This window comes from Chiloscyllium plagiosum, unplaced genomic scaffold (assembly GCF_037043375.1).
Source record: "Chiloscyllium plagiosum isolate Xiang-an unplaced genomic scaffold, Cpla_swu_hap1 HiC_scaffold_47, whole genome shotgun sequence".
Taxonomy (NCBI): Eukaryota; Metazoa; Chordata; class Chondrichthyes; order Orectolobiformes; family Hemiscylliidae; genus Chiloscyllium; species Chiloscyllium plagiosum.
This window is the reverse complement of record NW_028270185.1, coordinates 19,035,609-19,254,368: the sequence shown is the minus strand read 5'-3', so window position 1 is coordinate 19,254,368 and position 218,760 is coordinate 19,035,609. Positions and strand designations below refer to the sequence as shown.

At 43.6% G+C, this 218,760-nt stretch overlaps 2 protein-coding genes across 3 annotated transcripts; both read right to left on the bottom strand.

The window, feature by feature from the left end:
• Positions 1-24,596: 24,596 nt before the first annotated feature.
• Positions 24,597-74,861, bottom strand: LOC122542712 (elongation factor 1-gamma-like). The gene is made up of 10 exons (XM_087984114.1): positions 74,645-74,861; positions 69,208-69,351; positions 67,095-67,158; positions 44,093-44,235; positions 38,359-38,502; positions 33,109-33,238; positions 29,079-30,339; positions 27,933-28,099; positions 26,690-26,814; positions 24,597-24,925 (listed from the first exon to the last, which is right to left on the bottom strand). Exons 1-10 carry the CDS (start codon positions 74,654-74,656, stop codon positions 24,767-24,769), a joined length of 2,349 nt encoding a protein of 782 aa, XP_087840240.1. The 5' UTR covers positions 74,657-74,861; the 3' UTR covers positions 24,597-24,766.
• Positions 74,862-92,752: 17,891 nt separating this feature from the next.
• Positions 92,753-172,349, bottom strand: LOC122542883 (inositol-trisphosphate 3-kinase C-like). Of its 2 annotated transcripts, none has more exons than XM_043681002.2 (7): positions 171,905-172,349; positions 108,557-108,656; positions 106,974-107,190; positions 100,771-100,975; positions 99,364-99,465; positions 97,891-97,962; positions 92,753-96,108 (listed from the first exon to the last, which is right to left on the bottom strand). In XM_043681002.2, exons 1-7 carry the CDS (start codon positions 172,271-172,273, stop codon positions 95,905-95,907), a joined length of 1,269 nt encoding a protein of 422 aa, XP_043536937.1. In that variant the 5' UTR covers positions 172,274-172,349; the 3' UTR covers positions 92,753-95,904. The 2 variants fall into 2 exon arrangements, with proteins under 2 accessions (XP_043536937.1, XP_087840203.1); XM_087984077.1 differs by lacking the exon at positions 171,905-172,349 and adding an exon at positions 143,516-143,667.
• Positions 172,350-218,760: the final 46,411 nt, after the last annotated feature.

Genomic DNA, 218,760 nt, shown 5'->3' with positions numbered 1-218,760 from the left:
CATTCTTCTAAAGTCCTAAAGCATAAAGGCCCAATTTACTTAACCTCAACCACTGAAACAGTCTCATGAATCTTCGCTGCACAGTTGCTGACGCAAGTATATTTCTCCTTGGGTAAGGAGGCCAAAGCTGCACCGTACTCCTGATGTAGTCTGCATTAAAACACTCTCTCATTACACTAAAATAAAGCAAAAGAATGAAGATGCTGGAAATCTCAAGCGAACAGAAACTGCTGGAGAAATTCAGCAGGTCTGGCAGCACCTGTGGAAAGAAAGCAGAGTTAAAATTTTAAACCTTCCTCAGAGCTGATAGTATCTAGGAAAAGATGGCATTTATGCTGACGACAGGGGGCTGGGTGGAGGGGTAAAAGGAGTGAGTGGAAAGACAGAGATGGAGCTCAGAAAAAGAATGACAGTTAGGAATACAAAGGGATGGTGAAACCATGCTCAGGAGAAAGAAAAGCTGATAATGGGGATCATAAGTGAAAATGGGTTGGCTATGGGGAAAGCACCGGTGTGTGGGGGTGGGTAAAGGACATGAAGGTGTCCAGGTTCCAAAATTATTGAACTCAACATGGAGTCCTGAAGGGTCTCCTAGCAGAAAATGAGATCCTGTTCTTCTGGCTTGCGCTGAGCTTCACTAGAGCAATACAGCAGCCTGACACAAAATTGTTGGCTGGAGAACACGGGGGTAACTCAGGGTCACCTTGCAGAATATAGGTGTTCTGCAAAGTGATTGCCCAGTCTGCCTTTCATCTACCCAATGTAAAGGAGTTAACATTATGGACAACGCATACAGCAGACCAGATTGAGTGTATTGCAGGTAAATCGCTGCTTCAAGCTGTCTCTGAAGTCTTGGATTGTGAGGAGGGAAGAAGCAAAGGGGCAAATGTTACACCTTCTGCAAATGCGTGGCAAGGGGGTGTGGGTTGTGGGGAAGCAGGTGGAACAATCCTGGTTTCTCCCCACAACCTTTTCTCCAGTATGTTGATGCCATCATTGACATTCCTTCCTTCTCTCATTCAGAACTGGAAAAATGTATCAATTTGGCTTCCAATTTCCACCTTGCTTTTACCTTAATCTGGTCCATCTCTACTCGCCCCTTCCCTTTCTTGACATCGCTGTTTCCATTTCTGGGGATTGGCTGGCCATTGATTAACATCATAAATCCAGTGTCGCCCACAGTTATCTGGCCTATACATCCTCACACCCTGCTTCGTGAAAAGACTCCATCCCATTCCCCTAATTCTCCATCTCGGTCTGTTCTAATTATACCACCTTCCGCAGGGGCCTCAAAAATTTGCACTGAGGATTCCCCTCCACAGTGGTTGTCACAGTCCTGAGCTGTGTCCCACCGATTTCCCACAGTTCTGCCCTCACTCTTTCTCACTCCTCTCACAACACTGATAGGGTCCCCTAGTCCTCAGTTTTCACCCCAATAGCATCTACATCCAAGACGTCATAACGCACCATTTCCAGCCAGATGTTGCCACTAGACAGCATTTCTCATGCACCATTCCCTCTGGAATACCCAAATGTACTCCTACTCCCAACATCTGCCACAGCAATGGCCTCTTCCCGTGCAATCACAGAAGGTACATAACTGCCCATTTACTTCCTCCCTCCTCACTATCCAAGAGTCCAAAACACACCTTCCAGATGAAGCAGCGATTTACCTGCACTTCACTCAGTTTAGTCTAATTGTATTCGCTGGCCAACATTTCTACCTTCTACAGTGCTCCAGCAAGGTTCAGCTCAAGCAGAAACATTAGCAACTTGGGGATCCTGCGGCCTTCAGGACTCCATATCGAGTTTTATCATTTGAGAGCCAAAGCACCTTCTCCTATGTCCTTTACCACCCTCACACCCCAGGTCTTTCACCTATTTATGGTCTCCATTATCAGTGTTTTTTTTCTCTCCTTAGCATACAATCATCCATCCCTTTGTCTCTTTGTTGTTCTCCGAGCTGCATCTCTGCTTATCTGTTTGCTCCCTGAGGATGGGACCTCCCCATCCTCAGTCTTCAGCAATATATATCATGCTTTCCTAGGAACTATCAATTCTGAAGCAGGTTCATTAGACTTGAAACGTTTACTTTGCTTTCTCCACAGATGCTGCCAGACCTGCGGAGTTTCTCCAGCAGTTTCTCTTTTTTTCCCCACATCTACACTGACTCCATGGTTCCTCCATCATTGCAGTGACTCCACTTCATTGGCTGTAATGCCTCAAAGCTTTATAAAAATGCAAGTCTTTTATTCCTTAAACTTAGTGCGTAAGGTTGATGCAGAAATCGATGCAGATGCAAGGATAGACGGAAATAGGCAAGTGAACGTACCCTGGGATAGCGTACAGACAGTTAAGCATCAGTAATTTACAAAGTAGATGTAAAAAAAACCTCAATGAAATCAATTCTGACAGTGAGACGTGTATGGAGTGTCAGCAGTTTAGGGTTGATATAAAAGCAGCAGGCGAAGCAAGTGCTATACTGAAACTATAGGCTGCCCATTTTGGAGTTCAGCATTGAATAAATAAGTCACCAGTGTTCTGCAATTCTGGGATGGTGCAGTCCATGCACAGATACTGGACATGCTGGTGTCAATATCTAACTTGGGCAAGGGTACTGCAATTGCCAAATACCCCACAATCCCAAGTGTGCCCCTTACAGCCACCTGGAACCTCCAAGGATCCATGCTGAACCCCTTCCAACCTCATCTGGAATCAACAGTGACCCATGTCGAATCCATCACACCCTGTTATTCTGAAACTTACAGGGATCGATGCTGAACCAGTCCTACCCTCTCACTGTGAAATCAGTCTCACTGCCATCTAGCTATTGGGATTGCTCGGCATTGACATTTCTAAACATGATCCCAAAAACTCCGCAACAGCCCAGCATATTACGTCAGTCATAACAGAAGAGAAAATTTAGTGTCTGTGTTTGAATGCATGAGACTTCTATATCATTTCCATTAAGGAGAGTTCCATTTACAAACTTGTTTTAGCTCCTTCACAGGATATGGGTGTCACTGGCTGGGGCAGCATTTATTGCATTCATAGTTGCTGTTGAGAATGTGGTAGTGAGCTGCCTGCTTAAACAGCTGCAGTCTGTTGCATGTAGGTAGATCCACAATGCTGTTATGGAGTAATTCCAGGATTTTGACCTAGTGAAGGAATGGTGATACATTTCCAAAGTCAGAATGGTGAGTGACTTGGAGGGAACTTGTAGCTGGCGATGGTCCTATATATTTGCTGCCCTGGACTTTCTAGTTGGAAGTGGTCACTGGTTTGAAAGATACTATCTTTGGAGCGTTGGTGAATTTCTGCAGTGCATCTTGTAGATAATACACACTGCTGCTATTGAGCATCCATGGTAGAGGGCGTGAATGTTTGTGATGCCAAACAAGTGGCTGCTTTGACCTGGATGGTGTCAAACGTTTTGAGTGCTGCAGAAGCTGCACCCATTCAGACAAGCCATGAGTATTTCGTCACTTGTGCCTTGTAGATGGTAGACAGGCTCTGGCCTACCCTTGTCTAGTCCAGTTCAGTTTATGGTCAAAGAATACTGATTGTGGAGGATTCAGTGATGGTAAAGTCATTGAGTGTCAAGAAGTATTGGTTAAATTCTTTGTTGGAAATGTTCATTACCTTGTGACTATTATTTGCTACTTGTCAACCCACAGCTGGAGATTGTCCAGGTCTTGCTGCATTTGGACATGGAGTGCTTCGGTATTAGAAGTTGCAAATAGTGCTGACCATTGTGCAGTCCTGAACGAACATCTCACTTTTTACCTTATGATAGAGGGAAAGTCATTGATGAAGCTGCTCAAGATGGTTTGGCAAAGGACACTACCCTGAAGAACTTAAAAGTGCATTATTACCACCTCCAATTCCTCTGTTTTAATACAGCACTCTCCTTCTTTCCCTCCCCTCCCCTATATTTGTTGTTGTTGCTGTTGCACTACCTCTGCTGGGAAGTGCTTATTAACTGAAATCATCAATTTTACAATTGCACAAGGAACTCCTGCACAAGTATCCTGGAACTGAAATGACTGACCTCCCACAACCACAACGATCTTCCTTTGTGCAACATGTGACTCTAAGCAGCGTTTTGCCACTGAACCACTATGTTTTTATTTGTAAGACTCTTGCTGATTACGCCTGCGATATTGAAATTACTGGATCTTACACCAGTGGTGAGAACCACAGCCAGGGGGTCACTATACAGGACCCTCACCCATCTGACAAAGACCTCAACGAGACCAAACCGTTCCAGAGTATAAAAAAATATGGCCACTCCACTTGGTCAAATGCCTTCTCTGCATCTAAAGACATCACCAAACCCTGAACCAATCGTTGCAAACAAATTTGGACCATATTCAGTAATCTTCTATTAATGTACTGGAGGATCTGCAGCCCTTTAGAAAACCTGTCTGGTCCTCCTTAACAAAGAGGGCAACAGCCTCGTTAATCTCAACACAAGTGCCTTGGATAGGATTTTGAAGTCTGAATTTAACAGCGAAATGGGTCCATACGAAACACAGTCCTCCAGGGTCTTCCCTTTCTTGAGGGTGGGAGAGATGTTAGCCTCTGGGGGATGGTGGGAGATAGTCATGACTGCCCAAATAGTTGTACATGTCCAGCATCGGACCGGACAGGATATTTATAAATTCTTTGAAGAATTCACTTGGGAGACCATCAGGGCTGGGTGCCTTCCCTTCCCTCTTTGGAGCTGTCTTACTGCCTCCTGTATCTCTTGCACTGTCAAGGGGGCGTTAAGAGGAGACGCCCGTTCCGAGGTCAAACCTGGAAGGTCCAGGTCCTCACAGCATTCCAACATATATAGTTCGGAGTAAAGTCTCCGAAACGCTGCACTGATTTTTTTTTTTAAAAAAAAGAGTCACAGGTAAGAATCCCAGTGCCTTCTCTGATTGATGTAATGGATTGGGGGAGAGGGGCAGGGGGTATTTTACCTGGCCAGGTATTTGCCTGGCCTATTGCCATGGTCAAACAGCCTTTGTTTCACAAAAATAAAAGTTCTCTCTTTGCTATCCGAGTGAGCATGGTGTCCAAAGTAACCTGGAGAACTGTGACTTTTTGCAATTTAGTCACTGATGGCCTATCAAAATATGCTGTCTCGGCTGCCTTCAACATGCTCTCCCTTCGGCTCAACAAGTCCCTACCGATGCTCTGAAGCATAACCCACCCAGACCCATTTCCTTCTGACTAATGCACCTAACACTATGGACAATTTAGCATAAATCAATTCATCTAACTTGCACATCTTTGGAATGTGGGAGGAAACCAGAGCACCTGGAGGAAACCCATGCAGACACAGGGAGAATGTGCAAACTCTACACAGTCACCTGAGGCTGGAATGGAACCCAGGTCCCTAGCACTGAGGCAGCACTGCCAACCACTGAGCCAATGCCGTGAACCTGTTCCATTGCCCTTAATCTTAACTTCCAAATACACTGCCGCATGATCAGGAATGGCTATGTTTCCAACTTTACAGGACATCACTGAATCCAGAAAAACCGAAGAGCTAAAAAAGGTCAATTCTGGTGTGAGACTTGTGCAAATTAGCGAAAAAGTTGAAGTCCCTACCCGTGGACATCTCCAAATGTCCACCAGCCCCAATTCCATGCATAAGTCAACCTGTTGCTTAGGTGGCAGCGGGATGTTTGAGGGAACCTCTAGGCATTCTATCCATGAGGTGATTCTCCTCCTATGATAGTATGTCGCGTTCCAAGGGCAATCAATCAATTTAGAAAGTTCATCAGTCACAAATTTGAGGGGGTATATCTGGGGACAGTAAACATTGAGAATGCCATACTCTTCACCATGTATTAAAGCTTTAAGGATTACAAACCACACATATTCATCTTTATCTTGATCTAATAACTTAAATGGGAGAATCTTCTGGACAAGAATGGCCACTCCACTGCTCTTAGTGTTAAAGGACGAAAAGAACCCCTGATCAAACCCACCCTGTTGTAACTTTAGATGCTCCTTATCAAAGTGGGTTTCTGGCAACAGGGTAATATCAACCCTCTCATTCCTGAGACTCCAAAGTTTTTTTTCTCTCTTGACCGGAAAGTGACCCCTGTTAATATTTCAGATGACACTTAGCCATAATTTCTCTATAACAACCCTACAGCTCCCCCCAAGAGGAAGAACCCTACTCACGACACGCCAAATGTAAATAAATGGGAACTCATGGAGTCTAGGAAATACACACACTAACAAAAAAAAACTTTCAAAAACTACATCGACTAAAAACCAACAAACTAAGCCAATTACAACATACAAAAAAAACAGTTGATGAGAGCCTCTCACCCCTACCCACAGGGGGCACTTACACTACCCATATATACCTCTATAACTCCTTCTAGCTTGAGCCACGCCCCAAACTCAGGCGAAGGATAAAAGAAAACTAGGTATTACAAAGAAATTGAAAGTGGGCATTTCACCCATCCCTACCCATACATTGACCTCAATTATCACTGAAACAATCCAATAACACTTTCTGTAATAAAAAGAAGTACACCATGTAGAGGTAAAAAGGGAAAAGAGAAGCGACCGATTACTGTCCACGTTCTTTGGACCATCCGGTCTACTTCAAAGTGTCCAGAAAGTTCTGTGTCTTTTCTGATGAGTCAAAGACATACACAGACCCTTCATGATTAAAATGGAGCACCGTCAGGTACCTTATGAAATATTGAATATCTAGATGCCTCACCTCAAAAGGACCTCCTCTTGCAGATCACAGCCGCTGAAAAGTCCTGAAAAAACATAACCTTGGATCCTTTGTAAATCAGGGCCTGTGGAGCCTTACCTAGTGATCTGAAGGCTTCCATTACCTTTTGTTTGTCCCTATAGGACTGGAATCGCACTAGGACTGGGTGGGGTGCTGGTCTGAACTGGGTCTGCGCACCACCACCTGGTGAACTCTATCGATCCATACCCGGCCCACTTCAGCCTCCCAGCTCACGATAGCCATTCTTCAAAAAAAACCAAACAAATAAATAAATAAATAAATAAAGTAAAGTAAAAATAAAATTATTAATAAAAAAATATAATAAGGCCGGCTGCTTACCTTCCTCTCACTCCAGCAGTCCGACCACCGGATGTTCTTTCTTTGACTTTGTTTTGAGGTTCTCGACCTGCTCAACTAAAGGCCTGTACCTGCTTCTCTCGGGCCTGGGTACATCCTGCTGAGGACTTGACCGTGGTCTCTGACAGCGATGTCCGTTGCTTGACCTCCTCCACTCCCCTGAGACTCTGCAGTTCCTGCTCATGCGTCTGCAGCATGAGTGAGATTGGTTCCAGACTGTTGCAATTTTCTTCAATTGATGCTTCGACCTTCTTCCGGAGCTTCACAAAACTCTGCAGCTAGGCCTTGTTGAGTAGGGGAGTCCATTGGGATTTCAGTGGAGGCTGAAGTTGCGGCCACTGGCACGTCTGATGCTGCAGGGGAATGTCCTGCCTGTTGCGATGTATTCGATCCTTTGCCTCTGGTCATCTTCCCTCACTACAGAGAAAGTATGCAGCAATTCTACTAATATTAAACTATTGATTTTCTCCAAAATAGCTTAGATGGGGAGGGTAAAAGCATCACTTCGCCTGGGTTATGGTGCAGAGCTCAACAAAGCCGACCTGTTAGATCGCTGCCATCTTGGATTCCACGCCCCCCCCCACCGAGTTCCCACATTTTAATTTACAATATTCTTACATTTCTATTTACAAACAAACAAACAAACAAACAAACAAACATTCTCTTATTCTAAATTTACAATATTCTTGCATTCCTATTACAATGTTCCTATATTTCTATTTATAATGGTCCTACATTCTGATTTATGTGCCTATGTACTATGTTCCTATATTCTAAATTTACTGATAATTTTACACTACTATTTAAAAGATTCCAATGATCAAATTTGATATTTCTAAGTTCCAATATTCATATATTTCAAATTAAGATATTCCTGCATCCCAATTTTCAATACTGCTGTGTTCTTAGTTGCAATACATGTTTGTTAGTGTTTCAATGTTTTTTACATTCCTCAAACACAATATTTATAAATTTTAGTTATTTACAATTACAACTTTTCTATATACAATTTTGCAGTGTTCCTACATTTTTACAACATCCCCACATTTTAAGTTATCATACGGTCTAATATTCAATGGAACATTTCAGCTATGAAGAAAGGCTGGATAAGCCAAGGTTGTTTCTTTGGAGCAGAGAAGGTTGAGGGGTACCTTATTGCAGTGTATAGGATGATGAAGGGGAAAGACAAAAGGTTTTTGGGGGTGGGGGAGGTGGTTGGATTGAGGAAATATTGTTTCACCCAGACGTTGGTACATGGGAGACAGTTGAGGTGAGTAATTTCAATCTTTAAAAAGTACTTGGACAACCATCGAGTTGTTATAACATTAAAAGCTATGGGCCTAGTGCAGGAAAATGGGATTAATGTGTATTGTGGTGTATTATTTGGTGGTACAAACTAGATGAGCCAAAGGGCCTCTTCTGTACTGTATGATTCTAATGATGTTCCTGCCTACTATATTCCTACATTTTAAAACATAAGATAACTATATTCAAAATTTACAATAATCTATACTTCTATTTACAATGTTCCTATGTTCCAATTTACAATATTCTCAGATTTCAATTTACAACATTCCTCATTTCAATTTACAATATACCAGCATTCCAAATTACATTTTCTACATTCTAATTTACAACAGCCTACATTCCTGCTTTAAGATTCACACTTATAATATTATCTACATTCCTCAATACAATATTTATATGCTTAGTTATTTACAATTACTATCTTTCTATACAGATTTTTTTTCTCTGTCCTTACATTCTATGTTACCAAAGTCCCTCTGTTGTAAATTATAAGGCCCGTGTATGAGCTTATGATGCTGTACATACCAACTTACAATATCCCTACATTCCTGTTTACAATATTCCTATGTTCCTAATTATGATATTCCAACATATGGATCAATGTTCCTGTTTACAATGTACTGAGGAAAGTAAGAAACAATACTTATATGCCCTTACATAGAAAATTAGCAATTGTAAATAACTTTTATATAATTTTCTTACGTCCTTACAATCCTAGCTATGATGTGCATGGATTAATTCCTATTTACAATGGTCCTACGTTTGTGAAATACAGTGGTGTAATTAACAGAGGGGTGCTGAGGTCTGCTACATTCTACAGTAAGACAGGGATTGACCTTTGAATGAAAATGTGTTGAGTGTGAATATTCAGCATTCTCGGACAGAGACTGAGAGCAGTGTTTCTAACTGAAGGTCCCGCTGATGTTACAAGCCCACAGTGCCAGCCAAAAGTGGGTTTTGTTTCATTCAGCCTGGTCATCGTTGAAGAATTGCTAGCTGCGTGCCATAAATATTTAGATGAATTTCACAACCAGAAAATTCATGACAAAGAAGAGTTTACAACTTTCTCTATTTTGGGCTTTTCTGGTCAGAGGAATATTTGGTGGATGTTAAGTCACAAACTGATAACAGAAACTCCTCTAAACCAGGATGCATCTCAGTCACGATGTAGATCTGGATTGTTTCTAAAGGTACTTATTAAAGGTCAGCCAACTATACTGGAGTATTGACTCACGTGGGTTCCATGCACAGCTCCCTCACCTGAACTTGCTCTAAGCTGATCAATCATAATCTTTCAATTTGTGCTCAGTGTAATGCTTATTGGCTTTAAAACTAGCTGACACAGCACTACCATTGATTCCAATATTTGCAGATGGAGCTTGATGAAGTTCTGCTTTTGCATGGACCTGCCATCACTCCTCATGGGAATGGGTTTGGACAAGAGTCAATCGATTTGCTTCTGTATATCCCTAAAATACTAGAAATGCTCTCCTTGTGTTTCACTGAACTGAATCAGAGAGACCCTGAGCGCAAGGAATAACAATGCAGAACACCAGGGGAACAAGTGCCTTAAGATGGTAAGTCACCAAGGCTCCTCCAATGATAGCATGATGCAAATCTTCAAACATTACCATCCAGAAGGTCAAGGGCAAAAGATACATGGGAACACCACAACTTACAAGCTACAGTCAAAGTTGATGGGACAGCATTCAAACTTCAAATCTACCAACTACCACAAACGTTCCCCAAGGGGGGGGGGGGGGGGGGTGCATGGGCAACTCTGTGTAAGGAAAAAAGACTTGCATTTCTCTCTCACCTTTCACCATCTTAGGTTATCCCAAAGCACTTTACAGCCAAGTAATTACTCTGGAAGACTGGATGCCGTTATGGTGTAGGAATGTTTAGCAAGATCCCAAAGCAATAAGATAGTGACCAGCTGATTTGGTTTAATGACAGGTTTCACAGATAAATATTGGGGACTGTTGTGGCACTGTGTTAGTGCTCTACATCTAGGCCAGAAAGCCTGAGTTCAAGTTCTACTTGTCTCAGAGGTCTGTCACAGAAGGTCTGAACAGAAGGATTCAAAAATAAATCACAGATATTGTCCAGGACAGTGAGTAGAATGACTAGAAATAGTGCTATTTGATCTTCTGCATTCCCACAAGGGTCCATACCTCATTCAAAATGTAACAGCTCCAACAGTGCAGTGTCAGCCTGTGTGATGCACTCAAGGTTCCAGAGTGTGATTTCAACATATGATGGTCCAAATCAGAGGTGTGAGTGCTACTCACTGAAACACAGCTTTTTATCTTAGTTTGTTCATGGGATGTCGGCCACATTGGTTCAGTCAGCATTTACTGCACATCTCTAATTGTCCTAGACAACGTGGTGTTGAGCTGACGTCTTGACCCTGGCCCCATCTCAGGAACAGGTATAGCATAAGTTTAGATGCAGAGTAAATCTACCCGAACATAAAGGCAACTCCACTCTTAACCTCAATGTAAAGCTCTCTCCACTCTATCCCAAATACTTCCAGGAGAGGGAGAGAATGGGGTCAGATACAAAATTAATGCTCCCTCTACACCATCCCCAAATACTCCCAGGGCAGGTACAGCGCACTGAATTAGATACAGAGTAAAACTTCCCCTACACTGTTCTCAGAAATACTCCCAGCATAGAACAGGTTTGGATACTGATTAAAGTACTGCTTTCACTGTTCAAATGGCCCAATTTTCACAGCAGTGATGCACCAATTCTGTGAACATTATCTCAGGCTAGTGGTCATGGATACATAGATGGGAATTAATCCATTTTTTTCTCTTCATCTCCTCCATCTCTTCATTTACTGAAAGTAAATAGGACAGACTGCTGGATTGGGAAAAATGTTAAAGCTCATTCCATCGCAGTCCTTCTTGTTAATGGCACACAGCCATTACCATCTTATTCTTCAACGATTTAATAACAGACTCAATCGTTGCACTACATCATGGACTCATTTGGTCTATCCTTCTCTCCTTTGTGGCTGGCAGGAAATCAGCGTGACAGGGCTCATTAAAAAATTCAAACTTTTCATATGTAATGAGTGATTTTATTACCATGTATATTTTAATGAGAACAGTGATAAAATATTGTGAAAAGCTTTCAAACATCACCACAATACTGCGCCTTTTAATAGTTTTGAGAAAAATGAAGAGGTATATTTAAACAGAAGTCACTGGGTGGTGGGAATGGGATTGGAGGGAGTATGATGAAGGGCTGAAGGGTGTGGTGAATCTCCAGGAATAGGGACAGGGCAGGGATAACGGAACAAAGAAGCTGAAGGAACAAAGTCCAAGCTTTTCCTTGGGAGCTCAAAGAATTTCTTATACAGCAACAAATCACTGTCTCCCTTGGTTTCCTCTTGGGTTGAATCTTCTGGAGAAAGCAACAAATCAACTTAAACACATGTATGTGCAAATGGAGTAATTATTATAAAAAGGAGGGTGCCTATGCTGACATTCCCAGATCTCAGGGCATTGTGCTTTGCCAAGCTTCTCCTCAAACTCTGCACCCTCAACCATCCTCCTTTGTCAAGAGGGACCCCCTTATTCAACCCTAAAGGAGCCTCACCAGAAACAGATTTCCTGTCAAATATTTTAAAGTGATCAATATCCTTCAATTCCTTTCACAGAATTAATTTTAGATCGAACAAGGCTGCTCAAATCAATCATTTGGGACCCTGTTAAAAGCCTTGCTAAAGTCTACATAGACCACATCAAAACCAATCCTTACTGATCCTCCTGGAACATTAATTTTAAAAACACAAAGTCTCTGGGACTTGGCAGGGAAGATGTGGAAAGGTAGACAAGCAAGAGGCTGAAAGAACACAGCAGGCCAGGCAGTATCAGGTAGTGGAGAAGTCAATGTTTGGGGGTGGAAAGCTTCTTTTTGAGAGAGAATCTATGATCAGTGAGCAGATGCAGATGAGGGAATTTCTTCTTGGAGAGTAATGAATCTGTGTGATTCTTTACTACAGAGGATTCTGTTAAGGCTAGATTATTAAGTGTACTTCAAAATGAAAGTGTCAGATTTTAAAATTAATAATAGAAGGCAGGGAAGTGGAGTTGAGGATTCTCAGATTAGCGCCGAATAATTGTGTTGCTGGAAAAGCGCAGCAGGTCAGGCAGCATCCAAGAAGCAGGAGAATAGACGTTAGGGGCATAAGCCCTTCTTCAGGCTTATGCCCGAAACGTCGATTCTCCTGCTCTTTGGATGCTACCTGACCTGCTGCGCTTTTCCAGCAACACATTTTTCAGCTCTGATCTCCAGCATCTGCAGTCCTCACTTTCTCCTAGATTATCAGATTAGCTATGATCTCACTGAATAGTGGAGCAGACTCAATGGGCTGAATGGCCTTTCTGCTCTGGTGCCCTGAACAGTTCAATCAAATCAGTCAGACATAGAGTCAAGAGTTTCTACAGCACAAAAGAGGTCCTTTGTCCAATCATGTCCATGCCAGTCATCAACTATCCTTCTACATAGCCTTATTTTCCAGCACTTGGCCTGTAGTTTTGTATGCTATGGTTTTGTCAAGTATTCATTTATTTGTTCTTAAAACATCTCAAGAGTTCCCATGTCTACCATCACTTCAGGCAATGAGTGCCAGCTATCCACCAGCCTCTGGCTGAAAAATCTTTCCTTCAAATCCCTCCACACCTCCTATTCCTTACATTAAAACTCTATCCCCTGTTTGTTGACCCTGATAATCAGGGGCAAGCGTTTCCATATCTAACCTAATTGATGCCCCTCAGAACTTTGTGCACCTCAATGGTGATCACTCACATGGCCTTTTCTGTTCCAAAGAAAACAACCAGAACCTATCTAGTTTCTCTTCAAAGCTGAAGCACTCCAGCTGAGACAATGCCCCAGTGAATCCCCTCCCTAGTAAAGTCACATTCATCCTAATATCGGATGACCAGAATTGCACAGCACTCCATGAGTAGTCTAACTTCATGTACAGCGCTACCGTAAATGTCTTGTCAAGGCACTGAATACAAAAACTAGTGAAGTCAAGCAGCCCAAATTGCCTTTTAACATTACTTCCTTATCTAGACCCTTAAAGGCAGCAGGATAGATATAGACATACACACCAAGGTCCTTCTGATCCTCTGTACTTTTCAAAATCAGACCAATGTGTATCCCTGGTCTTTAGTTTTCCCAATATGCATCTCCTGATCATTTTTCAGTCTGATTTTGTTGGATGCAGCCCACCTAGCTCTCACAGATCCATCTCCCCAAGCCGGTTCCAATAGCTGACTAGAACACAGAACCCTCCTAGTGCAGAAGGATGCCATTTGGCCCACCTGGTCTGCATCAATCCTCCCAAAAGCATCCCACCCAGACCCAACTCCCTACTCTATTCCCATAACCCTAATTTATCATGGATAATCCACCTAGACTGTGTGTCCCTGGACACTACAGACAATTTAGCATGACCAATCCAAATAAACTTCACATCTTTGGACTGACATCATAAACAGGAGCACCTGGTGGAAACACACACAAAAGGAGAACATGAAAACTCCACACAGATACCCAATACTGGAATCAAACCCAGGTCCCTGACACAGACAGCAATGCTGACCACTGAGCCACCATAATGCTCAATTTAAACCCTTCCCTCCTGCATCATCTCACCTTTTATGCACTTGCTGGTATTCTACTTTCTTCATTCACCATACATGGCACTGAAATACTTCAGAGGTGACTTTCGGCAGCTCTGGTTTTTTAATTCCTACTTACTTACCAAAATCCTCGTCTCTCTTTCCAATTATCCCATTATTACAGAGATGGACCATGACTTCTGCCTGTTTACCCTTCCTCTTCAAGAGCGCTTTACAATTCATGAGGCATAAATAAGTTAAAATAAAGAAAGAAAAAGCTCTTTTCTCTAGGGTAGGGGAGTTCAAAAATAGGGGATGTAGGTTTAAGGTGCGAGGAGAAGAATTTGAAAAGGGAACCAGAGAAGCAACGCTTTCCACAGAGGGTAATCTGTGGAATGAACGGTCTAAGGAAGTGGTCGTTGCAGGTCTGGTTATAAGACATTTGGATAGGTACATGAATAAGAGTTGAGGGATATGGGCCAAACACAGGCAAGTAGGCCTAGTTTAGATTGCACTGACCAAGTTTAAGACTTGCTGTATCATTCGATAACTACTCATCAAAATCATTTACATTCTTGAAAGGAGGCAAATGGGTAACCAAATGGTCTTTAAAATTACAAAAGGTTAGCGGAGTTGGTTTGGCAGCTGGCCCATAATGCAGAGTTACACCAACAGCATGAGTTCAATTCCTGCACTGGTTAAGGTTGTCCTGAAAGGCCATCCTTCTCCATGTATCCCCTCCCCTGAAGGGGTGGTGACGTCAGATTATACCATCACCAGTCATCTGCCTCCAATTAGAGCAGCACTATGGTTTGCTAGAACCAGACCAACTTCACATGAACACTGAGAAATAATCCAGATCTCCCAGCGGGAAAATTGTTGCTGCTGAAAGGTGAACAGATCTGCGATTCGGGGCGATGCAGTGCAGCAGACACCCCAGATATTGCCCTGCGCATTGAGATTTCTGATGGGAAATTACTTGGGAAATTTTTCAGAAGGACTTCAACCACCAACTCTGAGGTCGAGTCACAAACTTTGGAGGCTTCTGACTGGCCTACTTTAATAATAACCCGAAAAACACCAGAGGAATTAAACAGGCTCGAACTATTGGGCAACTTTGGTTTTACTGAAAAGATTACATGTTTTGTCGGAAGCTTATTGACATGTACTCATCAAGGCAATTCACAAGAATATCAATTCAAGGGAAAAAAATATTTTTTTTCTCTTGAATTGATATGTTTGTGAATTGCCCTGATGAGTACATGTCAATAAGCTTCTGACAAAACATGTAATCTTTTCAATAAAACCAAAAGTTGCCCAATAGGTTTTTCCCCCCTTTTCTCAAACCGGTCATGTGCGTGCGCAGGTGTCAGACAGCGAAGAACAGGTGTGTGAATCTTTATATATATTCACCACCAGGAAGAAAGGAAATAGCAGAGTGGCCAGTGATGAGCAGTGCCCTTCTTGACCAAGGGCAATGCGGTATGAATCAATAAAAAAAAGGGAAGAGGAGGAAAGAGATTAATTCAAAATCTAGAGTTGGAGGGCAAATAATACACTCCAATCCTGCAGTACGCACCTCTCCCCTCCACAGCCCATTGCATGGACCTGTCTATGGCCAGGTTGGCCCGGCCCAGGAGCAGACCCAAAAGGAGGTCTGAAATTCTCTGCTCAGGAAGCAGTACAAGTTGGGTCATTGAGTAAAGTCAAAGGCAAATTAGAGGGGTAAAACAGGGCAATGGAGTTGTGACCACTATCAGATCAGCATAACCTTATTAAACAGCTAGGTTTGAGGGGTGGAATGGCCCTTTCCCACCTTATGCTCTACATCTATTTTGTAGAATCCTGTTAGAAAGGGTGTTCCTCCTGACAGGCAGCAAGTCCAGAACTAGGGATCAGGTCCAAGGATATAGGGGAAACCATTTAGGTATAATAGAAGCATAAATGTCTTCATATACAGAACGGTGAGTCTGTGAAATTCACTATCACACAAAGCAGTTGAAGCCAAAATACTGTATCTTTTAAAGGAGGAATTAGATATTGCAATTGGGGTTAATGGAGTCAAAGGATATAGAAAAAAAAACCCAGCTATTGTTAGATGATCAGCCATGACTTTAAAAGGATTCAATAAGGGCAGCTAGTTTTAAATCAGTCTGGGAGGTAGGAACAGTCTACCTCCTAACTTAAATGATTCAACAAGGGCAGCTAGTTTAAGTTGTTAACGTTTTGCTTATAAATCCTGTATCTTATACCTCTCCATCATCTGATCACCACCCCAAGGAGCTGAGCACCAAAAACTTGCAATTTCAAATAAACCTGTTAGACTATAATCTGGTGTCATTTGATTTTTGACCATGATCATAATGAATGGCAAAGCAGCCCTCGAAGAGCTGAATGGCCTGCTTTGCCCTTTCCCCCCCCCCCCCCTTTTCCTATATCCCCAAATCCAAGAGGGTATTCAGAAGATACACTTTAGGTAAAGAATGATGAGAATGTGAAACTCACTACGTAGGGAGTGGTCGAAGTCAGTAGCATGGATACTTTAACAGGGAACCTACGTAAGCAGAAGAAAGCAAGCAGGTTACATTGATGTAAAAGAATGGTTCGAACTCCTGTACAACTTAAAAATCAGACATCAACTGGTTGGGCTGAATGGCCCAACTTGCTGCTAATGTTTGTGTTATTCACAATCTTAGATTTAGAGTTGAATGTTCTAATACCAATTCCATTTTCCAAACATTAGATAATCGGGCCCCTACAGGATCAGAGGCATCTGCATGACAGAATAGGACACTGGCATGGTCCCAACTGAATGGTGAGAATATTTTGCCACATTATCTCAAACCTCAGAGCCCACAGTTCACCACCACCCCCCTCACCCCCGGACCCCATTTGCTTCATTCTCTAGATCAACTAGGTTTTGTGCCCCACCCCCAGTAACTATTTGATAACTTTTGGAAGATGTTAGCAGTCACTGGAGCTGAAAGAGTTAAATTGCACACAGATTTAAAACAGGCAAGATACTTACTTCTAAAGTAGAGATTTAGGAGGTGTGTTTTAATGGAAGTATTTAACATGATTAAAGCAATTGATCAGGAAGATGGAATGAGGGAATCTTCTTTTCTTCAGAAGAGCTTCGTGCCAGCTGGAATATTGACCAGTTCAATATCATAGTGAACAATGACACCTCCTCCAGCTGCTATCATATTTGTCACAGGCGTTCAGTGGTGTAGCTTCACGGATCTGGTACAAACATACTGACTGCCCCCAAAGATTCCATCTCAGTACATGGCCATTCTGCGCCCCCAACATTCCAGTGAGCTGTCGCCTGCAATCATTCCATTGTTTCCTGAATTATTTCAAAGCTGACGATTTCAGTTATTCAACATGCCATCAGATTATGCATCGTGTACATATTAGAGAGAGACAGAGAATGGAATTGTAATGGAAGTCTATCAAAGTCCATTAAAATTTGAAGGAGTAAATGAAGAGAAACAGTTTTCAGTGACTGAAATCAATTTTAAATTAAATGATTACAAACAAATCAGAGTATAAAAGGAGTGCTGAGAGTATAGGACTTAATGAGAGTTAAAAATACAAACTCAGTCTTGAATAAGCTGAAGTTTGCCTCTGGAAGACTTGATGGTTTTGAACTTGTCAGAAGGATCTATGCATTAAACAGAAGCTTCTCAAAAATAGTCCTGGGTTGTTTGCTTTCAATTGGAAAATTCCAATGCAACAGGAGTTTTATTTTGATTAAATTCAATCAAATTTATTTAGCCTTCTGTAGTCTAACTGTAGACTGTGAAATAGGTTCCAAAAGTTTAAAAAAAAAACATCACAATGGTGAAAGGAAGAACATTGAAGGTCAGTATGAATGAGAGGGGGTACAATTCTAGAGTGGATGCAGGAGATGCACACAGATTATTGAAGATAGCAGTAGCAGAGAGAACAGTTAAAGCATACAGTCTCCTTGGCTTTATTAGTGGGGGCAGAGCAAGGAAGTGATGTTAAAAGGCATTTGTTAGAACTCTTGTACAATTGTACTGTAGGAAAGACAAATCCATTGGAGAAACACAGAAGTGACTTATAAGAATGGTTCCAGGAACAAAAAACTTCAGATCAGAGGATAGTTCCAATTTCTTCAGTCTATCCTCCTTGGCCAGCTTCTTTTCCAAGAAGAGATTTAATACAGGTTTTCAAAATAGGACCAGGCTGGTTAGTAGATAGGGAGAAGCTGATCATGCTCAAAAAGGAGCAAGTGGCCATAAATGTAAAGTGACGTGCAAACAAAACAAGTTAGAAGTGAAGTGAGGAAAACTTTTTACTCAGCAAGCAATTAGGGTATGGAATGCACTGCCTCGAAGTATAGTGGAAGCAGATTCAATTGAGGCAGAGGGCACTAGATGATTATTTAGACAGAAATGTGTGCAGGGACATGGGGAAGCACTAAGTAATATGCTCATTTGAAAATCCTGCACACGATGGGCAGAATGGCCTCTTGTACTGTAACAATTCTGTGATTCAGTATAGAGGTGGAGGGAAAAAAAAAAGTTAGCTGGATGGCCCAGAATAAAATGTGGGGAGTAGTGCTTTCCTGTTACATCTAATCCATACCTCGGTTCTATTTTGTGCGAATGATAAAACACAAGCTTTACTAATCTAGGTGCGCACTTATAATAACAGGAGTAGTCCTTTTCTCCTTAGTAGCAGTGGCATTGGAAATCCTTGGGTTGCAATCTTGATTTGCTTTCTAAAAGAAGAGCAAACTATTTTAGAGCCTAAATCACAATTTTGCTATTGGAAGTGGCCTTTATCAAGGCAGGCAAAAGAGAAATTATGAGGATCTAAAGTCACATGTATATCAGTCCAATTAAGGATGACAGATTTCCTTCCCTAATAGATATTTGTGAAAACTAATTCAGTTCATAAAATCAGTGGTCACTATTAAGATAGCTTTTAAAATTCCAGATGTTCATTGATTCACATTTTATCATGTGCCACTGAGATTCAAACCTCGAGCATTAGCCAGATGTCTAGATTACTAGTCCAATAAACACAATGTAAACCGACTGCCCAATATACATTGCATTCCTCTGAACTTATTCTTGTTCGAAAGTCACCATTGACTGTATCTCTTCCACTCTCCAAGCAGAGGATTCCAGATCCTAATCACTAACTGCAAAAAGATTTTCCTAATTGCTTCATTGCAAAATGAAATGATCACCTTATAACAGTGTCTTTTGGTTTTTGATGCTTCCAATGGGAAAGGGTTTCTTTCTATTTACTCTATCCAGATTCCTTGCAATTTTGAGCACATCGATCCAGGCTCCTCTCAATCTTCTCTTCTTCAAAGAGAATCTGGACATTCATGTGCATTTGGATCAGTCCTCAACAGTCAAAACCAGATGTGAAGGCTTCTGAACCTTCCCAGATAATGTTTACAGCAGGTGCAAATAGATCAGGACCCACCCAGAAAAATAGTAATCTCCTGCTGGGGAGTATTTACCACCCATCTCTTCTGATCTTAATTTCATATCAGACCAGTTAGCCATTTTGAAACATGAAAACCGTGTAAGGTCAAAGCTCACATGAGGGTAAGATCCAAGATCAGCAAACCATACTCGTACTATTAACTAATGTTTATGCACATTATCTGCACAATGCACTGCAGCATCTTACAAATCCATAAACACAGAGGGGAGGCAAAGGCCAACAGGTATTATTACTGGACTGTTAAATCTAGAGATTCAGTTAATTCCCAGGGACTGGTGTTTGAATCCAGGAATAGCAGATGGTGGAATCTGAATTCAATAAACATCTGGAATTAAGAGTCTAATGGACGACCATGAATCCATTACTGATGGTCAGGAAAAAAACCCAAAAGCCTTTGGGAAGCAACTACTATCCTTACATGTGGCTTACATGTGACTCCAGACCCACAGCAAATGTGGTTGATGCAACCACATTCAGGGCAGTTAGGGATGGCCAATAAATTCTGGCCACCGTCATTCCATGAATGAATTTTAACTAAAAGAGACATCATAGAGAAGTCTAACCCGTGGCCCTGGAGATTAATGTTGCTTTTTAAACATCACATTTGTGGCACCAAATCTTTTCTTGATCAAGCATTTAAAAACCTAGAAACCAAGAGGAGCTGTTTTCTCAATGCAGGAATTTTTTTTTAAAATGCTATACATTGAGCTGTATTTTAGTTGCAACTTTTCCCCCCTCCTGCCAAAGGACCGGTCATAATGTTGAGTCACATAGCTCTAGAGTTTTGGATAGTGCCTTTTGACTCATAACACAGATTTTAGTGGCGACTGCTTCTAAAGTAGTTGAATTAGAATTTAATCAATATTTGGATAAACCGAATGTACTATTAGCAGCTTTTTAAAAATCACAGAACTTCAGACAAAAATGAAGATGCAGTGAAAGTGACAATTACAATAGCAAAGGAGTCAAAAATGCAGCAAGGGTAAGTTAATTTTCAATTTAAGTTTTTCTATTAATTCAAATTCATGCATTTTATATGAAAGTTACACATTCTACACAGGGCAGTTTGTGACCTCATTTGTGCATAAATGTAAACTTTTATCTTGCAGCACCAAATAGGTCAATTCTGGGCATGGACAGATTTTCTCATAAGTTGCATAGGTTGAATCTGTACTTCTTGAAGTTTATAAGAATGACAAGGTAGATGTAGGGATATTGCCCTTTGTGGGAGAGTTTAGGACCAAAAGGCATAGTTTCAGGGAGCGGGGCCAGCAGAGAGGACAAATTTCTTGAGGATAGAATTTTGCAGATTCACTACACAGAGGGCTGCAGAAGCTAAATTCTTAAATATATTCAAAGCTGAGAGCAAGTGAGCGAGATTTTTAACCAGTAACAGAATTGAAAGGTAATAGAGAAACACAAAAATAGAATTCAGATTATCAGACCAACCTTAAAATCTTACTAAGTGGCAGAGCAGACTTGATGGATGAATAGTAGACAAGCAGGAATCTGGAAGAGCATAACAAGCCAGAGAGCTTCAGGAGGTGAAGAACTCAACTTTTCGGTTACAACCCGTCAGGACTTCTCCACTTCTAGATGCTGTCTGGCTTGCTGTATTCTTCCAGTCTCCTGCTTATCGACTTGGGATTCCAACATCTGCAGTTTTTTTTGTCTCTAAACAAGCTGGATGGGCTGAATGGCCTATTTTGCTCATCTTACCTTTTTACTTTTTAATGGAAAGGGTTCCTCTTGAAAGTAATATTGCCAAACACTAGCCAACAGGAACAATAGCAGCAGGAGGACAGGACCAACGCTCCTTCCAAGCAGTAAACCATCACAACTGGTTATGTCTATAAATCATTATCTGTAACATGGAGTCAAAAAAAAACACTGTGCAATTGCCTAACCCAACATGGAGTCCCTTCAACAGAACAGTTCAAAAAGTGGTCCAGTAATCCCTGCCTCAGTAACAAAGACACTGTTCACAACAGCAATGTCAAAAATTAGTCCAAGCTCTTTCACATCTAACGCAAGTGATGGTGCAAAGTAAACTACTGGAATTGCAGCAGCCTCAAGTTGGACAAGTTCAGAAAACTCAAGCCTCCAAGTCTTACTTAAAAGCTTTCCTGGCTCCAGTTGGCATTTTTTTTGGTCAGTTCTGTTCCCCACCCCCACAGTCAAGCTCACAACGGGTTAAAGGGCAATGAACTCCTCCCAAACATCTTGCTATCTCTACAACTTCATGTACTTCCTCTAAAAAGACAAAAAGGCACAAGGGAAATAATCTATAAAAAGTACTGTTTTTCCGGCTGCAATTCACTGTCTCTAATTCCTGAATTAGTTAATTGTACCAGAGGGGATATGCGACAGGCTCCCTTCCGTTACCAAAAATAAAAATAATTGGAAACTTGCTAACTTGGCAATCTACAGGGTTTCTATAACAAGGAACAGAGCAAGGCTGCTCGCTTTAGGGATTAAATCCAGATTCTACTTCAGCCCTGATCAAGCTCAAAATTTAAAAGACTGTCTGCACAAGGTAAAAATCTCCCTGCAGTAAAAGTTAGTTTCTCCTTTCTACGAATAAATATAGTTATGCTCTAGCGCTAAGCAAATGCAAAACCCCAGAGCAAAGTCGTCACCACTTCACGGAGTTTAAAGACAAGGAGGCCAATACCTTGTCTGAAGAGGGGGACACTCCACAAATGATTTGCAGCACTGTTTGTATCTCTCCACAGCATGCATGGGACTTGCATGAAGTCTCAGTGGTAGAAGGCAGCCGTGCAAGGGTTCCAATTTGTCTGGATTCTGCTCAGCAAGGATCACGTACCATTCAAGAGCATGTCATAGTGAAATCCCATGTTGCCATTTTAAATGCTTAAGGAGAAAGTGAGGACTGGAGATGCTAGAGATCAGAGCTGAAAATGTGTTGCTGGAAAAGCGCAGTAGGTCAGGCAGCATCCAAGGAACAGGAGAATCGACATTTCGGGCATAAGCCCTTCTTCAGGAATGAGGAAAGTGTGTCCAGTAGGCTAAAATAAAAGGTAGGGAGGAGGGACTTGGGGGAGGGGTGTTGGAATTGCGATAGGTGGAGAGAGGTCAAGGTGAGGGTGATAGGCCGGAGTGGGGTGGGGGCGGAGAGATCAGGAAGAAGATTGCAGGTTAGGAAGGCGGTGCTGAGTTCGAGGGATTTGACTGAGACAAGGTGGGGGGAGGGGAAAGGAGGAAACTGGAGAAATCGGAGATCATCCCTTGTGGTTGGAGGGTTCCCAGGCAGAAGATGAGGCGCTCTTCCTCCAACCATCGTGTTGCCATGGTCTGGTGATGGAGGAGTCCAAGGACCTGCATGTCCTTGGTGGAGTGGGAGGGGAAGTTGATGTGTTGTGCCACGGGGTGGTTTGGTTGGTTGGTCCGGGTGTCCCAGAGATGTTCTCTGAAATGTTCCGCAAGTAGGTGGCCTGTCTCCCCAATATAGAGGGAGCAGCGGATGCAATAGATGATGTGTGTGGAGGTGCAGGTGAATTTGTGGTGGATATGGAAGTGTCCCTTGGGGCCTTGGAGGGAAGTAAGGGGGGGGGGGGGGAGGTGTTGGCGCAAGTTTTGCATTTCTTGCGGTTGCCGGGAGTGGAGGTTGGGTTGGTGGGGGGTGTGGACCTGACGAGGGAGTCACAGAGGGAGTGGTTTTTACGGAATGCTGATAGGAGAGGGGAGGGAAATATATCCCAGGTGGTGGGGTCAGTTATGGAGGCGGCGGAAATGACGGCGGCTGATACGTTGTACTTGGAGGTTGGTGGGGTGGTAGGTGAGGACCAATTCCTTCGTCTCCGCCGCATCTGCTCCCAGGAGGACCAGTTCCAAAACCGTACAATCCAGATGGCCTCCTTCTTCAAGGACCCCAATTTCCCTCCAGACGTAGTCGACGATGCCCTCCACCACATCTCTTCCACTTCCCTTGAGCCCCGCCCCTCCAACCGCCACCAGGACAGAACCCCACTGGTCCTCACCTACCACCCCACCAACCTCCATGTACAACATATCATCCGCCGTCGTTTCCGCCACCTCCAAACAGACCCCACCACCAGGGATATTTCCCTCCCCTATCAGCGTTCCGAAAAGACCACTCCCTCTGTGACTCCCTCGTTAGATCCACACCCCCCACCAACCCAACCTCCACTCCCGGCACCTTCCCCTGCAACCGCAAGAAATGCAAAACTTGCGCCAACACCTCCCCCCCTTACTTCCCTCCAAGGCCCCAAGGGACACTTCCATATCCGCCACAAATTCACCTGCACCTCCACACACCATCTATTGCATCCGCTGCACCCGATGTGGCCTCCTCTATATTGGGGAGACAGGCCGCCTACTTGCAGAACGTTTCAGAGAACACCTCTGGGACACCCGGACCAACCAACCCAACCACCCAGTCGCCCAACACTTCAACTCCCCCTCCCACTCCACCAAGGACATGCAGGTCCTTGGACTCCTCCATCACCAGACCATGGCAACACGACGGTTGGAGGAAGAGCGCCTCATCTTCCGCCTGGGAACCCTCCAACCACAAGGGATGAACTCAGATTCCTCCAGTTTCCTCATTTCCCCTCCCCCCACCTGGTCTCAGTCAAATCCCTCAAACTCAGCACTGCCTTCCTAACCTGCAATCTTCTTCCTGACCTCTCCGCCCCCACCCCACTCCGGCCTATCACCCTCACCTTGACCGCCCTCCACCTATCGCCATTCCAACGCCCCTCCCCCAAGTCCCTCCTCCCTACCTTTTATCTTAGCCTGCTGGACACACTTTCCTCATTCCTGAAGAAGGGCTTATGCCCGAAATGTCGATTCTCCTGTTCCTTGGATGCTGCCTGACCTGCTGCGCTTTTCCAGCAACACATTTTCAGCATTTTAAATGCTTCGTCAAGCAGCACCATTCATTCCTTTTACTCACCTGACCAAAAGCAAGTTAGGAAATTAGTCCTACATCATGGGTGAGGAAGAGTTTATGGCTAATCTCTCAGTTTTGTAAAAGAATGAGTTTTCGGTCAGTTTTCAAATGCTTTAATTTTTCTTCCATCCATAGATTAAAAAAAGACAAAACACTTGCTGCATATCAGCCCTAGATTTACACAGCACCAGTGTAATATTCAGAAAGGTAAGATTCAGTAGTGAAAGAAACCAGCTAGTTCAGAGGGCACAGAGCAACAACTAGTGTGTGCTGCTACTTAAAGATTATTGCCTGATTGAAGGGTTTCCCCACGTGTTGGAATGCTCCTTCCAGCATAAAGTACTCATTAATCATGGTCTTGCATTCATCAGTGTCTATATCCAACTTCTTCCAGGAATACAACTCACAGGTTACACGCCAGTCTTCATTTAACTAGACAGGAAAACCATATAAATCAGAGCTAGTGGAACAGCAGCAGCAAGCAAGTGGGCCACTGGGAGAAAATACATGATTTTAGCACAGCAGGATACACAAGACAATATCCTCAGCCTCCCAAAGCTAAGAACTGAGGATTCCAGTTAGACTGCACTCAGGATCATACCTCCCACCTGTTACACACACCCTGGAAAACTCAAGGGTATCGTCCTAAGATCACATCCAAGAAGGGTAAAAACAGGGAGGAGCAGAGATGCATCAGATGTGGTCAAAATGGTAACACCACAAAGCTGCAAAGCGGCAGCAATTACTGTCAATCAGCAAGGACTTAAGGTTCTCTTTGCAGGTGAAGGGAGAGGTGAGGATGCTGCAAGTCACAACTGGGAATTGAAGTTCACTCAGGTCATCTTGATTAACAAAACCAAAAAAAGGATATAGCACTGAGACCACTAAAAAGTTAAACCAGGGAATCAAGCAAGGAAGAATGCATTCTCACAAGCCCAATTAGAAGGCCTCTGGTTTAAGATTTGCTGAAAGAATGGATTCTATTCAGCTATAACTCCAGAATGGGTTTTGGCATCTGGGGCAAGAAGAACAAAGAGCAGGCATGGAGGTATGTGTTCCTGACGACCACTTCAAAGACTTTACACAAACCTCATTTTATGCCCATCCCAGGTCAGTAACTAATATTTACGCAACACAAAAGCAAGGTATTGTTTCCAAAAAAGGAGGAGATAAATGTAATCATTACCCCTTGACATTTGATGGCATCCTGGGGGTTACCACTGACCAAACATTAAACAGAAGGCAATTGGTAATCATCAGCTTTCTTTGCTGAGGAGATTTGTCCTGATGCTGAGGCCCTACAAGTTCAAAGTCTCCCAGTGCAACTGTTTCCTGATCCACCTCTATGGATTTGTCCCAGATATGGACGAAGCACAGGTAGGTGGGGCTAGTTTAGTTTGAGATTATGATTGGATTGAAGGGTCTGTGTCAGGGCTGTATGACTATGACAGGACATACCCAGCATGGTATGACTGGGATATTAGTCAGACAATAGCTTGACCCATCTGTGGAACTGCACTCAATTTTGGCACAAGCCCCTGATGTTGGTCATGAGGACAGTGTCATTACTAGTGGCTTGGTCAATGCCAGATGATTCACTTGAGTTTCCATTTCTTTTTTCAAAATCCATAGTGGTTAGATTTGATTCCAAACCCCCACCCCAATCAACATCATTTCAGAATCAATTACATTGCTGTGCATGTGAATGATATATTTCAGTTCCCTAAAGGGGACACCAGTGAATCAAAATGGGTTTTTAACCATAAAGCCATTGTTGACTATTGTAAACAACTAGCTTTTCAATTAATGGATCTGGAATTAACTCAAAATTTCCCATTTGTAGTAATGGGGAAATGGGGCTCAGACCCCAGAGTATTAGCTTTGTCACTGGACTAGTAACCCAGACACATTCCCATTATGCCAACATCCCCTCCACTCCCAAAATCAGAAATAGGTTCCACATGACCATGAAGTCATCAAGGAAAAACTCTTCACAATCCACCAAGGTTAAATAAAGGAGGAGGGGTAGGTGCCACAGCAAGGGCTGTTGACAAGAATCCAATTTCTGGTCAGAAGTCAGCACCTTTAGGACAAGTGCAAAATTAGCAACTGAAAATTACTTCCCATTCATCACCTCCCTCTTCAATTTCATCTCAGATAAAAAAACCAAAAGACCTCAACTGGTCACATTCTTACTTCAGGAAGAAGTTGCTGTCCCCGCATAATCCAAATCCCAGAGATGGAGCTGTCACCACCGGTGCCAAAGAGGATCACGCTAGCAAAGCTGTACTCCCGTAGACTATCCAAATGCTGGAATAGCCCTGCAACCAATTTCAGAATAACAAAAAAGAGGATCAGCCAGCAAGAATACTTCACTGGCCCAGTCATTTGCGCACAAGAGGATTTGGTTCGGTGACATCTTCGATTTAGAGGACATCCCAATCATCATTAAAAAAAAACCCAAAAATTAGAGTTCCTGAAACCAGTGAGACAGACAAGAACTGAATGCTTATCTTGCTGTCCTGAGGAAGTTAAAGAAAAAAAATTTTACATTTTAAAATCTCTACACCATTAAAAACAAACCAAGGTTCTGTAGCCAATACAGGCAGTGAAATGCCAATAGCTAGCTCTGGTTTCATTACATGCCTGTCATCCTCTGCCCCATCCCAAATCTCTTGCCATTTGTCAACTCCAATTCTCAGGGACTTCAACTTCCCAAAAGAAACTGCTGATTAACCAACCGGACCTGAATTATCCAATCTGATCAATAATAGTTGGGCTGCCTGCATTTTCTGGGTGGTTAATTGTTTTTATTTATAGTTGGAGCTTCTCACACTCCTCTTACTGAGGAATGGCCTCCACTACCCCCCAGCTTTGGTCACTGGGCTCTAGATGGGTGTTGGGAGGGGACAGATACAATTTGGAAGAGGAAGCTGGGATCTTTAGGGAAGTTGAGTGGAGGTGTGGACATGAGAGAAAGATGAAAGGAGGATGGCTATAGCATGACAGTGAACTCTTAAAATAAACATTAAATTCACTGCAAAAAAATGTTTAACAGGATTTTACTTGTCTTTATATGATTGATCGGATGATGAGAACAAGTTTATTAAATGTTCCCCATATTATGGACTGCAATGGTTTAAGACAGTTTGGGATAGGCAATAAATGCTAGTCTGAAAACAAAAATTGCTGGAAATCACAGCAGGTCATGCAGCATCCATGGAGAGACAGTAAGCTACCATTGAGTCTAGATGACTCTTTAGCGCTCAAATACTAGCCCAGCTCGCAAAAGCAACATCCTAAGTTCGTATCAGAAGATTAATCTCATTCTGAAACTTCAAGATAATCCTGGAGAACTGACAAGCAACAGTTATGACAAAACTATATCCTCAAAACACCAAGTTGATCACATCTCCCTTCTGCTTCCCAGTTTACTGACCAGTTATTAAACTGCTGCAATCCAGACAGAGCTCACTGGGGTACTTGTACTCCATGTACCACACAGACCAACCATCCTTATCAAAGTGGTCCCACAAATAAGGGAGTGCGACAGAACGGATATCCTCATTCGAGTACTTCCACTTGAACTCATCCAGAACAAAGACACTGAAAAAGATGCAAAGATTTTCAAACTACCAAGACTATTATTCAACAGTGAACAAACAGGACAAACAATACAGTCCACATTATCCAGAATCAATACTAGGAATTGGTTGGTCTTACACTTTTGGAATCACATCGTTTGATCACTTTTTTTGACCAAAGTGCTACAGGAGGATTTTAAGCAGCTAAAACTATTTCAGTCTGTCCCAAATTAATATTGGAGATTATAGGGGATCTAGTGGGTGGGGGCTAGTCAGCTCCTTGGTTTCCTGCCAGTCAAGTACATAATATTTGCCTACTAGAACCTGTGACTCTCAACATCCTCGCTGAGCATAAATCTAACAATTTCAGTTTTGAATTTAAATTAACCCCTAGCTGTAGTTATGTGCATAATGAATGGAGGATCTGAATTATTCTTGAAGTTCTTTGCATTTCACCCCCAAATTAAGAGATTAGACCTTATTCGGGACTCCCCACAGGAAAATGAAATGATCTGACCTGCTTATCTGAAAGCTCTCAACTCAATTTTCCCTTAAATCTCCAAAATACAAGAGGCCAAAAATTGAATTGCAATCTCCTCCAAGGTCACTACATCAATCCAGGGTGCCTTGCCTGGAAATGGTGTGCACACTCACGTGCAGAGGACAAGGACCCTTTGTAAAACTATTTGCGTAATTTTTGGGAAGGTGGAAGTGTGATAACGTCACTGCATAATCCAGACCCCTAGTCTCATGAGCAGGAGACATGGGCTCGAATTTCACCATGATTGATACGGAAATCTGGAGGGCTGTTATGGCAGTGGTAGTGCCAGTACCCCTAGGCTAGAAGACCCAGGTTCAGGCCCCACCTGTTTGAAAATTTCATAAAACATGGAAGTGACCATAAAACACTAAAACAGTGTTTTAGAAACAAAAAAAAAAACGACCAAATAAATGTAACCTAGAATATGAAACACCAATTCCTCCATGCAACCCACCCTTACCTTTTTGGTAAGTGTGCAAAAGGATCTTGGATTTTTAACAGGTCAGTTGATTTGGTGCAGTCCTGATCATCACCACGTACTTGGGAAAGCCCCTTGCGTTCCTCTGTAGCCAGTCTGCCTCTTGGAGATGTATCCATTTTACCACGGTCAGCAGTTCCATTCTCTTTAGATGCACCAGCCAAACTAGTTACAACTGGTCCACACTCCAGAGATGGATAAACTGTGTTGAATTTCTCTTTTGAAGTTTCTTGGAGAACAGTATCAGTTTTGAGGATATCTTCTGTAAAAGCACTTGTTGTACCAGTAACTGCTACCTTACCTGCTGCATCCCTTTCAAAAGGATCTGGTGTCCTCAATGCAGCCACAGTGACCTCTTCCAATGATCCTGTCACACAAGCCTCAGTCACACTCTCCTCCCTAGCCAGACTATCTTGGGCTACATCCATTAATCTGGCTTCTGGTTTAGATGAAGCATCAGGTTCAGAACAATCCCTTATCTTGGAGTCAAAAAGAACGGCCTTTCCAGGAGCAGCCACCATTTTGACAGTGGTCTCTTCAGCTCCTTCACATTTTGGAGCATCAAGCTGGCTTACTCCAACTGGTTTCTGCTCTTCAGGAGCTCCTGCTGATCTGATTTCAGTGACAGACTCCTCTTTTGACTTATGTACAAAGATCTCTTGAACATCTTCTCTGGAGGAGGATAATTCTGGTAACGTAACTCCTACTGTAGCTTTCTGTGCAGAACAATCCACTGTAGATTCAAGGTGGTTAAAGGGTACAACTAACTTTGTCGCCTCATAAATTCCTCCCTCTTGGACTCGAGCTGTGACCTCTTCAGTTACTGCCTGCTCTTTGGAATTACTGGTTATGTGGGTGATCTCCTCAGAAAAATCTATCAGAACAACAGATGAATTCTTCTCTTTAGTAACCATAGCCTCACTTTCATTTTTTGGGGTAATATTCCCTTTACAGGAAACGATGGAAGTTTCTTCTTTGATTCTACCCTTCATTGAGGCACAAACTACAGATAATTGTTCTTCTGATACATCCAGCAAACTTTCAGCACGAGTTGGTCTCTGCTTCAAAGGAGGAGCTTCAGCACCAACTGTTCTAACCTCAGCCAGAGGGGCTGCAGGGGGAACCTCCACTGCAGTAATTTCTTTATCAAGTCCAGTGTCAACTTCATTTGTTTTGTTTGTGGGAATTGCAATTGAACTAGTCTCAATTTTGGCAACATCTTGGGTTTCCAGTGGCTTTGGTGCTATTTGGAAACAAAGAAAAAAAAAAAGTGCAGAATGTTTCACCATTATCCACCTATTAAACAATACTTCTAAACTCTCCATAATTCTACTGAACCAGAGATATCAAGCAGCTGCACAAACAGCAAATTTTAGCAGCTTGAAAAAAAAAAATCCAGACAAACTAATTGCTCAAAAGCTTAAAAAACCCAAAAAATGCTGGAAATCAAGCAAAATAGAAATTGCTGGAAAATACTATGCAGGTCCAGCAGGATCTGCTGAGGGAAAGCAGAATTAAACATTGAGGCAGGGACCCTTCTTCAGAACAGGGAATTCATTATGCTCAAGTGAAGATACTAAGAGTGAAAGGTAAGGAGGGGGAAGAATTTCTGAAGTGTTCAGAGAACCTTTAGTCAGCTCTCAACTGAAGTTGAAAAGGACGATTGCTGGACCTTGTGCTAGCAAGCGAGAAGAAACAAAATGTACCAAGTGCTTGCAGGAAAAACATGGCAAACAGTGATCATTGTAGGAGTACGTGTTTAGACTAGTAATGCAGAAGACCAAAGCACATAATCAGAATTGGATTAGTGTTACCTTCAACGGTATAAATGATGATAGAGTAAGGTAAAATGAGAGTAAAGAGTAGCAAATAAAAAAATAATAGATATTTCCTTTTGAAAAAAAAAGTGACCCAAAGATGTATGTGCATTACTGTCTCTCCTGAAGAGGAAAGGATTTGGCTTCAGAGAAATATTGAACACAAACGCAGAGACGTTGCACCAAAGAGGGGAGGGAGGGAGGTAGGTAGGACTTTAGAAAGCATGAGAAGGCCCTTGAAAAAAAAAAAAAGAGTGCAGAGAAGACTTGCCAGAATGGTTCCTGGAAAGGGGAATTATAACTACAAAGGTAAAATTGGATGAGTTGGGGTTATTCTGCTTGTACAAGGGGAGTTGAGAGAGGTATAGAAGATTATGATAGGTTTGGATTTAGGAGAAACTGCCCCCATACGTTGATAGCACAAAGTCTTATAATACAGATTTTAAAGGATTTTGGGTAAGCCACGTGAAGTGGAGAGAAATTTCTCCACAGCAAGTAGTAATGGCCTGAAACTTGCAGCCCTCAAGTGTGGTGAAATTAGATACCATCAATTATTTCAACAAAAAAAAAAAAGGATGGGAACTTGAATGAAATAAACTTGCAAAGGATAGGATAGATCCGCAGATTGGGACCAACAGAACTGCTCCACAAATAAAAGTGGTATCATCAGTAGACTAAATGGACCACTTCAGTGCTATGAATATTTCTAAAAAGATGCTGTTCCCTTAAGAAGGTCCACCTGCTGTGGCAAATTTGAAAATGGAGTGGACAGCAAATAGGGTCAGCAGAATCCATTGTTCTCTGTGGCACAGAGTAAAACTCTCAAGACATCAGGTAAGCAGACCCCTCTGAAACACATACTCTGGGACTAAAGTCTTTTTTTAAAAAAAAAGGATAGAGATCAGACTGTTTGGCACATCCAAGCAGACTTGAGAATTGCATTCACTCCCCCAATCCCACCCCCTGCCCCTCAGTATCCCAAAACCCACATCCCAAACATTCCACTACTTCTTGGAACACCTGCCATATATTTTCTGGACCCAAAAGCAATGGGTAACATCAGTTTAAAAAAAAAAAAAGGGAAAAAAAAGTTTATTCACCCAAGTGTTGTACCGTCAGGTTCCAAATTACTGGACTCTGCAGCAAATCTGGTCATCTTTGTTTCAATGTTCTTCTAGATGACAAAGGGAACTGAGGAGAGGGAATTATACAGATGCTACAGGGATATTAAAAGTAAATGGTGGTTGGGAAGGGTTTCCTCTAGGAATACTAACTAACCCAAATGGTGCATTAAGTCTTACCTCAAGAGAGGAGTCAAGTATGGCCAGACCAAAACATGAATATGCCAGAAAGCAGAATAGAAATATTGAGGGAAGTAAATGACATACGAGGTACAAATTGACCAATGAACAGCATGGAAAAAAAAAAGAAAAATGATTCAAGAAATTTAGGAGTTCTAAATGCATATCTCAAACAAACTGCTAAAAAAGGGGACCAAACGGTAATCAACATATGAGAAAGATGAGTAGAATACAGGGAAAATTTGGAAGGGTTTCTTAAATTCATAACACGTCGGAAAAAAAGTGACAAAGGGGTAGAGGCAGCCAGCCTATTCATGTTAGCTGTTTATGTAGAGTACCCACTAGGCCAGCACACCAAACTCAAAACGGTTTACTGAATATATTCAAGCAAAACAAACATTGCGGGTCCAGTGATCCTTCCTCAGAACTCCAGTTCTGAGCCAGACCCAAAAACACTAACTCTGATTTCTCTTCGCAGATGCTGCCAGACCTGCTGAGCTTTTCCTGTTTGTGTTTCTGATTTACAGCATCTGCAGTTTGTTGGTTTATAGTCAAGCAAAGCTTTAAGTTTTCAAATCTGTCTGGATGTACCATATAGTCTGATCTCTATCCTTTTAGAGTGGAGTGCCATTTCATAGGGGTCTGGATACCTGAAAATTTACTGATAAGAATAGTTAGTTCCATTAAAAGCAGACTGCATATGAAAGCTAATGGTCTTACATCTTTCAAGATTTTATCCAAGTCAGTCATTCTGAACAAATAGAATGGCTTGGGGGGGGGGGGGGGGGGGGGGAGAGGAGGAGAAAGAGGGGATTGGAGAGGTATTTATCCATTTCTTGGTTCTCCTGCTCATTACAACCAGCACTATGTTGGAAGCAGATGTTGCTACTTTACCTGAGCACTGGGCAGCTGGCTCACAGAACACCACCTCTCCCAGTACTTTCCGGAATGGAGGCTCATTAACACAGGCAAAAAACCAACAGTTTACATCAGTGTAGTTCTCCCGCAGGGAAGGGTCCAAAACCTAGAGAGAAAAATGTTGTTACTCACCAACCTTGGCAAAGACATTAGTTAAGCTGCAAATATCCAGGTTTATTGTCCTTAAATTTGTATAGTTAACCACAGGCAATTACTAAATTCTACATCCAGTTTAACACCCAATCACCAAGCAATTCCATCTGGGAATTGAGAAAGTGGACATGCGGTGAATGCAGCATTTGAGAAATATTTTAAAGCTATGTTTTGCTTTAAGTAAAAATCAGGCAAATTAACATCTATTTTGCAAGACCCACTACTCTTTGTGAAGGCTAAATTACAGCTCCACATATTGGTCACCTTTGTTTTAATATACTGATGTTAGACTAATACTAATCCTTTCCTTCCAGATAAAGGGAAACTAGGGGAGGAAGTTATGCAGATGCTATAGAGATACAGAAGGGAGAGAAAAAAAAAAACATACATTTCAAGGTGTATCATTAATAGCCAACTCTGTGCATCAAGTCTTAACTCTTGGAAGGCACAGATATGGCCAGGTTAGAAAAAAAAAAGTCAAAGAATGGAAATATTTACAATCTAAAAGCACAGGAAGTGGAGTGCAAACAGACCAAATGAGGATTATGAAAAAAATGGGAATGATTCAAGAAATGTCTTCTGAATGCATTCCATTGAAACAAACTGCTAAAAGAGGACCGAATAGTAGTTGATTCTGCAGCTTAAATTGTATACAGCCACATTGTTTTGATGCCCTGTGGTCAAATAGCCTATCAAACTTCAACTTGGAATCCAAACATTTGCAATTTGGGGATCTCCGTTGCAAAGTGCAGGAGAACAAGAATCCTGGTCAAAGCTTCACAAACAACAAATCCATCCAAGACCAACCTCTCAAAACATCGCCCTTAGGTTTTATGTTGCAGTAGGTAGCACCCCTGTCTGAGCCAGAAGTTCAGACTTGCAGTTCCACTCCAGCATGTGAGGGTCACAGAAGGTGCTCAGGCTTCTTGCTGTTTGTCATATATACCTTCTCTTTTATTATACTAGTCCAATAAAACTCCCAATCAAGATTTACAAAACCACTCATCTCAAAACCAGGCAGCTTTCATTCTTCTATTCGGATTTTCCTGTGTATTTTCTTCTTAGGAAATGCTTGTGTCACAGGTTCTGATCAAAAAGGTACTTTTAAGAGCACTATTTTCAGGCTGTTAAAATGATGAGTTTGTCAGTTCTCCTCTCTCAACTGTTCAATTTCCCCCAGTCTTATACAGTCCGATGCTTTGGGAGGGTATCATTGAAATGGAGTATATTGGCTTTTAAGATTGTCAAACTGGATTGGAGTTTGGTATTTTTTGGGGTAGAATTTAAACAGATTGCCTGGAAACAAAAACAAATTCAAAATTCAGCCAATGAGCTAATCGAGTTATTCGACAAAGTGTTGCATTGTTGCCTTATTGAGAACACTGCTGTGTCCGATATTTCGGCTAAGTTTAACTCAAAGTACACCCACATCTTCATAACACAAGATCCCCTGCCATTTCCTCCCCTGCATCACTCAACAGCCTGGAATAAATTTCATCCAACCCTGGGGACTTAGCTCCTACCAAAAATCACTCCTTCTCCTCAGAATATTCTAAGTCCTCCAAGTATAACCACAATCTTCCCAGATTTCTAAACTCATTGCTCCTCGAGTGAATTCTGACAATTTTAGAACGTTGCTCACATCCTCTGGCTTATTACCACTGTAGTCCTCAGTGGTCTGCCCTCTATTCTCCCCACTTACCTTTAAGCCATAAGCATTCAAAATTGCAGTACTGATCGACAGCTAGGAACTCTCTGCAAGCAATTTCCCAGCATATTACGGCTCCTTCACTGTATACCACAGAATTTAAAGAAAACAAAAACAAAAAGTACACACCACTTCTCCACAACAAGATTATAGGACTTCACACAAACCTGGGAGGAAACAATTCTGACAAAGTGAGGTAAATCAAATACATAAATATTTAAAACTCTAGAGCCGGCTTGAAAAGAAAAGCTTACAGTGGAGCTCAACACCAATAAATATTCAACTTGTCAAACCAGTGGAGAAAGATAATAGTTTCAGACTGTAATACTGCGCAGTGTTTTGACAAGTGATAAACTCTGGAGTAGCTAAATGTGCATTCAGCTATTTAATACTGGGATAGTCTAGAGTTCCCTTTCTGGTTAAAAGGAGGAACTAAAAGGTTATGTATAGGACATCTTCCGTAGGAAAGACTGGATGGAATGTTGCTTTAAAAATCAACTTGGCATCTGAAACAGCTAAAAATCAAAATCTGGATTTAAAAAGTAGTAAAAATTGACATCTACACTTCAAATCGATTCCATTTGAATTCAATACAAAAAAGAATTTAGGCATAACTTTGGTGCACCAGCATAGAATCCAAATAGAGAAGACCTATTTGTACCCATGAGTTTCTGTATAAGTTAGAAACTAGGGAGCTTTGCACTTAGGCAGGTGGGAAATTCAAAATTTGCATTCCTAGAATGTGACAAAGGAAATCTTCAATAGGTCTAAAAGAGGAATCAATGCATCGGAGTCAGTTTTCCTAATATCCCAAAGCACTTTGAGGATTTGATCAAAATCAAGATTAGTTCTAGAGGTGCCAAAGATACTTCTGCATGGCACAACTTGTGGAATAGGCAAGATCTGGCATCAAAAAGAGGAATTGGAATATCAAAAAAGATACACTGGGAGCAAATCAGACACTCCTAATTATTCTAAGATTGGGCTAGGAAATGCAAGGTCAACTGATCTTTGATAGTCACCCACAAATGTCATGAATACAGTCAATTGCTCAACAGTAGAGACACTAGGGTGGGGAGTCCACTGTACTACATCAAGGGGAAAAGTGTGAGAAGTGAAGATTCCTGCATAGTCAGCACATAGAAAATGGACTGGAAAGTGATTGAATGAAGAGGAGTTATTAAATGACAGTATTCAAGGATAGGACAGCACAACACTCCTAAAGCCACTTCTCACACCCTCAGTAAAATCAGACACCAGGATTTGAGAGTTAAAGTTAGGATAGTTGGGAAAGTGTCAGCCATGATTTACAATCAAGGTAGAGTTGGACAGCAAACAAACATTGCTATGGCATCTCCAAACAATTACCTTCCAACATTACAACTTGGCTCCAGTCTATAGTACAGCTCTGAAAAAGTTACCCCACTGTCCACTTCTGCCACCATTTGAGCTGGAATATTTTGGTTATTAAAAATGTAGTCAGGTCTGACATCCAACAACCATCTTGCACTTAGGAAGAGAACCTAGAAGCACTTTCTAGCTACTATTGCCAAAAAAAAGTGTTGTTTCCACCACTTGTAGGTAAATCATCTCAATACAGCAAAACCGATAACTCATTGTCAAATCAGCAGTTTCCTTTTTCAGAGGCATTTGAGTCGTCACAAATGGTGCTGAACATTGACAAACATCCCTATTTCTGACCTTAATGACAAGAGAAGATTTTGATGAAGTTGAAGATAATTGGGCTTAGGACACTACCCTTATGAACTCAGGGTTGACCTGGAGCATAGATAACTGACCTCCATCAACCACAACCATCTTCCTGTTCAGATATGACTAACCACCAGAGAATGTCCCCAATGCCCATGATGCCAGTCTTGCTAGGGCACCTTGCTGCCACACTTGGTCAAAAGCACCCTCGATATCAAGGACTGTCAGACAGTCACCTCACCTCTGAAATTGAGCTCTTTCATCCACATTTGACTCAAGGGTGAAGTTAGGTCAGGAGCTGGAGAACCCAAACCAGGAATCACTGAGGAAGCTATTGCTGAACAAGTTCTGGAGCACAAATCCACAGTAGATTAGATTTTTAAGATTAGATTAGATTACAGTGTGGAAACAGGCCCTTCGGCCCAACAAGTCCACACCGACCCACCGAAGCGAAACCCACCCATACCCCTACATTTACCCCTTACCTAACACTACGGGCAATTTAGTATGGCCAATTAACCTAACCTGCACATCTTTGGACTGTGGGAGGAAACCGGAGCACCCGGAGGAAACCCACGCAGACAGGGAGAGAACGTGCAAACTCCACACAGTCAGTCGCCTGAGTCGGGAATTGAACCCGGGTCTCTGGCGCTGCGAGGCAGCAGTGCTAACCACTGTGCCACCGTGCCGCCCACTAAGTAATCTAATCTAGTACTATTGCCGAAATATTGTCCAAGCCCATAGTCATTGCTATCCAGTGTCTTCAACTGTTTCTTGGTCTGTGAATTGAATTGACTGAAGACTGGTATCTATAATGCTGGAGACCACTGGAGGCAGCCTAGATGGATCATCCTCTTGGATGTGGCGATTGTTTCAACTTCATCTTTGGCACTGATGTGCTGGGCTCTTCCCTCATGGAGGACAGGGATATTGGTGGAGCCTTCTCCTCCAGTGGGCTGTTTAATTGTCCACCGCCATTCACGACTTGATGCGGCAGGACTAGAGTTTAGATCTGATCTGTTGGTTACGGAATCATTTGGCTCTGTCTGTCTATCGCTTGCTGCTTATGCTGTTTGGCAGGCAAGTAGTCTGGTTTGGTAGCTTCAACTGACTGATATTTTTAGGTATGCTTGGCACTGTTCCTGGCATGCCCTCCTGCACTCTCCATTGAACAAGGTTGTTGATCTCTTGGCTTAAATGGTAGTAGTTGAACAGGAGATATGGCAAGCTATGAGGTTACAATTCTGGTGGGGTTCAATTCTGTTGCTGGTGATGGCCCACATTGCCTCATGGATGCCCAATCTTTAACTGCTACATCTGCTTGCAGTCTGCAATGTCACAGTGCTAAATGGGAGAAAGTGGTTGCAAGGTAACATATACAATAAGGGAGAGGTTCAAACAAAGGAAGTTTAGAGAAATCCTATTTTCAGTTTAGTTAACTCAAAGTATCCCAAAATGACTAGAGAACATAAATTAGGTAAACTGAATTAACAAATGCAACATTAAGCAACTTAGACGCAATTCCCCCATTAACATAGTGGAACATATGGAAGATGCCCTGGAGGGTCTCCTATATACTTCAATGAATGCAATTATAAAACAGTTGGCAGGAGGGAATCTAAGATCATGTTAGTAGATAACAAACCATTCCTTACTTGTTTATAAAGTCCCAGCATTGCACACACCAATGTGATATCAGCTAGCGTGATGTGCTCACCAACCAGATACGTCCGGTTATGGAGGTGATCATTCAGCAAAAGCAATGCCTTCTTTATGTCTGCTTTAGCATGCTCGACAACCTGCAGAATAAGATTACATGTTGATACATTACTCAGCCTTCCACGTACGGGACACAACCTCTGTTTCTGAATTGCAGAGGTTAATGGTAGACTGCAAAAGTCCAATGATCAACTGAGAAAATGTTGAGACAATGTAATTTTATGCAGAGGAGTTTGACAAAAGTTAAACATTTTAACAGGAAGAGCAAAAGGAAGCAAGAAAATAAGGAAATAATTCTAATGTGGGTGAGAGACTAGGAACCAAGATAGTAACTATGTGCTCATGCATTATTGAAGGCAGCAAGGCAGTTTAAAAAAGGTTATAAAAGAGGCAAAGTATAAAAGCAAGGAAGCCATGAAGAATATTTAAGTCTCTGGTGTGACCAATCCCGGGCAGCGAAAACAGAACCAACAATTCTCTCATAACATTTCAGTATAGGCCTGCCAAGACCAGCTCAACAAAATCAAAACAGTGTGCTTATGCCAAAATTGCACTGTCAACATATTGAGGAGAAAAGTGGCTCTTAGGATAAAAACCTATATCAGTTTTGAGGATGTCATTAAAATTAAAAAAAGGGGACAGGTACTAACTGAGAAGTAGTGCCAAGTTTGAATTTCAAACAAACATTTGTATGAAAACACTTAAAATGTGAAGTTGCTTGAAGGAATAAGTTTGAAAGATTGGTGAAAAAAGTTAATTTATTTTATTGAAATGCTGGTAGTTTTTTTTAAGAAATAGGCAGTTGAAAGTTCACTGTGGATTTGGGAGAATTTTACAAAAAGGCTTCCTGTAAATCACAGGAGAGCAGATAGCTGCTTGCTTTATGGCTAATTTTGAATTGCCACTGGTTCAGAAAAAAAAGGTGACAATGCACTATGTTGTCACATTTCTATAACATTACTGTTTGAGAGACTCTGTAGCCCTGAACACAACTGTGTGAGGATGATGTATAGGCTTCATGCCCATCACAAAAGTGTCTGATGATTGCCTCAATACTGGAATGTTGATCTGAAAGGGGATATTGATATTAGTACAATGCTGGAAAAGCACGGCAGGTCAGGCAGAATAGACGAAGCTCACCTGGTTCACAAATGATTTTTGGAAAAAGAAATGTGTTGTCCTTGCCCAATGTGGCTGACATGTGAACACAAGCACACACTTCAGCCCATCTTACAACTATCTATACTAGTCCTACTTTCCCAAGCTCGGTCCACACCTGTCAATGAGGTGTCACTTCAAGATGTTCATCCAAGTACTTTTATTAAAAAGGTTGCTAGGCTGACTGTCTCAACTACCCACCCAGGCAGTACATTCCAGACCCTAACACACCCTGGAGGGGAACATTTTCCCCTCTCAAAGCCCCTAACCTTTCTACTTATTAAAATTATTGCCTTGTTAGCAATCTTTTGACTAATGGTGTCAGCTGTTTTCTATTCACTTTATCCATGCCTTTGATACCTTATAAACCTTTATCAGGTTCCCCCCGCCCCCACCTTCACTGCTCTAAAAGAAAACAGAGCATATTTAGCTTCTCCGCGCAGCTGAAGTGCTCCATCGCAGGAAACATCCTGGTGAATCTCCTCTACACTGGAGGGGGTGCAATCACATTTTTCCTACAGTGCAGCAACCAGAATTACACACAGTATTCCAACTGTAGCCGAGCCAAAGTTCTGCACAGCTCCAACAAGACCTCCCTAGTCTTATAGTTTATACCATGACTGAAAATGTTCCACATGCCTTAACTACCTTACTAAATGGCCTGCCACCTTCAGGTATTTGTGGACAAGTACCCCAAGATTCCTCGGTTCCTGAGCTTCCTCCTATCTGACATTCATTGACCTGGTTCCTTCTTCCAAAGTGCATCACTTTATAAAGATTAAATTCCATTTGTCAGTGACCTGCTCAACTGACCAGTCAGTCTATATCTTCCTGTAACTTAACACCTTTCTCCACACAATCAAACCACCCAGCGAATCTTGGGGTCATCTGCAGACTTATCCCCCACCCTGTATCCCAGTTAGTATAATTTATGAATATCAAATAAAAAAAAGAGACCTAGCACTAATCTGTAGTACACCTCCTGTTCATGATTCTGTTCCAATGTGCACATCGCTGACAGATACAGATTGACTATTAAGATGATTCAATATTTGGTTCTGTCCTACATGGTGCACAAGTGGGAACTGTCCCACAGGAATTAAAAGGGTGTGTGGGAGAGGGACGATAACCAGCTTTCAGCAACATTTGAAACAAAAAAAAAATTGGTCAATTTATTTATTAATCATTCCCATTGTGGCACAGCCAGAAGTACTCCCATATTTATAATTGAGAGTATGGCTCAAGTCCCATATAGCTGAATGGGAAATGATGGCAAATTTCACTTCCATAAAAGGGGATATGGAGACAGAGTGCAGTCTAACTGAGAGGGATACCAATTTTAAGAACCTGCCTGCTCAAGAGAATGCAAATGACTTCAGGCACTATTTCAAACATCAGTTAAGGAAGAAATCCCTGCTGGCCTGGCCAATATTATCCCTCAAATTAACATTAAAAAAAAGAAAAAAGTCTGTTCATCAAACCCTAAAATACAGAAGCAGAATTGGACCAGCCTATTGAATCTGCTTTGCCATTTGATCATGGCTGCTGCATTTCTCAGCCCATTCTCCTGATAACCTTTGATCCCCCTTATCAAGGGCAAGTTTGTCTTAAATACACTCAAGGACTTGGCCTCCACAGCCCTCTGCAGCAATGAGTTCCACAGATTAACCACCCTCTGGCTGAAGAAATTCCTCATCTCAGTTCTAAAAGGGTCATCCCTTCAGAGGCTTGGGTCATTGTCTCTCCTACTACTGGAAACATCTTCTTCCACATCTGCTGTGCCCACGCTTCTTGGTATTCTGTAAACTTTAAATCAGATCATCCCTCATCCTTCTAAGCTCCAAATACAGACCGACAAACCTCAACCATCGTTCATGACACCCCTTTCATTCATAGGTTCATTCTTGTAAACTTCATCTGGAACCCCTCCAACACCAGTACATTCCTTTCTTAAAGAGAGGGCCCAAAACTGCTTGCAATATTCCAAATGCAGTCTGACCAGAGCCTTATACAGCTTCAGTGCACCTCTGCTCTTGATTGCTAGTTCTCTTGAAATGAATATTACATTTGCCTTCTGAACTGCCAACTGAATGTTCACAATAACTTTAACAGAATCCTTTCGTGCTTCAGATTTCCAAAGCCTTTCCCCATTTTAAAAATTGTCTGTACCTTGATTCTTCCCTCATGCACAGCCTAATCACAGCCCACATCATATTCTGCTATTTCTTTGCTCACTTTCCTAGCCTGCCCAAATCCGCCTACAGCCTTCCTGTCCCTCCACCTTAGCATCTGCAAACTTAGCATCAATGCCCTTATGTTCTTCATCCAGATCATTAATGTGTGATGTGAATAGTTATGGTCCTAACACCGACCCCTGTGGAAATCCATTAGTCACTAACTGCCATTCTAAAAAGTACCTCTTTATCCCCACACTGCCTTCTTCCATCGCACTGCCATTGATCCAAGACAGGTTAATCGAATGGGCAAAAGCTTGGAAAAACAAAAAGATAATGTGAAAAAAAGGTGAGCTTTGGTTGGACAAACTGAAAAATATAAACTGGAGAGAAGCTGCAAAATACCAGCAGCTGGGGGACTTTATATACAGAAGTCAACATGCAGGTACAGTAAATAAAAATGGAAAGCAAACAAACAGAATGCTAGCCTTAATTACAAAGAGACTGCAGTATTAGAGTAGGCAAGTCATGCCACAGCTGTTCAGGAGCTGGGTGAACCCCATCCAGAGTACTATTTGGTCTTAAGGAAGGATAAACCTGCATTGGAACTGTGCGGTGAAATTCCATGTGATTGACTACTACAACGAGGAGCTTGAAGTTTAAAGAGAATGAGAGGTGATCTTATTGAAAGACCAAATTCAGAGGTTGCTTGGTGGAGTAAGTGCAGAGGGAAAAAGAAAAATCTAGAATGGTTTCAAAATAATAGTATTTTGAGAGTCTATAGTCTGAAATTCTCTTCCTCCAGGGAGCAGTGAACATTAGGTCATTGAATACATTCAAGGCCAAGTTAGAGAGATTTTTGATCTACAAAAAGTCTTATGGGACAAGTAGGAAAGTGGAGTGAGGGCAAAATAAGGTCAGCCACAATCTCTCAAAATGAGAAGACAAGATGGATGGGCTGAATGGTCTATTCCTACTCTAAAAAAGATATAAATCTACATTAGCGATTACAAAACCAGTTTTCAAATAATGAAATACACAGTCAGGAAAGTACTAAGTCAAGTCTGCTTTCTTAAAAAGAAGCAAAGCTTTCAGTGGTCAAAGGAAAGGAGTCAGTCAGTTTCATGACAAGTTTAACGTGAAAGAATTACATTTCCTGTTGCAGTGCAAGAGTCGTCGTTTAAACAACTGTTTGAAGCTCACTGAAGGTCAGAGCTGTCCCTTGAACATTAATTTAGTGGACAGTTTCACATTCCCACAGACAGCAGGAAGGGTGGGCTGCCACTTAGGAGTCAGCATTTCAAAAGGCAATTCTTAGCAGGTGTGAATCCCAGAAGTATTCTGCACCCAGAGTCATGTGTGTTTATTTGTTGGGGGGGGGTGGGGGGGGGGGGGGTGGTAGTGGTGTGCAGGAAGAAAGAACTGACAAGCAAAAAAAGTGTGTTATTCTGGGAGCTCAACTAATCAGTGCAAAACACAGCCCCAAAATATATTCAAAATAAGAGAAACATGAAGTACAGCAGGCCCATTCAGTATAGATGCATGATTTGATATTTCAGGTATATGAAGGTATGCAGCAGATTAAAACTAAGACTCTCTTGGAAAGCTTGAGCTCAGCCATCCACCCTCGGCTGAGAACTGGTAGAAAGTCGGTACAAATTGCTTTCAAAACATCCAAAATTCTTCTGGAGTCCCAACAATGCCAGTTTCCTAGGTTACACACATTGGGTTAAAGAGAAGGAAACTAAAGGGTCCTTCTCGAATTGCTGAAATCTGTTGTTAATATTGACCCACAATACCATTAGGGACAAAATGCTAGATTTCTGACCCAGAAACACCAGAGGAAGGGTGATATATTTCCAAGTCACAATGATGAGTTTCTTAGAGAGGAACTCCACCATGTACCTGCTGCCCTTGTCCTTCAAAAAGGTAGATGCAGTCATGGGTTTGGAAGGACCCCTGGTGAGTCATTGCAGTGCTTCCTGCAGATTGCAAGTGAACACAATGAATAATGGGCTAACCAAGTGAGCTGATTTGTTCTACATGGTGTCGAACTTCTTGAGTGTTGTTGGAGGCTGTACTCATCCAGACAAGTGAAGAGCAGTCCATCACACTCCTGACTGATGACTTATAAATGATGGGATAGGCTTTGGGTAAAAGGCAAATTACTTGCTACAGAGTTCCTAACCTCACGAATGAGGTCAACATTTGGTATTCAAAAATCTGCAGGCCTGGAAACCACGAGAATAGGTGATGTTTGTTTACTAAACTGCAAGCAGGTGAATCTGATCAAATCAGAACAGATATTTAAAGCCTTTTTACCAATTAGGAAATTTACCTGCTTGTTTAATTTCCTGGTACCTGAAGTTGGAAAAAGCCAAGTTGCAGTTGGAGGGATGAGTTCACTTTCAGCAAAGTTAATCCATTGCTGAATGAGGGCAGCTTCTTGAATGGAGGTACCTCGCAGCATACTACTGCTAACTGTAAAACAAAAAAAGAAAAGAAAAGATCAGGTATAAACAAACAAACATTTCTCCAAACAGTTTGGAATCAAAACTTAGACTATCACACCAAAAATAGCTCATACAAACCAAAACGACTTGCATGTGAAGCCTGAATGTAGTAAACCACCTGAGAAACATTTTGAAATAACTGGACAAGACACTACATCATTCAAGAGGGTGGTAGAAAAGCAAGGACACAGTACTTTTAAAAGGATGGGACTATGGGGGTTGAGGGGAAGACAGCAGACAGAACATTTCAGGGAAAATAAAAAGGAGCCACTTCCTGGAGATTAACCTTTAGGCTCAGCTACTAAATGTTGGAGTAAAAGTTAGAAATCGGATTTTCACAGTAAAGATGATAAATTCAACCCATGTTCGTATGGCTTCCGAAAAAAAAAAAGAGAGAGATACCCAGCTAGTCCCACTCTCCAGCCTTCAGATGTACAGCATGGAAACAGACCCTTCAGTCCAACTTATCCATACCAACCAGATATCCCAACCTAATCTAGTCCCACTCACCAGCACCCAGCCCATATTCCTCCGAATCCTTCCTATTCATATACCTATCCAAAATGCCTTTTAAATGCTGTAATTGTACTAATCTCCATCACTTCCTCTGGCAGTCCATTCCACACACATACCACCCTCTGCGTGAAAATGTTGCCCCTTAGGTCGCGTTTATATCTTTCCCCTCTCACCCTAAACCTATGCCCTCTAGTTCTGTACTCTCCCACCCCAGGGAAAAGACCTTGTCTATTCACCCTATCCATGCCCCTCATGATTTTATAAACCTCTATATTAGGTCACCCCTCTGCATCTGACGCTCCTGGGAAAACAGCCCCAGCCTATTCAGCCTCTCCATATAGCTCAAATCCTCCAACCCTAACAGCTTCCTTACAAATCTTTTCTGAACCCTTTCAAGTTTCACAACATCCTTCCGATAGGATGGAGACCAAAACTGCTTACAATATTCCAAAAGTGGCCAAACCAACATTCTGTTCGGCTGCAACATGACCTACCAACTCCTGTACTCTGACCAATAAAGGAAAGCATACCAAATGCTTTCTTCACTATCCAACTACCTGTGACTCCACTTTCAAAGGAGCTATGAACCTGCACTCCAAGGTCTCGGTGTTCAGCAACCAAGGCAGCATGGTGGCTCAGTGGTTAGCACTGCTGCCTCACAGCACCAGGGTCCCAGGTTCAATTCCACCCTCAAGTGACTGTGTGGAGTTTGCACATTCCTCTCTCCCACACCCCCCCGCCCCCCCCCAGTGTCTGCGTGGGTTTCCTCCAGGTGCTCCAGTTTCCTCCCACAACCTAAAGATGTGCAGGTCAGGTGAAGTGGCCATGCTAAATTGCCCAGTGCTAGGTTTATTAGTCAGAGGGAAATGGGTCTGGGTGGGTTACTGTTCAGAGGGTCGGTGTGGAGTGGTTGGGCTGGAGGGCCTGTTTCCACACTGGAGGGAAAAAAATTTAATTAAGTGTATAAGTCCTGCTAAGATTTGCTTTTCCAAAATGCAGCACCTCGCATTTATCCAAATTAAACTCCATCTGCCATATCTCAGGCCATTGGCCCATCTGATTAAGATCCTGTTGTAACCGGAGGTAACCTTCTTCACTGTCCACTACATCTCCAATTTTGGTGTCATCTGCAAACTTACTAACTATATGTTCATATGCAAATCACCTACATTAAAATCACAAAAAGTAATGGACCCAGCACCAATCCTTGTGCACTCCACTGGTCACAGGCCTCCAAAATCTGAACAACAACCCTCCACCACCACATCCTCTTCTTTCTAGCCAGTTCTGTATCCAAATGACTAACTCTCCCTATATTCCATGAGATCTAACCAATCTCCCATGGGGAACCTTGTCAAATGCCTTACTGAAGTCCATTTAGATCATGTCCACCACTCTGCCCTCAATCCTCTCCATTACTTCTTCAAAAAACTAATTGGAGACATAATTTCCCATGCACAAAGCCATGTTGATTATCCCTAATCAGTCCCTGCCTTTCCAAACACCTGTAAATCCTATCCCTCAGGACTCCCTCCAACAACTTGCCCACCACTGACGTCAGGCTCGACTCGTCTATAGTTCCCTGGCTTGTCCTTATCACCTTTCTTAAATAATAGTACCACGTTAGCCAACCTCCAGTCTTTTGGCAACTCACCGGTGACCATTGATGATACAAAACTCTCAAGGGGTCCAGCAATCACTTCCTTAGCTTCGCAGGGTTCTAGGGGACATTTTTCAATATGTGAGACTGAACAGCTGGTGTATGTAGAAGGATTCACAGTTTTGGATCATTGGAATCTCTTCTCAGGTAGAAGTGACCTGTACAAGGATGGACTGCACTTGAATTGGAAGAGGACTAATATACTGGTAGGGAGAGCTGCTCAGAAGGATTTAAACTAGTAAGGTGAGGGAGTGGGACCTATGGAGATAGTGAGGAAGGAGATCAATAGGAGACTGCTAGAGTAGAGAAAAGTAGCAAGTCAAATGGTCAGCACAGAAACAGAGGAGAAAGTGAGGACTGCAGATGCTGGAGATCAGGGCTGAAAATGTGTTGCTGGAACAGCGCAGGTCAGGCAGCATCCAGGGAACAGGAGAATCGACGTTACGGGCATAAGCCCTTCTTCAGGATTCCTGAAGGGCTTATGCCCGAAACATCGATTCTCCTGTTCCCTGGATGCTGCCTGACCTGCTGCGCTGTTCCAGCAACACATTTTCAGCACAGAAACAGACAAAAAGGAGAGAACAAGGTAGGATTGATAAATTAAAACTACATTTATTTCAAAGCAAGAGGCCTAACAGGGAAGGCAGAATGCCCAGAGTGCATCTTCACTTTTGAATATATATCTATCTCTTTTGAAACCTTCAAATGGAATTCACCAAGGAAAGAAGTTTCTCCTCATCGGACTCCTTGCTGAGGATCTTGAAATGGTGACCCCTAGTTATAGGCATACCAACTAGTTGAAGCAGAATAACTTTGACTGGGTGTAGAAGGATATTCATAATTTGAACACCTCAATAAAAGGTCACCTCTTAAATCTTCATTGCTCCGAAGGACAGCAAGTCGAATTTCACTCATCTTTCCTTGGAGTAAAAATCCCTTATTCCTGCTATCAGTCTAGTAAATTCATACGCCAGGTGTCTGTCCATTTGGCCAACTTGTCAATGTCCTTTTGAAGTCACTCAGTGTCATCTGCATGTTTCACTGTTTTCCCTAGCCTAGTATCTTCTGCAAGTTTATATATTTTATCTTCCATCTTCAAAATTGTTTAGTGGGAAAACCAATGAATATTAAAAATCTGTGGCAAGGTGTTTTCAATATTGTCTGCTCTTAAATTGCACTAGTTTGTCAGAGCATGTTGTTATGTGCAAAGTTGACATTACATTTCAAGTGACTGCATTTTTAAAAAAAAAAAAAGGTACTGTGGTATTCAGAAACCCAAAGGGAAACAGTCCTTTCCAAAAAAAAGGGAAAAAAACTCAGGTGAAATGCTACTCTTAAGCCAAAATGCTGAATACAAAAAAGGGAAAGCTCTACTACGACCAACTCTGCTGCAAAACAAGGATGGATTTGTCTGTCAAGGTCACAGCAAAATCAAGGCTACACAGTTGAGGCAGGTTAGTTTGTATACTTCCATTACAGATGCATGGCTGGTGTTAAACAAGCATCTTTTCTTCAGGAGCAATCACAAGGGAAGCCTCAGACTGGAGGGAGAACCTAATTTGTGAACAAGAATCCAATTCAGGCAACCAAGTAATTCATGCCAAGTGTTTAGGAAGTGGAGATTTTGTAGGTAAGAGTCTGCGAGATTTACTATCTGTTCGCGACAAAGGAGAACAAAAACCGATCACAGTAAACAACTAATGGAACAAAATAGCAATGGATTCTTTGTCCATTAAAACAGTGGGAATTCCCTCACATTCCTGCAGTTCAAAAAGCTCTGGATATAAAAACCTTTTTGATCCAAATTTTGCACCTCATGTTATTTAAGGTAGCAGGTCTTTAACCTCTATTTCGGAGGAGCTTAGAGCACAACTCAGCTGCAGAACATCTGTTGAAATTCTGCCAGAAGACTGGAAGTAGATGCCAACAACTGTAAGTAGCTAATATACAGCTCCAAACTCAAATAGTTTTGCCAGTCTCACAACATAGCCCAGAGGACAGCAACTAACCCTCTGCATTGGAAATAGAGTGCTGTTTGGTAAGGGGTCTGGCCAGTGTTTTTTTTTGAGGGTGGGTGGTAATACATTCGGATCAAGAGTTTAACGTATGTAAAAACAGAACCGACTCAGAGCACAAGACTTCCTCCCAAATTCTAGCTAGATCCTCACCTGAAAGGAAATGAATTTCTGAAGACAAAGTGCTTTTTTTACTTTAAAAGTGAAATTCACTCATGAAAAAGACTCGGATTTCTGCAGCGTGTATCGGCCACAGGACACTTCACAGCTTTCGTTACAACAGAAAGCTGCCAATTTGTACACAGCAAGCTCCTGAGCCCAAACACAATTATTTGATCACTGTTGAAGTACAAAAAAAATTCTTATTCAAAAGAGGTAATTTCTGGGCTCCTGCTCAAAAGAATGACGTGATCTTTCACATCAAAAAGGAGGTGGGGGCTTGCTGAAAACATTGCATCTGAGAATGGCACTTCAGACCCTCAGATGTACGGAGGGTGTCAGCTTTCTCCTTTATATGGAGCTCCTGAAATAGGGCAACTTCTCAACTCGGGCAAAAAAAAAGTGACCCTGTGACTGACAGTTAACATACTGGAACAAGGAGAATTAGAGAACGCTTGCACTACCAGCATTAATATACAAAATATGAACTCATTATTTGTGGGTAGGGATGGTTACTGAGTCAACTTAATTGTTCTCTTCTCTTCCCACCAGACAAGCAGCACGTTCACACTAGCCACTGGGAGGTCTCCCTCCCTCACCCCCTGGCAGATTGGTTCCTGAACACTCCTCCCAACACATACAGCACTTGTATTATAAACAGGATGTCCTAATCACACACAAGCTTCCTTTGCAAAGACTCGCCGTCTGCAGCTCCACCCTGGCAGGAATCACGTAAAACTACAACTGATGGAACTACACCCGCTAGGCTGCATGCCTTTCACATCACCAGAGTACTTCTCCTGCTCCTGGAGTCAGCTCCTTAAAAAAAAACTTCCCCCAACCCATCCCAAACAAAAACTTCAATCCAGTTCATAAGTGTACATGTTGTTATCCAGGCCCATCCTTCATTACCTTCTTCCACCCTACCCTTGAGCAAACCAGTGCTTTGCTCACAGTTTGGGCAAGTCAATCTACTGGGACTAACAGGAGTCACATTGTCTACAGATCCCTCATGCATTTATACTCAGATGGAAGCACAAAGGGGAGGTTAAGTACCATTGACTAGATATTCTACTGGGTAAAAACAATGACTGCAGATGCTGGAACCAGATTCTGGATCAGTGGTTCTGGAAGAGCACAGCAATTCAGGCAGCATCCGACGAGCAGCAAAATCGACGTTTCGGGCTAAAGCCCTTCCTACTGCCCCCTCGACCATGACCCCACCCCCCATCACCAAACCATCATCTCCCAGACCATATAGAACCTCATCACCTCAGGAGATCTCCCACCCACAGCTTCCAACCTCAGTCCGGGAACCCCGCACTGCCCGGTTCTACCTCCTTCCCAAGATCCAAAAGCCTGACCACCCTGGCCGACCCATTGTCTCAGCATGCTCCTGCCCCACTGAACTCATCTCTACCTACCTCGACACTGTCCTATCCCCCCTACGTTCGAGACACCACCCACGCCCTCCACCTCCTCCAAGACGTCCGTTTCCCCAGTCCCCAATGCCTCATCTTCACCATGGATATCCAATCCCTCCACACCTCCATCCGCCATGACCAGGGCCTCCAAGCCCTCCGTGTTTTCCTCTCCAGACGTCCCCAACAGTACCCTTCCACCGACACGCTCATTCGTTTGGCCGAACTGGTCCTCACCCTTAATTTCTCCTTTGAATCCTCCCACTTCCTCCAGACTAAAGGAGTAGCCATGGGCACACGTATGGGCCCCAGCTACGCCTGTCTCTTTGTTGGCTACATAGAGCAGTCGATCTTCCGTAATTACACCGGCACCACTCCCCACTTCTTCCTCCGCTACATTGATGACTGCATTGGCGCCACCTCATGCTCCCGCGAGGAGGTTGAGCAATTCATCAACTTCACCAACACATTCCACCCTGACCTTAAAATTTACCTGGACCATCTCTGACACCTCCCTCCCCTTCCTGGACCTCTCCATCTCCATTAGTGACGACCGACTTGACACTGACATTTTTTACAAACCCACCGACTCCCACAGCTACCTGGATTACACCTCTTCCCACCCTATCTCTTGCAAAAATGCTATCCCGTATTCCCAATTCCTCCGCCTCTGCCGTATCTGCTCCCAGGAGGGCCAGTTCCACCATAGAACACACCAGATGGCCTCCTTCTTTAGAGACCGCAATTTCCCTTCCCACGTGGTTAAAGATGCCCTCCAACGCATCTCGCCCACATCCTGCACCTCCGCCCTCAGACACCACTCTCCAACCGTAACAAGGACAGAACGCCCCTGGTGCTCACCTTCCACCCTACCAACCTTTGCATAAACCAAATTATCCGCCGACATTTCCACCACCTCCAAAAAGACCCCACCACTAGGGATATATTTCCCTCCCCACCCCTTTCCGCCTTCCGCAAAGACCGTTCCCTCCGTGACTACCTGGTCGGGTCCACACCCCCCTACGACCCACCCTCCCATCCTGGCACTTTCCCCTGCCACCGCAGGAACTGCAAAACCTGTGCTCACACCTCCTCCCTCACCTCTATCCAAGGCCCTAAAGGAGCCTTCCACATCCATCAAAGTTTTACCTGCACATCCACTAATATCATTTATTGTATCCGTTGCTCCCGATGTGGTCTCCTCTACATTGGGGAGACTGGGCGCCTCCTAGCAGAGTGCTTTAGGGAACATCTCCAAGACACCCGCACCAATCAACCACACCGCCCCGTGGCCCAACATTTCAACTCCCCTCCCACTCTGCCGAGGACATGGAGGTCCTGGGCCTCCTTCACCGCTGCTCCCTCACCACCAGACGCCTGGAGGAAGAACGCCTCATCTTCTGCCTCGGAACACTTCAACCCCAGGGCATCAATGTGGACTTCAACAGCTTCCTCATTTCCCCTTCCCCCACCTCATCCTAGTTTCAAACTTCCAGCCCGCACGGTCCCCTTGACCTGTCCGGACTTGTCCGACCTGCCTTGCTCCTTTTCCACCTATCCACTCTACCCTCTCCTCCCTGACCTATCACCATCTCCTGCCCCACTCACCTACTGTACTCTTATGCTACTTTCTCCCCATCCCCACACTCCTCTAGCTTATCTCTCCACGCTTCAGGCTCTCTGCCTTTATTCCTGATGAAGGGCTTTTGCCCGAAACGTCGATTTTGCTGCTCGTCGGATGCTGCCTGAATTGCTGTGCTCTTCCAGCACCACTGATCCAGAATAGATATTCTACTGGACCAGACATCAACACTAACTGTAACAGCAGGTCAGAGGCTAGGAATCCTGCAGCAACTAATTCACCTAATTCCTAAATATCTGTCCACCATCTGCAGGGAAGATGTCATAGTGTAATGGAATACCCCACTTGACTGGATAAGTGCAGCTCCATCACACAAAAAAAAGGTTGACAACATCCAGGAGGGAAACACAAGTCACTTGACTGGCACATCCAAAATCGGAGTGTGGTGCTGGAAATGCACAGCAGATCAGGCAGCATCCAAGGAGCAGGAGAATCGACATTTTGGGCAAGACCCTTCACCAGGAATGAGAACAAGCCCCACTCCTGATAAAGGGCTCTTGAATTCTCCTGCTGCTCGGATGCTGCCTGACCTGCCATGCTTTTCCAGCACCCACACATTCTCAACTCTGATCTCCAGCATTTGAAGTCCTCACTTTCTCCTGGCACATTAAAAGCAAAAAAAAAAAACCTCCCTCATTAATGCATAGTAGCAGTATGTACCATCCACAAGGTATGCTAAAGACATTTACCAAGACCACTTTAGTGCAGCATTTTCCAAACCCATGATCTTGACCAGCTAGAAGGTCAAGTTCAGGAGGTACACTGGAACACCATGATCTGTAAAACCCCAAGCCACCTGCCTTGACAATATATTAGATTTAGATTAGATTACAGTGTGGAAACAGGCCCTTCGGCCCAACAAGTCCACACCGACCCGCCGAAGCGAAACCCACCCATACCCCTACATTTACCCCTTACCTAATACTACAGGCAATTTAGTATGGCCAATTCACCTGATCCTGCACATCTTTGGATGGTGAGAGGAAACCGGAGCACCCGGAGGAAACCCACGCAGACACGGGGAGAACGTGCAAACTCCACACAGACAGTCAGTCGCCTGAGGCGGGAATTGAACCCGGGTCTCTGGCACTGTGAGGCAGCAGTGCTAACCACTGTGCCACCGTGCCGCCCACAAAGTGATTGTTATATCACTTCTGCTGAATCAAACATCCTAGAACTCTCTCCCAAATGCCATGGACTGCAGCAGTTCAAGGCAGAACCTGATCACAGCCCTCACACAAGGCCAAACAGGAACAGGCAACAAATACTGACCCAGTCAGTGAAGCCCACGTCTGTTAAACAAACAAAACACCTTCTGAAAATGATAGAATTCCCTCACTCAGCAAGCAAGATTAGGAAAGACAGTGCTGAATAAACCCATATTCCTAGACGAGCCTCAATGCCCAACATATCCCTCATTCTACCATTGCCATCAAGCCAAGAGTTTAACTCTGCTTCAAACATGGAAAAGGAGAGCATGCCAGCAGCACACCAAAAATGAGGGGTCACCTTAAATGATGACACCATATCAGCATTACTTGCAAGTCAAAGAGCATGACACATCCAGGTCTAAGTGATCCCACAACCAACAGATCAGATCTAAAATCTGCAGTCCAGCCACATCCTGTCATGAATGGTGGTGGACAATTAAAAACAGCTCACTGGAGGAAACTCCACAAATCAAATTTTTCGAGAGAAAAGGAGGAAGAGAGGAGACCTGATCGAAGTATACAAGATAATGGAGTGGAATAGATAGAGTCAATAGCCAGAGACATCTCCCCAGGGCAGGATTGACTGGTACGAGGAGTCATAGTTTGAAGATATTAGGACGAAGGTATAAAGGAGACGTCAGAGGTAGGTTCTCTACACAGAGTTGTGATGGTGGAAGCAGTCATTGGGGACATCTAAGCAACTGCTGGACATGCACATGGATAGCAGTGAGTTGAGGGGTGCGTAGGTTAAGTTATTATATTTTACATTAGGATTAAATCTAAGCACAACATCATGGGCCAAAGGGCCTGTTCTGTGCTGTACTTTTCTATGTTCTATAACAGCACTTTTAAAAAAGGGAGAAGAATAGATAAGGGAAGCACATGGTGAGGTCAGAGCGAGAAACCCACATTGCTAACTGACAGAGTTAGCAGTTACTGCCTTTGCTGTTGAAATCATGTATCGCTGGACATCAGTGTGTGTCTGGGAAAATTAAAAAAAAAATGAAATTCACAACTGATCTTGGCTGAACCTGTTGGGAAGAGGTCATAGCACAGATACAAATAAGTGGACGTTTTAAGCGTGGTCTTAAAATAAGTCTGCAGTAGTGAGTCAAGTGGGTTCTTTCTTGATTATATGTTTTATTGAGCAATGTCTCTTGATTAAACTTAAATATAAGCCATAAGTACTAATTTAACCTGGAGCAGTGTTTTGTAGAGCAATAAGACAGACAGTGCTATTTTCTGGGTCAGTAGATTGAAAGAAGCAAAAATGGCCCTTACTACAGTGATATGCTCTTCTTGTCGGATGTGGGAGTTTAGGGAGAGTTTATGGTTTACTGAGGATTATATCTGAATTAAATGCCATTGGTTGCAGATCCTATCAGATCGAATAGATCAGTTGGAGAGGCAGTTAGAGGCAATGAGGAATTTACAAGAGCAAGGGGGTGTGATGGATGGCAGTTATTGGGTTGGGGGGGGGGGGCGCAGGAGAAAAAGAGGGAGGGGTAGTCTCAGATATCATCAATTTGATGGCTTTACTCCAGGAAAAGGTAAGAAGACATAGGCAGGTAGTGCAGGAGTCTTCTGTGGCTATTCCCATTTCAAACAAAGTATTCAGTTTTGGAAAATGTCAGGGGGTGGTGGATTTTCAGGGGGATGTAGCACAAACAGCCAAGTTTCTGGTATTGAGACTGGCTCTAATGTAATAAGAGGTACATAGAGTTCCAAGCAATCGACTGTCTTAGGGGACTCTCTAGTCAGAGATACAGACAAATGTTTGTGGCCAGCAGCGAAAAATCAGAATGGGATGTTGCTTCCCTGGTGCCAGGATCAAGGATGTCTTAGGGAGGGTGCAGAAGGTTCTCAGGGAGAGAGGGGCCAGCAGGAGGTCATTGTACACATTGGAACCAATGACATAGGAAGGGAAAAGGTGGAGATTCTGAAGGGTGATTACAGAGAGTTAGGCAGGAATTTGAAAAAAAAGCAGGAGGCCCTCAAGAGTAGTAACATCTGGATTACTCCCAGTGGTACGAGCTAGTGAGGGCAGGAAAAGGAGGACAGGGGAAATGAATGCATAGCTGAGGAACTGGTGTATGGAGAGGGATTCACATTTTTAGATCATTGGAAGTGGTTTTGGGATAGAAGTGACCTGTACAAGAAGGACGGATTGCACCTAAATTGGAAGGGGACTAATATACTGGCAGGGAGATTTGCTGGAGCTGGTCGGGAGGATTTAAATGAGTAAGACCCGGGGACATAGTGAAGAAAGATTTCAATCTGAGACTGATACAGTTGAGAACAAAGGCGAGTCAAACAAAGTCAGGGCAGGCAAGGACAAAGCAAAGAACAAAGTGGGACTGATGCATTGAAATAAGTGCAGTTTAATGTAAGAGGCCTAAAAAGGAAGGCAGATGAACTCCGGGCACGGTTAGGAACATGGGACTGGGATTAGATTAAATTCCCTACAGTGTGGAAACAGGCCTTTCAGCCCAACTAGTCCATACCGACCCTACGAAGGAGTAACACACCCAGACCCATTCCCCCGAACTAAATGCACCTAGCTCTACAGGCAATTTAGCATGATCACTTCACCTAACCTGCACATCTTTGGACTGTGGGAGGAAACCGGAGCACCCAGAGGAAACCCACACAGACATGGGGAGAATGTGCAAACTCCACACAGATAGACAGTTGCCCAAGGCTGGAATCGAACCTGGGTCCCTGGTGCTGTGAGGCAGCAGTGCTAACCACTGAGGTGAAAAAAAAAAAGGAGGTGGGAGCACTTTGGGGTCAGCGACCATAATTCTATTAGTTTTAAAATGGTGATGGAAAAAAAAGGGATAGACCATATTTAAAAGTTGAAGTTCTAAACTGGAGGTAGGCTAATTTTGATGTTATTAGGAAAGAACTGTCAAAATGCGATTGGGGGCAGATGTTCACTGGTAAAGGGATGGCTAGAAAATGGGAAGCCTTCAGAAATGAGATTACGAGAGTCCAGAGAAAGGATATTACTGTGAGAGTGAAAGGAAAGGCTGGTAGGCATAGGAAATGTTGAATGACTAAAGAAATTGAGGGTTTGGTTAAGAAAAAGAAGGAAGCATATGTCAGGTATAGACGGGATAGATCGAGTGAATCCTTAGAAGATATACTTAAGAGGGAAATCAGGAAGGCAAAAAAGGGGACAGGAGATAGATTTGGCAAATAGAGTTAAGGAGAATCCAAAGGGTTTTACAGATATATTAAGGACAAAAGGGTAACTTGGGAGAAAACAGATCCCCTCAAAGATCAGCAAGGCGACCTTTGTGTGGAGTTGCAGGAGATGGGGGAAGAGTATTTTGCATCAGTGTTTACTGTGGAAAAGGACATGGACGATAAAGAATGTAGGAAAATGGATGGAGACATCTTGAAAAATGTCCATATTACAAAGGAGGAAGTGCTGGATGTCTTGAAACTCAAAGTGGCTAAATCCCCAGGACCTGATCAGGTGTACCCTAGAACTCTGTGGGAAGCTAGAGAAGTGATTGCTGGGCCTCTTGCAGAGATATTTGTGTCATCGATAGTCACAGTTAAGGTGCTGGAAGACTGAAGGTTGGCTAACATGGTGCCACTGTTTAAGAAAGGTGGTATGCACAAGCCAGGAAACTATAGACAAGTGAGCCTGACATCAGTGGTGGGCAAGTTGTTGGAGGGAATCCTGAGGGACAGGATGTACATTTATTTGGAAAGACTGATTAGGGATTATCAACATGGCTTTGTGTGTGGGAAATCATGTCTCTCAAACTTGATTGAGTTTTTTGTAGTAGTAACAAAGAGGATTGATGAGGACAGAACGGTGGACGTGATCTATATGGACTTCAGTAAGGCATATGACAAGGTTCTCCATGGGAGACTGGTTAGCAAGGTTAGATCTCACGGAATACAAGGAGAACGAGCCATTTGGATACAGAACTCACTCAAAAAGGTAGAAGACAGAGCGTGGTGGAGGGTTGTTTTTCAGACTGGAGGCCTGTGACCAGTGGAGTGCCACAAGGATCGGTATTGGGTCCACTACTTTCCATCACTTATTAATGATTTGGATGTGAGCATAAGACATACAGTTAGTAAGTTTGCAGATAACACCAAAATTGCAGGTGTAGTGGACAGCGAAGGTTATCTCAGATTACAACAGGATCTTAATCAGATGGGCCAATGGGCTGAGACATAGCAGATGGAGTTCAATTTAGATAAGTGTGAAGTGCTGCATTTTGGGAAAGCAAATCTTAGCAGGTGTTGTACACTTAAATGGTAAGGTCCTAGGGAGTGTTGCTGAACAAAGAGATCTTGGAGTGCAGATTCATAGCTCCTTCAAAAGTGGAGTCACAGGTGGATAGGATAGTGAAGACAACATTTGGTATGCTTTCCTTTTTTGGTCAGAGTATTGAGTATAGGAGTTGGGAGGTAATGTTGCAGCTGTACAGGACATTGGTTAGGCCACTGTTGGAATATTGCATGCAATTCTGATCTCCTTCCTATCAGAAAGAGGTTGTGAAACTTGAAAGGGTTCAGAAAAGATTTACAAGGATGTTGCCAGGTTTGGGGGGTTTGAGCTATTGGGAGAGGCTGAACAGGCTGGGGCTGTTTTCCCCAGAGCATTGGAGGCTGAGGGGTGACCTTATAGAGGTTTACAAAATCATGAGGGGTATGGATAGGGTAAATATACAAAGTCTTTCCCTGAATGGGGGAGTCCAGAACTAAAGGGCACAGCTTTAGAGGGAAGAGGGGAAAGATATAAAAGAGACCTAAGGGGCAACTTTTTCACAGAGGATGGTACGTGTTTGGAATGAGCTGCCAGAGGAAGTGGTGGAGGCTAGTATAATAGCAACATGTAAAAAGGCACCTGGATGGGTATAGAGGGATATGGGCCGGGTGCTGGCAGGTGGGACTAGATTGGGTTGGGATATCTGGTCAGCATGGACGGGTTGGACCAAAGGGTCTGTTTCCGTGCTGTACATCTCTATGGCCGTGACTAAATTTTTCCCTCCTCACCTTAAACCTATATCCGCTAGTTTTGGAAACCCATACCCTTGGAAGAGACCTTAGCTATTCAACCTATTAATGTTGAAATTTTATAAACCTCCAACATTAGAGGGGAAAGCCCCAGCCTATCCAGCATCTCATTAGAACTCAACCACTCTGGTCCTGGCTACATGCTGGCCAAAGTTGCTCTGTACACTTTCTAGTTTAAGGACATCCTTCCTATAGGACAATCAGAACTGCTCCCAATACTAAAAAAAAACAGCCTTACCAATATCCCTTACAGCCATAATGGGGACTTCCCAACTCCTATACTCAATGTTCTGCCCGATGAAGGCAAGCATGCAAAACACCTTCACCACCCTGTCTACCCACAATACCACTTTCGAGGAACTATGAACCTGCACCCCTACGTCCCTCTTTCAACACCACTCTCCAGGGCCCTACCATTAACTATGTAGATCCTGCCCTGGTTTGCCTGACCAAAATGCAACATCTTGCATCTATCTAAATTAAACTCAATCTGCCACTTCTTGGCCCATCTGATCAAGGTCCTCTTAGATAACCTTCTTCACAAAGCAAATATACCAGTAATTTTAGTATCATCTGCAAACTTACAAAACATACTTTTAGTCTCATCCAAATAGAAGATGATGTAAATGACAGGACCCAGAACCAATCCATGCAGCATACTGTTGGACTGTTGCCCTCTCCCCAGTCTCCAACGCCTAGCCACCATCTGCAAGGAGAAGTTGAAGGTGTTTGAACAACTGTCACATGGCTCAACACAACTCCAACACAAGTTCAACACCATCTAGGACAAAGCAGGCTACTTGATTGAAGTGGATGGCAGTATGAAGTACCATTCATTCTCTTCATCACTAACCCATAATGGCAGCAACGTATACCATCTAAAAGATGAACCATAGCAACTCACAAAGGCTGCTTCGACAGCACGGTCCAAACTGATGACTTCAACATCAAGAAGAGCAAGGAAAACAGATACATCCCCTCACATTTCCCTTCCAAGCTCCACACCATTTTGATTTGGAAAGGTTTCACCATTCCTTCATCACTAGATCAAAATCCTGAAACACTCAAATAGAACTATAGGTGTACCTACTTAAACAGACTGGACAGTTCAAGGTTGCAGCTCAACATCACTCGAGGGCAATTAGGGATGAGCAAATGCTTGCCCTGCCAGAGAAACCCCACAACTCCACATCTCACAAATGAATATTAAAAAACAAAATGGTTGTTTACAGGCTCATTAAGTGAAGATAATGGGACATGTTTGAGAATTAACAGGATGGACATTAGTCTGCTCTCTTTTCTGAGCCGTCATTTCCACAGCCCCCACCTCTTTAAAAGATGTATTTGTTCACAAAAAGCCTGTAGCAATATGTAGCATTTAAGTAGGCCTCAAACTAAGAGAATGCTGCCCTCTGTTGGCCAAACTGCACCAATGCCAACTAAAACAGATATCGAAGGATACGGTTAGAATTAGGGTTAAATGTGGTGCAGTGACAGCATCCCTACCTAAGCCAGGCAGCCTAGGTTCAAGTCCCACCTGCTCCTGTAGGGTGTAACAACATTTCTGAACAGGTTGATTAGAAAAGTACAGTTCAGCAAGGACAAGAAGCCTTCAGTCATTCTATATTCCCACCAAATAACTAAACTCCAAAAGTGGACAAGGATCATGATTCCTGCACTTAAATCATGTTCCAGAGATTCAAGGATCCTTACACAAACCAAGATGGCATAACTAAAAAATGTTTGCAACAAATGCCAACAGCTCAATCTCCCAACCGCTTTCTTCGACTGTCGGAGGTCAGATCTCAAACAACGATGAGACAGAGTGCAGGAATGATTTAGACAGATTATCGACATGTAAGACAACAAATCTCTCCCTCAAAGTCAGCAAAATGAAGGACTGGTCATCGACTTCAGGAAGTGGAGGACAAACCCTTGTCTGTCTAAATGGCACAGAGGTGGAGATGTTGAGAGTTCAAGTTCCTAGGTGTAAATATCCCCAATCTATACTGATCCATCTGCATTGATGAGTCAATAAAGCACACCAATGCCTCTACTTCCTCAGAAGGCCAAGGAAAGTCAGCATGCCCACAATGATTAAGTAGGCCAATGGGCTGAGGAGCAGCAGCTGGAGTTTAAAATTTGATTAAAGAGAGGTATTGTTCGATTTACCAAATTGCAACAGCAGGACTAGGGGTTCAGGTACATAACTTTTTGAAGATTGCGTCACAGGTAGGGTGGTTAAGGCAACATTTAGCACACTTGCCTTCATTGCTCAGACAATCGAGTGCAAGAGTTGGAATGCCACGTTGAGGTCGTACAGGATGTTAGGGAAGTTACTGGAGAGATTTTTCTTCTTTAATAAGTAATAAAGTTACAAAAAAGTGTATAATAATAATAAACTAACAACTATTCTACTTAGAAAAAAAATCTACCCATACTACAATTCAATAAATAATTAAACAAAACAAGTTAAAACTTACACCACTCAGTGCAACACCAAAGCTCCCCATCATTGGGATGACCGGTTAGCATACCCATATTTATTCAGGGTTCTTCCTCTCTGGACACCTGGCCCATCAGATCCAGGTCTTGTGGCTAAACAAAGGCCCTAGTTAACATAGCCGACAAGTCTGCATCTATATAGTTCAGAAAAGGCAACCACATCTTATAAAAATCATCCGTTTTCTGGTGCACCATACTTGTAAGGAAGTCGAGGAAGAAATGTTCCCTTACTCACCTACACCATCCGAATAAGCCTGCAAGGCTTTGAGATCCAACTCAATGTTCTGCCTCATGCAGTAAGAATATTAAACAGCTTCTTCCCACGCGCATCTAAAAAGGCAGCAGATCCAGCAGGCCCAAGAGAAGATATACCAGATCTACCCTGACTTCGGTCCCCAAGACATTTGCTATAGGGCCCCAATACTTGCAAAGCTTGTGACATGACCATACACAACAGGTAAGAGTGCCAATACCTGTTTTGTACATTTGATGTGCTCCCTTTTTAAAATTTTGCAAGCTACTCTGGAGCCAAATACACCCTGTGAAGAACCTTCAGCTGCATAGCCTGTATTCTATTACAAAATCAAGATCTTTCTCACGCTCTCCCAAACCTCTGAAGAGATCTCCACTCAATTCTTGCGCTCAGACCCCACAGAGCCATTCAATATCTTTTAAGGCACCACCCCCCCAGTAAATGGTGCTAATCGAAAGAGTCCCTGCAGTCTGAAGCACTGTCCTCTCTACATCAGACCTAAGGTTCAGCCAACAATGTGGTGTTTTTTGGGATAAAGACCCTGATCTTAAAAATAAAATAGAAAGGTCTCTGATGAGCAATTCATTTTTGCAACTCAACTGATCAAAAGAAATCATGACCTCCCCCTCAAATAGGCCTCCCAGACAAGAGACTCCCCTGGACGCCCATAACCTAAAACCAGAATCCATCAACCGTGGCCAAAATCCTAGCATTCCTACTATGGGAGTGAAAAAAAAAAAAGAGGTTTTCTATAAACTGCCCTCATTATGTCACATCATTCTCCATGCTTTAATCATATTGATAACAATTAGGTTCCAACAATACTCCATGACTGTCCTCATCTTATCCATAAATCATAAATTAATAAGGGGACATTTTGCCTGGGAGGCCTCAGCATCCAGCCATATTAATCTCTGATCCTGACAAGCCCAAATCATTCACAAAAGGATATTAGGGAGCTTATTTGATACTTAAAATCTGGAAAGTCTACCACCCCGTCCCCAATTCCTTATGAAAGCTGCAAGGGGAAAAAAAAAAAGAGAACAACCACCTTATTGGCTGACCTGACCAATACTGAAATTCTCAGACCTTATGCCAATAGTAAGGACTGCCACCATAGGATCACTGTAATCGCACTTTGACCCATCTGCCAAAGACCCCTACTAAGACCAAACTGTTCCAAAACATAAAAGATAGGGCTATTCCACCCAGTCAAATGCCTTCTCCACATCTAGTGAGACCATGTCCGGAATCAACCTCTGCTGGCGCACCTGCTCCATGTTCTGCACTCTACTGTTATTAGAGGATCTATGGCCCTGAATAAAACCAGTCTGATTCTCCTTTACAATAGAGGGCAACACCTTCGCCAACCTCAGCACGAGTGTCTTAGGGAGAATTTTAAAATCCAAGTTTAGCAGTGAAATGGGCCTGGATGAAAAGCACCATCCTCCAGGAGTTTCCATCTTGAAAAAGGGAGGGATATTAGCTTCTCTTAAAGAGGACAGGAGGCAGTCCTGACTGTCCAAATAAGTGTACATGTCCAGCATTGGCCCAGCCAACATATTCGTAAATTCCTTAAGGAAAAACTCACTCGGAAAGCCATCTAGGCCAGGTGCCTTACCGCCTCCTATATTTCTTGCACCATCAAAAGGGACAACTGCTCTGGAGTCATATCTGGAATAACTGGGTTCTTGAAGGACTCCATCTTCATCAACCTGTCCTCACAACCCTCTGGCCAATACAGCAGGGAGTAAAATTTCCTAAATGCTGCATTGTTCTTTTTGGAATCGAGAGTACCAGTTCCATCTCTAATAGATTAGGGACACTCTTCTTCCTAGAGAAATAGGGCAAGTTTTTAATCTTTCTTTTCACCATACTCAAATAGCCTTTGTTTCGCAAAAAAAAATCTTTCACTTTGCTGTCCGAGTAAGCACAGAATTGTACCCGAAGAGCTGTGATCCACTGTAACTTAATCACAGTTAGCCCGTCAAAGTACATAGTCTCGGCTGCTTTCAACCAGGCCTCAAGCATAGGCTGCTGCTCTCCCCTCGGTCATTTCCAACGAACTGAATAAGAGTACTATATCCCTTGCATAGGCCTCGGCAGTCTCCCAGAGGACAGATGGGTTACTGGCAGTACCTGACTGGATATCAAAGAACATTTAAACTCCTGCAAAAAGTACTCGCTACAATTATGGTCCTTCAGGAGTAAAGGATCCAGGCATCAATGCCGTGAACCTACCCCACTACCTCGGGCCTTAACCTCCAAATACACTGCCTCATGATCAGAAATGGCTATGTTTCCAATTTTACAGGGCAGCACTGAATCAAAAAAAAAGAAACAGATCAATCCTTGGTGTGGCGCTTGCGCAGATTGGAGAAAAAAAAAGGTCAAGCCCCTAACCACCAGGAGAAGGAGCTCCATACACCCACCCATCCCAACTCCCCAGACAAGTCCACCAGATTAGATTGCAGGGAAGTGCCTGGAGACCCTGGACACTGTGGGATCCACGAGATGATTAAAGTCTCCCCTTATAATTGTATGGTGGGCTCTAAGGGCCACCAACCTCGGAAGCACATTGTCAAAAATTTAAGGGGGTGTGCTGGGGAGCAATAAACACTGTACTCCTCGCTACATATTAAAGCTGGAGGATAACAAACCACCCATATTCATCCTTAAATTTGATCTAACAACTGAAATGAGAGATTCTGAACGAGTACAGCCACTCCCCTGCTTTTAGAGTCGAGATGAAATGAACACTGTATCCAAACGGCTAGTACTCCCTGTATTCCATAAGATCTAACCTTGCTAATCAGTCTCCCATGGAGAACCTTGTCAAACGCCTTATTGAAGTCCATATAGATCACATCGACTGCTCTGCCCTCAATCTTCTTTGTTACTTCTTCAAAAAAACTCAATCACGTTTGAGAGACATGATTTCCCACGCACAAAGCCATGCTGACTATCCCTAATCAGTCCTTACCTTTCCAAACACATGTACATCCCATCCCTCAGGATTCCCTCCAACAACTTGCCCACCACCGAGATCAGACTCACTGGTCTATAGTTCCCTGGCTTGTCCTTACCACCCTTCTTAAACAGTGGCACCATGTTTGTCAACCTCCAGTCTTCCAGCAACTCACCTGTGACTATCGATGATACAAATATCTCAGCAAGAAGCCCAGCAATCATTTCTCTAGCTTCCCACAGAGTTCTCGGGTACACCTGATCAGGTCCTGGGGATTTATCCACCTTTAACCGTTTCCAGACATCCAGCACTTCCTCCTCTGTAATCTGGACATTTTGCAAGATGTCACCATCTATTTCCCTACAGTCTATATCTTCCATATGCTTTTCCACAGTAAATACTGATGCAAAATACTCATTTAATATCTCCCCCATTTTCTGTGGCTCCACACAAAAGCCGCCTTGCTGATCTTTGAGGGGCCCTATTCTCTTTAGAGAGAAAGTGAGGGCTGCAGATGCTGGAGATCAGAGCTGAAAATGTGTTGCTGGAAAAGCACAGCAGGTCAGGCAGCATCCAAGGAACAGGAGAATTGACATTTCGGGCATAAGCCCTTCTTCAGAGGCCCTATTCTCTCCCTAGTTACGCTTTTGTCCTTAATATATTTGTAAAACCCCTTTGGATTCTCCTTAATTCTATTTGCCAAAGCTATGTCCCTGTTTTGCCCTCCTGATTTCCCTCTTAAGTACACTCTGACTGCCTCTATTCTCTTCTAAGGATTCATTCGATCTATCCGGTCTATACCAGACATATGCTTTCTTCTTTTTCTTAACCAAAACCTCAATTTCTCTCGTCATCCAGCATTCCCTACACACTCATCTCATTTTTGATGGCTTCCCATTTTCTAGCTGTCCCATTATGTGTGAACATCTGTCCCCAGTCATCTTTTGAAATTTCTTGCCTAATACCATCAAAATTGGCCTTTCTTCAACTTAGAACTTCAACTTTTAGATCTGGTTTATCCTTTTCCATCACTATTTTAAAATTAATAGAATTATGGTCACTGGCCCCAAAGTGCTCCCCCACTGACTCCTCAGTCACCTGCCCAGATCTCCCGAATTGATCACCTTCTGTAGTACATCCACATACTGAAACAGAAAATTTTGTTGTACACATTTAACAAATTCTGCTCCATCTAAACCTTTAACATTATGGCAGTCCCAGTCTATGTTTGGAATGTTAAAATCCCCTAACATACCACCCTCTTATTCTTACACATTACAGATCTCCTTCCAAATTTATTTCTCAATTTCCCTCTGACTATTAGGGGGTCTGTAATACAATCCCAATAAGGTGATCATCCCTTTCTTATTTCTCAGTTCCACCCAAATAACTTCCCTGGATGTATTTCTGGGAATATCCTTCCTCAGCACAGCTGTAATGCTATCCCTTATCAAAAATGCCACTCCCCCCTCCTCTCTTGCCTCCCTTTCTAGCCTTCCTGTAGCATTTGTATCCTGGAACATTAAGTGCCAGTCCTGCCCATCCCTGAGCCACGTTTCCGTAGTTGCTATGATATCCCAGTCCCATGTTCCTAACCATGCCCTGAGTTCATCTGCCTTCCGTTAGGCCCCTTGCATTGAAATAAGTGCAGTTTAATTTATTACTCCTACCTTGTCCCTGCCTGCCCGACTCACTTCTGTTCTCAGCTGTACCCGTCTCAGATCGATCTCTTTCCTCACTATCTCCCTGGGTCCCACCCCTCCACCTTACTAGTTTAAATCCTCCCAAGCAGTTCTAGCAAATTGGCCATGCTAAATTGCCCACAGTGTTAGGTGAAGGGGTAAATGTAGGGGTATGGGTGGGTTGCGCTTCGGCGGGTCGGTGTTAACTTGTAGGGCCGAAGGGCCTGTTTCCACACTAAGTAATCTAAATCTAAACTATGGCAGCCATTGCTCCAAAAAGCTGGCTGGCTTTCTACCCACTCCAACAGCCCAATAACATGGGTATTCTTCCTCTGACCTTGATTTGAGGTAGTTGACCTGCTCCACTAAGGCCTGGATGCATCCCACCGAGGATTTGACCACAGTCTGATACCATGGCTCAACCTCCTCCATGTGCTGCCCGACTCGCTGCATCTCCTGCTCATGCTTTTGTAGCATGGCCAAGATCAGTTCCAGCCTGATCCGGGTCTTCCCCCAATCGCTGACTCAATCTTTCCCTGGGTTTGACAAACTCAGAAGCCAGACTCTAATGAACAGATAAGTCCAGGAGGGCTTCCACAGAGGTCAACACTATGGCAGCAGGTGTGCCTGTTGCTGCAGGGGAGTGCCCTGTTTGTTGCAATCCACACAGTCCTTTAGTCATCTTCTCTAATGATAAAAAAAAGAGTATATGTAAATATTCTAGGAACTTAAAACTACCAATTTTTACCAAAACAGCTAATAAGAGGAGGGTAAAAGCACCACTTTGCCAGAGTTGTGGTGCAGAGTTCAGCAAAGCAGACTTGTTAGATTGCTGCCATCTTGAATCCTCCCGGGAGGCTACTTTTGGTGTACTGTAGTTAGTTCTGGTCACTCTGTACGAAGGATATTAAATTGGAGTGTTCAGAAAAGATTCACAAGGATGTCAAGACTAGAGGGTTTGAGTTTCAAAGTGAGGCTGGAACTTCCTTCCCCTGAAGCACAGGAGGTTAAGGGGTGACCTTAGACATTTATAAAATCATGAGGTGCATGAATAGGGTGAATAGTCAAGGTGTTTTTCCCCAGGGTAGAAGAATCAAAAATTGGAGGGTGTAGGTTGCAGGTGGGGGGTGGAAAAGATTTAAAAAAGGGACCCAAGGGGCAATTTTTTCACCCAGAGGGCAATGTGCATATGAAACAAGCTGCCAGAGAAAGTGGAAGGGGCTGGTACAGTTACAATATTTAAAAGGTATTTGGCTGGGTCGGGTTGAGGGGGACATGGGCCAGATGCTGGCAAACAGGACCAGATTAATGTAGGATATGTGGTTGGCATGGATAAGTTGCACTGAAGAGAGTCTGTTTTCATGTTTGACTGAATATGAGACAAATTGCTCAAAGTGGCAGCTCTGCTACATTTTCAAGGCCAGCGATATCCACAATCCATAGAGCCTCCACAACCGTTCAATAAAAGGTGACAACTGACTTGACTTTGATCAGAACTCCAAAAATCAGAAAGCCAATAAAACCCAGTAATGAATCCAGGAAAATCCAAAGAGTCATTGAGTGGAGTTACCAGGATGCCTTTATAAACAGAGAAAAAAAAAATAGACAAGCACAGCAGCAAATAGATGAATCTATTGAAACAACAAAAAAAAACATAGCCCAGTTGTTCTACACTCTTGGCTCAATGGAAATGGAACAGTGGGAAATCAGAAGAAGGTGGTGGGGGGGAAAAAAAAAAGAGAAACTTACCATAATGTGCAACTGCATTACTTTCTTGCACGCAAAAGCCACTGTCTGCCACTAACACAGGAACCTAAAACAGATACAGGAAAAAAAGTTCAAGTATAATGGCCGTCACTCTAAATGACTTTCTAAACAAAAACACCTCTTGGTATGAGAGCATGCAAGATCCCACAAAATGTGATCAAAAGATATCAAAGGGGTTTCATTGGTTCACTAGCTCCTCCTGGCCAAACGCTGGCTAATGGAATCACTCTTTCAGCTCATACAGATTCACAGCAGGGGAAAAAAAAAGTGTGTGACACTGAGACTATTAATATTTTTCCAAAATTAAATATATCAGTCAGTGACTTATAGTCTCTATCAGAGAGAGCCAATGTCATTCAGTTTGGATTAAAAACCCTACCATCTATAAAATATTCCTGGCCAATGTCTGATGGAGTTCCACAAGTGCCAGGTAATCTCACTGTTGACGTTGCAATGGTCAGACTCCTGAATCACCTGTGTTCCCCAAGTAAAGCAGGTACTTTTGAGTCCCGAACCATGACATGCATGCAGCCTACACTCCCATCTCCCAATGGACTTCAGAGGCACAGCACATGATCAGAGCATCACAGGCTGCTTGGAATGTGAAGGATGCAATTCAAAAAAACTCACCTTGCTCAGCTTTACACTCAGTTGCTGGGAGAAAACAGGAACATGACAATTCAATTCAGGCGTGTCAACATTATTTTTGTGCCATTATCCAGAATCTACATTTAATGTCATCCGCCTGCTTCCATCTTCAGTCTGTCCATAAACTAAAATGGACTAAAAACTTCACACTAGGTCTTGGAGGCTAGTGTAATGGAAAGCAAACTTAAGGACTGACAATAGCAAGTTTCTTCACAGGAACCAGATTGATAGATTGCAGTTACAACCCATCACCATTGACATGCATTGACCAGGACAGAAGAGAGAACTCCCACGAGTTCTTCAAATAAAGCTTTGCGATCTTCTGCAGACAACAGGATGGCAGACAGAGCCTCAATTTAGTGTTTCATCTGAACAACAATTCAGCACATCCTCAGTAAAGCAGTGAGCGCCTAATTAAATTTTGCAATCAAGATCCCAGCAAGGGCTCTGAACCATCAGATCCAAAACGTGGAAGTGCTAAAACTGAGCCATGACAGACACCTCCATATAGCAGGGGTGTTATGGACTAGGCCAGACCACTCAAAACATTCTTAAGCAGGCCGCCCAGACCGTAACTTTGCTATTTGTTTCGGTAAGTGTACAGTGAAAATTTCCTCAAGTTAGCCGGGTTGACTATCAGGTTTTAAAATAAAAAATGTAATCACAAAATTACAGAATGAAACGCAAACAACAGAATATAGAATACCCACAGGACTCAGATTATCCAAATTAGACTTAATTGTACTGCTTCAAAAATACCAAACAAACCCATTAAACACAGTAAAAACAAAACAGAGACTTGGAGTTGGAAGTCAGAAGGGCAGAAGGAGAGTGTTCAGCAGCCTGTTTCACAGATCCCCTGCTGCAACTGAACTGACCAAAAATAAGAATTCAGCTTTCAGGACTGACCACTTCATTTTACAGGTTACTTCTAAAACATGAAAGCTGTGGCCTAAAGTTTCAGCTGTTTATGTATAAACAAAAAAAAACCTCCCAATACCTTTTTCATCTGTATACCAGCCCAGCCGGTCTGGAGCCTGGGCTGTTCTACAACCTCATCTGAAAAAAAAAATAATAATCAAGGACACAGCATCCTTGAGGAGAAGCAACAACTTTTAGAGGAAAAAAGAAGGACCAGCTGTGTGACAGTGGGAATTAGAGTTTTTCAAATTCTACCTACCTCAGACATGTCACAGCATTTCTGAACAGATAGATTACAAAATATTACACTAGAACGTTTTGTACCAGATGCAGCAGCAGAATCCCTACATTTATGGGTCGAGGACACAGTGAAAACCATGAAATTATTGAAAACAATTTGGAGCTGGGAACAGTTTCCAGATAAAAATCAAATTATATTTTGATCATTAAAGTCAAGTGTTGTTAAACTCTTGGGGTCCATCTTATCAAGATTCACGAAACATAAAACAGTGAGCAACCCACTGACCTTCCCATGGACGTTCAGGGATATACAGCTAGTCTTGGAACAAAATCCGGAATCCCTGGATACTACTGTGAGTGGGACATTGCTATATTCAGCTGCAATCAGAACTGCATAGGACCTCCAAAAATCAGGGGGAGTGTACAGAGTCTGAAAAAGATAAGAAGCCATTACAGAGAGCTAAAGAATCAGATCATTTAAAATTAGACAATAAGTTAAGCTAAATTTTAAACCAATTTCAATTGGATCAAGAGGTTTCACCCACAAAAGTAACTTCAACTGTCCTACACTCCCAGTCAACTTACACATCCAAATAGCACAACTGTGAAGTATTGAATTGAGTTAATCACATTTCCACAAGAACCCTATATTGGATTCTGGGTACCAATTACTGCTACTACCATGCTGTAATCTACATGTGTACTGTTCATACTCTTTACTGAAACTTTCTTTTACTGAAAACTATATGGGCCCTTATTCTCGTTTTATGCTGAGTTAAGGGCCCATCTAGTCATCAGTAGAAGATAGATCAGCAAAGAGTCTGAACACCACACGTCATACATACAGACATAGATTACAGAATGTAGCAGAAGCCATTAGTTATTGCTCATATCAGAAGCCAAAGATGATACATCTGTCCCCTTCAGAACCTCATGCAAGGCTGCAGAGCTCACCACTCAAGATTATCGCATCGGATTTGGGGAAGCTAATGTAACTTGAACATTAATTCTTTCTGAAAGATTCCTTTTAGGCATTCAATAATAGAAGACACATTCAAGACTTCTTTAGAGCCCCTGGTGGTCAGTGGTATATTAGCAGAGATAGAGGATTGGCCAATTAACAGAAGTCAATTTAAGATAAGGGAGCATTTTCAGGATAGCAACCTGTAACAAGTGGAATGCCACAGGGATCAGTGTCAGGCCATGCTTACTTACAATAAATATTAATGACTTGGATGATGGAAGTAAATGTGCTATTGCCAAGTTTGCAGAGGACAAAAATAGGTGGGAAGGCAAGTCGCAAGGTTGACAAAGTTATAGAGGAAGAGAAGTTAAGTGAGTAGGCAAAAAACTTGGTAGATGAGCGAAAATGTAAGGTTATGCACTTTGGTAAGAATAGAGGACTAAATATTTAAAACAAAGACTTCAGAAAGTTACAGCACAGATTGGAGGGTACTCCCTGTTTCAGAATAGAGGGAGCCTGAAGATAGCAAACTATAGGCTAATTAATCTGACTTGGGTCATTGGTAATTTTAAAAGCCCATTAAGTCTGACGTCAGTGGCGGACAAATTATTGGAGGGAATCCTGAGGTATAGTATTTACATGTATTTGAAAGGGCAGAGTGGTGGGTGTGATCTATATGGACTTCAGTAAGGCATTCGACAAGGTTCCCCATGGAAGACTGGTTAGCAAGGTTAGGTTGCGTGGAACAAGGGAGAACGAGCCATTTGGATACAGAACTGGCTCAAAGGTAGAAGACAGAGGATGGTGGTGGAGGGTTGTTTTTCAGACTGGAGGCCTGTGACCTCAATGTCTTTAGTCATCCAGCATTCCCTACACCTACCAGCCTAACAGCAAGATACTGTCTCTGGATACTCATTATCTCATTTCTGAAGGCTTCCCATTTTCCAGCCATCCCTTTCCCTGTGAATATCTGGCCCCAGTCAGCTTTTGAAAGTCCTTTCCTAATAACATCAAAATTGGCTTCCTCCAAGTTAGAACCTCAACTGTTAGATCTGGGCTATCCTTTCCCACCACTATTTTAAAACTAATAAAATTATGGTCGCTGGCCCCAAAGTACACCCCTACTGACACCTCAGTCACCTGACCTGCTTTATTTTCTAAGAGTAGGTCAAGTTTTGCAACTTCTCTAATAGGTACATCCACACACAATCAATTTTCTTGTACATACTTAACTTCCTCTCCATCTAAACCTTAATATTATGGCAGCCCCAGTCCATGTTTGGAAAGTTAAAATCCCCTACCACAACCACCCTTTTATTCTTACAGATAACAGAAATTTCCTTACAAATCTGTTTCTCAATTTCCTTCTGACTATTAGGGGGTCTGTAATACAATCCCAATAAGGTGATCATCCCTTTCCTATTTCTCAGTTACATCCAAATAACCTCCCTGGATGTATTTCCAGGAATAACCTCCCTCAGTACAGCTGTAATGCTATCCCTTATCAAAAATACCACTCCCACTCCTGTTCTATTCTTCCGACAGTATTTGTATCCTGGAACATTAGGCTGTCAGTCCTGTCCATCCCTGAGCCATGTTTCAGTAATTGCTATGATATCCCAGTCCCATGTTCCTCACCATGCCCGGAGGCCTTCCTGTTAGGCCTCTTGCATTGAAATAAATAGTTTAAATTTCAGTCCTACCTTGTTCCTTGCTTTGTCCCTGCCTGTTGACTTGCTTCTTTTATCAACTGTACCACGTTCAGATTTATCTCTTTCATCACTATCTTCTTCACCCCACCACCTTACTAGTTTAAATCCTTCTGAACAGCTCTAGCAAATCTCCCTGCCAGTATATTAGCCCCCTTCCAATTCAAGTGCAATCTGTCCTTTTGTACAGGTCACCTCTACCCCAGAAGAGATGCCAATGATCCAAAAGTGTGAATCCTTCTCCCATACACCAGCTCCTCAGCCATGCATTCATCTGCTCTATCCTCTTATTCCTGCCCTCACTAGCTCATAGCATTGGGAATAATCCAGATATTACTACCCTTGAGAACATCCTTTTAAAAATTCCTGCCAACTCTCTATATTCTCCCTTGAGAATTTCATCCTTTACCCTTCGTATGGGATTGGTTCCAATGTGTACAATGACCTCCCTCTGGAGAGCATTCTGCACTCTCTCCAAGATATCATTGATCCTGGCACCAGGGAGACAACACACCATTCTGATTTTTCACTGCTGGCCACAGAAAAAGCTGTATGTGCCTGACCAAAAACAGGTCCCCTTACACAAATTGATCGCTTGGACACAACGTACCTCTCTTTACATTAGAGCCTGTCTTGATATCAAAAACTTGGCTGTTCATGCTATATTCCCCTGAAAGTCCATCACTCCCTACATTCTCTAAAACAGCATACTTGTTTGAAATGGGGATAGCCACAGAAGACTCCTGTACTACCCATCTACCTTTCTTGGAGTTAACTCATCTACCTGCAGCTTTTCTCCCTTCCTATAACTGCCATCCATCACACCCCCTAGTTCTCAAATTCCTTATTGCCTCTAACTGGGGCGGCACGGTGGTTAGCACTGCTGCCTCACAGCGCCAGAGACCTGGGTTCAATTCCCGCCTCAGGCGACTGACTGTGTGGAGTTTGCACATTCTCCCCGTGTCTGCGTGGGTTTCCTCCGGGTGCTCCGGTTTCCTCCCACAGTCCAAAGATGTGCAAGGTCAGGTGAATTGGCCATGCTAAATTGTCCGTAGTGTTAGGTAAGGGGTAAATGCAGCAGGGGTATGGGTGGGTTTCGCTTCGGCGGGTCGGTGTGGACTTGTTGGGCCGAAGGGCCTGTTTCCACACTGTAATCTAATCTAATCTAACTGTCGCTCCATTTGATCGGACAGGATTCACAAACATTTATTGCAGATATAATCCTCAGTAACATGCAAGCTCTCTCGAAACTCCCACATCTGACAAGAGTGTATCACCCTACTAAGGCCATTTTGCTCCTTCCAATCTACAGACCCAGAAAATAGCATGGTCTTATTGCTCTACAAAACTCTGCTCCAGGCTAATTTAAATTTTAAAAATATAAGCCATAAAATATTCATTAAGAGACCGAGCCCAATAAAAATAATCAAGAAAGAACCCACTCTACTCACCATTGTAGATTTACAACAAGGCTATATTTAAAATTATTCACTTATCCTGTTTCTATGCTGTGACCTCTCCCAAACAGGTTCCTCCAAGATCAGTTGTGAATTTCGCTGTTTGTTAAGTTTTCCTAGACACACTCCAATGTCCATTAATACATGAATTCAAACAGCAAAGGCAGTAACTGCGCAGATTCATTGCTGTGTTAGCAGTGCAAGTTTCTTCTCTCTCTCCACTTTTGTCAGTCTTTCTCCCTTTTTAAAAGGGAGATTGTTTTGACTTTTTTCCTCCAAAACTTTTAGAACAATTGGAACAACATAAAACAGTAACTGCTGCTCCTGGAATTCAAGGAAATCACCAACACCTAAATAAAACCTCAAAACAAAAAAAGGAGCAGCTGTTACAGCTACAAATTTTTCCAATCCTCCATTTTGGTTTACCCAGCCAGAGGGAGATAATCTCAATAAGGGGGTCACCCATTTAAGACAGAAGGATTTTTTTACCTCCTGGAGGTAATGAATCTATGGAATCCTTTACACCTGAGAACTGTCAAGGCTGTTGTTAATTATATTCAATGCTGAGAGATAGATTTTAAATCAGTAAGGGAATCGAGAGTCAAGTGATTAACACAGAAAATGGAAATGATTATTATCAGATCAGCCACGAACTCATTGGTTCAACGATCTGCAGTTCAGATTTGATGGGCCAAATGGGCTTCATACAGTGGGCAATAGTCAGCTCACCAAGACTTGAGGGGCATGGTGGCTCAGCGGTTAGTTCTGTTGCCTCACAACACCATGGCCCCAGATTCGATTCCAGCCTCAGGTGACTGCCTGTGTGGAGTTTGCACATTCTCCCAGTGTCCACATCCCGAGTTTCCTCCCACAGTCACAAAGATGTGCAGTTCAGATGAATTGGCCATGCTAAATTACCCATAGTGTTAGGTGCATTAGTCAGAGGGAAATGAGTCTGGGTGGGTTATTCTTCAGAGGGTTGGTTGGGCCGAAGGGTCTGTGGGGAATCTAATCTCCTTTAAGTGTAGGAATGTATAAAGTTTGCTTGGTCAACTGTTGTAAAAAGGATATTTTGTTAGTAGTCTAATAATGAATGGCTTTAGTCTTAGTTTTCATAAGATTTACTATTAATTTCTACCCAGCAGTAGAGAGGGTGGCAAGAGAAATGAACAATAAGCCTCTCAGTCTAAACCAAGGTAGACCATCAAGCCCTCACCTAGATCATAAGGTTGTCTTTCACATGGTCCATAGTAAACACCTTAAGCAGTGTCAGAATATGACAGATAATTCAAACATCAGTACTAAATTCTGAAAATACATGCAATATGTAATATTTCTATTACTCCAGCGAATTGGAACTGGATTACCAAGCTGCAAGCAGAGAGATGGCCCTAGAAACCATGACAACCAAATACCCCTCTAATAGAACACAGTCAGAAAGGGGAGAAATTTAGGAAGAAAGACAGGCCGAAGTCCACAAATATCGGCAGCAAATAGCAGCAGGAACCGAAAAGAATACAGCCATCTAACTCTCGGTGAACTATCCGGTCGGATGGCAGAGATTTCAACCGGATTATACAGATCCTTACTCACCATTGCCGCCATCACATCACATCACCACACTCCCGCCAGGCCGTTCGGTTCGGACTGCAATCCTGCAAATTAGTAGATCCTAAAGGTTAGCGTAGATAGAAATAATCATTCTGTTTCTTTTATTTGCTGCAGGTGAGAGTTATCCTGCAATTTACATACCCTGACTTAATGTTATTGGAATTTAAAGAGACGGCCGTTACAAAAAAAGGAGGGTGGGGTCGAGCGACGCGGTGAAGGGAGACTCACTTCGCTCTGCCTGCATCACAATTCAACTTATCTGACGTTATAAAAGAAAAATGAGTAGTTTGCATTTAAATATAACACCGTTTTTGTTCCTGGTGCTTTAAATCTTTGGAAACATGGATGTTGTCATAGAAGACGTCTGAGCACAACAAGATCCCACATAGCAAGGAAATAAATGGCCAGTTGCTTTATTTACCAAACAAACATAGAGAATGGCAAGGTAATTCGATGTGTATGACAACATCAGTCCAGAGAAAAAGTTGAGGTTTTGGGTCTGGTTATGACTCTTCTGCTACCAGTGTTGGTTGAGTGGTAAATGTTATTTGACTACGAGATAAGAGGAACTCTCTAATGCTCCATTGGAGGAGGATGGGCAAGGTTTACAGTTTTACACCTCTTTCAGGCAGTAGACTCTCCAATGGTACAGTACTCCTGTGTTGTTCTGGAGTGTTAGCCCCGATCTTAAATCTCTCAATTGGAACTTGAACTCACAACCTTCTGACTTGAAGGTAGAAGTACAAACTGCACCATTGAACTTGGGTTCAATCCTGGAACTCTTTCAATCTATATATTTGATTTGTTCATATACTTGGTTGTTGAATGTGAAGTGTGTTGTGAGGCACAGGTCCAGTAGTTTGAGTTTGCCATCTTTGTTGATAGGTTCCCTGTCTTGTGGTCTGTTCTGTATGTCCAGCAGGTTGGCAATTGTTTCTCTGGCTAGGGTTTTGTCGATCAAGGTGAACAGTGCCGTTACATCGAATGAGACCATAGTTTCTTCCTTGTCTATGTGTATATTTCTGATGATGTCCAAGAATTCCTGTGTTGACTGTATAGAGTGTCTGGATCCACTGATCAGGTGTTTCAGTTCCTGTTGTAGTTCTTTAGCCAGTTTATGTGATGGTGTCCCTGGTGGGCGGCACGGTGGCACAGTGGTTAGCACTGTTGCCTCACAGCACCAGAGACCTGGGTTCAATTCCCGCCTCAGGTGACTCTCTGTTTGGAGTTTGCACATTCTGCGTGGGTTTCCTCCCACAATCAAAAAAATGTGCAGGTTCAGTGAATTGGCCATGCTAAATTTTCCATAGTGCTAGGTGAAGGGGTAAATGTACGGGAATGGTCTGGGTGGGTTGCGCTTCAGCGGGTTGGTGTGGACTTGTTGGGCCGAAGGGCCTGTTTCCATGCTGTAAGTAATCTAATCTATATAACCAGACCACATGACATTATTGGTCACTGTGGGCATCCTACCAGTGAAAGAAATCTCTTGACACATCATCATCTAAAAGAAAGTTTTGCATTTATATGGATACAGATACTGTTACCACATTTCAAAAACATTTGGAGAGGTAGATAAATGGGAAGGTTTAGAAGGATATGGGCCAAATACACGCAAATGGGACTAGTTTACTTTGGGAAACCGAAGGGTCTGTTTCCATGCAGTATGACTCTGACTCTATGTAGCGCCTGTTGTAAGCATTGGACATCCCACAGCACTTTAAAGCGAATGAAGTATTTTGAAGTGGTGAAAACACAGCAGCCAATTTGTACAATAATAAAGTCTCGTAAGCTTCACTGTGATAATGACCACAATGGCAGCGATGTTGGCTGAGAGATCTTCATTGACCAGAGTACTCACAGATTTCCCCTCCTTCCTTTCATATAGTGAGGTATGGGGACAAGACATGAATGTGTGCATACAATTCCTGAAGCTGGTTAGATTAGATTACTTACAGTGTGGAAACGGGCCATTCGGCCCAACAAGTCCACACTGACCCGCCGAAGCGCAACCCACCCATTCACCTAACACTACAGGCAATTTAGCATGGCCAATTCACCTGATCTGTACATCTTTGGACTGTGGGAGGAAACCGGAGCACCCGGAGGAAACCCACGCAGGCACGGGGAGAATGTGCAAACTCCACACAGTCAGTTGCCTGAGTCGGGAATTGAACCCGGGTCTCTGGCGAGGTGAGGAATCTGTGCTAGCCACTGTGCCGCCCACCACTTGGTAGAGCAAGTTAAAGAGGCATACAAGGGCTTTTGCCCGAAACGTCGATTTTGCTGCTTGTCGGATGCTGCCTGAATTGCTGTGCTCTTCCAGCACCACTCATCCAGAATCTGGTTTCCAGCATCTGCAGTCATTGTTTTCACCCCATACAGGAACCAGCGTTTTATATTAGAGGCATAAAGTACAAAAGCAAAGACATTATGGCGAGCCTTTATGAAAAATAGCTTTTGGCATAACTGGAATATTATTTCCAGTTCTGTGCATCATATTTTATGAAACATGAAGGCTTTGAAAAGATGCAGAAAAGATTTACAAAAATAGATGGTGTGCTGAGAAATTTGAGTTATGTGAATAGATTGAAGCCAATGTTGTTAGTTGGGTCTGGCGCTGGCAGCAACGAAGCAGTGGCAGGAGGACATCATAGCAGCATTGAGGTGTGCCCAGCAGCGAGAGAAATGATTCTGATATTGGTGGGTCTGGCACAGGCAGAGGCAAGGCAGTGATGGAGGAGAATTGGCCCAGCAGCGAAAAATGGCACCTGAAGAGTGGCAACTTCAATATTAGTTGAGTCTGGTGTAGACAGCAGCAAGGTGGTGGACGAGGACTGACAACACAGGTATCCTTGATGATGGGCAGGCTTGGACTGATGGACTGTCTTTGAGCTATATCGTTGTTTCTTTGAGTCAAAGAATCATAGAGACGTATATATGGAAACAGTCCTTTTGTTCCAACTCATCCATGCCAACCAGACATCTTAAGTTAATCTAGTCCATTTACCAGCATTTGGCCCATATCCCCCGAATTTCTTCCAAAGGTAAATCCATCCAAATACTTTCAAAAGTTGTAATTATAACAGGTTCCACCACTTTCTCTGGCAGCTCATGCCATACATGTACCAACCTCTGTGTGAAAATGTTGCCCCTTATGTGCCTTTTATAACTTTTCCTTCTCACCTTAAATGTATGTCCTCTAGTTTTGGGTTCCACTAACCCGGGGACAAAATCTTGTCTATTGATCCTATATCTGCCCCTCATGATTTTATAAACTTCTATAAGGTCACCCCTTAGTTTCTGGCGTTGTAGAGAAAATAACTCCAGGCAATTCAGCCTCTCCCTATGGCTCAAACCCTCCAACCCTGGCAACTTCTTTGAAAATCTTTTCTGAACTTGTCAAGTTTCAAAACATGCTTCCTATAGCAGGGAGACCAGAATTGAATGCAATATTCCAAAAGTGGCCTAAAAAATGTCCTGTACAGCCGCGGCAAGACCTCCAAACTCTTGTACTCAATGAACTGACCAATAAAGGCAAGCGTACTAAATGCCTTCTTCACTATCCTATCTACCTGTGACTCTGCTTTCAAAGAACTATGAACCTGCACTCCAAGGTCTCTCTGTTCAGCAACACTCCCCACGGCCTTACCATTAAGTTTTAAAACTAATCAAAATGATGCAGGATCATGGTGACAGTGGAAAAACTTTTCACTGTATTTTACTCACTGCAAAAGAAATGTGACAATAAAATTATTCATTCATTCATAAATGGCACATATCAGAACTGCTAGCTTGTTATCACAGTGCTCGCTCACATATCACCTACCTAGATGCTCACAGAATCCCTCCTTGCTTTGCCAATCAGTACAATCTGAGAAAGGGTCACCAGATCCAAAACATTAACCCTGATTCCTCTTCACAGATGCTGCCAGACCTGTTGAGTTTTTCCAGTAACTTCTGTTCTTGTGTACAATCACACAACCAGGCAGCTCTGAAGACGGTCACTAGACTCAAAATGTTAACAGTGCTTTGTCTCCACAGATACTGCCAGCCCTCCTGAGTTTCTCCAGCAATTTTTGTTTTAGTTTCAGGCAGCTTACCTTGTTGGCAGCAGTTGGCAGTCAAAGGGGATGCACATTTTGCTGTACAGCAGGGGACCATATCAATCTCAAACCTGCAGTGTGTCCTGGAAACACAAAACTGTGCAGCAAGCAAGCTGCCATGTCTCACAGTCTTCATCGTGTGGTCCTCACCAAAGTCCTCACTTCTCAGTCAGTGATTCCTGGCACAGTAAGTCAAGGAGCAGTCTCCAGGAGCAGATCAGGAGATTGACCACAGTCAGGTGTCCACTTGGATGGATCTCAATCTGGGAGTCAATGCCTTTGCAGTCCAGGAAGTGTCTCACAGTTAATCCTGTAGCTCCATTGCAACTAGTTTTAGGGACAGAGGGTGAACACAGTTATGGGGGAATGTACGGTCATCAGCCAGGGATCTAGATGGGTCACAAAAGGTGGTAGGCAACAATCCGTCCATCAGGATTGTTCACAGAAACTGAGGGGATAAATGAGTGGTGAGGAGGACAAGGTGGGGGTCACTGCCACAGGAAGGACTCAGGAACCTATTCATTGGGATTGGGGTGCTTCAGTCTAGGAAAGGAGGAATAACTGTTGTGAAAGGGGATAACTACATTTGTAAAGGTCGGGGTGGGGGTGTGGATATGGTAAACCTTGGATGGGACCAGGGAAATGTGAGGGGAGGGTTTGTGCACAGTCAGAAGCATCCTGGCTTCAAGGGGAAGGCAGGTTATGACCATACCCAGAATGATCATCTCATATGCCAGGGGCTCAGGAGGTGGGCGGAAGATGAAGGCTCATGTGCATGTGTTCTTTGGAAACTTGGGGACTATGTGAAGACTATGGGGTTCACGGGAAGAGATATCAGATTGGAGATATGGATGTTTGGGCCTCACAGAGACTGAGGCTCGAAGCCATTGTTCACCGAGTGTTCTTTGTCACCTTGTATCATGTTAGGTTTCAAAATTATGCAATGGAAAAGAAAATAGTTGTGACCACACTCAGGTTGGGTGGGACAAGTGTGAGGGAATAGGCTGCAAGATACACCAATGTGAGACCTTTAAGTAGAAACAACATTACACGCAGACCCACGTGCTGTAAAGGATACAGACCTGCTTGGTCCCAAATCCCTGGCAATCCTAATGAATTGACTCCCTGTGTGCTGTGCGCTACCCCAGATATCACTGAACACCTCATTCACACCATCACTTTTGGCAATAGATGCCAGAGAAAGAATATGAATGTTTTAGCAAAGGGGCAATAATGTCGGCACAATCCTTAGTCCTATTGACACCTTGTTCATCTTGCCTCTATAGACTGCGGCAGGCTCTTGACCCAAACATCAATCATGATGCACTCTAGGTGGGCCTCATGCTGGTCCAATTACATTCAGAGCTGCATGTAGAATCAACTAAACAGTTGCTCAAAGCCAATCAGATTTAAATGAATGTGATACTTATACGCAGTGCCCTTAAAGCACCCATGCCACCAATGTGCCCTCAAAAGGCTTTTTCTTTCTTTCCCTCCCTCTATGTCTTAGTGTTGTCCCTGGTTCCACACCTGGGTGGAGCCAGTGGAACTCATTGGCCCTGAACACTTTTTGGGGTGCAAGTGGCAATTGGACAGCCCTGACCTTGCTGAGGATCTTTTTTGCTGGAGGATAGCGGACTGTCCTTGGCTTCAACTTCGAAGGATTAGGGGCGGAGTTTAGACAGGATGGGCCCTGCCATCTCTTGAGTATCCTGAGAGAAGAATTCTGAGGAGCCAATGTATGGTTCCTCCTCCAGCTGTGTGGCACTACCCTGTCCCCTTGTGAAGAAGGGCCAACTGGATTGCGGGCGTATATCAGTTTGCCACTCCTGTTCTTGAACAAGCATGTGGACAAAGTCCCTGCTTGCCGACACTACTGGATCCTCTGTTGAGCAGGTTTCTGGTCTCTGGCAATCCCCCAAGTGCCAGCACCCTGGGGTATTTCTTCCTTTACCAGTTGAAAGGCTGTCATAGTGAGGTGCTCACCAGCTCATGCTCCCAAACTTTCTACGGCTGACGTTCCCACCAGGGTTTCAGTTCTGAGCTGATAGGAGGTGCAGGAGGGAGCATTGCCAATGAGTTAGGCCCCAATACTCTTGATCTCAGGAAAACAGCCAACATAATCAAAGATCACTCCCACCCTGGTTATACTCTCTCACACCCTCTTCTATCAGACAGAAGATAGAAAAATTTGAAAACACATACCAACGGATTCAAGAACAGCTTCTTCCCAGCTGTTATCAGACTTATGAATGGACTTCTCATATATTAGAGTTGATTTTTCTCTGCGCCTCTGTGGAGCTATAATACTCTAGTCTGCTGATATAGTTAGGTAAGGTATGGTTTATCTGGATAGCACACTAAACAATAATTTTCACTATATCTAGGTACAGTGACAATAATAAATCAAATCAAATCAGAGATCGAGAAGGTGTCTTCTGGCAGAACCAGCCATTTCTCCATTGAGATAGACATCCTATTGATACTCACAAGACACATGGGAGAAATGATGTTGTGGTCAATGGTTTGAAGTGGTGTGCAACGTGAGAATTGCAGTCAAATGAAGATTGATATTCATTTGGATTGGTAGGATGTGGATATCTCTGCATCCCCACGAGAAGGACTCTACAGTTCCCTTGCGAGGGTCAGGATTTTCACCTTGTGAAGTGCCTAATGTTGGACACCGCTGCAACTGTGCCCTGTTATGGGGTGTCTCCTTCTGGAATGAGAGAAAGAGAGTGATTGAGTGAGATCCCAGTGAGTGGTGCAGCTGTTAGTGCTGTTGTAAGTAATTGAAAGGTAGTGAGGTGTTCTGAGGCAGTTAGTATTCAGCACAGAGGCCTTGCAAGATTAATGGTTTGGGAGTTTGGCGAGGGAAGGGGTGAGAGTGCTTAGTGAAGGAAGATGTTGCAGGCAACCGTGATATTGGTAGAGAATGAACTTCAGTGGGAGGTGTATGCAGTAGCAGAGATACAGTGAGTGTGAGGCAGGAGAGAGCAGAATGTGGTGCTTATCCTGGTGCAGCACAGGCCATTAGCCTTCCTGCAGCACTGCTGGCAGTTCCTCTGCCCCTTGAGACTGCACTAACCTGGTGATAATCTCAGACTAGGCTCCCAGGCGCTAGAATTATGGCCTGCTCTGTCGGTTCCCTGAGATGAGGACATTCCCCTCCCCTTCTGCACCACCCTCTCCACTAGGTCCCAATCGGAGAATTGTGACACCACCTTCTCGACTGACTGTTCATCACCGAGCAGGGCGGCTTCAGAAAGACAATGCTTGTCAAAGTGCACAGCAACCTTTTCAAATATGGTACAGGAGGAAGCATTGCTGGTGTTTCTGTGAGTATCCACTGGGTGGCGAGTTGTTTTGGGAATGGTGCACAGCAAGATGGAATCAGATGAGGGAGATGTCTCGGGTCTGGGTGGGTAGTTTAATGGGGTGACAAATCTTACTATGCTTCATGGCAAAAACCCCTCCAGATAATCTCAACACAACTGACACTTAGTCAAAGAAACATAAGCTTCAGCCCTCAGTTTTAATTTATTTTTTGAGTTCTGAGAGTGGTTCCTGGGTCTGGAAAGACTGCTTTGTTGTTGCAGTTATACAAGGGCCTTGATGAGGCCATACCTAGAAAATTGTTAGCAGTTTTGGAATCCTTTTCTAAGGAAGGGTGCTCTTGCTCTCGAAGGAATGCAGCGAAGGTTTACCAGGCTGATCCCGGAGACTGATGAATGAGGAGACATTGACTAGACTAGGATTGTTTTCACTGGAGTTCAGACGAATGAGGGGGGATCTCATAGAATCTTATAAAATTCTAACAGGAGTGGACAGGGTAGATGCAGGGAGGATGTTCCCAAACAAGGGGTCACAGTCTGAGGATTCAGAATGGACCATTTAGGACGGAGATGAGGAGACATTTCTTCACCCAAAGAACAGTGAGCCTATGGAAATCATTACCACGGGAAGCAGTTGATGCCAAAACATTGAATGTATTCAAGAGGCAGCTAGATATAGCTCTTGGGATGATTGGGTCCAAAGGTTATGGGGAGAAAGCAGGATTAGGCTATTGAATTAACTGATCAGCCATGACCGTGATGAATGGCAGAGCAGGCTCAAAGGGCTGAATGGCCTCCTCCTGCTCCTATCTTCTATGTTTCTATGTTTCCCTGCACTTGAATCAAGCTTTAAAAAACCCTTGAGTGAAAATCAAAAGCTTTAAAAACAGTGCAGGTGAGAGAGAAAAAAAGGTACTCTTGCCAAGCAGCAAGGTTTGCTATGATGCAAAGTGGCAGAGACAGGCAAAGGCGACATTAGAAAGGCAGGACCTCCAGAAGGTCAGTGAGTGGGAAGGTTTCTTTCAGAGAAACAAGCAGGTCATTCAGAGAGGAAGAGGTCTTTAACATCAGCAGTGCAGTTTAGCAGCTGAAAAGAAGTGGAGTAAGTGACCTGTTTTGGCAATTTGTTTAAGCGTCTTATGAAGTGATGTTAACTAAAGAAGATAGCATCGAAAAAATGCGTAGGCTTGCTGGAAAGAAATCAAGTGCAGCCATGCCAACTGAACAAGGAACTTAACTGAACCTTCTCTGATGTTTGAGTATCTGTAGGGTTGTTGTTCAGCGTTGAATCTTTATTGCTGATATTTATAATAAGTGCCTTTCAAAGAATTGCATAGTGTAAAGTAATAATTACATAGTATAAAGTGGGTGGCACAGTGGTTAAGCACTGCTGCCTCATAGCACTCAGGACATGGACTCGATTCCAGCATCGGACGACTTATCTGTGTGGAGGTTGCACATTCTCCCCATATCTGTTTGGGTTTCCCACCACAGTCCAGAGATGTGCAGGTTAGGTGGATGCTAATTTATCCCATAGTGTCCAGACATGTACAGGCTAGGTGGATTTGCCATGGTAATTGTGGGGTTACAGGGATAGAGTGGGGTTGTGTGCTCTTTGGAAGGCCGGTGCAAACTAAGTGGGCTGAATGGTCTCTATCTGTGTTTTTTTTTCTTTTGATGTTTTCTCTTAATTTTTTTAAGTACTTCAGCAGCCTCTCAGTGACTGACTACCACAGTGGCCAAATTGCAAAACCTAAGCTTCTGGTCAACCAAGCCAGGTTGCATTCTGAAATCTGACTTGTCCAATATTATAATCAGCTGGGATTAGGATGCCATCAGTTCTCCGAAATGGAATAAAATGGTTTGCAAACTTACGACAAAATGGAAGCATCTGAGATAGAGAATTCCAAAGATTCACACCCCATGGGTGAAGAAATACTACCTCATCTCAGTGCTCAATGTTCCAGAACACCCCCACTCCCAGCCAGTGGAAACCTCTTTCCTACATCTACGTTTGATAATTCTGATAAGAATTTTGAGATCAACTTTCAATCCCCATAGAATATAGACTCAGTCTGTTTGATCTTTCTTCCTAGGAAGTAGTTTGGTGAACCTTCATTACACTCCCTCTATGTCAAGTTTATCTTTCCCCAGGCAAACTGTACATAATATTCCAGGCTGATCAGGATTATAGTTGTGTAAGACCTTTTTACTTCAATTCTCAACTCCTCTTGCAATAAAGGCCATCATATAATATGCCTTCTTATTTATTTACTTCCTGTCTGTAGTAGTTACGTAAGCCTGGTGGTGGTCAGTTTAGTTTTAGCACAGCAATGACGGATTTTTGAGTTTATCTTGGCTGTACTCACGCTGAAGGGTAGTTAATCTTTGTTAGGGAGATTGAAATATAGTGAGGACTGTCACATAGCCTTGCTTAACTCTGGTCCAGATTTTGAAGGTATTGGTTTCAGATCTCCCCACTTAAACCAGTTGCAGTCACATCATTGTGAAGCAGTTACCGGATTGCAAAGTATCTTGGACATCCCAGTCCCCCAAGTTCAATCCGCCAAATCTTGCAATTCACTGAGTCAGTTGCTTTGGTCAGGTCGGTGAACGCAGAGTTCCTGGTGTTGCTCTCAATATTTTTTCTTGCATTATTGTGGTAGAAAAGATCATGTTAAGAGATTACTCACTAGGCCACAGGGAAGATTTCCTCAGCGACAGGAAGTAGCTAATTCATGAGAATGTGAGCCAGGATTTTCCCTGCTGTGAACAAGAGAGACATACATATCCCTTCTTGGAGATAGTTACAATGATCACATTCCTGAAGTCAGTGGTGAGTTTTTTTCGGTCCCAAATCCAAAGGATAATTGCATGGTATCTTGATGTGACCAGACCTGGAAAGAAATAGAAATGGGGTCATAGGCAAAATGATGCAGGAGGCCCCATTGTCACAGGAGCGAGGAGGAACCCTCTGACTCAGAGGGGGAAGGATGAGATAACCTCTACAAAGTTCATGGGTGTCTCTAATCAATCTGCCGATGTAGCAGTTGAGTGTGAGTGTCCTTGATAACAGGCCATGGCCTAACCAGCTGCAACTCGTCGCCTGAGCCCTTTATAAAGCAGACTCAATAAAAATAAATAAAATCAAAATAAAACAGGCCCAGTTTGTGAGTGATAACACTTCCAGACATTTAATAAAAGAGAATAAAGCAGACCCCCAGTGTAAGTTTCTGTTTGGCTGCACAGGTGATTTCCCGGTGCTGTTGAATGGTTGAAGAAAACATTCACAGTGATTTAGTGGTGGGAAAGCCATTTGGTTGTATGTGATTAACACTTCGAGGTATAAAATTTAAAAATCAGCTCCAGGAGGAACCTTATGGCACCGCAGTAGTTGTGCCTATCTCTGAGCCAAAGACCTGGGTTCAAGTCCCATCTGCCACAGAGGTGTGTCATAACAAGGGGCAGCACAGTGGCTCAGTGGTTAGCATTGCTGCCTCACAGCACCAGGGTGCCAGGTTCAATTCCAGCCTTGGGTGACTATGTGTGTGGGGTTTGCACATTCTCCCCGTGTCTGCGTGGGTTTCCTCCAGGTGCTCCGGTTTCCTCCCACAGTCCAAAGATGTGCAGGTCAGGTGGATTGGCCATGCTAAATTGCCCATAGTGTTAGGTGCATTAGTCAGAGGGAAATGGGTCTGGATGGATTTCTCTTCGGAGGGTTGGTGTGGACTTGTTGGGCCGAAGGGCCTGTTTCCACACTGTATGGAATCTAAATAAAAATCTCCAAAGATATCGATTAGGAAAAATCCATCAAGCAGACCCAGGAGCTGCTCTGGTGCAGCGATTATGTTCCTACTTCTGAGACAGAAGGGCCAAGTTCAAGTCCCATCTACAACCGAGCTGCGTAATAACATCCCTAAACAGGTCGATTAGGAAAAGATCTAAATTTAAAAGAGGAGGGGCTCTTGTGACTCAGTGATAGCGTACATACCACTGGGCCAGAAATCCTGGGCTCATGTTCCATCATTCCATCTGAACTGGTTGATTTAAAAAAAACAAAGTCTATAACAAAAGAAGCCTTATTAAGGCCAAGTTGAAGAAGAAAGAAAAAGCAGAGGATGGTGGTGGCCAGTGATGTCGTAGTGTCATCATTGGGCCAAGCTGCTGAACAAGAGAAGTGGCATCGTATCCCACCTTGACAGATGATCAAATTTGCATTTAATAATCTACACGTAATGGGTGAAATGACAAATTTTTGGTCTGTTATGGTACAATGGTAATGTTCCTTCTAGGAGACCTGGGTTCAAGTCCCATCTGCTCTGGACATATAAGAAGACATGTTCATTGAAATAGCTGTTAAGCAGACCCAGAGGGACCTTGTGATGCAGTGGTAGTGCCCCTATTTCTGAGTCAGGAGGTCTAGGATGAAGTCTCACCTGCTCCAGAGGTGTGTATAATAGCATATTTGCACAGTTTGATAAGAAATAAAAAGCAGACCCTGCAGTGGTCGTGTGCAACCACTGATTGTGGCAATTCACAGACTCCCAGCCCAATTGTTTATTTTGGAGTCGTGTGGAGGTGGTGAGTCACATGTATATTGGTTGTGGGCAATTGCATTCTTTTTTTAGTTATTTGAGAAATGTGTTATGTTTGATTTGATTTGACTTATTATTCTCATATGTACCAAGATACAGTGAAAAGCATTGTTTTGTGTGTAATCCAGGCAAATTATACCTTACATAAATACACCAGGCTAATAGAACAGAATATAATGTTACAGTTACAGAGAGGGTGCAGAGAAAGATCAATTCTAATATACGAGACTCTTAATATATCTGTTCATAAGTCTGATAAAAATAGGGAAAAAGCTGTTCTTCAATCTTTTGGTACATGTTTTCAGACTTATGCATCATCTGCCCGAAAGAAGAGAGTGGAAGAGAGTATAACTGGGGTGGGAGAGGTCTTTGATTATGTTGGCTGCTTTCCTGAGTCAGTGGGATGTATAGATGGAGCCAATGGAAGGAAGGCTGGTTTCCGTGATGGACTGGGCTATATTCACAACTCTCTGTAATTTCTTGTAGTCTTGGGGAGAGCAGTTGCCATACCATGCTGTGATGTATCCAGATACAATGCTTTCTATGGTGATCTATAAAAATTGCTAAGAGTGATTGGGGACATGCCACATTTCCTCAGTCCTTCTGCTACAGTAGAAACATTGGTATACTTTCTTGACTGGAGCATTGATATGGATGGACTAGAACAAATTGTTGGTGACATTAATTTCTAGGAACTTGAAGCTCTTGACTAACTCCACCTTAGCACCATTGAGGAAAAAGTGAGGACTGCAGATGCTGGAGATCAGAGCTGAAAATGTGTTGCTGGAAAAGCGCAGCAGGTCAGGCAGCATCCAAGGAGCAGGAGAATCGACGTTTCAGGCATGAGCCCTTCTTCAGGAATGAGGAAAGTGTGCCAAGCAGGCTAAGATAAAAGGTAGAGAGGAGGGACTTGGGGGAGGGCGTTGGAAATGCGATAGGTGGAAGGAGGTTAAGGTGAGAGTGATAGGCCGGAGTGAGGGTGGGGGCGGAGAGGTCAGGAAGAAGATTGCAGGTTAGGAAGGTGGTGCTGAGTTCGAGAGTTGGGACTGAGACAAGGTGGGGGGAGGGGAAAGGAGGAAACTGCAGAAATCTGAGTTCATCCCTTGTGGTTGGAGGGTTCCTAGGCGGAAGATGAGGCGCTCTTCCTCCAAACGTCGTGTTGCTATGGTCTGGCGATGGAGGAGTCCAAGGACCTGCATGTCCTTGGTGGAGTGGGAGGGGGAGTTGAAGTGTTGAGCCACGGGGTGGTTGGGTTGGTTGGTCCGGGTGTCCCAGAGGTGTTCTCTGAAACGTTCCGCAAGTAGGCGGCCTGTCTCCCCAATATAGAGGAGGCCACATCGGGTGCAGCGGATGCAGTAAATGATGTGTGTGGAGGTGCAGGTGAATTTGTGGCGGATATGGAAGGATCTCTTGGGGCCTTGAAGGGTAGTAAGGGGGGAGGTGTGGGCACAAGTTTTGCATTTCTTGCGGTTGCAGGGGAAGGTGCCGGGAGTAGAGGTTGGGTTGGTGGGGGGCGTGGACCTGACGAGGGAGTCACGGAGAGAGTGGTCTTTTCGGAACGCTGATAGGGGAGGAGAGGGAAATATATCCCTGGTTGTGGGGTCCGTTTGGAGGTGGCGGAAATGACGACAGATGATACGATGTATATGGAGGTTGGTGGGGTGGTAGATGAGGACCAGTGGGGTTCTGTCCTGGTGGCGATTGGAGGGGCCGGGATCAAGGGCAGAGCAGCGGGAAGTGGAGGAGATGCGGTGGAGAGCATCGTCAATCACGTCTGAAATTGCGGTCTTTGAAGAAGGAGGCCATCTGGGTTGTACGGTATTGGAACTGGTCCTCCTGGGAGCAGATGCGGCAGAGACGAAGGAAATGGGAATATGGGATGGCGTTTTTACAGGGGGCAGGGTGGGAGGAGGTGTAGTCTAGGTAGCTGTAGTCGGTTTATAGTAAATGTCCGTATTGATTCGGTCGCCCGAGATAGAAATGAAGAGGTCTAGGAAGGAGAGGGAGGAGTCTGAGACGGTCCAGATAAATTTGAGGTCGGGGTGGAAGGTGTTGGTAAAGTGGATGAACTGTTCAACCTCCTCGTGGGAGCACGAGGCAGCGCCGATACAGTCATCGATCACCTTAACCTCCTTCCACCTATCGCATTTCCAATGCCCCTCCTCCCTACCTTTATCTTAGCCTGCTTGGCACACTTTCCCTCATTCCTGAAGAAGGGCTCATGCCCAAAACGTCGATTCTCCTGCGCCTTGGATGCTGCCTGACCTGCTGCGCTTTTCCAGCAACACATTTTCAGCTTAGCACCATTGATACAGACAGAGGAACATCTTCCACTCCACTTCCTGAAATTGATGACCAACCCTTTCGTGACACTTCATTTTTGGTTGCAGTTCAGCCCCATCCTCCTGCTCTTTGGGCATCTGGTGCAGAGCATTTGGGCAAATCAGAGGACCACCTCAGGAGGTCTCCTGAAGAAGGGCCTGTGCCCGAAACGTCGAATCTCCTGTTCCCTGGATGCTGCCTGACCTGCTGTGCTGTTCCAGGAATAAAGTTTCAGCCCAGGTCTACTCTTGGGCCTAGCCAGGCTGATTATTAACAGGTCCCAGCAGCACACTGTGAAGGGGAGGTTGTCATATCTAGTGACTACTTACCTCTCTTCCACAGTTCGGGTTTGGAGGAGTGAACAGGAGCACACAATGTCCATCAATGCTCTCGTCACTTTTAGGGAGAAGTGGATATTGCAGGGGAGAGAGGGCATCATCCAGCAGCAGTTCCCACATCCTGTGAGTGAATTTGAAAAACGTTTTCAACCAATTTGACTCATTCCATTTTATCAAGTAATGGCTGAAGGTGCTGGATTGTTCGAAGACTATGGGCCTTGACAACATTCTGACAATAGTACGGGAGACTTTGCTACAGAGCTAGCCACGCCTCTAAGCAAGCTGTTCCAGGACAGTTGCAACATTACTACCTACCCAACAATGTTTACTCATGCACGTCCAGTCCACAAAACTCAGGACAAATTCAACCCAGCCAATTACTGACAGTAAGCTTTTCAATCCTCAAAGTAATGGAAGGGATTGTCAACAATACTATCAAGCCGTACCTGCAAAGGAATAACCTGCTGACTGACAAGTCAGTTTGGGTTCCCCAAGTCCAATAAGCTCCTGACTTGATTATAACTTTAGTCAAAACATGGACAAAAGATCTGAATTGGTGAACTTGAAGATGAGAGTGAGTGCCAAGCCTAAAAAAAGAATATCCCTTGATATTCAAAAGCATTACCATTGCTAGATCCATCATTCAACATCCTGGGGGTTACCACTGACCAGCAATCGCACACATAAATAATGAAGACAACAGTATTGAGAAACTGAGAACTCTGCAGCAGGTAAGTTGCCTCCTCTCTCCCTGAAGTCTGTCCACCACTTACAACACACAGGTCAGGAGTATGCTGGAATACTCCCACTTGTTTCAATGAGTTGTTTTATGTCCATTCACACGATGAGGGTGTCTCTGGCTCGGCCAGTCTTTATTATCCATTAAGAGTTAACCACATTGCTGAGAGTCTCGAGTTACATATAGGCCAGACCAGGTAAGGATGAGAGTTTTCTTCACTTACTTCAAATGAGTTTTTTTCAATAATGGATTCATGGTCATCACTGGACTCTTAATTCCAGATTTTTATCAAATTCAAATTTCACCATCTGCTGTGTAGGACTCGAACCCCAGTCCCCAGAACATTATCTCGTCTCTGGATAAACAGTTCAGAGAAAAACCTCTCGGGCCATTGCCTCCCCGAAGGATTCTTTTTTGAGTTCAGTTTTATGAAGCAGAAAATAGTGTCCAAAGGAACGACACATATTTCAAAATTCAATATATCCCCAAGGATCTGGTGGGGTGTGGAGAGAGCTGGCAAGTTTGATCTTAGTACAAAGTGGACACGAGCCTTCCCTTGGTAGGTTTCTACTTTTCTCACTTATTATGATAGAATTTAACTTTGCAGCAGCACCTTTACTAGATGAGCTGATTTCAGGTCTTCCTAATCAAAGAAAAACATAGTAACAACACAAGAACGGGCCCTTCGGTCCACCAAGTCTGCGCTGAGACATGACACCTTTCCGAAACTAAAGTCCTTTTGCCTAACGGTGCCTATCCCTTTATTTCCTGCCTATTCATTATGTCAAAATACCTCTTAAATGTTGCTGTTATATCTGCTTCTACCACCTCCTCTAGCAACAGATTCCAGACACTTACCATCCTCTGTGTAAAACATTTGCCTCTCGCATTTCCTTTAAACGTTCCCCTTTTTACCTTAAGCCTATGTCCAGTAATTGATATTTCTACTCTCGGAAAAAGATTTGACTATCCGTTCTATCTATGCCTGTCAATTTTGTAAACCTCTATCAGGTCGCCCCTTAGCCTCCGACAGTCAAACGAAAACAACCCAAATTTGTCCAATCTCTCCTCACAACTAATACCATCCAAACCAGGCAACATTCTAGTAAATCGTTTTTAAAACCCTCTGCAAGCCTCCATAACCTTTTGATAATGTGGCAACCAGAACCATACGTTTTATTCCAAATGTGGCCTGACTAAAGTTCAGTACAGCTGCAACATTACTTGCTAATTTTTATACTCTATTTTTGGATCAAAATCCAGCAGCTCCTTTCTTAATGTTGCTAATGTATCTGCATGATTTGGACTGCAACACAGTTCACGAACAATCAGAGGGACAGCACATGTTAACCTTGCCAATGATGCCTACATCCACACAAGGAATATTAAAGCTATTGATCACTTAATTTGCATTAACATTGTTCATTCATCAGTATGTGAAGCATTGTGACTTCATAATAGCACAGAATTGTGTTGATCAGCGTCAGCCATGACAGTGAACAGATTTAAGAAACTAAACAAAATTACATCATCTCCCAGGGTTCTTGAATATGTTTCTAATACTGACATTCATACATGTCCAGGCTGGGTTTTCCATTCTCATCTGGTTACAGTGAATGTTGGAGGTCATTACGTCAAAAGTTCATGCTGCTCCATATTGTTCTTTAATTTTAGTGCCAGATAACTGGCAGTGCTATGGGTCCAGAGCATAGATCCTAAGTGTTCAACTTATCAATCTGTCCTTCAGTTCAGTGAGACTTTGCTTTGGGAACTGGCCAGAGGCCCAAAAGCACCAATGGAACAGTGTAGCCAAGGTTTCCCTCTGAATTCAACCTTTGTTGTAACTGTTCTGGAAATATTCAATAGGAACAGAATAGAGAGAGGTTTACTGCTTATCTAACTCTACGCCGTACCTATCCTTAAGACTGTTTGATAAAAATTATGCGGAGGTATTCTAGTCTGAATTCTGCAATCAAATGTCTCATCTTTTTCCACTGCCATCAATCAAACTGATAATGATTTTAAATGTTTAAAGCAAGTCAGATAGTTCGAATGTGTGGCTTTCCACAACGAATGGGATAAAGGAGGATAGCATCTCCAGTTGAATAATACACTGGAGAAACTCAGCAGGTCTTGCAGCATCAAAAGAGCACTGGACTGGAAGTGTTAACTCTGCTTTTCCATCATATGTGCGGCCAGACCTCCTGAGATTTCCCAGCAATTTGTTTTTGTTTTGGATTTCCAGCATCCACAGTTCTTTGTTTTTTTTTTGCTTGGTGTTCTAAAGGAGGGTCATTGGACTCAAAACATTAATTCGGCTTTCTCTCCATAGATGTTGCCAAACCTGCTAAGTTTTTCCAGCAATTTCTGTTTGTTTCCGATTTCTGGCTTCCACAGTTATTTGGGTGTTTTTTTGAATGTATTGCATGTTTGGGCAAATTCAGACCAAGATCTCTAGGCTGAAATCATTGGGTAGTCTGGATTTGGTTTGTACCTGAGAAAGCAGGCAAATGGATCCGGAGTGCGTGAGTGAGAGCGTGTGTGTGTGTGAGTGAGTGTGAGAGAGAGAGAGAGTGAGTGAGTGAGGAGAGATAGACAGACAGGTGCTGGTAGTGACTTAAAGCATTTTGAAAAACGAAAACAAGGTCCACAGATGGGTAAATATGTAGAAATCCTCACTGAGGGTCAACTTTATTATGACAAAGAATCGGTTAGTTAACATTGTATGCAAATTCACCCAGCAGTACAATTTTAATGCAATATAAATTAAAAAAAACATGCATATTCCAGTATTTTCCAGCAATTGTTCATATACACAACAATATAAAGATGGGGGCTTAACACTTTTTTATGGATAGCTTTGTAAACAATGTGTGCTTGAATGTATTTGGACCTGGTAGGTAAGACCTCAACCTTACTTACAAAGGGTAGGGCTCTCTATTTGTGGGGAGTTATGGTTAAATCTAAGAGACAGCAGGACAATCAGGCACAGACAGCTGGCCTGGGTATGGAAATCAGTTTGGTTAATTGGTATCCCAATGTTTTATGGGGAGGACACTCAAGAGTCTAGTACTGTCAAAATCTACTGATCAACTGGTGGAAATGTTCTGAAGGCAGTATTTGCTCTCCCTGCAGCATTTAAGAAACAGCAAAGGCTAAGTGCTCAGACCATTGGCCATGCTGTTTTGACAGTGCTGTAACCAAGGTGAACCTCCTTTACCAGTTCTGGCCCATTTAGATGCAGCACACTGTCAGCTAGGTGCTGTACAAAGGCACTCTCTCTCTCTGAACAGCAGTACAAGGTCTCTAACCTTCAACTCATACTGGCAGAATCAATGAAACTTTTCAATCTAAACATCCCTTGGACAAGACGGTGGGAACTTGAAGGAAAGCTAACACAGTGTAACAGACTAAATTAACCCTTTGAAGGTCAAGTAGAATGCCAGGCTTCTGTCTCCCTGAAAACAAGGTTTCTAAATTATTACTACAAATGGTCTTCTGTCTTATTAATGAATAAAGTTCCTTCCTGCTGTCTGTGGCAAGAAAGAGAATAGGGAGAACTCTACTCTGATCACATTGTGTCAGAATCTCAAATATCACCAACAGAAAGCGGAGCTGCTTTTGTGCAAACCACTTCCCAACACTCTCCATTTCACACGTCACAGGGGACACACATGACAAGGTGTTTGTTTCAAACAGTAAGATGATTTGATGGTCATACAAGAATACACTGCCACCTAGTCAAGGGCAATTATGGATTAGCAACACTGGCCTTGCCAGAACTGCTCACATCCCAATAAAACTTTTTAAAATCAACTTTGGATTTTGAATTAAAAATGGTTCACCCCAGCACAGCTTCTCTGCTGGTTAATAACTCATTTTGCAGCCTCACCACCAGATCTGAGCCTGATAGTGGAGATAAAACCCTCACTCATAAATGTAAAAAAGTAGATAACAGAGGAAAAAAATCAGTTAAGACACATTGCAATTAAGATTCAGTATACACAGTCCCGTATAGTACAACAAATTCTTATACATAAGGCAAAGACCCCTGTAAAGAAGGTGAGGGGTCAGAAATATTTACAACGACTCAACTCAATTTTGTTCTGATAATTCAGTGCTTCCACTGGGATTATAGCGAGAAATATAGGTTTTACATTTCTTGCAGGTAGCTCTAAATCTGTTGATCTAGAAAGGATCTTTTTGAGCCAGTTAACAGATGGGTAGAGAGATCACTTGCAGCTGGTCCACACTCGAGTAAAGGCAACAATCAAACCCCTGCTTCCCCTATATATCCGCTTCAGGAAAATGTCTGTACATTAAAATATTTTTTAAAAACTGTAACAGCTGAGTGTTGCTTTAAGTGTGATGGCTATAACCATTGGTGTCTGAGCTATGCTGCTACGACAAGTCTTGTAGGTCCAAGAATGGATTAACTTCAAAAAACAAGACTACAAGAAACCCCAAAAGGACAGTGAGTGACCGGGCTGGTTACTCCACGTTTGTCTGTTGCTCAACATGGCCTAGCCCCTGTACTTGATCTACAGTCAGGCAGGCATTTCCTGCACAACTACACCACATGGAGAGAATGCAAGAACTGGTCCCACTTCAACAGTGCTGGACAGAGGTGCAGTAATGGATAAAAGGTACCACTGGTCTTTGTGTGTTTATAAAAACAAAAAGGTACTTCCAGATTACTCCCAGGACAAGTGGATTGATATACTGGTCAAGTTTCAGCAGAGTATCAGCCCAAATTAAACTCCAAAAAGAAACCAAAGAGGAATGGAAAAAAAATGCAGTAAAACTAGCCTCAGGAACAGAAGGAAACTGAGAGACTGGGTGTTACGAATGGGTAAATAGTCTGAAGAATTTTGTACTTCAGACTATTTACTTCCTACTCAGCTAAACAAGCCCTGCCCCCTGCTTCAAATCAAGTTCGGATTGAGAGACTTTTCTTACAATTGTTCTTTCACAAGGTTTAGACTGTGTATGTTATCAATGAGCATTTTCACCATCACCTGAACCCACCTGGCTTCTACCTAGCTTGACCACTGCACCAGAGGGAAGGGGTGGGAAGCTCTCGAGTTTATCAGTGCACAGTGCAGTAGGGTGTCCCTACAGGGAATTTCTCTTGGGTCACAGCATATCATACAAGTTCCAAAAATGACAAATCGAGGAATAATGGAAAAGCATTTCCAATCCGTACAAAAGCCACAGGTCTCAGTGCCAGTGAAAGGCTAGTGGGTTTCACAGCTGTTCAGTTCATCAGCTTTAAAAAGATTCAACAGATCCAGGAAATATCTCTGCCCTCTCCAATGTTTCTGCTCAAGTTCCATCTTGAAAAAAAGTGTTCACGAGCTGAGCATTTGCAGTGTCTGCTCTGCATTGACCCACATGGGGGAAATGTCCATAGTTCAAAGTTGAAACTCCTTCCTTCTTACTTTCACCACCGACATCAGAGGACAGGCAGAGTACTCAGAAAGGTCAACGTCACATCTTAGATGCAGCACATCAAATCCCAGAAATTACTCGTGTGGCCTCAGCTTATCTTTGTTAAGCCATTTGTATCCCATATCATCAAACCTCCCCCCACCCCCAACCCATGACTAACATCCCAACTGAGTGTTGCATCCCTCCTCTGTAACCACGACAAGTTTCAGAACTTGTCGGAGGTAGTGAAGGAGGGAAAGAAGTTTCCAAAGAATAGTCCAACCCACTTCACTCCCCATGTAGGGGGAGGCTGTATGTCATCCTGAAAGCGGCAGACTTGGCCGGCTGGGAATGGAAGGCCCGCAGGCTGCTAGGATGAGTCACTCCTCTATCATTTGGCTGATAATGTTGATGAGGTTGTCCATCCCCCACAAGTAGCCGTCCTCTCGATTGCCTTCCACCCAGGGCACCCTGTGGTTCAGTGTCCCATGGTCAGGTAACAGCACTGTCTTCCCAAAGTCAATCATCCAAACCTTCGCCAGCTCGGACTTGTCATGAACGAACAGGAGAGAACTTCCAACCACCTGGAAAGAACAAAACAGAAAGACATATTTCCCTGGTCAGGAGTCAGTCAGAAGAAATACAAGGAAGAGGCCATTCAGCCTGAAAAACATTGCTGTTGAATAAAATCATGGCTTATAGTTGATCTCAACCTGTTTTTCTCAGTCTTGCCCCATTTCCCTTCATTTCCATGTTGCCCAGAAGTCTTTTGATCTCAGTCTTGAACACACTCATTGACCGAGCATTCCACAACCCTCTGGGTTAGAACATTCCAAAGATATACAACCCCCTTAAGAAACTTCGTCTCTTCAGTCTAAAATGGCAGAAGATAATTTATAAATTTGCTTTTGGTGCATTCTCAGCATATAGCTGTTAATTAGTCCAAATTTATTGCCATCTAGAATGGCTTGAGAAAGCAGTGAATGACATGTCATCTTGCACTGCTACAATCTAAACCACACTTTGATATTAGGGGATGAAAGGTGAGAGAGACAAAAGAAGCCATCAGCTCAAGTGAACCCCAGAGGAGGAAGCAAGGAGGTGACTCTGAAGCACTCCATGGTTAGCCAACCCAATGACTCAAATTATTTTAATCAGCCCAGGAACCTAATAAGTGCAGAAACCATGAATATATTGAACAGTCTCCAAATCAAACTGTTGAGAAATCAAGAGTGTGTGTAGAGACTGCGCAGTCTTGTCTTAAGCAATTGTTGGAGAGCCACTCACACCCCAGCTACCAAGAGATATGGGGCAATAATGATAAGAACATAGAATCCCTACAGTGAAGATAGAGGCCATTTGGCCCCCTAAGTCTGCACCAACCCTCTGAAGAGCATCCCAACCCATCCCATAACCCGCATTTAACACAGCCAATCCTCCTAACCTGCACGTCTTTGGTTGTGGGAAGAAACTGGAGCACCTGGTAGGAACCACACAGATACAGGGAGAACATGCAAACACCACACAGCTAGTGTGGAATTGAACCTGGGTCCCTGGCACTGTGAGGCAGCATTGTTAACCACAGTGCCACCCAAATAACCTTCAAACAACAATACTTGCCAAGTCTCAAACATGGCATAAGTAAATGGGCAGAGTAACAACAGGAAACAGAAATACAAGCAGCAACTTAATCCTAACCCCAACTCAAAGATTAGGAATGACGTTGATACAAACAGATCAAATCAGGAACATTAAGTAGACAATTAAGAGGCTCCTGGACAGCCTAATTATATAAAAAGGTACAAAATCATGGGTGACACGGTGGCTGGGTGATGAACAATGTTGCCTCACAGCACCAGGGACCTGGGTTTGATTCGGGTAACTTCTGTGTGGAGTTTGCACATCCTGCCCGTGTCTACATGGGGTTCTTCCAGGTGCTCAGTTTCCTCCCACAGTCCAAAGATGTGCAGGTTCAGTCAACTCGCCATGCTAAATTGCCCATAGTGTTCGAGGAATGTGTTAGTTAGTGGTAAATGTAGAGTAACAGGGTAGGGGAATGGGTTTGAGTGGGATACTCTTCAGAGGGTCAGTGTGGCCTTGTTGGGCCGAAGGGCCTGTTTTCATACTGTAGGGATTCTAAGATTCTCATTCTAAGAAATCAATGGCAACAGCTCCATCAACACAGAACTTTGATTCTGAAAGTATCACAAACATTTAATTTTTGTTTCCTTGCCAGCTGCATCTGGGATTGCTGTACATTTTCAGCTGCAAATGTTTTTTAATGCATATATGGTTAATGTAGCAAACAGGGATGTTAGTTCACAGTGGTCTGTACGCTGAGTGGGTAGACAGGCAACATGCATTACCTCATGTGTGTTGAAGAACTCAGAGCCCTCCAGAGCTGCCCTCAATTCCTTCAACCGCGTCAAATAGTTTCTCTGCAACAGGACAATACAGGAATATTAGTATCATTTACATGAACAAAGGCAGGTGAGGAATGTGGAAGGGCAATTTGGGAGTCTCTGTGTATTGGTGGTGAATGTGCGTGAAATAGAGGAGGAACTGTCCAATCTCAGGCAGAGAAATGAGGGAGAAATCTGTGAACTCTGACATGAAGAAAGCAGAGACCACTTGGCTCCTTTAGTTTACTCTGACATTCATGGCTGATCTGGTGTGGCCTCCACTCCTCATTCCTGGTGTCCCCATAAGCTCGGTTCATCAATCCATCAAAATAAAACTCCACCTTGAATATATTCAGGATCCCAGCCTCCACTGGAGAAAAGAATTCCAAAGACTGACAACACAGAGAAAAACAAATTTCTCCATCATAAATGGGAGACTCCTTATTTTGAATTCAAGCTCCCTAGTGGAGGTCTGATAATGCAGAGCCCTAAGCTAATGTTCTGGGGAAACGAGTTTTGAATTCCACCATGGGAGATGGTGCAATCTGAATTCAAAAGAATAAATCTGGAATTAAATGCTAGTCTAATTGTTGTTAACTTTGTCAGTTGTTGTAAAATCCTATTAGGTTAATTTGTGTCCATTAGGGAGGGAAATCTGACATTTTTACCCAGTTCTGTGACTTTTGGCCCACAGTAACGTGATTGACTTTTATCTGCCCGCTGAAATGGTTGAATTCACCACTCCGTTCAAAGGCAACTGGGAATGGGCAACATGGGGCGGCATGGTGGCGCAGTAGTTAGCACTGCTGCCTCACAGTGCCAGAGACCTGGGTTCAATTCCTGCCTCAGGCGACTCTGTGCGGAGTTTGCACATTCTCTCCATGTCTGTGTGGGTTTCCTCCGGGTGCTCCGGTTTCCTCCCACAATCCAAAAATGTGCAGGTTAGGTGAATTGGCCATGCTAAATTGCCCGTAGTGTTAGGTGAAGGGGTAAATGTAGGGGAATGGATTACGCTTCGGCGGGTTGGTGTGGACTCGTTGGGCCGAAGGGCCTGTTTCCACACTGTAAGTAATCTAATCTAATGTCAGCAATGCCAACGTCCCAGAGGGTAAAGAAAACAAAAGACACTTTTTACTTTTCTAAGTGCCATTAAGTGTAGGCTCAACCTGCACAGCCCTTCCTGTAAGGCAACCCCTTCATTCCAGGAATCAGCTGAGTGAATCTTCTCTGAACTGCTTCCATTGCAAGTATACCTCTCCTCAAGGATGCCACAGCTGGATACAGTATTATAGCCTCACTGGTACAAGCTACACTTGTAGCAAGATCTACCCTTCCTTTACGCAACATCCCCTTGCAATAAAGATAAACATTCTATTTGCCTTCGAAAATGTTTGTTGCATCTGCATGCCACCCTGGTAATGGAGGATAGATAGTTACCAAGATGTTTCGATTGCTGTCCACAAAATCTTTCAGTGCTTCCATGACCTCCTCTTTGAGTCTGGTTTTCTTGAAGCTTGTGCTGCAGGAGCCATCAGCCTTCTACGCATATGAAAGAGAAACAAAAAGCCTTTAACATGAGTGAAGGCAGATGTACAGGTTCAAGTGAAATGAATGCCAGAGTCACCATTTCTATGGAGCACGATTCCCCAAACCCTGCTGTCTCCTCTTGCCCAACTGACTTCCCCAAAAACATCTGGCTGGTTTGGGACTCTTTTACACTGAGTTCTGACTGCCACACCTTAGGAAGGGTGTATAGGCCTCAGAGAAAGTGCTGCATAGCCTCTCCACATCTATGCTTGATTGACCAGGGTTAAGTAACAAGGAGGCAAAAGTGAGGACTGCAGATGCTGGAGATCAGAGTCAAGATTAGAGTGGTGCTGGAAAAGCACAGCAGGTCAGGAAGCATCCGAGGAGTATGAAAATTGATTTTCCTGCTCCTCAGATGCTGCCTGACCTGCTGTGCTTTTCCAGCACCACTCTAATCTTAAGTAACAAGGAGTCATCACATCCATAGACACACATACACATGGGTGTAATTACCCAAATGATTAAAGTGATAGGAGGAAAAACTTTTACAGGTAGCTCTTCTATAATACAATGGTTGCTTTAGAAACAGCGCTTAAAATGTTGGCAATATAATCGCATTACAGCCAACACACATTTTAGAAGTTGGTACTTTAGAAAGAATGTCCCCAATTCACCAATCACATTATAACAAATTTGCCTTAACAAAATGCATGTTAAAGCGGAACGACCTGTACATGTACTGAGTTTTTAATGTCAGGAGTGGACTGCAAGACGATGGAGCCATATTAAACGGAGGCATTCAAAAATGGACTAAATAGTTATTCACAAGGTCATAAGGAGGAACAGCACAATGGCATCAAGTGCATTGCTCCTTCTGAGAGCCAGTTCAAACAAAATGGGCTGAGATTCCAGGTTTAAGCCTTGAAATTAAAACAGGTTAAGCAGTGAGTAGATCTAAATGTTTAAGATAATAAAGGAAATAGTATAGAGCCAGAAACTTAACTACGGTGATTAGGGAATCTTACACCATGGGATATTGTCAAAAGATTAGAGACAGACATGTCTGGAGTGAAATTAAGGATTAATTCCATAGATAAAAGAGAGAGAGCCATCTTCTGCAATTTTACAATTCTAAGTCAATTATTAACTTTAAAATGGAGATGGATGGGGTTTTGGGACCTAAGGCATAGGCAGCTAGAGTCATGGATCAGCCATGGCAGATCTAGTTCCAGAAGGTGAGTGGTTTACTCCTTTTTCTAGCTTTCTCTGACAATGTTGATTCTTGACTGGCCCAGGCAGCCCCCCCACTCCACCTACCCTGATGCCTTCTATCCTGAATCCAAGTGTTGCAGTTGAACTGAGTGTCTCCCGCCACTGCATGTAACGTGGCTTCAGGACAGCTTTCTGCTCATGCTCCTCCTGCGTGGGGGCATTTGGATCCACTGCGATCATCTTCTCATACATGTCTTTCCGCAGTTTGGGCTTCTCACGAGCTTTGGTTAACTCTTCCTCAAGGTATGTCCTTCAAAAGAAAAGTTGAGTTCCAGTTAGAAAAACGTGAGGGCTAAACCAAAAAACATCACTATTTGTAAATATGGTTACTGTACACACTGTCCAGTTCAGCTCTCTCCTTCACCTCTTAATCCACATCCTCCAGCAACACAGTCTGCCTGAGAGAGTGCACACGCGCGCGTACATGTCTGCCTGCCTGAGAGTGTGCGCGCACATGCATGTCTGTCTGTGAGGGTGTGCGCGCGCGCGAGTGCATGTCTACCTGCCTGAGAGAGAGTGTGCACGCGTGGGTGCATGTCTCCCTGCCTGAGAGAGTGTGCACGCGCGGGTGCATGTCTCCCTGCCTGAGAGTGTGTGCGCGCGCGTGCATGTCTCCCTGCCTGAGAGTGCGCGCGCGCGTGCATGTCTCCCTGCCTGAGAGTGTGTGCGCGCGCGTGCATGTCTCCCTGCCTGAGAGAGTGCGCGCACGCGTGTATGTCTCTCTGCCTGAGAGTGCGCGCGCGCGTGCATGTCTCCCTGCCTGAGAGTGTGCGCGCGCGCGTGCATGTCTGCCTGCCTGAGAATGTGTGCGCGCGCGTGTGCATGTCTCCCTGCCTGAGAGTGTGCGCGCACGTGCATGTCTGTCTGTCTGTCTGTCTGCGAGAGTATGTGCGCGCGCGTGCATGTCTGCCTGCCTGAGAGTGTGCACGCGCGCATGCATGTCTGTCTGCCTGAGTGTGCGCGTGTGAGCGTGCATGTCTGCCTGCCTGAGAGTGTGTGCGCGCGTGCGTGGATGTATGCCTGCAAGTGTGCGTGCGTGTGCATGTATGCCTCCCTGCGAGTGTGCGCGCACGTGCATGTCTGTCTGTCTGTCTGCCTGCGAGTGTGTGCGCGCGCGTGCATGTCTGCCTGCCTGAGAGTGTGCGCGCGCGCGTGCATGTCTCCCTGACTGAGTGTGCGCGCGCGCATGCATGTCTCCCTGCCTGAGAGAGAGTGTGTGCGCGCGCGGGTGCATGTCTGCCTGCCAGAGAGTGTGCGCGCGCGCGTGCATGTCTCCCTGCCTGAGAGTGTGCGTGTGAGCGTGCATGTCTGCCTGCCTGAGAGTGCGCGCGTGCATGTATGCCTGCAAGTGTGCGCGCGTGTGCATGTATGCCTCCCTGCGAGTGTGAGCGCACGCATGCATGTCTGTCTACCTGCCTGAGAGAGTGTGTATGCCTATCCCCGGAAAGAGAGAGTTTGTGTGCATCTCTGTCTAAGAGTGCGTGCATGCTGGGAGTTATAGTAAAGAGAAAGAGAGGAGAGATCACAACTAGGCATGGAGCACACAGCTTGCAGTTACAGCAGAACATTGCACCATTCCCAGGACCTCTCTCACAAGGATCTGGGAAAGATAGTGAATTATGCAGCTGACTAGCAAAGGAACAAGCAATGGTTTTAGAGGTCACACAATGCCCTGCATTTAAATGTAGCTGAATGGAAAGTTTGAGGGTGCTTTGCAAACCACACATTTGCATTCTGGTCTGGTTTTCACAAGTGAGCATGCCACAGCCCCATGCTCAGATGTGTAAAGAAATGTGGCTAAATGCTGTTGCAGGCTCTTTAGAGTTCAAAGCAACAACTCCGCAGCATTTCTAGTATGCTACAACCAAAGCTGCAACAACTGAACAGGGAACAGACAGTGTTTCCTGTTTGTTCAAAACTCCCGTTTTGAAAATACTGCAGAGATTTAGTGACATCAGAGCACAGAGTGCCGATCCTCTCCTGCTTCTGACAAGATGCTGTCACTGTCTCTTGCTGTAATCTCCCAGAGACGCTTAGCCCCAGCTGGTCACTTTCCAGACCACAAGTAGAATCACAAGTAGTCCTCACACTCTGAGTATGCACTCACCAGAGAAGACATGGGGGTGGTGACTGAATCTTCACACTCTAATCCAAAGGGCATTCAAGTAAAGTAAAGCCTCCACTCCTGAGAAAAATGCCCCAGCCTGTTCAGCCTCTCCCTCAAGCTCAAACCCAATTCTGGTCACTTGAACTGTTCATTCTTTTATTGTGCTCCCATTCACAACTGTGCCTTCAGCTCTCCTCTGTATCTCTGTTGTTTTTAATATGCTGCCTCAAATCTCAGCCCAAGTTCACTAGCTGCACAAATAAGCAGTCAAACCAGGATCCCTGTGATCTGGATTGCTTCAAAAGCAGTGACCAACTCCAATTACAATCTAAACTAACATACATACAAATCCTTTGAACAAGGTTCTGAAATGATGCATCAACATATCAGGGCATTAAATTCTGAATTTAACAATTCACATTTATAATAGTGCCTTGAACTGAATAAAAACATCCTAGGATGCTGCACAGGAATCTTAGGAAGCAAAAGTGAACATACAAAAGGGAGAGATTTGAGGCAGCATATTAAAAACAACAGAGATACAGAGGAGAGCTGAAGGCACAGTTGTGAATGGGAGCACAATAAAAGAATGAACAGTTCAAGTGACCAGAATTGGGTTTGAGCTTGAGGGAGAGGCTGAACAGGCTGGGGCATTTTTCTCAGGAGTGGAGGCTGAGTGGTGATCTTATATAGAGGTTTATAAAATCATGAGGGGCCAACATCTTTTTTAGAATGGAAGACTCAAAACTAGAGGGCATAGGTTTAAGGTAAGAGGGGAAAGATTTGATAGGCACCTGAGGGGTAACTTTTCACAGACAGTGGTGCACGTATGGAACAAGCTGCCACAGGAAGTGGAGGAGTCGGATACAATTACAACATTTAAATGGCATCTGGATGCATATATGAATAGAGGAAATGAATAGTTTAGAGGGATATGGGCCAAATGCTGACAAATGGGATTAGGTCAGATTGGGATGTCTGATTGTCACGGACAAGTTGGACCAAACGGTGTCTTGCCATGCTATATGACTCTACAGTTGGAAGAGGGTAACCAAATTCTGGGTTGCAGGGTTGATGGGAGTTACAAAGATCTCAGAAATTTACATAGTGGGTGAGATCAGAGAAAATCAGGGAGAGTTGCAAAGCTGGAGGAGGTTACAATGAAATGCCACAGTCAACGCTCACTGCTAGCTGTCACTTTGTAAAACTAAGAATACAGTACAGGAACAGGCCCTTCAGCCCTCCAAGCCTACGGCAACACATTTTACCCTTCCATACTAAGACTGTCTTCACTTCCAGGATCCATTATCCTCTATTCCCCTCCTATTCATCCAGGTGCTTCTTGAATGCTGCTACTTTGTCTGCTTCTACCACCTCCCGTGGCAGCGCATTCCAGGCACTCACCACCCTTTATGTGAAAAACATACTTCTCACATCTCTTTTAAATGCCCCCACCTGCCGCACCTTGAACCTGTGTCGCCTGGTAATTGACCCCTCTACCCTGGGAAGAAGCCTCATACCGTCCACTCTATCTATGCCATTCACAATCATATAAACTTCTATCAGGTTGCCCCTCAACATTCTGCTTTCCAGTGAGAACAAACCCAATCTATCCAAACTTTTTTTCATAGCTGAAATCCCCCAACATCCCAGTAAACCTTTTGTGTACCCACTCCAAAGTATCCACATCCTTCTGGTAGTGTGGTGACCAGAACTGTACGCAATATTTGCCTAACTAAAGCTCTAAAGCTGTGTATAACCTGTCTAGCCTTGTATTCATTGCCCCTTCCAATGAAGGCAAGCATGCCATAGGCCCTTTTTAACTACCTTATCAAACTGCGCTGCCACCTTCAGTTATTTGTGGATCTGCACACCCTGATCCATCTGCATATCAATATTCCCAAGGATTCTGCCATTCACTCTATAATTTCCAAAATACATCACCTCACATTTGTCTGAATTTTACTCCATTTGCCATTTTTCTGCCCATGTCTCCAACTGATCTATATCCTGCTGTATCCTCTGACAATCCTCCTCCCTATCTACAACACCACCAATCTTCGTAATGTCCACAACCTTACTAATTAGACCAGCTACATTTTCCTCCAAATCATTTATGTAGACCACGAATAGCGAGGTTCTAGCACTGATCTCTTTGGAACGCCACAAGATACAACTCCCCATTCCAAAAAACATCATTCCACCGCAACTCTCTGTCTCCTATGACTCAGCCAGTTCTGTATCCATCTTGTCAGCTCATGCCAATACCATGTGACTTCACCATCTGTACCAGTCTACCAGTTGGAACTTGTCAAAATCCAGTGGACAAGATCAACTGCTTTTGCCTCATCAATCATCTTTGTCACCTCCTCAAAAACACTCGATCAAATTAGTGAGGCACGACCTCCCCCACACAAAACCATGCTGTCTATCACTAATCAATCCATTTGCTTCTAAATGCACATAGATCTTGTCCCTAAGAATCTTTCCCAATAACTTCCCTACCACTGACATGAGACTGACAGACCAATTATTTCCAAGATTATTCCTGTTGCCCTTCTTAAACAATGGGACAACATTGACTATTCTCCAGCCCTCTGGGAGATCACCTGAGGCCAAAGGGGATGCAAAGATGTCTGTTAATGCTCCAGCAATTTGTTCTCTTGCCTCCCTCAATATTCTGAGATAGATCCCATCAGGACCCAGGGACTTAACTACCTTAACACCTCTTCCTTTTTAATAACAACTTGGCTTAGAGATTCGACACTTCCTTCCCTGAGATTATCCTCCTCCAATGCCTTCTCTTCATTCAGGACATCACCTACCTCTTGAGGCTCCACACTCAGATTCCCTTCTTTGTCCTCAAGTGGGCCAACCCTTTCCCTGGCTACCCCCCTTGTTTTTTATATATGTACAACAAGCCCTGGGGTTCTCCTTCATCCTGTCTACTAAAGACTTTTCATGACCCCTTTTAGCCCTTCTAATTCCTTGTTTAAGTTCTTTCTCACTTTCCTGATATACTACAAGGGCTTCGTCAATTCTCATCCACCTCGGCCTTACGTATGCTTCCCTTTTCTTCTTGTCCAATGTCATAACTTCGCTGGTCATCCAAAGTTCATGTAGTTGTAGTTCTGTTCACCGAGCTGGGAATTTGTGTTGCAGACGTTTCGTCCCCTGTCTAGGTGACATCCTCAGTGCTTGGTAGCCTCCTGTGAAGCGCTTCTGTGATCTTTCCTCCGGCATTTGTAGTGGTTTGAATCTGCCGCTTCCGGTGTCAGTTCCAGCTGTCCGTTGCAGTGGCCGGTATATTGGGTCCAGGTCGATGTGCTTATTGATTGAATCTGTGGATGAGTGCCATGCCTCTAGGAATTCCCTGGCTGTTCTCTGGCACTCATCCACTGATTCAATCAATAAACACATTGACCTGGACCCAATATAACGGCCACTGTAACGGACAGCTGGAACTGACAACCGGAAGCGGCAGGTACAAATCACTATAAATGGCGGAGGAAAGATCACAGAAGCACTTCACAGGAGGCTCCCAAGCACCGAGGATGTCACCTAGACAGGGGACGAAACGTCTGCAACACAAATTTCCAGCTCGGCGAACAGAACCACAACAACAAGCACCCAAGCTACAAATCTTTTCACAAACTTTAAAGTTCATGTAACTTGCCAGTAATGCAATTCCCCCACCCCTTTTATATTCCTTTTTATTACACCTGAAACATCTAAATCGTGGGACAATCAACTGCTCGTCCTGTCCCTCTTTTGGCCAAGTCTCCATATTCGCAATAACGTCATAGTTCAAAGTACTAACTAAAGCTCTGAGTTCATCTGCCTTGCCTATTATACTTCTCGCATTGAAACACATGCATTTCAGAGACCACCTCCCCTGCTCTTTCCAGCAGCGTTTCCCTGCCTGTTCATGTTCTTGGTCGTGTTTGCCTTGTCCTCAATTTCTGCATCTACTGCCCTACTCCTCTGGTTCCCACCAAACTAGTTTAAACCCTCCCAACTACTTGGCCAAGTAGCCCCAACTCAAAGGACATCAGATGTAACCTGCCCACTTTGTACAGGTCCCAGTTTTTAGTTCAAGACTCAGAGCATGAACACCCAGAGTGATAACAGGGTAACTTACCGCACACCCATCTTACAATCCATGATTGAGGGTGAGTCAAACTCTGATAACAGGTCGTCCATCTGGTTATAGCTGTCTCCATCTTTGTCCACCACTCCATAATATCCTGGCACATAGGGGCGCAGTAAAGAATCCTTCATCAAGGATTCCAAACACTGATGCTCGCATTCACAGTACTTCTTCAGGATCTTACCATAATCTCCAGCTTTAAAATTACCTGAAATAAAAACAGCAGCTTTGTGAAACACCATTATTCATCCTTCAACTGTTCACATTTCTGCTGCCGTCTAACTCACTCCAATATCCTAACCTCAACCAGCCCCCAGATTATTCTCACAGACAGGGCTTGACCTGTGAGGGACAGCTCTTGAAAGTGGAAAAGGGGTCTGCTATTGATCTTCTCCTGATCTTCTCCCACTGCAAAGGGACTGTAAATTCCTGTCAAATACAACTAGACTAATTACATTTGAGGCTCAAGTGTGTGGCAGTCCCAATCTTGAAACAGAAGTTGGTGACTTCAAATACTATTCCAGAGAGACACAAAATCTAGGCTGATGCTCTCGTGCAGCACTGAGAAAGTGCTATCTGGTCAACGTTCCTTCCTTTGAACAAGACATTAAACCAGGGTCGCAGCTGCCTTCTGTTGCAAACGTGTCACATCTCATTCCTCATTCCAAATACAAGCAAGGAGTTCGTCCCAGTCAATATTTATGCCTCAACCAATAGTTTATCTGATCCCCATCATATTGCTGTTCGGAGGATTGCACTGTGCAGAAAGTGGCTAACTCATTTCTTGTCTATCACAATTGGTGTATTCATTGGGTGTAAAGTACTTTGGGGTATGCTGAGAGCATGAAAGGTATCACCTTATTGTTAGCTTTCCCTCTGATGACAACCAAAGGAGTAAAAGCCCTTCAGCAATGTGAAATTCCACCTTTACAGCATATCTTCACAGGGAGATTACACAAGGATAAAAGCTTCACTGTTCTGGAGCTAGCTTAATCATTGGTGCTAGCTTAATCATTGATGCTTACAATGGGCAGCCTACTCTTATAGAACCTTGGTTACTCTCCTGACAGAAGTCTACAAAGTCATAGGACGTAATCAATCGAATCCCGGTGTGGTCAATCTCATCCATCAATTTCTACTTTCGATTTGCATCTAACTCTGCCTCTTATTGGTACAACTCTACAGTGCCTAATGAGATATCACATGCTTTAACCAAGAGCTGAAGAATAATGCCAACCTGTTTGATCAAAAGGAACGTCAATAGGTCTAAGTCTAACCTGACACAAGCCGAGTCTCCATTTCCAGCTAATAAACACTGATCAGGAGTGGAAATCAGAGCCAGTGCATTGATTCCTCTCTCCTCAATCTACTCCAATTAATCCAACAATGCATCTCTCCCAATGGTACCCAGGTTGCAGTCAAACAAACTGGATATGGAGAGTCATCACTGTTTGCACCGCCCCAAGGGAACTGGCCAATGAGCTATTAGGAGAGCTAAAGCTACTTTCTAGTGCCAGCCATTCTCCTAAGTAACGGAGCTACCCACTGACAGAGAATGTTCAGGGTGAGGTTACCTGCATGTCCTGCTAATTGTACCCACGGATAGCGCTTCTTGAAGGAGACAACAAATGGGGACCAGTGCACCATAGTCTTCAGCTTTTTCCACGACTTATTCTGCAAAGGAAAACACCAATTAAACAAAAATAGAATTACAAGATCTGGAGTGACCCTCTCCCACACTACCTCATCCCAAGATCACTAAGACCCACCCACTTCCCGGTTCCCCCACCACCCGAAAACCTTGTACACCTGAACCGCCTCACAAATCACTAACAATACCTCCCCCTGCAAAAACTATTGATGTACCTGTCCCACCCTGAAAGCCATCAGCATCCCTAGCATACTCACAAACACTTCCCCCACCCAACTCCTCTTTATTTTTTAATTCATTCATGGGATGTGGGGCTCGCTGGCTATGCCAAAATTTATTGCCCACCCCTAGTTTCCTTTGAAGTGGTGATGAGCTGCCTTCTTGAACCACTGCAGTCCATTTGGTGTAGGTACCCCTCTGTTCGAGATAGGGTTCCAATGGGTGAACTCAGATGATAACGATAACAACTTGATCTTATTCAATGGTACCCGAGTGTTTATGACAAGACTGAAACAGAATTTAACACAGGGCTAGAGAGACAGAGATAAGGACAAATGGCCATTGCTTGCCTAAATAAGTTGGATTGAAAGAACACTTTAATGGAAGACAGAGCTGGGGAGATTTAGCAATAGATAGATCGAGCGTTGGTTGAGGCATCTGAAAGTTATTCCACCAGTTCTACTTATCACTTCAGCCCTGAGTAATTAGTTTACTCTGCATCAAGTGAGTGACCTCAACGCTGGAGCAAAGAAAATCTGGGTACGCAAAAGGTCAGAATTGGAGGAGCACTTTGATCTTAGAGGGTTACATGGGGTTGCAGGAGGTTTATTTATGTATAGGAGCAAGTGAGGAATGCCGATGTTGGAGATCAAAGTCGAGAGTGTGGTGCTGGAAAAGCACAGCAGGTCAGGCAGCTTCCGAGGAGCAGGAGAATCAACATTTCGGGCATAAGCCATACATAAAGATTTACTGATGTATGTGTATTGGGGGGAAAAAAGTGTATATCTGGCATCGAATCATATAAAAACAAGATGAGACTTAAAGCTTTTGTAAGAAACCTTTACTATTAACAAATCAATCTGACATAATTGTCAGTGACAAGCAGTCCTATATGCATTTATGGACACTGCTGAAGTTAATGCTCCTCAATCTTCCGCAAACTTCAACACTCTCTTGGAACATTCCCCTACCTTATAAACAAGGGCTACACAAATAGCAGGGAAGCCATGAGTGTTTATAATGAATGCTTATAGCCTGTGAACATTTGTTTTGAAGACATCTGCAATCAATGTCACAGCTAAAAATTGTGCATTCCCTTGTGGTCTGAACTCATTTAAACCTTTCCAGCATTGTCTAAGCTCAAAGGTAAACACAGCTTCTTACTCAAGCTGCAGCTTCACTATTGGAAAGCCAAACACATGCAGCAATTCTCAAGAGGGTCCCCCTTGTCCTCACTTTCCACCCCACTAGTCTACGCATCCAATATATCACACTTAAACACTTCCGCCAATTCCAACTAGACCCCACCACCGAGAACATTTCCCCTCCCCACGCGTCTCTGCCTTCTGCAAGGACCGTTCCATTCGCCATTCCTTTGTTCGCACGACTCTCCCCACTGGTACCTTCCCCTACAACCGTAAGAGATGTAAAACCTGCTGGCACACCGAGCCCTCCCCGCTCCCCCATTTCCACCCAGGACCCCAACCAGACCTTCCAGGTGAGACAGAAGTTCACCTGCCTCTCCTCCAACCTAGTTTAGTGTATCCCGTGCTGCTGATTTGGTCTTCTCTACATAGGGGAGACCGAACGTTAACTAAGGGCACGTTTCCCCAGCAGCTCAGCTGGGCCCATAAGGGCCAGCCTGACCTCCTGGTCGCTGCCCATTCCCCTTCCCACACCTCTCTTCAACATGTCCATCCTTGGTCTCCTCCATTGCCACAATGAATCAGACAGCAAATTTGAAGAACACCACCCCATCTTCCGCCTGGACAGCCTACAGCCCAGGACTCAACATAAAGTTCTCCAATTTCAAATAACCTTCCCACCCATCCCCCGACTCCCTTTCCAATCCTGTCTCCTCCCTTCCATCCCAACAACTAACCGGATTCATTCTTCCTTGCGACCAACCAGGTCATACCCACCAACTGTATTGACCTATCACTACCTCACCATTCTGTCCCTCTCCCCACCATAACCCTTTCCCCTCCACCCCCCCCCCAACCCCAAGCTCCATTCCTGAAGATGATTCATAGCCAAAACGTCGACTTCTCCCAACTCCTGATGCTGCCTGCTTGTCTACTTTGGATTCCAGCATCTGCAGTTTTTTTTGTCACTAATGCATCTCATCCCAGCACGACCTCACACAGAGGTCTGGATATGATGCTGTGCATTCCCATGAATCTGACTTCAGCCAACTCATTCCCCTTTGTGCGAGTGTCCAAAACAATACACACACAACTTCCCATATCCAATGTGGGCAGCCCTCAACATATACATGCTCTCACAGCCTCACAGGGAGGCTACCACATAGTGCAGGATGAGGGTGTTACTGTTGTGGTGCGATCTTACTTAGAAATGTGCATTTATTCTGCACTAAATTACATTGAACTGTGCAATCGACAAATATTTGTGTTCCATCATTTAGTTCCTCCAATATTAGTTAACCATAATTTTGTACCAACTGCAAATATTGATAATCTCTTCACACTGGAGTCCAGATTATTTAAATAAAGTCGAAAGAGTTCAATATTAATCCATGTCAGAATACTGACCAGGAAATTTCAACCTTTCAGTCACCACAAATGAATGTCCTTTAAGCAGTTCCTATTCCTGCTACTTGGTGCCTTAACCTCCATCCATGAACACTCTACTCCTCTCCCCACTGTCTACCCGGGACTGCTGTGCTGCATTCTACCCAGTAACTGACAAGTCCAGAATCCACTAAGTCATTCCCTCAAAGCTGCTTTGTTAAAATGTTTTGTTGAACGTGTGACCCCAGTTTGGAGTCTCACCCCTTTTGATTGTGCAGTGATCCTGGAGGCACATGTGTGGGCATTGGAGTTCAGAGTCAGCTCAGCTGGAACATCAAGTGAACAAACTATCTTTTGACATGGAATGATCAGAGGTTGTCTTTTCAGCTGCCTGGGCCCCAAACACTGGAATTCCCTTCTTAAACAGCCACCTCTCCACCTTTCAGACACTCAAACCTCTTTCATCAACCAAAACCTTGGGTTGCCTCTCCTAATACTTGACATACCTTGGTGTCAAATCTTCTTTGTTAACACCCTTGTGAACTGTTGCTGGGATGTGTTTGGGTATACTGAAGTTGTTGTGTACTTTTAAGTTGGATGAGATACTGAGGATCTCTGATAGCTGAATCCGATGGTTTACTCAGTTCAATTAACAACCCACTCTATAACTCCACAGGTTCCGTGACCAACCAGTTCTCCACAAAGGGCAGCCCTGTTAGTTCGTCCACAGGAGTTTGCCTGAATAGGTCAGCCTGTTTCACAAACAACTGAGACATGCAGTACTTGCACATATCGGGGTTCCCCGACATTCGAACACTTATGAATGTGATCTTGTGAACTGCTCTGTATTTTAACAAAGTCAGGTCTACAGGATCTGGCTGGGTGCCAACTGTCATGACGTCCTTAGCTGCTAGCGCTCAGAACATTGCTTATTTCATTGTGTGAACAGCCCTCAGATTGCAGATCTACTGCTGATATTGTGCAGTAGAGAAGGAATGTTTCATCCACGTGAGCTCAGGCCTTTAGGAGCCACAACTATTCCTTTGTTGAGAAGACAAGCAATGAACTGGAACATGTTGACAACATAGCATTCCTTTGTTGGGTGGTATGGTGCTTTGCTTGCACCTCAGGCAGCAGTCTTCTTCCTGCGACACTGTACAAAAAGTGAGACTGAGGAAGGTTTTGCTCCCTTGGTACCCCAAAAAAGGGTATGTTAGTAACTGTGCTACACAAACAAGACCATCTCAACAAAACTGCATTTAAATAACACCTTTAACATACCAAAATGTTCACACACAAGCATCATCAACATTCAAACTCACAAGGCCTCTTAGGGCAGAAGATGTAAAGTCCATCTAAAAGGCAAGTTTTAATGACTATCTTAAAAAAGGAAAGAGTGGCAAGATAAATTAGGGAGGAGACTTTCAGACCTTAAAGCCTTGGCAGGCAGAGGCACACTCACTGCAGTGGAGTTACAATTGGGAATGTTCAAGACCACAATCTAGGAGCGCAAATGTCACAACGTTTCAGGGTTAGAGGAGATTAGTGAAAAAGAGGTGAGGCTAGTGATTCCTCTTATCTTTCTGGTAGCATGGGCCTCCAAGATCTGTGCATGGTAGCGACTTCTGGTGTCAAAATTGGCATACCAATCATCACACGTAGAACCTTGGAGTGGTTGCACATGTATGCAACTTCGAGGGAAGGTTGGGTGAGACCAGGATGTGAATTGTAAAAGAGACATCAATTGATCACCGAGGAACCACCATAGGTCAACGAAGGCAAGTGTGAAAGAGCCAGTGAAAGCAGATGGAGAGCAAAGGACACCGAGGAAAAGAGGGAACAAGGTATGCAGGTGGAAAACAAAATAAAAGGAGGAAGCAAGAGAAGCGACAGCAGGTAAGGAGGATCATCTAGAATTGCTAGTCGTCATCACTATCCTGTTCCCTGTGCTGACTAAGTGAACCTCACTGCTGCCTGAATTGCTGTGTTCTTCCAGCACCACTAATCCAGAATCTGGTTTCCAGCATCTGCAGTTATTGTTTTTACCTAAGTGAACCTCATGCTGAGCAGCAGAAAACAAACCTGAAAACATAGGAATGCTGACAAAATCAGGTGGAAATGGTGTGATAGGTGGTTTGGGTTAGACACACACAGGAGTTTACTGGAAGGTAGGGAGGGGTGTGTGTGTGTGTGTTTGTTTTGGGTGGCACAGGATTTGGATTGGATGTATTTGCATGACAATAGCCATAATCCACAAATACAGATTAGCCAGTGGAACTAAATTTCATATTTAATCAATAGGGGTTTTGCTTGCAGAATGTGATGCAAGAAATGCAAAGTCAGAAAAAACACCCACAGCCTACTCTCAAACCAACAAATTTATACAGTTCAGCCAGCCAGGATAAGGGGCAATACAGGATATGTGGGACAGGGATGGGGGGAGCAAGGCACTTTATGCCCCATCTGACAGATCCGGACTGTCTCACTGCATTATCATGCTGCCCTGCCCAAGCCGAGTGCTGTCTGCTCTCTGCAACTTGCCTGCAACCTAAGTGATGACACATCTTTTCCATTACAGCCTATTTGTGGTTTCTGCGGATCTCTCAAGTCTTTTTTTTTTGTGTAACACAATAACATAAGCACAAGTTGCAACAAATCTGGCAGAAACCACATCCACATGGATGCTTTTATTTTCAATCTACACAGCTGTGAACTGACATATGGATTTAACAAGACCTTCAGGGTCTGCTGGATTGATAAAATTCCATTTGCAGCCAGGTCAATGAGTTCACATATCAACACTAAGACGTGTTGGTCAAGCTACTTTCTGACAATTTTAAACCAGGAATTTTCAAAGAAACAGGAAAATCTTCTTGAAACAAGGTGGCGTTTGTATAAACAAAATGTATTTATACAGTATCTTTAAGATCATAAAACATCCTAGGGCTTATGGAGGAGGAGGATGACAGAGGCAGTATCTAAAGGCAAGGACACATTCAATGCTGCACGATAAACAGGCTGAATAAAAAAGCATAGCTTTCAAGACACTGAGCAGATCTTAGGTTGGTCTTTTGCCTTTCCCTAACCAGTTCTGCAACATGTGTCAACTGATACCCCACATAAAAATGGCTAAAACAAACACATTCGGTGCAAAGTATTCTTATAAACCCGGTCCCCAGCATCCAACAAATTAGTAGAGCAGGCAGATCCCTTGCCCTTACATTCATCAACCAAATCTCGCAACTACTACACCAATCTGATGCAAGTAAGAGATCAGAATTCAATAGAATGACCACTTGAGAAAACTTTTGAGACCCCCTGCACTCATCACACAACTCCTCAAGGAGGCCATACGATTCCTTTTTGTCTTGAAGCTCCAGCACAAGCTGTGATCTAATTAATCTCCCACCTTCACTCATTCCCATTCTTATTCCAATCAGGCATATCATTCCAGATCATCGTAACCTCATCATGTAAAACCCTCTGGCTCTTTTGTGAACACATTAAATGTGTCTTTCTGGTTAACGACTCTGTTTCCAGTGGAAGCCGTTTCCTCTTAATTACATTATCAAAACTAAGCAACATGGATTGCAATCAGGAACTGGTCATTAGCAGGCTGGACCCAGAGGTGAACGACAACAAAAACATGAAAATAAAATTAAAGCTGTTATTCAAGAATGGAATTCCGTTCTCCTTACCATTGACTCGGTTTCCACAGAGTTATATTCTCAATGTCCATTAACACAGCATGCTTCTTTAGTATCAAAAACACTGCTTAGGCAGGTCTCCTAAGTGCCACGAGCATTAAACAGAGCCTCAGCAGCACCAGACATGCTCCAGGAATAAATACTTCAACATTCCCCTTCGGCCAATTCAACCTAATAGATGCTCTCAGTCATAACACAAAATGGACAGGATGAAACATTTACCAGTTTCACTAGCCACAATGCAAGGCTCTCTCAGCTGCCCAAGAGAACACTTCGTATCCCTCCTCTAGACGACAGTCTAATTAAAAACCATTTCATCAGTGAAGCCCCACTACTTACCGCGACTTGACAAGATTTCAGAAAAAAGTGATTTCAACAATTTTTTAAGCGATCACAAATCCTTGAAGATTTTTCCGCAGTAGCCAAGGGTTTCAATAGATACTGTACAGAGAAGGCAAGCCCAACGAGAAATAGAGAGGGAGTTAAAAAGTCATCAACCCAGATCAAAATCACCAAGGGCCAAAATCAAAGAATGCGCCGAGACAGCTACTGCACAAGGTATGTCGCCACAGTTAATGCTGCAGCTTCCTGGTTTTATCCCATGTCTCAGGGAACGTCAATGAGACACTCCCCCTCAGTCCATGAGGGAAAGCAGACTGACGGTTGCAGCGACTCATGACTGGGAAATGATGTCAGAAAGCGACCTTGGCTCAGCATGTTTGTTTTCACTCACATTTCACACTTGGACAGGATTAGGCCACAAGAGTTTCAGTCGATCCAGTCAGAGTTTCTGCTGTACTATCAGCCTGAACTGCCCCTGCCACTCAAATGAGAGAGAGAGAAAGATTTTTTTTCTCCTCTGCAAAGAGAACTACACACTTCCAGTTTCTGTGGAATGACAATGACTTGGCAGCTTTGAGATGATTACTCAAAAAAAAATTATGACAGAATAAGATTTGATCATTCTGCCCCTCTAAATGAACAGTCAACTTCCTTACACAGAGGATTTGCACTATGTTACTGGACCATTGCCTAAGATGATATATGTCAGTCACTGCATTACAGGGAGATTGGTACTGTGCAGAATAATAAAATTATATCTAAAGCTTCTCTTCGTTCAGAACTTGTACAATCACTTTTTTTGTAATGTGCTCAATTCAAATCACAGGGCTGATAACTGCTTAATGCCTAGGCAAGTTGCTAATCCAGATCCTAATTAATCAGCTCAGAAATTTTTTTATGTTACTACAATGAGTTCATCGATTCCCAGAAACAATTTTCTCAGCACTGCCGCAAAGACTTTGGGCAGACAAGTATTGATATGGAGCCTTTCACAATGTTAGGCAGCCCACAGCTCTTTACAACCAATTAAGCACTTCTTGAATGGCAATGTCTGTTGTAATCTTAGAAATATGGCAACCATTCTGCACATAGCAAGATCCTACAAACAGAATGTGGTAAAGATCAAACCAACCATTTTAGTGACAGTGGCCAAGAGCCAAACAACCAGGAGACATTGTCCACTAAAAACTTCCACTAAAATTAGTTCAGAACATTGACCAAAGTTGTCAACGTGATGTATTCCACCTCTAGGCCCCATAATGACTACAGTTATGGTACAGAGACCAGCATTCAGAGAAATGAAAAACCAAGTATAACATGATACACGAATGACTACCTACTCTAGCTGTGTGCATACAACACCAAAACTGCAGTCACATGGAGTCTGGGGGACAAATGATACATGAGCTTTCACGAATTGTTAAGGTGACACTGGGTAAGCAGCTTCATATCCTAACTAAAAAGGCAAGATCAGAAGCTGCTATGTGGATAAAGAAAGTGTTCATTTGAAGGCTGCCTTAATTGATGAGCACAGCATTGCTGAATGGCCTGGCAGCTGCCCAAGAACATACAGGCACAGTCCCAAAGATAGATAAACTCAATTGAAAAGGTTCAACTGAAGAGTGTTTGGGGCAGTATGCAGCATAGATTGAGACAAAAAGCAAGGTTAATCTTCGCACTGACTAAAACCAGAAGAGCTGAACCCAGGAACTCTAGGTCGGGGATCTCAGGGATCGAGTCAGTGCTTGCAATACCAAGCCATGGGGAAAACCTTAAGACTAGCTTATTTGTGTGATCTTTAAACTAGACACTCTGGGGAAGGTTGCTCTAGATCTGAAAATAACTATTATAACTCCTTTATTCAAAGGGGTAAGAAGGCAGAAAGCAGGAAACTGCAGGCCAGTTAGCTCATATGGAAAATGTTAGAAGTTATTTTAAAGATGTTTTAACAGGGTATTTGGATTAGTTCAAGGTAATCAGGCATAGTCACAATGGTTTTGTTAAAGGGAAATCATGGTTTTGCTAAAGGGAACTCTTGTTTTGCTAATTTATTGGAGTTATTTGAACTAACTTGTGTTGTAGATAAAGGGGAACCATGGATGCTTTGTATTTAGATTTTCAGAAGGCATTTGATAAGATGCCTCAAAAGGTTATTGGAGAAAATAAATGCTTATAATGAATAAGATAAACATATTGGCATGGATCAAAGACTGGCTGGCTGCCAAGAAGCAGACAGTAGGAGCAAATACATCTTTTCAGACTGGCAAGTTGTCAGAATGGTGTGCCACTGGACTGGGGCCTCAACTCATTACAATTTATATCAATGGCTTTGATGATAAGATCAAAGGTATGGCAGCTAAATTTGCGAATGACACAAAGATAGGTAGGAAAGTGAGTTGTGAAAAAGACAAGGAGTCTACAAAGGAATATAAATAGGTTAGGTGAGTGGACAAAGATTTGGCCAATGAAATACAATGTGGGAAAATGTAAAACTATCTATTTTGGCAGAAAGATAGATGATGGGAGATGCGGAGCTCTGAGATGCAGAGAGATCTGGGTATCCTGGTGCATGAATCACAGAAAGTTAACATGTAGGTACAGCAAGTAATTAGGAAAGCTTATAGAATGTTCTAGTTTATTGCAAAGGGAACTGAATGCAGGAGTAAGAAAGTTTGTTTTGGCTATACAGGCATTGATGAGATTACATCCGTGCATAGTACTGATCATCCTACTTATGGAAATATATTAGTGAGTCAGAAGCAGTTCAGAGAAGGTTTACTACACCAATATCTGGAAGCAGCAGATTGCCTTATGAGGAAAGGCTAGTTAGGCTATGTCCTCTACAGTGGCTACTTCTAGTATTTGTTCATGTTTCAGGCTCCTAATTGACCTCATTTGACCTAGTTATCCAATAACGAAACTTCCTTACTTAGTGTGCTGAACTTGTTTTAAAAGAGAACATGACACCAATGCACAGGGGTTACATTGTGATACGGTCACTGGATATGTCATTCCACCATTTTAAGAGTCCCAGGCTAATGCCCTTAGGACACGGGTTTAAACCCCACCATAATAGCTGGTGGAATTGAAGTTCATATTCAAATAATTCAAAATCTAGAACTGAAAGCTAGTCTCACCAATGGTGAATATGGAACCACCACAACGTAAGATTCTGTTAGACTCACTACAGGCAGGAAAGAAATCTGCTGCTTTATCTAAAGTGACCGCCATGTGACTCCAAAGTCTCACCTACCCTCACATTTACCTAAGCAAGCAGTCATACCAAACCACTGTAGGAAAATTGCCAAACAGACAGCAGTGGTTTGAGAAGGCAGACCAGCACTATTTTCACACAGGCAATTAGGGGCAGGCAATAAATGTTGGCCAGTGATATCCAAGTTCCATCAGGGAGCTTTAAAATTCCCAACCCTTGATTGTTAGAGTCTATACAAGCGTGGCATCAGTATGAGACATACTGCTTCCTGTCATTATGCCACAAAGAGTCTGGATTAACACAATTACAATAGCTTTTCTAATAGCTTCCAAGATCCAGGGCTGCAGGGTTTATCGGAGCTTATGAGTCAGAGTCAAAGTCATACAGTATGGAAACAGAACCTTCAGCCAAACTTGTCCATGCCAAACACGTTTCCTAAATTGAACGAGTTCCATTTGCTCACAGTTGGCCCATATCTCTCAAAACCTTTCCTATCCATACACCTGTCCAAATCTCTTTTATAAGCTGCAACTGTACTCACCTCTACCACTTCCTCTGCCAACTCATTCCACATACGCACCAACCTCTGAAAAAGTTGCCACTCAGGTCCCTTGTAAATCTTTCCCCTCTCACCTTAAACTTATGCTCTTTAGTTTTGAACTCCCCTACCCTAGGAAAAAGACCTTGGCTATTCACCTTATCTATGCTCATGATTTTAGAAACCTCAGTAAAGTCACCCCACAGTCTCCTATGCTCTAAGAGGAAAATACCCAAGCCTATCCAGCTTCTCCTTATAACTCAAACTCTTCAGTCTCAGTAATAATGTTGGAAACACTTCTTGCATCCTTTACAGTTTAATAACCTCCTTCCTACAGCAGGGAGACCAAAGCTGCACACAGAACTCCAGGTGCAGCCTTACTGATGTTTTGTATAGCCACAAAATGATGTCCCAACTCCTGTACTCAATGTGGATTGAGATTAGAGTGATCAGAACAGTCAAGTAGACTGAGTGACAGGATAACGAAGGGGGACAGGGAAGCTGAAAACAGGCAAAGTAAGCTCAAAAATATTAAAAGCAATCAAATAATCATTACAATAGCACCTGGGCAATTTCAATTGAAGTCATCATATCCTTACAACCTTTCTAAAACGGCACAAAAGACCTCAAGCACAAGTCATGTATTCTGTTATTCAATGAAAGGAAAAATAAACAGCAAAGAGAACAAAAGGAATTTTTTTTTTACAAATTCCAAGCAGTCTTTGAGAAGGGGAGAAAGACGACAACCTCTCCCTCAGTATCAGTGAAACGAAGGAGTTGGTTATCAACTTCAGGAAGTGGAGTTGAGGACATCCCCGTTTGTATCAATGGTGCGGAGGTGGTCGACAGCTTCAAGATCCTCGGAGTAAATATCACCAACAACCTGTCCTGGTCCATCCATGCTAACACTACAATGAAGAAAGCCTCTACTAGTGCCTCTACTTCTTTAGAAGGCCAAGGAAATTTGGCATGTCCACAATGACTCTTACCAATTTTTAGAGATGCACCATAGAAAGCATCCTATCCCAACGCACCACAGCTTGGAATGGCAACTGCTCTGCCCAAGACTAAGAATTTACAGAGAGAGACCCAAGGGGTAACTTTTTCACGCAGAGGGTGGTATATGTATGGAATGAGCTGCCAGAGGAAGTGGTGGAGACTGGTACAATTACAACATTTAAGAGGCATTTGGATGGGTATACAAATAGGAAGGGTTTGGAGGGATATGTGCTGGGTGCTGGCAGGTGGGACTAGATTGGGTTGGGATATCTGGTCAGCATGGACGAGTTGGACCGAAGGGTCTGTTTCCATTGCTGTACATCTCTATGACTCTATGTGAATGCAATCCAGTCTGTCATGAAAACCAGCCTTCCTTCCATTGACTCAATCTATTCTTGCCATTGTGCCTCAGGAAGAGAGAAAAGAAAACTGCAGATGCTGGTAGACAAGCAGGAGGCTGGAAGAATACAGAAGCCAGGCGGCATTAGGAGGTGGAGAAGTTAACATTTCAGGTGTAACCCTTCTTCAGGACTTGGGGTAGATGTGAGGGGAGCTGCAGATAAAGGGGTGGGGGGGGCGGGTTTGTGGGTGGTGAGGTAGGGAAAGATGAACAGGTGGAGGGTACGAATTGGTTGGTCAATGGGAGGAATGAATCCAGTTGGTGGCTGGAAGGAAGAGTCAATCAGAGGAATGGAAGGGAGGGGATTGGGCTGGGAAGGGAGGTTATTTGAAATTGGAAAACTCAAATGTTGAGTAAAACAACCAACATAATCAAAGACCTCTTCCAATCAGATTATATCCTTTTTCATCCTCTTCCACCAGAAATATACAAAAGTTGGAAAACACAGACAAATTTAAGAACAGCTTCATCCCTGCTGTTATTTATGAACAGACCTCTCACATATTAGAGTTAATCTTTCTCTGCACCCTCTCTGTAGCTGTAACACTATATTCTGCTTTGTGTTCTATTACCCTGATCTGATGTATGGTATGATTTGCCTGGATTGCATGGGAAAAATACTTTTTGCTATATCTGGGTACATGTGACAATAATAAATCATATCAAATTGACCACTCAAAACTAAACGCCCTCAAGTTGAACGAGCTAAGTTTCAGAATGGAGTTTGGAATGTCCCAGTTCCGTGGTAAGCATATGTTGTCAGGTTTCTGATTTTTTTTTTAAACTGAAATTGCCATACAAAAAGTTCCAAAGTCCCAACAAGAATTAAGTTTAATCTTAAGTGAGCCTCACACTCACTAGTGGGCACTATCAGGTGGAGCCAGTAAAGTCACAAAATTAATGGACAAAACTATTGTGTTTTGGAATGATAATACCTTGTAAACTAACAGAATTGAAATTCTATTTCTCTGTATAATCTTTCTTAAAATAAAGTCTTAGCTAAATATTTACTGAATATTTCTGAGTAAAGTGTGAACAGGCTGGGGTCAAATACTCTTTAAAAAAAAAGACTGAGGCAAACCAGAAAAGACATTTTGTTTAAATTAAGAGGAGGTTTGGTCGGCTAAACAGACGTGTCCACTTATGGGGGAGGAGGTAACTGAAGGGACATAAACATAAGACAGTCACTAACAAGTTTGATAAGGAATGCAGGAGAAACTTCCTTAGACAGTACAACAGATATAGTGCAGAACTCACTACCATAAGAGCAGTTGAACTGAATAATGTGGCGCATTTAAAAAGTTAGGTAAGTATCTGGTAGAAAGGGGAGTAGAATACATCAACAGGAGGTTCGTGGATGGCATAAACACCAACATGCACCTGTTAGTCTCAATGCTGTACTGCTGAGCTGTAAATTCTGTGCAACATTTAAAATAGATGTTTGGAAGCAAAGATCCACAATTAGCCTCAGCCAATTCACTTTACAAAGAACAGTGCACAATGCTATTTTTGAGAATCTAGCTCAGATGTAACACCCACATAGCTGAATAACATGGCAGTAATTATCAAAAACAAATTCTTCACACAAGGTGCATGTCTGAGAGGCAATCAGACATCTACCAAGAGAGAATAAAGTAAGGATCCAAAATATATTTGGAGGTTGAACATAAATAAACTGACATCTGGGGCCACAGATGTGACTGAAACAGTTGGGATCAAAGGACACAGTGAGAATTTAGGAAAAAACTATTTAGAATCTATTTCAATGACTTGGATGAAAGCACAGGGCATACTAAGCTAAATTTGCTGATAACATCAAGACCGGTCAGAAAACAAGATGGGCTAAACAGTCTGCAAAACTACATAGGATAGGATACATAAGTGGACAAAAAATTGGCAATTGGAATAATAGCGTGAGAAAATGTAAACTTGCATAATTTGGCACAAAGTATAAAAAAGGAGTCAGATATTTAAATGGAGAAAGATTGCAGAACAGTTAAGAGAGATCAGACTGTCCTAGTACTTGAATCACAAAAATCTAACTTGCAAATACAAGTGATCAGGAAGGCAAACAAAATATTGTTGTTTATTCGAAAGGGAACAGAATATAAAAGAAGGGAAGCTTGACTGCAGCTGTACAGGGTGTCAGTCAATCATTCTGCAGGACCAGTTTTGGTTTCCTTATTTATAAAAGGACATAACTCCATTAGAAGCAGTTTAGTGAAGATCCAATAATTTGATTCCTGAGATGAAGGGCTTATCAAATGAAGAAAAGTTGGACTAATACCCAAGGGCTGTCACTCTCACCTCACCTCTGGAATTCAGCTCTTCTGTCCATGTTTGAACCAAGGCTGTAATTAAGTAAGGAGCTGAGTGGCCCTGGCAGAACCCAAACTGGTCGATGCTGAGCAGCTGCTGATTGAAAGCACCTTTGCTGACACTTTCCATCAGTTTATTCATAATGTACCGGAGTCTGGGGAGGCGGTAACCGGCCATTCTGGATTTGTCCTGCTTTTATCTTATAGGTCATACGTGGACAATTTTCTACATTGTCAGGAGTTGCCACTGTTACAACTGTACTCGAACAGCTTGGCTAGGGACACAGCAAGATTTGGAGCACAAGTCTTCAGCCCTACTGCTGCACTGCTGTTTGGGCCCATAGCCTTTGCACTGTCCAGTGCCTCCACCCATTTCTCGATATCACATGGAGTGAATCGAATTGGCTGAAGACTGGTTTCTGTGATGCTTGGGACCACTGCAGAAGGCAGAGATGGATCATCCACTTAACATTTCTGGCTAAAGATTATTACAAATGCTTCAGTCTTCTCTTTTGCACTAATGTGCTGGGCTCTTCCATCATTGAGGATGGGGATATTTGTGGAGCCTCCTCCTCCAGTGAGTTATTTAATTGTCCCCCACTATTCACAAGTGGATATAGCATGACTGCAGCACTTGGATCCAATCTATTGGTTGTGCTTTTGATGCTTGGCAAGTAGCCCTGTTTGGTAGCTTCACCAGGTTGACATCTCATTTTTAGGTATGCCTGGTGCTGCTCCTGCCATGCCCTCCTTCACTCTCCATGGATTACTAAGGGGATCAAGAGTTACAGAGAGAAGGCAAGAGAAAGTAGTTGAGAAATATATCAGCCATGAGCAAATGATGGAGCAGATTTGATGGGCTGAATGGCCTATTCTGTTCCTATATCTTATGGTGTTATGGTCCACTGAACCAGGATTATGGCATTGAGTGGGGAATATACCGGTCTATTAGTTACAGATTGTGCTGGAGTACAAATCTGCTACTGTTGATGGCCCATAGCACTTCACGGATGCCCAGTTTTGAGTGGCTAGACTGTTTGAAAGTCTACCCCATTTAGCGCAGTGACAGTGCCATACATCATAATGGTGGTGAGTCTTCAACAAGGTGAGTCTTCATCTCCACGAGGACTGTGCGGTGGTCATGGACAGATGCATCTGCAGCTGACAGATTGCTCAAGATGAGGTTAAGCATATGTTTCCCCCTTGTTGATTCCCTCACCACCTGCTGCAGATCCTTTAGGACCTGACCAGCTTGATTAACAGTGCTGCTGGCAGAGGGGAACATTGAAATCCCCATCCCGAGTACATTTTATGCCCTCAACTACCCTCAGAGCTTCCTCTAATTCTTGGTTATCACTAAGGAGTATGGCTTCCTCAGCTAAGGGAGGATGGTACATGGTAATCAGCAGGAGGTTTCCTGATCTATGTTTAATCTGAAGACATAAGATTTAATGGAGTTCTGCGTTAGTGCTGAGGACTCCCAGGGTAATTCTCTCCCGAACATATACAACTGCACTGCCACATCTGCTTGGTCTGTCCTGCCAATGGGTTGTGAAGGCTCTTCAATAAGGTAGCAATATCCCTTACTTTCTCAATAGAGAACTTAAGTACTAAGAGAAAGTGAGGACTGCAGATGCTGGAGATCAGAGCTGAAAAATGTGTTGCTGGAAAAGCGCAGGTCAGGCAGCATCCAAGGAGCATTCCTGAAGAAGGGCTTTTGCCCGAAACGTCGATTCTCCTGCTCCTTGGATGCTGCCTGACCTGCTGCGCTTTTCCAGCAACACATTTTTAAGCTCTGATCTCCAGCATCTGCAGTCTTCACTTTTTCCACACCCTATGCCCTGGCATCCTAAGTCCTCATCCAGGTGCTTCTTTAATGGTGTGAGTGTATTTGCCTCCACCAACCTCCATATTTCAACCATGTCTGGGTGAAAATTTTTTTTTTCAAATCCCCGGTAAGCCACTTACCCCTTACCTTAAACCTATGCCCTCTGATCTTAAGATGTGTCTGCCATGGGGGAAAAAATTCTCAAATTGATCTATCAATACTTTTCCATTTTTTATACCTCACTCAGATCTCCCCCCTCAGCCTCCTCTGCTCCAAACACAATCTATACAGCTTCGTCCCATAACTGAGACTTCCCATCAGGCAACATGCTGGTCAATCTCCTTCGCACCCTCTCCAGTGCAATCACATCCTTCCAATAGTGTGGCCATCAGAACCACATACAGGATTCCATCTGTGGCCGAACCAAATATTTTATGAAGTTTTAACTAGACTTCCCTGTTCCCAATATGCTCTTATACAGCTAATGAAAGCAAGCATCCTCTATGCTTTCTTCATGACCCTATCTACCTTTTCTAACACCTTCAGGAATCTATGCACTTGTACACCGAGGTCCCTTTGTTCCTCAGCACTCCCTAGGGACCAACCATTATGTATATCCCTCCCATATTAGATCTCCCAAAATATATCACTTCAAAATTATCAGGATTAAATTCCACCTGCCATTGCTCTGCCTAATTTACCAGCTGATCGATAGACTGAGACCATCCTCCTCACTATCAACATCAATTTTCCTGTCACCTGCAAACTTAGTAAATTATTCGTTCTATATACACACCCCAAGTTGTTCATGTACATGACAAATAGCAAGGATCCCAGCACTAATCCACATGAACTGCTTGTCACTGGCTTCCAATCACAAAAACAACCCACCACTATCACTCCTTTCCCTCCTATTGGAAGTGTACTAATTTGTCTTGGATCCATTGGGTTCCTACCTTTTGGTCAAGGCTTCCATATGGTGAGGCCTTGCTAAAGTCCATGTAACCCACGTGGTATTTTTATGACCATTTGAAGGGGTTGATAGAGCCTCTGCTTAGCATCTTAGCTCAAAGATCACAACAAGAAAGTGAAACTCTCCCTCCATGCCATATGGAAACACCCAGTCAGACTGTGCACTTCTCAGTGTGAGTTGAACCCACAGTCTCTGACTCAGACGTAAGCAGAGCTGTCACCGAGGTTTTGGGAACTTACACCATAACTCCTTCACACTTTGGGGGAAAGAATCAGACCTCCCTTCTGACTGTTAAGTTGTTTAACAGAGAGAGAAAAAAAAAATCAACCTCGCAGATTTGTTACAAAACACAGCTAAACCTTGAAGAAAAAATGCAGAAAATGCTGGCAAAAAAATCAGCAAGTCTGGTACCACACAAAGTGCATCTCATTGTAATACAGCAGAAAATCAATTCACCTCGGTGGGCGACACATTTTGAGTAATACTCAGTTCACGACCTTAAAAAAACTCCAACCACGGTAACCACCAAGACCAGAATTCTACACCCCAAAATAGGGCGCAAAGGGCTCATTGTTGACAACAGTGCAAAAGGGACAGAACACAAAAGGGACAAGACCAAACTGCTGTGGGTACTTGCACAGGGCAACTGTTACATGCCACTGATATTCAAGTATGAACAACTTGCAATACCCATTTCCTAGGTAATACAGAATACTGATTTGCAAGCTCATTACCGAGACCGGAAGGTTTCCGTTGTAAGGAGAGGCTGGATGGGTTGGGACTTTTCTCCCTGGGCCATAGGAGGCTGAGGGATGACCTTATAGAGGTACAAAAAATTATGAGATGTATAGTTATGGTGAGGAGTAAAGATCTTTTCCCCAGAGTAGGGTAGTCCAAAACTTGAGGTTTAAAGTGCGAGGGATAGATTTAAAAGGGACTAGGGGACAATCTTTGCACACAGAAGGTGGTGCATAAATGGAACGAGCTGCCAGCCGAAGGGGTAGAGGCTGGGACAATTATAGCATCGACAAGATATTCGGATAAATACGTGGATAGATGAATATGGGACAAATGTAGGTAAATGGACCGGTGAGCTAGCATGGACAAGTTGGAATGAAGGGCCTGTTTCCATGCTGTATAACCCTATGAATTGTATAAACTGCACAGGTTGCTGGCTTTAATACCTTCACTCTAATTGTCTGTAAAGTTTCAAACCAACAGCCTCACCTGAAGCTGTCAACCTTTCTGACAGTATCTCTAGGACTTCAGGTGGCACTCGAAGTGTCAGCACAATTTCAGGCTGCAGTGGAGCTTGCTCTTATCCATACCTTTACTTTATATACAGGCACCAGAAGAGACATATAAACCAACACTGAGAAGCAAACAGAAATTTATGAGAAGCCACAGTCTCTGCTGCTCTTCCCAGTCATACCCAGCACCTACCCTCAGCTGTATTCAATTTTAAATTGTCCAGCAACTGCACCAATGCCTTCCACATTCTGATGGCCCTGAAGATTACCTCCTGTCCTCCATCTTCAAATATTGAGTTGCCAGATTATATTTGCCTACTTTCCATCATCCTGTCCTTTTTCATTCCTTCATAATTTTGAACACCACTGTCAAGTATCCTAATCGCCAGAGTTTGTGAAATCACAACTCGAGTTGCTGTTTTTTTTCCCTCCTTGCTATCAGGAAGATGTTATGAAACCTGAAAGGGTTCAGAAAAGGTTTACATGGATGTTTCCAGGGTTGGAGGATTTGAGCTATAGGGAGAGGCTGAATAGTCTGGGACTGTTTTCCCTGAAGCATTGGAGGCTGAGGGGTGACCATATAGAGATTCATAAAATCATGAAGGGCGTGGATAGGGTAAATAGACGAAGTCTTTTCCCTGGGATGGGGGAGTCCAGAACTAGAGGGCATAGGTTTAGGGCGAGAGGGGAAAGATATAGAAGAGACCCAAGGGGCAACTTTTTCACGCATAGGGTGGTATGTGTATGAAAGGAGCTGCCAGAGGAACTGGTAGAGACTGGTACAGTTGCAACATTTAAAAGGCATCTGGATGGGTATATGAATAGGAAGGGTTTGGAGGGATATGGGATGGGTGCTGACAGGTGGGACCAGATTGGGTTGGGATATCTGGTCAGCATGGACGGGTTTGGACCGAAGGGTCTGTTTCCGTGCTGTACATCTCTATGACTCCATTTCTGGTAAATATTCCACCTCCTCTGCAATGTTCCTGATACAGCTTCAAAACGACATGCTTTCTCAATGGGCCTCAAGCTATTTTTCTTTAAACTAAGGATTTATGACTGCACAGATTTTTATTTCTTGGGTACACAAGAAAAGGCAGGAAAGTGGAGTTGAGGATTATCAGATAGCAAAGATCTCACTGAATGGCAGAACACACTCGGTAGGCTGAATGGCTTACTTCTGAGCTTGTCTTATGGTCTTATTGTTTTACTGTTAAAGACATACTTTCTTGTTTTTTTTCCTGCCTCCTCCACATAATGGATAACCTTACACTTGTATTGTGTCCCCCAATGACAGGTGATCTTTTTCAAATACCACGTAAATATAATTATCCACAGTGAGCAGTGTGCCAACCATGCTCAACCAGCCTGTGCTTACAAAACTCAGGATGAAGTATTCATCAGATATGTTTCAGTGATTGGACTACATTCACCAAAAAATTCCTACTGTGCTAATGATTACACCAGAAATCAAATCTATCACCACCAATCTGGCTTGCAGTAATATTTATTCACAAACAGAGCCCTGGTCTTTGGGAGTAAAAGGTATCTGCCCACAAATTGCACCGATGGCATGCGCATCAAACTGCATCTCTCATTTGTCTGCCTGCTGTCACAGTCTGAAGAAGGGCTTATGCCCGAAACGTGATTCTCCTGTTCCCTGGATGCTGCCTGACCTGCTGCGCTTTTCCAGCAACACATTTTCAGCTGCTGTCACAGTCTATTTGTATCCTTCTGTAATATATCAATCTCTCCCAGCAGTTTGCTGGTTCTCTATTTTTGACATGATCAGCAAACCCAAAGTTAACACTTCCTGGCGAAGTGCAGATCATTTATGCTCAGAGAGGCCCAAAGGCTATGCGATCAGACATCTGTCTCTAGTCTTAGATACATCCATTTACCACAAATATTTGCCATTTGCACCTTATCAATTTCCCAATCCACACTTTCCATTTGATGCCACATAAGTAAATTTCTTAACTTGAACTTCTACAAAACAGTATCAAGCTCACACACTTGCCTTCCTCCCCATCCTCAAATCAAAGATGACAGGGGTCATGCAGCTATTCCTGCTGAGACTTTGCACAAACCAGGTATTGAACCAGCAATGCCCCGAACCAAAGGGAGTTCCAATACTAAGCCCAAAGGAAAGATAACACTGGGAACTCTTGAAAGGACGCAAGTTTTCTTTATTGAACAAGTTGTTCTCAGAAAGTGCAATTCTCTGGCACTAACCTTTTTTCCTCATTAAGTAGGCTATTTGAAGGAAGAAAAAAAGAAATGGGAAACACATGGAGAGCATGATTAGGCCAGGTGCAGAAAGACAGCAGAGCCGAACTGATGGGCTAAACATCCTGTTCCTGTCCTTTACTTTTATGGAGCAAGGCACATGGAATTTTTATAATTGTCACAACAACCTATACCCTGATGACAAATGCCACCCATCGGCAGTCAGTGCGTCATACGCCAGATAACCAGCTCTCACAATCAGTACACTGGAAAACAACTTCATGCCTGCTCAGCCGTAACTCAGATAACCAGGCAGTGCAGGATTGAGCTGAAACCTAGCCTCTGTAGGTTAAAGCTTATAAATTCATAGAAAGACATGTAACACATCATGCAAGTCCAATTCATACCACTTCAGGTTTAGCCAGTTGGGCTGGTTAAGTTAGTATTTTGGGTATAGTGGTAATCTTCTTATTTTAGCTCAGATTCAAATTCCATTACGGAAGCTTATGGAATTTAAATTCATTTTATAAAATCCTCAATACAGGGACGTTTCTAGTGTAGTGAAAAGCCTAACTCTGAGCCAGAAAGTCGAGATCCAAGTCCCAACTGCTCCAGAGATTTCTAGTAACATAGCTGATACAGGTTGATTAGAAAATATCCAAAACCTGAAACATAAAGCCAATTGCAGTAAAGACAGCGATCGTGATTGTTATAAACACCCACTTAACTCCCTCATGTCCATTCTGAAAGGAGATTTGCTAGCCTTATCTGATATGACCTATACGTGACTTCAGACCTACAGCAATGAGGTTGACTCAACTGTACTGTGAAACACCTGAGCAAGCCATTCGATTCAAGGGCGACTAGAGATGGACAACACATGCTGGCCTTGAATGAATCTGCCAATCCCCTAAAAAGAACAGAAAAGCACAGATGAATGCTAATGTCCACCATGTGAGAGTCATTAATCAAACATTAGCATGCTCTTTCACTGCCTCTCTTAACCAATAACCAACACATAGTCCTGCACTCCAACTCTGTCCTTAACCACTTACCCACAGGTATACACAACTGCTGAATACCCATATTTAGTGTATATCTTTTTTCTCTCATTGAAGTACAATGACAGCAGCTGAGTATTGTAAACATAGGGTCAGGAGAAAGCGATTCAGACCTTTCAGATGGGTTTTTATTTGTTGTTCATGGGATCCAGGTGTTGCTAGCTTGTCCAGCATTTATTGTCCATTGCTCTTTACACTCAAGTGGTAGTGAGCTGTCTTCTTGAAATGCTACAGTCCATTTAGCGCAGATGCACTCTCAATGTTATTATTTTGGGTGGGGGTTGGATGGTTGACCCACAGCAGCAAAGGTATGGCAACATATTTCCAAGACAGGATAGTGAGTGACTTTGCTGGTGGTGGTGTTCCCATGTATTTGCTGCCCATATCTTTCGGGGTGGTGGCGGTGGCTGTAGATTTGGAAGGTACTGTTTAAGGAGCTTTGGAGAATTTCTGCAGTGCATCTTGTAGATGGCACACAGTGCATTGGCGTTGTATGGAGTGAATGTTTGTGGATGGTAGCAAGTTTCTTAAGTATTCTTGGAAGTTGCGCTCATCCAACCCTGCCATCCGATGAGATCACAACTGCTCGGATTGTGCTCTTAACTCCAGCGTCCTGTCTTTCCACTATAACTATAAACTCCTCTGTCCACCAAAAAATGTCGAACTCAATCTTGAATACATTGGCTGCTTTATGGGGCAGAACAACCAAATGCCCATCTTCACAGCAACTGACCCATGCTGAAAAGAAAAACACCAGAATCTTGGACTAAACTTCACCCTGAAACATGGGTTTATTTATAAAATTAAAAATCAACTTGGATAAAAAAAAAGCACATTAATCAGTAGGGCAAAACATATCGAAATCAATTCCACCTGGGTGGGAGTGATGGCAGAGTTTACTACAATCGAAGGTGTATGTAGCTTTTCATTTGTGGAACATTTGATTCACCATATTTCCTATCCAGCCACGCAGAAAATATACCCTGAGGAAACTTTGGCAAATAGCTTAAATACCCTGGAGAAAGTTTCCATCCAGTTCTAAAGACAAACTGGGGCAGGCGTGAAGAAAACAGCTCACCACATACAAGATTAACTGCAATCAGAGAATGATTATAAATGACAACTACAGACCGGCCCTGAAAGGTTAATTAAAATGTCAGAGACTAACACCTAGAAATGTCAGAAACATTTATTTTCCAAAGACACTGGTTGAGTTGGAGTATTCTCTGTCAAACTCCTGTGACATTAATCATGAACTCAATTGGTCCAAACAAGGTCAGAAGTTACAACTCCAGGTTATAGTCCAACAAGTTTATTTGAAATCAGGAGTCCACCTGATGAAGGAGCAGCGCTCCAGCAGCTTGCGACTTCAAATAAACTGTTGGATTATAATCTGGTGTCATGGAACTTCTGACCTTGTCCACCCCAGTCCAACACCACACCTCCACATCATAGTCCACACAAGGCCATTCTGTGCTCATTACTATGATAGCTCTCAAGCAGAGCTATCTGATTCAAATCTACATGAGCCACCGCCTTTCCAAATGAACAAACACCTCATGCCATTCCCTTACCTTTTCTCTAGAGCCTGGCACATTTTTCCTTTACAGGCAATAATCCAATTCTCTCTTGAATGCTTCAACTGACCCTGCCTCCACCATATTTTCAGGAGGGATATTCCAGACCTTAATTTGTTTTGTGAATATGTTTTTGATGCATATCATTTCACACAGGTTACTTTAAATCTGTGCCCCCTTACTCTCAATCACGAGTTTACATTCCAAACCTTTCCTTTTAAAAAATCTTTATCAAATTAGAAAGTTCACTTTATCAAATGATAATTCATCGATTGTGGTAGGAAAACCAAACCACATTATCAGCATCACCCCCACCTGCCTTTGTGGCCAGATTCAACTCTGAAATTTGCAAAAGTCTAAAAACAGTGTTGTAATCCCTACAAATCAGCAGAAATATGATCAGACAAGTGACATACACCAGCACTTATCGATGCAACATAATCTCAATCCAGGAAGAGAAACATACATTTTTAGGATTTGGAGGTGCCAGTGTTGGACTAGGGTGTACAAAGTTAAAAATCACAACACCAGGTTATAGTCCAACCGGTTTAATTGGAAGCACTAGCTTTCAGAGCGCTGCTCCTTCATCGGGTGATTGTGAAGGAGCGTTGCTCCGAAAGCTAGTGCTTCCAATTAAACCGGTTGGACTATAACCTGTTGTTGTGTGATTTTTAACTTAATTTTAGATTGCTTCAAAGTTCTCCTTTCATCTTCAACAGCTGTTCAACCTTGGGTAAGAGGGGTTGGGAGAAAGGAGAGACTGGGGAAAGAGGGATGATAGTTTGGGGAAGGGGTTAGAAAGGGAAGCAGCTTTACTGCTGAACACGATCTTGTTCTAATTAACAATGACAAGCAACATGAGTTCGACTGGGACAACACTACTATTATAGGACAAGCCAAGCAGAGAACAGCCAGGGAATTCCTGGAGGCATGGCACTCATCCACTGATTCAATCAATAAGCACATCGACCTGGACCCAATATACCGGCCGCTGCAGCAGACAGCTGGAACTGACAACCAAAAGCGGCAGGTACAAACCACCACAAATGCCGGAGGAAACATCATAGAAGCGCTCCACAGGAGGCTCCCAAGCATTGAGGATGTCACCTAGACAGGGGATGAAATGTTTACAACACAAATTCCCAGCTCGGCGAACAGAACCACAACAACGAGCACCCGAGCTACAAACTTTGTTCTAATCCAATTTATGCACAAGTCATTCTTTTCAGCACAGTTCATTGATGGACAACAAGGGTTAACTACAGTTCTGTGATAGACTCCACAGCACATAGCTGCTCCTCTGCACAGACTACTCATAACAGTCAGTTTCTATAAATCGTACATCTTAAATGGAATACTTTCATGTACTGTGGGACAAATGCCCTATCTAGGTATGACATGGGGACACAATAGTCTAGTGGTATTATCACTAGGACTATTAATCCAGAGACCCAGGTAATGTGCTGGGAACCCAGGTTCAAATCTCATCATGGCAAATGGTGGAATTTGAATCCAATAAAAATTTGGATTTAAGAGGCTAACATGGACTATGAAATTAATGCCGATTTTCGGAAAAACCCATCTGATTCACTAAATGCCCTTTAGGGAAGGAAGCTGCCATCCTTACCGGGTTTGGCCTACATGTGACTTCAGTTAACTGCCCTCTGGGTAATTAGAGATGGATAGTGAATGCTGGACTAACCAGCGATGCCCACGTCCCATGAATGAATACATTTTTTAAAATGTGCATTTGTTGCAATTTTGTCCACAGAATGCTCCAAGGGAAGATCAGTGCAAAACATAGCCAGCTCACATCCTTCCAAACAACATACTAATAAATGATACAAATCTTTGAGATATGGAGGTGCCGGAGTTCAGCTGAGGTGGACAAAGTTAAAATTCACACAACACAAGGTTAGAGCGCAACAGGTTTATTTGGAAGTACAGGTACAACAGGTTTATTTGGAAACGTTGCTTCTTCATCAGGTAGCAAGTTGGGCAGGATCACAAGACACACAATTTATAGTCAAAGGTCCAAGTGTCATACAACTCATTTGATGTATTGAATTAACCTAGATTTCTGTTAAATCTTTCACCTTTTAAACTGGGTTGCAGGTTTCGATTCATTAATATGTAAATCCCATAAGTTCTTTCAAGTCACATTCCCGAGATAACTTAAGGTTTTATATATATTAAAAAAAGGGACATCTCAGTTCAGACAATGCATTAAAGGTGTAAGGTCAGAATCTGTCTGTAATCCAATTTTGAGTCAGACTGGTTCTATTTCCAAAGTAGGAATTTATAAAATGTCATATGGACTGACTACCTACAGATTGTGTGCTTTTTAAACAAAATAGAATGTATCTGCAAACATAAATCTGCAAATGCAAATTCACCACATAGACTTGTGTGTGTGCATGCGTGTCAGGGAGGGAGGCAAGATAAGAGCGAGTGCGCGTATGTGTAGAGAGCGAGGGAGAGTGAGTGTGCATGCTTGATAAAGTGTGTGGACAAGTGTGACGGTGTGTATGCCTGTGAGAGTGGTTGTGAGGGAGAGAGCATGTGTACAAGAAAGGGATCTCGCCGAGATGTTCCCTACACGACCACTTCTCGCCTTTAAACAACCAAACCTTAAACGGATCATTGTTCATAGCATATTGCCTAATCTTTAGAACAACGTCAACCACAACACCATAGAACCCTGTCATGGCAACCACTGCAAGTCACGTCAGAGTGTCGACATGGATACTACCATTACATGTGGGGACACCACCCACCATGTGTACGACAGGAACTCACGTGACCCAGGTGTTCAGTGGACAAGGGGGATGCAGTGGTAATTTGGCACACTGCCCTCTACACCGCTGAAGCCAGCCACCAACTCGAAGACACCTCCTCCTACTGCCCCATTGACCATGACCTCACCCCTCCATCACCAAACCATATCTCCCAGACCATACACAATCTCATCGCCTCAGATGATGATCTCCCACCCACAGCTTCCAACCTCATATTTCCAGAACCCCACACCACCTGGTTCTACCTCCGACCCAAGATTCACAAGCCTGACTGCCTCAGTCATCCCATCGTCTCGGCCTGCTCCTGCTCCCACCGAACTCATCTTCACATGCCTTGATAGTGATCTATCCCCCCCAGGGATTCGCCACATACGTTCGGGACACCACCCACGCCCTCCACCTCCACCAAGACTTTTGTTTCCTTGGGCCCCAACGCCTCATCTTCAGCATGGACATTCGTCCCTATACACCTTCTTCAGCATGACGAGGGCCTCCAAGCCCTCCATTTCTTCTGCTCCTGGTGTGCCCACCAGTACCCCTCCACTGACACACTCATTCATTTGGCTGAACTGGTCCTCACCCTCAGTAATTTCTTCTTCAAGTCCTCCCATTTCCTCCAGAAGAAAGGGGTAGCAATAGGCACCCACCCACATGGGCCCAAGCTACACCTGTGTCTTTGTCGGTTATGTGGAAGAGTGCATCTTCCGCAGTTACATGTGCACCATTCCCCATCCTTTGCGATGCTACATTGATGATTGTATCGGCACGACCTTGTACTCGCATGAGGAGGTTGAACTGTTCATCAACTTCACCTACACATTGCACTCTGACTTTAAGTTCACCTGGACCATCTCAGACACCTCCCTCCCCTTCCTGGACCTCTCCATCAACGATGACCAACTCAACACGGACATCTTCTACAAACCCGACTCCCACAGTTAGCTGGACTACACCTCCTCCTACCCTGCCTCTTGTAAAGATGCTATCCCCTTATTTCGGTCTTCTTTCATTGGGGAGATGGGATGTCTACTTGCAGAGAGCATCAGAGAACATCTCTGGGACACCCACACCAACCAACCCCACCGCCCTGTGGCCAAACACTTGAATTCCCCCCCCCCACTCTGCCAAGGACATGCAGGTCCTGGACCGTTTCCATTGCCACACCCTAACTGCCCGACACCTGGACCCTCCAACCACACGGCATCAATGTGGATTTCACCAGTTTCCTCATTTCCCCTCCCCCTACCTTATCCCAGTTCCAAGCTTCCAATTCAGCACCACCCTCATGACCTGTCCATCTTCTTTCCCACCTATCCGCGCCACCCTCCTCTCCAACCTATCACTCCACCAACTCAGCCATCTTCCCCCAGCCCCACCCCTCTCTCATTTATCTCTCCACCTCTTGGCTCATAACCCTCATTCCTGATGAAGGGCTCTTGCCCGAAATGTTGATTCACCTGCTCCTTGGATGCTGCCTGACCTGCTGTGTTTTTCCAGCACCCCACTCTCAACTCAAGTGACTCAGCCATTGTTGTCTATCTCATACACTGCAAGCAAGGATGCCCCGAGGTATGGTACATTGGTGAGACCACGCAAACACTATGACAACAGATGAATGGCCACCCCGCAACAATCACGAGACAGGGATGTTCCCTCGCAGTTGGAGAACACTTCGGCAGTCAAGGACATTCTGCTTTGCATCTTCCAGGGACCATACTCCAAGGCAGGCTTCAGGATACGCAACACAGTCACCCAGCAGAGGCTGATAGCCAAGTTCGGTAACTATGAGGATGGCCTCAAATGGGATCTTGAGTTCATGTCACACTACAGGTGACCCCACTACACTAATCACTCTCAAACACACACACACATTCTGACACATGATCATACTCACACAGACCCTCTCAGACACAAGCATACACTCACGCGCACACCCTCTCACAGGCATATACTCAATCATACTCGCACACAATATCAAGCACACGCACATGCATACTCTCACACTGTCTCTCCCACACATACATGTCTGTGGAGTGAATGTGCATTTGCAGATACATTCTACTTTGTTCAAAAAGCACATAGTGTAGACAGTCAGTTCATGTGACATTTTATAAATTCCTAATCTGGAAGGTCAGAATGCATACTGACTAACCTCACATTTTTAATGCATCATCTGAGCTGAGATGTCTTTTTCTTATATAAAATCTTAAGTTATCTCGGGAGTGTGACTTGAAAGAAGTTCTGGTATTTACATATTAATGAATCAAAACCTGCAACCCATTCTACGATTAAGGCTAAACAGCAATCTAGGTTTGTACAATGCAGTGTATGACACTTCGAGCTTCTACTATAAATTTTGTGTCCTACGATCCCGCCCCACCAGCTAACTGATGAAGGAGCAGTGCTCCAAAAGCTTGTACTTCCAAATAAAGCTGTTGGATTATAAACTTGTGTCGTGAAACAAATTTTTAAGCTAGTGTCAGGACCGGTGTTGTTAAACCTAAAACTGTGGAGATGGATTCCAAATCCGGCCTGCAATCATTCTCATAACTGCTTTGAAATGTTAATCTCGTCAGAAATTAGAAAGATTACTGCCAGTGACACACCCAGCCCCTCGGGCACCGCTGAACAGTCTGCTCTATGACTGGCTACACTATTGAATAACTTGCATTCAAATCACAGGTCATGCACACCCAATCTCCTACAAAAAGTTTACAGATTTGAATTTACAAACAAATACTCTAAATCTCAGAAGTACTGCACAAAGCAATGACAAAACAGAAGAAGCAGTTTCTAAAGTTCCACCATTTTAGTTCCTTTGTAGGATGTTGGTGTCTCTGGCAAGGTAGCATTAATTCCCTATCCTAAACTGCCCTGGAGAAAGTAGTAGGAAAATGTTTTCTTGTAGTCCTCTCTTGTAGTTCGAGGTGCATGAGATCACAGATTTGCAAGGTGTCTTTGAAGGATCATGGGTGAGTCATGCTTTCTTGATAATAGACACAGTGCTGTCACTGTGTGTTGTTGGTGGAAGAAGTGAATAGTGAAGGTATCAGTATCTGAGTCGCTGAAAACAATACTGAACTTTATCAACACCAAATATCTCAACTTCTGACCTCACAATGGAAGCAAGATCATAGCTGAAGCATCTGAAGATGGTTGGATCAAGACACTAACTTGAGAAACTCCTGCAGTGATATCCTGACCTCCAACCATCACAACTTTCTTCTCTTGTACCAAGTAGGACTCAGGAGTGATCCTTACCAACCTTCGCATAAACCACATCATCCGACAACATTTCTGCCACCTCCAAACAGACCCCACCACCAGGGATATATTTCCCTCCCCACCCATTTCCGCTTTCCGCAAAGACCGTTCCCTCCGTGACTACCTGGTCGGGTCCACGCCCCCCCCCTATAACCCACCCTCCCTTCCTGGCACCCTCCCCGGCCACCGCAGAAATTGCAAAACCTGCGCCCACACTACCTCCCTCACCTCCATCCAAGCCCCAAAGGAGCCTTCCACATCCAAAGTTTCACCTGCACATCCACCAATATCATTTATTGGTCCCGGTGCGGTCTCCTCTACATTGGGGAGACTGGACGCCTCCTCGCAGAGCGCTTTAGGGAACATCTCTGAGACACCCGCACCAATCAACCCCACTGCTCTGTGGCCCAACATTTCAACTCCCCCTCCCACTCTACCAAGGACATGCAGGTCCTGGGCCTCCTTCACTGCCGCTCCCTCACCACCCGACACCTGGAGGAAGAACGCCTCGGAACACTTCAACCCTATGGCATCAATGTGTATTTCACCAGTTTCCTCATTTCCCCTCTCCCCACCTCACCCCAGTTCCAACCTTCAAGCTCAGCAACACCCTCATGACCTGTCCTACCTGCCTATCTTCCTTTCCACCTCTTCACTCCGCCCTCCTCTCTGACCTATCACCTTCATCGCCACCCATTCACCCATTGTACTCTTTGCTACCTTCCCCCACCCTCCTCTCTGACCCATCACCTCCATCCCCACCCCCATTCACCTATTGTACTCTATGCTACTTTCTCCCCACCCCCACCCCCTTTTCATTTATCTCTCCACTGCAGGCTCCCTGCCTCTATTCCTGATGAAGGGCTTTTGCCCGAAACATCGATTTTCCTGCTTCTCGGATGCTGCCTGACCTGCTGTGCTTTTCCAGCACCACTCTAATCTAAACTCAGGAGTGATCCCCACTGATGACAGCTTTCCTAGGGCTCTGGAATGTCATACTCCGTCAACTGCTACCTTGATGCCAAGGACAAGAATTTCCACCTCTCCTCCTAAGTTCAGCTCTTTTGTTCATGTTTAGACAAAAGCTGTAATGAGAAACTGACAGAATTTAAACTGAATGTCAATGAACTGTCACTGTAGATGACTCCCTTCCATCACTTTGCTTATGATCAAGAGCAAGTTTGATAGAACAACATGTGACCGAGTTGGATTTGACCTGCTCGTTGTTGGCAAACAGATAACAGTGTTAAGAATTTGGTAAGGAGCACAGCTCGTTCTGGGATGTAAGTCTTCAGTACTATTATCAAAACGTTGTCAGGGCACCTCTTGCCTTTTCAGTATTTAGTGTCTTCAGCTTTCTTTTGATGTCACAAGGTGTCAAACTGGCTGGAAGACTGGCCTCAGTGATGCTGAAGCCCTCAGGAGGAGTTTGTGATGAATTGTCCACTCAGCACTTCTGGCTGAAGATGGATACAAACGCTTCAAACTTGACTTTTGAACTCTTGTGCTAGGGTGACCCAATGTTGGAGATGTGGTTATTTGTGGAACCAACTTTCCCATCATTTGTTTAACTGTTCACTGCTGTTCACGATTAGATAAGGCAGGGCTGCAGAGTCGAGACCTGATCTTTGGGTTCATTTAGCTCAATGTATCACATGCAAGTTGCCCCATGCATCACCAGGTTAATCTATCATTTTTTGGCATGCCTGGTTTCTACTTCTGGCATGCCCTCCTGCATGGTTACATGGCTCGATGATGATTCTAGTGAGAGATTCATGCCAAGCTTCTAGTTGAATTCAATTCTCTTGATGGTAAACTTGTTGTAACTGAACTCTCTAGCTGGTGTGATTAATTAGTGAGTCTAAACTTTCTAACAAAGGCAATGTTATAGCGTCATAGGGTTATGCAGCATGGAAACAGACCCTTCAGTCCAACTCATCCATGCCAACCATATCCTAAAATGATCTCGTCAGATTTGCCAGCATTTGGCCCATACCCCTCTAAATTCCCCCTACTCATTTACCCATCAGATACCTTTTAAATGTTGCAATTGTACCAGTCACCACCACTTCCACTGGCAGCTTGTTACACAAATGCACCATCCACTGCATGAAAAGGTCGTTTTTCATGTCCCTTAAATCTTTCCCCTCTCACCTTAAACCTATGCCCTCCAATTTTACATTCACCTACTCTGACAAAGAGACCTTGGCTATTCACCCTCATGATTTAGTAAACTTCTATAAGGTCACCTCTCAGTCTCAGATACTCCAGGGGAAAAAATGCCTCAGCCTATCCAGCCTCTCCCGATAGCTCAAACGCTCCAATCCTGCCAACATCTTTCAAAATCTTTTCTGAACCCTTTCACAGCTAATAACATCTTTCAAATAGCAGGAAGACTGGAATAGACAGTATTCTAAGCAATGGCCTCACCAATGTCCTGCACAGCTGCTATGTTATGTCCAGTTCCGATACTCACCAATGAACTGATCAAAGAAGGTAAGCACGCCAAACCTCTTCTTCACCACTGTCGTTCCTTACAAACGACCGTTCTTTCTGTCTACTGAAAGAGTCAACAGGCAATGAAGCAGGGGTTGAAAGTAAATGTTATATTGTTGAGATGGAGCATTCTGGAGTTTCAACACATATTGCTCATAGATATTGTACTTAAACTTGGCCATTGCACACAGGGAGAAGCTTTAATTCTTAAAGGCAAATTAGGGCAGGACTTCTACACTTTATGTTAAGGTCTTGGGGAGTGTTGCTGAACAAAGAGACCTTGGGGCGCAAGCTCATAGTTCCTTGAAAGTGGAGTAAACAGTAAAAAGTGCAACAGTAGTAGACTCATCAACTTTATGAGCATTTAAATGGTCCTTGGATAGACATACGGACGAAAATGGAATAGCGCAGGTTAGTTGGGCTTCAGATTGATTTCACAGGTCGGCGCAACAGAGGGCCGAAGGGCTTGTACAGCGCTGTAATGTTCTAATTTCTATGTTCTATGAGTCACAGGTAGATTGGATAGTGAAGACGGCGTTTGGTATGCTTTCCACTATTGGTCAGAGCATTGAATATAGGAGCTGGGAAGTCATGTTGCAGCTCTACAGGCCATTGGTTTGGCCACTTTTGGAATATTGTGTGCAATTGTGGTCTCCCTCCTATCCGAAGGATGTTGTGAAACTTGAAAGGGTTCAGTAAAGATTTACAAGGATTGTGCCAGGGTTAGAGAATTTAAGCTGTACAAAGAGGGTGAATAGGCTGGGGCTGTTTTTCCTGGACTGTCAGAGGCTGAGGGGTTACCTTATAGAGATTTTTAAAATCATGAGGGGCATGATCAGGGTAAATAGACAAGGTCATTTTCTTAGGCGAAAGTGAGGACTGCAGATGCTGGAGATCAGGGTCTAGATTAGAGTGGTGCTGGAAAAGCACAGCAGGTCAGGCAGCATCCAAGAAGCAGGAAAATTGACGTTTCGGGCAAAAGCCCTTCTTCCTGGCATGAGGAAGTCCAGAACTAGAGAGCATAGGTTTAGGGTGAGAGGAAAAATTTAAAAGCGACCTAAGGGGCAACTTTTCATGCAGAGGGTGGTGCATATATCAAATGAGCTGCCAAAGAGCATGGTGGACGCTCATACAAATACAACATTTAAAAGGCATCTGGATGGGTATATAAATAGGAAGGGTTTAGATGGATATGGGCCAAGTGCTGGCAAATGGAATTAGATTAGTTTAGGATATCTGGTTGGCATGGACGGCTCGGACCTGCTTCCGTGTTGTACATCTCTATGACTCTAACTGCTACACTGTTCCAGTGAATTTTAAGCTACTTCACAACCATCAAGCAGTAACATCAGCAATTTTAGACCATAACCATTAATCAAAACAGACAATGTTCAGACGTTGCCTTTACAACCACTGTGGAGAATCTTTTGTTTCTTTCTCATATTCTCATCCCCTCCCCCCACCCACCCACACACTGCCTTGCACCAACATTCCTTGTTGTTATTTAATCTTCTCTGCATTCCACGCTATCACAGGCTGTCCCTTTTGTTCATTTCTCCTCTGCCTCTGCATTTGTTCAATTACAGAATCTCTAAAGTCTTGTACTTCTGACTTGAAACATTAACTCTTTCCTTCTCCTCATTAGTTATGTCTCCTCAGAATTTGAAATATCTCCTATTTGTAGTTTGCATTTGAAAGTCACACATTAACTGAGACATAGGAACCTATAATAGAAGAATTTAAAATGGACACCGTGTACCTGTAATGCTGTCACACTGCAACTACACTCACCAACCAGTGGGGACACTGAACTGCTGCATTAAGCTTAGATCAGTCCATCAGAGCCACTGGCTATCATTTGATGCAGAATATGTTCTAAACGACTGCGAGACAGTGTCCCTTCACGTGCCATGCTTGCAAAGAAGTTTTAAATTTAAATGTTATTTCAAATACTTCATGAAGTCAATTATTACACATTACAAGAGAATGCAAAGTGTGCCCTATTCCTTGTTACAATGTTGGACCATGTCTCGGTGGAGTCCAGTAGAAAGACAACACGAAAACTGTCTCAGTTTGTGGTGCCCGACTGAATCCATGCCAGCTGGACCCCATTTCATTTCCCAATACAAGATCCATCTACAGTTCTGCATTGCCATCCACCTCAGCTTTAAGCCAAGCACAAGCTAAGAATTGGTTTGAGCAAAAACCTGAGCAAAACATTCCTTCAATAATTCTGGAGAAAATCAGAATTTGAGTACACGTAATTTGATGAGCAAATCAAACAGGACAACCAGCAGCTTATCCCTAGGACATAGGTAATCAGAAAAATAGAAACCTATTGATTAATATTAGTCTACTTAACAACAGCTCTGTACAGTTCCACTGTAATCGTTAGCCTGACTAAACAGAAGCTATGCAGTTACACAATGAGCAATCCCTTCCGGCGCTCAGTAACAGAAACCCTGTACAATTACAGTGCTAAGCAGAAAGTATCGATAACACTAAATGATCCCACAACCAAGGGATCAAGTCTAAGCTCTGGAATCCTTGTCAGGCAAAGTAACACAGTATGCAACCCTTAACCTGCTGGGAAATAGAACTCCATACAGTCACACTGATACTTTGGTCTGGTGAATGCAGTAATTCAACAGAGTTGAATTCAGGTCCAATGCTTCATTTTGATTAGTATGGTAAAAGCAGGCCAGCTGCACCTTGTGCTCCTGATATAACATTAGACCATAGAAAACAACTAATCTGCAATTAGACACCAAACATAACAGTCCCCACAGTCAGCTCAAAACGTTATTCTGTAGGTTGTGAGGTTACCAGGGAGCAGAGAGCACGAGAGAAGGGAGGGAGTGAAGTGTAACTAAAACAGCTTAGCTAACATTGCATTCTTGATGGCCAGTTGCATCTCAGCCCCTTAATTATCTTTCCACAAAAAGCAGACATGGAAGTTACAATTTATCATGAATACATGTATAAAATGAAACATTTGTCTCCCTAAATTAATAGTCAGAAAAAAGCAATCCGGGGATAACTGACAAAATTATGCAATGGTCTAATCTGAATTGAGCATAAAGTTATCACAGTATCAGCAAAATCTGGATTTGGAGATCTGGGAAAAGCACAGCTCACCTTTACAGGCTCTGCAGCATACGGGGATGCAGGTGATGTACAGTCACGTGCCTGCAGCATCGACAAAGATTTCTCTTACCCAGGCAGACTCCCGCCGCCCCATTCAACCCACAGGTAGCCACGCAGAATGCCTTAACAGAGCGGAGCAGATCAGAGCAGCTCAGCTCACAGCCTGCTCCCCTCCTCTGGCAATTTCCTGCAACACCCTCCTTCATCTGGCCCTGCTTGCTACAAAAGGCAAGGTGACGTAACCTGGTTGCCTGGCAACCCATTACCTGCACATAAAAAAAGTTTCCATTACAAACAGCTATGTGGTTTCTGTGACAAGTTGATCAAAACATCCAAAGCGTTGAGAGTGGCAGAGTTATTAAATCACCTACAAATAGCTCTTCTTGCAACCAACAATCCTGTGAGGGCAGTATACACAACCTGTAGACAGAGATACTATTAACAGGAATAAAGTGGTAATGTATACTTAGAGCTAAAATGGGTAATAGACTCCTTTTCTGGTTTATAGTATTATAGAATCATCTGAATATACAAATTAGGAGTAGGTGGTCTATCCCTTGCTCAGTTACTCAGTAAGATCATGGCTGCTCTGATGACCTCTCATTCCTGCCTACCCGTGATATCCCTTCACGCCCTAATCAAAAATCTACCGACATCTGCCTTGAAAAGATGCAAAACTTCTACTACCACCTCTCATGGAGAATTATAAAGACTCACCATGTTCAGAAAAAAATTCTCATCTCTACTTTAAGTGGACAATCTCTCATATTTAAACAGAATCAGGAATCTCCCAGAAGAGGAGATATCTTTTCCAGGTAGATCCTGTTGAAATTCCCCAAGATCTTACGTATTTCGAACAAGTTGCTTCTAAACTCCAATAGGTAAAATCCTAGCCTGTCCAATCGAAACCCAGAACACTTACAGCACAGAAGGCCAAATCAATTATTATGCCAAATGTATATCCTTTACATTTAGAAGCCAGTTCTCTTTCTCCTGCTCAGACTTGGTACCATGCAGTTTACTGGTAATGACAGCAACTTGCACGAGCCTCTTCTGATTATTACCCTCCCTCTGTAATGATAATTACCACCACCAAAAGGACGTTCACAGCCACAGCACAGACACATGGCCAACGGACGTTTTCCTGGGACTTGTACTGATGATAAGCCGACCTACCTTCAGTATTGGCTTATCAATACGCCCACCAGCAACACCTGCCTATGTTAGACCATGCAGGAGGCTGGAAGAACACAGCAAGCCCAGCAGCATTAGTAGGTGGAGACGTCAATGTTTTGGGTATAACTCTTCTTCAGGATTCGGGGTGGGGGTGAGGGGAGCTGCAGATTGGTGGCTGTGTTTGGGTGGGGAGAGGGGCAGAGTGGTGAGGTAGTGATAGGTGAACACTGTTAGAGAGTACAGCCTGGTTGATCAATGGGAGGAATGAATCCGGTTTGTGGCTGGAAGGAAGGTTGGTAAGTGGAAGGGAAGGGAGGGGGGCGCTGGAAAGGAAGTCGGGAGCTGGGAAGGGAGGTTATTTGAAACCAGAGAACTCAATGTTGAGACCGCGCACTGTACACTGCCCAGGTGGAAGATGAAGAGTTGCTCCTCCAATTTGCGGTCCCTTTTCAGTACACACACACACAGGCACTGTTCCCCAACTCTTCCGGCATTACATCGATGGCTGTGTGAGTGCAGCATTCTCCATCCAGGCTGAACTGGAGCAGTTCATCCACTTCACCAAACAACTTCTACCCCGCCCTTACATTCACATGGTCCAGCTCGGATACCTTCCTCCCTTTCTTGACCTCTTCGTTTCCATCTCTGTTTACTATAAACCCACAGACTCCCATAACTACCTGGACTACACCTCCTCCCACCCAGTATCCTGCAAAAACTTCATTCCATTTTCCCAATTCCTCCGTCACATCTGCTCAGACAAGGAGACATTCCACTCCCAAGCATCCCAGATGTCGACCTATTTTGAACAATGTGCTTCTCCACCCTCTGTCATCCAGACGGCCCTCCATCACACTCCCCCATTCCCCGCTCCACTACTCTAATCCCCCTCCCCCTCCCCCTCCAAACATAATAAAGGCAGAGTTCCCCTTGTCCATACCTTCCACCCCGCCAAGTCTCCGCATCCAACTTATCTCTATATTGGGGAGATGAGACATAAACGAAGGGCTCGTTTCATCAAGCATCTCAGCCGGGCCCACAAGAGTCGACCTGACCTCCCAGTCACCCCCCCATTTCAATTACCCCTCCCACTCCCTTTCTGACATGACCATCCTCAGTCTCATCCATTGCCTCAGTGAGTCAGACCGCAAATTGCAGGACCGCCACCTCATCTTCCGCCTGGATAGCCTACACCCCGCTCCCCCCACTCCATTCCACTTACCGACCCTTCCCTTCAGTCACCAACCAGATTCATTACTCCCATCAACCAACCGGGCCATATCCTCTACCTGCGTTCACCTATCACCACCTCACCACTCCGCCCATCTCCCCACCCAAAACCAGTTAACCACCCCCCCAGCACTCAATAGACAGTAGGTGCAGGAGTAGGCCATTCTGCCCTTCGAGCCTGCACCACCATTCAACATGATCATGGCTGATCATCCTTAATCAGTATCCTTAACCCTTGATTCCACTATCCTTGAGAGCTCTATCCAACTCTTTCTTAAATGAATCCAGAGACTGGGCCTCCACTGCCCTCTGGGGAAGAGCATTCCACACAGCCACCACTCTCTCGTTGAAGAAGTTTCTCCTCATCTCTGTCCTAAATGGTCTACCCCGTATTTTTAAGCTGTGTCCTTTGGTTCGGCACTCACCCATCAGCGGAAACATGTTTCCTGCCTCCAGAGTATCCAATCCCTTAATAATCTTATATGTCTCAATCAGATCCCCTCGCAGTCTTCTAAACTCGATTTGCTCTCTGCCCCTAACCCTACCCTCAGTCCTGAAGAATGGTTATACACAAAGTGTTGACTTCTCCACCTCCAGATTGCTGTGTTCTTCCAACCTCCTGCCTGTCTACTTTGGGTTTCAGCACCTGCACTTTTTTTTGTCTCTACATTAGATCAGAAAGTCATAGAGATGTACAGCATGGAAACAGACCCTTCAGTCCAACCCATACATGCCGACCAGATATCCCAAACCAATCTAATCCCACCTGCCAGCACCCGGCCTATATCCCTCCAAACCCTTCCTATTCATATACCCATCCAAATGCCTCTTAAATGTTGCAATTGTACCAGCCTCCACCACATCCTCTGGTAGCTCATTCCACACCCGTACTACCCTCTGTGTGAAAAAGTTGCCCCTTAGGTCTCTTTTATATCTTTCCCCTCTCACCCTAAACCTATGCCCTCTAGTTCTGGACTCTTGACCCCAGGGAAAAGACTTTGCCTATTTACCCTATCCATGCCCCTCATAATTTTGTAAACCTCTATAAGGTCACTCCTCAGCTTCCAATGCTCCAGGGAAAACAGTCCCAGCCTGTTCAGCCTCTCCCTATAGCTCAAACCCTCCAAACCTGGCAACATCCTTGTAAATCTTTTCTGAACCCTTTCAAGTTTCACAACATCTTTTCGATAGGAAGGAGACCAGAATTGCACTCAATATTCCAACAGTGGCCTAACCAATGTCCTGTAAAGCTGCAACATGACCTCCCAACTCCTGTAACTCAATACTCTGACCAATAAAGGAAAGCATACCAAACTCATTCTTCACTATCCTATCTACCTGCGACTCCACTTTCAAGGAGCTATGAACCTGCATTCCAAGGTCTCTCTGTTCAGCAACACTACCTAGGACCTTACCATTAAGTGTATAAGGCCTGCTAAGATTTGCTTTCCCAAAATGCACCTCGCATTTATCTGAATTAAACTCCATCTGCCACTTCTCAGCCCATTGGCTCATCTGGTCAAGATCCTGTTGTAATCTGAGGTAACCTTCTTCGCTGTCCACTACACCTCCAATTTTGGTGTCATCTGCAAACTTACTAAATGTCCCTCTTATGCTCGCATCCAAATCATTTAAGTAAATGACAAAAAGTAGAGGACCCAGCACCAATCCTTGTGGCACTCCACTGGTCACAGGCCTCCAGTCTGAAAAACTACCCTCCACCACCACCCTCTGTCTTCTATCTTTGAGCCAGTTCTGTATCCAAATGGCTAGTTCTCCCTGTAATCTATGAGTTCTAATCTTGCTAATCAGTCTCCCATGGGGAACCTTGTCGAACACCTTACTGTCGTCCATATAAATCACATCTACCGCTCTGCCCTCATCAATTCTCTTTGTTACTTCTTCAAAAAACTCAATCAAGTTTGTGAGAGATGATTTCCCACCCACATAGCCATGTTGACTATCCCTAATCAGTCCTTGCTTTTCCAAATACATGTACATCCTGTCCCTCAGGATCCCCTCCAGCAACTTGCCCACCACCGACGTCAGGCTCACTGGTCTATAGTTCCCTGGCTTGTCCATACCACCCTTCTTAGACAGTGGCACCACGTTAGCCAACTTCCAGTCTTGTGGCACCTCACCTGTGACTATCGATGACACAAATATCTCAGCAAGAGACCCAGCAATCACTTCTCTAGCTTCTCACAGAGGTCTGGGGTACACCTGATCAGGTCCTGGGGATTTATCCACCTTTAACCGTTTCAAGACATCCAGCACTTCCTCCTCTGTAATCTGGACATTTTTCAAGATGTCACCATCTATTTCTCTACAGTCTATATCTTCCATCTCCTTTTCCACAGTAAACACTGATGCAAAATACTCATTTAGTATCTCCCCCATTTTCTGCGGCTCCACACAGATCATGCACTGCATTTTTAAAAAAATCTTCAATTCACTGTTAGTTATTGTGTTCATCATTTGAAATCCATGATCACTGCCTCTTGGCTTTCCAACTGATGAGTAATTTAGACTCCACGTGAATTTGAAGACCCCTATCAAATCTCCTCTCGACTATCTCAAAGACAAGTAATCAGCTTCTCCAATTTTTATCTGTCCTCACGGGTGAAGGATATCAGTTTCATTAATGTTTCCGGCAACCTCTCTGGGGCCTTCACATATTTCCCAAAGTGTAATGCTCAAAACTGGACACGCTATTTGAGGTAGAATCAATATTTTGTAAAATTTCATCATAACATGTGCTTTTGTCCTATATCTCCCTATTATACAGCCCAATGTACTCAGGCAACTTCACCATTTTGTGGACATACATCAGTCCCTTGGTTCTTGCGCCCCTAGACTGATGTTGCCTCTCTTCATTCTTCCTACCAAAATAAGCCACTTCAAACCAGTTTGTTCCATTAAATTCATTTCTGCAAATTCCACCTCTTGAAATGGGAAGCGATGGCCTAGTGGTATTATTGCTGGATTGTTAATCTAGAGACACAGGTAATGTTCTCGGGGCATTTCAAATAATGCCATGGTTGATAGTGGAATTTTGAATTAATTAAAGATCTGGAATTAAGAGTCTAATGATGACCATGAATCCATTGCCAATTGTCAGAAAAACCAATCTACTTCACTCATGCCTTTTAGAGAAGGAAGCTGCCATGCTTACCTGGTCTGGCCTACATGTGATTCCAGACCCAGAATACTGTGGTTAACTTTTACCTGCCCTGTGGGCAATTAGGGATGGGCAGTTAATGCTGGCCAAGCCAGCAAGTTCACATTCCATGAATGAATGTTTCAAAAAATGTCACGAGTTCCCTCCTAGCTCACATGGCTTTCAATCTTGCCATTTTAAAATTTTGAAATTTTGGCCCCCAATAAATAAAAACAAAAGCAATGGACCCAGAAAAGGAAATTTAGTCATTCTTATCTGATCTGGCCTCCACGTGTCTCTAGACCATAAAATGTAGGAGTAAAAGTACACCATTCAGCCCATGGCTCTGCCATTCATTGAAATCATGGATGGTTTGATAACTTTCAACTCTACTTTCCTGCCTTTTCCTCATAATTCTTGATTCCTTACTGATTAAAAAAAATTGTCTATCTCAACCTTAAATACACTTAGCAACCCAGCCTCATAGCACTTTATGGTAAACAGGTTCACTACCTCAGAGAAGAATATTCTCCACACCATTATCGCAAGCCCTTATTCTAAGATCATATTCTCTAGTCTTAGACTTTTGCACATGGAGACATAAACTTTCTGTATCTACCCTGTCAAGTCCCCATGGAATCTTAAATGTTTCAATCAGGTTGCCTCTCAATCTTCAAAATCTCAATCAGCATGAGCCCAGTATACCCAAACTTCCAAATCACTGTGCTATAGGATTCTGCAGTTTTTCTCCATTTCAAGTAATATTCAGCTTCTCTATTCTTTCTACCAAAGCACACAGCAGTGTGGTTAACTTTTAACCATTGTTTGAAATGGCCTTGCAAGTCACTCAGTTGCATAACAATTTGGGATAGGTACAGATGCTAGCTTTACCAGCAACATCCATGTATCAAAGAATAAAGAAAATACTAACCTGTAAGGAACCCCAAAGTACACCTCTCTCAGTGCAACAAATTGTTTATCAGCACTCTGTTTCCTGGCATTTAACCATCTACAAATCTATGCCACCACTATCCCATTAATTTCAAGAACTCGAAGTTTGCTAGAAAGGCTGTTCAATGGCATTTCAGCAAATATCCTTTGGAAGTCCTCAGCACATACCCGTCATCAAACAAATTAATTTAGCATGTTTCGCCTTTAAACAAATATGTGATGGCTTTGTTTAATTAATCTAAACTTTTTGAATTAACTGTCAATTTTGTCCCAGAACATTGTTTCTAAAAGATATCCCACCATTGATGTTAAACTGACTAGCTTCTCATTGATGGCTTGAACCTTGCAACATTTTTTTTAATAAGGGTACAACATATGCAATGTGTCGCACCTTTGATCTTTAGCCCACAGCACTTGAGCTCTGACCCTGGTTGCATTTTTTTTTATTGGCAAGGAGAGAAATGAGAATCATTGAAGAGGTTGACATTTCAGCAAGTTGGAGAAAAAGCAGGATGACAGGCGGTTTGAGGGGTTGGTGAATGGAGTTGTAGGAAACAGAAAAGGGGATGAGATCAGGGTGAAGCTGGTGAAGAAATGTTCAGTTCTGGTCTTCATATCATTGAAGCCTGTGCAAAACTAAAACAAAACAAAAAGAAAATTGGTGAATTGATCCCAGAACTGAGGGAGAAGACCATCAAACTTGACATCTTTCCTCAAAAGGCGAAGTTGGAGAGGTGATCTAACTGCTGTCTTTCAGATTTTCATTTCCGCCTGTGATTAAAACCAGAACAAAGGGCCAGAAAGATAAATAGTCGCTCATCAATCCAATATGAAATTCAAGATAACATCTTTACCCAGTGAGTAATTATAATGTGGAATATGCTGCTACAGAGAATGATAGAGGCAAACAACATTCGCATATTTAAAGGGGAGCTAGCTGAGCACAAGTGCAAAAAGAAAGAGAAATGGTGCTAGGGTTAGACAAAGGAGGGCGGAAGGAATTCCATGTGGAGCACATACATTCTCTTGGAAATTATTAGATCAAGTGGCCTTTTTCTGTCCTGTAAACATTTGTAAATGTGGAGTTTAAAATGAAAGTCAAGATCAAACAGTACCCAATATGGTACAGCCTGAACACAGGCAAGGGACAGAAATGGAATTCGGACAGAGCTTTTGGCAGGAGCTAAATGAGACGGCGACAATTTTCTCCGGGTCACATTTTAAAGATTTTAGATGACCCATAACACTGACAGTCTGGCCATAGAGTGATGGACAGTGCACTGGGAAGCCAGGTGCAATAGCAGATGTACTCAACCTATTTAAAGGTCCTTTTAAAACCTACAAATCCCTGAACACTATAGGTAATTCACCATGGCCAATTCAGTTCACCTGCACACTTTTCAATTGTGGGAAGAAACCGGAGCACCTGGAGGAGACTCATGCAGACACGGGGACAATGAGCAAACTCCACACAGACATTTGCCCGAGGCTGATATTGAACCCACGCCCCTGGCGATGTGAGGCAGCAGTGCCAACCACTGAGCCACCGCGCTGCTTGCACACTGCTTACAATTCCACTCTCCCTGCTATAGGAAGGATGCTATGAAACTTGAAAGGCTCCTGAAAAGATTTACAAGGATATTGCCATGGTAGGAGGGTTTGAGCTTTAGGGAGAGGCTGAATAGGCTGGGGCTGTTTTCCCTGGAGTGTCAGAGGCTGAGGGGTCACCTTATAGAGGTTTATAAAATCATGAGGGGCATGAGTAGGATAAATAGACATGGTCTTTTCCATGGGGCGAGGGTGTCTAAAAACAGATGGCATTGGTTTAAGGTGAGGGAGAAGATTTAAAAAGAGACCTGAGGGGCAACTTTTTCGTGTACAGGGTGGTCGTGTATAGAATGAACTGCCAGAGGAAGTGGAGGCGGCCGGTACAATTACAACAATTAAAAGGCATCCTGATGGGTATATGAATAGGAAGGGTTTGGAGGGATATGGGCCAAATGCTGGCAAATGGGACTAGATTAATTTAAGATATCTGGTCAACATGGAGAGTTGGACCAAAAGATTTGTTTCCGTGCTGTACATTTCTAAAACTCTATGACTCTAATTTAGAAAGCTCCAATATTGGAGGCATCAACAAATCCCAAACCCCAGTTCACCCACTGCAGTCAATGGTAACAGAAGGAATCAAGCAAAAACATGCTTTAACAGGTAGTTTTCAGCTTTATGGTAAATATCAATATATAACTACAAAATAATACATGCTGGGATGTTGCTTAAGTTTAAAGTCTGGGTTGCGTGCCCGAGTCAGCCTTGTGTGACTGCAGCCTGTCAGATGACAAAAAGGTGAAGAAAGATGACCACGACAGAACGTGATGGTCTGCAGCAATCCAGAAGACAATTGTGGCAGAGTCTGATTGGTTAAGGGGATATACAGGTAATGTAGGCCTAGTGTGATTGGTTATGCTAATATAACAACATAACTTTCGAGTACTCTCGCTGTTTGGGGACTTTTCGGAGTTGGCTTCTCTGATGGCCACAGCTTTTGTTTACAAATAAAGGCTTTTTACCTTGAGGAATTCTAGGTCTCCTCATCATTCCTAAAAGGTGCTATTAACCACAACAGCTTCTCCCTCTTTTCATCGTAAAAACTGAGGGAAACATACATTTCAACTTTCATGAGGCTCTTTCACAATCATTTCAGACTCCCAACATTGGTATTTTTGGGGAGGCAAGGGAAAATATCAAATTTTGTTTGTGACAGATGTCAGATAGTTCAAACTTTATTGGGCTGGCTTAGCTGTTCTTGAAAAGCTGGCATAGGCACAACAAACCAAATGACTTCCTTGAATCTCACCCTGTGGTTTGAAGTAGCAAAGTGTAGCCCTACATAAAGACATTGTTGAGGATTGAAGGACACACACCAGGCAGCGAGCCACCACACATTCAAAGATGGTATGCGACAGTGAAAACATGGTCAATGGAGTAGTTTGTGTGCTGGCAGTGCTGAATCTGCTGAGTGTTTAAGTGCCAATACTACCCAAGTAAAACAGAGTGAAAGGCTCAGTAATAAGCTCAGGATGGATGAGAATTCACTCAATGTACAGCAATCAGTCATGAGATACCTGCTGTTTTGGGGAAGTTTGTTTAACATTCATCTTGCTGTCCTCAATCACTACTACTCAAAGAAAGTTTATTTGCCTGTTATCAGAGTGGTGCTTGTCAGAGCTTGCTGTGCACAAATTGGTACACATTTTTCCTTTCCTGCACACAATGGCAACACTTCTAAAGTACTGTAAAACATTATAAGACAGCTCAGGTCATGGTCTTCCTTCATCGTATGGTAACTGGACTGCGTAGTTAGGGAGCCAGCCACAGACATTCAGGAAGCAGAGTGATGTGGGGTATTCCCTTCTCTCCCATGGGAGACAAACGACTGGATTGGTTTTTAGGAGTTGCTGAGGAAAGCTGATTCATTCCAGCCTTTCCAGAAATAATGAACTTCCAGTATCTGTGGGCAATCAAAGTGCTGATGAGCTCCTGGGGTTTAAGAGGAAGTTTTCGCACAGCTTCCTGAATTAGCAAATTAGTCTGTTGTTTCCAACCTCTCAGGAAATGAAGAACATAATGATGAGTTTCAGTGGAAAAAGGGCTGGATCATACTAATCCAAGAGTTCAGCAGAAATTAGTCTTGAAATGTGCATATTTCCCTGAAACCTTGTTCAGCTAAAAGGAGAACATTCCTCCTCTGTTCCTAATCACTTTTCAATGTACAGTGCCTTACTCAGGCAGGAAGTGACTGCAGAACATGAGATAAAGTACTTCCGGCTGATTCCTGAATCAGCATTTCCAGTGGATATTACTACCTTTGTTTCCTCACTCAAGCATCTGAGGAGTGAAGGGCTACATCAAAGAGTGTCTCACACAAAAATACAAACAAAAGAGGTGAGGAAAAAGGGATGCAGAAAGGGAACCAAAGAACGGGCTGGAGGTCGTGATGAGAGAGACTTGAGAAAATCAGACTAAGTAGGTGCTAGAGAGGGAGACACAATTTCAAGAGAGACAGAGAGAATTCACAAGTGAGCATAACTTTGCACTGCCCTCAATGTAAAGCATTTCCATTCCGGTTCCACCTCCTCTACCTCGTTCAAGTCTAAAATTACAACTGTTTTCTCCAAATTAACTTGAATCCAAACTAACACATGAATGTCCCTTGATTCCAACTCAGACACATTGGCATCTTTAAGTTCACGCATAGAATGCGATTTTATCAATGATCTCAGATTAAAACATCCCTTAGGGTGAACCAAGAATACAATGAACAGTTTTGGTCCCCTATAAGATATACATTACTTGAAATGGAGGCAGTACAAAGAAGGTTCACGAGGTTGATCCTGAAAGGAGGGTTTTTATTTTATGAGGAGACATGGAGTATTTTGGGCTTACACTCATTGGAGTTTAGAAGAACAAGTTTCATTCCATGGAACATGAGATTCTTAGCAGATTTGACAGGACAAATTCAGTGAAGTTGTTTCCCCTTATGGGAGAGTCTTGGAACACAGAGCATAATCTCAGAATAAGGGGCTGAGATGAGGAGGTATTTCTTCTCTGAGAAGGTAATGGCTCTGTTGAGCTCTTTACCGCAATGGGCATCACAGAGTCATTAAATATATCCAAGGCTGAGATCGACAGATGTTTAAATGAATGAGCAAATCAAAAGTTATGGAGATAAGGCAGGAAAGTGGATTGAAGTAGTATTAGATCAGCCATGATTTTATTGAATGGCAGAGTAGACAATTGTTCAAAATACCCACTTCTAGCCCTGTATTTTATGGTTTAAGACTATCGTCAGTAAAAGTAAGTACTAAACTTTGAAAGAGTTAATTGATTAATTCTGTGGCTGATTAAATTTAAAGAGGAACTGACAGTACAATGGAGTGGAATAAGTGGAGAGAATGATAAGTCAATAAACTCAATTCACAAGGAAAGAGTGTCAAGATCTGTTTCACCAACAGGATGAAAATAGAGTTGATAGGCATTGCTTCTACAGCCAGCAATTACTGCCTGTCCCATAGAGCCCTTGAGAACTGATGATGAGCCAACTTCGCAAACACAATGGAATAGCCTTCTGATATATTAATACAGTTACAAAGGATCAGGCGTAGATCATTCGCACCCTCGAGCCTGTACCACCATTCAAAGAGATCATACTCCATATTCTGACTTTTGACACATATCCCTTAATTCCATTGCGCAACAAAAATTTACCTATCTCAGATTTAAAATCAACAACTGTTCCTGCATCCACAGCCATTTGTGGTCGAGTGTTAGAAACATCTACCACCCTTCATATGTAGGAATGCTTCGTAACATCTTTCCTATTTGTCTGGCCCTAATTCTCAGACTATGGCCCCTACTTCTTGAATCCTCAACCAGTGAGAATAGTTTATCTTTATCTATGTCTTTTTCTGTTAATATCTTGAAGACTTTAGTCAGGTTTGGTTACATCTTAATCTTCTAAATGCTAGAGAAAACAGGCCTAATTCCTCCTCATAACTTAGCCCTTCAGGGCCTTTCATGATTCTTGTAAACCTACATTGTAACCCCTCAAAAGCCAACATGTCCTTCCGACACTGATGCCCAGATCTGCTCACAGTATTCCAAGTGGGATCAAACTAGGGTTTTGTACAACTGCAGCACAGCTTCTGCATCCATGTGTGCTAGTCCTACAGATATAAAGGTCAACATTCCATTATTAGCTTTCTTGGTTATTTTCTGCACCTGTGTGTGACATTTTAAAGATCTATGCACCTGAACAGCCAGGTTTCTTTAGACAGGAAAATCGATGTTTTGGGCAAAAGCCCTTCATCAGGAAGACCATTCCTGATGAAGGGCTTTTGCCCAAACATCAATTTTCCTGCTCCTCGGATGCTGCCTGACCTGCTGTGTTTTTCCAGCACCACACACTTGATTCTAATCTCCAGCATCTGCAGTACTCACTTTCACCTAAGTTTCTTTTGACATCCATTGCATATAACTTCATACCACCTATAAAGTACCCTGACTTATTCTTTATCAGTCCAAATTGGAGAACCTCACACTTGCTTACACTAAACTCCACCTGTCCCCCCAGACGTGGTCGCCGATGCCCTCCACCGCATCTCCTCCACTTCCCGCTCCTCCGCCATTGAGCCCTGCCCCTCCAACCGCCACCAGGACAGAACCCCACTGGTCCTCACCTACCACCCACCAACCTCCATATACAGCGTATCATCCGCCGTCATTTCCGCCACCTCCAAACGGACCCCACCCATTTATTTCCCTCCCCTCCCCTATCAGCGTTCCGAAAAGACCACTCCCTCCGTGACTCCCTCGTCAGGTCCACACCCCCCACCAACCCAACCTCCACTCCTGGCACCTTCCCCTGCAACCGCAAGAAATGCAAAACTTGCGCCCACACTCCCCCCCTCCCCCCCACTTACTTCCCTCCAAGGCCCCAAGGGATCCTTCCATATCCGCCACAAATTCACCTCCACACACATCATTTATTGCATCCGCTGCACCCCATGTGGCCTCCTCTATATTGGGGAGACAGGCCACCTACTTGCAGAACGTTTCAGAGAACACCTCTGGGACACCCGGACCAACCAACCCAACCACCCCGCAACCCAACACTTTAACTCCCCCTCCCACTCCACCAAGGACATGCAGGTCCTTGGACTCCTCCATCGCCAAACCATAGCAACACGACGGTTGGAGGAAGAGTGCCTCATCTTCCACCTAGGAACCCTCCAACCACAAGGGATGAACTCAGATTTCTCCAGTTTCCTCATTTCCCCTCCCCCCAACTTGTCTCAGTCAAATCCCTTGAACTCAGCACCGCCTTCCTAACCTGCAATCTTCTCCCTGACCTCTCCGCCCCCACCCCACTCCGGCCTATCACCCTCACCTTGACCTCCTTCCACCTATCGCATTTCCAATGCCCCTCCCCCAAGTCCCTCCTCCCTACCTTTTATCTTAGCCTGCTGGACACATTTTCCTCATTCCTGAAGAAGGGCTTATGCCCGAAACATCGGTTCTCCTGTTCTTTGGATGCTGCCTGACCTGCTGCGCTTTTCCAGCAACACATTTTCAGCTCTGTCACAGTTCAGCCCATTTGTTTAGCATAAAATTAAGAGATGTGACAGATCATCATCTACACTGTACAATGCCACCTTTGTGTCACTAGCAAATTTGGATGTATGACTTTCTCTGTCATTCTCCAAGCTGTTAATATAAAATGTCAATAACTGAGGCCCTGACAGTTTGTGGGACCTTACTGGTGACATCCAGCTAATTTGAGTATCTAACCCTTATTCCAACTTTCTATCACCTGCCATTCAACCAATTTCCTAGCCATATCAATACTTTTCCACAATTCTGTGGGCTTCTACTTTTGATAACAGCCACTTGTGTAGGAATTCAAATTCTTTCTGGAAGTCCAGATAAACAACATGCAGAGACATTCTTCTGTCCACTACCTTAGTCACCTCTTCAAAAAAATTCAGTGAGGCTTGCCAGGCCGGTCATGAATCTGTGCTGGTTCTCCCTCAATAACTGAACATTTTCAAGGTGTTCAGTTACCCCATCTTTGATTAGAGACGCCAACAATTTCCCCACCACAGATGTTAGGCTAACTGGTCTCTAATTCCCTAGTTTTCCTCTATTACCTTTGCTTTTTAACAAAGTGACATGCAATTTTCCAAACCAGATAGACGAGTTCTGTATCTAGGGAACTCCGAAAGATTAGAGTTAGGATACCTATAATGTGCTTCCCTACTTCCTTTAACACTCTTGGATGGAAACTGTCAGGTTTCAGGGATTTGTCACTCTAATTTCATTAATTTCCTCAGTACCGACAATTTACTTACGTTAATTTTTTTCAATTCCCACTATTAATTTCTCAGGACTTCCAGCAAGCTATCCCTCTTTGCCTCAGTATTTACTGTAGAAAAGTAATTATTCAACATGTCTGCCACTTTCCAATAGTCACTGATAATATCCCCACTTTCAGTCCTGACTAGGCCAACATTGTGTTTTTGGTCAGGAACAAATTGCTGGAGAAACTCAGCAGGTCTGGCAGCATCTGTGGATAGAAAGCAGAGTTAACGTTTCAAGTTCTGATGAAGAGTCCAAGGACTCAAAATGTTAACTCTGTTTTCTCCCCACAGATGCTGCCAGATCTGCTGAGTTTTGTGAGCAATTTCTGTTTTTGTTTCAGATCTGCAGCAATTACAGTTCTTTGTTTTATATTATTGCTCCTGTCCACCAAAATTCCCTTTATGTAACTCTAACATCTCTTCTCACTGATCTGGGTATCTCTGGCAAATTTCCTTTTACAATCTCTTACAGTAGATCTTAGAAGCTGCTTTCTAGTCCTTTGCTGATCTTTGTATCTTTCCCATTCAGCAGAATCTGGGCTGCTTTTTCATAAACTTTAGTTTTACCGTGTTCCTTATCTCTTTAGTTGCCCATGACAGTTTTTGTTCAAATGGAGCTTTTCCTTCTAGGATATTGTGTTAAATGTTTCTTTCGACATCCTCCACTGTTCTTCAGTAGTTTTACCCAATTGCAGATTTCCCAGTCACTGTGGACAGTCTCGGTCTCATCTCATTAAAGTCAGCCTTACCTAAATCTAAAACTCTAGCAGTTGCTCCGTGCTTTTCTCTTACAAATGAACTCAGTCAGGTTATGATTATTATTTGATAAATGTTCATGCATAATTAGGTTACTAATTCAATTTGGCTCATCACTCATTACTAAATCCAACATTGCTGGTCGCCTTGTTGTTTCCAGGAAATATTACCATCAGAAACTATTCCAGGCATACCCCAGAAATGAGGTAAAAACAATGACTGCAGATGCTGGAAACTAGATTCTGGATTAGTGGTGCTGGAAGAGCACAGCAGTTCAGGCAGCATCCAAGGAGCTTCGAAATCGACGTTTCGGGCAAAAGCCCTTCATCAGGAATAAAGGCAGTGAGCCTGAAGCGTGGAGAGATAAGCTAGAGGAGGGTGGGGGTGGGGAGAAAGTAGCATAGAGTACAATAGGTGAGTGGGGGAGGGGATGAAGGTGATAGGTCAGGGAGGAGAGGGTGGAGTGGATAGGTGGAAAAGGAGATAGGCAGGTAGGACAAGTCCGGACAAGTCGTGGGGACAGTGCTGAGCTGGAAGTTTGGAACTAGGATGAGGTGGGGGAAGGGGAAATGAGGAGACTGTTGAAGTCCACATTGATGCCCTGGGGTTGAAGTGTTCCGAGGCGGAAGATGAGGCGTTCTTCCTCCAGGCGTCTGATGGTGAGGGAGCGGCGGTGAAGGAGGCCCAGGACCTCCATGTCCTCGGCAGAGTGGGAGGGGGAGTTGAAATGTTGGGCTACGGGGCGGTGTGGTTGATTGGTGCGGGTGTCCCGGAGATGTTCCCTAAAGCGCTCTGGTAGGAGGCGCCCACCCCAGAAATTCACTACTTTTTTGACAAGTGTTTGTCTGCATCTCCCAATCCATGTTCAAGTTAAAATCCCCATATTAAATATCAACATTGCTCTAGGCCAGAGCCAAAGACAAAACCAGGTAAGGATGGTATGAATTAGATGGATTTTTATGACAATCCAGTAATTTATGATCACTACTACTTATCCAATTTATTCCTGGCTTGTATTTCACTAATTTAGGAAGGATGTAACAACACTAGAAAGGTGGTTAACATCTTCAAGGAATCTTTACATAAAGTAGTCAGGGAAAAACTGTTGAATTGTCAGAAGACCAAGAATGAAGGTGCTCAGATTTTGGTGAATTGGCAGGATCAAAGGAAAATCTTCATGCAGCCAATGTATGGGATCTAGAAAGCAATGCCCAAGAGAGCATGGTGGCATAAATTCAATCAAGGTTTTCGGGGAATCAGATTCTTAGCTGAAAAGGAAGTATGAGAAGGGCTACAAGGAGAAGACCAGAGGAGTGGCAATAAGAGGAAAGTTCATTTGGAGCGCCAGCGCAGACAAGACAAACAAGGTAGCCCCCTTCTGTACACTGACGTCGAGCCTAAATTTCCTGTCTGCTGTGCTGGAATTTGGATTGGTCTTCATTTTACCAGGTCAACAAAGTATCCTAAGTTATGCTGCTGCAAATTTCTGCCAGTGCCAAAACTCTTCCCACTTATCTTCAGCAACTGGCTACAAAAGCTAAACAGTCTCACTTCCCTGTCCAAATAACCTCAGGAGAAACTATTCTTGCACCTTGTTATTTTAGCGTTATTAGTGGTGACTCTCAGCTCATGTTCCTTTGATACTTTCTTGCCTCAGTTTCAAAATTGTTACCCTTGTTTTCAAATCATTTCCTTGGTCACTCCTCCCCATCTTTGTAACATTCTCTTCCCAACAATAGTCCAAGTTTTGGAATTCGCTCTCTCCATCTCCCTGTAACATGGACCAGACTTAGAGAAAGGAGGACAAGAGTTTGTCTGTGTGATTTGGGATGTTTTGTTCGAGAATATTCTATGTTATTAAGTCGCTTTATAAATACAAGTTCTTGTTGCCATAATCTTTAGCATATAGAATATATAGAATTTCAAGGCAGGAAAAGGCCAGTGATTCAACCAGTCCTTGCTGGTGTTTTTCCCCTTTCCCAATTCATTTCCCTCAGTTCCCTTCCCAAAACTTAGCCAAACGTAACAAGTTCTTCCAAACTTCCAGCCCTTTCCCTGTTCCAGCAGAGAAATAAATCCCCAATTTTCTAAGCCTTTTGCTTTGGAACTATAAACTCTTGGCTTCAGAGTCAGCCAAATACATCTTCACTGCCTTCCTTGCCCTTGCTTCACATCCCTCGTGCAATCTGATGGTCAGAACTGTGTGCAATCCTTGAACTGTGACCCAACCGAAATCTTTCACAAGCTCCACGGCACTTCCTTGATTCTGTATTTAATCTTAACTACTCACTTCCTAGCAAATGCCTACTTAGCAGGCTTACATCTTTCTGCATCACTCCTCTGTTTTGACGTCTTGTCTGTGCTCAGATAATTTATATACACAGATATTGAGGTGTTCCAGGACAGATACCCACATCATTGTCCCACTCATCTCTATTTGTTTCTTTCCAGCATACGCCCAATCAATCACTATCTATACTATAGATTAGATTAGATTACATTACAGTGTGGAAACAGGCCCTTCGGCCCAACAAGTCCACACCGACCCGCCGAAGCGCAACCCACCCATACCCCTACATTTACCCCTTACCCAACACTACGGGCAATTTAACATGGCCAATTCACCTGACCTGCACATCTTTGTGACTGTAGGAGGAAACCGGAGCACCCGGAGGAAACCCACGCAGACATGGGGAGAATGTGCAAACTCCACACAGAGTCGCCTGAGGCGGGAATTGAACCCGGGTCTCTGGCGCTGTGAGGCAGCAGTGCTAACCACTGTGCCACCGTGCCGCCCATAAATATTCCCATAAATATAATATTCCACCTAATAACACGTCTTAATTGGTGAAACGTTAAAGCACCCGAAGTTCAGTGGGAAGTACTCTCACTTCTGTCAGAAGGTTCAAGCCCTCTCTTCAGATGCTTGAGCAGCATTAAAGCACATGAGCAACCTAGTTCCATAACATCACAATCTTCAAATATTGGAAATGCAAAGACAAAAAAAGGACCTCATATTTCAAACTGCTGAAGAACCGTAAAACAGAGTTAACATGTTAAGTGCAGATAACTTGGTATGAACATACAACATCTGACAATTATCTGCCTGATAAGTTTCCATATCCTTTAAGATCCCACTGAAATCTGTGCAAGTCCTAACTGTCGAAATTCTCTGATCTCTTTGCAGGTCCTCACCAAACTACTATGATTCCCTGTTCTTGGAATTCAATTGTTCGACAGAGAGGAGTCAAATTTTTGAAGCGGTATGATGTGTTCCTGAAGCCTTTCCAGTCTATTCTGCTGACTTACAAATCTAACAGACGGTCTCAATTATATACCGACCATGACAAGGTATGAAATACCGTTTGTGATAACTGGATAAAGCACAAGAAAGGAAGTGGAGCTGATGGTTTTGGAGACAGAGGCAGGGGGAATCAGTTATTTCCATGTGTAGGTAGGTTACCATGCAATTCTGGTCATCCTTCCTATCAGAAGGATGTTATGAAACTTGAAGGGTTCAGAAAAGATTTACAATGACATTGCCAGGGTTGGAGGATTTGAGCTATAGGCTGACACTGAATAGGCTGGGACTGTTTTCCCTGGAGCATCGAAGGCCGAGGAGTGACCTTATACAGGTTTATAAAACCAGGGGGAATGGATAGGGTGAATAGACAAAGTCTTTTCTCTGGGGTGGGGGTGTCCAGAACTAGAGGGCATAGGTTTAGGGTGCGAGGGGAAAGATATAAAAGGGAACTAAGGGGCAACTTTTTCACAGAGGGTGGTGCATATATGGAATGAGCTGCCAGAGAAAGTGGAGGAGGCTGGTACAATTGCAACAATTAAAAGGTAACTGGATGGGTATATGAATAGCAAGAGTTTAGAGGGATATGGGCCAAGTGCAAATGGGACTAGATTAGGTTAGGATATCTGGTCGACACAGACAATTGGACCGAAGGGTCTGTTTTTGTGCTGTACATCTCTATGAGACTATGATTCTAATTAATAACAGATCTGCCAAATGCTATTTTCCAACATCTGACAACAGACAAGAATGTCAACAAACCAGAATTAGAATGGATAGTGCCTTTCACCATATCTGATCTGCAGCCCAACATTTAACCTTCCAATCACGGTAGATACAGTTCTATCAATATATCACAGAGGCACAGTAGTAGCCCTCTAACACCGATTTCATCACTGCATAACACTTCGGTATGGTGCTGGGTGAAGGCATTTATGTACTACTTCACCCTATCCCCCACCCAAACCCTAAACAGCACTTTGAAAAAGCATTCTACATAAAGGAAAGCAAGGGATAAGTAGAAGGTAGAATAAGCATTAACTGTGATAAATTATTGAACTAATATCTCAACAGAAATGGTACTGTTATGAGGTAAGACATACGGCAGAGGTGGTCAAGTTCACCAAGATAATCAAAACCTTTTAAGGAACAAAAAAAAGCAAGCCCTTCATTTGTGTTTACACAGGAGTCTGAGAAAAAACAAATCAAGAACTGGATAAAAGTGAGCAAGAAGCATTATCATTGACAAAAAGGAAATGCTTATATAAGTTAGTTAGCTAAAGGTTGGGATTGGAGACAAAAAGAATGCTTAGCGAAGTTGGAGAAAAAATACGAGCAGTCTAAAATGTTCTATTCCCAGCACTGTTGAATCAGACTGGAAGTCTTGTTTTTTATAGAAACCTTCCCCACAAAAATATACTTCCAAAAAATTTTAAATGTTTTATAACGTACTTTTAAAATGTATTTTTAAACTTAAATTTCAGAAGTTGCAAAAAAAATCCATCTTGTTTCCATACTCATGCCTCACCACAATTGCAGTAGCCTTAATATTTGCAATATAAATTTCACATTAGGTCCACAGTCCGAGGCAAAATGTTACAAAGTGAAAATCAGCAAAAAGTGCACTAAAGATAAATTCTTCTTCCTATAATGATATTCCACTCTGGGGTGCCTCAATACAATTTCAATATTCTTGGTGCTCAGTTTGAGTACTATGGCTGAAAGACCTTAGACACATTAACGAGAGGTAACCAGTTGGTCCTGCCATCTAGAAATGGAGCTCTTAGAACATGAGGAGCTGTAACATTGAAATGACTGAAGGTCATCACTTTTTGTCCAATAGAACCGTCAGAAATAGGGATATTTGAAGTTTGGAACTGTGATTCCAAGTGTTAATAAAGAAAACAGAGCTAACCTAAGAGACTAACAGGCCAGGTGAGTCTCACATCATTAATAAGGTGGTTTTTGGGACTTGAATTATAAATTACCTAATTGAATATCTAAAATGATACAAAGTAGTCCAATACTGATCTCTGAAAACAAGTCTGTTCTTAGCAAGTACATAGGACTCCAGGAGAAGCTGAACACAGTGAATACAGATGCGATGTCCATGGGCTATGAGTGAATCATAGAAATGGGTTCATGCAGATAATATGAGTAGTCAAAGGGGTGGGAGATGGAGAGCAAGTTGGTTCAAGGGGTAAAAAAACTGGTGAGATCAGAAGACAGATTATAGAGAAATACAACATGGAAACAGACCCTTCGACACAACCAGTCCATGCTGACCATGTTCCCAAACTAAACTTGGCCCATATCCCTCCAAACCTTTCCTATTCATGTACTTATCCAAATGTCTTTTAAACATTGGCAAATGGAATTTAATATAGAGAAGCACAAGATCTTGCATTTTGGAAAGTCAAACCAAGGTAGGAGTTGCACGATGAATGGTAGGGCCACATGGAGTGTAATGGAACAAGGGGATCTTGAAGTTCAGGTTCACAGTTCTCTGAAAGTGAAGTCACAGGTAGACAGGGCAGTGAAGGTGGCTTTTGGCACACTGGCCTTCTTCAGTCAGGGCATTGAGTATAGAAGTTGGGAAATTATGTTGCAGTTATACAAGACGTTGGTGAGGCCACACTTGGAAGTATTGTGTTCAGTTTTGGTAATTTTGTATCGGAAAGATGTTATTAAACTGGAAAGAGTGCAGAAGAAATGTACAAGAATGTTGCTTGAACGCAATGGTCTGAGATAAAGGAACAGGTTGGACGAGCTAGGACATATTTTCTTTAAGAGCATAGGAGACTGAGGGGGGATCTTATAGAAGTGTATAAGATCATGAGAGGCAAAGAAAGGGTGAATGCACAGAGTCTTTTTCCCAGGGTTGGGGAATCAAGGATTAGAAAGCATTAATTAAGGCTAGAGTTGAAAGAATAAAAAAGGGAACCTGAGGGGCAACTTTAACTTTTTTTCTTTACACAGAGGGTGGTACGCATGTGGAATGAACTGCCATTGGAAGTGATTGAGGCCAGCACGTTAACAACATTTAAAAGACATTTGGACAAATATGTGGTTAGGAAAGGATTAGAAGAATATGGGCCAAGTGCAGGGAAATGAGGTTAGCATGGACAGACATATTGGTCAGCATTGGGCTAAAGGGTCTGTCTCCGTGCTGAGGACCCTGTGACTCTATCTGAATCCACTCCTTCTCTGGAAGTTCATTCCACATATGAACCACTCTCTGTATACAGAATGCCCCTCAAGTTCTTTCTAAATCTTTCTCCTTTCACCCTAAACATATGTCCCCTAGTTTTGAAATCCCCCACCATAGGGTTATTCATCTCATCTATGTCCTTCATGTCCTTATAAACCTCTAAGGTCACCTGTCAACTTCCTATACTCCAGTGAAAAAAGTCCCAGCCTTTCCAGTCTATTTTTATGTCTCAAACTCTCCATTCCTGGCAACATCCAAGTAAATGTTTACTAGACCTTCTCCAGTTTAATAATGTCCTCCTATCAGGTACTAGCACCAAGATAGCTTGATAATGAAATATGGGCTCTTTCTGTGCTGCAGTTCTGATGTAATGCAGTGTGCCCATGGTGCTTTCAGTTTTTATGAATCAGCGAGCCACTGGCAATTTCTCTCTATCACGGGCTCAGAACACTTGACTAAATTACCATCATTGTTGCCAAAACAAACAACTCTGGTCAGTCACTCTTAACTTGGTCGGCACTAAAATACAGTGACAATTCACCAGGAATTGCATTTAATCACTTCAACCTAACATAGTCAAGCACACCAAGTCAGCGAATCTTAAAATAATTCAGTTCATTGCTCTGTCATCCGATGATAGAAAGGAGATTTCTTTACCGAGACCAGTCAGTTCAACTGGTGTTTACTCATACCTGAAATTCCTTCGGGAGTCTCTGCTTGGGTATACAATTTATATTAATAGCAGCGCCAGAGGGTTATCCGTTACAACACTGCTACATTGAGTAGAGCTTAATCACAGCAACTATATTCACAACAAAAAACATCTGACTTGGCCAACACAGATAGACTCAGACACACACACCAGGGCTTTCATAATACCAAACACTCAACCACAGATGCAGAGTTAGTCACAGCAACAGGCTAACACTTCCTCTCTCCACAGAAACTGTTTGATCAGCCGAGTGTTGCCAGTGCTTTCTGCTTATGAAGTACAAGCAATAAAGGCACTGGCACTATATATCCTATTCTGACACACTCAGTTCCTTGCGTAAATTAGACAAACAGCCATGTTGTTCAGTTTTATTTCTTTCACTCAGGTTTTTGTTAAAACCTATAATCACAATTTAAGCCAATTCATTACCAAGAAATTATACAGATCAACGTTTTAGAACTGATGCTCTCGATTGCAATTTGGATGATATTATTCGCACATCCCCACAGCTTTATAATCTCACACTCCAGTCAGAACAGACACAAATAATTTTGTCTCCAGCACAATGTGACAGTGCCTATCATATCCTTATGGCCCAACAAAATAGGGCTGAAAAAGTCAAATCAGATTAAAAAGACCAAAACAACAGTAGTTACAAGGACAGAGATAGCCTGAGCTGAAAATGTGTTGCTGGAAAAGCGCAGCAGGTCATGCAGCATCCAGGGAACAGGAGAATCGACGTTTCGGGCATAAGCCCTTCTTCAGAGGTTTATAAACCTTACAGAGGTTGAAAAGAACATGAAGGACATAGATGAGATGAATAACCCTATGGTGGGGGATTTCAAGACTAGGGGACATATGTTTAGGGTGAAAGGAGAAAGATTTAGAAAGAACTTGAGGGGCATTCTGTATACAGAGAGTGGTTCATATGTGGAATGAACTTCCAGAGAAGGAGTGGATTCAGAAACGTCGATTCTCCTGTTCCCTGGATGCTGCCTGACCTGCTGCGCTTTTCCAGCAACACATTTTCAGCTCTGATCTCCAGCATCTGCAGAGCTCACTTTCTCCTTAGAGATAGCCAGAAGGAATTTTGTGAGGGATGCATGAACAAGAAAATGAACAAGGAATTCAAAACTCCCAAAGATAGTATGTTCTGTTCATTTGCCAATATGTCTCTGAAACATGGACAATAATCACAGATCTACGGAAACCTCAGAATTGCACTAAGATGCAGCTAAACATTCTATATACAGGCTATAAGACAAATGAAGTTGGAAGAGCATTACAAACTCTAAAATGTGACATCCAGAAAAGAAAATATCAGTATTTCAGCAACTTGATCAGAGCTGAAAAGCTACAGAGAACTCTTCCACAGGGTAAAGTGGAGGACTGCAGGAAAAAAGATTGACAAAAGGGTGGTTGGATGACGGATGTGACAAAGCGGATTCAGACGAGCTACGGTGAGGAAGGGACAGCATGGCACAAAACTGTCCAGCAAAGCATAACATTACAGCAGATCTCCCAACACAAGTTGGTACAATCAGACATCATCAGTTTCACATCTTTGGGACATTCCAGAACACACTTCAACAAATTTAGTACTTTCCAAGTGTGGTCATTGCTGTCATTGCATACTTATGGGAGTTTGCTGTCTGCAAAGTGACAATGATGAGGTTAACTCAGCATTTTTTTAACATTATGTCAGTTTGAGGAGAATTATCAATTTTGGCCTAACAGCACTGCTCCACCCTGCTTTAGCAGTGTTGGGTTATCATAACGTTAAAGCCTTACACCTTCAACACTACAGAGTCAGTTTAGATTATGCAAAGTCTTTAGAATGGAACTTGAACTTCCACCTTTGGACTGCATTGAGAGTTATCAACTGAATAATTCAAAATTACGCATATCCTTAATAGTGCAAGGGGCCTCACAGAACTGTAAACCAAAGCATGGGTGCTGATTCACTCAAGATATTCATAGAGATTAGCAAAAGCTTGGTCAAAGGGTCTTATAACTGGGGAATAAGTCAAGGGGGAGAGTGGTTCAGGGGGGGGACTTCTAAAGCTTAGGATCCAGGCATGTAAGGTATGAATAGTTATTTATGAAACGAGTGCGGTGTCTGTGCCTGTGTGCACACGTATCTGTGCCTGTGTGCATGTATGTGTGATTATTAGCCATTGCTCATTTATACGAGTGTGTTACCGAAGGTATGACCACAATTGGTGAACCAATTAAAAGCAGGGATGCTCAAGAGACCAAAATTAATGGAAAGCATAGATTTTGAAGGGTTATAGGATGAGAACAAGTTAGAGATAGGGAGGTGGGGAGGCAATATATTGATCTGAAAAGAATAAAAGTTTTAAAATCGAGGCGGTTCTGGGTTAGCAGCCAACAGATCAGCAAGCTTGGGGTGAGGGAGAATGAACAGGCCTCACGGGGAATGGAGGGCAAGATAACGAAAATCTGAATGAACTTTGGATTTACGGAGGGTGCAAAGTGTGAAACAGACCTGAACCTCTTGAAGGCATTTCCTGTACACCACAGCGCATGTCAATTTGCAATCTGTACTCCGTTAATTCACATCAGCTGGATTCCTGCAATTGCCTTTCACCTTCCAGAAGTAAGGAAACACCAGGCCCTTGCTCAACAACTGATGAATCCTACAGGATCAGACAAGGTACTCCAAGGCAAAACAAGTATGAAGAAGCTAGAGTACTTGTTGTCGTGCTGTAATGATAACAATCTGTCTTGCAAAATAAAAGAACTGAATATTGACTTCAGGGAGAAAGGAAGAGAACACACCCCCATCTACATCAACAGAGCCAAGGTGGAGAAGGTCAAGAACATCACATTCTGAGAAGTGACAATAATCAATCTTCCCTGGACCTTCCATGTTGATGTGACGGTCAAGGCAACACAATATTACTTCTTCTTTCTCAGCAGGCATAGGAAATTCAACATGTCCACAAGGACCCTAACCAATGTTACAGATGCACCACAGAAAGCCTTTTATCTGGGTGCATAACATCTTGGTGCAGCAACTGATCTGCCCAGGATCGTAAGAAAATACTGAAAGTTGTGTGCACAGCCCAGACCCTCACCAAAGCCAACCTCCGAGCCATGGACTCCATTTAAATCTCTGGTTACCACAGAAAGGCTGCCAACATCATCAAAGACTCCTCTCACCCTGGTATACGCTCTTCAAACCTCTTCCATCAGGAAAAAAATACAGAAGCTTTAACACACACACCAACAGGTTCAAGTACAGCTTATTTCCTGCTGTTATTAGACTGCTGAATGGACCTTCTAATTTCCAAGCCAATGTTGACCTTGGTTTTGTGCACCTCCTGTGCAGTGGTAACATTGTGTGCATTGCTCGTAGAACCCTACAATTTCTACGTCCTTGTTTGCTATGATCTGCCTGTACTGCTTGCAAAACAAAATTTTTCACTGTACTTAGGGACAAGAGGCAACAATAAATCAAACAAACAAACAATTGGAGGCGGCCAAAGAAGGTCACAAGATCACAAGATGTTGTTCAACTTGAAACGATTCAGAGGAAATTTACAAGGATGTTAGTGGGATCAGAAGGTTTCAGCTATAAAGAGAGGCTACATCTGCTGGGTTCTTACTCCCTGGAGCATAGGAGGCTAAAGGGTGACCTTATAGAGGTTTTTAAAATCATGAGTGCCATGAATAGAGTGAGTAGCCAAGGTCTTTCTCCCAGAGTAGGAGAGTCCAAAACTAGAGGATGTAGGTTTAAGGTGAGAGAGGAAAAGTTCAAAAGGAACCCAAGGGCAACTTTTTCATGCAGAGGGCAGTGCATGTTTGGAATGAGCTGCCAGAAATGGAGGAGAAGGTGGGATCAATTACAACATTTAAAAGACAACCGGATGGATACATGAATAGAAAGGATTTGGAGGGATATGGGCCAAATGCTGGGAAATGGGACTTGATCAGTTTCGCATATCCGGTCAGTGATGATGAGTTGGACCAAAGGGTCTGTTTCCATGTTATGTAACTCTATGGCTCTATAATCAAGAGCAGGAGTAGGCCCTCAAGCCTCCTCCACCATTCAATAAAATGGTGCCTGATTTCCCTATGGCCTCAAACTCCCTTTCATGTCTGCTCATCTCCTCAATAATCCTCAATCAAAATCTATCTGACTCAGCCTTAATTGCAATCAATGACACAGCCTCCAGTGCTCTCTGGGGGAAATCACTCAGACTCACAACCTTTAGAGAAAAGATTACTCAACTCCATCTTAGACTCTGAGTCCTGATTTTTAAACCATGTTCTCATTCTAGACTTCCCCACATGAACAGTTAAGGATATGGGGTAGCCCACTCAAGATCGAGATACGGAGAAATGTCTTCACCCAGAGCAGCATCCTGTGGAGTTCTCTTCCATAGAAAGTTGTTAATGTCAAAAACATTCTATGTTTTCAAGAAGGATTTAGATATAATTGCTAGAGCCAAAGGGATCAAAGAGTGGGGAAGAAAGTTAGAACGGGGTAGTAAGTTGGATGATCAGCCACGATCATATTGAACGGCAGAACAGGCATTAAGGAGTGAATGGACCACTCCAGCTCCTATTTCCTATGTATCTCCAAGACCAGAATTGGACAGCAACAATTACAGTGAAGATAGATCACCACAGCAACTTGATTCAGTGCAACTCTCAGCGATAAACGAGAGCAGAAATACTGAACTTCCCTCCCGAGGATTTGGTCTGTGCCACAAATGGACCTATACCCACAAAAACAGAACACTGGACCAACGTTTCTAGCTCCACCACAGCATGTAACAAAGACTTTCAATCAAGCTACCCGTACTTAAATAACACATCAAAAATAGTAGAATGCACAGGACATAGCACAATAACTGCAAACCCTCAAAACAAGAACAATGCCCTCATCTTAAAATGAGCAAGAAAACACACCACAAAGAAAGAGGATGTTGGCTTCCAGCTCCATTCTTAATTTAAATAACCTCCGTAACTCCAGAATTTATCTGCTGCACAGAATCTAAACACAGTTTCTGCTCCCTTATGACAGCATCTATCATGACAGGATAACCCAAATAGAAAGTGAATGAAACAAGCTGCTGGAAATAAAATAAAATAAAAAGAAAACAGAAATGGCAAAGAGCCATTTGAGGAACTAGGAGAAAGTGAGGACCGCAGATGCTGGAGAGTCTGTCAAAAAATGTGGCACTGGAAAAACACAGATCAGGCAGCATCCGAGAAGCAGGAGAATCAACGTTTCAGACATAAGCCCTTCATCATGTGTCCAAACTGAAAGTCCACAACCAAAACATTCTGACAACCATCTGATGAAGGTGAAGCACTCCGAAAGCTAGTGCTTCCAAATAAACCTGCTGGACTATAACCTGGTGTTGTGAGATTTTTAATTCTGACAGGACACACCATCAACTTGATCAGTCTGACATAGCACACCTTCCCCGTGAGCTACAACTGCCAACCCCTCTGCAGTCTTCAGGGAATACATACAGTCTCAACCCTCTCCCATTTATCCTAGCTCCTCCACTCCCCAGACACAAGGGTATCAACCTTTCTGCCTCTGTCACCCACCCACCCACCAACCACTTGCACCCCTCACTCAAGTTACATCAGTCCACATCACCCTACCCTGGATGCGTGAACATCCCTGACCCAGAGCACATCACACAAAAGACTCCCACAAGTCAATTCCTCTCCCCAACACAAACTCTGGCGCATACATAAACACATATACCCACCCTGCACTTGATCCCAGAGGAACTGGGGCAGGGGAAGGAGAAAGAGACAGTGGAGTCGGGAGGAAACGGGGATAGGTGGCGAGAAAGAGAGCTTGGGAGAGGACTGAAGAGGGATGGGCGTGTAAGGGGTAGGGTGCTGAAGCGACTCCGCAGGCCCCATTACCTGTGGCACTACCTTCTCCCCCCTGAGGCCCCGGTCACTCACCCCCAGGCCGTCCTCCAGGCCCAGGCCTAGTCGCTGCTGTTGAGTCTCGGCGTCGCTGGAGGGACTGAAATCATCCTCGGATTCCTCGAAGGAAGACGAGTGTCCGGCGGAGGATAACGATGAGCCCGAGAGTTTACGGAGCAGCAGCGAGGGAGCCGGTGAGCTGCCGCAGCCGCTGTCCGAAGACCGGCACTCCTCGTCCGGCGGATCATCGGCCGCCCGCTCGGCTCCGGAGTTGGGGCCCAGCAGCAGCGACTCGTCCTGGGTGACAATCAGCTGCGGGATGGGCCTGTGGGGACCCGAGGACTTGGCCAGGCCTGGCTCCCCGCCCTCCTTCCCCGGGCCGTTCGCGTTCTCCGGGCTTTTCATCAAACTCCGAATTCCCGCATCGCAGAGCCCCGGGCGGAGCCGCTCCTCAGGCGGACACCCCGAGCTGCTCCGTCCATGCACAGTCTCCCAGCCCCTGCTGTCAATCAACCGGATAACACAACCCCGCCCCTACTGTCAATCAACCGGAGAACCCAACCCCGCCCCTGCTGTCAATCAACCGGATAACACAACCCCGCCCCTACTGTCAATCACCCGGAGAACCCAACTCCGCCCCTGCTGTCAATCACCCGGAGAACCCAACCCCGCCCCTACTGTCAATCACCCGGAGAACCCAACCCCGCCCCTGCTGTCAATCACCCGGAGAACCCAACCCCGCCCCTACTGTCAATCAACCGGAGAACCCAACCCCGCCCCTGCTGTCAATCAACCGGATAACACAACCCCGCCCCTACTGTCAATCACCCGGAGAACCCAACCTCGTCCCTACTGTCAATCACCCGGAGAACCCAACCCCGCCCCTACTGTCAATCACCCGGAGAACCCAACCCCGCCCCTGCTGTCAATCAACCGAACCCAACCCCGCCCCTGCTGTTAATCAACCGGATAACCCAACCCCGCCCCTGCTGTCAATCAACCGGATAACCCAACCCCGTCCCTGCTGTCAATCAACCGGATAACCCAACCCCGCCCCTGCTATCAAACAATCGGAAACTCCAAACCCACCACTGCTGTCAATCAACTGTAAACTCCAAAGGAGAAAGTGAGGTCTGCAGATGCTGGAGATCAGAGCTGGAAATGTGTTGCTGGAAAAGCGCAGCAGGTCAGGCAGCATCCCTGGATGCTGCCTGACCTGCTGCGCTTTTCCAGCAACACATTTCCAGCTGTAAACTCCAAACCCACCCCTGCTGTCAATCAACCGGAAACTCTAAACCCGCCCCTGCTGTCAATCACCCGGAAACCCCAGCCCTGCCCCTGCTGTCAATCACCCCGAAACCACAGCCACGCCTCTGCAGTCAATTCCCCGGAGATTCCAAACCCACCCCCTGCTATCAATCATCAGGAGACCCCCAAACCCGCCCCTGCTGTCATTTATGAGGACACCCCAAACCCACCCCTGCTGTCATTTACCAGGAGACCCCAAACCCGCCCCTGCTGCTAAACTCTAGGAGACCCCAAACCCACCCCTGCTGTCATTTACCAGGAGACCCCAAATCCGCCCCTGCTGCTAAACTCTAGGAGACCCCAAACCCGCCCCTGCTGTCATTTACCAGGAGACCCCAAACCCGCCCCTGCTGTCATTTACCAGGAGACCCCAAACCCATCCTGCTGTCCAGAAGAACCTGCTGTGCTTTTTCCAGCTTCACAGGTTATTGACTCATCATCAGTGTGTTTAGTGACATGTTGTAAAAACAATCTCTCCCTCAATGAATTGAATTGAATTTACTGTCACGTGTACCGAGGTACAGTGAAAAGCTTTGTTTTGCGAACAATACAGGCAGATCACAGAGTTAAGTAGCATAGATAAGTAAATAATAAATAAACGGCGGCAAAAACAAAAACACAGGTACAGGCGAATGTTAAGAGTTTGTGAGTCCGTTCAGTATTCTAACAACAGTAGGATAGAAGCTGTTTCAAAACTGGCAGGTGTGTGTATTTAGGCTCTGTACCTTCTCCCCGATGGTAGAGATTATACAAAAACATTGCCAGGGTGGGATGGATCTTTGAGAATGCTGGCGGCCTTTCCTTGACAGTGGGCCTGGTAGATGGATTTTATAGACAGGAGATTGGCCTTTGTGATTGTCCGGGCTGAGTTCACCACTCTCTGTAACCACCTCCGATCTTGAATGGTACAGCTGCCATACTAGGTAGAGATACACCCAGACAGAATACTCTCAATGGCACACCTGTAAAAGTTCACAAGGGTATTCGCCGTCATGCCAAATTTCCTCAGCTACCTGAGGAAGAAGGGACGTTGTTGGGTCTTTATAGCCAGTGCATTCAAATTAAGAGTCCAAGGGAGCCTGCTGTGGATGACCACTCCCAGGAGCTTGACACTCTCCACTCGTTCCACCTCTGTGCTGTTAATGTGTAGGGGGGTATGAGTAACATCCCACTGAAAGTCAATAATGAGTTCCTTGGTTTTGCCGGCATTGAGAGCTAGATTGTTCTCATTTTTCCAGGTCTTCCAATTCCCGTCAGTAGTCTGTTTAGTCACCATCTGATATTCAACCGACTAAGGTGGTGTCATCAGCAAACTTATAAATGGCATTAGTCTGGTATTTGGTGACGTAGTTATGGGTATACAGTGAGTACAGTAGGGGGCTGAGTATGCATCCTTGGGGGTTCCAGTGTTGTGTGTTAGTGAGGATAAAATATTGTCCCCAATTTTCCCTGATTGTGGCCTGTGGGTAAGGAAACTGAGGACCCAGTTGCAGAGAGTGGGGCTGAGTCCAAGATCACTAAGTTTAGCAATCAATCTCGAGGGGATAATAGTTTTGAAAGCTGAACTGTAGTCAATGAGTAGGATTCTTACGTAGCTGTTCTTGGTGTCAAGATGTTCTAGGGAGGAGTGGAAGGCAAGTGATATGGCAAGTGATATGTTGAATTTTCTTAGCCTCCTGATGTTGTATTTCCTTAATCATTGCGTTGATGTGGGTGGACAAGGACAGATTGCTGGTGATTGCCGCTCCCAGGAACTTGATACTCTTGACTATCTCCACCTCACTCTGCTTCCTGAAGTCAATGACCAGATCCTCCATTTTGCTGACATTTTGCAAGTCCTGACAAACCTTTCCCAATAGTCACTGCATCAGAGGTCAAATCAGTTTTCCTTCATGTGAATCCAAGGAAAGTGATGGGACCAGACGGAATACCAGGCTGTGCACTCAGAGCATGCACAGATCAACTGGCAGAGGTATTCTCGGACATGGATTTGTTGGTCTGATAGACAAGTTGGAGTGGGTCAAGAGTAGTGGGGGGGCTGGAGTTGATGAATGCCATGACCAGCCTCCCAAAGTACTTCATGACCACCGAAGTTAGGGCCACTGGACAGTAGTCATTGAGACAGGCTGTATGAGCCTTCTTAGACATAGGGATGATATTGGCCCTCTTGAAGCAGGCAGGGACAGTGGCCTGCTGCAGGGAGAGATTGAAGATGTCTGAGAAGACTTCTGTCAGTTGATCTGCGCATGCTCTGAGTGCACGGTCTGGTACTTGGTCTGGTCCCATCGCTTTCCTTGGATTCACACAAAAGAAAACTGATCTGACCTCTGATGCAGTGACTGTTGGGATAGGTTCGTCAGGATTTGCAAAATGTCAGCAAAATGGAGGATTTGGTCATTGACCTCAGGAAACAGAGTGAGGTGGAGATGGTCAAGAGGATCAGGTTCCTGGGAGCGGCAATTACCAACAATCTGTCCTTGTCCACCCACATCGACGCAACAATCAAGGAAGCACAACAACATCTCTACTTCATCATGAGGCTAAGGAAATTCAACATATCCGTGAGGACTTATCTATTTTCATAGATGCACCATAGAAAGCATCCTACTGAATGCATCACAGTGTGGTACGGCAACTGCTGTTCCCAAGACCAAAAGATCCTGTAATGAGTTGTGAACAGAGTAAAGTCCATCATGCAAAACAGCCTCCCATTGATAGACTTGGCCTATACTTCTCCCCGCCCCTCCAACCGCCACCAGGACAGAACCCCACTGGTACTCACCTACCACCCCACCAATCTCCATGTACAGCGTATCATCCGCCGTCATTTCCGCCACCTCCAAACGGACCCCACCACCAAGGATATATTTCCCTCCCCTCCCCTATCAGCGTTCCGTAAAGACCACTCCCTCCGTGACTCCCTCATCAGATCCACACCCCCCACCAACCCAACCTCCACTCCCGACACCTTCCCCTGCAACCGCAGGAGGTGCAAGACTTGCGCCCACACCTCCCCCCTCACCTCCCTCCAGGGCCCCAAAGGAAACTTCCATATCCGCCACAAATTCACCTGCACCTCCACACACATCATCTACTGCATCCGCTGCACCCGATGTGGCCTCCTCTATATTGGGGAGACAGGCAGCCCACTTGCGGAGCATTACAGGGAACACCTCTGGGACACCCAGACCAACCAACCCAACAACCCTGTGGCTCAACACTTCAAGTCCCCCTCCCACTCCACCAAGGATATGCAGGTCTTTGGACTCCTCCATCACCAGACCACAACAACACGACGGTTGGAGGAGGAGCGCCTCATCTTCCGCCTAGGAACCCTACAACCACAGGGGATGAACTCGGTTTTCACCAGTTTCCTCATTTCCCCTCCCCCCACCTTTCTCAGTCAAATCCATCGACCGTCAAATCCATCCACCGCCTTCCTAACCTGCAATCTTCTTCCTGACCTCTCCGCCCCCACCCCAGTCTGACCTATCACCCTCACCTTGACCTCTTTCCACCTATCGCATTTCCAACGCCCCTCCCCCAAGTCCCTCCTCCCTACCTTTTATCTTAGCCTGCTGGACACACTTTCCTCATTCCTGAAGAAGGGCTTATGCCCGAACCGTCGATTCTCCTGTTCCCTGGATGCTGCCTGACCTGCTGCGCTGTTCCAGCAACACATTTTCAGCTATACTTCTCATTGTCTCAGGAAAGCAACCAACAAAACCAAAGATCCCTCTCACCCGAGTTATATTCTCTTTCACCCTCTTATGTCGCGCAAAAGTTATAAAATTTTGAAAACACATACTAACAGATTCAATAACAGCTTCTTCCCAGCTGTTATCAGACTTTTGACTGGATGTGTTTAATGTTAATGTTGATCTCTTTCTGCACCTTCTCAGCAGCAGTAACATTGTACTCTGCACTCTGCTCTGTTACCCTGATGTAGTACGATTTGTCTGTAAAGCATGTAAGACAACATTTTTCACTGTACCTCATACATGTGACAGTAATAAGTCAAATCAAATCAATTACTGGAAGACCCTGCCCCGCCCCTGTTATGAATCAACCGGAGACTTCCACCTTTGCACACGCTGTCAGTCGCCAAGAGATCCTGCCTCTCCCTCTATCAATCACCAGGTGACACCGAGGCTGACTCTGTCCTGACTCCTGTGAGTATCACTGGAGGGACTTGGGCTCAGAGGTGTAGAGCTGGAATGGTCACTGCTGCACATCAGGGAGGTGAAGAAGCACCTGGATCCTGGAGGCAGTGATGTAGATTAATTATATCAAAATTGGCCATAGTCAAGAACATAAGAGTGTGACTGCGTATGAGGCTGCTTTGGAGGACCTGGAGCCAGTTCCTTTATCCCATACCAGACCCTTGCTCACAATGTAGACATGGCTATGAACTGCAGCAGGATGCACAAATTGACCACAGCACCATTCAAGGGACAGGTGATAAGGGAAATGTAGCAGTAACTGAGGAAAGCAGTTACGGGAATAAATACTATTCCATGCAGGAAAGCCAGAGAGTCCCAAAGGCTAGGTTGCCTACCCAGTGCCAGGATTCAAGATGTCTCTTCTGGGCTGGAGAGGAACTTGGAATTGGAGGGTACGAATCCAGTTATTGTGCCCGTAGGTACCAAAAGCATAGGTAGGAGTAGACCACACTACAAAGCAGAACCACAAAACTTATAAATTTCAGGATATAATCTGAGCCTCTTGCAAATTGGTCTAGGGTAAATAAGATTCAAGAGGTAAATGTGTGACTCAAAGACTGGTGTGGGAGAATTGAATTCTACTTCATGGGGCACTGGCATCAATAGTCAGGAGAGAGAGAGAGCTAAAATAAAATAAATTCGTAGTTGTTAAGACATTGAGCTCTTCTTCCATCACCTTCACTTCCACGCCCATTTCTTTGGACAAGGCTCCTCTGGGTGTAAGCTTGCTCACTGAGCTGGAAGGTTCGTTTTCAGATGTTTCATCACCATACTAGGTAACATCATCAGTGAGCTTCCGGATGATTTAACCACATAAATAGAAAGCGGGCCAAACACCAGTACTTCAGCCAGAGGCTTACTGATGATGTTACCTAGTGTGGTGTCAAACCGTCTGAAAACAAACCTTCCAGTTCAGCAAGCAAACCTACATCCAGAACCTCAACCTGAGCTACAAATCTTCTTAAGGCTCCTCTCTCTACCCACAGATCCCTTCCCATGTCTCCAACACTCTCTCTCCACCTAGACTCCTCCCTGTTACTTGCACTTGAATGGTTTATTGAGAACTATCAATGTGATATCAGTTGCCTTATTTTTCCTTGCCCAACACCCATCTATTTGAACCCCTCTCCCTCTGAACTGACTGCATTTCTTGCTCCCAGGACCAACCCTGAGTTTGTACTGTACTCAAGTCTGCCAACAAGGGTTGTTGTCTGGTGTACTGACCTTTATATTGCAGAGGCGAAAGTGAGTACTGCAGATGCTGGAGTGTTTTGCCCGAAACATCAATTTTTCTGCTCCTCGGATGCTGCCTGACCTGCTGTGATTTTCCAGCACCACACTCCTGACTTTATATTGCACAGGCTGAGTGCAGGCTCGTGGATACCTCTCCTATCTCCCCATGGTCCATGACCCACCATCAAACATCAGGCTATTGTGTCCACATCCGGCACGATTTTCATTTTATCTGGGGATCTCCCCATTATAGCCTCTAAGCTCATAGTTCCCTAATGCAACACAAAATCCACAAACAGGACAACAAAGTCAGATTAATTGTTTCTGCCTGTTCCTGCCCCTCAGAACATAGCCCTTCCTGCCTTGATTCAATGTTTTCTCCCCTTCTCAAGTGGAGACACAGGAGATGGGGGAGATACTAACTGAGTATTTTGCATCGGTGTTGACTATGGAGAAGGACATGGAAGATATAGAATGTGGGGAAATAGATGGTGACATCTTGAAAAATGTCCATATTACAGAGAAGGAGGTGCTGGATGTCTTGAAACGCATAGAAGTGGATAAACACACAGCACCCGATCAGGTGTACCCCAGAACTCTGTGGGAAGCTCGGGAGAAGATTGCTGGGCTCGTTGCTGAGATATTCGTATCATCGATGGTCACAGGTGAGGTGCCGGAAGACTGTAGGTTGGTAACGTAGTTCCATTATTTAAGAAAGGTGGTAAGGAAAAGCCAGGGAACTATAAACTGGTGAGCCTGACATCGGTGCTGGCCAAGTTGTTGGAGGGAATCCTAAGGGAAAGGGTTTACATGTATTTGGAAAGAAGAGGGTGGGGTGGATGGCTGCTTTTCAGACTGGAGGCCTGTGAGCAGTGGTGTGCCACAAGGATTGGTGCTGGGTCCACTGCTTTTTGTCATTTACTTAATGTGAACATAGGAAATAGTGGACAGTGAAGAAGATTACCTCAGAGTACAACAGGATCATGATAAGATGGGCCAATGGGCTGAGGAGTAGTAGATGGAGTTTAATTCAGATAAATGTGAGGTGCTGCATTTTGAAAAGGCAAATCTTAGCAGGACCTAGACACTTAATGGTAAGGTCCTGGAGAGTGTTGCTGATCAAAGAGACTTTGGATTGCAGGTTCATAGTTCCTTGAAAGTAGAGTCACAGGTAGATAGGATAGTGAAGAAGGTATTTGGTATGCTTTCCTTTATTGGTCAAAGCATTGAGTACAGGAGTTGGAAGGTCATGTTGCACCTGTATTAGACATTGGTTGGGCCACGTTTGGAATATTGCATGCAGTTCTGGACTCCTTCCTCTCGGAAGGATGTTGTGAAACTTAAAAGGGTTCAGAAAAGATTTACAAGAGTGTTGCCGGTGTTGGAAGATTTGAGCTATATAGAGAGTTGAATAGGCTGGGGCTGTTTTCCCTGGAGCACTGGAGGCTGAGAGGTGACCCAAAAAGGTATTTTAAATCATAAGGGGCGTGGATAGGATAAATAGACTGGGTCTTTTCCTTGGGGTAGGGGAGTCCAGAACTAGAGAGCATAGGTTTAAAGTGAGAGGGGAAACATATAAAAGGGACCGAAGGGACAACCTTTTCATACAGAGGGTGGTGCATATATGGAATGAACTGCCAGAGGAACTAATGGAGGTTGGTATAATTACAGCATTTAAAAGGCGTCTGAATGGGTACATGAATCGGAAGGGTTTAAAGGGATAAGAGCCAAATGCTGGCAAATGGGACTAGATTAATTTAGGATATCTAGTTGGTATGGATGAGTTAGACCAAAGGGTCTGTTTCTGTGCTGTACATCTCTAAATCTCTGACTCTACATCCGTGATTCTTCTGATGCTTTCCGTCAATTTCCAAATTTGCAGTTAACGGGCACTAACCACCTCTTCTTTACCATGGACGTACAATCCCTTTCCACATCTATTGCCCAACAGGGTGGTCTCAGGGCTCTCTGCTTCTTCCTGAGAAAAGGTCTGAATCACCTCCATCCACCACCACCCTCCTCCGCCTGGCTGAGGTTATCCTCACTTTGAACAACTTCTTCAACTCCTCTCACTTTCTTTAGATCAAAGATATGGCTATGGGTACTCACATGGGTCTCAGTTGTGCCTGTCATTTTGTGAGGTTTGTGGAACATTTGTCTTTCCAGTCCTACTCAGATCCATCTCCAAAACGTTTTCCCCAGTACACTCATTACATCATCATTGTTGCTTCCTCCTCTCCTTTGGAATTGGAAAAAATTATCAATTTCGCTTCCAATTTCCACCCTGCTCTCTCTTCACATTGGTCCGTCTCTGACTCCTCCCTTTTCCTCCTCGATACCTCTGTTTCCATTTCTGGGATAGGCTGGTCACCATTATCCATTACAAACCCTCCAATTCCCCCAGTTACCTGGACTATACAGCCTCACATCCTGCTTGCTAGAAAGACTATTCCATTCTCTCAGTTTCTTCATCTCCATTGCATATGTTCTATGGTGACACTTTCTGCAGCGGGGGCTTCAGAAATGTCCATCTTTTTCCTCAGCTGTGATTCTGCCACCATGGTTGACAGGACCATCAACCGTGTCATAGAATCATAGAGTCATAGAGATGTACAGCACGGAAACAGACCCTTCGGTCCAACTCGTCCATGCTGACCAGATATCCCAACCCAATCTAGTCCCACCTGCAAGCACCTGGCCCATATCCCTCCAAATCCTTCCTATTTATATACCCATCCAGATCTGACCATTTCCCAAAGTTCTGCCCTCACTCTTTCTCTTCCCTCCCACAACACCCATGTGGTCCATCTTGTTCTCACTTTTCATCCCACCAGCATCTACATTCAAAGGATCATAAGGTGCCATTTGCACCACCTCTGTCATGATGCCACCACTGGACATGATGTGGAGGTGCCGGTGTTGGACTGGGGTGGTCAAGTTAGAAATCACACAACACCAAGTTATAGTCCAACAGGTTTATTTGGAAGTGCAAGCTTTTGGAGCACTGCTCCTTTGTCAGGTAGCTACATCTATCTAACATTTAAGAATTATTTTGACGTGCACTTGTGTTTCCAAGGCACACATGACTATGGGCCAAGTGCTGGAAAATAGGATCATGTTTTTGACTGGTGTGGACATGATGGGCTGAAAGGCCTTTTTACCATGCTGGAGATTCAAAGATCTATGGTTCTAATATAAATAAATGATTATGACTTGACAGCTATTACAGGGACATGGTTGCATGAAACTCAATACGAAAGGAACTTGCTGTTCCAGAAGAATAGGTAAAAAAGGAAAAGGACATGAGATAACATTGTTAAGAAAGGAGAATATTGGTGCAATAGGTAAGAGTGAAATAGTGTAATAGATTGTGATGTGGAATTTGTTTAGGTAGAAGTAAGGAATAGCAAGAGAAAGAAGTCTTGGGTGTAAATCATCTATATGCCTTGAAGAGTTGCCTCACTATAGGAAGGCATCTGGATGGGTAGATGAACAGGAAGGGTTTAGATAGATATGGACCAAATATGGACCAAATAAGCCCCGGCCCTCCAACCGCCACCAGGACAGAACCCCACTGGTCCTCACCTACCACCCCACCAATCTCCATATACAGCGCATCATCCGCCGTCATTTCCGCTACCTCCAAACGGACCCCACCACTAAGGATATATTTCCCTCCCCTCCCCTATCAGCATTCCGTAAAGACCACTCCCTCCGTGACTCCCTCGTCAGATCCACACCCCCCACCAACCCAACCTCCACTCCCGGCACCTTCCCCTGCAACCGCAGGAGGTGCAAGACTTGCGCCCACACCTCCTCCCTCACCTCCCTCCAAGGCCCCAAAGGAAACTTCCATATCCGCCACAGATTCACCTGCACCTCCACACACATCATCTATTGCATCCTCTGCACCCGATGTGGCCTCCTCTATATTGGGGAGACAGGCTGGCTACTTGCGGAGCGTTTCAGAGAACACCTCTGGGACACCCGGACCAACCAACCCAACCACTCTGTAGCTCAACATTTCAATTCCCCCTCCCACTCCACCAAGGATATGCAGGTCTTTGGACTCCTCCATCGTCAGACCACAACAAAACGACGGTTGGAGGAAGAACGCCTCATCTTCCGCCTAGGAACCCTCCAACCACAAGGGATTAACTCGGATTTCACCAGTTTCCTCATTTCCCCTCCCCCCAGCCTGTCTCAGTCAAATCCATCGAATTCAGCACCGCCTTCCTAACCTGCAATCTTCTTCCCGACCTCTCCGCCCCACCCCAGTCTGACCTATCACCCTCACCTTGACCTCCTTCCACCTATCACATTTCCGACGCCCCTCCCCCAAGTCCCTCCTCCCTACCTTTTATCTTAGCCTGCTGGACAAACCTTCCTCATTCCTGAAGAAGGGCTTATGCCCGAAACGTCGATTCTCCTGTTCCCTGGATGCTGCCTGACCTGCTGCGCTTTTCCAGCAACACATTTCCAGCATGGACCAAATATTGCCAAATGGGATTAGATTAGTTTAGGATATCTGGTCATAATGGAGGGATTGAACCAAAGGGTCTGATCTATGCTGTCTGACTCTATGACAAAGTACAAATCAAGAAATAATGGATGGGGGCAAGAAAGGCACTACAATCGACACAGGTAATTTTAATCTGCATATTTATTGAACAAACCAAATGGTCTGCCAACTGTTTGGCTGTCTTCAACAGTTATCCTCTTGCTCGGAAGTCCTTGGAGGAGGAGCATGCAGTGTCCATCAATCTTCTCAATACTTTGAGAGAGAGGTGGGCACCATGGGGGATACTGTGTTTATTTCCCCATCCAACTCAATTTTGATTATAACCCTTCCCACTCTCCCTAACCCCCTTTACCTTTGATGACTTACATTACACATAATGGGCTTTGCTTGTAAATATTCAATTGGCGACATGGGTATTTTACTGGCGATGGTTACTAGTTTAAAATAAAAGCAAAAAGAAAGTCACGGTAATTTTGGTGGTGTGATGGTTGCTCAGTTATGTGTAATAGCACTTCTGAATAGGGAATGAAAAAGAAAAGAGACAAATCAAGGATAATATGGAAAATGAATTGTCAAGTGCATTATGAATTGTTTCTTAGAACAGTCACAGAACCTACCCAGGGAAAGGCTATTTTAAATCCAGTAATGTGTAATGAAGTTGGATTAATCAGAGACCTCACAGGTAAGGATCCTCTGGGTGATACTGTTCTACCACAACATGGTAGAATTTCTAATTCAGTTTGATGGAAGGCACCTTGGATCTCAAACAGCTTCACCCACTTAAATAAGGGCAATGACAGAGGAATGAAGAAAGAATTGTCTAAGCAGGCTAAGCAGGAAAGTAGACAAAGGGAATGGTCAGTAGTTGAACAGTGCCAGACAATTAGGCAGGTATTTCATAAAGCTCAGCAAAAATTTGTTCTAGTCAAAAAGAACGACTCACTGAGAAGGGTGAAACATCTATGGTTAACAGAAGCAGTCAAGAATAGGCAATACCTTCCAAAACCATGACCACTTCAATCTAGAAGGACCAGGGCAGCAGATATGTAGGAACACCACCAGCTGCAAGTTCCCCTCCAAGGCACTCACCATCTTGACTTGGAAATATGTCACCATTTCTTTAGTGTCAAAATTCTGGAATTCGCTCCCTGAGGGCATTGTGAGTCAACCTTCAGAATGCAGTTGTAGGCAGCAGCTCACTACCACTTTCTCAAGGACAACTAGGAACAAGCAATAAATGCTGGTCAGCCAGAAATGTCCACATCCCACGAATAATAAAAAAAAGAGCATCCAATAAGAACTAACACATAAAAAGTGATGAAAACTAATGCTGGCCAGAGGATTAAGAATTGTTGACAAAACAGCAGCAGGTAGCTAAAAAGGTAATAAAGACTGAGAAAAATGGTTCTGAAAGTAAATTGGCAGAAAATATAAAAATAGCAAGGATTTGCACAGGAGAATAGCTAAAGTGAATGTGGGAATCTTAATAATGCAACTAGGGAATTGATAACAGGGAACAAGGGCAGGGTATACAATTTAAACCAATATTTTGCATCAGTCTTCATGATGAAGAACACTATACACATCCCAAAGCTATCAGATATGCAAGGTGCTAATGGAAACAAAGATTCATAACAGTCCCTATCATGAGGGCCAAAGTATTTGACAAACTAATGGGACTGACAGCAGACAGGACTTGATGGCCTGCCTTCAAAGCTTTTAAAGGAAGTGACTGCAGAGACAGTGAAGCTATTGTTCAAAATAGCCAGAACTTATTGCATTTAGGGAGAGTTGCAGTGGAAAATGTCTAACGTCACATGTATGGAACGAGCTGCCAGAGGAAGTAGTAGAGGCAGAAACATTACAACATTTGAAAGGCATCTGATTAGGTATATGAATAAGAAAGGTTTAGAGGGATATAGGCCAAATGCTGGCAAATGAGACTAGATTAATTTAGGATATCTGAACAGCATGGATCAGTTGGACCGAAGAGTCTGTTTCTGTGCTGTACAACTCTATGACTCTATGTCCCTGTTCAAGAAGCGGGGGAGATAGAAATCAGGAAACCATAGCAAGTTAGCCCGACGTGTGTCATTGAGAAAAAGCTAGAGTCCATTATTAAGGAAGAAATAGCAGGAAAGCTTAACGCATTGTCAGAGTTAACATGGGTTTAGGAAATTGAAATTATGTTTGACAAATTTGTGAGAATTCTTTGAGGTGAGGTGCATTTGGATTTTTAGAAACCGTTCGATAGAGTACTACGTAAAGGATTATTGCATAAGATAGGACCTCATTGTATTAGGGATAATGGATTAGCATGGTTTGAGGATTGGTCAACACTTAGAAGATAGAATGTCAGATTAACGGGCCTTTTTATGGTTGGAAAGATTTAAGTAATGGCGTGCCTAAAGATCAGTCCTAGAGTCACAATTATTTACTATCTATGTTAATAATGTGGAGGAGGTAGAGGAGAGTAAAGTATCCAAAATTCCTGATGAGACTAAAATAAGTGGGAAGGCATATTGTAATAAAGTCTGAGGATTCTGCAACAGGATATGGTTAGGTTGAGTGAGGGGGCAAAACTTGGGACTCGGTTTCGATTCCAGCCTCAGGCGACTGTCTGTGTGGAGTTTGCACATTCTCCCCATGGCTGCATGGATTTTCTCCAGGTGCTCTGGTTTCCTCCCGCAGTCCAAACATATGTAGGTTAGGTAAATTGGCCATGCTAAATTGCCCATAGTGTTTAGGGATGTGTAGGTTTGATGCATTAGTCAGGGTAAATGTAAAGTAGTAGAGGAGAATGGGTCTGGGTGGGATAGTCTTCTGAGGGTCGGTGTGGACTTGTTGGGCCAAATGGCCTGTCTCCACCCTGCAAGGATTCAATGATTATATGAACCCTAATCTTGCCCTCCCATGAACCCTCTCGTCACAAAATCTGCCTCCTTTTAAAAACACACAATGTTTTGGCTTTTATTTTTAGCCTGTGTTGTTTTGCACAATTTAAATAGAGAGATTCCAAAAGTGTGCAGTGCAAGGGATCTAAGTGTTCTTGTGCATGAAGCACAGAAAGTTAACGTATGAGTACAGCAAATAATTAAGAAGGCAAATGAAGAAGCTGTCATTGCTAGGGGACAGATTAAGGAACACTCATTTAAAACTAAGATTTGAAGGAATTTCTTCTCCCAAAAGATAGTAAATCTCTGGAATTCTCTGCCCCAAGTGTTGCAGAGGCTAGCTCAATTAAAGTATTTAAAGAGATGGCAGATAGATTTTTGAAATCTTGGGAGTTGATGGCTATGATAAGCTGGCATGAAAGAGGAGTTGAGGGGTGGAGCATATCAGGCATGATATTGTTGAATGGTGAAATAAGCTCAGGGGTTGAATGGCCTTCTCCTGCTCCTCTTTCTGATGTTCTATGCACCCACTGTCAAGCATTAAATGTCTCCATCCTGACCTCCAGTCAATGACTCATTGGATCTGTCTCACTCTCCTGACCCATTCAATGGCACAACCTACCTCCTGTCAATCACCATGAGGATCTGCCTCTTGATAATTACTCAATGACACGCCCTGAACTCCTGTCAATCGCCTGGAAGATGCACCATCTCTTATTGCCAATCTCAAGGCTCCACATTCTGCTTCACATTGTTTCTCTCACTCAGGATTTTGGTTCCTGTCCACTGGTGAGTCTCTGCTTGAAAGCTTGTCCCTTTCCAGGTCAATCTGGAATTCCCCTGAATTGATCTCCTGAGATTGGTGTGTCCATTATCCCAGCTTCCTCAGTGAGAGTTCTGGTGATATGTCCTTAACCCCACATTGAAGATCTTTAGAAAACAACCCTATGACTTACAAATTATACTGGCCAGCAAATTACAAGGGTAAAAACTGATGACTTAGTCAACAAGTTGTTCTGCTGAAATGGTTAATTTACTCTGTATCTGTGATTACAAATCAGAAATGGGCAATGACTGCAGGAAAACTGAAATGGTTAGAGATTGACAAGTTCTGAAAAGGAAATTAAATTAAGTTGTTTTGTTACTTTCCTCCAAGCAAATCAACAGTTCATCAAGATCTTGCGTCAGTAAACTCCAGTGTGTTACTTTATGCCTAACAAACAAATACTTTGTCAAGACTGAGCAGAAATCTGTTATTTGAGAACTCAGGAATTAGGAAGAGGAGTTGGCCATTCAACTCCTCTTGAGCTTCCTTCACCATTCAACAAGATCACAGTTGATCTGGTTTGGTCTCAACTCCACTTTCTTATCTCGCTCCCCCACCCTAACCCTCAAATCCCTCGACCAACTCAGCCTTAAATTTAGTCAGTGGATGTGCTTTATTTAGATTTCCATAAGACCTTTGACAAGGTTCCCAACAGGAGGTTGCTTATTAAGACCCGTAGTGTTCGGGACAAAGTACTATCATGTATAGAGGATTGGCTGACTGGCAGAATGTAGAAAGTAGGGATAAAGGGGTCTTTTTAGGGATAGTAGCCAGTGACTAGTGGAGTTCCACAGAGATCAGTTTTGGGACCACAAATATCCACATTATACATTAATGATCTGGATGAAGGAACTGAGTGCATTGTTGCTAAATTTGCAAGTGACACAAAGATAGGTGGTTGGAAAAGTAGTGTTGAGGAAGCAGGGAGACTGCAGAAGGTCTTGGACAGGCTAGGAGAGTGGTAAAGAAGTGGCAGATGGAATACAACATGTGTGTGAGGTTGGTCGGAAGAATAGAGGCATAGACTATTTTGTAAATGAGGAACGGCTTCAGAAAGCTGAAGCTCAAAGAGTCTTAGTTCAGGATTCTCTTAAAGTTAACAGTTAAAGTTAAGAAGGCAAATGCAATGTTGGCATTTATTTCAAAAGGACTAGAATACCAGAACAGGGCTGTACTGCTGAGGCTGTGTAAGGGTCTGATCAGACCACATTTGGAATATTGTGAATAGTTTTGGGCCCCATTCCTCAGGAAGGATGTGTGGAGGGGTTTCAGAGGAGGTTTACAAGAATGTTCCTGGAGATGAAGGGCTTTTCATATGAGGAGCAGTTGAAGACTTTGGGTCTGTACTTGCTAGAGTTTAGAAGGATGATGGGGAATCTGATTGACAATTATAGATTACCAAAAGGCCTGGATAGAGTGGATGTAAATAAAATGTTTCCACTAGTAAGAGAGACTAGGACTCGAGGGCACAGACTCAAAGTCACAGGACGACCCTTTAGAACTGAGATCAGGAAGAATTTCTTCAGCCGGAGCATGGTGAATCTGTGGAACAAAGAGCTATGGGAGGCCAAGTCATTGAGTGTATTTAAGACAGAGATAGAGAGGTTCTTGATTTGTAAAGGGGTCAAGGGTAGGGGGAGAAGACAGGAGAATGCAGTTGAGAAACATATCAGCCATGATCAAATGGTGGAACAGACTCGCTGGGCCGAATAGCCTACTGCTGCTCCTATGTCTTATGGTTTAATGGCTCTCTCTTTCACATCCCCTTCTGACAATGCCCCAGGTGTCTTCTTCCTTTCACTGTAAGCAAAATGCTCAACCTTTTATACCCTTTCACAGGGAATGGGCTTTGTTTCCTATGTCAGCAAACACAATTCTTTTTGAGGCTTCTTTTGAAAACACGGTCCCCAGCTAGAATTAGAATTAAGTTTATTGTCATGTGTACTCAAATACAGGGTTACAGGAGAGAAAACAACAAATGCTGGAGATCAAAGCAGGTCAGGCAGCATCCATGGACAGACAGAAAGCTAACGATTCAAGCCTAGATCAGTCCAGAGGAAAGTTTACAAAGTCTCAGTTCCCGGCGCCATCTAAGGTACAAAGGTACATAGATGCTGGGCAAGCTCTCCTCTGCGATGCTGTCTCACTGCCCACCGCTAGAGTACAGCCTGGTTTACCAGACACCCTGCCACTGAACACTATCCGGGCTGACCAGCTGCCTTGCCGCAGATCACCATAAGGAGAAAGTGAGGTCTGCAGATGCTGGAGATCAGAGCTGAAAATGTGTTGCTGGAAAAGTGCAGCAGGTCAGGCAGCATCCAGGGAACAGGAGAATCGACGTTTCGGGCATAAGCCTGAAGAAGGGCTTATGCCCGAAATGTCGATTCTCCTGTTCCCTGGATGCTGCCTGACCTGCTGCGCTTTTCCAGCAACACATTTTCAGCGCAGATCACCATAAACCCGATCTCGCACATCACCAAGTCCCCAAGCTGCTTCCAATGTCCAGACATCGAAGAAGCCACAGCGGCACCACACCAGCCACCTCATGCCAAAGACCTGCTCCAGGCCCCCATCCACTGCTGTGGCCACTGCCTCCACAACTGAGCTCTTTCCAGAACGTAACCTGAAAAAGAAACAAACTCAAAACAATGAAAATAAAAGTGATAAAGCAAGAAAGAAAAGTGGTCGGAGTGGATGAGCCCTAGCTCAGGAGCCCTACTCCGCTGACAACTTGATATCTTCCATTCTTCCAGTTTAAACCATGATATTGAACCTATCCATAAAGTTATCTGCCCTCCTATCACTTTCCCCAGTGATCTTCCATTATGCGCAATCCCTTGTGTGAACTATTTAGAAAATAAGGATAATTAGATCATAAGATGTAGCAGCAGAATTGAGTCTGCTCCATCATTCAGTGAGATCTTGGCTGATCTGATCATCCTCAACTCCATTTTCCTGCCTTTTCCCATTAGCACTTGATTCCCTTGCTGATTAAAAATCTATCTCAGCCTTCAATACACTTGTATACAGTATGTTGTTGTAAAATTGTGCTGATTGACTGTGGTGTGTTCAGAAACTAAAACTAAATGATCTCTTTCTGTCCTGCCTACCTCTCAATAAAATTTATCTCTCAGCTTAGTAAGCTTCGTGGTTTTGTTTTAGAAAGGGAGTGTAATAAATGTTTGCTTGGTCCAGTTCATTGCATTGAAAAATGTGATTGGCCATCTTGTTGTCCTGACTTCATTTAAAAATGTTATTTCCCTACACTACATAAATAGCTCCTCTACTGAGAATCAGATTGAGTTATGTTGACAGAGCCAAGAGCTTAGGGTAAGGGGATGGGAGCTGGGGAGCTTATGATTAAGAACAAAAACAGAAAGGGACAAGTAAATTGTAAGCCTGAGTCAGACCAGCGAAGTTACTCATTTTACGCGTGATGTGACCTTGCTCATTAAGAGCTGGAAATTGAAACAGAACAAAAGAATAAAACAACTGGAAAATGCCTCCTGAATGAATCAACACTTGAGATGACGACAAAGGAAGAGTGATTTTCAGACTCTGATCATTCTTAAACATATTGTAACAATGTCTAGGAACAGACAAAGTGACATAACTGGGCCACTGAGCCCTCCTGGCCACAACCCTTTCTGATTCATTTAATTAATCATATTCATGTAATTGTTCAAAGATAGGAGGCAGATAAGAAGATTGGACAAAACATAAAAAAAGATTAATAAAGAGGGAAACATTAGAACATGAGGGCAAGTTAGTCAAAAATATTAAAAGAGATGGGAAAAGTTTCTTCAATTGTTCAAAAAAGAAAAGAGTAAACAAAGTAAGTATTGGTTCTATCAAAAATAAGTTGAGGTAATTAGTTATGAAGGATAAAAGGATGAATGGGTATTTTGTGTCATGCTTAGGATACAAATAACATCACAGAAATAGCTATAAATCAGGAACTGAAAGGGAGCAACTCCAGAAAGTTATAATTACTAGGGAAGTACTACTGAGTAAATTGTTGGAATTGCAAGTTGACAAGTGCCATGTCTTGATGTATTTCACCCTGCAATCTTAAAAGATGTAGTTAGTGAGATAGTTGATGCATTGGTTTTTTTTTCAATTTTCCCAAATAGATATGGGTAGGATTCCTTTAGGTTCGAAAATAGCTAATGTAACTCCTTTGTTTAAAGAGGCAGGGAGGCAGAAAGCAAGAAACTACAGGCCAGCTAGCTCATATGGAAAACGTTAGAAGCCGTTCTTAAAGACATAACAGGGCATTTGGACAAGTTCAAGATAATCAGGTAGAGCCAACAAAGGGAAAACATGTTTAAAACTCACTTATCAGAGTTACGTTCAAAGCCATAGAGAGTGAGTAATACAGCACAGAAATAGGCTCTTTCGCCCACAAACACCAAACTATACTGATCTCATTCACCTGCACTTGGTCCATAATATACTATGCCCTGTTCTTTGAAGTGCTTATCCAGATGCCTCTTAAATGCTGTGAGAATACCTGCCTCCACTATCCTCTCAAACAGCATGTTCTTCTTCGATCTCTTTTCTCTCTATCTTAAATATGTGCCCTCTGGTCTTAGACTCATATGCCACGGGGAAAGGATTCTCATGTATACATTACCAAAAGGATGTGGACACTTTAGAGATGGTTCAGAGAAGGTTTACGAGGATGTTGCCTGGTATGGAAGTGCTAGCTATGAAGAAAGGTTGAGTAGGTTAGGTTTATTTTCATTAGAAAAAAGGAGATTGAGGGGGGACCTGATTGAGGTTTACAAAATCATGAAGGGTATAGACAGGATGGATAAAGACAAGCTTTTTCCCAGGGTGCAGAATTCCATAACGAGAGGTCACGCTTTCAAGGTGAGGGGTGGAAAGTTTAAGGGGGATACACACGGTAAGTACTTCACACAGAGGGTGGTGGGCATCTGGAATGCATTGCCAGCAGAGGTGGTAGAGGCAGGCATGGTAGATTTATTTAAGATGCGTCTGGACAAATGCATGAATAGGTGGGAAGCAGAGGGATAAAGATGCTTAGGAATTGACCGACAGGTATAGACAGTACATTTGGATCGGCTCAGGCTTGGAGGGCCAAAGGGCCTGTTCCTAGGCTGTAAATTTTCTTTTTTCTTTTTCTTGTATACTCTGTCGATGCCTCTCGTAATTTTGCAAACTTCAATCAGAACCCCCTCTGCCTTCTCTGCCCCGGACTGTTTCCTTCATTTTTTAAACTTTTGCCTATATGCCTCAGGAACTAAATCCAATCCACCCAGAAAAATCAATTTTTAAAACATGATCTGTAGAGAGTCCCCTGACAGTGATGCATTTATTTCCTGTGTTCTTTCCATTTAATTTATATAGATAGCATTTTTCTCTGGCCACTTAATTTGAGTTGTAATTTTATTTTTGAAGAAGTAACTTAAGTTGTAGATGAAGGGTAATCAGTGAATATATCATACTTAGAATTCAGAAGGCATTTCATAAGGTTCCACATTAAAGATTATTGTGGCAAATGAAAGCTCATGATGTAGACAGTCACTATTTTTTCTCTCAGAGAGTTGCGAGTCTTTGGAATTCCTTTCATCAAAAGGCAGTAGATGCAGAATCTTTAAATAATAGTAAGCCAGTAGTAGATAAATTCTTGATTATCAGGAGGATGAAAGATCAATGGGAATATACAGGAATGTGGAGTTGAGATTAAAATCAGATCAGCTGTGATTTTGTGGAATGGTGGAGCAGGCCTACTTATTCGTATGTTAGCTGATCCCAGGTATCATTAAAATGCAGAGACTCCTGGGATTCTGTGAACCTGTCCATGCTCTGCCAGAGTAAATTAAAGTTTGTGAGAAGATTTGTAGCTCGGGTGCTCGTTGCTGTGGTTCTGTTTGCCGAGCTGGAAGTTTTTGTTGCAAATGTTTCATCCCCTGTCTAGGTGACATCCTCAGTGCTTGGGAGCCTCCTGTGAAGATCTTCTGTGGTGTTTCCTCCGGCAGTTATAGTGGCCTGTCCCTGCCGCTTCCGGTTGTCAGTTTCAGCTGTCCGCTGTAGTGGCTGGTATATTGGGTCCAGGTCGATGTGTTTGTTGATGGAGTTTGTGGATGAGTGCCATGCTTCTAGGAATTCCCTGGCTGTTCTTTGTTTGGCTTGCCCTATAATGGTAGTGTTGTCCCAGTCAAATTCATGTTGCTTGTCGTCTGCGTGTGAGGCTACTAGGGATAGCTGGTCGTGTCGTTTCGTGGCTAGTTGATGTTCGTGGATGCGGATCGTTAGCTGTCTTCCTGTTTGTCCTATATAGTGTTTTGTGCAGTCCTTGCATGGGATTTTGTACACTACATTAGTTTTGCTCATGCTGGGTATCGGGTCCTTCGTTCTGGTTGCATCAAGACACTATTCAAAAGGGCCACAACACACTGCAGCACACCAGAACTGCAAAAAGAGGAAGAGGAACACCTATACAAGGTATTCGCCAAAAACGGATATCCTCGCAATTTCATCAACAGATGCCTAAGGGAAAGACAACGGAACGAGGACATGCCGCAACCCAAAGGACCAGCCACACTACCATACATCAAGAACATCTCTGAAATGACAGCCAGACTACTGCGACCACTAGGACTTATAACAACACACAAACCAACAGCCACACTCAGACAACAACTCACCAGAACGAAGGACCCGATACCCAGCATGAGCAAAACTGATGTAGTGTACAAAATCCTATGCACAAAACACTATATAGGACAAACAGGAAGACAGCTAACGATCCGCATCCACCAACATTAACTAGCCACGAAACGACACGACCAGCTATCCCTAGTAGCCACACATGCAGACGACAAGCAACATGAATTCGACTGGGACAACACTACCATTATAGGGCAAGCCAAACAAAGAACAGCCAGGGAATTCCTAGAAGCATGGCAATTATCCACAAACTCCATCAACAAACACATTGACCTGAACCCAATATACCGGCCACTACAGCGGACAGCTGAAACTGACAACCGGAAGCGGCAGGGACAGGCCACTATAAATGCCGGAGGAAACACCACAGAAGCGCTTCACAGGAGGCTCCCAAGCACTGAGGATGTCACCTAGACAGGGGATGAAACATTTGCAACAAAAACTTCCAGCTCGGCGAACAGAACCACAACAGCAGAGTAAATTAAAATCTATGGAGAGAGAGCAAGCTAACATTTTGAGTCTAAATGACTCTTCATCAGAGCTGAAGTGAAGTGTGGAGGGGACAGCATTTATGCTGTAGTGGAGGGGTGAGTTGGAGTGCTCACAGTCTGATCACTTAATCTGAACTATCAACATCCTTCGTCCCCCATACCCCGCGCCAACTATTGCATAAATGCTGCCCCCTCCATACTTCACAACAGCTCTACTGAAGAGTCATCTAAATTTGAAATGTTAGCTTGCTCTCTGTCCATGGATGCTGTCTGACCTGCTGTGATCTCCAGCATTTTTTGTTTTCAGTTCAGATCTCAGCATCTGCAGTAATTTGCTCCAAAATTAAAATCTATCTCTTCCCCAGCTCTTCATCTGTTTCAATTCTTTCCTGGTCAAACTCTCACCTTCTAAACTGCCTAAACTTTCCAAACTCCCAATATTATCCTAACCCTCTCTCCATCCCATTTACCCATCAACATTGCACTGACTGACCTACACTGGTTCCTGGTCCAGCATGCCTCTTTCTTAAAATTCTCATCATTCTTTGCTAATGCGTCCATGGTCTCGCCTCCTTCCTAACTCTGTAACTCGCCCAGCCCCACAAAAACTACAAAATCTCTAGTTTGGGTCCATTAAGCATCCCTGATTTCTATTGTTTCAACATTGCTGGCCGTGCCTTCAGCTGCCTACGCCCCAAACTCTGGAATTCCCTCCCTGAACCTCTCCTCCTCTCAACTTCTCCCACCTTTTATGATGCTCCTAAAAACTAGCATCTTTGGCCTAGCCACCAGTGGCTCAACCTGTTATCTGGCTCAATGTCAAGCTTTGTCTGATAATATTTGACTACATTAAAGGTTCCATATAAATGTAGGTTGTTGTTATTTTACTCTTCTAATGCCCAGTGAGTGATGTTGGCAGGAGATCAGAAGAACACGAAAGCTTTCAAAACCTGTTTCCTGCCTTTTTCACAAGGTGTCAGTTCTTCGCGGGGTTGCTTGTTATTGTTTGAAGTGTACTCCTCTTGCACACATCATCTCATGGCTCCAAATAGACACAGTGTTCCTGCAAATTGGTGTCTGTTGTTATGCAGTCCATAGAACTATATTAGAAAGCCTTCCTGACCCTGTCTGACCCTTGCTGACCCAATCTCACCCAATCTGACCCTATCTGCCCAGTCTAACCTTGTCTACCTTGACCAAACCAGCCTGACCCTAACTGCCCACTCTGACCTAATCTGATCTAGTCCGACCTTGTCTGACCCAGTCTGACCCTATCTGATCCAGTCTGACCTTATGTGCACTGTCTGACCCTGACAAACCCACTCTAACCCTCTTTGCCCACTTTAACCCTATCTGACACAGTCCCACCTTGACATACCCAGTCTGATCTTATCTGGCCAGTCTATCCAAGCCTGACCTGATCTGCCCAGTCTGAACAAGTCTGACCCTGTCTGATCTAGTTTGACCCAGTCCGACCCTGACTATCCCAGTCTGAATGTATTGACCCAATCTGTCCCAGTCTGACCTGATCTGCCCAGTCTGATCCCATCTGACTCAGATTGATCCAGTCTTACCCAGACTCACCCTATCTGACCCAGTGTGACACTGACTAACCCAGTCTCAGCCTATCTGTCCAGTCCGTCCTAGTCTGATCTGATCTGCACAATCTGACCCACTTTGACCCAGTCCTGGCCATACTCACCCTATCTGACCCACTTTGACCCTATCTGACTCTGACTAATCTATGCTTATCTGACCTAATTTGACAATAGACAATAGACAATAGGTGCAGGAGTAGGCCATTCAGCCCTTCGAGCCTGCACCACCATTCAACATGATCATTCCTAATCAGTATCCCTGACTTAGACTATTCCTGACTAAACTCAGCCTGACCCTGACTAACCCAGTCTGTCCCTATCTGCCATTCTGACCCAAACTGTCCAGTCTGATCCTGTCCGCCCTGTCTGACCCAGTCTTACCCAATGTGCTCAGTCTGACATGGTCTGCTATAAAACAGCGGATGCTGGAGATCTGGAAGAAAAACTGAAATTGCTGCTGAAACTCAGCATCTGCAGCATCTGTGGGGAGAAAGCAGAGTTAATGTTTCAAGTCCCATGACTCAGTTGAAGACTGGTCCTGACGCTGACTAACCCAGTCTCATGAAGAATCATCAGAATGAAAACATCAATTCTACTTTTTTCCCACAGGTGTTGCCAGACATATTGAGTTCTGCCAGCAATTTCTGACCTAGTCTAACCCCGACTAACCCACTCTGACCCAATGTCAACCTGACTAACCCAATCTGAGGGGAAAGTGAGGACTGCAGATGCTGGAGATCAGAGCTAAAAAATGTGTTGCTGGAAAAGTGCAGCAGGTCAGGCAGCATCCAAGAAGCAGGAGAATCGACGTTTCATTCCTGAAGAAGGGCTTATGCTCGAAACGTCGATTCTCCTGCTCCTTGGATGCTGCCTGACCTGCTGCGCTTTTCCAGCAACACATTTTTCAGGTCTAACCCAATCTGACCCAGGCCAATCGAGTCTGACCCAGTCAGTCCCTGATTAACTCAGTCCAACCCAGTCTGACACTTACTGGCCCAGTTTAACCCTAGTTTACCCAATTTGATCTAGTCTGATCCTGACTGATCCAGTCTGACTTATTTGCCCAGTTTGAGCTTATTTAACCCAGTTTGACCCTGACCAATGCAGTCTGACCCGGCCTGACCCAGTCTGGCCTTATCTACCCCTGACATACCCAGTCTGACCTGATCCACCCAGGCTGACCTAGTTTGGCCCTGACTAAACTCACCTTCAGCCACTCTGGCCCAGTTTGACCCGTTCTGACCCTGATTAACCCAGTCTGACCATTTTTGCAAAGTTTGACCATTTCTGACCCAGTTCAACCCAGTCTTATCCTGACTAGCCCAGTCTTTTCCTCATTGATCCAGTCTAATCCTATTTTACCCAGTTTGATTTAGTCTGATCCTGACTAAACCAGTCTGACCTTATTTACCGAGTTTGACCCTAAATGACGCAGTTTGACCGAGGTTGACCCAGTCTGACCCAGCCTTACCCAGTCTGACCCAGTTTGACTCAGTCTGACCCTGACTGACCCAGTCCAACCCCATCTTCTAATTCCAACCCAATCCTACCCGCTGTGCCCAGTCTGATCTGGTCTGATATTAAACAAAGAACTGTGAATGCTGGAGATCCAAAACGAAATCAGAAATGGCTGCCAAAATTCAAAAGATCTTGCAGCAAATGTGGGGAGAAACCAGAGTTAATGTTTCGAGTCCCATGATACTGATCCTGACCTTGACTCACCCACTCTGACCCCACCTAACCCAGTCACATGAAGAGTCACTAGACTCAAAATGCTAACTCTGTTTTCTCCCCACAGATGTTTCCAGACCCACTGGGTTTTGCCAGCAATTGGTGACCTGGTCTGACCCCAACTAACTCAGTCTGACCCAGTCTGACCCTATTTTATCCAATTTGATTTTGTCTGACCCTGACCAACCCAATCCGACCTTATTTGACCATTCTGACTCTTGACCAGTTCTCCTAATTGATTAAACTGAGCTCTACAGCACCCTCTCTTGATCAAATATTCTAAGTGCAGATTCAGTTTTCCTGGTCCATATTCACAACTGCACAAAGTGGCCATTCTCCCTTTGTGTTCCATGGCAACGTACACTAATAGGCCACTCACCCACCACTAGGCTGACGCTGACTTCACTTGAGCACTGATTATTGGGGGGGCATAATTCCAAATGACACATAAACACCACTAACCCGTTGGGAAATTATGGAGAATTCTGACAAGGAGAAGCCAAGATTTAATTAGTACTTTGACACATACTGAAATAAATTGGTTAAATGCAATTTTCCTTCCAGAAAGCCATATAGACTCTGCCTGATTACCTTAACTTTATCCAAATACCCTGCTTTGACATCTTTAATAATACCTGTTTTCATTTTCCCTCTCACACATGTTAAGCTAATTGACTTATAGCTTCCTGCTGTTTATCTCCTCTTTTCAAATAAAGGAGTTAAACTGACTCCTTTTCAATCTTTTGGAACCTTCCCCAAATCTAGTGACATTTGAAAAATTAAAATCAAATCATCAAATATCTCATGAGCCACTTCTTTTAAGATCTGAGAATGAAGTCAATCAAGACTCAGTGGCTTTTGTTATTGGCCACAGCAGACTCCCTCAAAGTATATTAAGAAGGCAGCTCACACCCTAACTTTTTTTATTTTAAAGGTAAATGTCAGCTGCTGTGTGTCAGATGCAATTCAATTGGCCAACTACTTGGCGTTAAGCAAAATACAATTTATTCAAACACTGTAGTTAAATACAAAAAAGAAAAAGGAACTTTGACTACGTAATTCTATTAGAAAATTGAACAGAATAATGGATTATTTTACTACTAAACACTAACTGTTGTAATGTAGTAAAATCCCATAAACATAACCTTGGCAAAAATGCAAATTCAGAATACATTGTCTCAATGCAGTTCTCCAATCCAGGAGGAAAGAATATCAAAAGACAATTCTTAGAGAAAACTCAGAGAGAGTGTAGCAGCCAGGAGAGATTCATTGCCTTCCAACTCTGCTGAGACCCCAGTAACAACTGCTGAAAGCTAACTAAAAACCATGGTTCTGTGAGAGCTTAACCACACCCGTTCAGGCTGCTTCTATTGTTCTAACTTAAATAAACTCAAAACCTAACAAGTTGTTTATCTTCTTGCAGACTGCTTGATACCTGCTCCCCCTATCTCCCTTTAGATGAAACTAGGACAAAACACAGCTCTTAAAGCCACAGTATCATGACACTTATTTGCTACGTACTTCCTCCTAGGTGATTGTAATTTTTGAGTTACAGCAGCACCCCACCCGCCCCAACTGACCTTTTAACTGATAAATATTTCTGGAATGTCTCTTGTATTCTTTGTATAAATTCTCAGGTAGCTGAACTGCTTGGATCTGTGAATAAAAAAAGCAGAATCCAACAGATCTCCAACAGTTCAGGAACTCTCTCTGTTCGCTGTAGTCAAAGCCACTTTGAGCCAGTTTATCTCTCTTTTAGCAGTTGCTGCACGCCATGCCTTTTAACTGTTAGTTTAGAGATCTCTTATATGTGTGAACCAACCACCATGTGCCTTCTGCAAACCAGAAAAAACCTCTCCAGCATACTCCTGGCAAATGTCCAAACTATTGAAAACAAAATGGATGAAGTTAAGATTGCCTTACCTTCCAGAGGAAACTGAGACAGTGCTGTGTGCTCTGCTTTAAAGACATATAGCTTACTCCTGGTACACCTGACTGTGCCTTACAATCTGAAGGTTTCTCTATATGTTGCATGGACTGCTCAGCGTCCTCAGGTAAGGCAAGGGGTGGTGGAGTCTGCTTTCTAATCAACACCTCCTGGCATTCAGACGTGGTGACCCTGACAAGGTACTGCTCCCTGGCCCTCAAATATCTAACTTTGAACTGCCATCCCTACTAACCTGCCACATGTGTTTACTTCTGCCATCCTGACAGCAGTCTACATATCACCCATTGTGGAAGTGAAGAGTGCTCTTAACGAAATATACACCGCATAAATGCACTTGAGATGGAACACCCTGAGGCCTTAGTCATTATAACCAGTGACTTCAACCAGGCCAATCTCAAGAGGGTGCAACCAAAATACCATGAACACATCTTCTGTCCCACCAGGGTGTCAAACATCCTTGACCATTGCTACACAACCATACTCTATCCGCACTTTGGAAAATCAGATTGTAATGCTATATTCCTCCTCCTAGACTGCATGCAGGACGCAGTACAGAAAGTAGCACAGTGCTGACCTGAGGCATCGAAAGAACTGCTTGGAATCAGTCCACATTCAAGAATTCTGGAGGCAATCTAGACAAAACGTCACCTTTATCACAGACTTCATTAGCAAGTGCTTAGAGGACTGCATGTCCGAGAAACCTTGGATAAATTGGGAAATCTACTTCCGACTGAAGGCCAGGTGTGTGTCCTTTAAGTCAGATGATCCTGACTTCTATGTAAATCCAGATATAACCTCCGTAAGACTATTAGAGATGCCAAGAGGCAATACCAACTATGTTAGAGGCCCAAACTAACCACACGGACACCCGCCATCTGAGGCAAGGCCCACACCACATAATGGGCGACAAAACAAAGCAGAACAAAATAGTGGACAAAAATACATCCCTCACTGATGCGCTCAATGCATTTTACGCCTAGGTCAGTGAAATGTTATCACCTGCCCCGACAGCCTCAGTTGCACCTGTTCCCTCAGTCACCGCAGCAGGCGTCAGTTCGGCCTTCCTGAGAGTGAACCCATGGAAGATGACTGGTCCAGATGGAGTTCACAGCCATGCACTTAGATCACGGCACTCACTAGCTGGCAGGAGTATTTGCTGACATCTTAACCTCTCTTGTTACAATCTGAAGTCCCCACCTGCTTGAAGAAAACTACATCATCCGAGGAACCAAAAGAAACACAAGCAATGTGCCTCAATGACTACAACCTGGGGCTCTGATCTCCATAATTATGAGGTGCTTCGGGACGTTAGTCATGGCTCGTGTAAACACTTGCCCCACCCTAACCTCCCTCGATTCCTTGCAATTTGCCTACTGGTGCAACAGGTCCACGGCAGACACCATCTTGCTAGCCCTACACTCATCCCTGGAACATCTGGATAGCAAAGATACCTACATCAGGCTTGTACTTATTGACGACAGCTCCAGCCTTCAACACCATAATCCTAAACAGTCTAATCTCCAAACTCAGAGGCCTACATCTCTACTCCATCCTGTGCAACTGGATCCTAAACTTCCTGACCCACAGACCGCAATCGATGAAGATAGATAACGGCACCTCCTCCATGACAGTCCTCAACACCAATGCCCTGCAAAAATGTGTATTCAGCCCTGTACTCTATTCCATGTACACTCATGACTGGGTGGCCAAATTTCATCCGAACTCTGTCTACAAGTTTGTTGACAACACTACTGTTGTAAGCCAGATATCAAACAATGACGAGACAAAATACAGGAAAGAGATACAGTGCTTGGTGGTGTGGTGTAGAGATAACAATCTCTCTCTCAACGTCAGCAAAACCAAAGAGCTGATCATTGACTTCAGGAAGCAAAGATGAGAGCACACCCCTATCTACATCAAAAGAGCTGAGATGGAGATGGTCTCCAGCATCAAGTTCCAAGGTGCGTCAGTCACCAACAATCTTTCCTGGACGTCACACTTTGATGTGACTGTCAATAAGGTACAACAATGCCTCTTCTTCCTTAAGAGGCTAAGGAAATTTGGCATAAAGACTATCAACAACTTTTATAGACACACCATAGAAAGCACTCTATCTGGTTGCAGCTTGGCTTGGTACAGCAACTGCTCTCCCCAGGATCATGAGAACCTACAGAAAGTTGTGAACACAGCTCAGTCCATCATGCAAGCCGACCTTCCATCAATTAATTTGGAGATGCCGGTGTTGGACTGGGGTAGACAAAGTTAAAAATCACACAACACCAGATTATAGTCCAGGTCAATTGGTTCCATCAATAGACTCCATCTCCAGCTTCTTGCTGCCTTGGAAAGGTAGCCAACATCATTGAAGACCCCTCCCAACCTGATTATAATCTCCTTCAACCTTTTCTGTAAGGCAAAAGATACAACAGCTTAAACATAAGCACCAACAGGTTCAAGAACAGCTTAGAGTCATAGAGATGTACAGCACAGAAATAGACCCTTCAGTCCAACCCATACATGCCGACCAGATATCCCAACCCAATCTAGTCCTACCTGAGAGCACCTGGCCCATATCCCTCCAAACCCTTCCTATTCATATACCCATCCAAATGCCTCTTACATATTGCAATTGTACCAGCCTCCACCACATCCTCTGGCAGCTCATTCCATACACGTACCACCTTTTGTGTGAAAAAGTTACCCTCTAGGTCTCTTTTACATCTTTCCCCTCTCACCCAAAACCTATGCCCTCTAGTTCTGGACTCCCCGACCCAAGGGAAAAGACTTTGTCTATTTATCCTATCCGCGCCCCTCATAATGTTTTAAAACTCTATAAGGTCACCCCTCAGCCTCCAACGATCCAGGGAAAACAGCCCCAGCCTGTTCAACCACTCCCTGTAGCTCAGATCCTCCAACCCTGGCAACATCCTTGTAAATCTTTTCTGAACCCTTTCAAGTTTCACAACATCTTTCTGGTAGGAAGGAGACCAGAATTGCACGCAATATTCCAACAGTGGCCTAACCAATGTGCTGTACAGCTGCAACATGACCTCCCAACTCCTGTACTCAATACTCTGACTAATAAAGGAAAGCATACCAAATACCTTCTTCACTATCCTATCTACCTGTGATTCCACTTTCAAGGAGCTATGAACCTGCACTCCAAGGTCTCTTTGTTCAGCAACACTCCCTAGAACCTGATCATTAAGTGTGTAAGTCCTGCTAAGATTTGCTTTCCCAAAATGCAGCACCTCGCATTTATTTGAATTAAACTCCATCTGCCACTTCTCAGCCCATTGGTCCATCTGGTCCAGATCCTGTTGTAATCCGAGGAAACCCTCTTCGCTGTCCACTACACCTCCAATTTTGGTGTCATCTGCAAACTTACTAACTGTACCTGTTATGCTCGCATCCAAATCATTTATGTAAATGACAAAAAGTAGAGGGCCCAGCACCGATCCTTGTGGCACTGTACTGGTCACAGGCCTCCAGTCTGAAAAACAACCCTCCACCACCATTCTCTGCCTTCCACCTTTGAGCCAGTTCTGTATCCAAATGGCTAATTCTCCCTGTATTCCATGAGAACTAACCTTGCTAATCAGTCTCCCATGGGGAACCTTGTCGAACGCCTTACTGAAGTCCATATGGATCACATCTACTGCTCTGCCCTCATCAATCCGCTTTGTTACTTCTTCAAAAAACTCAATCAAAGTTGTGAGACATGATTTCCCACGCACAAAGCCAAGTTGACTATCCCGAATCAGTCCTTGCCTTTCCAAATACATGTACATCCTGTCCCTCAGGTTTCCCTCCAACAACTTGCCCACCACCGAGGTCAGGATTACTGGTCTATAGTTCCCTGTCTTGTCTTTACCGCCCTTCTTAAACAGTGGCACCATGTTTGCCAACCTCCAGTCTTCCTCACCTGTGACTATCGATGATACAAATATCTCAGCAAGAGGCCCAGCAATCATTTCTCTAGCTTCCCACAGAGTTCTCGGGTACACCTGATCAAGTTCTGGGGATTTACTGAAGTCCATATGGATCACATCTACTGCTCTGCCCTCATCAATCTTCTTTGTTACTTCTTCAAGAAACTCAATCAAAGTTGTGAGACATGATTTCCCACGCACAAAGCCAAGTTGACTATCCCGAATCAGTCCTTGCCTTTCCAAATACATGTACATCCTGTCCCTCAGGTTTCCCTCCAACAACTTGCCCACACTGAGGTCAGGATTACTGGTCTATAGTTCCCTGTCTTGTCTTTACCGCCCTTCTTAAACAGTGGCACCATGTTTGCCAACCTTCAGTCTTCCTCACCTGTGACTATCGATGATACAAATATCTCAGCAAGAGGCCCAGCAATCATTTCTCTAGCTTCCCACAGAGTTCTCGGGTACACCTGATCAAGTTCTGGGGATTTATCCACCTTTAACCGTTTCAAGACATCCACCACTTCCTCCTCTGTAATGTGGACATTTTGCAAGATGTCACCATCTATTTCCCTACAGTCTATAGCTTCCATATCCTTTTCCACAGTAAATACTGATGCAAAATATTCATTTAGTATCTCCCCCATTTTCTGTGGCTCTACACAAAGGCCGCCTTGCTGATCTTTGAGGGGCCCTATTCTCTCCCTAGTTACCCTTTTGTCCTTAATATATTTGCAAAACCTTTGGATTCTCCTTAATTCTATTTGCCAAAGCTATCTCATGTCCCCGTTTTGCCCTCCTGATTTCCCTCTTAAGTATATTCCTACTTCCTTTATACTCTTCTAAGGATTCACTCGCTCTATCCAGTCTATACCTGACATATGCTTCCTTCTTTTTCTTAACCAAACCCTCAATTTCTTTAGTCATCCAGCATTTCCTATACCTACCAGCCTTCCCTTTCACCCTGACAGGAATATACTTTCTCTGGTTCTTGTTATCTCACTTCTGAAGGCTTCCCATTTTCCAGCCGTCCCTTTACCTGCGAATGTCTGCCTCTGATCAGCTTTCGAAAGTTCTTGCCTAATACCACCAAAATTGGCCTTTCTCCAATTTAGAACTTCAACTTTTAGATCTGGTCTATCCTTTTCCACCACTGTTTTAAAACAAATAGAATTATGGTCGCTGGCCCCAAAGTGCTCCCCCACTGACACTTCAGTCACCTGCCCTGCCTTATTTCCCAAGAGTGGGTCAAGTTTTGCACCTTCTCTAGTAGGTACATCCACATACTGAATCAGAAAATTGTCTTGTACACACTTAAGAAATTCCTCTCCACCTAAACGTTTAACACTATGGCAGTCCCAGTTGATGTTTGGAAAGTTAAAATCCCCTACTGTAACTACTCTATTATTTTTACAGATAGCTGAGATCTCCTTACAAGTTTGTTTCTCAATTTCCTTCTGACTATTAGGGGGTCTATAATACAATCCCAATAAGGTGATCATCCCTTTTTTATTTCTCAGTTCCACCCAAATAACTCCCCTGGATGTATTTCTGGGAATATCCTCCCTCAGCACAGCTGTAATGCTATCCCTTCTCAAAAATGCCACTCCCTCTCCTCTTTTGCTTCCCTTTCTATCCTTCCTGTAGCATTTGTATCCTGGAACATTCAGCTGCCAGTCCTGCCCATCCCTGAGCCATGTTTCTGTAATTACTATGATATCCTATGTTCCTAACAATGCCCTAGGTTCATCTGCCTTCCCTGTTAGGCCCCTTGCATTGAAATAAATGCAGTTTAATTTATTAGTCCTACCTTGTCCCTGCCTGCCCTGACTGTTTGACTTACTCCTGTTCTCAGCTGTACCTATCTCAGATCGATCACTTTCCTCACTATTTCCCTGGGTCCCACCCCACCCCCCACCTTAGTAGTTTAAATCCTCCCAAGCAGTTCTAGCAAATTGCCCTGCCAGTATATTAGTCGCCTTCCAATTTAGGTGTAATCCGTCCTTCTTGTACAGGTCTCTTCTGCCCTCAAAGAGATTCCAATGATCCAAAAATGTGAATCCTTCTCCCATACACCAGCTCCTCAGCCAACCATTCATCTGCTCTATCCTCCTATTCCTGCCCTCACTAGCTCGTAGCACTGGGAGTAATCCAGATATTACTACCGTTGAGGACCTCCTTTTTAAATTTCTGCCTAACTCTCTGTAATCTCCCTTCAGAGTCTCAACCTTTTCCCTTCCAATGTCATTGGTTCCAATGTGGACAATGACCTCCTGCTGGCCCCTCTCCCCCATGAGAACATTCTATATCCTCTCTGAGACATTCTTGATCCTGGCACCAGGGAAACAACACACTAATCTGCTTTTTCTCTGCTGGCAACAGAAACGTCTGTCTGTACCTCTGACTACAGAATCCCCCAACACAATTGAGCTCTTGGAAGCCGACGTACCCCTCGTTGCATTAGAGCCAGTCTCAATACCAGAAACTTGGCTGTTGGTACTACGTTCCCCTGAGAATCCATCACCCCCTACATTTTCCAAAATAGCATACTGTTTAAAATAGGTATATCCACAAAAGACTCCTACCCTAGGTGCCGACCTCTCTCACCCTTCCTGGAGTTAATCCATCTATGTGACTGTATCTGAGACTTTTCCCCCTTCCTATAACTGCCATCCATCACATACTGTTGCTGTCGCAAATTCCTCATCGCTTCTATCTGTCTCTCCAACCGATCCAGCTTCCCTCTTGTTATTAGAGGGCTGACAGGATTTCTCAAATTTCAAATCTAACACTGATCTTGCTTTTTGTGTACCTTCTTTGCAGCTGTAACTTCATATTTCTCACTCTGTTCAATCAACCTATGATCTTTGTATGCTATGATCTACCTGTACTGCACACAAAACAAAATATTTCACTATACTCAGGTACATGTAACAATCAAATCAAATCAAAAAGTATTATTGAACCACTAACCATCCACTGTTCTAAAATAGGCAGTATCCCTATGGACGGCACGGTGGCACAGTGGTTAGCACTGCTGCCTCACAGCGCCAGAGACCCGGGTTCAATTCCCGCCTCAGGCGACTGACTGTGTGAAGTTTGCACATTCTCCCTGTGTCTGCGTGGGTTTCCTCCGGGTGCTCCGGTTTCCTCCCACAGTCCAAAGATGTGCAGGTCAGGTGAATTGGCCATGCTAAATTGCCCGTAGTGTTAGGTAAGGGGTAGATGTAGGGGTATGGGTGGGTTGCGCTTCGGCGGGGCAGTGTGGACTTGTTGGGCCGAAGGGCCTATTTCCACACTGCAAGTAATCTAATCTAATCTAATCTAATCCCATAAACACCCCTTTGGCAAAAATGGAATTCAGCAAAACAGTTATGATTCTCAGGTGCTGTCTCTCTCCAGTCCAGTGGAAACAAAACTTTTTGATTTTTGATTTTTAAGAGAAAGCCTCTCATCTAACAGCAAAGTCATAGAAACAGACCCTTCGGTCCAACCAGTCCATGCTGAATATAATCCCAAGCTAAGCTAGTCCCACCTGCATGCACTTGATTAGATTCCCTACAGTGTGGAAACAGGCCCTTCGGCCCAACAAGTCCCCACCGACCCTCCGAAGAGTAACCAACCCAGACCCATTTCCCTCTGACTAATGTACCTAACACTATGGGCAATTTAGCGTGCCCAATTCATCTTGCCTGCACATCTTTGGACTGTGGGAGGAAACCCATGCAGACATGGGGAGAATGTGCAAACTCCACACAGAGAGTCGCCCGAGGCTAGAATCAAACCCAGGTCCCTGGCGCTGTGAGGCAGCAGTGCTAACCACTGAGCTACCCTGCTACCCCACCACTTGGCCCATATCAATCCAAACTTTTCCTATTCATGTACTTACCTAAATGTCTTTTAAATGTTGAAATTGTACCCATATCCATCACTTCCTCAGGAGTTTCATTCCACTCGCACAACACCCTCTGTGTAGAAATATTGCCCCTCATTATTTTTTAAATCTCTTTCCTCTCACCTTAAAAATGTGTCCCTAGTCTTGAAATTCCCCCTCCTAGGGGAAAGGCAATTACCATTAACTTTATCTATGCCCCTCATTATTTTTTAAGGTCACCTCTTAACCTGCTAAGCTCCAGTGAAAAAGGTCCCAACCTATTCAGACTTTCTTTACAACCCAAACCTTCTATACCCATAACATCGTGGTAAATCTCTTCTGAGCCCTCTTCAACTTAATAGTATTCTTACTATAACTGGACAATCAGAACTGGACACAAGAGGCCTCACCAATGTCCATATAACCTCAACATGAGTATCTGACTCCAAGACTCAAAGGGCCGAGCAATGAAGGTAAGTGTGCTAAATGCCTTTTAAACCACCCTGTCCAAATGCGACTCAAACTTCAAAGAATTATGTACCTGAACCCTGAGGTCCCTCTGTTCTACAACACTACCCAAGGCCCTACCATTAATTGTATAAGCCCTTCCCTCGTTTGTTGTACCAAAATGTAATACCTCATATTTATCCAGATTGAACATCAACTGCCATTTTTCAACCCATTGACCCATTTGATCAAGATCCTTTTGTAATCTTAGAAAACCTTCACTGTCTACTATGCCACCAATTTTGGTACCGTCTGCAAATTTACTAACCATACCTTCTATATTCTCATCCAAATCATTGATATAAATGACAAACAAAAGAGAACCCAGACCAATCCCTGTGCAACGCTGCTGGTGACAGGCCTTAGAGAAGTCAAGTTTTAGTCGAGCAGCCAACATTAAACTTCTCACTAACTAAAAGCAAAACTGAAAGTCTTCCTGGGTCTGTGTGGGCCCTGACCCCGCCCACCCATGATCCTTTTGTCCCATTTGTAACAAAGTACCCGGGGAGAACTCAAAAACTGTTTTCCAATTGCTTATCTGAAGGAGACGTTTTGGTACCACTGTGACAACACCCCTCTACAAGAGAAACAGCACAGAAACATCTCTTAAAGGTATATTGTCATCACAGTAGCTGTAGAAACAATTACTGTTTGTTTTTATATCTTTAGCTCACTTTCTTTCATTCTCTATTTTTACCCTTCTTATTAATATTATATTAATTGCTGTTTTTAATAATCTGTCAAAACCCAGATCTGCCATCCTCATTGGTGCAATTCTACACCTTTTTCTCAGCCTAATACTTTATGTTCATCTTGCTCTCATCAGAATTGGTGAAAGAATTCCAATTTCAAAGGAAGCAACAATTAGATTTAAGATGGTGAAGAATCCTCTGGTGCTGTGGATAGTTAACTGAGATTACATTTACCTTTCCTTGAAACCCTGATTTATCATCCAGGGGTGAAGGAGTTACTGCTCACTCTAAATGGCCCCTTGCTGCAATTAACAGGTGCCCAATCACAGACTATCCCACCTACCTTTCCCCCAGCCCTACCACCCCACCCCTATTTATTTCTCAGTTCCTTCCCCCTCCTGAGTCCTGACCCAAAATGTAGACTTTCCTGCTCCTCCGATGCTGCCTGGTGTCAGGTGGATCCATTCAAGGTGGATCAAAGAAATTTGTAGTGAGATTACTCAACACAGCTCAGACTGACCAGACAAACCCAGACCAGTTTCGAATCACTTAGTCCCTTTTTCACATGCTAATTCCCAACCTCATACTAGAAGCCTCTACTGGAAGTGCCTTCTTCAAAGCTGCCCTGTCATTTCTATATAAACATCGACTCATCATAGCACAGAGGGAGATGTAAGTGTCGAAAGGAATTTAACAAGTTAGTTTTGGAAATCTGAGATGGCTAAGTATAAAGACAGAATTTGAAGGCATGTTAGTGTCAGAATTAAATAAAAATGTTTGATTTCTGTTTAAAAATATTATAAGAATATTTTATCAGAAAGCAAAAGTTCTCTAAAACTCATGAAAAGGTAGAATGTCAGTAATGAAATACCTCAGTTAGAAGAGAAGATAGAAACATTGAATATTTGACTGAATACATCAGTTTGGGACTTATATTGGTAATAGTGAAGGAAAATGCTGATAAAACTAATATACGGGATGATGTCTGGATGATTAAAACTTTGAGCCCTATAACAGGATCATTAAAGAATATCTGCAAGTTGCATACTGTCCAAGGAAAAGGGAACTGTAGGATCTTTTAAGTTAATTTGATTTGGTCGTTAAAACACTTGTGCTTAAATGCTAGAAATTAAGAATTAGCAATAGTTTTATAAGAAAAGGTTATTGAATGAGATAATCTCGAGAGAGGCAATGCCATTACAGGTAGGCAGTGACCACTCCCATTTTCAGGTCTGGAGAACCTTGAAAACAAATTGAAATGTTGGGTCATTACCCCTCAATGTGCTACCGCTCTCAATGGGTGAATATTTGTATAGATAGTGTGTATGCATTTGGGGTCATAGAGTCATCGAGAGTTACAGCATAGCAAAAGACCATTCAGCCCAGTCAAAAACAACCACCTGACTACTCTAATCCTATTTGCCAGGATTTGACCCATAGCCTTGCATGACTTGGCATTGCAAGTGCACAGCTAAACACTTCTTAAACGTTATGTGAGTTTCTAGCTCCACCAACGTTACAGGCAGAGTTCCGGATTCCAATTACTCTCTGGGCGAAAAAAGCTTTTCCTCACGTCTCATCTAAACCTTCTGCCCCTTACCTCAAACCTCACCTGGTCACTGATCTGTCCACCAAGGGGAAAAGTTCCTAACTGGCCACACTATCTTTGCTGCTCAAGACTTGTGCAGTCAACTGAACTATTTTGTTATTAAATGGGACCTTGATCAGGTGGGCTAATAGACAGAGGAGTGCTAGATCGAGTTTAATTTAGATAAATGTAAGGTGTTGCATTTTGGTAAGAAACATTAGGGCAGAACTTATTCACGGAGGGCCCTGGGGAGTGTTGCCGAACAAAGAGACTGAGATGTGCAGGTGAGTAGGTCCTTGAAAGTGGAGTGGCAGGTAGACAGGTGGTGACGAAGGCATTTGGCATGCTCGCCTTCATTAGTCAGAGCATTGAGTATAGAAGTTGGGATGTCATGTAGTGGCTGTAAAGGACATTGGTGAGGCCACTCTTGGAATACTGTGTTCAATTCTGGTCTTCCTGCTATAGGAAAGATGTTGTTAAACTTGAAATATTTACAAGAGTGTTGCCAATGTTGGAGGGTTTGAGCTATAGGGAGAGGTTGAATTGGACTGGGGCTATTTTCTCTGGAGCATCTGAGGCTGAGGGATGACCTTATAGAGGCTTGTAAAATCATGAGGAGCATGGTTGGGAGAAAGTGAGGACTGCAGATGTTGGAGATCAGAATTGAGAGTGTGGCACTGGAAAAGCACAGCAGGCCAGGCAGCATCCGAGGAGCAAGGTGTTTTTTTTCCAGGGTAGGGGAGTCCAAAACTAGAGGGCATAGTTTTAAGGTGAGAGGGGAAAGATATAAAAGAGACCTATGGGCCAATCTTTTCACACAGAAGGTGGTGCGTACATGGAAGGGGCTGCTGGAGGAAGTGGTGGAGGTGAGTACAATTACAACACTTAAAAGGCATCTGAATGGATACATGAATAGGAAGGGTTTAGAGGGATTTGGACCACATGCTGGCAAATGGGACTAGATTAATTTAAGATATCTGGTCGGCAGAGGCGAGTTGGACTGAAAGGTCTGTTTCATGCTGTATAAGTCTATGACTCTTTGATATGCTATCATTCAGGTCAACAGTGATAAAGGTTAAAGTACATCAAAAGGGAACAGACTGCATTCAATTCAGAACCCAGTGGGCAAATGAGGCAGCTAATAAGGCAGTCATAACAGACCCTGAGCATCAGATAGCAGCAGCAGCAACTGAGTTGGAGGAAATAAACATGGCACATTCCCACAGGGAGATGGAAAGGAAGAGTAAGCGATTTTCAAGAACAATGGGCAGTAAAAGGTGCCTATTACATCTGGCCAAGAGATGAAAGGGTGGTAGCATCACGCTGTTGTCAGCATAACCTCATAAAATAAACCGCTAAAACACACACGATGGGAGGGAAACAATGTTGGGGAGGATGGGTGGATGCTGGTGGCAAAGAATGGGAGGAGACAGCAAAACATGACAATGATGCTTTTCCAGCAACACATTTCCATCTCTGATCTCCAGCATCTGCAGACCTCACTTTCGCCTCATGTGCTCAAAATAACCCAGGAAGACCAGTTAAGGTCCAACGTACCTTCAGCCCTGACCAAAGGGACGATGGAGGTAGTTACTAACAGATTTCACAGGGACCTCTCCCTCTAAGCTGAAGAAAAAATATTGTTTGGTCAGAATTAACCAACTTCTGGGTGGGCAGATGGAAGCAAATCCCACATAAGATGATTCAGTGACAAAGGTCACTTGAATAATTTGAAAGTAATCCCAAGATGGGGAACACCATTACAGACGCATTTAGATCAGAAAACATATTTTACGGGGTGCATGGTTCAATTGCAGCAAATACTTAAGAAAGTAATAGGGTTAGGAATTTTGGTCTTTATTATTAGAAAGCTTAAAATATGGAAGTCCTGCTTCAGAGTGTTGGTGAGTCTGCTCCTGGAGTACTGTGTAGAAATTTGGTCCCTATATTTAAAAAAATAATATATTAGCATTGGAGGCTGTCCAAAAGAGATTCACCAGGCTGATTCCCGAGATAAAGAGGCTGTCTTATCAAGAACAGCTAAGCCCTTTATTTATTAGAGTTGAGCATGAGGGATGAACATATTAAAACTTACACGATTCTGAGGGGGTTGGCATAGTAAATGTTGAGAAGATGTTTCCATTAGTGGGGGTTCTTGAACTAAGAAACATTGTGGCAGGATACAGGGAATAGAGAATATGTGTAATTCTCTACACCAGTGAGTTACAGAGGCTCCATTACTAAAAAGTATTTAAAAAGGAGATAGAAAGATTTTTAAAATAACGAAGAATGGAGGGCTTTGAGGAGCCAGCAAGGAAAAGCAGTTGAGGACTGGGGCAGATCAACCATTCTCTTACACAATGTTAAGCAGCCTTAAGGGGCCTACTTCTGCTCCTGTTATGTTTTTAAGAGGTTTGTAAGGGGTGGCACAGTGTGGCTCAGTGGGCAGCATTGCTGCCACACAACACCAGGGGCCCAGGTTCAATTCCACCCTTGGCAACTTTCTATGTGGAGTTTGCATGTTCTCCCTGTGTCTGTATGGGTTTCTGCTGGGTGTTCTGGTTTCCTCCCACAGCCCAAAGTGCAGTTTAGGTGGATTGGCCATAGTGTCCATGGAGATCAGCAATGGGAAATGCAGGGTGTGGGTCCAGATGGAGGGTTGGTATGGGCTGAATAGCCTGCTTCCACAGTGTAGGGGTTCTATGTAGGTTGCTGGCAATCAAACAAAAATTTTACATCCCCTACAACCTACAGGGTAAAGGCATGGTAAAACAAAGTAATAAGACATTAAAGAGAGCACTGACTGAAGCCGTCCAGGAAATGGCACAGGGATGACAGAGATGTTGCCTTAAATCCTAATGACTTAAGCCAACACCCAGTAGATTGACTGAATTAATTCCATTTAAGTTAATGACAGGAAGGGCGATGGGGATATTGCCAGGAGATGCTGAGACTGGCAGTAAGTAAGTAGGACCCGTGAGACAGCAAGTTAAATGATTCACAAGAAAGCCATGCAAGTGACTGCACAGCGTGAGGCAATAATTTTGAGATCAGCTGATCAGCACGACCAGGAAGCAAAGGCTGGAATGGAGCAGGTTGGGGTGTACCCAGAGGAGAAGATAAGGTTATGGTAAGGGTAGTGCTGGGGGAGCTAGGATTTGCACAGCAATGGGTAGGATATTATGAAGTGATCACAATTAGTGATAGATAGTCCTGTATAGACACAAAAGGCAATGGTCATTGAGAGCAAGTGGAGCAAATAACTAATTGATTTAATTGTTCCAGAATACTTAGTTACAGGAGTAATTGAACCATATTAGCCCTGATAGCGATATTTGCTGTGGCGTTACTGCTTCCTAAAGTATTTCCTGAGGAGCTATCAACAAAAAGACAGTTAATATGTAATGGGTCTCCTCACTGCCTGGACCAAGGGTAACTAAATCCAACAATAAAACCTCTATTGTGCTTGATTTGTGAAGGTTTCCTCACTATTGCACTAATAGAAGAAGCAGCGAAGTGATTGTGATCTGTTTAAAGTTATGACACACATTTAACTGTGTACAGTTTGTCTGCATTGCCACCACACTCACCTATAACGAAACAAAGGTGTTTTGATTTGGATTCCAGCGGTGTGCTGTGTGCCAAAGTGGCCCAGCAGTGAGGTTGGTAACACTAGGAATATTAATGGAACAGAGCAACAAACTTACCACGACAAAGCTAATGACAATGTCGGGTTGGGAACTCGGGGCACCAATAATTGACCCACTTTTTAAGCCCAGGACCAGAAAATGCCCAGATCATTAATGATAGGATCAATGTGCAGAAAATTCTCTCAAATGATGCAGTCAGGAATAACCTGTGCAGCACTTGTGGATCATGAATACTTGAGCAGAAGAGGGAAAAGGAGAAATGCATTCTTGAAGATGAAGTACCCCACTGGGTAAATAATGTTCATTTGTTTAACCTGTCACAGCACAGGGAGCATAGCTGGACTGGCTGAGAGCCCTGGTTTGAAACCTGACATAAAACTGATGCAGAATGTGTTATATATGTTAACACCTTAATCACCATTGTTCTGGCAATCCCTGATATACCTGTATCCATAGCCACCAAAACATTTTATGGAAGAGACAGTATTGGGGTAATTGGGATTATTACACAAGGAACGTTGCATATACAGTAAAGATGGGGAATATATGACAATCACCACTTTGCACAGATGTAAGGTAGCAGCCCATTCAATAGTATGTCCACTTCAGACATATGAGACAGAAGAAGCTTTAACACATTGGCCAACTGGACAATGGAAGCTAAATGGGCTGCAATGGAACCAACTGATGTTGCATATCTGGGTATGGGGAGATATTGCATTACCACAACACAAAAGAGTATCAATATGGGAACAACCGATCCTGTCTGAAAACTAGCCATGTGGTGTTGTCATATATCAACTAGGGAGGAAAAGGCAGAACTGATGGAAACCCACAGGAGGGAAACAGTTAACATGTAGGTAAAGAGAAGCATAAAAAAAAACACCTGTCACAGTATCTAAGCAGTTCTTCTATACAATCCCACCTTGCTGAATACCTTGTAGATATCCAAACCAAGGGCCAGTGGATACGTTGAATGTATTACCCCCTACAGCAGCAAGTTAGGGCATTGACTAACAATATCAAACAAATTGATACCACCAGGTGGCTGGAGGGCCTGCAGAATGAAGGATCAAATGTACAGATACACCCATTGATCAGGATATCGGCTCACAGCACAAGAAGGACACACATGGGAAGGCGAGTAGTTTGGAAGTTGGAGTATACAAGGTCAGAATGTATAAGGCAAGGACCCATTTTACTGGGATAACCTGTACAGCTGCTAGAACTAAGTAACTTTACAACCCTAAGCTCAATACCTGGGCAGTGTCAATAGGCCGTATAACAAAAAGATAAAAGCGTACCGTTAAGTTGGGCTTGGCTAAGGAACAGAATGGGGCAGTAAAGGGGTTGAATCACTTGAAGTCAGTTAAGAGTGATGGGTTGTTTAACTTAGTTGGCTGGATATCTGGTTTGCATTGCAGGGTGATACTACTGGAGTAAGTTCAATTCCCATACTGGCTGAGGTTACTATGAAGGGCACCCTTTCTCAGCCTGTCCCCTTGTTTGATGTGAGCTGACTGTCAGGTTAAACTACTGCCAGGTATCTCTGATGAGACAGCAGTCTATGGCAGGACCTTTTAGTTAAGGGTTACATTTTCAGTCATATGGTCAGCATTAGAAAAAGCAAAAGGAAACCAATGGCAAGTTAACAGGGTAGGAAATGCAATATCAGTAAGATAGCTCCAACCGCAGGTAAAATACAGACAATGCCTATGTAAACTGTGGGTAAACAGTAGATAACATAAGACACCTGAGCCATGAAATATGGGAGTTTCAATAATTAATATTGAGATACTTTGTAAAAAGCTCTGAGGTGTCTGTAATCCTGTAGAGTTGGTTTATATTTCTTGGTAATAAAACTAACTCTAAACACATGAGTTAGTTTTATTAGTGCTGTTAAGAAAGCAGCACTAGTGGTCCTGGATCTAAGTCTCTTACAATTTGTTGAGTTGTCTAACAGCAATACCGAATGAGGTGAGCATGGTAAAACTGCATGAGAAAATTAGATCAAACTCTTGGTCAAACCCTCAAGAAACTCCCCAAAATTGACACTTAACTGATTTTTTTTGGGAAAATTCAGTCTTTAGTGTCAGTGATGGCGAATATGAAACTGTTATTGATTATTGCTAAAAGTCTATCGCCCTTACCTGGTCTAGACTACATGTGACTACAGACCCACAGCAATGTGGTTGACTCTTATCTACCCTCTGAAATGGCCAAACTCAGTTCAGAAGCAATTGGAAATGGGCAATAAATAATGTTCACATCCCATAAAAGAATTTAAAGTAATTCTGGGCAATACAGCCCTAGTTCGTATAATCTTTCCTTGCGATTTGATGCTTGGAGATGCATTTTCCAAACCACTGAACAACTGGGAAAACATGGTGAGATTAGAGATTCTGAATGTCTAGGAGAAAAAGAATTTTTCATCAGAGTTTAAAGGATGAGACAAGAATTTTACTTGTGAATGGTGAGAGACCTATTTGCATGTTTTGTTCAACTTATTATCTATTCTCATGTTACCTATACAGTTTCCCATTCACCCATGTGATAGAGATCAACTAGATTGTTACAATTCCCAATATGAAAGTCAGAATGGGTAATTGGTGGATCCCAATCACCTCTTGATCCCCCTGGCCCTCCAACTTGGCCAGTAGCGCCTGAGACCTCCAGGCGTGCTTCACGGTCAGCTGTTCTGATTCTGACATTCCCCACACAGGTTCCTTGGAGCGGTGACCCAGTCACAGCACGGCGCATTGTCGCTGTTGCTGAGATACATTGAAGGTGAAGAGAAATTGAGGACAAACAGATGTGCAGCAAGCCCAGGGTCAGCACCAATCTCTAGGGGATGCAAAATAGTTTCCACAGGAAGAAGTCACAGATGAAAGTGCCCAGGGATGCTGAAGACAGAATCTCTCATACTTAATGCCATGATGAGCAAGTCAGTGTCGCGACAGACTGAGGATGTCCCGCGACATCATCACAGAACTATGCCAACTGCTGATGCGGAACCTGCCATCTGGTGGGTTGGCTGGCCAGCAAGATGACATCTGTTTTGAATATGACAGGCTGCTTTCAGAGATCCAATGTGTGAGATTTCAAAACCCTCAACCCACAAATGTATCAAGGCTATTACCGATGTTATTTCTGCCAGATCACGGTGCTTCATCTCATTTTCCCATAATTAGGTCTGTACTACAACCCAGGCAGCAGCTTTGCCAACATAACTGGCTTCCACTAGATGCAGAGCGTTCTAGCCTGGACTCACATTACATTGAGAGCACCATACCCCTAACACAGCTGCCTTCATCAACAGGAAAGGCTTTTATTCCATCAGTGAACAAATTATTTGTGATTGTCAGTCCCATAACCTCGAAGTCTGCACCAGGGACCCTGGGAGCTGCCATAATGACTCTATACTTTTAAGAATTCCCAGGTTCCTGCTTCATTTCAAGGGTCAGATGCCTTACAAGATGGTTTATTGGGAGGTAAAGACCCCTATCTGAAACCTTGGCTGATAACTCCATGATACTGAGTGTAGATCAATACAACCCATTCTCCAACCTGGTCCATGGTGGCGTAGACAATGAACTTCCTTCAGATGAGGCTCCAAGACTTGGATTGTTGTGAGGGGGCCTTGCAGCACAGTCCAGACAGAGTGTGCCACATAACTCAAGCCTCCTCTGCCCTATATAGCTGGGTCAGGTAGAGGGGATGAATGGTCACCAAAGAGCTGGAAGAGTGGCAAGGAGGAAGACGATATTGAGCAGGAGGAATACCACCTTCAACATGATGGAGCAGTACAGAATCAGGAACAACAATCCTGACAGAATCTAACTGACACTTGCTTCCAATAGAACCAAAACAGCTCCAGTTAGGAGAGCCTTAGACTGAAAATCTTAAATCCCCAGTTCAATCCCAGGTTTCGGGAGTGCGTCCATTCTGTTTGGGAGGTGCTAGCCTTGTGATATTATCACTCGGCTATTAATCCAGAGACCCAGATAATGTACTGGGGGACCCAGAATTGAATCCTGTCATGACAAATGGAACTTAAATACAATAAAAATCTAGAATTAAAAGTCTAATGATAACTGTCAGTTGTCAGGAAAAAAACCTCTCCAGTTCACTAATGTCCTTTAGGGAAGGAAACTGCCATTCTTACCTGGTCTGTCCTACATGTGACTCCAGATCCACAGAAACATAGCTAACTCTTAATTGACCACTTAGGGATAGGCAATAAATGCTGGTATAACTAGCAATGCCCATATATACTAGGAGCCGGAGACAATAATCATTCATTGACTCAAATTTGTTGATGCTCAAAAGGCGAGCAGCCCCTTTCTATTCCCAAAAGCAACTGCAGATTACTTTGTTTTTTTCTCTTCACTTTTACTGTTGTTGAATAAAAGTTAACATTTTCGACTTTTGAATGCCCCCCCAATAGTCAGAGGGAAATTGAGGAGCAAATTTGTAGAAAAATCACAGATAGCTGTAAGAATAATAGGGGAGGGGATTTTAACTTTCCAGACATAGACTGGGACGACTGTAATGTTAAGGGTTTGTATGGAGAGGAATTTAAGTGTGTACAGGAAACATTTCTCAATTAAAATGTCGATAACCCTATGACAGAAGGCGCAAAACTCAACCTCCTCTGGGGAAATAAGATAGGGCAAGTGACTGAGGTGTTAGTAGAGGAGCACTTTAGTACCAGTGACCATAATTCTATTAGTTTTAAAATAGTTATGGAAAAGGACAGGTCTGGTCCACAAGTTAAAGTTCTACATTGGGCGAAGGTCAATTCTGACGGTGTTAGACAGTGGCGCCACAGACCTGGATTCGAGTCCCACCTCGGGCAACTGTCTGTGTGGAGTTTGCACATTCTCCCCGTGTCTGCGTGGGTTTCCTCTGGGTGCTCCAGTTTCCTCCCACAATCCAAAAGGTTCAGAAAAGGTTTACAAGGATGTTGCCAGGGTTAGAGGATTTGAGCTTCAGAGAGAGGCTGAACAGGCTGGGGCTGTTTTCCCTGGAGCGTCGGAGGTTGAGGGGTCACCTTATAGAGGTTTACAAAATTATGAGGGGCATGGATAGGGTAAATAGACAAAGTCTTTTCCCTGGGGTGGGGGAGTCCAGAACTAGAGGGCATAGGTTTAGGGTGAGAGGGGAAAGATATAAAAGA

Bases quoted from the DNA above. Each gene is read 5' to 3' on its own strand.
- LOC122542712 (XM_087984114.1), bottom strand. The intron at 33,239-38,358 runs GTAAGGAATGGT...TTTTCTCTCTAG, and splicing joins TGCTGGGACTTTATAAACAA to GTTTTGGACCCTTCCCTGCG. The intron at 26,815-27,932 runs GTCAGTAAACTG...AATTGGTTGCAG, and splicing joins TTGCAGCAGTTTAATAACTG to GGCTATTCCAGCATTTGGAT.
- LOC122542883 (XM_043681002.2), bottom strand. From the start codon at position 172,273: ATGAAAAGCCCGGAGAACGCGAACGGCCCGGGGAAGGAGGGCGGGGAG. The intron at 97,963-99,363 runs GTAACTATCTAT...GTCCTGTTGCAG, and splicing joins ACAGCAATCGAAACATCTTG to AGAAACTATTTGACGCGGTT. The intron at 96,109-97,890 runs GTAATGCATGTT...TGTTCTTTCCAG, and splicing joins AGTTCTTCAACACACATGAG to GTGGTTGGAAGTTCTCTCCT.